This window comes from Pecten maximus, chromosome 3 (assembly GCF_902652985.1).
Source record: "Pecten maximus chromosome 3, xPecMax1.1, whole genome shotgun sequence".
NCBI lineage: Eukaryota > Metazoa > Mollusca > Bivalvia > Pectinida > Pectinidae > Pecten > Pecten maximus.
This window is the reverse complement of record NC_047017.1, coordinates 15,350,524-15,580,890: the sequence shown is the minus strand read 5'-3', so window position 1 is coordinate 15,580,890 and position 230,367 is coordinate 15,350,524. Positions and strand designations below refer to the sequence as shown.

General features: G+C 36.3%; 10 protein-coding genes, 1 long non-coding RNA gene and 2 other non-coding genes across 17 annotated transcripts; 5 read left to right on the top strand and 8 right to left on the bottom strand.

Moving 5' to 3' along the window:
• Positions 1–7,854: 7,854 nt before the first annotated feature.
• LOC117322834 lies at positions 7,855–9,457 on the bottom strand. The gene is made up of 3 exons (XR_004531593.1): positions 9,356–9,457; positions 8,693–8,863; positions 7,855–8,262 (listed from the first exon to the last, which is right to left on the bottom strand). It is a non-coding gene; the product is annotated as an uncharacterized LOC117322834 (long non-coding RNA).
• A 2,682-nt stretch (positions 9,458–12,139) lies between these two features.
• LOC117324638 (sodium- and chloride-dependent creatine transporter 1-like) lies at positions 12,140–23,637 on the bottom strand. The gene is made up of 10 exons (XM_033880563.1): positions 23,463–23,637; positions 19,082–19,213; positions 18,067–18,424; positions 17,519–17,651; positions 16,751–16,885; positions 15,827–15,930; positions 14,996–15,120; positions 13,066–13,178; positions 12,526–12,654; positions 12,140–12,289 (listed from the first exon to the last, which is right to left on the bottom strand). The coding sequence occupies exons 1-10, from the start codon at positions 23,635–23,637 to the stop codon at positions 12,140–12,142; spliced, it is 1,554 nt and encodes a 517-aa protein (XP_033736454.1).
• A 12,645-nt stretch (positions 23,638–36,282) lies between these two features.
• Positions 36,283–36,771, bottom strand: LOC117324637 (balbiani ring protein 1-like). Its single transcript, XM_033880562.1, has one exon. It carries the CDS (start codon positions 36,769–36,771, stop codon positions 36,283–36,285), a length of 489 nt encoding a protein of 162 aa, XP_033736453.1.
• Positions 36,772–42,871: 6,100 nt separating this feature from the next.
• On the bottom strand, positions 42,872–50,924 carry LOC117323338 (phosphatidate cytidylyltransferase, mitochondrial-like). 2 transcript variants are annotated; one of them, XM_033878487.1, is made up of 2 exons: positions 50,873–50,924; positions 42,872–44,674 (listed from the first exon to the last, which is right to left on the bottom strand). In XM_033878487.1, the coding sequence occupies exon 2, from the start codon at positions 44,274–44,276 to the stop codon at positions 43,284–43,286; it is 993 nt and encodes a 330-aa protein (XP_033734378.1). In that variant the 5' UTR covers positions 44,277–44,674; positions 50,873–50,924; the 3' UTR covers positions 42,872–43,283. The 2 variants fall into 2 exon arrangements, with proteins under 2 accessions (XP_033734378.1, XP_033734379.1); XM_033878488.1 differs by lacking the exon at positions 50,873–50,924 and adding an exon at positions 45,822–45,886.
• LOC117323337 (JNK1/MAPK8-associated membrane protein-like) lies at positions 49,218–66,910 on the bottom strand. Of its 2 annotated transcripts, XR_004531710.1 has the most exons (8): positions 66,760–66,910; positions 61,886–61,959; positions 61,570–61,724; positions 58,468–58,671; positions 57,568–57,737; positions 56,885–56,961; positions 52,643–56,370; positions 49,218–49,344 (listed from the first exon to the last, which is right to left on the bottom strand). XR_004531710.1 is itself a non-coding variant. In XM_033878486.1 (7 exons), exons 1-7 carry the CDS (start codon positions 66,857–66,859, stop codon positions 56,149–56,151), a joined length of 1,002 nt encoding a protein of 333 aa, XP_033734377.1. In that variant the 5' UTR covers positions 66,860–66,910; the 3' UTR covers positions 51,937–56,148. The 2 variants fall into 2 exon arrangements, 1 of the variants encoding a protein (XP_033734377.1); XM_033878486.1 differs by lacking the exon at positions 49,218–49,344 and having other exon boundaries at positions 51,937–56,370.
• A 118-nt stretch (positions 66,911–67,028) lies between these two features.
• On the top strand, positions 67,029–83,046 carry LOC117323336 (transmembrane protein 62-like). The gene is made up of 14 exons (XM_033878484.1): positions 67,029–67,421; positions 67,722–67,833; positions 68,604–68,738; positions 69,911–69,956; positions 70,130–70,277; positions 72,442–72,569; positions 72,991–73,113; positions 73,809–73,961; positions 74,848–75,007; positions 75,513–75,623; positions 75,902–75,995; positions 76,685–76,816; positions 77,965–78,083; positions 78,400–83,046. Exons 1-14 carry the CDS (start codon positions 67,185–67,187, stop codon positions 78,682–78,684), a joined length of 1,983 nt encoding a protein of 660 aa, XP_033734375.1. The 5' UTR covers positions 67,029–67,184; the 3' UTR covers positions 78,685–83,046.
• Positions 83,047–83,963: 917 nt separating this feature from the next.
• Positions 83,964–106,139, top strand: LOC117323335 (adenylyltransferase and sulfurtransferase MOCS3-like). The gene is made up of 12 exons (XM_033878483.1): positions 83,964–84,077; positions 87,775–87,907; positions 88,646–88,738; positions 89,211–89,331; positions 94,119–94,193; positions 94,772–94,889; positions 95,205–95,313; positions 95,815–95,877; positions 96,192–96,355; positions 97,681–97,728; positions 98,755–98,854; positions 105,486–106,139. The coding sequence occupies exons 1-12, from the start codon at positions 83,991–83,993 to the stop codon at positions 105,719–105,721; spliced, it is 1,347 nt and encodes a 448-aa protein (XP_033734374.1). The 5' UTR covers positions 83,964–83,990; the 3' UTR covers positions 105,722–106,139.
• Positions 85,288–85,359, bottom strand: Trnas-aga. Its single transcript has one exon. It is a non-coding gene; the product is annotated as a tRNA-Ser (tRNA).
• On the bottom strand, positions 85,516–85,587 carry Trnas-aga. Its single transcript has one exon. It is a non-coding gene; the product is annotated as a tRNA-Ser (tRNA).
• Positions 106,140–109,191: 3,052 nt separating the features above from the next.
• On the top strand, positions 109,192–132,753 carry LOC117323334 (acylphosphatase-1-like). The gene is made up of 4 exons (XM_033878482.1): positions 109,192–109,300; positions 125,099–125,115; positions 126,883–126,992; positions 132,297–132,753. Exons 1-4 carry the CDS (start codon positions 109,240–109,242, stop codon positions 132,409–132,411), a joined length of 303 nt encoding a protein of 100 aa, XP_033734373.1. The 5' UTR covers positions 109,192–109,239; the 3' UTR covers positions 132,412–132,753.
• A 6,052-nt stretch (positions 132,754–138,805) lies between these two features.
• On the top strand, positions 138,806–152,072 carry LOC117323331 (heterogeneous nuclear ribonucleoprotein U-like protein 1). The gene is made up of 18 exons (XM_033878478.1): positions 138,806–139,088; positions 140,946–141,040; positions 141,252–141,609; positions 141,948–142,065; positions 142,594–142,667; positions 142,960–143,099; positions 143,585–143,684; positions 143,936–144,048; positions 144,220–144,378; positions 144,588–144,689; positions 145,056–145,178; positions 146,443–146,571; positions 147,476–147,644; positions 147,856–148,014; positions 148,902–149,036; positions 149,822–149,967; positions 150,268–150,405; positions 151,488–152,072. The coding sequence occupies exons 1-18, from the start codon at positions 138,947–138,949 to the stop codon at positions 151,662–151,664; spliced, it is 2,577 nt and encodes an 858-aa protein (XP_033734369.1). The 5' UTR covers positions 138,806–138,946; the 3' UTR covers positions 151,665–152,072.
• Positions 152,073–153,642: 1,570 nt separating this feature from the next.
• Positions 153,643–204,842, bottom strand: LOC117323332 (putative cysteine proteinase CG12163). 3 transcript variants are annotated; one of them, XM_033878480.1, is made up of 19 exons: positions 204,514–204,726; positions 200,477–200,533; positions 199,049–199,151; positions 197,457–197,584; positions 190,859–190,906; positions 190,228–190,452; positions 185,601–185,717; positions 185,297–185,371; positions 174,804–174,906; positions 173,336–173,455; positions 172,395–172,537; positions 171,917–172,013; positions 159,330–159,410; positions 158,767–158,886; positions 157,737–157,801; positions 156,973–157,066; positions 156,707–156,765; positions 155,735–155,818; positions 153,643–155,704 (listed from the first exon to the last, which is right to left on the bottom strand). In XM_033878480.1, exons 1-18 carry the CDS (start codon positions 204,724–204,726, stop codon positions 155,744–155,746), a joined length of 1,923 nt encoding a protein of 640 aa, XP_033734371.1. In that variant the 3' UTR covers positions 153,643–155,704; positions 155,735–155,743. The 3 variants fall into 3 exon arrangements, with proteins under 3 accessions (XP_033734371.1, XP_033734370.1, XP_033734372.1); XM_033878479.1 differs by having other exon boundaries at positions 153,643–155,818; positions 204,514–204,842; XM_033878481.1 differs by having other exon boundaries at positions 153,643–155,818; positions 199,061–199,151; positions 204,514–204,831.
• Positions 204,843–219,161: 14,319 nt separating this feature from the next.
• LOC117323330 lies at positions 219,162–228,960 on the top strand. Its single transcript, XM_033878477.1, is given in 5 exon segments — positions 219,162–219,387; positions 221,549–222,634; positions 222,636–223,746; positions 224,619–224,786; positions 225,286–228,960. Coding segments are annotated over 4 exon segments (3,186 nt in total). The 5' UTR covers positions 219,162–219,387; positions 221,549–221,602; the 3' UTR covers positions 226,161–228,960.
• The last annotated feature ends 1,407 nt before the right edge of the window (positions 228,961–230,367 follow it).

Below are 230,367 nucleotides of genomic sequence, written 5' to 3'. Positions count from 1 at the left end.
ACTAATATCAGCGACCGCCTTGGGAAATTACCTGATGTAAGTAAAGCAGTACTTTTTATCACCAAGACTTGTTGTTATAAGATTCAACCGACAATTTCTTTTATGAATTTATGAAACACTTATAATAGCATGTAGGTTAGTAGTGCCGATATGTTCAGTATTACAAACGGAATTTAGCTCTTAAAAAATGTCGGCGTTTACCACCGATCGACGAAAATTATACTTCGAGTTATTCGATCATTTGTAATAGGATTTTTATTGTTGGGACCAAATTTTCACTTCGTATTATCCGAGTTTTTCGAGTTTTCCGAGTTCGAGTTTTCCGAGTTTTCTTTACTAAGATAAAGAGAGAATTCGGCCAGGACCGACGAGGTACTTCGAGTTAAGCGGGGTATTCGAGTTTTCCGAGTTCAAGTTAACGAAGTTCCACTGTATATACAATGGCATTTTCGAAATTATCATTCATGAGGCAAAACATTTATTTGATTTTTTCAAAGCCCTCAGCAATTAATAGGCTTTAATATCACTGTATGTGATTCACAAATAGTGTGTTTCCTACCACAAAATTATTTAATTGAGTGCCCAATGTTAATTTTAAAACACTTTTATTTGTTGAATCACAATTTTTAAAATTTTGAATGCTTTTAGCCTTTATCGGGAACCATTTGGAGGCAAAGTCATCATCATCATATCAATGACATATTCTTTTTAAATTTAGGGCACATACATCTTTGAGTTAAGTTTAACATATTTTTATTCAAACAATATGTCATCAAAAAGTTATCCAATTTGTTTTTGGTATTATTGAAGTGAAAAAATAAACGTGTAAGAAATATGATTGTAAGATAAAAATAAAAGGAAAAAGTCACTGCTGTCAAAGAACGAAAGTGTAAGAAATATGATGGGGAAAAAATTGAATGAAAATGAAGGGCAATAGTTACTGTCAATACAGATTATTGTGATTGTCTCCCTTTTTTTTTGTTAGGGTTACAGAAATTTGATTATGGATAGAACTTAAGGGAAAAGGAGGATAAACTGAGGAATATTTTGTGTGTCAAAAATTACACACATTATTTAATAAGAATTTTATTTTAGAGATCTAGAAAAAAAACAAAACAAGAGGCCCATGGGCCTTAACGGTCACCTGAGATTTGAATATTTCAGTTTATTTAATTGACCCTTTTTGCTTTTGCCCCCCCCCCCCCCCCCCTTTTCCGTCAATTTGGCCCTTTTAAGCCCTGCCCATCAGCCCCTGGGGGTCAGCCAGGGCCAACATGTGCATGCCATCAAACTGTCATCCCATGCTGACAATGGTTACAAAATTAGAATGAATTCCAATAGAAATAAAACAAATGAAAGTCAAAAATGTTATTTCCCTATATAAACTATAGTAAAGTTTAGCCCCGCCCCAGGGGCAAACTTGAGACCCCAGGGTCATGAAATTCACAATTTTGGTAAAGAACCTTCAAACCCAGCCATCTATGAAGTGTATTTGATTCTTTGATATCTGAGAGTAGAGAAGAAGATTTGTGAAATTTCAGTCAATTTGGCCCTTTTTAGCCCCGCCCATCAGCCCCTGGGGGTCAGTCAGGGCCAACATGTGCATGCCATCAAACTGTCATCCCATGCTGACAATGTTTACAAAATTAGAATGAATTCCAATAGAAATGAAATAAATTAAAGTCAAAAATGTGATTTCCCTATATAAACTATAGTAAAGTTTAGCCCCTCCCCAGGGGCAAACGTGAAACCCCTGGGTCATGAAATTTACAATTTTGGTAAAGCACCTTAAGGCCCTTCCATCTATGAAGAGTGTTTGATTCCAGCATATCTGAGAGTAGAGAAGAAGATTTTTGAAGTTTTAGTCAATTTGACCCTTTTTGGCCCCGCCCCTCAGGCCCCTGGGGGGTCGGGACCATATAATTTACAATTTTGGTTGACCTTTAGCCATAGAAGCTTCCTGCCAAATTTCATAGAATTTGGTTTGTGGGTTTTGGAGAAGAAGTCGAAAATGTAAATTGTTTACGGACGCACGACGGACGACGCACGACGGACGACGCACGACGCACGACAACGGACAAAAGGGGATTAGAATAGGTCACTTGAGACTTTGTCTCAGGTGACCTAAAAACACTCCTGTCTGTTTCGCCACTTAAAAAAATTGTTGCCATCATCTCAGATTGAAACATGAGGTTAGAACCTTTTAAATGTTGAACTATATGTACAAATACATAATCCTCTTTCTCTCCACCACCTTGGTAAAATTAAATCTCTTTAAAGAATTCTTAAATCTATTCTATTTAGCATATATTCGCAATGGCAGTTTTTTCAAGTCTAAATTAATTATATTTCGTATGGCTTTTTGGTCATTCCAGAAGGCAAAACAATTTATACACAAACACAGGTGTTTGGTTTTTCATTATTCTAAATTGCTGAATATCTACCATACATGTATACCATACTGTACTTATTGGGCCAGAACAACCTCACTCTTACCATATAATAGGTCATTATGCCATTAGTGTAAAGATCTGGTTATTAAATTCAATTATGATACATTATACATTTTTTTCAATATTCAATTACATATTCTTAAATTCATGATAAGTAAAAAATAAATTAGCTTGGAAGGCAATTTATAAATATCTTTTAAAAAATTCATATTAAAAATAAACCAAGATTTTTATTCTGATGTGTAGAATTAATGAGTCTGACACTTAAAATTTATAAAAAAAATTATTATCTTAAAGAGATAAATACTTGGAGTTCACTTTCCGCTTCTGCCTTGCAGATACAACATGTATATATATATGTGTGTGTTTATAAATAATTTATTGATACATTGTATCATATATATATACCAAATGGTACATCCTGCCTGTGGCTCAATTTCATTCAATAAATATCTGCCAAGGGTGATGAATTCAATCAAACCTTTATGAGAAACCGAATGAACGTCCTTCTTAACAGAAAATTTTAAAGTGTCATTTATATATTCTATACAGATTTACTCTAGAGAAAAATTCAATGTCCGAAACAAAATTTTAAAACATCAATTCTAGACGATTTCTTCTCCTTAAAATGAATAGCTTTAAAAACATCAAAGGGCAACACTGTATAAACAAACAAATTAAAATCACATGGACAATAACAGCTTTATATATAAATTGATATTACTTACTCAACCATAACTGTTTTTAATCCAATCCACATTGTTTGTACTTTCCTCTGAAAGCCGGTGACCTAGTTATTGCAGAGGAACCCTTGAAAGTTTGAGCTGTAATGAAAACAGGGGTAATTCTCGATAATACTGTTAAAACATTATTTGGATTACTCCAATAGGTTTTCAGTGATTTTGTGTATATATCTTTGTGTAATGTCCGTCTATGTTTATCTAACGGATACACAGCTATAGTCATTTTCATTTCTTATGAGTTAAAGTCATAATATTGTATGTGAAAGGATTCACATAAATGTTCTTTGTAAAGAATATTGGAAGAAAAAGCAATTTACTTTTAAAGTTTGTCTGTTAATACCTACCTATCTGAAAATAAATTGTTGCCCATAGATTTCTTCATTTTGTATAATTCATTTAGATTTTTCATTACTACATGAAATTTTAATATATATGACAAGATTTTTTATTAAACAAATTTCAATTAACTGAATAAATCAGTACAGTAAAAAATAAAATACATATATCTAGCTTATTCTTGGAGACAATTTTAATACAAGGATGAGTAGGCATGACTTTTTGTTCTAGTTGAATTAAGACTTTGTCACTTAAACAGTCAAACTGTATGAATGGTCACTTTAGATTGACAGATGTATAATTCTGGAACATATTTCTTCTGCTTGTAAAATTTCAATTTAATGGTCCTTGTTGTCCATTAAGTTAAAAGGCTGGCCTACAATTTCCACTAGTGTAGTATAAGTTACACAACTTGTCTGGCTAGTTATAGGTCTATATATACAATGTACAAAGTAATTCATCCGATTCTTGTCAATATTTTGGAGATAAAACATTTATTAACTTTGATGGTGCTACCTCTACAGATTACTGAGGGTCAAGTTGTTTGCTCAATGCCTTAAAAGGGGACATAAAAAATAGGGTGGCATCACACTTAATTGGAATTTGTCATAAAACAAGCACTTAACAGGAATTAAGTGCTCCAACAATAAAACTTCTAATTTGTGATACTCAAAGTTAAATTCCCTGAAGTAAGTAATATACCTTCACATTTCATTTTACATGGCTTAACATCACAACATTGTTACATAATGATCATATGAACTGTTAACAAATCTTGACTTTGAGCGAAATATTGACCAAGTGATCTGCACAGTCAGCAGTTATGGGAGCTTGACCCTGGGTGTTAGAAACTATGGGATCTTGACCTTGGGTGTCAGTATTTATGGAATCTTGACCTTGGGTGAAAGTAGTTATGAGATCTTCACATTGGGTGTTAGTAGTTATGGGATCTTGACCTTGGGTGTCAGTAGTTATGGGATCTTGACCTTGGGTGTCAGTTGTTATGGGATCTTGACCCTTGGTTGTCATTAGTTATGGGATCTTCACATTGGGTGTTAGTAGTTATGGGATCTTGACCTTGGGTGTCAGTTGTTATGGGATCTTGACCTTGGGTGTCAGTAGTTGTGGGATCTTGACCTTGGGTGTCAGTAGTTATGGGATCTTGACCCTTGGTGTCAGTAGTTATGGAAGCTTGACCTTGGGTGTCAGTAGTTATTGGATCTTGCCATTGGGTGTCAGTAGTTATGGAACCTTGACCTTGGGTGTCAGTAGTTATGGGATCTTGACCTTGGGTGAGAAATTAAGAGGTCTTGACCTTTGGTGAGATTTAGTTTAAAAGTCTTGACCTATTGTGGGATTTTAAGGGGAACCTGACCTTGAGAAAGAGGGTATGGGATCCCAACCTCAAGTAAGCTAGGTTTTAAGAGGTGTGGTATATCTTGATCTAGAGCGTACTGTAGATAATTTTTGTATACATGTATATGGAGTTGCAGAACACTGTCTTGTGGATCAATATCCAATTATAATATCAAGCTTAGTAAAATGCTAACTTGTAAATTTGATATTTGATATCTTAAAATCAGACAGTCATAATGGTAGTACAAATATTTCTGGCTGTCTATTAAACCATCACAGCATCTTCAACATAACAGTGTTAGTCTAGTGCATATTGTATGTATGTGACTGCAACCCTTTGAAAAAATCCTTTTCCGGTTTTTTGGTAAAAGTCATTGGAGACTCAGAGGAAATTTGGACAACCATATGGATATACTGGTACATGTACTTGTACAATTGTATGTAAAATATACATTATATAAGGTTCAACAAAATAGATATTTTATATACAGGCATACTTTCCAGAATATGTTTAACATATATTGAAAAATACTGTGTTTTTAATAGTCTATGTAAACGTGTATGCATTGATTACAATATGATATAGTTACATTTGTATACGCACATTTCATATTGAAATTATCACGTACTAAGGGAAATAACCATGTATGTTTTTACTCGATTTTCAGACCAGTAGCTATAGTTTTACAAAAGGATCAGGCAAAATAAATATCTAGGATATAATATTTCCCTCCATCGGGCATGGTACTTACATTAATATAGGACGTATTTTAATTTATTGGGGTCTCTTTTCGAGACCATAGGGGCTCGGTTTGGGGATTTTGAGTAAACATATGACGTCAGTTAACAACCACAACACAAATTCATTCTGAAACCTTATAAAATTCGGGGTTATCGATGTATGAAAACGATAACCCTCGCTTTTATAAGGTTTCTGAATAGATATGAATTCTTAATTTATAATGTTGTGGTTGTTGGAAATGATGTATATTACTCAAAATTTCGAAACTAAGCCTCTGTAATCACTTGGCCCTGTGCTGTACCGTACCGATTAGCCACATCTGCTTCCTAATTCCTGTCGTCAGAATCACAGACTGACCTGATTCTCGGTTAAGTTGTATCATGTGATGAATAATAACACCTTTACCTACAACTTACAGTTGTACATTCTGTTCCAGCATGAACTTTCTTGAAGATGGCGCCGTCGGTTACGTAAGAAAGGCAGAGCTCTCGAAGATCTACACGCGCTCTGTCTCATCAGTATCTGATCACGTGCACATTTGTCGGGAGAAGTGCCGTAAACTTAAATTATTAATTATGTCTCAATAAAAGAATGTTTGTTCGTAAGAAATATATCGAAATGTAATATTTAATTTTCATTTCAATTTAGTCTTCATTTGCAATTTTGTAGTCAGACGAATAATTTGAGAAAAATCACCAACGGCGGTATTTCAACCGGCCAGGCATGTTGTGTGTGTAGGGTGTGATACAAGTTTGTGTTTTGGGCTCATCAGTTTTCCATATCTATGTAGAACTATTCATTATTATTTTTTATTTTATTTTTTTCTGTTATATCAACATATTTTATTGATAAACAATATTGGATTGAACATCAGACTTAAGCTTATATCAAAGTTCTCTGTCTTTTTTTTCTTTTCTTTTTGTGATGTTTTTGTTTCCTTTTTGCCAAAGAAATGTAAAATGTTTATTTTCATAACAGATTGCATGATATCTCTTTGAGCACAGACTTCAATATTGGGAGATTTCTAGCTGCTTCGAATTCGAGCACAGGGGCTAATTGGCACGAATTCCACGGACGGTCCATTACCTACAAGCCTGGATTTCAATTCAATTTCTTTATTAACTGTGGGCCACAATCTCATAGTGTTGGCCTGCTCGCGATAGGTAACTTTAAGATTTGGGAAAAATAACGCTTTGTTTTAACGATACTGTTCTACTACAATTACATCAACATCACAGTTTCGATTAGGTCAATTTAATTGTGTAATTGGGTTCCGTTCTTGAGATCACCCACCTGGCCTTTTTTTGAAGCTACTATATACATGTATGTGTCGTTTTGGTCTTCACAACCTGTTTATCATTATCCATTTTTAGATTGTCTTTGTATGTTGACATCCCTGACATCGTAGTTATCATTCCACTCTTCGTATGACGTTTTGTGACAAGCTCTTCAACAAGAATTTCGTGAGTTGTCCCAAAAACCATTACAATCGATTTTTTCTAACTATGCACGATGAGCATTTTTCACAATAACCCAATCCTCATGGTTGACATTTCCCTCCAGAAGAATATCATCGATGAAATCACAGGCGTCTGTTTCTGGTTAGTATTTATAGAAAAAAAAATATTAGCCCCTACTCTTACTTTATAAAACCTAGTAGAAGAAGAGGCTAATTTTTTTTCTCTATTAATACTAACTAGAAACAGACGCATGTGGTGAAATCAACATCAGATTATTCACTTTTCACAAAATCCTTATATAGAGAGAAAAATCTTGAAATTAATTTTCGTCTAGAGACAAAGTTCCTAATTCCTCTATCCCATTGCAAATTAAACCTTCCATGATAACACAGCATTCCACGGCAGACAAATGTAAGTACAACGTAAGGTAGGCTAGACTTTCGTGTTGACATTTAGTTTCAACACATATGCACACCAAGCCAGCTAGGGCAATCAGTTGACCCTTGATTTTTAGCCATTTCAGAAGTCAAATAGGTCAAAACATATGTCAAATAGACACGTTCATTCAATCTGCAGAGTCAAATCTCCTCAGCATTTTTTCGTATAGTGACGTGTTGGGGTCACAACTAAAACAGTAGAATATCAGTCCATGACATTTAAACTAACAATGCGGTCGATAAAACAGTCAAATCCTAAATTAAGCAATAAACACAAACGGTATTCAAAACAAAATTCCAAACAAGTACAAACTAGCAAGTTTTATGACGTACACTTGTTTAATAATTTATAAACCAACTCTACAATGCAAACAACTTCCGTGAAATTCTACAATACTCTTACTGTTGAGCTCAGTCTTAGAGCCTGTAGACTTCAAGTCTTAACAGAAAAAGCTAACTTTGTTACAATGTACTTATATATTATTATTATTATTATCAATATATTTCTTACAAATCTAAATAATGTGATTATAAACAAAATTCTAATGTAAATATATTTTTTTCATCATAAACGTTATTATCAAAACTCCTTATACGGTGTGTTTCCTGAGGCCAAGGTTAACGAGAAGTTTCTGTGTTAAAGTTCCTCTACTTTCCCAGGGAAGAGCTAGATAGTTGGCTTTATCATTGGCCGGGTGCCAGTCTTCATTCGGGTATGATCGAGTGACGTAATTTCTGTAAAGTAATTAACACATAACTATAATGGGACCATCCCTGTCACGTGACATATTTATGTTGTAACTTTGTAAGTATAAAGTAAACATGAACCTATAATATCTCGTCTGATCAAACGGAAATTAATTTAAACACATTTTATCACATAAAAAGTTGTTTATTTTTCGAATAAGACATTCTTGAAATCTGAAATTCCGCCATCTTCAACATACCTGTATATATGTATCGTATCCCTTATTTCGTCATTTTATACTTTAGAATTTTATCAACTTTTATTAAGTTTTTACCTCTGCCGTCTTGGCCGTGCGCGCTATCCAATGCGCTCTTCTACTCATTTAAATAGATATTGCGGACCCCCACTGGCTGTCAAGTTTATTAACTGATAACATGATAACATGTATACACGTGTACACATTATTAGTGATCTTACCTGATAGAGCGTTTTCCCGGGTGTGTAAAACACGGTTCTGATACTTATAAGGATGACGAGAACAATAGGTAAGAGCGAAGCCATCCAGCCAGCGACAGCGGCCCAGCCCGGGTATACGTAATCCCCGTATGTAGGCGGGACGTAAGACACAAGGCACGTGACAAGCAATCCCTGTATACAGAACATTAATAAAAAAATGTATGCTAATGTTTTCTTGAGTTAGTTTGCGAATGTTCAAAGCTTAGAAATGAAATAGTAACTTTGAAATAAAAAATCACGAATATTACAAGATAAAGAAAAAAACACAACTCTGTAATATTAAAACACCTTAAATTGTAAAATGCATTATAAACACGTTGCTTTAATATTTGATGTAACCTGCATAATTTGATGTTTGAAACCATTTTTACATTTCTTTCCACCTGTTATGATTTTTTCCCGTCGTCTATGATATATCAACACTTTAGGCACTTGTCATCAATGACTAATCCTAGAATGCAGAAATAACACACATATTTATCGTTTAATAACCAAGACTATTTTATGTGTTTTTATAAATCACTCTAGAGCAGACTCATTTATGTATGTCAGTCTTAAGCAGTTGTTATGAATTTTACAACTGCTTAGAATGAGTTTATATATACAACTTTTATATATTCTTACAAACAAGAGCAGAGGAGAGAGGAAAGTCCAACAAAATTTTATGTATCCTGGTACACTCCTTCCGATCATCATCTCCACGTCCCGCGAGTACCGCTCAGCACCTGGTAGAGGAGATGTATAACACTTGGACTGATTTAAAAATATTTTTTTTCCGCATTAATTATGATGCATACCCATGCAAATCTAGACATTGATACCGGTATATACATGTAAGTCAAATGAGGTTACCGACATCGATTGCTGCACAAAACAATAACAACAACAACAAAACAAAAGCAAGTCAAAATGAAGGTGTTGGTTGATATGAGGATATAATATTAGATTAGTCTACGGATGTGTTCTTTATGAAAACCTGTGACAGGTTCAAGTGAAAAAATAGAAATGTAGCGAGTTTCATAAAAATGATAAGCAAGGGAATGATTTAAGAACCAAAGAGTATGCCGTCATAAAAACGAAACTGTGGTTCTAGCTCAAAATCGACTAAACGAGGGCAAAATAAACAAAACAAAAAAACATAACAAAATCTAGATCCACACGGAAACCCCTGAAAAAGTACAGGGAGAACAAACATACTGTGTTTTTCTAAAACAATACATGTCCCCTACCGGCCCTTGTTAGCTGTTATGGTTAAGTGTCTAAAGTTCGATCCAAATCCCTCAAATAATGAACGCTCTAAAGCCGTGACAATGATTTAAAAAAAAAAAAAATATTAAAATGGTGACCTTGACCCAGCAACCCTGAGACTGATACTTGTCTGAGATATTATGATTCTAAGTAAAAGTCTGAAGTTTGATAAAAAAAAAAATCCCTCAAAGGATCCACTGCTGAAAAGTATGTTCTAAATATAACTCGACCTTTTCCGAGATATTATTTTATTTCATCATTGTGTAATGTTTGTTCAAAATCCCACAAGAAATGTTGCTGCATAATACACATTTATGTTGAATGGTTTCCTCAGACAGACCAGCAGCAAGCTATGTAATAGTACAATAGTAAAAAATAAGTAATACTTTAAGTTTTGATTGAAAAGGGCCGTTTTATTGAAACGACTAAAAATAGAACATACTGTTACAATCCTGTAATAGCATCTTAAAGAATACAACTTGCTTGCTTAAGTATTTAATCAAAGCATACAAAATAATATTAAATTTGTATACACTATTGTAGTGAGGGGACCAAAAACGCCCCTCACCGAAACAAAACAAAAGTTACAAATCATGACATGCCAAACCCAACAAATGACATGGGCGGCGCAACAAAAAGGGGTGGTGGCGGGTAAATCAATATTAAGATGGCGCATTAACCTTGACCCAAAAACCCTGAAACTCGTACTTGATCTGTAACTACTCATACTGAAGTTACATACCAACTTTCATCAACGTACCTTGAAGCATGACTGAGAAAAGTGCGGAAACTGAATTATGGATCAAGGTAAGGGCCATAACTCTTGGAAAAATTAGTCAAGCGAAACGATTGTCGAACTTGATGTGAAGGTACTCACACTTAAGTTACATACCAACTTTCACCAACATACCTTGACGCATGGCTGAGTTCGACTGAGTTGACGGACTGACCGACAGACAGACACAGACAGACGGACAAAGAGGAAACCTATAGCGCCCCCCCCCCCCCCCCCCCCCCCCCCTTTCCCGGTTTCCCGGTAGGGGTTTAATACTCATTACGATAGTACTTACCATACAGCCAGGCTACCGATAAACACTCTATCAACGTGAAAAACAACGGTGGGAGTGAGCCTATATACCAATCAAATAGCTGATACAGGTACACTCCTGCCTGAAACATAAACATAACAATATAAATGAGATCGAAATAAATGATAAAATATGCAGCAATACATATCCCCGATCGGCCCCGTTAAATTAGTTACAGTGACCTTGACCCCAAATACCTGGAACTCGAACTTGTCCGAGACATTATGGTCCTTGAAATTCATCTTGATTTAACAGCCCTGAAATTCGATTGGTCCGAATAACAATTATTGTCTTTTTTATTAATTTGTCTCAAATTTGATCCAAATCCTTAAAGGAACGAAGCCGCAAGATCGCTGTCAATGATTTCTAAAAATAGTAGTAGCAACCTTGACTGTGACCCAATTTCCGTGAAACTCAAATTTGTCCGAGATATTTTGGTCATTTGTAATTGTGTGAAGCTTGATCAAAATCCCTTCAAGGAATGAAGCAGCTAGAGCGCTGACAAAAGATTATCTTAAACTAGCAACAGTGATCTTCACCCATTCATGAACTTGTCCGAGATATTACAATTATGGTTCTTTGTATTTTTGTTAAGTTTGATCAAAATCACTCCTTGACCTTGACCCGACAACCCTGAAACTCGAACTTGTCCTTTGTCATTGTCCAAATGATGACGTCACAATCGATTTATGACTGGCGCATCCAATGAAAAACGCTAGATGGTTAATTACTGTAGTTGCATATTCAAACATTACATCGGCGAAATCACGTTATAACAGACGTTATGTAATCAATACATATTAAAATAATTTATGTTTGTTTGTCTTCTGTAAATTTCAGATCCGATTGCGATTCTACTTCTAGTACATCGTCTTTTTAAGTATGGTGTTAAGACTATATCATAAAATATTGTAGATAGCAAAATTACAGCCCACAACAACAATAACAACAACAAGTTTATTAAATAGATATATTTACTGATTGGCACACATCAACCACCAAAACAACAACAGCAGTAACAACAACAGCGGCATAAACAGCATCATATTCAACACCATCATAAACAACAACATCAGCAAACAACATCAGTGCCAACACCACCACTATTAACAACAACAACAAAAGCATAAACAATATCACCATTATCATCAACACCAATAGCAACAATAGCGGCATAAACAACATCACCGTCAACATCACCATCAGCAAAAACAGCAACACACTGTCAACACGACCACCAACAACAGCAGCAACAGCAATAGTATAAGCAACATCACCGTCAACACCAGAACCACTAACATATCCAACAACAGCATAAGCAATATCGTCATCATCAACACCACCACCAACAATATTCGCATAAACAACAGCAACACCATCACCTTCAACTCCAATAACAACAACAAAATTAGTAGCAGCTGTAATAATAAAACCACTCTATAAATATTAACATCTTACCTGTGTACAAAATGGTAAACTCATAACAATGCCGATCATCGTTAGACATGCTCTGAAGAGAACTTGTTTTTTAACCAGGAATGGGAAACAGTCCTCGAAATACACAAATGTGATCTCCGTTAAGACGAACTGAAAATGATAGATCAAGTGGAGAAGTGTTTACACAGACATCCTGTATAGACTAAATTAATTAGACATAAGTATATCAGTAATCGACAATAAAAATACTTTATCAAAGTTATAGACAAATAGCTATAATAATAGAGATAACATAATTTGCAATTTTTCGATATGTTGCTATTCAATTATATGACTTTGGTCAAATTAATGATAAATATTATTGCATTACATTGGCGAAATCGATAATAAATTATTACATTAATTGTCAATTGCATTACTCTTTCTTAATTGATAATACAATTGTCAATGTAAATATGTTTATCAATCATCAAGTATGTTTCTTTTGCTTAATCTAGTTACTCGAAACAACTACACTAATTGTCAATATACGCCTTTCTCTACATGGTATGAGAAATTTACTTGACCGTCCACTCCTAGTGTCAGCATGGCGATGAAGAACAATACTGCCCAAAGGTTGGGAATGGGCATCTGTGCTAAAGCCATAGGATAGGCCACAAACCCTAACCCGGGACCTACAAACAAATGACAATAGAAAATAGGACTACAGTTATCTTTATACGATCATTTATATTCGGTGTTGATATTATATATTAACGCAGATGTCAAGGGGAGGGGGGTAATATGTCATTATACCTTAAAGCAATGACTGCCATAAAGGAGTTCGAATTATTTACCATTCTTTCATATCTGGTCTGACCAAAAAATGTATTGTACTTTAAATAATTTTCCGTCTTCAAATTGGATTCATTATCAACACTACAGAGAGGTGATTTTTTTCTGTTTAAAGTATTGCTCACTGCTTTGTTTATTCGGGACATGGTGATCAGAGAATCAAACAAATTTAAACATAAAAACACCTAGTATTAAAGTATATATTATATGGAACTCATAAATTAATTCACCATATACTTTCTACGAGGGATGATTGATATGTTGTGAGCCGCGAAAGAGCAGTGATCCAATGTTTGCATAAAAAGGTTTAACACCTAAGGATATCCATAATAATAATAATACTTGGAAAAGACTTTTATGTTATGTTATGACTGACAGACGAATCACAGAAAGATATATAGCCAGTAGAGTTGACATTTCACTGGAAAGAGTACATTCCATTCTGACCGAGGATCTTGCAATGAGAAAGCTTTCGACCTGATGGGTAACACTATTTCTGACAGTTGTTCAGAAGCACACCAGGCGCACATTATCGCGTGTTAATCTTAACATTTTTGAGGAAGATCCTGCCAACTTTCCTTTGAGATTTGTCACTATGGATGAAAAATGGGTCCATCATTTTACCTCAGAGGCCAAACAAGAATCGAAACAATGGAAGCACCCTGCTCTCCTCCGCCAAAGAAGACAAAGACTATTCCATCAGCTGGGAAGGTTGTGGCCTCGGTTTTCTGGGATGCAGATGGTATTCTGCTGATAGAGTATCTCCGAAAGCGACAAACAATCAATGGCACATACTATGCTTCACTTCTGAGGCAGCCATGGGAAAATATTATACTTAAGCGCCGCGGAAAGCTCACTTTAAATTGTGTTATTCCTTCAGGACAATGCTCATGTTCCCATGTCTGTCATTGCCATGATTGAGCATCCGCCATATTCACCTGAAAAACAGCTCTTTCAGGCACACACGTTCAGTCTAATGATGACGTCATACATGCAGTGGATGACTTTGTGAACAGCCTAGAAAAGGAGTTCCATAAAAGTAGCATTGAGGCCCTTAAACACCACTGGCAAAGGATATAGATACTAAAGGGGATTATGTTGAAAAATAATACAATATGTCAGGCAAAATTCAAATACTTCAGTATGAGGCTCACAACATATCAATCAGCCATCGTATATATATATCATGAGTTCTCTATTTTTCCATGTGCATGTGATGCATAATGGAATAGATATGAGGTTTGGCCAGCTGTTGCAATTGTTGATATTGTTGGTGAATTATTACCAAATGTTGATAATCAATTATATATTTTACATGGAAGTAAACATTTTACTGAAATAACACGTGTTCACATACATAAGAAAATCACCGCAAAACTTCAACATCTGAATACTGTAAACAAATAAATATTCGCGAGCGCTTTATTTTCAATGTTCTCCACCAAGGTAATCGCGAAAATTAATTACCAAAAACAGGTTTACTGTGCATGCCTCGAATACTGCACTAAGGTGAAACCTGATAACATTCGTCATTTCGTGAACGTTGCCGCTGCGTACTGAAATATGAGAGTGAAATCGCAAAAACTTTACCGCAATGAAAATTTATTTATTTACAGTATAAACATTTTAAAATCTCAAGTGATTGTCGATTACTCACCCGACTTGACGACTTCTGTAAGAGGAACTTTCGCCTGATGGGCCATGAACCCAAATGCAGAAAAAATTACAAACCCAGCAAACACACTAGTTACTTCCGAAGCGATTGCCACCATAAAAGTATCTCTGTGAGGAGAGATATAATAGCATGGTAATATGGGATAAAATGAAAATAAAAAGGAACAACCTTTTTAAATTACCAAAAGAGCACTTAATGTAGAAGGGACTAGGGTTCCGATCTGTTATATGAATCTATGTCTTTGGTATATGATGCATTTCATGATATTTAAAATGCCAAGGTTCTATTTTCCGTGCACTAGCTGCTATTCATTTGAAGATATTTAAAGTATTGTAATAACACTGAAAAAAACGTGGCCAACATATACCATGGCAAATTACACGTAGAGTAGAGCGCATTTTTTATTATCAAGTATGAAATCAAATAATAATTGGGATTGGGCATTGTGAGTATTTATATATACTTATCGTGTGTAACTAAATCTGTACATTACATAAAATAAGACTAAAAATATTGATATCATATTTATCAAATCGGTCATTTCTTATATTTTACTGGCTAAATATAATACGATAGGTAAAATAACTTGTGGACGCAAAAGAAATTTTGCAATATATCTATTTCAGAATCCGTTATTTTCGTCATAGAATTATGACGTCAAAGCTTTGCTGTTTACACTTTGAAAAGGCGTAAACAAAAAAACAACAAAGAGGCACCTTGTCCATGCATGGACATACTGTTGTGGTTTTAAACTTGGTAAACTGTTAAATAGCTAATATGGGCTACAATAATGGCCTTCACCTTGAATATTACCTGAGGCAGTTGTTATTGAATTTGTTGTATCTGGATAGTGTGATGTGAATTCCCCAACCAATTCCTAAGGAGTAAAAGATCTGTATGGCAGCTTGTATCCAAACCTGGAAAGCATAAACTACAAACAAATAAGTCAAGAAAAAACATAAGTTTGTCCATATATTGCTGTGCTTGCTGCAGTATTGCTGTGTCTACTAAAACTCTAACCCACAGCCTAACAGAGAAGTAACGAGAACAAAATTCTCTGCATAACTCAGAACCCTATAAAAACCGCTGAATCAACAGGAAATATCAAAATCTTAACTTGGCGGTTCTAGTGTTTTTAGACGCCCAACACAAATTTAGCTTTTGACCTCAAACAAATTCGTGATTCATATGCACCTTATATAATATAGAGCATACATGGTTAGCGTCTTAAGATATAAGCTGTATTTTGGCGAGGGAATAGAAAGACAACAAGTGGCGAGCTTTGGCGAGCCTTGGCGAGCCTTGATGAGCCACTTTTGTCTTTCTGTCCCAAGCCAAAATTACAGCTGATATTCTAAGACACTGACCATGTATTCTATTTATCCTGCAATAGTCATCAAAATTAAACATTTTTAAGTGAAACGGTATCAACAATGTCCCAAATATATTCGCCTTTTGAATGTTGTTTCACTTGGAAAAAGGTCAGTCGAATTGACGCACGTGCTAGGATTCTGAAATACAGGTGTTTTCCGTCACTGCCGAATACAGCAAAAACATATGTGGTAGGTGTATTCCGACAATGCGGATGACAGTTGCAGGATAAATACAGAGACTACAGAGACGGACTACAGACAGGGAGACAGTGGTTCACCTGTTGGTTAAACAACGAATTGTCAAAGACAAAGACCATTTCATCGCGTGTTTACCAACAAGAATGCATGCATGCTAATGACTTACCTGGATATTTAAAAGAGTCTCGAAGTCCGGTTTTATGAAAAATACAACACCATCCATGGATCCCGGTAATGTAAGATTGTGGACCAGCAGGACGAATAGGAGTATATAAGGAAGTGTGGCCGTCACATACACTACCTGGTATACAGGAAATGTTATTATATCAACAGATAATCGACACATTCAAAAAAATACTTATTTGAAATAATCTGCGAACAAAAATATTGCTTTGCATAGAAACCACTGAAAAAAGAAAACAGTACAATGTATAAAACCAGGTGTTCCGAAAGGGTTACACAGTAGCTATACTGTTTTGTTTATAACCCAAATTTGTCAGACTAATTCATATGTATAATTTAAATAAGTATATTCGAATTCTATTCGCTTAAACTATATTTCACTTTTTTTAAAAAGGTGGAATCTTCTCAGGTGGAATTTCGACACGTTTACTCAAATGAAAGTCTTTAGTATATAATCAAAAATGCGAAACTATGTTGCTGGTATTTTGTATAGGGGTAGTTTTTGGTTGTATGTTTTGAACTCTATTTTTGACATATTTTGGGATTCTTGCTTGTTCAGGTTTAACTGCAAGTAATAAAATGCTCTAGTATGTGTGAAATGGGATGCTAATATTTGGTATATGAGGGTATTATGTTTACAAAGTAACAACAAAAACAAAGACAAAACAAAAAACGACATCAAATCTATTCTGTATAAATACGACTATATCACCTGTCGACAAGTTTTTCCATCAGTATTATACTATATTACTTTTCCTGACGACTTGATGCCTTTGATGATACACAGGTAAACGATGACCCAGGCCAGGATTAGACTCAACACCAGGTTTAATTTGAGCGAGCCAACGTCTTCTAGTCCTGAGGATATGCCAAGTATCTTGTACCTAGATAACGAACATACTATGATTCAGTTATGATTATTTAGATGTTAAGTTTTTTCACTTTCATTTTAAAATATTTGATACAAAATAATCTTTTTGCTTATGCTATAAATTCACATACACTACAGTCTCTCTACTTCAACCAACAAGCGTGACAACTCGTGAACTCTCCTTTATTGATACTAACATCCTGGATTCAACATACAACCTAAAAGAAATTACTGGTAATATTGTGTAATATTGGGAAAAAGTATATAAGTGGATCCTCTCTGTGGTCATTTTTTTTAAATATATCTATTTCAAATATATCATGGTTTTTATATGATCGTTTATTATTTACTCTCGTGAAAACATATGATCATAAAACATGTGAAATAGGAAATCAAATAGTCTTCGATATTTCATAGATAACACTCACTGCCAGAATTCCTCCTCAGCGCTATGGCCTTTTGTTTCTCGGTATGTCAAATTCGTCAGACTTGAAGTTATATTCGACGTGCTACTGGTATTTCCCTCGTAATTAGCTGAATAGTTATGCAGGTCATGATGTGTGATGTTACGACTACTGGCATTCCAGTTAGATACATTTGCGATCAACTGTGGACGTGCATTGTCCATGGCACTAAAACAGTAAGGCGTGTTCCATTCGTTTCCACACGTACTCCAGGGTAGTGGGTTTTGGAATGTGTGGTACATGTAGTTCATCACCCACGTCATCAGCATGACGTAATAACACACGGTAGGTATCAGCATAACCTGGATACCGAAACCCATTCCTGTGTAGGTAACAAAATCAATGAATATATCGTATATTCTGTAATCGTAAATAAACAAAATAAGAAAAAATATAATTCGTTAATATTGCATTTGGGTAGGCAGATCAATTTATTCTTTTGAATGGTCCAAAATACACTTCAAGAAAATAGTTAAAAATTTAAAGATAGCTTACTAGTGATAAAACAATAGTAAAAGAGGTCCAAATCACTGTGTACAAATTATGAAATTGACTGTTATTTCAAAGGTAGCACAACTGTGGATATGTAAAATGAATTGTATGAAAGACACACTGGTACATTCAAATAACCAACCACAAAATGCAATCAAATTTTAAAGTATTGGATGTTGGATAATTTTTAAAAAGCATAATAATATTACTTCTGTCTTTTTAAAAGTGGGGACATTTACCCGACACAGTAAAGTTATGCTGGGCAAAGTAGAGACTTTTATTATTATTATCAGCCAAATGGGGAAACGTAATAGGTATCAACACTTTGGACCCTTAATATCACTGACGAGTCCTAGAAGGACTTAACATCCGTATGATGAAGTTTAATTCATTGTGTCTCTACTGTATCTAACTCTGAACTTTTATTGAAACGTGACAATATCTGTTTTGTGTTTTTTTTTAATTTAGTAATCAGTGGCAATATTACCTTTGATGAGTGGACAATAATTCCAGACATCTCTAATTGCTTTCCCGGTGAACTGTCCGAGTGTCGCTTCCAGGAAATACACCGGGATGACCATGAGGAATAAAATCAGTACATAGGGTAGCAGGAACGCACCTGGAAATATACATCTGAAGTTATACCAGTTTCAGTTACATTTTCGTCCCCACCCTTTACACAGGTTCAGTTTCGTTCCCGCCCTTTACACAGTTGTAACATTTTCGTCCCCACCCATTACACAGGTTCAGTAACAATTCCGTTCCTACCCTTTACACAGTTTCAGTAGCATTTCCGTTCCTACCCTTTACACTTGTTCAGTAATGTTTTCGTTCCCACCCTTTACACATCAATCTGGACATTCTTGAGATAGTGTTCATATTTTAGATAAAATTGGGATCGTTATTATGTAAAGAGAAAATTCGTTATCATCAAAGAGTGAATATTATATCTTAGATCCTATATAATCATGTAGAAAAGAAACATAAAAAGTTGATTCCTTGTGATGTACCCGTCGTAATATTCCTATGATGTTAAAATGTCTTACTCAACCATAACTACAGGTACATTCTGAACATTAGTTATTTGTAAAATGCAAGTTTCAGGGGAATACATTTATTTTATATGTATTGCACAAAATAAGCATGCCAATATTTTCACAAGTGTCTAATTTGACCGGATATTGTAAAATTATTCGCAAACACCATTTTCATTTCAAAGTCAAAATAGAATCAGTGTTTATACGTATATAAAGCTGAATCCGGTCTAACAAATACTCAAGTGATCATAGCGGCATGGTTATATTTCAGGTTTGTGTGACTTATCCATTGTTGTTTTATTTCATGAAAGTTTTGCTTGTGAATCAATTTGATTACTGAGATATAAGGGTTAATTTATTTCAGCTTGACTTTAAAGTAATTAATATCCCCTGGTGGGTGATCTTAAGTAGGTCATGCCACAGATCCAGTGGACGTTTTGGATGTTTAAGAAATAACACTCAGTCATTAACACACTGGTTAGTGAGCTTCTATTGTCACTGTAATAGCTAGGTTATTTAATTTCTTGTCCGACCAGCTACATACACATGTAATTTATGGTGTAGACATCTTATCTGAAATAGGTAGCATTTTATCATAGTTTGTCCTACTTATTTTGCATAATTACAGACGCATAACACTGTATATATAATATTACAGTAAAATAACTGGGTGTTTTTTTGGGGGGAGGGGGTATACTGTTTTTGTACGGTCTTGTCCTCCCATGATTTATTCATGGATTTCAACGAAAATTTACACACGTTATGCATGACATGTTCTTGTGTTTGCATGAAAGCCATTAAGTTTCTTAATTTTTTATCGGAGTTATGGCCCTTGATGCCACTAAGTGAGACAAATATTGCCCGGACTACTCCTTCAAACACAGTTTACCAATATTGACATACCTACACACGAATGTTAGCGAAAACGTTGAAATGTGCATGAAGGATTCTTTTTCTCCCAGAAAGTTTAGTCGCCATAGTAACAGGTCGCTATACACAGGTTTTGTGTATTGACCAATAGTCGATTAGTTACTTAGTTGTCATTGTCGCAAATGACGGGTAGCGGAGGTGTTATAGTTCAAGTCATTAATTGAAATACCTCCAGTTATGCCATATTTGTGTAATGTTATTCACAACCGCCATTTTTGGTAAAAACAAGAGATCTCAGAGGGATCTTGGCGCCCACCATTGAATGATCTTCATAGGTTCCATGTCAGATTGATCTTTTCTCCTTTTTTTCCCTTCCTATTACTAATCTTTATAAATTGAGAAACATCCCTCCAGTGCTTTTTAAACAAGGGAAACTTATATATGAAATTTGAGATTTAGCGATAATGGTTGTCTGTCGACAATGTTTTCAGATTGGTCCAAACATGCAATACGACGGACCAAGGAGAACCTACATATGAAATTTGAGAAGGATCCCTCCAGTCCTTTCTCAGAAATAGCAATAACAAACTTCAATTGTCAAAATCCAAGATGGCTGCCTGTCGGCCATGTTGCTTACGGTCGGTCCCAAACTGCAATATACATAACAACAGACCAAGGAGAACCTACATATGTATTTGAGAAAGATCCCTTGAGTACTTTCTCAGAAATAGCAATAACAAACTTCAATTGTCAAAATCCAAGATGGCTGCCTGTCGGCCATGTTGCTTACGGTCGGTCCCAAACTGCAAGGAGAACCTACATATGAAATTTGAGAAAGATCCCTTGAGTACTTTCTCAGAAATACCGATAACAAACTTCAATTGTCAAAATCCAAGATGGCTGCCTGTCGGCCATGTTGTTTTCCGATCGGTCCCAAAATGCAATATGCATAACTAGGCACCAAGGGGAACCTATATATGAAAGTTGAGAAAGATCCCTTCAGTACTTTCTCAGAAATAGCGATAACAAGAATTGTTTACGGACGGACGGACGGACCACGGCGATTTGAATAGCCCACCATCTGATGATGGTGGGCTAAAAAATCAAAGTTTTTGCGTATGTAAACTCGAATCCGGTCAAACAATTTCCCCTATTGAGTGCTAAAGACAATTGTGTGCATAACGGCATGGTTGTTTTTCGGTTTAGATTATTTATATGACTCATAATTGTTCGCTGCTGTATTTAACCCCGAAGTAACTCTACAGAAGAAACTTTCAGCATCTACAGCAGGCTACTGATTATTTTGAGTAGCCACATACAAGCATTTTGGTATATTACATGACTAGTTACGTGCAATTTTGTGGATATTTCTGTTTGTGTTTTGAAATTCAACATTATTTGTTTATAAGTATCCCTGATGAGTATAACTCTCATAACATTTCCGTCTTCTTTTAAAAAGTTTACCCTGAAATAAATTCTTAGCCCTTGTCCTTATAATTACGTCTCCTTGTATTATCTTGTTTAGTCTTCATGTGGAAGAGGAGTTGTTTTACTTTAGGAAAAATTTGCTTGTGAATAATTCGATTACTGAGATAAAATGGTTAATTTATTTCAGCTTAACTTTTAAGTATTAATATCCCCTGGTGGACGATTTTAAGTAGGTCATAGCACAGATCCAGTGGACCTTTTGGATTTTTTTTAGAAATAACACTCAGTCATTAACACACTGGTTCGTGGGCTTCTATTGTCACTGTAACAACTAGGTCATTTCATTTCTTGTCCGACCAGCTACATACACATACAATTTATGGTGTAGACATCTTATCTGAAATAGGTAGCATTTTATCATAGTTTGTCCTACTTATTTTGCATAATTACACACGCATAACACTGTATACATAATATAACAGAAACTAACAGTAGAGATTAACAGAGGCCCATGGGCCTTAACAGTCATTTGTCGATAAAACCCCTAGTACCAATGAAGTATATTTTTGTAGTATACCTAAAAAAGATAACACGCAACTCTTGATCTTGGGATTATTCCTGGTGAGTTACATCTAAATCCTTCTGATGGCACTGGAGAAGTTTTTAAAATGTGATTTTCAAAATAGCGGTCATCTTGAATTTCGAATCTCCCCGGAAAATAACTATTGGGCAGGAACATCTCGAGCCATTTCAGGCCAATTTAGCTGAATCCAACCGGCGTTTTTTTTTTTTTATAAATGAGTTGTTCAGGAAATTTATGATTGCACATTCATGTTACAAAATGGCTGCCGTGGCTGTTTTGACGAGGGCAAAAATGGCAACATTTTGTCTGGTTTCTTTCTTTAATTTAATTTTTAGCTGAACGGCACCAATGGAACTGGAGAAGTTTTAAAAATGTGTTTTTCAAGATATCGGTCAACTTGGATTTCTGACCGACCTGAAATATATTACCATCTCAGGGTCATTTTAGGAAGGTTTCACACGGAATCCCACTTGTGGAACTTAAGAAAAAGTTTGAAAGGTGTTTTTCAAGATGTCGGCCGTGACGCACAGATCCAAAAGGTAAAATACCTAGTCAGGACCATCTCAGAATCATTTCAGGCAGGTTTGAGCTAAATTTTGGAATGTATTTTTGAATATTGCAGTCACGGCGGACATCTTATATTTCGGTTCGAAGCCATTTTCCAGGTCCATCTCAGGATCATTTCAGACAAGTTTAAACTGAATCACACTTGTAGAATGTGGGAAGTTTACGGATGGTGCACCACGCCGAACGATGCTCAATGTCCTAAATATGCAGACGTTGGTTAATAGTTTCAAGCATTATTGTTTGCAGAAGTTCTCAAAACCATTTATATACTGATCGACTTTCAGCTTTCTATTCAAAACGTTATTAACATTTACTACAATAACATTAATCAAGTTGACTTGATATATCTCTAGACATTCAGCGTGGATAAAATATATACTTACCTCCGCCATTTTTCATACATATGTAAGGGAATCTCCAGACGTTGCCGAAGCCCACTAGACAGCCGAGGATTGTTAGTGTATAATCCAACTTGCGGCTCCATTGTTCTTTCTTTGACATTTCTCTCTTCTCTGCATACATTCTGGAATTGTCCTCGTTGTATGAAACTGCTGACATTTTGCAATCCAACCTCGTTTACAAGCTGTTACAGTAACATAAATGTAAGAACATATGTTTAGGTTCTGTTACATATTGTGCGTACGTGGACTTCAGAATGATATTAATAATACAATTTTCAACAAGCACCTAGACGGAACGAGTAAGATGACGATCACTTTAACGCAGTTGATAAGATATGTATCTCCTTCTATCTTGATGACCATTACTGTCTTTTCTAAACATGCAAATGTAGTTTTAACCAATGTTCCTCGTATTTTTATGTTTCACGGCCCATGAATCAGATTTCTCATCTACCTGATCTGCATTGACCACGTTAAAATATAGTTCGCGACAAAGAGACGAATATCATTATTGCTCAGTGAAGGAGACACGGTAAGCATATAACAAAGAGCAAACATCTCATGTAGAACGTGAATATGGTGTAATCAAAGTGATGTATATTTGAGATTTTTAAATCCCCTCCCGGGCATTTTGTTTTATAAAGGTAAGTTTTTTTCCTAAAATGAGTTTTAGAGGAAACAGGGAATTCTACTTGGGTCAAATATGATAAAATCTTCAAATGACAGTTAGAACCCAGCCACATGTATCATCACAATCATTGAGTTTGATACGACTATTTGTATCACTGATTTGTTATATACTTGGTGATATTGCATACAATTAAAGTTATCCATATATAAATGATACATAAATAAAAAAAAAAACATTAATCTTATTTAGGTAATAATTACTTAAAGGGTCCTGATTATGAAATCTCTTTGCTGCATTTCATCAACGTAAACTTCCTTAAATGATTGATGTGGAAGTTGTTAAGTTGATCTGTACATATGACTACTAAGTTTAGAGGGAATGAGATATACAAATCCAGCATCTCAAGCTTATAGTTCGTAAAGAATATTTGCTAATTTTGCAGCCTTTGAAAAGGAATGTGTCTTATAGTTTTCATACTTATTATATACTGTGGAACTTACCCAGATTTTCAAGAAGGAAAGTAAATGTGATCTTGAGGCGCGCTGGTTTGACCAACTCGCGAATGCATTTGGTCCATACCACAGAAGTAGGTACAGATGAATGTGAACAAATATTGTTTAAGATCTGCTTCGACAGATTCGCTATCGCTATCGGCGACTATACAACAATTTGGCAAGTCGGGAGAGTCATCGACTGCATGATACCCGTGATGCTCATACTCTTCGCAGCAGTTAAGAGCTGAACTTGATGGTGAAAGCTTTGAGGTAAGCAGAGGATTCTATATGGTGCCCTGTTACACAAATACGGTAGAGCACTAGATGTTGCACACGACCCTATCTTCGCATCCGAATGACTTGCGAAGTACGTGGGATATGAAGAGGAAAAAACCTTAAATCTATGTTCTGACTACAAGGACCTGTCGCGTTGACCTTACCGTGTAACGTAGATGATCCAAGTTGTGCAAAGGTATGTCAACCTGTTCATAACCTGCGCACGTACACATTGTGGAGTCATCATGTAAGCTTAGAATTGTCTTTGAATTCGATATTGTATGTTCTTTACAGATGATTCACAAAATAAAAGCGATTAGGAGAGAAAGTCAAGTACAGTGAAAGGACTTTCAAAAACATCGGTGATATAGATGTAAATTAGTGTTACATAATATAGTGAAGATTACCGAGGCTGGTCTCTAAGATACACGTTCAATGTGCCTATACAAACAGTTTAAAACTAACATATTCATTCGTTAAAATGTAGACGAGTACAATTTGTACGTTCATTTTTATATTTTAAAAAGTGATCTTAATCAGTTGAGCTGATCAAAACATGTTTTAAATCTCAAAATTGATTAAATTCAATATTATCGGTCGTTTGGATAGCTTGTAAAGATAATTTTAAGTTAAACGTTATCTAATATGTCGAAAGTCACGTTATTAAAGTTGCCTGCGAGAGTAAAGGCGATAATAGAATGTAAAATTATGAGAAAGCAAAATAGAATCAAAGCACAGATGTCGCTGATGAACGATGAAACCAGGGTTAATCAGTTATCGATAGGGTTAAATGGATGGAAAATATATCAAACACTCGGAGGGGAGGAGTAATGTTCAGCGGTCAAGTGTATGTAATGTCTCATATAACTTGACAGCTATGACCAGTTATTTGGTGATTTACCTATTTAACTCTGATATCAGTCAGGCGTATGATATCTCGCCTGTACACAAGGTCAATGTTACAGCTATGGCTTGGCAGCAGCTTACATTATACTGATATATAAATTGCAGACGCCTATTTAAAAAACTCTTAAGATCCAAATATTTCCATCCTAGGCTGATTTTGTAATGACAAGGTAATATGTATATCAATATGCTAAGGTATCACATATATTATATACCAAGTAAAAACATACTCAAAATACTACATTTATTTTACATCAAGAAAAGAATCAGGCAAACATATCAATGAATTAAAAGCATATACAACAAAAATGTACAAAATAATAAAACAATTGCACAAAAACAAAATAAATTCCAGGGTTTTATTCAAACATGGGAAGACTTCCATCGATTATTTTCTCAATAACTTAAGTTAACATTGAAATACAATACTACATACATGTACATGTATATACAATAAGAATTTTTTTAGCATTTCATCATTAAATCTTGTGTTTCCAAGCAATGTATAAAGATGTTGATAGATATAAGTAGCACATGTATATTTATACTTGTGTATCTGGCTATGGATTTACTTAATTCTAGTCAATAAATTTGCATTTCTGTATCCTATGTGCCTTGATCGTATTCTTTTTTCCAAACAAAGTATAAAGATGTTAATATATATAAGTAGCACATTATATCTATACTTGTGTTATCTGACCATGGGTTTACTTAATTTAGTTAATAATTTTGCATTTTTTTTGTATCCTATGTGGCCTGATCTTATTCTTGTTTCCCAGCAAAGTATAAATAAAGTTAATATATATATGTAGCACATGTATAGTTATACTTGTGTATCTGGCCATGGGCTTACTTGATTCTAGCCAATATATTTGAATTTGTTTATTTCATCTTTTGTGCCTTGATCTTATTTTTGCTTCCTAACAAAGTACATGTATAAAGATGTTAATAGATACATGTAGCACATATTTGCATATTTATACCTGTGTATCTGGACATGAGCTTACTTAATTTCTGCCAACATATTTGCATTTGTTTATTTTATTCCATGTGCCTGGATCATTTTTTTTCAGAAAACTGTTTGCTATTTATCATTTATTGATAGACTGGGTGCCCCCCCCCCCCCCCCCCCCCCCCCCCCCCCCCCCCCCCCGGACATTAGCCCCTAGGACAAAAGCCCCTTCACACTAATCAAAAAGTGGACAGAACCCCTGGCTCATGGGGACATTTTTTATATTTTGAAGGCTGACCCCAAGGCCCCAACCTTGGCAGCCTTCCAATGTATTCATGTTCTTGGGGATTAAAATGTTTTTGCATAAAAAAAATAATAACAATTGTCAGAATGACCTATTTGTAGGAACTATATTCTCCGACACGATAAGGTATTCTAGGAACTTGTAAAATTGTGACACGGCAGAAACACGGACGCTTGCATATGAAATGTTTATGTAAAAAAAAAAAGAAAATTGTATGGCAGGGGTTTTGGTACTGTGAATAACTAAAACGTTGGCAACCCGCCTCGTGCTAAACGTAAACCAACTTCACTTAAATCGACTAAAATACTCATTTATTCAAACTGACACGGTTTATACCATATTCGACCGTCGCCAAGAATCATTCATCTTTAAACATTACCTAATTCCTCCATCACAGTTTGCATACTGCTCCCTCAGACTGTACAAGCTCCTCATCTCCGTACGGCGTTGAAGGGTCATGCTATTATATAATCGGAAACAAGAACGTACACTCTGTTGTGCCCGTGTAGATTTCTGGCTATCTCAAAGATAATGGGGCCCAATGGGGAAGACAGTCGCTAAGGATGGTAAAATTTCACCATTTTCAGTTGTTTTAGTAGTTTTTGATATCATGTAGCCTTCGAAATTACACATTATGAAATAATAACTGGAAGGTTGATAAACCATGGCTTAATTAAAGTGCCCATGTTGTAGCGTGCCCTATCAAGAAACTCTAAGGAAATGCTTCAAATACTCAGAATGACGATCTTTGCGGACAGGACGTCATCATCATCATCATCATCATCATCATCATCTTATTGCATCTTATTACCCGAGTGAGTGTGTTGAAGTTCATTTCAAAGTTTCTCATAATGTCATTTTCACGGGAGACAAACTATTCCGTTTCAACATGCGTGATACTGATATATGTCCGGTTTGTGATGGCGAACGGAAAACATCATTCATCTTATCATTGAGTGCCCAAGTTTAAAAAAAAATTGCAATAAGTATCTTATTAATTTGATTGAGGATCTTTTTTCTAAGGTGGATGTTGCGGTTTTGAATTCAATAAAATACGAGACAATGATCCTTTTCGGTCTTATTGAAAAGCCAAAGTTTGTGAATTTTTATTTTATTGATTTTATGCTATCTGTTGCGAGATTTAGTATCTTTGAACGGCGCAACCTAAGGATGTGTGGCGAAGGGTTCGTTCATGTAAAACCCTTTTTTAAGTTCACTATCAAGAAATATATTCACTACAGTTTTGTCTATTATCGTTCAAAACAGGATGTTACTTTATTTTCAAAATATTTTGAAAACTCTGATCCATTTGTACATGTTTTCGGGTCTGACGTGAAAATACTACTGTGATTTCTATTGTCTAAATTAAATTGATGACTTATAAGAACTTGAACGATTAAATGATCGGGTTAAACATGTATCTTAGTCATATGTTAATGGACTATTATATTGTTTAATCTAATTATTTAATCAATTACTTAAGTATTGTTTACTTATTAATGAATTTGTCTTGTTCTATATTTTTATATATAATTTTTCTGTGATTTTGTGTGAGTTTGAACATGCAAGAGTGTTTTTGCACGTGGCGGTAAGTGTGTGCGAGTGTGCGAGTGAAGGTAGGGTGTGGGTGAGGATGTGTATGTTGTGTGATACTGCTTTTAACTAACTGTACATATGTGTATGTATGTGTGAGTTTTTAACTAACTGTACATATGTGTATGTATGTGTGAGTTTTTAACTAACTGTACATATGTGTATGTATGTGTTATGTTCGTTTCAATTCGATGATTAAACTCTTTTGAAAAATAAACAAGAAATATCTTTTAAAAAAGATAAACGGCATAGTTTAAATGCTGGTGTTTATGATATAAAACTGCTGGTGAAATAAATGAACGAACTAATGTGTTTCAGCACAGATAACAAAATGATATCAGTTTGAATCATTTTGGTGATAATACCATGCGCGTAGCCAAGTTATTTTGCATGTGTATGCAGAGAAATGAAATGAAGGGTGAATGAGTTAAGTGTTTGGACAATTTAAGTCCGTCATTTAACGATGTCCGAATAGTTACGTTGTCCGGTTTTCTTGAAACGACGAGCCTTGTACAGCAGGGGCCGCGGTGGCCGAGTGGTTAAGGTGTCCCGACACTTTATCACTAGCCCTCCACCTCTGGGTTGCGAGTTCGAAACCGACGTGGGGCATTTGCCAGGTACTGACCGTAGGCCGGTGGTTGTTCTCCGGGTACTCCGGCTTTCCTCCACCTCAAAAACCTGGCACGTCCTTAAATGACCCTGGCTGTTAATAGGACGTTAAACAAAAACAAACCAAACAAACCAAGTACAGCATTTAAAATGATAATTTGTGTTGACTTTACTTTACTTTTGCACGCTTGGAACACGCTTACACAATGTCGTAATATGTGTTCAATAACCATACGTACATAACCATAGTCCATTGGGAAAAGCAAAACCTTTCCTGTGGGAAGGGCTGAAAAAGAAGGAAATCAAGACTAAAACCTGAGATCAACCTTGTATTTAAGTCGTGTTACCGTAACACGACGTTTTGGGATGATCATTGCGACAATGGGTGATGTTTTCATGACGATATGTGTAGGTAAAATACATTTATATGTAGAAATACGGTTGTGGTTATAAAAGTTCGATTCCAGTAAAGTCGAATTGAATTTAATATAAATGAAACTTTCAACTGTACCGGTGGTCATAACATAGCACGACATTTGTTCTAGAGTTAAGTTAAAAGTTGGAATTATAACGATCATCATGATACTCAGAGAGGGGTTGATTGACGAGGATTATTGTCCTTGTTCCGGTTATAGCCGAGTCTAGAACACTCTCTCAGATAGGGGTCAGAGTTCAGAAGCTTAACTACCATGGAACTGTGTTCATGTGACAACCCTTTTTTAAAGTTTGATAAAAGTTCATGTGACAACCCAGGCTTTTTTTTAAGTTTCATAAAATTTTATTCAATATTTACAGATAAAAACGTCATTCAATAATTGGAAAGTAATATGGAATCAACATTGTAATTATTATCAATACATAACTCCTTTAAAAAAAAACATTTTAAATAAATAAATAAAGCACAAAACCATCGATGTAATTATAAAAGAAACAGATCGGATACCAGTTTACCCTCTTGGATGGAGACCTGTTCTTTTGGTTAATGTTTTATAATTCAATTTTTAAGATTAACAGTAACACATATGTAAATCAGGCTTCACCCTGGTTTCCGGTTGTAAGTATTCCTTTATAGGAATGGCACCAAAGGGAGGATGGTGGGCTAGATCAGACCCCAGAAAAAAAATTAAATGTTACTATGCCCAAATTCTAAATCATATTTAAATGAGCAATTTAAATAGGTAAATGAGATAGTATCTCCAATTTTTACTATGTGTTCATTCACTACATGTATACGTTTAACATCTTTTTTATTTGACAGCTAATTTGAAATTATTTGGATTTATTTTCATTTTCCCCATGTTTTGTGTAAACCGTTGGATATCAAAACTAAGTTTTGTGTGCTATTTAGAATTTGCTTCAATCTCTCATATATCTTGTAAATTTTGTATATAAAATGCATAAATTTGGCATTGATCTTTAATGTCCTGAATGCTCTAAAATGTTAGCGTCAGCATTTTGCAATTCTGACAACCACCAGGGAGCTTTGTTACATCAGGTGTACCATTTTGACTTGTTTCTGATGCTGATGGTTCCTGCGGGGCGAGTTGAAATTTCTTCCAAAGAAACAGGTCTTCGGATTTTTCTCTGTCCTACTTTAACCGACCGATTGATTGCGTTCCCTAACAATTAGTGGGTTTGACTAGAACCATCACCTAGGGACAGCATTCATAGTTTGTGTATAGATAAGCTCATATAAATAGTTTTTTTCTTTCTTTGTTTTGTTTTGTTTGTTTGTTTGTTTGTTTTGTTTTGTTTATTTTTGTTGTTGTTGAAAACTGATGTGTCCACAACGCGCCTGAAAACGACTGCATTTCAATCAGGAATATAATTTTATTAATGTGTCATTTGAAAAGATGCATCCACTTATTCAACTTGCATTTAATCTTATCTACATTTTGCATTTACCGCTACATTGACCAATCACATATTTCCTCTTGACCAGTAACGCCACCTGTCGCGTCATTTCCGGGGACAAAAGAATATTATAAGCCTATGCCGAAAAATTATTTCAACGTTGGAACACAACAGTATTTGATACATATATCAATACCATTTTGAGAACATATTATTTTTTGTTATAAATTGATTGGTGTACGTAAAAGTACAAGTAACGATGTGGTTTATCTTGAAGTAGGTAGGTATCCATTAAGAGTGCTACGAAAAATTAGATTATGAAATATTGGATGAAACTGAGAAACTACCGAAATTATATTTCACAGTCTTGCTATGACGACATGTTAGAAAATAATGATAGATGGATGTTGAATATCAAGGAAGAATTATATAGAATAGGTTTCGGATATAAATGGGAATCACAAAAGGTTGACATTAATGATCTTCAAATGACAAAGGAGAGACGTTTTGATTTACGGTATATGAAAGAGTGTGTAGAAGAAAAAATATATTGTCCTCCAAAGGAATTTTACATCAACATGTTTACAACAGTTATAGTTTACAGAATTATCTGAAAAAGTCCATATCAGCTGAATACTTGAGAGAAATAACTAAAATTCGACTATCGTCACACCCTCTAAATATTGAAAAGGGTAGATATCATATCATTGAGCGACACCAAAGAGTTTGTCATTTATGTGACATGAATGATATTGAAGACGAGTTCCTTTTTGTATTAGTGTGGCCTTGTTTTGCAAATTTAAGAAATACATTCTCCAAAAGTTATTTTGTAACAAATCCAAGTGTGTACCAATGAGAGGAATTGCTTTTTACAAATAGCCCTAAAGAATTGACAAGTTTTGGTAAATGTATAAAGCTTGCTAATAACCTTTGACCTTCCAGTTACGCTGATACTGATTACATACCATATAGATAATCACTTAATTAACCTGACAGTTTTAGGTTTTATACAAAACATTTTAAACGAATGCGGTTTAATGTACATGTATATATGGAATTCTCAGTTTCAAGGCAATTTGAATCCTAAATGGGTAAAAGTTAAAGTAAAGCAAACGGAGGTTGGAGATGTCGGCCATTTTCGGCACCAGGATCTTGCTGGACTGGATATGCAGTATTTTTATAGAAAATCCTTCCGTTATTTGTAGGTGTGAGTATGCCTTGTTTGATATGGTGATAATTATGTCATACTGTTTCCGTACTATGACTATATTTTCTGAAATATCAAATTATTTATTAAGTTTTGGCGTCAATTATATTGTATATAGTACCTCTTGTTACACGAGTTGAAAATAATCAATCTTATAAAACGACTGTTTCACACTCTTATCCTCATCGTTTCCTTACAGGACATCTCCAATGAATGAAAACCCACACTTAATAGTTAAGTAGGAACTCGAATGGCTGCCTTTATTCAATGGAGGATATGCAAAAGTAGATTGTAGATGATACAGTGTACTAATACTGCATCACAGTGTTAGTACACTGTATCACCTTACATTTGCATCACGTCAAGCATAGGAAAGGCCAATTGGGGCTTAGGGGACCTTTGATTACACAGCGGTACATATTCGCACCTGTGCTTGAAAATAAAAGTGCAGTTGTTCTTGCAAAAACCTACACATTTATACCAAAGGAAATCGATTTTCCTATATGTACATATATTTTCTATATATTTTTATATCGCTGCAGCCGTTTCATGTTCAACAAATATGTTTAAATACGTTTCAGAGTATTCTAAACATTCATATATTAATTTTGTTTCAAGAAATTAAAGTGAAGTACTGGGATGAATTGAATTTTACTTCATTCCCTGACAAAAATGTAGGAGGTAACTCTTGCTTTGTCTCCTCAGGTAGACTAAGTACAGTTCACCCCTCCCCAGTACTAATCCCTACACAAGTCAGTACCTCTATATACTAATCCCGACAATTATCTCCGCCGGACACTCCAACCGCCCCGGTAAACGGTGACGAACTACAGTCAGCACTCAATGTATGTAGTATTGATTATTTCTATTCTTTTAACATTTTATTTGAATTTTCACGTTAACTGCAACTAGTCAAAAAAGAAAAACAGGGCATCATCTTAAAATCACCGAAACCATATTCAAAACAATACCTTGATGTACATCGTACAAACCCTTCACCGACACAATATCTCTTCTTTTGCAGAATTATTTCGTTGACATTTCCCATTTATATAGATATCAGGCAGGTTTCCAATCAGGGAATATTACTGTTAATCTGTAACAGAATGTGGGAAACCGCTACTGTCTAGTTTTCTGTGACATTTACAAGACATTCAACAGAGTGTCAACTGTGGCATGGGGGATTGGAAGTAAAAATGTCTGCAAATATTTGTATTCCATTGTCTTTGCTACCTCCCGTAACTACGACTTTTACAGGTCAAGTAAATTGATTCTCACTAGTATAGGTCTCTTAAAATTTTCTCTGTGTATGTCCCTTTTAAGTTAGTTACATCATTTTCTCTATGTATGTCCCCGTTATAAGATAGTTACATCATTTTCTCTGTGTATGTCCCCGTTATAAGATAGTTACATCATTTCCCCCGTCTATGTCCCTTTTAAGATAGTTACATCATTTTATCTATGTATGTCCCTTTTAAGATAGTTACATCATTTTCTCTATGTATGTCCCCGTTATAAGATAGTTACATCATTTTCTCTGTGTATGTCCCTTTTAAGATAGTGACATCATTTTCTCTATGTATGTCCCCGTTATAAGATAGTTACATCATTTTCTCTGTGTATGTCCCTTTTGAGATAGTGACATCATTTTCTCTATGTATGTCCCCGTTATAAGATAGTTACATCATTTTCTCTGTGTATGTCCCTTTTAAGATAGTGACATCATTTTCTCTATGTATGTCCCCGTTATAAGATAGTGACATCATTTTCTCTATGTATGTCCCCGTTATAAGATAGTTACATCATTTTCTCTGTGTATGTCCCTTTTAAGATAGTGACATCATTTTCTCTATGTATGTCCCCGTTATAAGATAGTGACATCATTTTCTCTATGTATGTCCCCGTTATAAGATAGTTACATCATTTTCTCTGTGTATGTCCCCGTTATAAGATAGTTACATCATTTTCTCTGTGTATGTTCCTTTTAAGATAGTGACATCATTTTCTCTATGTATGTCCCCGTTATAAGATAGTGACATCATTTTCTCTATGTATGTCCCCGTTATAAGATAGTTACATCATTTTCTCTGTGTATGTCCCCGTTATAAGATAGTTACATCATTTTCTCTGTGTATGTCCCCGTTATAAGATAGTTACATCATTTTCTCTGTGTATGTCCCCGTTATAAGATAGTTACATTATTTTCTCTATGTATGTCCTTATAAGATAGTTACATCATTTTCTCTATGTATGTCCTTATAAGATAGTTCAACCATTATCAGAAAGAAGAAAAAACTTCATAATAATACAACTCCTTCTTATTTAAGTTATCTACTTCCTCCAAGAGTAGGGGAGCGTAATATGTATAATGTCAGAAATAACCAAAACTACACCGTCCAAAATTATAGATTATCCATTTCTTATGAATCTTTTTTTCCGTCTACTGTTAGGTTATGGAATAATTTACCAATCGATGTCAGAGAGCAACCATCCATCAATTGTTTTAAATCTAAAATCCAACACAACCTTGACGCGTTGCCTTTATTTTATCATGTAGGAAACAGAAAGTTAAATGTTTTACATACAGGGTTGCGACATGCTTGTAGCAGTTTAAAATATGATTTGTTTCGAGTTAATATAATTAACAGGGGGTCCAACGTGTTTGGTATGATGAGCGCGTATTTTGGTATGAGAAGATCAATATGGCTGACAAACACCGCTTCAGACCCCACCGGTGAGTACAAAATCCTTGATATTTCGTTAACATAGAATATGACAGATTAATGGAGATTGCGTTTCGGTGACAAAATGTTTGCAGTTTCCAATCATGTATGATATATTTGCTGACAGTATATGGTTTAGAAGTTATTGAGCAGTTAACGCGATATTTTGAGACAAAAATCAACACCTCGCACCTATTTTCCACTAGATTGATACTTTCAAGTTGAATAGCATTGTAGCACATATAATAAACTACTATCACTATCTAACCATAATCAAGTCAAATTTGACTCGCTATAATTAATGCCATATATTCCCATTACCGATCAGTTTAGTTTGGTGTACGCAATCATTGGTATGTGTCGCCATGTATACGACCAGATTTGGTATGGTGCAATTTTATACATATGATGGGGCTGATTCAACAGGGGCCCAGGGTGGGGCCAAAAGGGGTCCATTTGGCAATATTGATACAAACGACTTCTTCTCTTGACCTAAGCAATGTATGACATTGATATTTCAGTTGATTCAAGTGCAGGGCAAAAGGGATCAGTTTGACTATATTGCTATAAAATACTTATTGCATTTTTGAAACAAGTAAGATCAAGAGATGAACACAGTCCTGATGTAAAAGAAATAAACCAAGGGGTCGTTCCCCACCCCTAAGGGACTTAATAGATAATAATAAATAAACCAGGTGAGCGATACAGGCCCTCTGGGCCTCTTGTTTACATTGATTTTTACAGACATGTGATGGGTCATTTATAATATTAACTCTTCATAGGTCATGAGTCAAACTACTGCATGACACCACAGCCTTGTATGTAAAATATTTAGTCTCCTTTTCCAATAAAATATAAATAGATAAAAAACGAATATTCCATTGAATCAAATGTTTAAATGTGAATACGGATGGCTACTCTCTGACATTGTTTTGCAGAGTAAATTTTGTTGTTTCTCACAATGTATTAGTGTAGGAAATAATAGGAGAATGATTGAATGTATAAGTGTAGGAATCTAGTGGAGTGATTAAATGTAAAAGTGTAGGAAATTAGGGGAGTGATTGAGTGTATAAGTGTAGGAATCTAGGGGAGTGTTTGAATGTATAAGTGTAGGAAATTAGGGGAGTGATTAAATGTAAAAGTGTAGGAAATTAGGGGAGTGATTGAAGGTATAAATGTAGGAAATTAGGGGAGTGATTGAATGTAAAAGTGTAGGAAATTAGGGGAGTGATTAAATGTATAAGGGTAGGAAATTAGGGGAGTGATTGAATGTATAAGTTAGTGTAGGACCCATTAGGGGCCTGCTTTAATGTACCACGTGTCGGCCCTTCGGGGCGTGCTTGAGTGTCTCCGTGTCGGCGCCTCTCGGGGCGTGTTTGCCTGTCTCCGTGTCGGCCCTTCGGGCGTGCTTCCCTGTCCCGTGGTCGGCCCTTCGGGGCGTGCTTGCCGTCTCCTGTCTGGCCCTTCGGGGCGTGCTTGCCTGTCCCCGTGTCGGCCCTTCTGTGCGTGCTTCCCTGTCTCCGGGTCGGCCCTTCGGGGCGTGCTTGCCTGTCTACGTTCGTTGTCGGCCCCTTCGGGGCCTGCTTTCCTGTCCCCGTGTCGGCCTTCGGGGGCGTGCTTGCGTGTCTCCGTGTCGGCCTCTCGGGGCGTGTTGCCTGTCTCCGTGTCGGCCTTCGGGGCGTGCTTCCTGTCACCGTTGTCAGGCCATTCCGGGCTTGGTTGCCTTTCTTCGTGTCGGCCATTCGGGGCGTGCTTGCCTGTCTCCGTGTCGCCTCTCGGTGCGTGCCTGCACTGTCTCAGTGTCGGCCTTCAGGGGCGTGCTTATCCTGTCCCAGTGTCGGCCCTTCGGGCGTGGTTGAATTATTAGTGTAGGACTTAGGGAGTGATTGCATGTATCAGTGTCAGGCTCTAGGGGAGTGACTGCATGTCTCCGTGTCGGAACTTAGGGGCGTGCTTACTGTAACGTGTGGACATTAGGGGGTGGTTGAGTGTAAAGTGTAGGAATCTAGGGGAGTGCTTGCATGTATAGTGTCAGGAAATTGGGGAGTGTGATTGATGTCCAAGTGTGGCCTTCGGAGGCTGCTTGCCTGTCTCGTGTCGGCCATTCGGGAGTGATTGAGTGTCTACAGTGTCAGGACCATTCAGGGGCAGTGCTTGCTGTCTCCGTGTCGGCACATTCGGGGAGTGCTTCCTGTAACGTGTCGGACCTTCGGGGCAGTGCTTACCTGTCCCGTGTCGGCCTTCGGGCGTGATTCCTGTCCCGTGTCGGCCCTTCGGGCGTGCTTGCCTGTCCCCGTGTCGGCCCTTCGGGGCGTGCTTCCCTGTCCCCGTGTCGGCCCTTCCGGGCGTGGTTGCTTTCTTCGTGTCGGCCATTGGGACGTGCTTCCCTCTCTCAGTGTCGGCATCTCGGGAGTGCTTGATGTCTCCGTGTCGGACTTAGGGGAGTGCTTCCTGTACCAGTGTCGGACATTACGGGAGTGGTTGAATTTATAGTGTGTACGGCAATTAGGGGTGATTAATCTATAAGTGTAGGCACTCTAGGGGAGTGATTGCATGTTTAGTTTAGGCAATTCGGGGATGATTGAATGTATACGTGTGGCCATTGGGGAGTGATTGACAGCTCTCCCTGTCGGACCTTCGGGGCGTGCTTGACTGTCTCGTGTCGGCCTTACGGGGTGATTGACTGTTCACGTGTACGCCTTCGGGCGTGCTTGCGTGTCTCCGTGTCGGCCCTTCGGGGCGTGCTTGCCTGTATCCGTGTCGGCCCTTCGGGGCGTGCTTCCCTGTCACAGTGTCGGCCTTCGGGGCGTGCTTCCCTGTCCCCTTGTCGGACATTCGGGGCGTGCTTCACTGTCCGGTCGACATTCGGGGGCGTGCTTGCCTGTACCCGTTAGCCTTCGGGCGTGCTTCACTGTCCCCGTGCGCAATTCCGGGCGTGGGTAGCCTTTCTACTTCGTGTCGGCCACTTCGGGGCGTTCTTCCCTCTCTCCGTGTCGGCCTCTCGGGGCGTGGCTTGCCTGTCTCCGTCGGCCCTTCGGGCGTGCTTCAATGGCCCCCGGGTCGGGACACCTTCCGGGCGTGTTTTTGCCTTTCCTTCGTGTCGGCCCTTCGGGGCGTGCTTACCTCTCTCCGTGTCGACCTACTTCGGGGCGTGCTTGCCTTCTTCGTTTCGGCCCTTCGGGGCACTGCTTGCCTGTCTCCTAGTCGGGCCCTTCAGGGCGTGCTTGCCGCTCTCATGTCGCCCTTCGGGGCGTGTTGAATGTCTCCGTGTCGCCCTTCGGTAGGGGAGTGATTGAATGTCTCCTTGTTCGGCATTCGGTTGACTTGCTTTCCCCTGTCATCACCTGTCGGACACTTCCCGGGGCGTGATTGAATGTAAAGTGTAGGAAATTAGGGGAGTGATTGAATGTATAAGTGTAGGAAATTGGGGGAGTGATTCAATGTATAAATGTAGGAAACAAGGGGAGTGATTCAACAGATAGAATGTACAAATGTAGGATGTTAGAGCAGTGTTTTACACATCTCATTTGCTGCTTCCGGAGCGCAGTCATCTAGTATTTGGTTGATGAAAGCTAACAGTAATCGACCCGATATCCTGGTATGTTCACACTAATATCTCTAATTATATATTAATAGAAATAATAGAATGATCAGGGGAACTTCCATTGTATCAAAAACAACACTATAATTGTATTGTTGTAGATAATCTGTTTACTTTTGCCCAGGAGTCCATCCCCTTATTTGGCCAAGTTAGACGATCCTGATACTGTGGCATCCATTCCAGTCCCCATGGTCAGAAGCTCTTCAATCACGCCAGACACCAGGAACAACAGACAAACCTGCACCAGCAAAGGATGGTACATCAGGCCATGGTGATGTACACGATACCAAGAGTGAAATGTCAAGGCTTGGATATTGAAAGGTCAAAGGTTGGAAGCTTAAGGTCAAATGTCAAGGTCTGGAGACTGCAAGGTCAATGTTTGGAGTGTGAAAGGACAAAACTTGGAAGGGTCAAATGTCAGGGTTTGCAGGTTGAAAGGACAATATTTGGAGAGTGAAAGGTCAAGGTTTGGCAAAATGGAGGGTCATGGTTTGGAAGGTGAAAGTTCAAGACTTGGTAGGTCAAAAGTAAGGGTGTGCAGGGTGAAAGGTCAAGGTTTGGAGAGAGTAAGGGTTTTCAGGAGGAAAGGTCATGGTTTGGAGAGTGAAAGACTAAGGTTTGCAGGGTGAACTGTCAAGGCTTGAACGGTCAACAGCAAGGGTTTGCAGGGTGAAAGTCGAGGTTGGAGAGTAAAAGGCTATGATTAGGCGGGTGAAGGTCAAGGTTTGAAGGGTGAAAGGTCAAGACATGGAGGGTTAAAAAGTAAAGGTTTTCAGGGTGAAAGGTCGAGGTTTGGAGATAGAAAAGTCAAGATTTGGAGGGTGAACGGTCAAGGCTTGGGGAGTCAAAGGTAAGGGTTTTCAGGAGGAAAGGTCATGGTTTGGAGAGTGAAAGACTAAGGTTTGGAGGGTGAAATGTCAAGATATGGAGGGTCAAAAATAAGGGTTTGCAGGGTGAAAGGTCAAGGATTGAACGGTCAACAGCAAGGGTTTGCAGGTTGAAAGTCGAGGTTGGAGAGTGAAAGACTACAATTCAGAGGGTGAAGGTCAAGCTTGGAGGTTCAAAAGTATGAGTTTACAAGGGTGAAATATCATGGCTCGGAGTGTGAAAGGTCAAGGTTTTCAGGGTGAAAGGTCAAGACATGGAGGGTTAAAAGTGAAGGTTTTCAGGGTGAAAGGTTGAGGTTTAGATGGTGAAATGTCGGGGTTTGGAGGTATATTTCACTATCAATGGTGATAAAAGTGGATTTAAACTGATATGAACCTTCTTCATGTTAAGTATTAGCATACAATGTTATTAATGTTTTGACATATCTTTAAGGTACTTTTATACAAATGTTAAGTGAAATAATTAATTGAATTAGCATGAGATAGCAGATAAAATAAATCTTGTTATTACCAGGTAAAACTGGGCCACAATATTGTACAATGGTTAACTTCATTTTACCTTCAGTTTTGTAGATTATGTTCGGTCACAAAAATTTTAATAGAAATGCCTCACCAACAATTGTATTTCAGATGAAAGCCACATATTTGACACAGCTGAAGCAAAAAACATTAACCATCTATTTTTAAATACTTGCAGATTATGAGGCCAATTTAGCAATGTCTGGCAGGATCCTGAGAACTCTGAAATTGACTGTTGGTATTCCCCAATATATGACACATCACTGCCACACCTAGATAGCATGGGCATTGAGTTGTGATCCCGCAGTGCAAAACAAGTAGTGATGGTCAAATTAGCTGTTCCATGAGAAGACAGGATGGACAAGGGAAGTGAATGGAAGTGACAGAACTTGGTAGATTTGACAAAGTGATAACAAAATCAACTTTTATCAGATAGGTCATACTGTATTTGTTCTATTACTTTCAGTAAATAAAAAAAAAGTTAAATGCTATTTTGTGTGAACGTGTACTTTTTAGCTCACCTCGTCCAAAGGACCAATGTGAGCTGTCTGTCCAGCGTCTGGCCGTCAGTCTGTCTTTGTGAACACAATAACTTGGGTAAATATCAACTAAGTTTGAGGAAACTTTATATGAAGCCATACATTGACAGGATCTTGGATGAGATTGAACATAGAAATAATTTAACAGTAACTTACAGAGTTATAGCTCTTTGTAATAATATTATTATTGGACCTTGTAAACTTGTAACTGGAGTAAATATCAACCATTTGATGAACATTGTATATAGCCATATATTCACAAAATTTCGAACGAGTTCGAAAATGGATATTGTTTGACAGTAACTTACAGAGTTATTGCCCTTTGTAATAATGTTATTATCAACAATTTTTTTAGCTCACCTGGCCCAAAGGAAAAATCTTATAAAAATGCTACGAATCTTTAAAAACTAAATGGATTTTGATATATGAAATTCGGCCTGGAGAATTATTTGGCAATGGTGTATGCATAAATGAACGATGTGACACTCTGTGGGTAGGAGAATGGGGGGCTCAATAAGGGAAGTGTTTGGAGGTGGGGGATGTAGTTTGAAGCATTGTTGGGAGAGAATGTTCAAAAGTAGGAAAATATTTTAAATTTAACTAAAATCACAGTATTTGGTATACTTACTGAAAAATTCAGGTGAGCCATACAGGCCCTCTGGGCCTCATGTTCCTATACAATTGTAAGTGTGTATACGTATTGTGGAGAGGGTACTGTTGTAAATTATCTATGTATGAAAACTTTTGCCCAAAACCATTTGCTTAATTACTGAAATAAAACACTTCTAAATTAAATCCAGACCAGTAAACACTGAATGCATGCCATTGTGGACTTTAGACTCTGGCTAGATCGAGACACAGATTATTTGACGGACTCTTTCCCGGTCACTTAGATATATTGTGAATATTTCTAACTGAAACAGTGTAATTAATTAATGTATTAAGATAATATGTTGGGAAATGTTTCCTTAATTGTAAATTGTAATTAGTTTAACAAGAGGTAGAATGGGTTAAATTGTATCGCTCCCCTGATCTGCAGCTTAAAGTGAACTCAGTTGGAATATTGAACCTAATTAGGCTATGGGTGTTTTGAGTAAATGTAACATGTTCAATACCATAACTTTCCTATGTAGGAACAAATTATACATAAATTATTTAAGATTCAAACAGATTTGACCCATGTTACCTTACACCAAGGTACACTTGTGTTTACTCTTGACCTTGTGTCTCTGCCATTGAGAAGTCATTTAACTGTTGTAACATATGCCATTCTCCTCACCATCAATGCCAGCATACTACTTCACGACCTTCATGAACCTTGGCCTATTGCTTTTTGAGAAGTTTTTAATAGGGTGAAAAGAAAAGTTGACACTGAACTGGCAGAAAGATGAATGCTGTACATATATATATCATCACAGCATTAAGCATCCTTTCATGAGGGTAAACAATTAAGCCAAAAGCCTGATCACTCTGGATCAGATATCTCTGTCTAAAATGCTGACAAATAATTTAATGTGACCTAATATCTGACCTACGCCTTTAACTACTGATTTGTCGAGGGAATTGGGCATTTTTAAAAATAGTGACTTTGAAAATCTATAGTTTTCTTTCCCTAATGGAGGGATGAAAGTGTGCAGAGTTTTACTATTCTCCATGATAACTTTTTCTCTCAAGTCCTTCATACAAATTTGTATGCACATGAAGACATGTTGAGAGGTGATAATATGAAATACTTCTTTAGGTCAATTATTCATTCATCAAATTATTCAGTACTTTGTCTCTGGCAATCAACATTGTTCAAGGGAGCCAACTCAATATGATGTTCATGTCCACCTCTGTAAATTCAGTATCATGTTCCCGACATAGCTGTAATTTAAACTGACTTAATGGTACGATCTTTATCTGAAAAACAGGACTTTGTCATTTTCGTTTTTGTGGGTCAAATGGTTGGACCAGTTAACGTTGGACCAGTGTTGTTCATTTATGAAATAAACAAGGACCTGGTGATTATATAGTTTTCAGACGAGCCTTGACAAAGACTTCCAAGGTCTGTATTAACATGTGCAGGTCCGTCAAGATATGTGTTCGAAAATATTACATTTAAAAAACTGACAAACCGGTTTGTCTGTATAAACGAACATGTCCCCTATTTACATATATTTTTGTTAATAGATGGTGTACTGACAATCGAATTCCAGTACATTTTGTATACTTAATAACTTTGCTTCTAGTGGTGTTAAGGGAAATCATATTGGGTTAAAAGGTAGATATATAGTCAAAAGAGGTAAAGAATGGAAACAAGTAAATTTTAATGTCATCACATATTATTTTTTTATAATTAAGGGAAATGGATCATTGAAAGCAACTTGAAATGTCAATACTTTGTAGGCAGCTTGACTCAGGTGTAGGCTGAATGTCATTGAAAAACTAAAATGCATAGCACTTTTTTGAAAAGATGTAATGGTACTTGTAATCAAGTTCACTTCTTTTTAATATAACATAAACATGATGGGAACATAGTATTTTTACCAAAGTATGTACATATCCATATATATATCGGAATACATTTTCTTTTTACGATCATGTGATCACAAACTTTCAAGCAAAACTAAATTTTATACCAGGCATCAAATATATGTCAAGTAGTTGAACTTACAGCAGTCACCATGAATTCACAAAATTAAAGGTGTCACATTTTTAAGAACTGTTTAATTTTTACGACTGTTAAACCACTTTTGAACTTTACTGGCTCCATATTTTGAAGATCTGGACAATCCTCCCGTAAAAATTCCTTTAAAACTCTGCGTTTTGCTGGATCGATTGACAATTTGCTGCAGAGATTCTTGTAGGACAATGTTGCATTGAGTATCCTTTGCCAGAGCATTCCTCATATCATCTATAGTCTCAACATCACGCCGAGTAATTTTCCGCAGGACATTTTCAGGAACATAATCCAAATGATAGCGGCGGGCAGGATAGCTGTATTCTTGTTCAAAACATTTTCTCTTTTCATCCCAGGAAAGGTAGCCAGTATCTGCTAAAATAGGCTTGTATAGAATTCGGAAATTGTTAAGACTGGCATTTACGATGTTGTCAACTTTATTTTGATCTTCACCGAATGACATCCGAATATCACCAGTGTAGGACAGAGAGGCTATTTGTGTAAACAGCTCCACCTCGGAGAATTTGTCTGGAAGAAGTATTAACGAAGTATGGACTGCACTCCGAAGGTTGATTTTAAGGGCTTCATTGGCAGCTGGGTCCTCAGGTGATTTTACCATCATCACAGGTTTATGAAGACGGCCACTTATGTACAGATGGCGCCAATTTATGAGGTCACGTGCCATTGCCCTGTTACTAATAACACCATATTTAATAAGTCTGTCTTCAAATGGAACCATTGGGTTAAAATACAGCCCTGCTGACGACTCCTGAAATGCTGATATAATATTTGGTCCATACCTTTTCAGGAACGAGTAGTGATCTGCATTTTGTTTGAGATTATGCCGATGCCAAGTCAAAGGGTCGTCGACAACAAAGATGAAGTCCATCATATTTTGCTTTGTATCATTTTGTCCCTTTTGCTTAAACACACCAGATCCATAAGCAAATGCCATCTGCATTCCACTTGGGAAATTGTTCAAAACTCTCTGATAAATTGAATTTGCGGGTCCAAATTTGGGATATATAAATTTTGCCATTGTTAATACTCAAAAAAGTTTTGCCAGTTCAAGAAGTTCACTGAAACTGATCGGATTCTAAGTCGTCAATGACACAATTTATTGGCGTCAGTTCATTTTTTATCAGAATCTTCAACGCCTGTAAATACATTCATGCCCTTAACATGTTCTCCTTGAAACATTTTAAGCTGCCTTTGGCCACGTCGTAAAGTGTGTTCTATGTGGAGGATGTCGGTCCTTGGTATGGATTTAGCATTTCTCTTGAATTCACTACGAATATATGTGTCCAGCCCTGGTTTCTGTTTAGACAGCCTGAGGAACTCCTTGTAAAGGCTTAGGACCTGAAGCTGAATCTTACTGTGTCTTCCCATCGATTATTGCCATGGGCTTTCAGGATCATTGATATCCACAAGTAAAACCTACAAAAAACATCAGTGAAAACACTTTATTGAAGGTAACTTTCCAAAACTGGTGCAGTTAATTATAATTTTGAAATTCTTATGAAAGAAATCACTAATAATAGCACGTATAGGAAATTATAAAATTGCCACGAGAGTCGTACTAGAGACCTACCCGGTTATGTCATGAATTTTAGTTTACCTATCATGTTTGACTCTTTGGACTGAAGGAACATGTCTATTTGACATATGTTTTGACCCTTCAGACTAAAATCTGAGAAATAGTGATTTGACTTCTTATATTGATAATAAAACAACGTTCAACTGGATGTCCTGCCTATATGTGTTCAGGTGGCATAGTGGGAATGACACTCGCCATTTCACCAGTTTTCTTTCTTTTCATGAAAAAAAAATATAACTTCTACTGTATATTCTCTGTTTTGTCCTGATGAAGCCCACGGGCGAAACCGGTCGACAGGTTTTCTTTGCCTGTTGTATTTGACCCCACCTATTCTACTATTTTGATAACACAACCTAGATGTAAGTCATACGTCTCATCAATGTAATCTGGTTTTAAAATGTTCCAACTCCCACACCACAGGTACAGTACATGTCTCTAGGCCGGAGTGTAGAGATATACTGTGTTAACATTATATCATGATTATGTAACTTTTGTAGCGATAACTTCTGAAAGAAGAGCACAGGTCTGCAATTCCATGGTCAATGCCATAATCTATACGATGCCACTAGACTATTAGTAATTGATATACAGTATTGATTAAAGATTGATTACATCATCTAGTCTACTGTACTGTAGACTGCTGATACAGGACTCGGTTCAACAGTTTGCTTGATTTAGAAGAATATCAATCACGAAATATGTGGAGCTGTTTGGTAAAAAGATTAATAAACAAACTAGCCAACAAACTATTATAACTTTTTGATAAGTCTTATGATTGGAAACTAACATCTAACGTTGTGATGTTTATCTTTCGTAACCCAACGGCACGAAAGGTCATTTTCAACCAAAACGATATTCGACTGGGATTGTGTTTAAATCCCATTTCACTATGTCATCATAACGTGGAGCAATGATCAATTCTGTAGTAACCACAAAATCGTTTCAGGTAACCCAGAATCCAATAAAGGAATGAAAATATCAACTTACAGGTGCTTACTTCTAGTTTGGTGTAGGCAGACTCGGTGTTCTGTAGGTCTGTAGTCTGCAGCGCCGGCTATGGGAGGTAACTCTACTGCGTTTTGTGTAATAATAAAATCAGATTACGATGGCTCCATTCCGGATTTTTTATTTTTTGTTTTCGCATGACTAGGACCTACAAGCTATTTATAATTCCGGTGTTTCACCGGATTTACACCTATATACAATGTATATATAAGTCTAGATATATCATTGATGACAATATATACATTCTTAATTTAGTTGTTATTATTTTGCGAGATTTTTTTTACAAATTTCATCAGTGGATCAATGTCATTCATCCCAGAGCTTTAACAAGTTCAGCTGAAAGTCATGAGATATGTCCACTTGATGCATATCACCGGGGCTTATAACGTTCCCATCATTCAGTATGAAAAAGTAATTCCAGGGTCCATCCCCTAGATGTCTTATTATTGTCTATGACCCAGAATGAAAAGTATAAAAACTGAGATCACTTATATATATTATAATTGTAATTTTTCATTCTGGGTCATTATAATTATAATAAACACATCAAGCCGCTATGGTGCTTTTAATATAGAGGATATCTAACAGTGTCTTCAGTAATACCAAATATATTTCACGAGTGTGGCTAAAACATATTTTGATATTTTTCACGTTTAGCCACATCATTGAAATATATCTTTTGGTATTACTGAAGATACTGTTAGATTTTCTGTTTATTACTTAATCTTTCTAGAATTAATTGCGGTCCAGTCCCTGTCAAGGACTCACAAATATACGCCAGATTGCGACATTACATGTATGTATTCTATCTTGCATTATGACGTCATATATACATGACAGAGCTATATGCATCTTAATTTTCCACATTGTCGTTTGTAGGCAGTATTCTGATTGGTCAAATCAGAAAAAGTGATATATTTTACTAGTGAAAAATCTCACTTTTATAGAATGAATAATTTTAAATATTTCACTGGTAAAAATGTAATAAACCCTGATATCCAATTTCAAACCTCTTGGTAATTCAGACAAACACAATAAGATTGGTACATATTATGTAAATGCCTTTATTCAATACATACACAAATTATTACAACAGTAAAAATTGATAAACTATCCAAAAAAAAAAAAAAATTCATGAAAATGAAACGTTTCCATACATAGCAATATAAGCAAAATTTGCCAGCACAACAGTTTTCAATGAAGAAAGTTAATCCTTTAAACATGATAATAAATATGTAACATAAAACAAATCAGTTTAATAAGAGATTTGCACAAATTGGAAACAAAGTAGTATCATAATTTAGAATTGAAAATCTGTAAATGAATTAATTAAATCAAACCAAATTAATCTATTATGTCAATTTTACAAGAGAAATTTCACACATAAGAAATAACTGCCCATTTCATTTTCAGCATTTTGTATAGTTATCATGGAATATTGGATATGGTCCGACTTTAAGCAACTCTCATTTACTAAAACACGGTCATATGAAGGTCAATATTTTGAGATATTGACCCGATTTATCTATTTTTAGAAACACGAAGTCAATATTGTACTACATACTAATCATTGTGACATCTCAATGATATCATTGTGACATCTCAATGCCCCATTGTAAATTTCCTGTTGTCATGCTCAATTAACATAAATATAATGCAATTCCATGATTTTGCAAACAAGTTTCTTATCTGATATAAAAATCAAACAAGAGGCCCATGGGGCCTGTATCGCTCACCTGGTTGGATTAGACCAAATGTCAAAATAATGTTCATATTCTATTTGTTTTATTTGTAAATCTCTAACAATGCTATATATGGTTATAGTGTGGGAATCCGAACTGCTTTAAAGATTAATGAAGTCCAGACTCTCTAAGGTCTGAAAGACCTCAAGAATTGTTTTGAGAACATGCATGCATTCATCACTTTATGACTAGCAGCGATTTAAAGGAATTACCTCGATTTCCCCTATTGGGCCCCACCCTTTTGGCCCCTCAGGGTCAGAGTCACCAATTATACAAAATCTGTTCGTCTTCCCCCAAGGATGTTTCTGACCAAATTGGGTTCAAATCCATTCATAACTTTATAACAAGTAGCGACTTAAAGGAATTACCTCTATTTCCCCTATTGGGCCCCACCCCTTTGGCCCCTTTGGGGTCAGAGTCACCATTTATGCAAATCTGTTCCCCTTCCCCCAAGGATGTTTCTGACCAAATTGGGTTCAAATCCATTCATAACTTTATGACTAGTAGCGATTTAAAGGAATTACCTCTATTTCCCCTATTGGGCCCCGCCCCTTTGGCCCCTTTGGGGTCAGAGTCACCATTTATGCAAAATCTGTTCCCCTTCCCCCAAGGATGTCTCTGACCAAATTGGGTTCAAATCCATTGATAACTTAATAACAAGTAGCAATTTAAAGGAATTACCTCTATTTCCATTATTGGGCCCCGCCCCTTTGGCCCCTCGGGGGTCAGAGTCACCATTTATGCAAAATCTGTTCCCCTTCTGCCAAGGATGTTTCTGTCCAAATTGGGTTCAAATCCATTCATAACTTTATGACTAGTAGCGATTTAAAGGAATTACCTCTATTTCCCCTATTGGGCCCCACCCCTTTGGCCCATCGGGGGTCAAAGTCACTATTTATGCAAAATCTGTTCCCCTTTCCCCAAGGATGTTTCTGACCAAATTGGGTTCAAATCCATCCATAACTTAATGACTAGTAGAGATTTAAAGGAATTACCTCGATTTCCCCTATTGGGCCCCGCCCCTTTGGCCCCTTTGGGGTCAGAGCCACCATTTATGCAAAATCTGATCCCCTTCCCCCGAGGATGTTTCTGACTAAATTGGGTTCAAATCCATTCATAACTTTATGACAAGTAGCGATTTAAAGGAATTACCTCTATTTCCCCTATTTGGCCCCGCCCCTTTGGCTCCTCCGGGGTCAGAGCCACCATTTATGCAAAATCTGTTCCCGTTCCCCTAAGGATGTCTCTGACCAAATTGGGTTCAAATCCATTCATAACTTTATGACAAGTAGAGATTTAAAGGAATTACCTCTATTTCCCCTATTGGGCCCCGCCCTTTTGGCCCCTTTGGGGCCAGAGCCACCATTTATGCAAAATCTGTTCCCCTTCCCCCAAGGATGTTTCTGACCAAATTGGGTTCAAATCCATTCATAACTTTATGACTAGTAGCGATTTAAAGGAATTGCCTCTATTTCCCCTATTGGGCCCGCCCCTCCGGCCCCTGGGGGGTCAGAGCCACCATTTATGCAAATTCTGATCCCCTTCTGCCAAGGATGTTTCTGACCAAATTTGGTAAAAATCCAATAAGAACTTTTTGACTAGTAGCGATTTGAAGCAAATGTTGACGGACGGACGACGGACGGACGGACGGACGGACGGACGGACGGACGACGGACGCCGCACCATGACATAAGCTCACCGGACCTTCGGTCCAGGTGAGCTAAAAACTTGGATTCAGTTTTTAGTCCATTATAACACCATACCTCTCCCCTTCTTCTCATGCCTTAATACCTTAATCCAAAATGCTCCAGTTATCCATATAATATATGTATTTTTTTCCCTAATCGATCAAGTATAATGTATAGGACGTGTTTCTGATCCTTCCCGATCCGGTAACAGCACAAACGCGACGGTCGTATGCCGACGTTGGCCCAATGTATATTTGTTGTTGATTTGTAATATCGAGTTATACTAATTATCGATATTATTGTTATGGATGATATATTATGATTGTTTGATATTAATAAAAAAAAAACTTAGCAAGAATTTTGCTGTTTTTGTGTAGATCATTAAACGTTATCACGTGGTAGTCTACAGTAAACGTTGTAAGGGACATTAACCCGAGTCGTGGCTAGTAAGCATTATATACCAATAATAGATTGTTGATGCAATTATAGTCACTTAAAATGCAATGAAAACACAAAAATGATAGAATCTGCATTGTTTTATTAGTACCGAAACGACCTACCGAAGTCCCGAAAAAATCTCGCGTATGTACCGAAACGACCCGAGACTTTTCGGGACTCCCGAAACGACTTGCTACCGAAACGACTTGTTACCGAAACGACTAGCATTCATGTTTTGACCCTTCAGACTAAAATCTGAGAAATAGTGATTTGACTTCTTATATTGATAATAAAACAACGTTCAACTGGATGTCCTGCCTATATGTGTTCAGGTGGCATAGTGGGAATGACACTTGCCATTTCACCAGTTTTCTTTCTTTTCATGAAAAAAAATATAACTTCTACTGTATATTCTCTGTTTTGTCCTGATGAAGCCCACGGGCGAAACCGGTCGACAATAAAAAGATGAAATTGAGGTTTTCTTTGCCTGTTGTATTTGACCCCACCTATTCTACTATTTTTGATAACACAACCTAGATGTAAGTCATACGTCTCATCAATGTAATCTGGTTTTAAAATGTTCCAACTCCCATATCACAGGTACAGTACATGTCTCTAGGCCGGAGTGTAGAGATATACTGTGTTAACATTATATCATGATTATGTAACTTTTGTAGCGATAACTTCTGAAAGAAGAGCACGAGCACAGGGCTGCAATTCCATGGTCAATGCTATAATCTATACGATGCCACTAGACTATTAGTAATTGATATACAGAATTGATTAAAGATTGATTACATCATCTAACTAGTCTACTGTACTGTAGACTGCTGATACAGGACTCGGTTCAACAGTTTGCTTGATTTAGAAGAATATCAATCACGAAATATGTGGAGCTGTTTGGTAAAAAGAATAATAAACAAACTATTATAACTTGTTGATAAGTCTTATGATTGGAAACTAACATCTAACGTTGTGATGTTTATCTTTCGTAACCCAACGGCACGAAAGGTCATTTTCAACCAAAACGATATTCGACTGGGATTGTGTTTGAATCCCATTTCACTATGTCATCATAACGTGGAGCAATGATCAATTCTGTAGTAACCACAAAATCGTTTCAGGTAACCCAGAATCCAATAAAGGAATGAAAATATCAACTTACAGGTGCTTACTTCTAGTTTGGTGTAGGCAGACTCGGTGTAGGTCTGTAGTCTGCAGCGCCGGCTATGGGAGGTAACTCTACTGCGTTTTGTGTAATAATAAAATCAGATTACGATGGCTCCATTCCGGATTTTTTATTATTTTTTTTTTCGCATGACTAGGACCTACAAGCTATTTATAATTCCGGTGTTTCACCGGATTTACACCTATATACAATGTATATATAAGTCTAGATATATCATTGATGACAATATATACATTCTTAATTTAGTTGTTATTATTTTGCGAGATTTTTTTTACAAATTTCATCAGTGGATCAATGTCATTCATCCCTGAGCTTTAACAAGTTCAGCTGAAAGTCATGAGATATGTCCACTTGATGCATATCACCGGGGCTTATAACGTTCCCATCATTCAGTATGAAAAAGTAATTCCAGGGTCCATCCCCTAGATGTCTTATTATTGTCTATGACCCAGAATGAAAAGTATAAAAACTGAGATCACTTATATATATTATAATTGTAATTTTTCATTCTGGATCATTATAATTATAATAAACACATCAAGCCGCTATGGTGCTTTTGATATAGAGGATATCTAACAGTGTCTTCAGTAATACCAAATATATTTCACGAGTGTGGCTAAAACATATTTTGATATTTTTCACGTGCGTATCAAAATTTTAGCCACATCATTGAAATATATCTTTTGGTATTACTGAAGATACTGTTAGATTTTCTGTTTATTACTTAATCTTTCTAGAATTAATTGTGGTCCAGTCCCTGTCAAGGACTCACAAATACGCCAGATTGCGACATTATGTATTCTATCTTGCATTATGACGTCATATATACATGACAGAGCTATATGCATCTTAATTTTCCACATTGTCGTTTGTAGGCAGTATTCTGATTGGTCAAATCAGAAAAAGTGATATATTTTACTAGTGAAAAATCTCACTTTTATAGAATGAATAATTTTAAATATTTCACTGGTAAAAATGTAATAAACCCTGATATCCAATTTCAAACCTCTTTGTAATTCAGACAAACACCATAAGATTGGTACATATTATGTAAATGCCTTTATTCAATACATACACAAATTATTACAACAGTAAAAATTGATAAACTATCCAAAAAAAAATAAAAAATTCATGAAAATGAAACGTTTCCATACATAGCAATATAAGCAATTTGCCAGCACAACAGTTTTCAATGAAGAAAGTTAATCCTTTAAACATGATAATAAATATGTAACATCGAACAAATCATTTTAATAAGAGATTTGCACAAATTGGAAACAAAGTAGTATCATAATTTAGAATTGAAAATCTGTAAATGAATTAATTAAATCAAACCAAATTAATCTATTATGTCAATTTTACAAGAGAAATTTCACACATAAGAAATAACTGCCCATTTCATTTTCAGCATTTTGTATAGTTATCATGGAATATTGGATATGCTCCGACTTTAAGCAACTCTCAATTACTAAAACACGGTCATATGAAGGTCAATATTTTGAGATATTGACCCGATTTATCTATTTTTAGAAACACTAAGTCAATATTGTACTACATGTACATACTAATCATTGTGACATCTCAATGATATCATTGTGACATCTCAATGCCCCATTGTAAATTTCCTGTTGTCATGCTCAATTAACATAAATATAATGCAATTCCATGATTTTGCAAACAAGTTTCTTATCTGATATAAAAATCAAAAACCTTTGATTCAGTTTTTAGTCCATTATAACACCATACTGACCTCACCAATTAAGGCAGTACCATCAAAATTGATCAGAGAAAATTTTACTATGAAAGGCAATAAAACATAAATACTGTACATGTGTACATTGTATATAGATACCCTGGTAATACCAGAGTCAGAAACACTTTGATTTATAAAGTAGAAGTATTTTCATATTAAATCTTAAGACACTTTAGAAATTGTTTTGCCAAATGAAGTATGAAAATGTAAAGCATATCTTATAATTGAAATGAAAACACTTATGCTAGTCTTTCTGATTTTGCTATATATACATGTATATATCTATGCACCAGACACTGAATTTATATATTGATTTAAACAGCCATTAATTAAACCATTAGAAAAATGTGTTGTTGCCAACAATACCTACATGTACATGTGGGAACATAAAATGTACCAACTTATGTATACAGAAGACATATAGTTATAAATACAGCAAATATGTGTACAATGAAGCATTAAAATAAATTGTTCTAATCATTGATTTACTAGTAAAAACAATCTGAAAACATTTACATAATTGCTTTTCTTGATGAAGCAAACCCTTCACTCTCAAAGTCAGCATTTGCATATATACAGTGGAATGAAACATGTTATACAATACATCTAGGACCTAAGGTTTCCTTGGTCATGATATATATTCATGACTGACAGTAAGTTGTAACATTTTCATCAATTTATGTATGACAACCCCTTACACGATGACAAAAACTTCTCAAGAATTTACAATAAGTCTGTTTTAATATTGAATACAGAAAATTTTGAAAGTAATTGCCTTGAATTTTTCTCTCTGAAATAAATAAAGGGCAATTCTTTTTGCAAAAATATCTGAATCAATAAGCCATACAAGGAAACACAAATATATATCATGATTATAAATCCTACCAAATTTCAAAGAAGTCAGTCGGAAAATGTATGAAATCTTCGTACAGAAAATCAAATACTGAAAGAATTTTTTTTTATTCGAAATGCCATTCAGGGAAACACAACTTTGTATCATAAATATAAAGTTTATGAAGTTTCAACGAAATTGGGCAAAAAATGTTGCATAAAATAAAATACATGTACTGAAATAATTGAAGGGCAATAACTTTTGCAAAAATAGTCAAATAAAAATTCCTTTCAGGGAAACACAATTTTAATACCAGTACATTTCATGATCATTACGCATACCAAGTTTAAAAAATATCAGTCCAAAAATGTAAGAGATCTTCAGACAATCAAAAGTTTATGCCAGACAAACGAATGATGCCATTGTGTTATACCAGCAAATCTGATGGGCATATAAAAAATAGCAGTTGATGCAGAAAGACATGGAAAAAAAAAAGATTATTAATACTAAAAAAAAACAAAAAAAACACCAAGATTCTTTATGAACTGTTTTTTTACAGACATATCTACATATCTGATGATGGATTAGTAAATTTAATCCTTCCTAGAGGTTTATGCTTGAAAAAAAAAAGAAAGAAAAAAGTTTTAGATACTGAATTTACTTGGTAGCAAGATTTGGTCATATTATATTATGAACCATCACAATTTATACATGAAAACATTTACAAAACTATAACAACATGTAACTTTTTGCATCCTCAAGACACTGGGCACAGCATTGCTAATTAAATTACTTGGGTATAATTGTACGTATCTGTGTGAAATACATCTTTCCTAGAATACATTATACGTAAAACCATGGAAACATTGAGGGAGAATCATACCACAGTATTGCAAGATGCACCATGAAGATGGATTCTTTCTTCTTTTCTTGTTTTTTCTGTTTTGATGACTTTTTATCAACAGATTGATAACCATAGAATATTATGGAACTTTGCCATGAAGTCACTTTTTGTAGGCTCTTATTTTTGTTGATTTTATTTGTACTCATATTCAAGAAATTTATATCTCTTTGAAATTTTTTTTAATTTGATACAAAGTTACTTTCATTCTATCATACCTTGATATCATGTACCAATAAATTGGTGTTTTGGGGAAAAAGGAAAGTGGTTGTAATACCACAAAATTTGACATCATCAAAAATATTTGATGTTACAGTATATGTAGTCCAAGGAAATCATACAAGTTTCTTGATGTATTCTGACATATTCTCTTTATCCATTCTACACAGCACATAATTACGTACAGTTAATTTGCAATGCTTCGATCAGACCAACGACACTCTTATAAATATTTTCATAGGTCACACTCCGACACTACCCACTAGAGGACAGATGGCTAAACTACCCTAAAACACAGTACATGTACTTCAGAAATACATACACAAATATTTTCTGTTGCAACACTCGTAGAAAAAGTTCTTTAGATCAAAATTGAAGTTCAATTTTCTGTTATTTTATTTCTATAAATTATTTTAAAGCTGTGATTTTTCAAATCCATTTCATAACCATTTTATGTTACCATGTGAGAGATGGATATTTTAAAATTGCAAGCTGAAATTTACAGGACGCTCAATTATCAACATCCTAAGTACCTTGTACATAACTTTTCTTCCTAATGAAATTCCAAAGAGAATCTAAATATGGATTATAAAATACAGTATATAAACTTGGAGTATCGAATTGATATCAGTAGTCAAAACATGATTTAGTAATTATATATAATAATCAATATTAACAGAAAACGAGTTATAGATTGAATGGAAATTAAAAAAAAAAAAAAAAAAAAAGTTGGGTGTAAACGTGTATGCAAGACATTTAAGTAACACTTGTTGATAGATCTACAGGCTATGTATTAATGGGAAATCTGTAATAATTTACACAAAAATAAACAAAAGTCTGCTAATATATGGTGTCTAAAAAGGGTCACAGCTATACCACGATTACAAGTTAGCTGAAAAAAAATTTACATGTACATTTTGTAATTAGAATCATATGGATTACAGTCAGATCAAGATTCTTTATTTTACTTCTTTGCTAGCAAAGAGTTGTGATCAGCCAACTCCTGAAGAGGTGGATTGTAACCTTGACTAGCAGAAATGATATCTTTGAGATCAATTCAAAATACATCCTATTCTCTTCTTTTTGTCAAAAATTTTCACCACTAATCGTAACAATTTTGGAATACCCCCCTGAACCTGTGAAAAAGAATGATGAAAGGTATGTTTCTGAGCTGTCTGAGTGGAGTGAAAGCCTAGTGTGGTGAGGGGAACCCTTCGCCCCTCCTCTGTGTTGATTGTGAATGTCTAGCTTGCTGCTGAGGGGACCCTCAGCCCTCCCCCTTTGAAGGAAGTGTGAGTCTAGCTTACGGCTAAAGGGACTCTCAACCCTCTTCCTCTGTGTTGAGTGTGAACGTCTAGCTTGCTGCTGAGTGGACCCTCAGCCCACCTCCTCTGTGGCGAGTGTGAACGTCTAGCTTCCTGCTGAGGGGACCCTCAGCCCTCGTCCTCTGTGGCGAGTGTGAACGTCTAGCTTGTTGCTGAGGGGAACCTCAGCCCACCTCCCCTGCGTCGTGCCATTGGTCTATACCCAGGTCTTGAGGCATACTGTCAGGACATGTCCTGGACATTTCGGTCAGGATCCGTGAATCTCACCGTCAGAATGTAAAACATGACAGGAAATGGCACCAGTGCCAGCAGTGACCCATAGAACTTGGGGTCATTGAGCTGTGTCATGGCAATTATACCATATGCATGGAGAAACCAATGTCCTGCTAGAATTGTCAAGTTTCTCACATTTAGGAATGCTTCCTTGACTAAAGGCTTAAATTTCTGGAAATAAGGAAATAACAAATTGGATACTATATATAATTAGATACTGTATTTATCTGCCAATAAAATTTCCCGTTCACAAATAAGCCCTTTCTTTTTACAGGATTTTCAATTTTAAAACAGTAATTAAAATATCATTCGCAAATAAGCCTTCCACAAAACTTCAGAGCTAAAATTTCACACTAGAGTAAGGGGCTTATTTAGTATACAATACTACATTTTGCAATTTTTTATATATATATGTTTATTATATTTTTTAACAGTCTTACATTTACTTAGAAAGCTTGATGTTAAGCTCTGACATTACTTTCTCTCTGCCGATGTTCAATATGGGACGGTAATCGCAAAAAAAAAAATTATAAATAGGATGAAGAATTTGAGATATTTCACATTTAAATTTGTGGTCAACATTCTCTAAAGCCAACACACAGTGCAGCCTTTCTGGTTTTACTGATTTGTTTGACTACCTTAAGGATGGAATATCCCTATCTTTCAATACAATAACAGAACTTACCTGTTCAGATATACTGGATAAAAACACTGCATTCGTGATCACAGAAAGTACTATTACAATGTATGGAAAAGCATAATCTGAAATATTAAGAAAACAACCTCTTAGGTATTCATTTGGGGATATTCTAAACAAATTGTAAAATTTGTGACTGTTCCGTACCTTTTAAGAACTCTTTGTAAATTTCAAAAGTATTGTTAAGCATCAAAATATCTTTCCTGTGGTCATTTTGATAATAGAAATGGTGGGAATACCCTGTTCAGTATAAAATTAGACTGCCTAACTCAAAAGGCCATGAATGGTAGCATTGGAAGGCTTTCTCGATGCAGAAAATTTGCTACATCAAAATGCCTTCCATAGACAAATAAGTAATGTGCAGCTACCATTCGGGGCCTTGTGATGTAGCAAACTTGCTACATCATAAGACCCAATACATTGTGGTAAGCAATTTATACCCAAAAATGCACAGAATCACATCTAAGTGTGTAACAGAGCGCATGATTAATTAAATTTAAATGACTGACTCCGCTAGGTATCGAACCCGGGACCTCTGGCTTACTAGTCTTACGCTCAACCGACGAGCTAAAGAGAAGATCTCTCTAGCCGAGCAGTATATTGCGGCTAGTATTATAAGGCTACAAGTGTACTAAAAAGAGAAAAGTTGGAACTGCATTTTAAGTACTTACAGAGAAGTCCCCCAAACACAGCCTGGAGAACAATGAGGATGGGGAGGAAGTAGAGGGCAGCATATATGGACTTGGTGCCTCGACTCTGGACAAACTTGTAGGACACGAATGGCCTCACCAACATCAGCAGAACCAGACAGAACGCATAGTAGATCATCGAGATAGTGTACCTGTGGGCATATTGTGGAAACTATTTCAAAATTCTCTAAAACATAAGCAACAATATTTCTCCATTTTTATATGAACTTAACTATCATGCTACCCTAACTGAAAATGTAGCCAGTATTAAATTTTCTACCCTCCAATGGCTACCGTAACATGTAGTGACATAGGGAAAGGACTGTAATGATCCAGTCAAATGCTGTTTCTACAGTAAACTAAACAAATAAAGATTTTTTATCAAAATTACAAAATAAACCATTACCTGTCTAGTGATTAGTTTAATTATATATAGTACAGTCAAATCTGCTCTAACGACCACCTGTATATAATGACTGCCTGTCTATAATGACCAATTTTTATTAGATTCCCTGTGAGATTTTACTATGTAACGAACCTCTTTATAACGACCACCTGTCTAATGTGACTAACGACTGGTGATTTTGTATTACAGAAGGATTTTTGATCAGAAATCAGGTATAAGTCTTTTTAGATGTACCATATTTATTCTCAAATAAACCCCCTCTCCAGTATAAAAGTTTAGTATTAAAGTATGGAGTGGGCTTATTTGTGAACTACTTTTAGCTTACTTATTCAAAATGAGTGATTCAGCAAAAATTGAAGAAGGGGACTTATTTGTGGACAGGGGATTATTTGCCAACAGAAGCTTATTAGGGAACAGAGGCTTATTTGAAGAAAAATAAACTAGGTAGCACTTAAGTGGCTGGTAATTATACTTACAGTGGGTAGACTATTTCCTGTGTACAGTGAAGGGTGGTGGTGTAGTTTGGACTCGGGTTATACAGCATTGTATACCAGTCGGACAGCTCATGGACTGTACATGATCGGATGTTGATGGACCCCAATGGATCGGCAAGTAAAAGGGTCAAAATGGCTGCTAGTACACACTCCAATAATGCACTCACATGAAGTATGATCAGAGTCCTGTCAGCAAAAATGTTATGTACATCTGTTTACTGTATATATTTACATCTGACAAATAAATAAACTGAAATAATTGATCAGGGATATATGCTTACAAAATTCCTAAATAATTCTCAATCAATTCTAGAACTGAAAATTAAGACATTATTGGCCACAAAATCTTACATGACTTTTCTTGCACATTATCTTTAGATTTTATTTTAATGGACATGTCTTACTTTCAAAATAAATTAAAATATTTAAAAACAACTAATAGTGAACCATTTAATTTATCAATTTCACTTCATGGTGTCATGTTACTATCTAAGCTACAAATGATTGTCAAACAGAGACAAAGGGATATGTGTTAGTTGTTTCGAGACAATGGAATATGCATTTGTTGTACCAAGACGAAGGGATATGTGTTTATTTTACCAAGACAAAGGGAAATGTGTTTGTTGTACCAAGACGAAGGAATATGTGTTTGTTGTACCAAGACAAAGGGATGTGTGCTTGTTGTACCAAGACAAAGGGACATGTGTTTGTTGTACCTAGACAAAGGGATATGTGTTTGTTGTACCAAGACAAAGGAATATGTGTTTATTGTACCAATACAAAGGGATATGTGTTTGTTGTACCAAGACAAAGGGATGTGTGCTTGTTGTACCAAGACAAAGGAATATGTGTTTATTGTACCAATACAAAGGGATGTGTGTCCGTTGTACCAAGACAAAGAGATATGTGTTTGTTGTACCAAGACAAAGGAATATGTGTTTGTTGTACCAAGACAAAGAGATATGTGTTTGTTGTACCTAGACAAAGGGATGTGTGTTCGTTGTATCAAGACAAAGAGATATGTGTTTGTTGTACCTAGACAAAGGGATGTGTGTTCGTTGTACCAAGACAAAGGGATGTGTGTTTGTTGTACCAAGACAAAGGGATGTGTGTTTGTTGTACCAAGACAAAGGGATATGTGTTTGTTGTACCAAGACAAAGGGATGTGTGTTCGTTGTACCAAGACAAAGGGATATGTGTTCGTTGTACCAAGACAATGGAATATGCATTTGTTGTACCAAGACGAAGGGATATGTGTTTATTTTACCAAGACAAAGCGAAATGTGTTTGTTGTACCAAGACAAAGGAATATGTGTTTATTGTACCAATACAAAGGGAAATGTGTTTGTTGTACCAAGACAAAGGGACGTGTTTGTTGTACCTAGACAAAGGGATATGTGTTCGTTGTACCTAGACAAAGAGATATGTGTTTGTTGTACAAAGACAAAGGGATGTGTGTTCGTTGTACCTAGACAAAGAGATATGTGTTTGTTGTACCAAGACAAAGGGATGTGTGTTTGTTGTACCTAGACAAAGGGATATGTGTTTGTTGTACCAAGACAAAGGGATGTGTGTTTGTTGTACCAAGACAAAGGGATGTGTGTTTGTCGTACCAAGACAAAGGGATGTGTGTTTGTTGTACCAAGACAAAGGAATATGTGTTTATTGTACCAATACAAAGGGATGTGTGTTCGTTGTACCAAGACAAAGAGATATGTGTTTGTTGTACCAAGACAAAGGGAAATGTGTTTGTTGTACCAAGACAAAGGAATATGTGTTTGTTGTACCTAGACAAAGGTATATGTGTTCGTTGTACCTAGACAAAGGGATATGTGTTCGTTGTACCAAGACAAAGGGAGGTGTGTTTGTTGTACCAAGACAAAGGGATATGTGTTTGTTGTACCAAGACAAAGGGAGGTGTGTTTGTTGTACCAAGACAAAGGGATGTGTGTTCATTGTACCAAGACAAAGGGATGTGTGTTTGTTGTACCAAGACAAAGGGATGTGTGTTTGTTGTACCAAGACAAAGAGATATGTGTTTGTTGTACCAGGACAAAGGGAAATGTGTTTGTTGTACCAAGACAAAGGGATGTGTGTTCGTTGTACCAAGACAAAGGGATGTGTTTATTGTACCAAGACAAAGGGATATGTGTTTGTCGTACCAAGACAAAGGGATGTGTGTTTGTTGTACCAAGACAAAGGGATGTGTGTTTGTCGTACCAAGACAAAGGGAAATGTGTTTGTTGTACCAAGACAAAGGGATGTGTGTTCGTTGTACCAAGACAAAGGGATGTGTTTATTGTACCAAGACAAAGGGATATGTGTTTGTCGTACCAAGACAAAGGGATGTGTGTTCGTTGTACCAAGACAAAGGGATGTGTGTTTGTCGTACCAAGACAAAGGGATGTGTGTTCGTTGTACCAAGACAAAGGGATGTGTGTTTGTTGTACCAAGACAAAGGGATGTGTGTTTGTTGTACCAAGACAAAGGGATATGTGTTTGTTGTACCAAGACAAAGGGATGTGTGTTCGTTGTACCAAGACAAAGGGATGTGTGTTCGTTGTACCAAGACAAAGGGATGTGTGTTTGTTGTACCAAGACAAAGGGATATGTGTTTGTTGTACCTAGACAAAGGGATATGTGTTTGTTGTACCTAGACAAAGGGATATGTGTTCGTTGTACCTAGACAAAGGGATATGTGTTCGTTGTACCAAGACAAAGAGATATGTGTTTGTTGTACAGAGACAATGGGATATGTGTTTGTTGTACCAAGACAAAGGGATATGTGTTCGTTGTACAGAGACAAAGGGATATGTTTTTGTTGTACCCAGACAAAGGGATGTGTTTAATATACCGAGACAAAGGGATGTGTTTGTTGTACCGAGACAAAGGGATATGTGTTTGTTGTACTGAGACTAAGGGATATGTGTTTGTTGTACTGAGACTAAGGGATATGTGTTCATTGTACCAAGACAAAGGGATATGTCTTTGATGTACCAAGACAAAGGGATATGTCTTTGTTGTACCAAGACAAAGGGATATGTCTTTGTTGTACCAAGACAAAGGGATATGTCTTTGTTGTACCTCTTCCGTTTATTTGTGAAGTCAATGAAGAACCAGTGAAAGACCAGGGACAGTAATGCCATGAAGCCGAGGTAGAGCCAGTCATAAAACTTCGGCGAGTCCTCACATTGTTGACAGATGGTGTTGGAATCTGGCTGGTAACCTCTAGGACATGCCTGCAAACCAACAACACAAATCTAGACATGTTCACAGCACAGATCTCAATAATTCCTATATTAGCTTATTTGCTATAGAAAATACTTCATGCTATAACAAAGTTCAGGTCACACATATAACTTATAGCTCCTCCATCAGAAGTATGTTATAACTGCCTTACCCCACATTGTGAGTATGTTCCCTCGCCTGTATCCTTCCTTCCACAATACAATCCAGGACATTTCACAACTGAAACTAGAATAAAATTACAAAATTAGAAAATACAATATAATTCAATCTTCCCTTTCCAAAAGACTTTAAAATATGATGTGTGAACAGAAACTGATTAAGACAAGATCCAAAAGAGATCATGGCATGCGCACCCATCATTGAATGACCTTGCTTTTAATAAAAAATTAATTGATCTCTTAAGATCTTTTCTCTACTTTTCTCTTCTTCTTCTTGATCTCATCAACTAAGGAATATTGATAACAAACATATTACAAACAATGTCATTCATTTGAACAAACTTGGTAGCCCTTCACCCCCAGCTTGCTACAGGCCCAATATCTGGTCTCTGGACATCTTGGTTCTTGAGAAAAAGTTGTTTGAATGAAAAGTTGACAATGTACGACGGATGACAGATGACAACACAGCATAATTAATTTCACTTGGCCCTTCAGGCCAGGTGAGCTAAAAACTGAGCTAAACGCAAAAACTGAAGTCCAGACTGCATGCATCTCTAATTTCACTCATAAATTCTGGGACGATAAAGGCTATGCTGAGATGTCAACTGCAGTTGTAATCTAACTATATACCAAGTTTGGTTTAAGTTTGACTTATACTTCTTGAGCAATGGATCTAAATGCCATCACCAACACCATACTATAAATTGTTTTTCTGATTTGCACTAAAATCAAAACTTAAAGGCACAAGTACAGGTACCAAATGGAACATACATATGAAATATGAATTGTTTAAGGACTGACAATGGATGGACAGATGATGGTTTCAAGATGATTATATAGCCCACCATCATCAGATTAACGGGAGACAGTTAACTCGTACCCATTCAAAGTCGTACCCACAAACCCGTACCCAAATTTTGATGAAGTCATACCCACAAAAACAGGCGAACTCGTACCCAAGTGTGGCGAACCCGTACCCTTCTATTTCAATTAAAATAATAAAGAATATTAAAGATTGTTTGATAGTAAAAATGTTTTTTTTGTTCTATTCCAGCATGTATCTCGTTATTTTTGGTACATAAATTCTATGTAGAAACATGCACTACACGTATCATGTCGTATGTACATGAAGCCAGTCAGCTTGTATTTTTTTCAATACTATGATTTCAATCTGACAAAATGAACAATGACCAATTTTTGTTTTCTTTGTTGTCCTTTTTTATGGATACCGGCAAAAAACACATGTGTCGTACATCTGAAACCGCGTGGCCGCCGATGATGCTAGTGCAGTGTAAACTAAAACCGCGCACTAGCAAAACCATTTTCCATAAAATGAACACGGGTAACACTTATGTACGGCTATTTTTTCTCAAAACGGCCCTTTTCAGGGCCGACCTCTTTTCACGAAATGTGTAAAAAAAAACTACCCAAAAATGCACAACTCATATCTATAGAACTAATATTTCAAAAAGCCAATCGTACGTATTATGTAGTTTCACTCGGGCAACAAAAGGTCATTTTTGTACACGTGTTGTTGCAGCAGTACAAACTGGAGAATATATTACATTTGGTATTAAACTGACTTTATTTTTTATGTTTCTGGTAGCAAGAGGATATTCTTTTTATATTGAAATAGAAATAAGCAAACTGATGGTGTGGGACAAACATTTGCTAGTTACGTGACTCCACCTATTGATAGCTTTCGTCACCTGTCATCGTCTTCCATTGAACACAAGAAGGCGGAGACGCGGGTTAGTTGACAGCTAGACAGGCGCCAAGTTATATAAACTAATCCAATTAGACAACACCACAGGTGGGCGGAGTCACGGATAGATGATCACTTGTCTCAATGATTGTTATATTCAATATTAATGTATATATATATTTATTGATCACTTCGAAATTGTATGTATGTATTCATGGTCATGATGAAATAATAAGTTTTTGTAAGTATTTTATTTCAGGTTTCAGATTTGAAATTCTGTAAATAACATATCCCATGGACAGTGAAGTGATCACCGAAGGCTGGATTCAGTATCAAAATACATTGATATACACTCGTCCGATTGCAATAAAATGTTGGCACAATGTTAGATATAAGTACAATTTGTATGTTACAGAAAAAAATAATCAAAACATATTAATTAACGAATTCCTGGGAGTGCAAAAGTCACTAGACACTCCCTGGTTGCTCATTAGTACACCGATATATATATATATTTAATTCTATATAATTTTTCATTAAAAGGACGTCAATTTCATTTGAATTATTTTTGTAAGATGGGTACGACTTCGCCAATTTCTTTGGGTACGAGTCCGCCACTTTTAGATAGGACTCCGCCAACGTTGGGTATGAGTCCACCAATTTTGGGTACGAGTCCGCCAATTTTGGGTACGAGTTTGTTTGGGTACAGGTTGGAAAGGGTACGAGTTAGCCATAATTCAGATTAACATGCAAGCAAGTAAAACAGAGTGCCTCCACTAGTACTGGGGATCAAGCATGTAAAGCATTTATCCCTTTGGCAGGCATGCAGACCCATTGCTCTATCCATTGAAATAAAGGGAAATTCCCATCTTGAATGAAGCTATGAACCGATTAATTGGCTTAGCATCGATTAGTCGATGAATGTGTGCACGTATAACTGTATAATGATAAGAGCGAAGCCCATCGCGCCCAAAGGGCGCGAGAGCAAAGCTCTCTTTAAGACAACATATGTATAAGCTATATTTCCAATCAAATCTATACCCCTTCAACATTGAAATTGTGTCCCGCGGGAAAAGTCGCGCGCCTCCAATAGAGGCAGCCATGTTTGAAATCTCATTCCCTACACGACGAGATCTGACTGGTTTCTCTCTCGTCGAAACAAATAACTGAAAGTTAGTTCAAATTACTTAATTCTCGAAATATCCACACAGCCCATGTCAAAGGCATGATTCATTTAAAAGTTATCATTTCTATTTTTCTTTTGACTGACGAGGTAAATGTATTTTGCGAATTTGATTGGCTTGAGATATTTTGTTAGTTACCTAAATCTGAACCCTCCCAGTTTCGGTGCTGATCAAATTGGATGCGAGAGTGGACTAAGAGGTTATTTTGCTGCACATGTGCATTATATAGAACAGTTTTTAATTGTATTATCATTAGATAACAGCACTGTAAGCACAAATTTCAAGGTTACAACCGAAAACCCTGAAATATTACTGAGTTGAACATCCCATTCAGAATGGTGCTGTTGTCGTCAAGCGTGACGTCATAAGAATTCAACGTCAAAGATTTCGCCAATGATTCCCGCCCTTTCTAAGCCCATATATTTTAAGAGTTTTTCGTCTTCCAGATGTCTTTGAAATATGTGATAATTTAAGGGAAACAATTCAATATCTTCTGTATTTTCTAAGTGGGTATAGATTGCATTAACTGCAGTAGTTTTTGCATTTTTTATTATAGAATTTTATCAAAACTTGTGTTTTATTAAGAAAACTTCATAATAAAAAAAAAATCTTACTGTGCCGACCTCTTTACACCCTGGCCTTAAATTACTAGATATTGTGATTAACAAGGCATAATGAAAAAATATATAGCACAAGTTATCATTGTACAGCGTGTATCAAAACATGTGAATGAGGAGATTTCATTCTGTTTGTATTAGTCTATCTAGAGACGTGTATCTTTCCAAAATCTATATGATGTTCTATTACAAACTTCCACGTTATAATCCTCATTGTCTAAGCATACAGTGAGGACGTTACGTATACCAACATTTACAGGAGAAAACAGACTTTGTAATTTATTTCTATGTGTGGAAAACGAAACCTGTTTTTCACAACTTGTTCAATACGCATTCACTTCAAATTAAAAACCTCGATGTTTATAATATATTTCAAATAATAGTCTAAGTGGGTGATTTAGATATACATACTAATATATGTCCGTGCTTCAAAAACAAAACAAAAACAGAACCAAAACCCAAAACATTCATAAAACAAAATATAATATACGTCGCAAGTTTAATCGCAAATAGTTTATATAGTGATACGGTTGCCTTCTAGCCCTTTTGCTCGTCTACAAAGCGGCTGACTAGTAAACCGGGGGTCGCGTGTTCGATCCTGGTGGAGACTACTTGCTTTTCTGTTATATTTGGTGCCGTTGACCACTCCGAGATCAAGTTTTAGAAAATGAGAGGCTTCGTTGGGGATAAAACCTGGGTTAATGTGTGTTCGAGATGAACATGTTTGAAAAGTGAGAATAGTGGGGCAGATTTTAATTGTAAATAGTGTACATAGTGATACGGCCGCCTTGCTTCTAGTGTCGGTGATGGGGAATTTTTCCTTTAGCTTAGTCGGTAGAGTGGCAGGCCAGTAAGTAAGGGTCACGGGTTCGATTACGTTGTTAGTAGCATATGCAATGTGGCAGTAGCATAATGATGTCATTATATGCAGTGCACATGTCATCACGGATATGATATGTGCGATAATCTGGAATCCGGCAATGTAAAGTGAAGACAATGCTAGTCACATCAGGACAAACAATAAAAATTTCAGCCGATATACGTATAGGTGTAATGCATTGTTAATTTTACAAGGTGTTTACATGTTGTTGTTGTTTTTTGTGTTTTTTTGTTTTGGAATGGGGGATGTATTAGGACATATTATTGGCATACTTTGTAGCATATTTTGCAGACGCAATGTAGCATAATTAAAAAAATAATGACAAAAAAATAATCTAAAAATCTTTAAATGTAGTACAAGTTCTTAGACTGTTATTCGCATGTCCCTGTGTTTCAGTGTAGCTGCGCTCTTCTAAGGCTTTGCCTTCATTCATATTATGATCTACAGTAGGCTATTGATAAAAAGGTTTTCATAACGTTACCTTTCTCTGCAAACGAAATACCGAAGATCGCCATTAGAAAACATGATTTCAGAAATTCGCTGTATGGCCTACTTTTGGCCGATGTTTCAAACGGCATCATGTCATTTTTCTCTTTTTCCTCATCCCTAAAGTCTTTAGTTTCCTTTTGATGAGCCTCCTAACGCTTGTGTTGGTCAAATTATTTTCTCTTCAAGTAAAACATTTGTCTGACCTAGGTTTTCATTTCGAACTCTTCTTGTTTGGAGGTTGTATTTGGTCACAACATCCGGTGGCAAGGGGAACCTGTGAAAATAATTGTGAGGTTTATTATCACTGATGAAAGATGACATCATCAGCATTGACTAAAAATAATTATGATTGGGCTTCATTATAATGCGTAACTTTAGCTTACGTGTCTAAATCTTTGCGATTTAACCCCGCCCTCTATGAAAAACGGTGTTTTGGTCCACTCCAGTCATTTGAGGAGTTGGACCTGGGCGAAAGATTTTGTAATGAAGTCGGTAACAACAGTATTACTAGTGCTGATGGTGTTTGGCCTCCTGCTTTCATTTTCTCCAAACATATTTGATATTGTTGAAGAAAATGGAAACGGCATTGCTAAAAAGAAACACGTCCCATCAACGTTAGGGACTTCACCAGATAAATTGTTCTGGTTTGTACAGGTAAGGGATAATCGGCACAAACCTGGAAGGCAGCAAGTACGAATCTACTTGAAAAAGTTGCGGTAGCTTACAAATCATTTATAAAGAAATTCATAAGATACGAGTTTGAAATTTATTAGAACTGACTTTCATGAAATGTGCATAGATAGGATATTCACAGCTAGCATATAAAAATATATATAATACTATTTATCATGATTTACCAAACCCCTGATGGCTCTATGATTTTCTTCTTTTGACATGTTGATCATGCATGTTTTTGTATTTATTATTATTAGTTTTATATGTTTATGCTAACAGGTATCGGACATCCACATCAGCAAATTCTATGATGCCAAAAGAGCACCTGATCTGCTGAAGTTTTGCCAAGAACAACTGACAGTCATCAAGCCAGATTTTGTTATTGCATCAGGTAAAATTCCTTGAAATAGTTGTGTAATAGGAGTGCTATTGTGGTTTAACCACTACATAGTCTAGGTCTACATAGCTTTAGACTAACAGATGACTTCTTTCATGTTCGTCTCAGTTGTATATGGCGAGTAATAAGCCAAATCTAGGCTCAAATATATCTAGGAATTATATATATAATTATTATCACCAGCAGACTATGTAAGATTGAAATAAGTTTCGCTAACACTAATATCATATTTATTTACAGTGTGAACAATAGTAGATTTGTTACAAACACTAGGTTTGCTTGGAAACAAGAATTACTCACATATTAGCTAAACTGGATGATTCTAGATCAATTCCCTAATGTTATATCCCCTGATCAACCGGGATCCCTACCTTTTAAGATTTTGGGGTCCAAAACAGAATGATCAAAATGTGAGCATACCCTCCTTTATATTCCTAAGACCCTGTGCACACACAACCATCACTCACCTGGCTGCATGCACTTATTCACAACATCTGCACTAATACAGGCAGCTGTTCTTCCCCAATTTTGTCGGTAAAACTAAGCTACTAAATGAAACCTAAAAAATCTTGTCTCCATCACTATTCTGTCATGCAAATGTATTTTCAGATTTTTAAATATATAGCAGATGCACATGATCCCTTAAATTAGTCTTAGTTGGAAGTGGGTCAGTTTTCTATAATCCACTGAGATATCTATGACTTTTGTTTAACACAGAGTAAATTCGACTTACATTGTATTAAAACAAAATATATATTTTGCAGGAGATCTGACTGATGCTAAATTACCAGATGCCAGAGGATCAAGGCAGTACATAGAGGAATGGACATCATATAAGGAAACTGTACAAAAATGTCATGAAATTGTTGGTACATGGCTTGATATTAGAGGAAACCATGGTGAGAAAATGCTAGAAATGCAATATTAAGTGAATATAGGTTCTCAAATGTATATACTGATATATGATACAGTCTTTCAGTTGAACTTGTCATTTAGTAATCAGATTTGTAATTTAAGGTATAAGTAAGGCTTTTGATAGAGTTTAGGGATTGCCTCAAAGATTTTATAAATGATATAACTGACTGTAAAAAGTCAAATAAAACTTTGCTGATGATGGTTCTCTTAACTATACAATTGATAATAATCAAAGGAAACTGCATTGGAACTTACAAATAATCTGAGTAATATAGATAAATAGGCAGAAAAGGGATATCAGTTTGATGCCACCAAAACAGACTCTGTATTTTTTTGAGAAAAAGAGAACTTATTAATCCTGATATACTCCTTGCTGATGATACAGCACATTCTGTCTTTGTTCACAACTTTCAGTAGTGATGGCAGATAGACACACCATATTAATTATATTTTTTACCAAGCCTTTAAAAGAATGAATATTTTAAAAATGTTAAAACATAAAGTAGAAATAGATAGAAAAAATCTCATATGACAATACAGTATATACATTTTTAAGGCCAATATTTGATTATGGGGATCTAATATGTGATAACTTTAGTGAGTATGCATCTGAAGTCTGGGATGGGTGTTCTCAACAAGATTCTGAAAAACTTGAGAAAGTCCAGTTACTTGCAGCTCTGTTAGTTACTGGCCTTCCCATATATTCATCAAGGGAATCGCTTTATTTTGAGACAGGATGTGAACTTTTATCTGAATGACGAAAATTAAGCTATCAACACTTTTCAAAATAAAAAATGAAATGACACTGAAGTATCTGTTAGAACTCCTCCTAGACTCCATTCTGAAACGTCAACATATCCTACTCGTAACAAAAGTGACTTTGTTCACTATCCCAAGATGTAGGACTGAACTACTTAGAAAATCTTTCATACCTTCATCTGTAACACAATGAAATTTCCTTAACTCTTCTATAACATGTTGTCATGTTGTAATAGAAGGTGTAAAATATATAACTCATAATTAAAGATTCCCATTTATTTTTGTCGCTGGAATGTCCCCAAGCATAGGGTACAAATGAAAATGTACAAATATGTTACTAACTTCTTGTACAGTATGTAATTTATTTTCCCTATAGAAACTGTGCGTTTTATTCCAGATGCTTTTGATGTGCCATCAGAAGATGACAAAAAGAATTATTTCAGGTAATTATAATATAAAGTTTTTAGATTTTTGAAGAAAAAATAATATGATCTTCATTTCCATCATTTATTTAAAAAAAGAAATATGAGCATGATATCAGATGTGACTGACGCTGATATTATATGCAGAACACATTCAAGATTCATATTCTTGTCTTGACTTATTTTTTTCCTAGGAATTATTCAATCCAGGGACATAAACATCCCAACTCCTATGTGTACCATCACAACAAACCCTGGGGCAGGTACTCGTTCATTGCCATGGATGCTTGTCCTGATCCAGGACCACGGAGGCCATTCAACTTCTTTGGCTATATGAACAATGTATGTTGAAAGTCTTTTTTCACTTAAATTTTTCAATCAGTGCTAAATGCTTTTAAATCTATTCTCTTTTTTTTTTTTGTGAATTTTATGATAAAAAGATCTATAAATTATTTTGGTTTTGGTTGCATAGCAGAGAGTCACCTTAAAAAATTAACATATTTACTGTGAATCTGATATCCTTTGTTTCCAACGACTCTCTCTCTCTCTCTCTCTCTGTTGGAAACAAATAACCCAGTTCAGTCAATCTTCATAAACTTAAAGTAATTAGGATCATAAAGAAAAACTTTGAGTTATCCGAATCCGATTAAGTAACGCAAGATTCAGGGGTTTGGTATATCTTAATATAATGTTTATCATTAAAAAAAAACCTGAAGGGTTTCAGATATTATTTTCCTGATACAACAGTTTCTAATAGTCAACTATAAAAAAAAACCAGTACATTGTACATGTAAGCAATCTATTAGTTCCCTGCCAGTCAAACCAGGGGGACTATAGGTTTCCTCTTCATCCATCTTATATGTACGTATGTATGTACATAATGCCAAAGTTTGTATGCGCTAAAGTGGCTTCATTCCTGGAGGGATTTTGAATTAATTTCACACAATGATGAAGGATTATAATATCTAGACTTTCAGGGTATTTGGGTCAAGGTCAAGGTCACCATTACTACTTTTAGAAAATCCTTTGTTAGCGCTGTAGTGGCTTAATTCCTTGAGTGGTTTTGATCAAACTCCACCAAATGTCAAAGGACCATAATATTTTGAGCAACTTTTACTGTCAGTGTCAGGATTGTTGGATTAAGATCAAGGTCACAATTACTATTTTTAGAAAATATTTTGTCAATGCTCTGGTGGCTTCATTCCTTCAGGGATTTTGATCAAACTTCAGACATATCTAAAGGACCATAATAACTAGCGGGAGCCTGTAGACAACATGGTTGTAAATAAACAAACAATGCTACAACATTTACGTATATATACAGGTGTTGTCACCTTGTGCAAGAAAGACAGAAAAGATTCAGACCGCAAATACCCTGGTACACATTTCATTCACAATGCACAAGCACACATTTTTTGCTACACAAATCACTGGGTTGGCTAGCCAGAGTTTCTCTGGCGCTGACACCATGTCTGGTTTAGGGGTTACTGTGTCCATGTGGTTGAAGCTGTGACTGTGAAACACATCAAGTATCAAACACGCTAAACCTGCAAACTTATACTCCTGATATTCACAAGAATATTTGGATTTCTTGTCTAGATTTAAATACATGAGTGAAATATGAAGATATTAGAATATCTATACACTAGTAAACATGTTTTGACTGGCCTACCACTTAAAACATTAAAAGGTTACTTAATATCTTTATAAACACTAAGATCACCGAACTAACAATTTTTTGTATTATTCTGTTGATCGCTCATGTAAAATCTTTGGCTGAAGTACTGGTCCAGATTTCAGCTGTGCATGTAGGACGTTTCACATACGGTAATTGTTTTCAGACCGACTTTCCATTTGATGATGTCATGAGCTTGGATGAATATGTAAATTGTAAAGGGGCCTTGTGTAGTTTGTCAACTTTGTTGAATTATGATTCATTATATACAAGTGTTTTTAAAATGTAAAGTTCAAACACACTAAAATTTTTAGAAGCTGAAGAAATAATAGGATGTAAGTTACTCCATGATAACAATCTACTGACTGAGCTTTATTTGTGATAAGTGATACTTTTTATCTAGATTTTAACCATTAGGTCAAAAAATGTTGCTTCATGTTACCTGAGTTTTTTTCTAGTTGACATAGTTCCAATTATCCAAGTTTTCATTAAAAAAGATCAAATAGGAATTTTGACCAACTAAATGAGGTCTTCATTTTGAGTAACCTGAGTTTACTTTTATGAAGTTTGACTGTTTTACATTTCAAATTATATCAGGTTTCCAGTCAAAGAACTTACTCCTGAAGATTCAATGAAATATTGAAGTAGAAAATTGAACAATGAAATATTGAAGTATAAAATTGAACAATGAAATATTGAAGTATAAAATTAAACAATGAAATATGTATTGAAGTATAAAATTGATACATACCGGTATCTTTTTTTGGTACTCACCACAAGGTCAGTGTTTTAATTCTGACATTCATCTTGTCCCATCAATCTTTGTTGCAGAGGAAAACAAAGCGCCTGATGGAACATGTGAAACAAACGAACGGAAGCAACATGACAGTGTGGTTTGGTCACTATCCAACCTCCTTGACAATCCTTGAGAATGGAACGAGGATTAGGTCTCTAATGAGGTTTGCTGGACTACTTTAATTTGCTTCTATAAATATGTGAATACATTTTTTAGCTTAATATTCATTTTACAGAGGCATGTGTGGGGGCAAAATGCAATACATTGTTTTAATCTTTTAGGGTGTAAGATTAATGTCTTGTTCGGAATTTTAAATCATGCAGTTAACTTTGTTACTTCAAAATCTGATAACACTTTTTAGTAAAATTGAGTTCATAATACATGTAATAGAAATTCGGTATAAAATAAGCTCGGTATAAAATAAGCTCAGTATAAATTAAGCTCGGTATAAAATAAGCTCGGTTACCTAAAATAATTTTTTTCATGACCACAATGACTTTACAGTGTATCTAGGTTTAACTGTACCAGTCTTCAGGATTAATCTTCACACTTTGTCATTTTCTTTCCCTGTCATGTATTCTCAGAAATGCTACAGCATTCTTGTGTGGACATCTCCACACTCTGGCGGGTCTTGTCCCGAGAATGCATGCTCGACACAACACTGGCATGTTAGAACTGGAGCTGGGAGACTGGAAGGACAACCGACTGTAGGTATATTATACCCCAGATACTATAGTATTGTTTTAACAGGCAGTAATTATATCAATATTTAGCAAAGTTTGCATCTTTTCCTTCATACTGGAGTGTGGTGTTATCAACCACAAATGGATTGTAAATTGTTTCCTTAAGGTATAGAATCAAATAATTACATTGCTCATCAGGCAGATAGATGGTAATAATAGATTTGTGTGTTTCGGTCTATAGAAATGTGAGGACTTCTCCAGTAAAATATCTACCAAACAGGTGAACTCTAGGTTTCTGTAACAAGATGGTATTTCATCCAAACAGTACTAAGACACGTTTTCTCCCATTGTGCAAAGAATTTCTTTATTTGAGTTGTCTGTGTGATATTATACTTGAATAGCCTTTGGAATGAACAGTCTGTAGAGAGTAAGGTCCAGATAAAGATGGGTGATTAGTCGTTATCAACTATTTCTATGAAGCATACTTCTATGCCAAGCCCTCGTTTGGCGAGGAGTCTAATTTAAAAAAAAAAATTAAACCAGATTGTATGATATGTGTATATCTATAAGCAGTATTCTTCAGGTGTTTCCTTTTGTTATCCAGTTGAATTGGAAGGCACATGATATTACACTATCTAATGCTTTAGTATCTGTAGTACCAGTAAGTACAATGTACATGGCAGTATTAATTTGTGTAGATGTCCGTAATCTGTTTACAGGTACCGAGTTCTAGCAATAGACCATGACCTGATCTCCTTCACTGATGAACATTTTGGTAATTGGCCTGTGATTTTGGTGACCAACCCCAAACATGCCATGTACATGTCTGACAAGGAGGCACTGGATAGACCTGCTAATTCAACACACATCAGGTATAATCCTTTATTACAGTATTTATCCTCAAATAAGCCCCCTACCTTAGTGTAAAAATTTAGGGTTTAATTTTTTATCCTCAAATAAGCCCCCTACCTTAGTGTAGAAATTTAGGGTTTTCAAAATGTTTTTATCCTCGAATAAGCCCCTACCTTAATGTAAAAGTTTAGGGTTTTAAGTTTTTATCCTCAAATAAGCCCCCTACCTTAGTGTAAAAGTTTAGTGTTAAGTTCAGGGAGGGATTATTTGTAAACCACTATTTAAAATTGATGATTTTACGAAAATGGGGTTTATTTGTGGTATGGGCTTATTTGTGAAAATATGGTATATAGCTCTATTTTAGGGCAGGTTTTATAGGGGGAACATAGATAGATATTAAAAAAAACATTATTCTTCTGTTCAGATGATGAGAATTAGATGATTGGTCTGCAACATCAATGGTAAAGACAACTCATTCTTTAGAGGTATATAGACAGATTCCAATAGAAAAATGGAGGCAAATCTCTAATGCTTCATTTTATGGAATTAATTTTGATCAAATTTAATCTGCAGATCTGAAAAATTATTTGATAAAGGGGATTCAATGTTGTATGAATGAGGGATATAGGAAATACACAATGTGGATGGGATAAAGTATGGGTTTTTTTAATTAATTCAGCCTGAATTACTAGGACATCATATGTTTCATTAAGAAGATGCTCTATCCTGTTATAATCCATCTCACTGAGAAGCACATCTCAGAATGGGAAAATCTTTATAATAAAACTATATTACTATGAATAGAATTCCTTATGTTTGTTGAAACATCTACATTAACATATTGCAGTTAATGTCTTTTAAAAATCTGTCAGAATAATTTTATCAGGTACATATGTTCCATTTCAGGATTCTGATTTTCTCCCCTGATGAAATCACCACAGCAGATGTATACATAGATGGTGTGTATGTAGGGCCAGCTCACCACATACAGGGGCCACTGTTTGCATTGCCATGGCAACCTCAGAAGTACATCAACGGTGTTCACAAACTGAGAGTTGTTGTACAGGTATCCAACTTCACAGTTATTTAATAGCTTCAACAAGTCAATCATCTAATCAAGTTTGTTCCAGATGTTTAAAACATTATAGAATGTTATAGTTCTCAAATAAATTGCATGTCCTCTAAATGAATATATAACAAATAAAATTAACCTGCTTTGTCACCATAACAACAAAAAACAATAAAACCTGTTTAAAATTTGTTCAAGGAACCAGAGAAATAGTTCATTATATCCAAAATTCTTAGCTTTTGGGATTTGACTTACTTTGTATCATCAGAAATTTGTATCAAGCCTGTTTAAGAAAGTTTCACTGTACAAACTCGAAGTTATAATAACTATCCATTGTGATGAGACCTATCAACAGTCAACAAAACCTGGTGCATGTGTACCTGTTAAATTTAGTATTCCTGGGGAAACAAATTTTATCGGAATAAAAGTATAATATTTCTGTTTCTGGCAATAATAACACTATACTTGTATTTGTTTTCTAATCTGTATGTTAACTTTTAAGGATGCTGCTCAGAGAGGTCGAGAGGTGACCCAACCATTTACCATTGACACTAAAGGACTGGCTCTCCCATCCATTCCAGCCTTGTTATTGATAGTCAATGTTCACAACCTGGTAAGTAAACTTCAAAATTATCTGTAGAATTATTGAAACATATACAATCAACACTCAAATCTTTAAATGTTTTTCTTTTTTTCTTTAATATTTTATTGATCAATGTTTTTCATCTCAAAGTTTCACCAATCTTCATTGTTTGTTCATATGGATGAACAGATTTTATCCTTTGAGAAGACCAGCTTGATAAAATAGTTATCAAATACTTTGAACAGGTTAATTTAAATGACAGGTAGTCAGTTATAACAGTTTTTTTTTGTTTGTTTGGTTTTTTTCAGGCTAAACTTCTATTCTGGTTTTTGTGCTGTACCTACATCGGAGTGCTCATGCTTCTAAGAAGTTGTGATAACATCAGAACTATTTTCATCAGAGGTTTGTGAGGCTATTTATTTTCTTTTTTTCTTTTTGATCTGTGTAAAAATTCAGAAAATGAACAGACTTTGAATTCCTGAGCTCACAATAGCAGCTTGTAACACATTATAAGTTAAATTGTAAAATGTGAGGACAATAATGATAATATACATTGAAACCTCACCTTACAACCACCTCAAAATGTATATATACAGGTACACTACATACTAGTGATGGGATGATTGGTCAGATATGATCAATTAACTCATTGTTACTTATCTGATAATCAACTGTGATTTTTCACTATTTATCATTTGTAGATTGATGTTTTTCTGTATTTTAGATTGACGAATTTCATTTCCTACTTGGAATATGTGATTGATATGTCAGTTGTTAGCACATTGAATTAACAACTAAATAGTTGTTAACTTGGGCTTTTTTGAGTTAAATTTACAAAACACTAATTTGACAGCAACTGAGAATTTATTCATTTTATAGAAAAGTTGAATGCAGTCATTTGATTATGTAATCAATTTACTACATAGAAAGGCCTTTCCAATTATAACCAATAATCAATTTTGCATTAATTGCCACTGATTTCCATTTGCTACTTCATTCCAGTATTTTGTGGTTTTCTTTCATTGTCTATAGTTACAATTGTATTTAAGTTAAAATTTGAAGTAATGTGCTGGTATTTATTCACACTGTAGGTAGATATATCCCACCAATTTGTCGACCATTGGTCAACTTCATCAACAGTTGGCTACTGAGGCTGTGGCTCGTCTCCCGCATCTCTTCACTGTTTTATCCATTAGTCGGCTTTACACTTTATATTGGCATGGGTAAGTCTGTATCATTTTGTCATCTCTTCACTGTTCTCCTGAGTTTATACCAATCTTTCTCTCTTCTATGTTTAGTAAGTTAGCTGACCATTTCATCTTTTATGATTTGACACCAATCAGATATACAGAGACATGCAAAAAGAATTCAGACATATTGTATTTTTACTACTGAATTTATTTCATGTATATTGACAAATTTCAATGGGTCTTTATAACATTGGATTTCAATGGATTTATTTTAATTCCATATACTAGTAGACAATTGTTCGCTCTTTCACCCCATAATCTTTACATAGTTTTACTGTGATTACATTTTCATGAAAAAGATGAATATATGCAGTCTAATAAAATGTGACATTGTTAAGTTCTTACTTATTGACGTTGCTAAAATTTCAAAAAATGTAGCGTGTAAGTATCTCTTGAAATCGGCTACAGACAATTAGAACAAATATTATCAGAGGAAGGAGAAAATGATTTTCTAAAACATTTTTCAAGAAAATTGATTAAAAGAAAATATTGAAAAAATCATTGAAAATTTGGCAAAATGTGTAAAATTTATAGCAAAATGATTATATGTCCCAATATTTTTTGCATGTCTCCGCACATTGCATGTTGAGGTTCATAAATGATCATTGCATTTAACTGATTATTGATGGCAGGTAAATGCATTATTTTAATGAGCTCTTTGGTTGTAACTTCCCTATAAATGAATTGTGTACCTATACTAAACTTTGTAATGTCATCATATCGTTAAACCATATTAATGTTCTTTACTTATCTGTTTGAAAACAATTGGATATAATCATGTGAAAATAATTTCTCAAACAATTTACAATTCTATAGACAGTTTCTTATCAGTCATTGAAATCAATCAATTGTGTTGTTTTTTTCTTTATACTACAAAGAAAAAACAAGATTATCTTGTTATTAAGTTTTATCAATATTTTGGGAAGGTTAACTTTCCATAGGACTGGATTGACAAAAGTTAAGGAACGGAAAAATTTTCTTCCAAATTTTTCTTTAGCCAGTAATACTTCTCACTATAAAAAATAGTTAGGAAATGAACTTTATTTAAGGAACATTCATCAAGCTGGACTAGAACCTTGATGAATTTGAATGTTAATGTCTCATGCCCTTGCCCTTTGCAGGTCCCTGGTTTGTGGCTGAAATCCTGGAAGGTCACCTTGGAGTGGTGTTCATCTGGGGACTGTATGTAAAAGGGGTGTTCATTCCTGGCTCACTAGCCTACCTGTATGGTATATTTCAGGTAAGATTTCTACTTCCTTGCTTGCACAGAAGGCAAATCCTAATCTTCATTCTTAAATTTTCATATGCAGATTTCTAATTTCACCTATCTGTTTAGTACACAAAATGTATAACTAAAAATATTGAATTCATGAAATGATTCAGATATGAATTATGAATATTTCAAATTCATTCAAGGGTATTTACGTATTTCAATAGTAAATTAGGTCAATTATTTTACATTCAAATACAACCTCCTGGGAAAATGGGAATATTTGGTGTAAAAATACAAAATGTATCCCACATGTGGCCTTATTCCTTGTGTTTTCTTACTTCAGATTGTAGTCTTCAATGTCCCTATCTTGCTATTTCTTGGATACATGATTCAATTTCTGCGAGAAGAAAGTCAAGGACGAAGAACTGGCAAAGACAAGCTGTGTCGTATTTATGTTCCTGTGTCAGCTCTGTTGGTGCTATCTTGTTACATTGCTATGGTGGAGTTCCCTATTGCCTATGGGAGTTCCGCCATGATAATGGGTCCTGTCAGAACTGGTTCAATAATACTCATGGTCATACTGTTCTTCCAAGCCAAGAAGCATGCTTTATCAAATCAAAACAGTTAATGTTGCTGAATTTTAGCTGAAAAATTCTTATTTATTTATGTTAAAAGTTTTGTTTATTTTATGCACTATGTTGTATGTGGGTTTGTTGATTTGATATAATAGTTACAAGAATTGCAATAGTAACAAGACAATTCTTGAAATTTTATTTGTAATTGATCAATTTATTTTTTTAATGCATTAAACAATTAATATTCATGCGTTATTTACATATAAGGTGATATTGTATATCCTGAATCAAGCAATGGTATTTTTTTTTCTCAACAAATCTTGCTAATTGGCCTAAATTTGAGCAATGTGATAGCATATATTTATGTCTAGTCCCCATTGACTTTCCTGATGTGGTGAGGTAATAAGAACTAAAAGATGATATATGCAGACCAATTTGATTTTGATTATTAATAAAATGCATATAAATGTGTTCATTATAATTGTCCATATAAATTACTATCGTTAGAATTATGAATGTTGTAAATTTCATATGAGAACTCTCTCATTAATTTCATAATAAGATTAATTCGCTTCAGGTGCTTTGATTTTGAAGCTCTGGTACTAAAAGCTTTAGACTTGCCACAAGGTAGATGTTTTTTTTAACATTTACCCAAAATGTCCAATCATTCTGTCCTAAAACTGGGATGGTCTAGTCAGACATCACACAGTGGAGTTTTACCGTGTATACCAGATTCAGTTTTAGAGGTCTAGTGATAAAGTTGTAAAGTCTGGTGTTGTTTGACAAATGATGCTTGATTATCAATTTTATCTTCAGTATTAAAAAGATTAATCATGTTTCTCTTAAAATTTTAGGCTTAAAATTAGTATTTTCACCCCACTCTTTCTTTGTTTCAGATCATTCATTAGTCATTGTATATTAAAAAAAACCTCTTTACTTACATGTAACTGTTCCCAGTTTAAGAAAATTGCAGAAAATTCATGTTACGAATATAAGAAACAAATACATGTATACAGACAAACCTGTTTATCTAAATAGCTGTTTAAAAATGTAAGTTTCGGAGATAAAATCAAGTTTTAAAGAAACATATGCAGCCCTTGAATGTCCCCATCAATTTTCCTATACAGCAACACCAGATTTGTGGCTTAGTCTAAATTTCATTAACGTACAATTTTTATTCCAGCAGTCCCAATGCCTGTGCTACAATACAATGTAAATAAAAGAGATATTTGTATGATGATATCCTTTACCAGTAAATAAACAAGAGCAGCTTCATAATTAAGGCTGTAGATGATGCATCTCTGTTGAGTTAAGAACTTATTAACCTAATAAAATAAAATCTTCAAACATTCCCTGACACTATAGTCATATCGTACTGAATGTATTTTTTTTTTTTTTTTTTTTAAATTGATGACCAGTAAATTCTGCATTTTAAAAACAGTCAATATTATTATGAATTTTGTCACATTTCTGTAGGAAATGATTCTTGGTCATTTGTGATGTTAGTTGCTGTCATGTGTGCCATCGTGTTCAACAAAGTTCAAAACTAATGTATGGAACAACAAGTACTTGGTACATTAAGTATCATCTTCATAATTGACTTTTTCAGTCTCTAAAAATATTTTTTGTAAGAGACTAATAATTATCTGATCTAGCAGCATTTTGCCTGTTTATGTACATTTGGTATGCCTCAGGCTACAATTTCTCAAATGTCTCTACCAAAGGAAATTATTCATACTTGTATGTTAAATACACCAATCATATTCTGACAATTGTGTTTGAAATTTCTCACAGCTGGCTGAAATAATGCCTCCCATATTTAATCTAAAAAAGTTCCATTGTAAACAGAAACAAGGATACTATATAGATATAATTTTTATAGGTCACAGGTTTCCTCAGGTTTGACTTTTATTATTCGGTTAACTTGGATGAAAATTGATTTTTAATATAAATTCTGCATTGAACAATGAGGTATTTTCTTTTTATTGATCTTGTATTATTTGACATGTTATGTTACCTCAGGAAACTGTTTATAGTTCATAATTCTGTGGAATATCATTTGTCTAATATGTATGTATTTAATTTTGCTTTATAATATTCACAGCAAATCTATGATGCCTAAAATTCAACACCCGGTGAAATCTCATAGGTTTTAAAATAATATCCTATGATATAAATGATATAAACATTTTTACAGGACATAGCAGTATTGATGATATTCAATAACTTGATCTTGCAGTAAAATACCTGAAATATAACCACACTGGTGTAGTTAGGTGTGACATCACTGTGGGTTGTAGTTTAACAAACATCACTTTGCATTGTTGTTTGGTATAATGACATTGGCTGGGATAACTTTGTTATAATACTCTATTTATTTGGTTGGTAATATATAGTCCCCTTAAAGATTTACATCTGTATCGGTAATAAATCTTGCATGTTCATGTAGCTGGAAATATATTGTCTGGGCTTGATTGTATCAGATTTCATTTGTAACTCACCTAGCCCTGGTGTGGTGTCCGCATCCGTCTAGTGTAAATTTTTTCATTTAAATGATTTCTTCTCACAAACCAATTAGGTCTAGAATTTGATATTTGACTGGTAGGTTTCCTAGAATGGAGCCCAACAATGTTGAGAAAAGGAATTATCTTGACTCGTATTCAAGATCACAGAGGTCATATTTATTAAAACATTCAAACAACTTCTTCTCACAAACCAAAAATGTCTAGAATCATGATATTTGGCTAGAAGGTTTCTGGGATTGAGCCCCACCATTTTACTAACAGTAATGACCTTAACCCATATGCAAGGTCACAGGGGTCAATTTTTTTTTCCAAATACTCAAATGACTTCTGATGATTAGCTAAAAAGTCTAGAATCAAATTGTTTGGTAGGTTGGTTCCCGGAATGACAACCAACAAGGTATTACTTTGAACCATATTCAAGGTCACAGGGTTTTGTTAAAACACTCAAATGATTCGTCAATAACTAAAAGGCCTAGAATCAAGATGTGTGCCTGATTATAGGTTTCTAGGATGACACCCAATAAAGTTTACATGAAGAAATTACCTTGACCCATATTCAAGGTCTCAGGGGTGAAGTTTGTCCAAACTGACATAGGACTTCTGATTAACTGAAAGGCAGAAAATCATCAAAGAGGTCAAGTGAATACCGGGTAAGCGATGTAGGCCTATTAGGCCTCTTATCTTAATGTCATTATTAAGGTATTTCAATAAAAAATATTTTCGTAGATATTAGTCTTCTTCTAATATACACAAATACATATACAGTACATGTATATCCTCATTTCAGCATATACTTTTTCAAAAAGTTCAGTGAAGACAATTTCTCCAACTAATCATAAATGTAAAGGAAATACAGAGCTTTGTTTGGCCTAAGTATGAAAAAAACAGGCTTAAGAGTTTAATCCACTTTTCAAATTGCCATAATTTTTTTCTTGAAAGAGGTTTAACAATATTCTTTTGTTTGTACATGTATGTAAAATCCATCTTTATATGGCAAAAAATACAGTAATTCTTCAATATAAGTAATTCATAATACCATGGCATGACTTAAAATTTGTATCCCAATGAAATGAAATATTCATACAATAATTTCAGTTATCAAATGCATTTAGAACAATTTTTAGATAATAATGATGAGAAAAAAGTTGTGTTATCTTAGATGAGATGAAATGTAAAATGTGTAAATCAAATTACTTGGTATGAAAGTTAAACAATATTTACAATCCTTAGGCTCACTTGAGAAATATAACATTAAATTGAATCTACATTTACAACAAATAGAGAAAACAGTACGAATGACTGTTACATCCCAGTCATATATATATACAGGTAAGTCACAGGAACTGATCAAAATTTATTTTTGTCTGAATTGGCTGATCATTTATGTAAACATGTATTACATGTACAGTATTTAAATATCAATATCTTTCTGTTGCATGTCACACAAGTGATTTTATTCTGGACGAGAAACTATTATAGTTTATATTTACAAAATGATACATTTTTAAAATTAACATGATTGAGAAAATAAATGTTGTTTTTTTTTGTTTTTTTTTTTTGCTCTGTGTTTACAGCCAATAGCCAACTCTTGAGAAATTTTAACTGTTAATTCTGTTACCTTAATATACATCCTCATGTGCAAGTATTTTTGTTTAAATACATGTATAACATTCACATTTAGTTTTTATTTTAAACTTTTAGTATTTTTCAGAAAATACTAATATTTTTTTTATTTAAAGATTTAAAACTTACACTTTATTGGTGTATACCAAGGATTACATTTTTAACAGTGCCTGTTATTTTGTGATAATTTTTTGCTGCATATGTATGATTATAAATATTAATTGTGATGTGAAAATGTGTTCAATAAAATGTGGCACTTGAAATGGAGGCTTGTACATTGAGTGTTTTATTTTAAACAGTAAGGTAAATGAAAAAGTAACAACCTGAGTTCCTGAAACAATGTAACTGAAGGAGTTCACGAATGACGCAATTAGTAGCAATTGAAAATTAGGGTTAAAAATTGGAAGAAGACCAAATTAAATGTTTCCTCCGATGGTTCTAGGAACTTTTATCTTGGAGAAGTTTTAATAATGAATAAGGATTCGTTTGTTTGTGAAGCTGTGATGTGAAGTAAAATCTTATGGCTTCACGACATTGGGGTGTCTATATCGTAGAATCATTCAGGTTATTCCTCAAAGTGAATCTGTGTTTTTGTCTTGGTGCAAATCCAATTACCAGTATTACTGTTATAGGTTAAGGTAGATAATCAGAGGTTTTATGAGTTTGAACTAATTAATTTTACAACTCCCACCCCCGCCCTAATGTTACAGGTACAACTCTACAAGCTTTTAAAGGGATTGAAAAAAATTGCATGATCCTGACACTGACTGTTTTATTAGACCATTGATATTTTATGAAAATTGTCTTGCTTATCTGTCTAAAATCTGTCATACAGGTAGATATCATAGGACACTCAGACTTAATCAAATGGTGCAAGCATTTTATAAAAAGAATCATTTAAGTGCTCGGTACACGCATATGAATGGTGGATGTTGTAGGCCTGTCTGCACTGTCGGACTTGCATGACAAGCTTTTCTGCTGAAATAAGTTAGATTTTCTTGTCGCTGCTTGTTGCTATCTATTAATAAAAATCTAAGAACTTTTCCTAAACTCCAGAAATATTCTATCGTCCACAGTAGTTGTTGAATAACAAAGAAATGTCTACTTTCACTTTGTGAAAACCATCGTCTGCTAAAACCACGTGTTCATCCACTAGTGTAAACAATGGAACTCTTCTTGCAAGAAGATAATAAAAGTATATTCACGAAAAGATGGAAAGAGAAGTATCCGATTTGAGAAAGCAGTTACAAGAGAGGGATAAAGAAATAGACAGCCTAAAGAAACTTCTGGCTGTAAAGGTATCCAATGGTTTAGCTGTTGGCCGATATTATCACCATTAGAACTTATGATGGTGTGTCGTGCATGTTTTACCGAGACACCGGCCTGCTCCGAAACTTGGTACAGTTACGTTACTGTACAGTAACAGTAGTTGATTTCTAATTAATACTTCTACAAATGTACTTCTAAATGATAATGGTGACCAACTTCAACAGGTTGAAGATAATGTAATGAGAGAGAAAGAGATTTAGTCGATCCCGAGAAAGCCAAAATGAAAGTACGGTGACAGAATTCGAAGAGCAGATTTAAAATATTAAAGATTGTTTTCTGAACTGGGTTCTGTAATCCGAAGGGTTCTGATGTTAATATCGCCTTTCAAGCTGATTTAAAGTAAGATAAGATCGTCAGAAAATTCGGACTATGTAGTGTGGTGATTGAAAGGATTGGTGATGGGAATGCCTTGGTTGCCTGGTTGCTGGTATTAGTCTAGTGTGTTTGCTAATAGGCTAATAGCTACCTGATTGTTTACAATTTTGAACATCATACATAAAAATTGAGTCTCTTCATCTGTCGGCAAGGGACCAACATTTAAGATGGTTCAACATATCGGTGACACTGGATGTTTTATGTGTACTGAAAAGTATGGACGTTTTTGTTAAGTAGATAACGAGCAGTCCTACATTATACTGTTTTGATGTTACTGATATTATCCCGGGTATATGGGTCCCAAACAGGACAGACATACTCTAGGGTTGGACGGACTAATGATTTGCATGCCTGTTGCTTTAGCTGATGTGACCATATTTTATAAAATTTGACAGAGGGAGCCAAGTGTGGAATTTGCTTTATTAGTAATATTTTTTATGTGGTAGTCCGATTTTATATTAGATTGGATTGTAACACCCAAGTATTTTGTTTGGTCTACATGCTCTAGCATATGCCCACGGAGGATGCATTTTCCCCTTGTTCACAGACAACTCATTACACTTGGATCTAGGCCATCTTCCATGTCTATTCCCAGAGCGCCAGTTTGTCTAAGTCTTGCTGTAGTATTTCAGCATCATTGTTAGACTTGACAACTAAGTAAGCAATAGTATACTATTCAATACTAGTAAGCCATAGGATACAAGAATTCTAATGATGAGATATATATATTTCTACCACAAAATGCTGTGTTATTCCACTCTCAAGCCATTGTATAAATGTGTAACAGGAGAGGAGAAAATGTAGCAGCCAGACCGGGGTTCGAACCCGGGACCCTCCGAACTCTAGACGGACACTCTACCACTGAGCTACCTGGTCGCCGATGATCGACCCAGTCCAGTTCCGCTACATTCCTCCCTCCTTTTTTCAAGTCTTTGCCCCCGAAGACCACAAGTTCGGATATCACCTTGCTAAGCATACTCCCAATGCTTTAGCAAGCTCACCAATTATGTAACAGGAGAGGAGAAAATGTAGCAGCCAGACCGGGGTTCGAACCCGGGACCCTCCGAACTCTAGACGGACACTCTACCACTGAGCTACCTGGTCACCGATGATCGACCCAGTCCAGTTCCGCTACATTCCTCCCTCCTTTTTAGCTCACCTGGTCCGAAGGACCAAGGTGAGCTTATGCCATACCGTGGCGTCTGTCATTCGTCCGTCCGTCCGTCAACAATTGACTTATTTGACTTCTTCATAACCGCTTATCAGAATTTGAACAAATTTGGTCAGAAGCATCCCTATGGGTAGGGGACTCAAAATTGTACAAATGATGGGGCTGACCCCCTGGGGGCCTCTGGGGCGGGGCCAAAAGGGGTCAATTTGGCACTATTGATATAAACGACTTCTTCTCTGAAACCAAGCAATGGCTATCGCTCATATTTTCCTGGTGGCATCACTATGGGGTGGGGATTCAAAATTGTACAAATGATGGGGCTGACCCCCAAGGGGCCTGAGGGGCGGGGCCAAATGTGGTCAATCCGGCTATATTGATATAAACAACTTCTTCTCTGAAACCAAGCAATGGCTATCGCTCATATTTGCCTGGTAGCATCACTATGGGGTGGGGATTCAAACTTGTACAAATGTTGGGGCTGACCCCCCAGGGGCCTGAGGGGCGGGGCCAAATATGGTCAATCGGGCTATATTCATATAATTGACTTCTTCTCTGGAACCAAGCAATGGATATCTCTCATATTTTGCTGGTAGCATCACCTTGGGGTAGGAATTCGAAATTGTACAAATGACGGGGCCGATCCCCCCAGGGGCCTGAGGGGTGGGGCCAAATATGGTCAATCGGGCTATATTCATATAATTGACTTCTTCTCTGGAACCAAGCAATGGATATCGCTCATATTTGCCTGGTAGCATCCCTATGGGGTGGGGATTCAAAATTGTACAAATGGTGGGGCTGACCCCCTGGGGGCCTGAGGGGCGGGGCCAAAATTGGTCAATGTGTTTAAACAGCGTCTTCTCTGAAACTTAGCAATGGATATTACTCACATTTGTATGGTAGCATGGTTATGGGGTGGAGATTCAAAATTGTCAAAATGTTGGGGTTGACCCGGGCCGCCAGGGGGCTGAGGGGTGGGGCCAAAAGGGGTCAATTTAGCTAAATTGATTTAAACAACTTATTCTCTGAAACTTAGCAATGATTTGAATGATAGCATCCTGTTTGGGTAGGGATTCAAAATTGCATAAAGGAAGGAGCTGACCCCCCCAAGGGGTAGAGGGCAGGGTCAAAAGGGGTCAATTGGTCTAAACAAGTTCTTCTCTGAAACTAAGCATGGATATCACTCACATTTGTGTGGTAGCATCCCTATGGGGTCGTGCCAAAAGTCAATTTCATTTCATGGATTAATGCACTTTTTGGCATTTTTAGTATTAAAATAAAACCAATGTACATGTACCCATATAAAATGCTTATGATATAAATATTGACATAGCAATACCAGTGACAAATATACTTAAGCATCATTCTTGTTTCATATCTCATGAAACCAGGTGAGCGATACAGGCCCTCTGGGCCTCTTGTTTCAAGTCTTTGCCCCCGAAGACCACAAGTTCGGATATCACCTTGCTAAGCATACTCCCAATGCTTTAAACAAGGGTAGGCAAGCTCACCAATTATGTAACAGGAGAGAAGAAAATGTAGCAGCCAGACCAGGGTTCGAACCCGGGACCCTCCGAACTCTAGACGGACACTCTACCACTGAGCTACCTGGTCACCGATGATCGACCCAGTCCAGTTCCGCTACAAATGTGCCGACTGTTGGATAAATATGCACACTTGATTACAGATGTGAACTTTGACATTATTACCTAAACTGAAAAAAATATCTATGTAATTGTCAAGTTCAGGGTCATTCAGACTGACCTCACACTTATTAGAACAATAGATTAGGCCATGCCACTGGTGTTCTTAAAAGGCTTGGGTTAAGTAGGGTTAAATAGAGAAAAAAATACAGGTGAGGCACTGAGCTGATAACTGTTGATATAGTCATAGCAGTGAAAAATGAAAGGTACCGAGGGAATTATTCAATCTGCATTTTGGTACATGACATTTAAATGTTGGTCAAAAAATGAGGAAGATATTGACTATCAAAGCTGTACAGTGATACTTAGCCAAACCACCAAAGCCAGACCACCAGTGGGAGGGGCTAAACTGGACGACATAGTGACATCACTTATCACTGTATGAATGGGCCTTATGGGCTTTAAAATGTTATATTTCAGACACCTACACTTATTGAAGAGAAAGATATTTGTGAACAAAGTGATTGCAGTTCTGGAACAAGAGAAAAGCTGAATAATGCTGAGATATCACGTTATAGTCGACAGCTCATCTTACCAGAAATAGGTGTTAAAGGTTGGTAATGTGTGATTCAAGTTATAAGTCTACAATATACATGTGTATTACCGGTATCTTTGCATTTTACTCTTAAAATTATCTCTATAGTCTTGTAGTATTTTGCCTTTTCACCTTTATGCAAATATTGTCTGAGCTATTTCTCACAAATTTCTTGTTTGAAATTTCTCAATAGTCCAAATTACAAGTGTTAATGTTACCCCGGTAGGTTTTGACAGTGACCTTCATAAAGTTTTTTCTCAAATTTGATCACAGATTCCCCATGGTGCTAAGAAATGTATAATGAACTGACCAAAAGAATAACATATGGAAGGGAGGCAGGCAGCCATCTTGTATCTAATGTGATCTTTGAGTAAATGTTTATCACAAATTTCTTTTGAAGGTGCTAGCCTTGTAACAGATTTATGTTGTAGGTTCCAGTGGTCCTAGGTCTTTCAACATGAGTTTTAATTTTACAATTGAAAATACTGTTTGAATGAATCAATCCAAAAAGTTTTAATCAGTGAAAAAGAGGAAAGAAGAACTGGAACGTAAAGAATAACTGTGTGAATTGGTCATAAAACTAAGAAAAAAAAAAAAAAACCTAATGATAGTGGAGACCACCATCACTCTAGGATCTCTATATAACTAAACCTTTATGTTAACAATTCTGGAGAAATTACAATCTTCAGATCTCTAAAACATAAACATTTATCAAAAATACATCGCATATTCTGGTAAATGATATTATATTTCCAGGTCAGCTGTCCATCAGTTCAACGTCTGTGTTGGTTGTTGGTGCCGGTGGATTGGGATGCCCATCCAGTATCTACTTAGCAGCAGCTGGAATAGGTACAGTATACATGACTATGAATGACGTTAACCATGGATGCAGTACAAATATTTACTGCTTACTACATGTACAATAAAAAAAAAGCTAAATATGAACTCTTGAAAAAAATGTATGTAGTACTACATTCTTTTTTATATCTGTTCCTGAAATAAGAACCTGAATCACATATGATAATGGTACATCAAAATTTAGCAAGTTTGAAACTTAGGTGATATTTCTTTCTAAGGGTTCAGTATATGAATAAGGGTTTAAGGTACATGGATTCAGTTTTAAACTACCGAAACCATGGACGTTGAAAAATTATCCATGATTTTTAGAAAAACTGTCTTTACTACCAGTATGTACATTTTTGTATAATATATTGTACTTTGAAATGATTGATAAGATTTATTTTGTGACGCATTTTGAAAAAGCATACAAATTCCCTAAAAACATTTTGCATTCAATAACTTCATGATTTTGCACTTCCAGGCAGGATAGGTCTGGTAGACTATGATGAGGTGGAATTAACCAATCTCCATAGACAGATACTACACACAGAAACCAAAGTGGGTGTGACGAAGTCAGCTTCTGCAGCACATGCTTGTAAAAGGTGGGTAACATTTTTGCCTATTTATTCTTTAACGCATCTCAGTTTGATACATGATACATATACTGTCTCAGTACTCCAAAATTACCCACCCTTGATACCCTGACAATCACTCAGATAGATTAAAGATTTTTATTCCCATAATCCCCGATATCTCGAGAAACCACCAGTTCGACCTCTCCTCAGTACCAAAGCTTATCTATCCTTAATATCCAAAGTGACCAAGAGGGAACCAAAAACTTACTGTATCCTCAGTTGTTGAAGTTCACCGATCTTTAACATCCTAACAACTACTTTGATAAATTAAGGCTTACTTTATTCTCACTATTAATGTTTACCCATCTCTGATATCCTGTGTGACCACCATCCCTGATATCCTGTGTGACCTCCAGTGTTTGAGTACAGAACCTTTTAACCTCTCCTCAGTATCAGTTTACCCATCCCTGATATCCTGTGTGACCTCCAGTGTTTGAGTACAGAACCTTTTAACCTCTCCTCAGTATCAGTTTACACATCCCTAATATCCTGTGTGACCTCCAGTGTTTGAGTACAGAACCTTTTAACCTCTCCTCAGTATCAGTTTACCATCCCTGATATCCTGTGTGACCACCAGTGTTTGAGTACCGAACCTTTTAACCTCTCCCCAGTATCAGTTTACACATCCCTGATATCCTGTGTTACCTCCAGTGTTTGAGTACCGAACCTTTTAACCTCTCCTCAGTATCAGTTTACCCATCCCTGATATCCTGTGTGACCTCCAGTGTTTGAGTACAGAACCTTTTAACCTCTCCTCAGTATCAGTTTACACATCCCTGATATCCTGTGTGACCTCCAGTGTTTGAGTACAGAACCTTTTAACCTCTCCTCAGTATCAGTTTACACATCCCTGATATCCTGTGTGACCTCCAGTGTTTGAGTACCGAACCTTTTAACCTCTCCTCAGTATCAGTTTAACTATCCCTGATATCCCGTGTGACCTCCAGTGTTTGAGTACAGAACCTTTTAATCCCTCCTCAGTATCAGTTTACCCATCCCTGATATCCTGTGTGACCTCCAGTGTTTGAGTACAGAACCTTTACCCTCTCCTCAGTATCAGTTAACCCATCCCTGATATCCCGTGTGACCACCACTGTTTGAGTACAGAACCTTTTAACCTCTCCTCAGTATCAGTTTACCCATCCCTGATATCCTGTGTGACCTCCAGTGTTTGAGTACAGAACCTTTTACCCTCTCTTCAGTATCAGTTTACACATCCCTGATATCCCGTGTGACCACCACTGTTTGAGTACAGAACCTTTTAACCTCTCCTCAGTATCAGTTTACCATCCCTGATATCCTGTGTGACCACCAGTGTTTGAGTACAGAACCTTTTAACCTCTTCTCAGTATCAGTTTACCATCCCTGATATCCTGTGTGAACTCCAGTGTTTGAGTACAGAACCTTTTAACCTCTCCTCAGTATCAGTTTACCCATCCCTGATATCCTGTGTGACCTCCAGTGTTTGAGTACCGGACCTTTTAACCTCTCCCCAGTATCAGTTTACACATCCCTGATATCCTGTGTGACCTCCAGTGTTTGAGTACCGAACCTTTTAACCTCTCCTCAGTATCAGTTTACCATCCCTGATATCCTGTGTGACCTCCAGTGTTTGAGTACAGAACCTTTTAACCTCTCCTCAGTATCAGTTTACCATCCCTGATATCCTGTGTGACCACCAGTGTTTGAGTGCAGAACCTGTTAACCTCTCCTCAGTATCAGTTTACCCATCCCTGATATCCTGTGTGACCTCCAGTGTTTGAGTACAGAACCTTTTAACCTCTCCTCAGTATCAGTTTACCATCCCTGATATCCTGTGTGACCTCCAGTGTTTGAGTACCGAACCTTTTAACCTCTCCTCAGTATCAGTTTAACTATCCCTGATATCCTGTGTGACCTCCAGTGTTTGAGTACCGAACCTTTTAACCTCTCCTCAGTATCAGTTTACCCATCCCTGATATCCTGTGTGACCTCCAGTGTTTGAGTACCGAACCTTTTAACCTCTCCTCAGTATCAGTTTAACTATCCCTGATATCCTGTGTGACCTCCAGTGTTTGAGTACCGAACCTTTTTACCTCTCCTCAGTATCAGTTTACCCATCCCTGATATCCTGTGTGACCTCCAGTGTTTGAGTACAGAACCTTTTAACCTCTCCTCAGTATCAGTTTACACATCCCTGATATCCTGTGTGACCTCCAGTGTTTGAGTACAGAACCTTTTAACCTCTCCTCAGTATCAGTTTACCCATCCCTGATATCCTGTGTGACCTCCAGTGTTTGAGTACCGAACCTTTTTACCTCTCCTCAGTATCAGTTTACCCATCCCTGATATCCTGTGTGACCTCCAGTGTTTGAGTACAGAACCTTTTAACCTCTCCTCAGTATCAGTTTACACATCCCTGATATCCTGTGTGACCTCCAGTGTTTGAGTACAGAACCTTTTAACCTCTCCTCAGTATCAGTTTACCCATCCCTGATATCCTGTGTGACCTCCAGTGTTTGAGTACAGAACCTTTTTACCTCTCCTCAGTATCAGTTTACACATCCCTGATATCCTGTGTGACCTCCAGTGTTTGAGTACAGAACCTTTTAACCTCTCCTTAGTATCAGTTTACCCATCCCTGATATCCTGTGTGACCTCCAGTGTTTGAGTACAGAACCTTTTTACCTCTCCTCAGTATCAGTTTACCCATCCCTGATATCCTGTGTTACCTCCAGTGTTTGAGTACAGAACCTTTACCCTCTCCTCAGTATCAGTTTACCCATCCCTGATATCCTGTGTGACCACCACTGTTTGAGTACAGAACCTTTTAACCTCTCCTCAGTATCAGTTTACCCATCCCTGATATCCTGTGTGACCTCCAGTGTTTGAGTACCGAACCTTTTAACCTCTCCTCAGTATCAGTTTACCCATCCCTGATATCCTGTGTGACCTCCAGTGTTTGAGTACCGAACCTTTTAACCTCTCCTCAGTATCAGTTTAACTATCCCTGATATCCTGTGTGACCTCCAGTGTTTGAGTACAGAACCTTTTACCGTCTCCTCAGTATCAGTTTAACTATCCCTGATATCCTGTGTGACCTCCAGTGTTTGAGTACCGAACCTTTTAACCTCTCCTCAGTATCAGTTTACACATCCCTGATATCCTGTGTGACCTCCAGTGTTTGAGTACGGAACCTTTTAACCTCTCCTCAGTATCAGTTTACACATCCCTGATATCCTGTGTGACCTCCAGTGTTTGAGTACAGAACCTTTTAACCTCTCCTCAGTATCGGTTTACACATCCCTGATATCCTGTGTGACCTCCAGTGTTTGAGTACCAAACCTTTTAACCTCTCCTCAGTATCAGTTTACACATCCCTGATATCCTGTGTGACCTCCAGTGTTTGAGTACCGAACCTTTTAACCTCTCCCCAGTATCAGTTTACCATCCCTGATATCCTGTGTGACCTCCAGTGTTTGAGTACAGAACCTTCTAACCTCTCCTCAGTATCAGTTTACACATCCCTGATATCCTGTGTGACCTCCAGTGTTTAAGTACAGAACCTTTTAACCTCTCCTCAGTATCAGTTTACCATCCCTGATATCCTGTGTGACCTCCAGTGTTTGAGTGCAGAACCTTTTAACCTCTCCTCAGTATCAGTTTACCCATCCCTGATATCCTGTGTGACCTCCAGTGTTTGAGTACCGAACCTTTTAACCTCTCCCCAGTATCAGTTTACCATCCCTGATATCCTGTGTGACCTCCAGTGTTTGAGTACAGAACCTTCTAACCTCTCCTCAGTATCAGTTTACACTTCCCTGATATCCTGTGTGACCTCCAGTGTTTGAGTACCGAACCTTTTAACCTCTCCCCAGTATCAGTTTACACATCCCTGATATCCTGTGTGACCTCCAGTGTTTGAGTACCGAACCTTCTAACCTCTCCTCAGTATCAGTTTACACATCCCTGATATCCTGTGTGACCTCCAGTGTTTGAGTACAGAACCTGTTAACCTCTCCTCAGTATCAGTTTACACATCCCTGATATCCTGTGTGACCACCATCCCTGATATCCTGTGTGACCTCCAGTGTTTGAGTACAGAACCTTTTAACCTCTCCTCAGTATCAGTATACATGAGAGATGATATTTGGTGTGCTGATTGTGAAGAAAAATTTAAACTGTACTCAGTCATTAATCACATTCTTAATGTTTCCTATATATCCATTGGACTATTTCTAAAAGTGTATTACATGTGTATATGGTCCCCAGGCCAGCCCCAAGGGGCCTGAGGGTGGGGCTTTCGGGTCAAATTAATTTAATTTCAAAATCCTTCTATTCAACTCCAAGATATGGCAAAATCAAACACTCTTCACAGATAGAAAGGTCTTAAGGTCCTTTACCAAAATTGTGAAATTCAAGACCAGGAGGTCTCATGTTTCCCCCTGGGGAGGTCGTATAGTTTAATATAGTTAAATAGCGAAACACATTTTTGAGCCTTATTTGTTCTAATTGTTATTGGAAATAATACAAACTTGGTTAGAATTATGAGCATGGGATGTCTGTTGAATAATACATGCATATTGGCACTGACTGGCCTTGAGGGGCGGGGCAAAAAAGGGTAAAATTGATTTTTTTCCGCCACCTTTTGTTCCGTGTCAATTTTAGCAGTATAACAAGGGTGGCAATATAATGAGGGATCAGTACGACAGTCATACACATATCACAGTTTGTTTTGAAAGCTGAACATAACTGCTTCTAATGTTACATTTCAGCTTAAACTCCCATGTTGAGTGTGTACCTTACCACCTGCAGCTGAACAGTTCCAATGCTTTACAACTTATACAACAGTATCCTTTAAATTTTACCCTGTAAGATTCTAAAAGTGTTACAGACCAGTTACAATTACATGTATAGAAATTAAACCTGATAGCCAATTTAGAATTGATAGATGGGAAAGTTTTAAAATGCTAATCCTATGCATTTTAACAGTGGTGACTTTATCAGTCCCCTACCAGTGAAACTTGGGGAATATTGGGGGATGATAAAGGATCATGATATATGGAACAAGTTTGAGTTCCAGGTTTTCTGGGTCAAGGTCAGTGTTATTATAATTTTTGGTTGGGGGGGGGGGGGGGGGAATGAATTTACCTAATTAAGGTTTCGATATTTATCATTGTTAAACTTCAATGATGCTGTCAATTGATGAATAAAACACAGAAATAATTTGTATTGAACAGTATACTCGCTGCAGCTCTAAACTTTGGTTAAAACAACAATGCCATATATGAAAAAAAAACTATATATAAACAATATAGTAATTAATAGTAATGAATAGTAATAAATAGTAATGAATAGTAAGACACTGCATGTCATGAATGGCAGATAACCAGAACAATTTCAGGTTTTCCTTCATAAGATGCCATAGATATGATATTGTGTTGGATGCCACAGACAATGTAGCCACCAGGTATCTGCTGAATGATGCCTGTATCCTAGCCAACAAGCCACTGGTCTCTGGCAGTGCCCTGAGGTTTGAGGGACAAGTAAGTCATATTCCTGCCATCTATTACTGGTTTAATTCTTATCAAGAAATATTATCTGTAAATTGAGACCAACTGTCTCAAAACACTAACTGTTTATTGGGACCATCTGAACCTCACATGTCTATTAGGACCAACTGTCTTGAATCATTATCTGTCCCAAGACAACTGTTTGGAAACATCACCTGTCATTTCTTGGGTTCAATTTATAGTTATAAACATAAATTTAGTTTTATCATGAAGAAATAAATTCTGATCCAACTGTAGATTGACATTTGCTAATAATAGTGTGTAAATGAGTTGTCTTCTGTTTCTCAGCTTACAGTGTACAACTATAATGGAGGTCCCTGCTACAGATGTCTGTACCCAAAACCACCACCCCCTGAAACCGTCACCAACTGTTCTGATGGGGGCGTCCTGGGCGTTGGTATGCGATTCCTCACATCGATGTGCTACATATACATTTTGTAATCTACATTACATGTACATGTAGCTACTAACCTTACATTAGTTTAAATTTAAAAAAATATTGTGGTTGATTGCATTGTAAGCAATATTATTTTTAATGTATTTGTCAAATTGCTAACTTTCCCTATAGGGAACTCCCAATTTTTGGGTCAAATTGAAAAATATATACATATTGTGCCATTAAAATTTTGATGACAGAATTTTATTATCGTTATTTTTTAATGTCTTTAATTTCAACAACAAAAATTCTTAATCAATTAGAAAGAAAAGCTTTAAAAATCTTGTTTCAAAGCACTGTTTGATAAAATAAATGTACTTTTCTGAAGTTTGAAATTTTGAATGCACAAAGTTTCCTCCATGGAAATTTTAAAAACTTAGAAAGCATTGATTATAAAACCTATCGGAGAGAGACCAATATTTCAATGTTTGAAATAGCAAATGTTACAATTGTTGATTGCAGTCCCTGGAATTATTGGGTGTCTACAGGCCTTGGAAGCTCTCAAAATAGCATCAGGTATTGGGCGTATCCTTCCTTAGTCATGATGTCATACTTCATTGTAAAATTAGTGTTGGTACATAATCTACATACCGTAACTGGTTTTACAAGATATATATATATTTACACCTTTGAATACCCACTGTCTTGTGCTAATCTACATGTATCTAGTCAATGAATTTCACTGTACATCTTCCTCAGTTACAGGTTATAAACATGTAATATATGTTAATTACTTGCATGTAATTTGTAAATATCATGTCTCGTAATTTAGTGAAATAATTAATTCATCCTAAATTTCAATTAAAATTGAATTAAAACTTTGCCTTAACAAAAGCCAGCTTCATTCTCACAAGTAATGTTGATGTTTGATGGCCTGGATGGTACATTCAGAAGGATCAAGCTCAGGGGGAGACAACCCTCATGTCCTTTGTGTAGCACCAATCCTTCAATAACACAGCTGATCGACTATGAACAATTTTGTGGGACCAGAGCAGATGATAAGGTAATTTAAAGGAACTCTTCCGGGATTACTATTGCTCTGTTATGTATATATTAGAGTGCACATAAACAATACATGTTATAGATAGATAAATGCATTTCATCACTTGGATTTTCGTTAGATTTATTAGGTCATCTGACCCAAAGGGTCAGGATGACCTATAGTCATCATGTTTCGTCCGTCGTCGTGCGCCGTGCGCCTTGCGTCGTGCGCTGTCCGCCGTGCGTAAACATTTCACATTTCAAACTTCTTCTCAAGTTCCACCAGTGGGATTGAGCTGAAACTTGCCTGAAATGCTCCTGGGATGGTCCTGAGGAAGTGTTGTTATTTTTCAGGTCGGTCAGAAATCCAAGATGGCCGCCATGGCAACCATCTTGAAAAACACATTTTAAACTTCTTCTCCAGTTCAACTGGTGCGATTGAGCTGGAAATTGGTGAGGATATTAAGGCGGGAGAGCCAATAAAGTGTTGTTATTTTTCGGCTTCGTAAAAACTTTGACATGGCAGCCATGGTGGCCATTTTGTAAAATGATTGCGCAATCATGGTTTTCCTGAACAACACCTATTTCAAACTTCTTCTCAAATTCCACCAGTGGGATTCAGCTGTAACTTACCAGAAATGATCCTGAGATGTTCCTGGCCAAGTTTTGTTATTTATCAGGTCAGTCAGAAATCCAAGATGGCCGTCATGGCAGCCATCTTGAAAAACACATTTTAAACTTCTTCTCCAGTTCCACTGGTGCGATTGAGCTGGAAATTGGTGAGGAGGTTAAGGAAGGGGAGCCAACAAAGTGTTGTTATTTTTCGGCTTCGTAAAAACTTTGAAATGGTAGCCACGGCGACCATTTTGTAACATGATTGCGCAATCATGTTTTTCCTGAACAACACATATTTCAAACTTCTTCTCAAATTCCACCTGTGGGATTCAGCTCTAACTTACCAGAAATGATCTTGAGATGGTTCTGGCCAAGTGTTGTTATTTATTGGGTCAGTCAGAAATCCAAGATGGCTGCCATGGCCAACAGTGCCACTAAACCTGCTACAGAGAATGCATACTACAATATTATAAGGGTCTTTAATTTAGAGCCAGATGACCGTTAAGGCCCCTGGGCCTCTTGTTTAATTTAGGAACTGGGAGGGGCAACCTACCGGTAATAAGGTTATGGGGTTCAGTTTTAAAGACAGAAAAACATAATTTTCAAGAATGCCAGGTTGTAGGATATATTTGCCCAACTCTAATAATAATATTGATGGTGGTTGTGCATAGGAGTAAGGAGGTAAGATATAAGATATGTTAAGGAGCCCAATATACTCTTTATTTTTAACAGGACAAGTGTCTGAAGGTGTTGGACTCAGAACATAGGATTACAGTACATGTAAGTTTTCTGTTTTGTTTTCCTCTACATGCATGTACCCTAATTGCATGAAATGATAATTATATAAAAGTTCATGTATTGCAATTTTTGTTCATGACCTCAATCATGCCCTCAATTTTGCAGGTGCCCCTGTTAGTTGGTTAGAAGGAATTCAGCAGGTTAATTAAAAGTTTTTTGTGAAGAATTAATTCAATAAAAATCATATATCTAACTGAAACCTATCATAGGCTATGAACAGTGACTTTAATCTAGTTTGATTTACTGTTAAATTACAGTGACTGTAATCTAGTTTGATTTACTGTTAAATTACAGTGACTGTAATCTAGTTTGAGTTACTGTTTAATTTGCCATGAACAGTGACTGTAATCTAGTTTGAGTTACTGTTTAATTTACCATAAACAGTGAGTAGAATCTAGTTTGAGTTACTGTTTAATTTATTATGAACAGTGTCTAGAATCTAGTTAGATCCACTGTTAAGTTTGCCATGAACAGTGTCTAGAATCTAGTTAGTTTTACTGTTAAGTTTGCCATGAACAGTGTCTAGAATCTAGTTAGATTTACTGTTAAGTTTGCCATGAACAGTGTCTAGAATCTAGTTAGATTTACTGTTAAGTTTGCCATGAACAGTGTCTAGAATCTAGTTAGATTTACTGTTAAGTTTGCCATGAACAGTGTCTAGAATCTAGTTAGATTTACTGTTAAGTTTGCCATGAACAGTGTCTAGAATCTAGTTAGTTTTACTGTTAAGTTTGCCATGAACAGTGTCTAGAATCTAGTTAGTTTTACTGTTAAGTTTGCCATGAACAGTGCCTAGAATCTAGTTAGTTTTACTGTTAAGTTTGCCATGAACAGTGTCTAGAATCTAGTTAGATTTACTGTTAAGTTTGCCATGAACAGTGTCTAGAATCTAGTTAGTTTTACTGTTAAGTTTGCCATGAACAGTGACTAGAATCTAGTTAGATTTACTGTTAAGTTTGCCTTGACTACTTTTGATATCGAGTGATGTCATTGGTTTCTAATTGACAGGAGTACAAGAAGATGTTAGAGACAAGTTCAGAGCATGTTCTGGTGGATGTCAGGACAGAAGTAGAGATGGACATTTGTCAGTTGCCTCATCAACCAATCAGTATCCTTTATAATTACATGTATTTCTCAATTTTCTTGTTTTTCCAGAATGTGTATCCATGTCAAATAAAATACAGTGTGTATTCTGTTTACAACATGTGTATAATCGAACAGGTGTAAAATAAAATACATGTGTATTCTGTTTACAACATGTGTATAATCCAACAAGTGTCAAATAAAATACATGTGTTTCCAGTGTTAAATAAAATACAACATGTGTATTCCATACACAACATGGATGTAATCCAACAGGTGTGTCCCATGTCAAATAAAATACTGTGTGTATTCTGTATACAACATGTGTATAATCCAACAAGTGTATCACATTTCAAATAAAGTACAATGAGTGAATCAAGTGTCGAATAAAATAACTCGTTTGTGTCTAGTGTCATATGAAATACAACTTGTGTATCCAGTGTCCAATGAAATACAACATGTGTATCCAGTGTCCAATAAAATACAGCATGTGTATCCAGTGTCCAATAAAATACAGCATGTGTATCCAGTGTCCAATAAAATACAGCATGTGTATCCAGTGTCCAATAAAATACAGCATGTATATCCAGTGTCCAATAAAATACAACATGTGTATCCAGTGTCCAATAAAATACAACATGTATATCCAGAGTCAAATAAAATACAACATGTGTATCCAGTGTCCAATAAAATACAGCATGTGTATCCAGTGTCCAATAAAATACAACTTGTGTATCCAGTGTCCAATAAAATACAACATGTGTATCCAGTGTCCAATAAAATACAACATGTGTATCCATCCAGTGTCCAATAAAATACAGCATGTGTATCCAGTGTCAAATAAAATACAGCATGTGTATCCAGTGTCCAATAAAATACAACATGTATATCCAGTGTCCAATAAAATACAGCATGTGTATCCAGTGTCCAATAAAATACAACATGTGTATCCATCCAGTGTCCAATAAAATACAGCATATGTATCCAGTGTCCAATAAAATACAACATGTATATCCAGTGTCCAATAAAATACAACATGTGTATCCAGTGTCCAATAAAATACAACATGTATATCCAGAGTCAAATAAAATCCCACATGTGTATTCCTTGTTAAATAAAACACATGTGTATCCATATCAAATAGAATGTATTATTCAGTATCAAATAAATACTCCTTTACCCACCAAGCTTCTGAGGGGAAGAGCCAAAAATGGTCAAACTGATGGAAAAAGTAACTTTCTTCTTCAGACCCAGATTACCTGGATCAAATACTCTTTATATAGGTTGAATGGTCCTAAGTTGCTTTATCAAATTGTGAATTTCAGTGTTTCCAGACCTCGCATCCCCTCTCCCCCCCCCCTTCCCTACTACTTCTGGGGAGGGTTGCGATTTACTATAATTGTTAGTTTATTGTGTCGCCTGCAATGCTTGGAAGTCACTTAGGGATCACATTGTCTGTCATCATGTGGCATCCCAATCATTGTCAGTGTTGTCAGCATTATCCATCACACTTCAGTTTTCCTTACCGCTTGCTACATCAATTTGTAACTGGGTATCATATTAGATTACAGATTGAGTTTGAACCAGGGTCAAAATTTTCAATTTTAGCTTGAGTTTTGGTCCTTTGCACATTGGAAATATGCATAATTAACTGTTTTCCTTCTACCATTTGCCACGTGCTTGCCATATCAATATCTAAGTTTGTAGTGGCTTAATCATAATAGATTAAAAGTTCAAATTAAGACATCCTGTGTCAATATTGTTTTTTAGCTCACCTGCCCGAAGGGCAAGTGAGCTTATGCCGTGGCGCGGCGTCCGTCGTCCGTCCGTCGTCCGTCCGGCCGTCCGTCCGGCGTCAACTTTCCATTCAAGCAACTTCTTCTCAATAACCAAAAGGCCTAGAGACCTAATATTGGGCCTGTAGCATGCTGGGGTGAAGGGCTACCAAGTTTGTTCAAATGAATGACCTTGACCTTCATTCAAGGTCACAGGAGTCAAAAAGGCTAAAATCTTCAAACGACTTCTTCTCAACAACCAACAGTCCCAGGGAGTTGATATTGGGTCTGTAGCATGCTGGGGTAAAGGGCTACCAAGTTTGTTCAAATGAATGACCTTGACTTTCATTCAAGGTCACAGGAGTCAAAAAGGCTAAAAAAAAATTAGACGACTTCTTCTAAATAGCCAAAAGACCCAGGGACTTGATATTGGGTCTGTAGCATACTGGGGTGAAGGGCTACCAAGTTTGTTCAAATGAATGACCTTGACCTTCATTCAAGGTCACAGGAGTCAAAAAGGCTAAAATCTTTAAACGACTTCTTCTCAATAACCAAGAGTCCCAGGGACTTGATATTGGGTCTGTAGCATGCTGGGGTGAAGGGCTACCAAGTTTGTTCAAATGAATGACCTTGACTTTCATTCAAGGTCACAGGAGTCAAAAAGGCTAAAATCTTTAAACGACTTCTTCTCAATAACCAAGAGTCCCAGGGAGTTGATATTGGGTCTGTAGCATGCTCGGGTGAAGGGCTACCAAGTTTGTTCAAATGAATGACCTTGACTTTCATTCAAGGTCACAGGGGTCAAAAAGGCTAAAATCTTTAAACGACTTCTTCTCAATAACCAAGAGTCCCAGGGAGTTGATATTGGGTCTGTAGCATGCTGGGGTGAAGGGCTACCAAGTTTGTTCAAATGAATGACCTTGACCGTCATTCAAGGTCACAGGAGTCAAAAAGGCTAAAATCTTTAAACGACTTCTTCTCAATAACCAAGAGTCCCAGAGGCCTAATATTTGGCCTGTAGCATGCTGGGGTGAAGGGCTCCCAAGTTTGTTCAAATGAATGACCTTGACTTTCATTCAAGGTCACAGGAGTCAAAAAGGCTAAAATCTTTAAACGACTTCTTCTCAATAACCAAGAGTCTCAGGGAGTTGATATTGGGTCTGTAGCATGCTGCGGTAAAGGGCTACCAAGTTTGTTCTAATGAATGACCTTGACCTTCATTCAAGGTCACAGGGGTCAAAAAGGCTAAAATCTTAAAACAACTTCTTCTCAATAACCAAGAGTCCCAGGGAGTTGATATTGGGTCTGTAGCATGCTGGGGTGAAGGGCTACCAAGTTTGTTCAAATGAATGACCTTGACTTTCATTCAAGGTCACAGGAGTCAAAAAGGCTAAAATCTTTAAACGACTTCTTCTCAATAACCAAGAGTCCCAGAGGCCTAATATTTGGCCTGTAGCATGCTGGGGTGAAGGGCTCCCAAGTTTGTTCAAATGAATGACCTTGACTTTCATTCAAGGTCACAGGAGTCAAAAAGGCTAAAATCTTTAAACGACTTCTTCTCAATAACCAAGAGTCTCAGGGAGTTGATATTGGGTCTGTAGCATGCTGCGGTAAAGGGCTACCAATTTTGTTCAAATGAATGACCTTGACCTTCATTCAAGGTCACAGGGGTCAAAAAGGCTAAAATCTTTAAACAACTTCTTCTCAATAACCAAGAGTCCCAGGGAGTTGATATTGGGTCTGTAGCATGCTGGGGTGAAGGGCTACCAAGTTTGTTCAAATGAATGACCTTGATTTCATTCAAGGTCACAGGAGTCAAAAAGGCTAAAATCTTTAAACGACTTCTTCTCAATAACCAAGAGTCCCAGAGACCTAATATTTGGCCTGTAGCATGCTGGGGTGAAGGGCTACCAAGTTTGTTCAAATGAATGACCTTGACCTTCATTCAAGGTCACAGGGGTCAAAAAGGCTAAAATCTTCAAACAGCTTCTTCTCAATAACCAACAGTCCCAGGGAGTTGATATTGGGTCTGTAGCATGCTGGGATGAAGGGATACCTAGTTTGTTCAAATGAATGGCCTTGACCTTCATTCAAGGTCACAGGGGCCAAAAAGGCTAAAATCTTTAAACGACTTCTTCTCGATAACCAACAGTCCCAGAGACCTAATATTTGGCCTGTAGCATGCTGGGGTAAAGAGCTACCTAGTTTGTTCAAATGAATGACCTTGACTTTCATTCAAGGTCACAGGAGTCAAAAAGGCTAAAATCTTTAAACGACTTCTTCTCAATAACCAAGAGTCCCAGAGACCTAATATTTGGCCTGTAGCATGCTGGGGTGAAGGGCTACCAAGTTTGTTCAAATGAATGACCTTGACGTTCATTCAAGGTCACAGGAGTCAAAAAGGCTAAAATCTTTAAACGACTTCTTCTCAATAACCAAGAGTCCCAGAGAGTTGATATTGGGTCTGTAGCATGCTGGGGTAAAGGGCTACCAAGTTTGTTCAAATGAATGACCTTGACCTTCATTCAAGGTCACAGGGGTCAAAAAGGCTAAAATCTTTAAACAACTTCTTCTCAATAACCAAGAGTCCCAGGGAGTTGATATTGGGTCTGTAGCATGCTGGGGTGAAGGGCTACCAAGTTTGTTCAAATGAATGACCTTGACCTTCATTCAAGGTCACGTCGATCAAGTATGCTTAAATCTTTAAATGACTTTTAGTGAAAAGCCAAAGTGCAGAGAGACATTATATTGGTCCTGTAGCATGCTTTCAAATAACTGCAGGATCCATATATGAAAAGATCACTGCATTGCAGGTGAGCGATTTGGGCCCATTGGGCCCTTGTTATTCTAGAGTTATAACCCTTTGCTCAACATAGGAAATTATTTTTATTAACTTTATTTTTGCTACCACTTGTCACATCAGTTATGTAACTTCATACATGGCTTTTTCACGAATGAAGGATTATAGTTCCTTTGTCAAATTTCGTCTATTGCTGAAACTATGTGACACACAATAGTATTGTGCAATCATATTCCATACATGACCTCAGAAGGTGTGTGGATGTTAAACTCCAACCAACCAACTGGCAACAGAAAGCATTATGCTTTTCAGATGATGACCATGACATTTTCAAAATGACACCCATTTCAATTAAGTGGACGCAGACTGCACGCTGCTGTGGAATTCTAGTATGAGTTCATAACTCTTTTGATCATAATTTTGTTGATTTTCAATGGAAATAATTCAAGCTAGTATGGAATCATGTGCATGAGATCATGGTTTTGACAGTTTAATCCTCAATCACCCCTACAGGCCGAGGCCATATGGTCCAAATATGATCTTGAATCAGATTTCAAACTCAGTCAAATTGGCTAAGAATTCTTCTTCAGACTAACATACCCATATAAGGTAAATGTATTCTAGATATTAGATAAGACTATTTTTATTTATTTATTTTATAGATTGCAGCTGTTGAGTAATGATATGACTTTACTATGTTTGCTTAACATGTATTAGATTTTGCTGTGTTTATATGACACCAGCAGTTTCTATGTAAAGTCACAACAAAAACAAAGCTATCAGTATATCAGAACCCTGGTGACAGGACACATGGGCCTCTTGTTATATAGCTCTTCCAACACGTTCTCTGGAATTCTCCTGAATTAGAATCTAAAGCACAACTGATTGCCATTCATTACAAACTACCAATTTATTTTTACTTTTATCGGTTTTCGTATATGCACAGTTACAGCCAGGTATTGATTTTCTGTGTTGAGAAAACACATTTGTCATGATTGGTAGTTCTAAGTGATCTTGTTATTACAAATTGATGGTAATGTGACGATTAACTCCGTAGAGAGTTCACAAACGATTGACATGCACTTATCTACATAAAAGTCAGGTTTGTACACAGGAACATCACAGATAATGTAGCATTTCACCCAAAGAACAAACGACAACTTCCACATCTAATTACCCTTGGGTTTTATGCTGCTTGATGTGAACTTGATTTCCAAGAAAAATCAATAAGAAAGAATCCAGAGCTGAGGAGACAGCAAGGTTGGCAGTGTCACAATATTTGTGTGTGGGTGGTAGTTGTATGGAGTTTGGGCAGTGTCACCAGCAGTTGTGTTTGTTGTGTGTGGGTGGTAGTTGTATGGAGTTTGGGCAGTGTCACCAGCAGTTGTGTTTGTTGTGTGTGGGTGGTAGTTGTGTTCAGTGTGGGAAGTGTTAGCAGTATTTTTGTGTTGTGTGTGGGTGGTACTTTTATTTACATGTATTTGTAGAGCCTGATTTGGTAAACAAGTAAATTTTAGCATTGGTTACACCAAATCGGATAGAAGTTCATTAGCAGGTGGTACATAAGAAACGAGTCACTAGTAGTTATACACATTTATTTACCTCTGATCCATTATTTTACTAAAGGTTAATAACCTCAGTACTCAGAGGTCACCAGGGCTACCTTGGGACAGTGTAGATTCTGATGATATCAAGGAATTATCACTACTCACTTGAGGTGGTTATAAGGTACTCGGCCAGTGCTATTGATTACCTAGGGCCACATGAAGTCATGTTATCATAGTAAGGAGACAAGACACTTTATCTCAATTACACTGGATAGTTCATTGAGGTAGCCACCAACTACTACAAGGAGATTTGGTGTTAAAATCAACCTGGCAGTTCATGGGGCATTAAGACAAACAAACAAACAGAATCACATTGGGTACCCATTAAAAACAGTGTTACCCAGATAAACCACTGATCAATCTCTGTTACATCCAGTTGTATGTAATTTGTTTGTAATATATATGTATATTAAATACAATGCTGTTATAATTAACCTTTGTCAGAACCTTAATTATCCTTAATTCTGACCTCAGATATACCTATAAACAGGATTGGACAGGAAGAGAGTATAGCCAGGATACAGAGCCAGCTTTCTACATCAGAGGAAAAACCTGCAGTTATTGTGGTGTGTCGTCGTGGTAATGACTCACAAATCGCAGTGGAAAAACTTTTAAGATGTTTTAAAGACTCTGAGGTTGATATTAAAGACATTCGCGGTGGCCTGCATGCCTGGGCTAAACATATAGACACAAACTTCCCTGTGTACTGACCTTCATCAAGCATCATAAATTCATTTTGACTTTGCTTGATAAGATTTCTTACACTGGTAACTGCATTCAGCACAGACATAAGTGAGAATCAAAAATTGTATTACTGGAAAATATACTGAAACAAGTGACACCTGACCCATATTTAAAGAAAATCTTTACTGCTGGAGCCTGGAAAGAAATATATTTATGCTCAACACACTGACTATACCCACTACCATGGAAACTAGATACCTGGTATATATGATTTCAATAGCTAGGACATTATATGAGCAGGTTCTCAAGTGAAGGATATATTCCAGTCATTAGAGTATCAGAAGTTATCGATGTAATAGTATTTCATCTGTCTTTTTTCTTTTGTTTTGATATGCTTATTTATATACATAATTCAAGAGACAATTAAATAGTTAAAGAATTCCATGTGTGGTTAATTGTTTTTCATTGAAATGATGGCTTGTTATCATTAGCTATGACACCTGGTCTGAAAGACTGGTGAGATTATGCCATGATGCAAGTCTGCCATTCGTCATCCTTTTTTAGCTCACCTGAAGCGAAGGTCCCGTGAGCTTATGCCAGGGTGCGGCCTCCGTTGTCCGTCCATCCGTCAACATTTTCTTTAAATCACCACTAGTCTTAAACTGTGTAACTAATTTTAACCAAATTTGGTCAGGAACATCCTTGGAGGAACAGACACAGAGTTTGTATAAATGTTGATTCTGACACTAAAGGGGCCGGAGGGGCTGGGTCCAATAGTGGAAAAATAGAGCTTAGTTCATTAAATTCCTACTACTAGTAGTCATAAATCTACTAATGTATTTGAACCAAATTTTGTCAGGAACATCCTTGGGGAAGGGGAACAGAGTTTGTATAAATGTTGATTCTGATCCCCCAGGGGCCAGAGGAGCAGGGCCCAATATGGGAAATAGAGGTTAGTCTTTTAAATCGCTACTGGTCATAAAGTTATGAATGGATTTAAACCAAATTTGGTCAGAAACATTCTTAGGGGAAGTGGAACAGACTTTGCATAAATGGTGACTCTGACACCCATGGGGCCAGAGGGGTTGAGCCCAATAGGTCTTTTTAATTGCTACTTGTATTTTTGAAACCATTGAGATCCCCACCCCTTAACCATATACATGTATAGCATTGTTAGGCATCAAGTGATAAACACAATCCAGATGTAAAAATAAGCCTTGGTGTCTTTCCCCACCCCAAGGGACTGCGGCAAGTTTCTTGGTTATATATTTGAAATTATTGAGATCCACACCCATAACCTTAGTTTCTTTAAACACATAATGTAAAAACAATACTTTTCACATCCCTTGGTATTCTGGACTTTGTTCCTGGGTTATGTCTTTAAAGCAGTTCAGATCCTGATGCCATAACCATATATATAGCATTGTTCGACATCAACAAATAAAGTTATTAACGAATGGTCAAAGCTAACCAGGTGAGTAATACAGGCCCTGTGAGCCCTTTCTTTCTAAAAATCACTACTAGTCTTGAATGACTTGAGTAAATTTTGGCCAAATTTGGTCAGAAGCATCCTTGTGGAAACAGTAAGAAATTTTGTTTAAATGGTGTTTCTGGTCCCCATAGAGCCAAAGTTATTGAGGGGAAATTAGCATAATACTCCTCCATCTGTTGGGATAAAGGTATTTTGCCAAAATTTGGTATAAAGCATCATTGGGTGAATGGGACCCAATTTTGCATAAACCATAAGTCTTGGCTCCTACCCCTTGGTGGTAGGGGACTGCAATAGCTCAGTTGGTTAGAGTGCTGGCCACGTAACCCAAGGTGAAGTATCCATGGTGTGTGGTTCGATCATTGCTCCCTACGTTGTCAGATTGTGTTTCTGGGGAAGCTGAAAAACAGGCTGGTCTGTGCTGTTGTGGTTGTGTCCTTGGGCAAGACTTTTTACCCTAATTGCTATGAATGGCATGCGACAAGCCTCCCATATGTTCAGTGAGGTAGTCACCAACTACTACTACCTGGAGACACTGTCTCAACATGACCCTGCCTCTTCATCGGGCGACAACCCCAGCAAACAAACAAACCTTGGAGTAAGAGGGGCAGATCCCAATATGGGACATAAAAAGCCTTCTTAAATATATTTTTTTTCTTTGGATAAAGGTATTTTTAGCTAATTTGTTCTAAAACATTCTTGATTGAAGGGGACTCAATTTTGTATAAATGATGGGGCAGAGGTGCAGGGTCTATTTTTGGAAAATGGAGAATTTTTGTACATTTGTATAATTGTCCATTTCCCCTCTGCAGGTCAAGGCAAAAGAGTGGGCTCCACATTGAAGTTAAATGCTATATTGCTTGAAGTCGTTTTTGGAACCAGACAGCCTAATTTAATTGAAGGAACATACTGACTTCCATACATGGTACGGAGTGGCAGATCAATCCCAAATGCCATACTTAAATGTCCAGGTGTATTTAGGTTCACCTACATCATGGTTACTCAACATATTAACATGGACCCATACCCCCATCTAGATCCAATAAGTTATATACATGAACATAAGAATATGTACTGTGTATTTGAGAAAGTGTTATATAATAACATCATATTTATCCTAATGAATGTACCTGACCCATAAAAGGTCATGAAGTTTTCTTCAACTTAAATCTTCTGGCTGCTTTTTGGACCTCATTAATCTGTCAATACAACGTTCAATAAGACTTTTTAATGTTCCACTAAGAATATAACACTGATCCTAAAATAACTTGTGCCTACCTGACAAGATAGGAAAATTGATCTCCTTCCATTACAAGAAAAATTGATCTTCCATTCTGAATGAATCAAATTTGTTGCTGATAAACATCTTATTTAAACCATACGTACTCATGTAATTGACTCGGTTTTTAGCATATAAATGAGAAACCTTAGATTAGGGAAAATGAATAATTATTTTTTTACATTAAGTCCATTTGTCAAGTACAATTTTAACCAAACTAATGGTACATCTGTTATGTTATAAATGTTTTTTATCAGAATGCAAATTATTTTGTATTAATTATTGCTTCTCCATTTATGTCTCAATATTTATAGGGTGTTTTACAGCTTCAGGGGGCCTAGGGAGGGGGAATACTGAAATTTGAGTGTTTTTGAAATTTGCATAGAACTTACTCTGCCATTATACTCTGCAGACATAGCGGAATAAGAGACCAAACTAATGCAGGATTTATAGTACAGTATATATAGATAGATTTTCTAGATTGGGATTGGAACTTTACAGTATGCATGCCCATATATATTTTAAAAAAAATCTATTTTATTTATCCATTTTCATTATTGTCCTTGACTCTATCTTACTGTCAGTAACTTCTAAAGACATTTTTATTATTCTGGTAAAGAACCCACACTACCATGTGGGTGGATTTGTGCCACGCCCCCGTATATGTCTAAGTGGCACTACTAGGAGGCATTTGATTGGTCCATTCTGTGAACTTTGCACCAGTCACGGTCCTCGTTCTTGAGCTCATTTGAGGCATCCGTTGCACATGTAAACAGATGGCTACCGGTAGCGGAGGGTTGCTCTCCGTGGATTTTGAAGTTATCGGGAAAGTACAAGGTGAGACAGTCTGCATGATTTTTATAAAAACGATGTTATTTGATTCAGTGTTGTAGCAGTATGGTAAACTGGACGAAAGTACGCCGATACGCTGGTAAATATAACCAAGTTGATTTTTTTCCAGTAGACCTGTTGTAGGCCCCGTGATGTGTTGTTTTGATGCTGGACGCTTTCGTTTACTTATGAATCAATTACTTCTCAATATACATTTTCATTTTCAGTAACTTAGCAATCACGGGGCCTAATTAATACTCTTCTTGGTGTAAAATTAACTTTTAGAAAACGTCTCCCGACACGTTTTTAATGTTGTTTTTATCACAGGGGCTTGGCACGATTTTCCAAATGATAGTCCATATATACATATATATATGTATATAGTATATACATATATATATGGACTATCATTTGGAAAATCGTGCCAAGCCCCTGTGGTTTTTATATCAACTCGCAGTAAAGTGTCACCATTATATAAGCTCCAGAACATGCTATCTGTCCAATATTGGATGTTCTTATCTAAATACTTTACTAAAATAAATCTTGGGTATGTAAGGCTCAAGATTATAAAGTTAATTTGTTCAAATAAATGACCCTAGGTGCAATTCATTCAAAATGTTAATTGAATTAAAAGTTACATATTAATATAAGCTTATATGAATCAATCATATACAACACAAGTTCTGATATCATATAGGAACAATAATGATAACAAACCCTCTAACCATTATAAAGTAGTGGAGAATGTGTTATCATGATTGTTTCAGTATAATATTAGAACCCATGCATCTGTGATGGATCCATGTATCTTGCATATATAGTTTGCTAGGGCAATTTGAGCTATATAAGATGTTCATACAAGGTTTAGTTTTATCAACATAATTCATACATGACCACAGACAGTGTATTTCTATAATATGCCTTCGGAAGGTTTGTATATTGATTTTTAATGTTTATTATTGGATTTAGAAATTAGAATATTCAGTTGATCATGAAAACTGTTCTTTTAGCACCCCACAGATTACATTGTAACCCACTAATACTGAACTTGTCTATAGTCTTATATGATAAAATTAGCTATAAATACCTATATAAAGAAACATAGATATTTCTGGCTAATCTTTCCATAGACATATCCTTTGTGGTTCAATCTTAGCTGTTAAAATAACGTCTATACTTTGAATTGACAGAAAAATTGATGCATTTATCTATGGAGAGTATACATTCTTGATAATATAGGTAGTAGTTATAGGTCCCATTGTTGACAGCTACAGAAAATAATTGGTATAATCGGGGTAGGTACGGAAACCTTTCTATTTTCTAAATAGACAATAGGAAGTTATATAGACAAGGAACCTTGACTTAAATATTCTTTCCCTTAAAATGGCCAAAACAACTTTAGGGTTGGCACAAAATACAGGGTGAAAAAGTGTTTGTTGGAACAGGTATTTTTTTAGGTCCAATATACCCGGGTAACTATTATTGTATCAAAATTATATTGATTTCCAGTTCATCACATTTAGATTAAAATGAAAATTTTATGAAAGCTAAATTTACCTTATACTTTATGGGATTTTTAAAAAAAAATTATGATAATACATTTATATAGATATTTTTTAATTTTGTGAAGGAACAAGTTGATGTGACTTAATTATTAAATATATAGTCTCTGTCACATAAGAGGATTGAGCATGTCTGTTGACTACATTGGTTAGAGCTGTTGATTATTTCGCGTAGACCCTGCTGAGGTTTGATTCCTCTCAGGGCACTTGGTAGGAATGTGTTTTTCCCTCTTTCACATAAGCATGAAAAAGTTACTAGTTATAAAATCAACCAAGAAGGAGATTTTTTGTAATACAATTGGGGATGTCTGAGAAAATTATAGGCTTTAGGCAAGCTCTATTTCCCCTTCACTGAAGTCCCCACACAAGCAGATCAATATATTGATGGACAAGATATAGGGACAATCCCAATGAATAGCACAACATTAGCCATGGATGGGCCACGCATGTAATTTAATTGACAAAATGTGAGATGTCTTCAGCTGATGCTTGCATTACACAACAGAAAAAAAAAACAATTGTAAAAAGCTAAAACCCAATGTGAACCACTACTGACTGTGGGAATCAGACTGACAGATTAAGTCTTATTGTAAAAGATTTCATTTCCTTTTTTACCATCCCCATCCAATTAGACGTCTGGTATTACTAGGAGGCGCTGGAGGAATGAGAAAACGCTATACACTATCGTATGGTGACTGATCAGTCGCCCACATAGGCTGTAAAGCTTCAGTGCTGTTGTACAATAACAAGTGTGTAAAATGTGAAGGTTCACTATAAAAACATGATGAGGCTGACAGTAAGATCCACACAGGGTTAGATACATCGCACCATTATTGATTCACGAATGCTTATGTCTCTTAAAGTGAATGAAAATAAAATATCTGTTTTGAATAAACACCATTAGGCTGTAAATCATCAGATTCATTGCACGACAAGACCTGTCAAGATATCATGGGGCGAATATCATCAGTACAATGTACATTAATGTACAGTAAGATCTGTCAAAATACAATATCAGTGGGCTACATAAACGTGTATATTGTACAGTATGACCTGTCTAAATACAACACTGGGCTACATAAACGTGTATATTGTACAGTTAGACCTGTCTAAATACAACACTGGGCTACATAACCATGTATATTGTACAGTGTGACCTGTCTAAATACAACACTGGGCTACATAACCATGTATATTGTACAGTGTGACCTGTCTAGATAGAACAACACTGGGCTACATAACCATGTATATTGTACAGTTAGACCTGTCTAAATACAACACTGGGCTACATAACCATGTATATTGTACAGTGTGACCTGTCTAAATACAACACTGGGCTACATAACCATGTATATTGTACAGTGTGACCTGTCTAGGTAGAACATCAGTGGGCTACATAACCATGTATATTGTACAAAGTTACCTGTCTAGGTAGAACAACACTGGACTACATAACCATGTACATTGTACAAAGTTACCTGTCTAGATAGAACAACACTGGGCTACATAACATGTATATTGAACAAAGTTACCTGTCTAGATAGAACAACACTGGGCTACATAACCATGTATATTGTACAGTTAGACCTGTCTAGATAGAACAACACTGGGCTACATAACCATGTATATTGTACAGTGTGACCTGTCTAGATAGAACAACACTGGGCTACATAACCATGCATATTGTACAAAGTTACCTGTCTAGATAGAACAACACTGGGCTACATAACCATGTATATTGTACAAAGTTACCTGTCTAGATAGAACAACACTGGGCTACATAACCATGTATATTGTACAGTATGACCTGTCTAGATAGAACAACACTGGGCTACATAACCATGTATATTGTACAAAGTTACCTGTCTAGATGGAACAACACTGGACTACATAACCATGTATATTGTACAAAGTTACCTGTCTAGATAGAACAACACTGGGCTACATAACCATGTATATTGTACAGTGTGACCTGTCTAGATAGAACAACACTGGGCTACATAACCATGTATATTGTACAAAGTTACCTGTCTAGATAGAACATCAGTGGGCTACATAACCATGTATATTGTACAGTGTGACCTGTCTAGATAGAACAACACTGGGCTACATAACATGTATATTGTACAAAGTTACCTGTCTAGATAGAACAACACTGGGCTACATAACCATGTATATTGTACAGTATGACCTGTCTAGATAGAACAACACTGGACTACATAACCATGTATATTGTACAAAGTTACCTGTCTAGATAGAACAACACTGGGCTACATAACCATGTATATTGTACAGTATGACCTGTCTAGATAGAACAACACTGGACTACATAACCATGTATATTGTACAGTATGACCTGTCTAGATAGAACAACACTGGACTACATAACCATGTATATTGTACAGTGTGACCTGTCTAGATAGAACAACACTGGGCTACATAACATGTATATTGTACAAAGTTACCTGTCTAGATAGAACAACACTGGGCTACATAACCATGTATATTGTACAAAGTTACCTGTCTAGATAGAACAACACTGGACTACATAACCCTGTATATTGTACAGTATGACCTGTCTAGATAGAACAACACTGGGCTACATAACCATGTATATTGTACAGTGTGACCTGTCTAGATAGAACAACACTGGGCTACATAACATGTATATTGTACAGTGTGACCTGTCTAGATAGAACAACACTGGGCTACATAACATGTATATTGAACGAAGTTACCTGTCTAGATAGAACAACACTGGGCTATTGAACAAAGTTACCTTTCTAGATAGAACAACACTGGGCTATAAACTGTAAATTGTACAGTACGACCTTTCAATATACAACACCACTGGGCTACATAACTGTTTATTACATAATGCGTTTTATTTTCCTTAACTATATGCATAAGGTTTAATATGAAATATTGCACAACTAAAATGACTATTGCATGTGACCGTGCAAACTATTGAACACCTATGACATTTCAGAATTTAATCCTACCTTTTCAAGCATCTTAAGTCACTCATATGTCAACACTGCCAGACGACTCTAGGCCTACATGAAAGTCAAGATTTCAGTGATTCTTATTGTGTTTTAGTGATTATGTAATGAAACAAGTATATGATGGAATAGTCCAGAATATTTGACATGAGGTACTGGTAAGCGACTGCTGTTCTCTTGCACAGATACCCATGATATATTTGTATATTATTGAACAGTTAGACCTATCTAAATACAACACGGCTGGGCTACATAACTGTGTTTAATGTCCATCGAGACCTATTTAAATACAACACCTCTGGGCTACATAACTGTATAATGTACATCAAGACCTATCTAAATACAACACGGCTGGGCTACATAACTGTATAATATACATCAAGACCTATCTAAATACAACACGGCTGGGCTACATAACTGTATAATGTCCATCAAGACCTATCTAAATACAACACCTCTGGGCTACATAACTGTATAATGTACATCAAGACCTATCTAAATACAACACCTCTGGGCTACATAACTGTATAATGTACATCAAGACCTATCTAAATACAACACCTCTGGGCTACACAACTGTATAATGTCCATCGAGACCTATCTAAATACAACACCTCTGGGCTACATAACTGTATAATGTCCATCAAGACCTATCTAAATACAACACCTCTGGGCTACACAACTGTATAATGTCCATCAAGACCTATCTAAATACAACACCTCTGGGCTACATAACTGTATAATGTACATCAAGACCTATCTAAATACAACACCTCTGGGCTACATAACTGTATAATGTACATCAAGACCTATCTAAATACAACACGGCTGGGCTACATAACTGTATAATGTCCAAGACCTATCTAAATACAACACGGCTGGGCTACATAACTGTATAATGTCCATCAAGACCTATCTAAATACAACACCTCTGGGCTACATAACTGTATAATGTCCAAGACCTATCTAAATACAACACGGCTGGGCTACATAACTGTATAATGTCCAAGACCTATCTAAATACAACACCTCTGGGCTACATAACTGTATAATGTACATCAAGACCTATCTAAATACAACACGGCTGGGCTACATAACTGTATAATGTACATCAAGACCTATCTAAATACAACACCTCTGGGCTACATAACTGTATAATGTACATCAAGACCTATCTAAATACAACACCTCTGGGCTACATAACTGTATAATGTACATCAAGACCTATCTAAATACAACACCTCTGGGCTACACAACTGTATAATGTCCATCAAGACCTATCTAAATACAACACGGCTGGGCTACACAACTGTATAATGTACATCAAGACCTATCTAAATACAACACCTCTGGACTACATAACTGTATAATGTACATCAAGACCTATCTAAATACAACACGGCTGGGCTACATAACTGTATAATGTCCAAGACCTATCTAAATACAACACGGCTGGGCTACACAACTGTATAATGTACATCAAGACCTATCTAAATACAACACCTCTGGACTACATAACTGTATAATGTACATCAAGACCTATCTAAATACAACACCTCTGGGCTACATAACTGTATAATGTACATCAAGACCTATCTAAATACAACACCTCTGGGCTACACAACTGTATAATGTCCATCAAGACCTATCTAAATACAACACCTCTGGACTACATAACTGTGTATAATGTCCAAGACCTATCTAAATACAACACCTCTGGGCTACACAACTGTATAATGTACATCAAGACCTATCTAAATACAACACCTCTGGACTACATAACTGTGTATAATGTCCATCAAGACCTATCTAAATACAACATCTCTGGGCTACATAACTGTATAATGTCCAAGACCTATCTAAATACAACACCTCTGGGCTACACAACTGTATAATGTCCATCAAGACCTATCTAAATACAACATCTCTGGGCTACATAACTGTATAATGTCCAAGACCTATCTAAATACAACACCTCTGGGCTACATAACTGTATAATGTCCAAGACCTATCTAAATACAACATGGCTGGGCTACACAACTGTATAATGTCCATCAAGACCTATCTAAATACAACACGGCTGGGCTACATAACTGTATAATGTACATCAAGACCTATCTAAATACAACACCTCTGGGCTACATAACTGTATAATGTACATCAAGACCTATCTAAATACAACACCTCTGGACTACATAACTGTATAATGTACATCAAGACCTATCTAAATACAACACCTCTGGGCTACACAACTGTATAATGTCCATCAAGACCTATCTAAATACAACACCTCTGGGCTACACAACTGTATAATGTCCATCAAGACCTATCTAAATACAACACGGCTGGGCTACATAACTGTGTATAATGTCCATTAAGACCTATCTAAATACAACACCTCTGGACTACATAACTGTATAATGTACATCAAGACCTATCTAAATACAACACCTCTGGACTACATAACTGTATAATGTCCATTAAGACCTATCTAAATACAACACCTCTGGACTACATAACTGTATAATGTACATCAAGACCTATCTAAATACAACACCTCTGGGCTACATAACTGTATAATGTACATCAAGACCTATCTAAATACAACACGGCTGGGCTACATAACTGTGTATAATGTCCATCAAGACCTATCTAAATACAACATCTCTGGGCTACACAACTGTATAATGTCCATCAAGACCTATCTAAATACAACACCTCTGGGCTACATAACTGTGTATAATGTCCATCAAGACCTATCTAAATACAACACCTCTGGGCTACATAACTGTATAATGTACATCAAGACCTATCTAAATACAACATGGCTGGGCTACATAACTGTATAATGTCCATCAAGACCTATCTAAACACAACACCTCTGGGCTACATAACTGTATAATGTACATCAAGACCTATCTAAATACAACACGGCTGGGCTACATAACTGTATAATGTCCAAGACCTATCTAAATACAACACCTCTGGGCTACACAACTGTATAATGTCCATCAAGACCTATCTAAATACAACACCTCTGGGCTACATAACTGTGTATAATGTCCATCAAGACCTATCTAAATACAACACGGCTGGGCTACATAACTGTATAATGTCCATCAAGACCTATCTAAATACAACACGGCTGGGCTACATAACTGTATAATGTACATCAAGACCTATCTAAATACAACATCTCTGGGCTACACAACTGTGTATAATGTACATCAAGACCTATCTAAATACAACACGGCTGGGCTACATAACTGTATAATGTCCATCAAGACCTATCTAAATACAACACCTCTGGACTACACAACTGTATAATGTCCATCAAGACCTATCTAAATACAACACCTCTGGGCTACACAACTGTATAATGTCCATCAAGACCTATCTAAATACAACACCTCTGGGCTACATAACTGTATAATGTACATCAAGACCTATCTAAATACAACACCTCTGGGCTACACAACTGTATAATGTCCATCAAGACCTATCTAAATACAACACCTCTGGGCTACATAACTGTATAATGTACATCAAGACCTATCTAAATACAACACTTCTGGGCTACATAACTGTATAATGTACATCAAGACCTATCTAAATACAACACGGCTGGGCTACATAACTGTATAATGTACATCAAGACCTATCTAAACATAACACCTCTGGACTACATAACTGTATAATGTACATCAAGACCTATCTAAATACAACACCTCTGGACTACACAACTGTATAATGTACATCAAGACCTATCTAAATACAACACCTCTGGGCTACATAACTGTATAATGTACATCAAGACCTATCTAAATACAACACGGCTGGGCTACATAACTGTATAATGTACATCAAGACCTATCTAAACACAACACCTCTGGACTACATAACTGTATAATGTACATCAAGACCTATCTAAATACAACACCTCTGGACTACACAACTGTATAATGTACATCAAGACCTATCTAAACACAACACCTCTGGACTACATAACTGTGTATAATGTCCATCAAGACCTATCTAAACACAACACCTCTGGACTACATAACTGTGTATAATGTCCATCAAGACCTATCTAAATACAACATCTCTGGGCTACACAACTGTATAATATACATCAAGACCTATCTAAATACAACACCTCTGGGCTACATAACTGTATAATGTACATCAAGACCTATCTAAATACAACACCTCTGGGCTACACAACTGTGTATAATGTACATCAAGACCTATCTAAATACAACACGGCTGGGCTACATAACTGTGTATAATGTCCATCAAGACCTATCTAAATACAACACGGCTGGGCTACACAACGGTATAATGTCCCAAGACCTATCTAAATACAACACCTCTGGACTACATAACTGTATAATGTACATCAAGACCTATCTAAATACAACATCTCTGGGCTACACAACTGTATAATGTACATCAAGACCTATCTAAATACAACACCTCTGGGCTACATAACTGTGTATAATGTCCATCAAGACCTATCTAAATACAACACCTCTGGGCTACACAACTGTATAATATACATCAAGACCTATCTAAATACAACACCTCTGGGCTACATAACTGTATAATGTCCATCAAGACCTATCTAAATACAACACGGCTGGGCTACACAACTGTATAATGTCCATCAAGACCTATCTAAATACAACACCTCTGGGCTACATAACTGTATAATGTACATCAAGACCTATCTAAATACAACACCTCTGGGCTACATAACTGTATAATGTACATCAAGACCTATCTAAATACAACACCTCTGGGCTACATAACTGTGTATAATGTCCATCAAGACCTATCTAAATACAACACCTCTGGGCTACATAACTGTATAATGTACATCAAGACCTATCTAAATACAACATCTCTGGGCTACACAACTGTATAATGTCCATCAAGACCTATCTAAATACAACACCTCTGGGCTACATAACTGTATAATGTACATCAAGACCTATCTAAATACAACACGGCTGGGCTACATAACTGTATAATGTCCAAGACCTATCTAAATACAACACCTCTGGGCTACACAACTGTATAATGTACATCAAGACCTATCTAAATACAACACCTCTGGGCTACACAACTGTATAATGTCCATCAAGACCTATCTAAATACAACACCTCTGGGCTACACAACTGTATAATGTCCATCGAGACCTATCTAAATACAACACGGCTGGGCTACATAACTGTATAATGTACATCAAGACCTATCTAAACACAACACCTCTGGGCTACATAACTGTATAATGTACATCAAGACCTATCTAAATACAACACCTCTGGGCTACATAACTGTATAATGTCCATCAAGACCTATCTAAATACAACACCTCTGGGCTACATAACTGTATAATGTATATCAAGACCTATCTAAATACAACACCTCTGGGCTACATAACTGTATATAATGTCCATCAAGACCTATCTAAATACAACATCTCTGGGCTACACAACTGTATAATGTACATCAAGACCTATCTAAATACAACACGGCTGGGCTACATAACTGTATAATGTACATCAAGACCTATCTAAATACAACACCTCTGGGCTACATAACTGTGTATAATGTCCATCAAGACCTATCTAAATACAACACCTCTGGGCTACATAACTGTATAATGTACATCAAGACCTATCTAAATACAACACCTCTGGGCTACATAACTGTATAATGTCCATCAAGACCTATCTAAATACAACACCTCTGGGCTACATAACTGTATAATGTACATCAAGACCTATCTAAATACAACACGGCTGGGCTACATAACTGTATAATGTCCAAGACCTATCTAAATACAACACCTCTGGGCTACACAACTGTATAATGTCCATCAAGACCTATCTAAATACAACACGGCTGGGCTACACAACTGTATAATGTCCATCAAGACCTATCTAAATACAACACCTCTGGGCTACATAACTGTATAATGTCCATCAAGACCTATCTAAATACAACACCTCTGGGCTACATAACTGTATAATGTCCATCAAGACCTATCTAAATACAACACCTCTGGGCTACATAACTGTGTATAATGTCCATCAAGACCTATCTAAATACAACACCTCTGGGCTACATAACTGTATAATGTACATCAAGACCTATCTAAATACAACACGGCTGGGCTACACAACTGTATAATGTACATCAAGACCTATCTAAATACAACACCTCTGGGCTACACAACTGTATAATGTACATCAAGACCTATCTAAATACAACACCTCTGGGCTACATAACTGTATAATGTCCAAGACCTATCTAAATACAACACCTCTGGGCTACATAACTGTATAATGTACATCAAGACCTATCTAAATACAACACCTCTGGGCTACACAACTGTATAATGTCCATCAAGACCTATCTAAATACAACACCTCTGGGCTACATAACTGTATAATGTACATCAAGACCTATCTAAATACAACACGGCTGGGCTACATAACTGTGTATAATGTACATCAAGACCTATCTAAATACAACATCTCTGGGCTACATAACTGTATAATGTCCATCGAGACCTATCTAAATACAACACCTCTGGGCTACACAACTGTATAATGTCCATCAAGACCTATCTAAATACAACACCTCTGGGCTACATAACTGTATAATGTACATCAAGACCTATCTAAATACAACACCTCTGGGCTACATAACTGTATAATGTCCAAGACCTATCTAAATACAACACGGCTGGGCTACACAACTGTATAATGTCCATCAAGACCTATCTAAATACAACACCTCTGGGCTACACAACTGTATAATGTCCATCAAGACCTATCTAAATACAACACGGCTGGGCTACACAACTGTATAATGTACATCAAGACCTATCTAAATACAACACCTCTGGGCTACATAACTGTATAATGTCCAAGACCTATCTAAATACAACACGGCTGGGCTACATAACTGTATAATGTACATCAAGACCTATCTAAATACAACACCTCTGGGCTACATAACTGTATAATGTACATCAAGACCTATCTAAATACAACACGGCTGGGCTACATAACTGTATAATGTACATCAAGACCTATCTAAATACAACACCTCTGGGCTACATAACTGTATAATGTCCATCAAGACCTATCTAAATACAACACCTCTGGGCTACATAACTGTATAATGTACATCAAGACCTATCTAAATACAACACGGCTGGGCTACACAACTGTATAATGTCCAAGACCTATCTAAATACAACACGGCTGGGCTACACAACTGTATAATGTCCATCAAGACCTATCTAAATACAACACGGCTGGACTACATAACTGTATAATGTCCATCAAGACCTATCTAAATACAACATCTCTGGGCTACATAACTGTATAATGTACATCAAGACCTATCTAAATACAACACCTCTGGGCTACATAACTGTATAATGTCCATCAAGACCTATCTAAATACAACATCTCTGGGCTACACAACTGTATAATGTCCATCAAGACCTATCTAAATACAACACGGCTGGGCTACATAACTGTATAATGTCCCAAGACCTATCTAAATACAACACCTCTGGGCTACACAACTGTATAATGTCCATCAAGACCTATCTAAATACAACACGGCTGGACTACATAACTGTATAATGTCCATCAAGACCTATCTAAATACAACATCTCTGGGCTACATAACTGTATAATGTCCATCAAGACCTATCTAAATACAACATCTCTGGGCTACACAACTGTATAATATACATCAAGACCTATCTAAATACAACACGGCTGGGCTACATAACTGTGTATAATGTCCATCAAGACCTATCTAAATACAACATCTCTGGGCTACACAACTGTATAATATACATCAAGACCTATCTAAATACAACACGGCTGGGCTACATAACTGTGTATAATGTCCATCAAGACCTATCTAAATACAACATCTCTGGGCTACACAACTGTATAATATACATCAAGACCTATCTAAATACAACACGGCTGGGCTACATAACTGTGTATAATGTCCATCAAGACCTATCTAAATACAACACGGCTGGGCTACACAACGGTATAATGTCCCAAGACCTATCTAAATACAACACCTCTGGGCTACATAACTGTATAATGTCCAAGACCTATCTAAATACAACACGGCTGGGCTACATAACTGTATAATGTACATCAAGACCTATCTAAATACAACACGGCTGGGCTACATAACTGTATAATGTCCCAAGACCTATCTAAATACAACACCTCTGGGCTACATAACTGTATAATGTCCAAGACCTATCTAAATACAACACGGCTGGGCTACATAACTGTATAATGTACATCAAGACCTATCTAAATACAACATCTCTGGGCTACACAACTGTATAATGTACATCAAGACCTATCTAAATACAACACCTCTGGGCTACACAACTGTATAATGTCCATCAAGACCTATCTAAATACAACACCTCTGGGCTACACAACTGTATAATGTACATCAAGACCTATCTAAATACAACACCTCTGGGCTACACAACTGTATAATGTCCATCAAGACCTATCTAAATACAACATCTCTGGGCTACATAACTGTATAATGTCCATCGAGACCTATCTAAATACAACACCTCTGGGCTACACAACTGTATAATGTCCTTCGAGACCTATCTAAATACAACACCTCTGGGCTACACAACTGTATAATGTCCATCAAGACCTATCTAAATACAACACCTCTGGACTACATAACTGTATAATGTACATCAAGACCTATCTAAATACAACACCTCTGGGCTACATAACTGTATAATGTACATCAAGACCTATCTAAATACAACACCTCTGGGCTACATAACTGTATAATGTCCATCAAGACCTATCTAAATACAACACCTCTGGGCTACATAACTGTATAATGTCCATCAAGACCTATCTAAATACAACACCTCTGGGCTACATAACTGTGTATAATGTCCATCAAGACCTATCTAAATACAACACCTCTGGGCTACATAACTGTATAATGTCCAAGACCTATCTAAATACAACACGGCTGGGCTACATAACTGTATAATGTACATCAAGACCTATCTAAATACAACACCTCTGGGCTACATAACTGTATAATGTCCAAGACCTATCTAAATACAACACGGCTGGGCTACATAACTGTATAATGTACATCAAGACCTATCTAAATACAACATCTCTGGGCTACACAACTGTATAATGTACATCAAGACCTATCTAAATACAACATCTCTGGGCTACACAACTGTATAATGTACATCAAGACCTATCTAAATACAACACGGCTGGGCTACACAACTGTATAATGTCCATCAAGACCTATCTAAATACAACACCTCTGGGCTACACAACTGTATAATGTCCATCAAGACCTATCTAAATACAACACGGCTGGGCTACACAACTGTATAATGTCCATCAAGACCTATCTAAATACAACACCTCTGGGCTACATAACTGTATAATGTACATCAAGACCTATCTAAATACAACACGGCTGGGCTACATAACTGTATAATGTCCATCAAGACCTATCTAAATACAACACCTCTGGGCTACATAACTGTATATAATGTCCATCAAGACCTATCTAAACACAACACCTCTGGGCTACATAACTGTGTATAATGTCCATCAAGACCTATCTAAATACAACACGGCTGGGCTACATAACTGTGTATAATGTACATCAAGACCTATCTAAATACAACACGGCTGGGCTACATAACTGTATAATGTACATCAAGACCTATCTAAATACAACACCTCTGGGCTACACAACTGTATAATGTACATCAAGACCTATCTAAATACAACACGGCTGGGCTACATAACTGTATAATGTACATCAAGACCTATCTAAATACAACACCTCTGGGCTACATAACTGTATAATGTACATCAAGACCTATCTAAATACAACACGGCTGGGCTACATAACTGTATAATGTACATCAAGACCTATCTAAATACAACACGGCTGGGCTACACAACTGTATAATGTCCATCAAGACCTATCTAAATACAACACGGCTGGGCTACACAACTGTATAATGTCCATCAAGACCTATCTAAATACAACACGGCTGGGCTACACAACTGTATAATGTCCATCAAGACCTATCTAAATACAACACCTCTGGGCTACACAACTGTATAATGTCCATCAAGACCTATCTAAATACAACACCTCTGGGCTACATAACTGTATAATGTCCATCAAGACCTATCTAAATACAACACCTCTGGGCTACATAACTGTATAATGTACATCAAGACCTATCTAAATACAACACCTCTGGGCTACATAACTGTATATAATGTCCATCAAGACCTATCTAAATACAACACGGCTGGGCTACATAACTGTGTATAATGTACATCAAGACCTATCTAAATACAACACGGCTGGGCTACATAACTGTATAATGTCCATCAAGACCTATCTAAATACAACACCTCTGGGCTACATAACTGTATATAATGTCCATCAAGACCTATCTAAATACAACACGGCTGGGCTACACAACTGTATAATGTCCATCAAGACCTATCTAAATACAACACCTCTGGGCTACATAACTGTATATAATGTCCATCAAGACCTATCTAAATACAACACCTCTGGGCTACACAACTGTATAATGTCCATCAAGACCTATCTAAATACAACACGGCTGGACTACATAACTGTATAATGTCCATCAAGACCTATCTAAATACAACACGGCTGGGCTACATAACTGTATAATGTACATCAAGACCTATCTAAATACAACACCTCTGGGCTACATAACTGTGTATAATGTACATCAAGACCTATCTAAATACAACACCTCTGGGCTACATAACTGTGTTTATTGAACAATGAGACCTGCCTGAATTTTGTACATGTATATAGAATTTACAACAAAACTTTTCTAATTGAACACAACCAGGCACCATTTTAAAAATTTACAACCAAACCTTTCTAAATAGAACACAACCATGCCCCATTCTTATATAAAAAAAAAAATACAACAAAACCCGTCTTTAGTAGGACAGCACTGAATCATATGAAGGTGTGTTAAAATTGTAATACAACCAAGAGCTTCAGCTGTCAGCACTAGAACTGCTGTCTATGCTAATTGTTTTTACTTGTGTGGAATTAAAAATGAAATTGCCATCTTATGTTGTATTTATTTCAGGTGTTTTCTTTCGCAAGGTAAGCTGAAACTCTTTTTATCATTCAAATTTTGTAAGAGATGATTAAGGAAATTGGAAAGATGTTTTATTCAAAATCAATATAACTAGTTTATCTTATTATCACCATCTAAATCCGTTTGAATAAATCTATTAAGTATTTCAATACAATTGTACTACATTTATCTAACAATAATTCTGATCAACATATTTAGAATGATATCTTTGGATACACACTATAGATAACTTACAAGTATTTGATGGTTCAAGAATATTTTAAAAGATATTATTCATGTTACTGTCATCATTTATTAAAAAAATTAAGGAAAATTATGTAAATAATCAAGAATATTTTAAAACATGTTATTTATGTTACTGCCATCAATTATTAAATAAAAAAAATAGCATTTTAAAATGTTTTGTCTAAAGTTTGAGAGAGAGGGATGAAGGAAGGTAAAGCGGACATTGAAATACTGTATTTGTTGGCTAGAGTTTAACATCCTTGTTGCAAGTTTAACGTCCTTGCAACAGACAGGGACTCAAATGTGGACAGTGATATGCAGGAAACTAAATGGTAGATGATCCAAGTGGCATTATGCATTGAACATTGTATTTACATGTGAATGAAAACATCCAACTGTAGTCAAGAGTCTTAGATATGATGAAATACGTGCATGAATATTGACCTTCCCAAGTCAATACAAAGATAAATATCATGACAACCATATAAGTCTGTCTTCATTCCTATCAAAATTAAGCCGTTTAACCATATGAAGTGAGTTCCAATATGATTGAGTCCCCCAGATGTCTGCTTGGTAATTGAGTTATTTCTATAAGAATCCTGTAAGGCGATACTTTGTGTCGTGTATTACTATATCAATGTAATTACCTCCTCTGATACTGGCAGTATGACGTCAGAGCATATCATTTTGCACACAGCATGCAGAGCTGCAAATGTCACCAAAATTCTGCTAGCAGAAGATTTTCTTAAGGAGTTCTTGACATTTCATGGAGATTCAGGTTATTGTATAAGAATAGGAACATGCCAGATAATATTATTTTAGAAAGATGAAACATTTCAGATGTTTATCAAATCATGATTGGATTGATGATATCTTTTACCAGATGGAAATGTACCTAAATATAGAAAAAATAAATCAATATTGTTATTACACATGTATATTCTGTCAACATCAGTCTGGTGACAATGTTATATTTGTTTCAAAGTTTAAAGTTATTGATCAGCTGTTACTTAAAGAGAAGCCTTCACTGTTGCTCAGTTCATTTGGTATTCAAGGAGCATTTGGGTTTGAAGAAGTAGCACATGAATCATTCTAATAAAACTGGAATTGAATAAGGTTTCTGGAAACTCAGTTTTAAAAAGATGGCCATACCAGGTTTTCATCATTAGTAAACACCTCACTAAGTAATCAGATACCGGTACATAGTTGGTTCCTGAAATTATTTATATGGCTGGGAGAAAGGAGGAGGTTGTTAATTATTTTCAGGAAGAAAACAACTGGGTGTGAGAAGGCTGTTGATATACTCTCAAAAACTACATCCTGCGACTTTTATCATCTTATTATGATTACATTAACTGACAATTTAAAGTTGGATAAACATGCAATTTTCTTAATTTCAATGTGCATTTAGCTTTCATTGCTGTAAATTTCCATGCCTTTTTTTCAAAATCGCAATTCACAGTCCTCTTTGTATTATAATACATGTACATACATTGTTCTTCAAATCAAAACTATGATATTAGGCATGTTTCCATGGTGTGTTGCAGTATACACAGCAAAATGCAGCAAAGCGTGGCCTTGTAGGCTGGGTGCAGAACACAGAACGAGGCTCTGTTGTGGGGAAAATGCAGGGCCCAGAAAAAGATGTCAAAGACATGTAAGTGGTCAAGGTTCAGGATAGTTCAAGATTGATTGTGTATTGCAATGAAAAAATAATATAATGGCTAATGAATTATACACTGAAGTCTTTTATCTGTGAGTTGATGACCTTGAGAATTTCTGTATTAGTATTTTTTTTACATATTGGTGCATTGTACATTTCATTAACATATGACATAATATAATTTACATAGTAAAATAAATTACCATTTCTCTTAAGAGCAATCTGATAGATAGATAAATAAATAGTGAAATTCTGTGATGCAACTTGGTCTTGATTTTCAGAAGTGATGTTGGGTATGCCAGAGAATAATTCTTTTATAGTTCTATAGCTTCCACACTTTAAAATGTCATTTACAAAAGTGAAGTACCAGAAGTAGATCTGGTGGGGGGAAAAGGACTTCAAAATACTAAAATATAATAGATTCATCTGTCATACATTACAGAAAATATACGTTATGTTGATGTTAATTGTCATATTAAGAAATAGGTATTAAAAGAAACTTTTCTCTATCATTTAAGAGATTTAAACCTGTAGGTTATTTTTCTTCTCTGTTACTGTAGTGGATTTGGTATCAACAGATAATAAGGCACTTGTCATGATCAGTTTGTGAATGTTGTCTCCGTATGTAATTTAACATATTGGTAAATGTCATGGACTTCAGGCTAGCTGGGTAATGATTACATTATTGGTGTCCTGTCTGTCTGAGATCTCCTTTAGAGTGGTCCCCAGGGGGACACACCATGATGGGGGAGAGCTTTGGTGCCAACAAAAACAGATCAAAAGAGGACTTAAGGGAGGAATTTAGTAGACATAAGTCATGTGAGGCTGCACACCAACAGAACACTGAATATCATTAGTAAGAGAAAAAACAAGCAATAGACAGGGTCATTTAGGGGGGAAAACATACTAGGTTGATAGGGTAACACTCTCATAGATACAGCTAGTACACGAAAAGGGTGATGAGGAGGGATGTGTCTATTCCGGCACAGAAGATAGATGTTGTAAGTAGAGGCACACAACAAAAAAAAAAGGGTTTGTCTCACTAAATATTTACAACATCAATGGGTGGAGGATGGTTGTTGGTGTGTAGACATACTATGTAAAATTATTGTTGGAGAGGGGTGGTCTTCACATAAACAAAACATAGGAAGAAGGGTGGCCCGTATATGGACAAAATGTAGTGTAGGTGAGGGGTGGGCAGTTTATATAGACCAGGTGTAGGAGAGGGGAGGTCTGTAGAAAGAGGTGGTCAGTATATAGACAAACACAGAAGGGTGTAGGAGAGGGGAGGTCTGTATATAGACAAACACAGGAGGGTGTAGGAGAGGGGAGGTCTGTATATAGACAAACACAGGAGGGTGTAGGAGAGGGGAGGTCTGTATATAGACAAACACAGGAGGGTGTAGGAGAGGGGAGGTCTGTATATAGACAAACACAGGAGGGTGTAGGAGAGGGGAGGTCTGTATATAGACAAACACAGGAGGGTGTAGGAGAGGGGAGGTCTGTATATAGACAAACACAGGAGGGTGTAGGAGAGGGGAGGTCTGTATATAGGCAAACACAGGAGGGTGTAGGAGAGGGGAGGTCTGTATATAGACAAACACAGGAGGGTGTAGGAGAGGGGAGGTCTGTATATAGACAAACACAGGAGGGTGTAGGAGAGGGGAGGTCTGTATATAGACAAACATAGGAGGGTGTAGGAGAGGGGAGGTCTGTATATAGACAAACACAGGAGGGTGTAGGAGAGGGGAGGTCTGTATATAGACAAACACAGAAGGGTGTAGGAGAGGGGAGGTCTGTATATAGACAAACACAGGAGGGTGTAGGAGAGGGGAGGTCTGTATAAAGACAAACATTGGAGGGTGTAGGAGAGGGGAGGTCTGTATATAGACGAACACAGGAGGGTGTAGGAGAGGGGAGGTCTGTATAAAGACAAACATTGGAGGGTGTAGGAGAGGGGAGGTCTGTATATAGACAAACACAGGAGGGTGTAGGAGAGGGGAGGTCTGTATAAAGACAAACACAGGAGGGTGTAGGAGAGGGGAGATCTGTATATAGACAAACACAGGAGGGTGTAGGAGAGGGGAGATCTGTATATAGACAAACACAGGAGGGTGTAGGAGAGGGGAGATCTGTATATAGACTAACAGGCGGGTGTGGGAGAGGGGAGGTCTGTATAAAGACAAACACAGGAGGGTGTAGGAGAGGGGAGGTCTGTATATAGACAAACATAGGAGGGTGTAGGAGAGGGGAGGTCTGTATATAGACAAACACAGGAGGGTGTAGGAGAGGGGAGGTCTGTATATAGACAAACACAGAAGGGGTGTAGGAGAAGGGGAGGTCTGTATATAGACAAACACAGGAGGGTGTAGGAGAGGGGAGATCTGTATATAGACAAACACAGGAGGGTGTAGGAGAGGGGAGATCTGTATATAGACAAACACAGGAGGGTGTAGGAGAGGGGAGATCTGTATATAGACTAACAGGCGGGTGTGGGAGAGGGGAGGTCTGTATAAAGACAAACACAGGAGGGTGTAGGAGAGGGGAGGTCTGTATATAGACAAACACAGGAGGGTGTAGGAGAGGGGAGGTCTGTATATAGACAAACACAGGAGGGTGTAGGAGAGGGGAGGTCTGTATATAGACAAACATAGGAGGGTGTAGGAGAGGGGAGGTCTGTATATAGACAAACAGGAGGGTTTAGGAGAGGGGAGGTCTGTATATAGACAAACACAGAAGGGGTGTAGGAGAAGGGGAGGTCTGTATATAGACAAACACAGGAGGGTGTAGGAGAGGGGGGGGGGTCTGTATATAGACAAACACAGAAGGGGTGTAGGAGAAGGGGAGGTCTGTATATAGACAAACATATGAGGGTGTAGGAGAGGGGAGGTCTGTATATAGACAAACACAGGAGGGTGTAGGAGAGGGGAGGTCTGTATAAAGACAAACATATGAGGATGTAGGAGAGGGGAGGTCTGTATATAGACAAACACAGGAGGGTGTAGGAGAGGGTAGGTCTGTATATAGACAAACATAGGGGGGTGTAGGAGAGGGGAGATATGTATATAGACAAACACAGGAGGATGTAGGAGAGGGGAGGTCTGTATATAGACAAACACAGGAGGGTGTAGGAGAGGGGAGGTCTGTATATAGACAAACATAGGCGGGTGTAGGAGAGGGGTGGTCTGTATATAGACAAACACAGGAGGGTGTATGAGAGGGGAGGTCTGTATATAGACAAACACAGGAGGGTGTATGAGAGGGGAGGTCTGTATATAGACAAACACAGGAGGGTGTAGGAGAGGGGAGGTCTGTATAAAGACAAACACAGGAGGGTGTAGGAGAGGGGAGGTCTGTATATAGGCAAACACAGGAGGGTGTAGGAGAGGGAAGGTCTATATATAGACAAACACAGGAGGGTGTAGGAGAGGGGGAGATCTGTATAAAGACAAACATTGGAGGGCGTAGGAGAGGTAAGGTCTGTATATAGACAAACACAGGAGGGTGTAGGAGTGGGGAGATCTGTATATAGACAAACATATGAGGGTGTAGGAGAGGGGAGGTTTGTATATAGACAAACATAGGAGGGTGTAGGAGAGGGTAGGTCTGTATATAGACAAACATAGGAGGGTGTAGGAGAGGGGAGGTCTGTATATAAACAAACACGGGAGGGAGTAGGAGAAGGTGGTTTGTATATAGACAAACATAGGAGGGTGTATGAGAGGGGAGGTCTGTATATAGACAAGCACAGGAGGGTGTAGGAGAGGGGTGGTTTGTATAAAGACAAACATATGAGGGTGTAGGAGAGGGGAGATCTGTATATAGACAAACACATGAGGGTGTAGGAGAGGGGAGGTCTGTATATAGACAAACACAGGAGGGTGTCGGAGAGGGGAGATCTGTATATAGACAAACACAGGAGGGTGTAGGAGAGGGGTGGTTTGTATAAAGACAAACATATGAGGGTGTAGGAGAGGGGAGGTCTGTATATAGACAAACACAGGAGGGTGTCGGAGAGGGGAGGTCTGTATATAGACAAACACATGAGGGTGTAGGAGAGGGGAGGTCTGTATATAGACAAACATAGGAGGGTGTATGAGAGGGGAGGTCTGTATATAGACAAACACAGGAGGGTGTAGGAGAGGGGTGGTTTGTATAAAGACAAACATATGAGGGTGTAGGAGAGGGGAGATCTGTATATAGACAAACACATGAGGGTGTAGGAGAGGGGAGGTCTGTATATAGACAAACACAGGAGGGTGTCGGAGAGGGGAGGTCTGTATATAGACAAACACATGAGGGTGTAGGAGAGGGGAGATCTGTATCAAGATAAACACATGAGGGTGTAGGAGAGGGGAGATCTGTATATAGACAAACACAGGAGGGTGTAGGAGAGGGGTGGTTTGTATAAAGACAAACATATGAGGGTGTAGGAGAGGGGAGATCTGTATATAGACAAACACATGAGGGTGTAGGAGAGGGGAGGTCTGTATATAGACAAACACAGGAGGGTGTCGGAGAGGGGAGGTCTGTATATAGACAAACACATGAGGGTGTAGGAGAGGGGAGATCTGTATCAAGATAAACACATGAGGGTGTAGGAGAGGGGTGGTCTGTATATAGACAAACACAGGAGGGTGTAGGAGAGGGGTGGTTTGTATAAAGACAAACATATGAGGGTGTAGAAGAGGGGCAATCTGTATAAAGTCAAACACAGCAGGGTGTAGGAGAGGAGGGTGTAGGAAAGGGGTTGTCTGTATATAGACCACAGGTCCTAACCTCGTCTGGATGTATTAACAGACGAGGCTAGGACCTGTGTATATAGACATATGCAAACATAGAAGGGTTTAGGAGAGGGATGGTCTGTATAGGAGAGGGTTATATGTATATAGACAAAACATCCGGAGGGGGGCGAAGTTTTTAGTCAATGACATTTCTGATTCCCATAGACCAATTTTCTATGAAGATTTCAATTTAAAGTTCCTTGACTGCTCATATAGAAAAAAACCATAGGAGAGAATGACGGGGATTGCCCTCGTTAACAAAACATATGGTAAAAGACAGGAATAGATCCTATACAGGGATAATCCTCATAAACAAATGCATATGACAAATGGTAGAGTATGATAATTAGCCCAACAAGCAAATGTGTAAAAGAAGGGTAATTTGTACAAGGACAGTGAATGGAGTACATGGCCCTAATAAATCCCTTTTAGTTTTGTGTAGCAGATAAATTAGAAATATTTAGAAATAATTTTGAAATTGATGAATTTAATTAAATATTATACTTTATTCCAGGAAAAGATGGCTAAAGAAGACTGGTAGTCCGAAGTCAAGAATTGAGAGGTGCATTTTCAAAGATGAACAAGAAATAACGCAAAGAGGATTTAAGAGTTTTGAAATCATTAAATGATTATGGAATTCACAACATTTCGATTTAGAAGTACATGTATGTTGATAATATACGAGGACTACAGATTTCTGACATGGCTAACGACAGTTATACAGTGAACATGATATTTTATTTATTAGTAAAAAAAACATGTGTAACAAACAATGCCACTTTTGACTAAAGATGTCTGACGTGCCAGTGGAGTGATGAGATTATTTTTATGGAACTATTATATGGAGTAGGTACCAATATGGTGAAGTGATAGGCTGATATTTTATATATGCTAAGGACTACAGGCTTCCGACTGCCCATTACACAATTAATGTTACGTTGTGAAATAAATTGTTCTTCATGCTACTTATAGTATATCGTTGTCATCTAATCTATATCGGTGATCAATATATCCTGGTCCATGTATTACAACAGCTTTGATATATGTTTGAGTTATCTCCCTTTAATGTTCGAGTTTTTAAACTGCGGATGGATTCCTTAGATGAACTTTCCTACATCAATGTTGAACTATTTTGAAAAGAGATATAGCCACAGTGATTTAGAGTTGTACAAGATCTAGGTCTCTAGGATCAGGAACTTTGAAGAGGAGCCTTCGATCGTAAACTGCAAAGCTGTGCGCTTCGCTTAAATATTGTCATCAAAGTTTCATTCTAGATATATCGTGTTACATATCTGCAATGTGTGAACCACATGTACGTGGTTAGCTGTCTGGGCCCAGTTGTTCAAAAGGTGATTTACTTAATCACTTGATTAGTGAAAATCTCATTTCTCCTTTACTTCAAATCATATGTGTGTATATTCTTCAAAATCAGCAGGTAAGAAGAGATTGGTAGGTGTTATAGTTTCAGAACATTTTGACGAAATAGTTTTACCAGAAATGATTTTATCAAGATTTTGATTTTGTTGTTAAACTGATCACCTTTTGAACAACCGGGCCCTGGTCGCTTTCAAATGTTACAAGACGAACCAGTTGTTAGCCTGATGTCTGACCTTTCAAAATAACTAGTATAGAAAGCCAGTCAAGATTACGGTTTACCGTAACGAGCGACTCATTTTGTCTTGCATAAAAATGTAAAGACGTTCAAAATATATGATCCGCACCACAGGGGCTTGGCACGATTTTCCAAATGATGGTCCATATATATATGTATTATAGTGTCTCACTATAATACATATATATATGGACCATCATTTGGAAAATCGTGTGAAGCCCCTGTGATCCGCACGATTGCATAGATTCAGAGCTCTCGATTCGTGATGGCATGATGTAGGAATGTAGCCTTTTATATTCTAAAAAGTGGACTATATAGATTGGAAATATAGAATGTCACATAAGTTTAGATTAATTGGACAAAATACAAAAAGCCACGGATACAATGAGTATTTCACCCGGCACGAATCCCTATTGTAACTACCAGTATGCTATACAAGACGTGTGTGGACTTCTGGGCAGATTGCATTGGGCATTGGCGGGATTCAAGCGGTGTGATCTCGCATGGAGCCGAGGTTTTCGTTTTAATAAAACACAACAAACAAATGTAAAACAATAAGGACAAGTAGTTTTAACTTTATTTTTCTTTCTGGTCAGTAATTACTGACACTCGAGACATGTCCATTAAGTTGGGGATGTTACTAAATCTTCCATAGATCTTTGTGTGTTAAAACAGACAAACCACGACGCTATTTCATATCTTCCTAAAATTATTTATTTTTCATGGAATACCTACTTTAATATGTTTCACTCTAAATGACTCAAATTATCGAGTCGTAGAACAATATAATGCTTTAACACCGTGTACAATAGTTCCATGAGATCTAATTTTGTATCGCAAACATAAGTACAGCTCGTGTCGTGGTATAGAAAATTTTCTACACTTGTTCCGTGTTTTACAGCACTCCCTCTGCTTGGCTCCAGCCAAGTCGGCCAGAATTGGAAAAAAAAATGGCACAAATGCATAGAAAAACGGACACTACAACCTCGAAATTGCCGCATATTACCACACGTCATCACATTCATGTATATGCAAACATTGAAAAGTGGTCGTTGCACAATATTTTTTGACAAAAGGTCCGATGGTTTGAAATATACATCAAGTGAACGACGATGGGCCGACTCACCGAAGACAAAAACGTATTCCATTTCATTTCTGATATTGAATAATCCTTCTATTTTGGTGGCGGTCAGGTCATCTGACCTCACATGGTGCTGTATCTTTGTTTTTAAGTGATAGGATATTAATTTATGCGTATAAGATCAGTAATAGATTTAAAACCAACAAACACAATATCGGATATTTTCAGATGTTATATTCTGAACTTTGACGACCAGCATTGAAACTGACGCGAGAAGACAGTAAAACGCCACGCCCAAGACGTTCGTTATAAATGTTTATGAAGCAAAATACAAAAGCCACGGATACATGGAGTATCTCACCCGGCACGAATCCCTATTGTTAGTGCCAGTACTTATAAGCACGCGTGTGTGCTCCTGGTCAGTTTGTATTGGACATTGGTGGGATTCAAGCAGTGTGAACTATCGAGGAGCCGTGTTTTTTGTTTTGATAAAGGACAAGAAAACAGCAGTAAAACAATAAGTATACGTAAATAGCTTTAACATTATTTTTTTCTTTCTGGACAAGTATTGCTGAAGCACAAGACATGTGTCCATGAAGTTGGTTGGTGGTGTGCAGCAAGTGTTTGTAGATTTCTGTGTAAAAAAGACACAGACCACAACGCAATTCCATGTTTATAGAATCATTTATTTTTCCTTACTTCAACATATGACTCCTGTGCACATTGCACATGCCGCCTTGTATCATTCATACAATAAAAAAGTTCCACGAGATCTGTATTTGAATCGCATGCATGTTTTCAACTTTTCTCATGTACTCGTGTGATATTGGTGACTTACACGATTGTTTTTTTTTATTCATCCATTCTCCATGTGTTACAGCATGCCTTCGACTCGTACCGGGGGTGGAGCGCGGGAGTAACCTCTGCTTGCATCCAGCAAATAAGCAAGAAACTACAATAAACTACTTAGACTTTAAGCATATATATACATACATCATTTGCCAAAATTGCTGGGGGGGGGGGGGGGGGGCCAAATGTACACCTCTCAAAGGTTCGATTGTATGAAATGAACAGCAATGGGCAGATGGGTGTCCTGTCATTATTGTGTGATATGTAAATAATTCTTGCAAAAACAAAATAAATATATATTATATATAAAACAACAGTAATGGGCCGATTCACCAAAGACACAAACGTCTTCCTTTTGGGGTATAGACTTTCGCGACATTCAAGTCGCGTGACCCCAAATGTTCTTTGCTTTCAGTGACAAGAGATTAATTTCATGCATTTTAAGATCAGTGATGAATTTAAAATCAGTAACTTAATATAAGATATTATATTCTAAACTTTGACGACCAACATTGAAACTGACACGAAAAGATGACAAACAGTTACGCCTAAGGCGCTTGTTATAAATATATAAGAATTACAAATGCTTAAATCGGACAAAATACAAAAGCCACGGATACAAGGAGTATCTCACACGGCACGAATCCCTATTGTTACTATCAGTATGTTTAAGCAAGTGTGTGTGCTCCTGGGCAGTTTGTATTGGAAATTGGCGGGATTCAAGCCGTGAGAACTCGCATGGAATCGTGTTTTTGGTTTTGATAAACCGATTTCAAATTTGAATTCAACCTTAACATATGATTAGATAAAGATATGATCGAAGTTTGTTTCCGTTTTTTTTTTTTTTTTTTTTTTACGGTAGCGGATAACTTTTGGAAACACAGCATTGTCTAGTTTTGAGCATCATATTTACTCACAAACTATTTTGATTAAATAAAATAAATTGCAACCTTGAGGCCAGTGTTTGCTTACCTGAGTTTGTTGTTTAATTTGTACAATATTATTTTGCCTTTTAAACAGTTCGCTTGACCATTTCTTTGTTGTTTTGCTTTTCAAATTTCGGACATTCCTAGACTTTCCAACATGGCTACCTTTTTTGAACGATGCAGTCGTCTTCTTGGTGTTAAATAATGTATGTGCGCATGCGTAATGGCAATGAAACCAAAATCTTCGAGGTGATTGGCTGCATCAGAGTGAGAAACGCCTCACAACACTCCGGTGATTGACGGGAGTAATGGACATTTCAGAATGTAGTCTCGGTCGGCTGTTGGTTTCAAATCTAATTTACGTGAATTTGACAAAAAAAAAATATGTGAGTGTGAGCTGCAAGGAAAATAATTATCCATATTGATTTTATTTCTAAAAGCACGGAAAAAGGTAAAGAGTGAGCTTATGTTTTAAAATAAAGAGGCAGTTCTACCAATTTACAGACAGTGATTCATGGCAAAATCGTTTTAAGTCAATACCGGCCCTTTTATTAGTAATGGTCACGCAATCCATTGTAATAAGATAGATCCGTTTTTCACGGTGAAGTGAAGTGGATTGAGAAGTCTAACAATTTATACATCCATGAAAAGTCGCTGGAAAAGGACATTGAAAATGCGTGTGATCGTAAAAAGTGGTAGCTAGGACACTCGCCACCTAGGCGGTCGAGGATCGATTTTCCGATCGGACTCTTGGCGCGTGCTTTCATCTGTGATTAATATAAGTTGATGTAACTCGTAAATATAATATAAAGATTTCTACCTGAGGTCGCCATGATAAACCAGTTTTACAGGCGTGGGCGACATCACTTGGAACCAATTTAAGTCAATGTCATACATTTGAATGGAATATTGAATTTATGAATAATGAGAAAAAAATAGGATAGCAAGAAAATGGTGTCTTACTTAGAGATAATACTTTATAATGAGTACTGCTGATCATGAGGATGACGGTTGATATAGGTTCGTGTGTCTTAAAAAGGGAGAAAATCAAGCAAAACCAAACAAAAAATTATTTAGACTATTAATTTTTGTAAAATTATAACAAACACAACACTTTGTCAGCGGTGTTCTGATATTTTTTTCAATTAATTTACCGATATTTAAGAGCAGAATCGTTTCAATATAAATTTTTATTCATGTAATCAAAATTGTGCTACTTTTATTAGTTGATACGAGATTAGGCACACATTACATCAACTTATCAACGCCTTCTCCCAACATATATATACAGTGTATTACAAGGCATAGTTACATTAACATGGATGATGACAAAAATGATATAATATACGGTTTACCAAATAAACTAATCAAATTACAAAATTCAAAACCTATTACTGGATTTGATAAAACATTGCACATATCTAAAGATATTTCTATTAAGGTCAACGGAAAGTTGTGAGTTTCCATTTAACGTGACTTCTAAACTAATTGTAACATTCAGATTATTTAGGTTTTGCAACAACATATGCCTTTCGTTAGTAAAACGGTCCATTCCATAAAAACGTGAAAGGCATACTGATTAAAAAATAATATTCTTTTTCTTATACATTGGCTAAAAACAATTATCAACTTGGTAGTAATTTTTATTCTGTCATATGCCTTTATAGGAAATTAAGCACACACAAAAAGGAAATTGAAAATTCCAAAATCTTCCGCAACACTGCGTTAAACATGTGTTCATTGTCTCTACAAGGATCCGTTTGGCGCTTTAAAAGTACAGTGTAGTTATTCCAAGTCCTTAAACTTTTGGAGAAAGATAATGTACGCGGGTTGGTCTGTTATTTATGGGACAATAGCGCGACAAAAAGGGTTTATGTTTTGCTATTTTCGGTGTAATATCTAATGTTACTTTGCAACAAAATATCATTACATAATACATGTAATAGATATTATATAAATATATATATATATATAATATAATTACATTACAATGATAAGTGGGCAAATATATTTTTAATTGTTATTGCAGCACGTATATAATGATGTTTTGTTGTAAAGTGACATCAGAGATGTATATTATATTGTGTATTAATGTGCGTCTCTGTTAAAACCGCAACTATTTCTGTGTAACAAAATGCAATGTCACCATCGCAATAGTAATTTCTCTTTGTAAACACGTGATTTACATAGTTTTGTTTTAGGATTTGGAAATAAAGATAAGAATATATTCTCATCTGAAAGAGAAGTGGGTACTATTAAAATTTTAAAAAAAATACAGTACATGAAATAGGCTTTTCTAAAAAATGTTGACTGAATCCAGATTCTCGTTAATTAAATTCAGTTAGGAAATAATTTACACATTTCAGATCTTAAACAGAAAAAAATGGAAATTATATTTTTTTGCTATATTTTAAAAAGACGACATTCCATTCCATGATGAAATATATTATGTCATAATCGGCCTTATCGTCAAACCGTCTCGGTTTTCGGTGAACTGTTGCGTTTCGTTTATTTATAACTGAGTGATTTGTAATATCATACAACCCCCATGTGCGTCCCTTGCCGCCATCTTGTTTACTATCCGCTGGTGGGAAAAGAAGCAGTCCAGTTGAAAGCGAACATTCTGCTCTCATCACTTTATTGATGTGCTATATTATATTCTACCGATAATTTGGCAACAAAGGTGAACCGCAAACATGAGTGATGTTGATCCAAACAAATTAAAAGTTGCAGAATTACGAGAAGAATTGAAGAACCGAGGACTGGACACTAAAGGGACAAAAGCTGTTCTGGTGAAGAAACTTAAAAAAGCTTTAAATGACGAAGCAGGAGGTGCAGGTAAGCTGTCGCTTTGCTTGCTTCCAAAATTAAGTTTGTTTATTTGTTTGAATCGGTTCTTTTCGTTAAAGATTACCCTGTGTCAATTTCACACGTGTGTACACCAAGTTGAATTGCCGGTGTGTGTAAATAGTGAAGACGACCTTGACCTTTTCTGACAATACGTAAAGCATATAAATAAAACGTCCCATATTATTTCTGCGCAATATTTCTGAATTCAAATTTACCTACATCTTAGTATACTGGGTCCAGTACAGTCTGTCGATCTACCGAATAAGTTACATAGCATAAAAAGCCTATAGGCCTATATGATTTATAATAGTTAAATATATAACAATATAGCATCCTTAATAGATTTTACATTTGTATTAGGTTTATTGTAGATAGAGGAAAGTCTTGTGGTTTCTATAGAGAAACTGGATATTAAAATTCATGCAGTTTTGTGTTATTTGATTTTGTAACTGCGTTTTTTTCCCTTTTTTACATCAGCATGTTTTAGTGTATAATGATAAACAATTTCCATTTTTGTGTGTGTGTAAAACAAGTTTTGGTTCTTGACCATTTTTGCTGTTTTACAGCTTCCAAATCGATGATTTTGGGGCCATGAAAACCATGGAATTGGAATTTGTCAAAACAAGAGAAAACTTAAAGCCATAACTATTTATACCGGGTAGTAGAATGCAAATATCATTTAAAAAGAGAAAGTCCAAAATTTTGAAGTTATATATTTAAGCATTGATGTCATTTTTTGTTTCATCGGGGTATGAAACAAATTTTTGTTTGCAAACTGTATGAATCCGCGTATTAGCAGATTCTTACAGAAGTTTGCAAACAAAATTTGTTTCATACCCCGATGAAACTAAAAAATAATTGTCATCAACGCTTATAATTAATTTTTGAAAATGATTTTCTAATTTAAAACATGTTTTATGTACAATTTTACTGGTTTTAAATGGGATTCTTTTTCTCAAATCAATACGCAACGTCAATTGTCGAATTGTGACGTCACATTTTTTGCGCCATTCTCAGAATTTCTCTCATAGAAGAATGAAAAGAATTTTTCGGAAAATCACATTTGAGTATTTACCATAAAAACAAAGAAAAATTAATTATTATACAATAACATTGACTTTTATTTATGTGTTAATTTAATACAGATCATGACATCTTGATACAGACGTTTAACAGTCTTGACTTTCCAAGGAATTTCAAATGTGTTAGACATTTTGCCAAACTGATGAATGGGTCCATGAATCACTATTATATGACCAACATTTCAGTGCACTTCTTACCAAATGAATAAGAAAACATTTGACCAAAAAATGGACAATTTTTCAAACAACAATATGTGATCGAATTTTTCATGGTATAAGTGAATACTGAATAGTTTAAAATTGGCATAGGTTTTCTCTTAGTACTCCAGTTTCCTCCCACAGTAATTAATTATATAATATCCCTGTCACACCATGACTTATATATAAGTTGCTATAGCTTGTTTCGCAATTGTTTTAAAATAATAAAACACATTATAATGATAGTGTCATTCGGAGACATTTCATTCATATTTAAATTATACGGAAGAGAAGCATATTGTGGTTAAAATTACAACAAACTCTTAATGACTGTAGCAAAAAATGTCATCTAGATTTAAGACATTAAGTCAGTGTTTTATATGAGAAGTCAGAAAAAATTCACTGACATAGATAAATTGACTACCTCTTTGATGAAATTAGATTGCAAAAATATTCAAGCATCAGAGATCAGCACAAATCTAAATACACTAGCTGATATACATGTATATCATCAATGTACAGATTTATAAGTTTATACATTGTTATCTGATGTTTCTTATTGTAGCTGCAGATGAATCCTTAACAGAAGAAACTTCCCATGACGATTCCTCACAAGATGGTGGGGCAGCGCTGGATGACAGCTCTCAGGATATCACAGATGTATGTATCCATCTCTATAGAATATTTACATGAATCTGTGTCGTATACCATGTGGGCATACTTTGAGAAGAAAAAAAAACTAGAAAATATATCAATATTTTTCAATATTCTCCTGTCTAGAATTACCATTATATAAAAATCATGCAGACAATAATCGATGATCTGTTACATAGACAGTAAGTTTATTGTTACCCTTGTATATTTCTGTCAGACCTCAGCAACAGAGGCTCCGCCAGTGGCTGAACCAGAACCTGACCCAGTGCCTGACCCAGTTGAAGAGACAAAACCCGTTGTGGAACCTGAACCTGTAGCAGTTAAAGAAGAACCAGAAAAAATTGCCTCACCAGTTAAAAAAGCCTCACCAGTTAAGGTAACTACACCTGTTAAGGAGGAGCCCAAGCAAGAAGCTGAAGCTGAACCTGAACCTGAACCAATGGATCAGACCCCATCTGAAGAAGTCAATGAGGAGGAAGAGAAAAAGCTGTTAGGAGAAACAGATGAAGAGGTTCCTGCCGTTGAAGAGCTTACAACAGTTGACGAAGCAACATATGAGGATGATGAAGCAAAAGGTAAGGAGTATTATTTGAATCGAATGATACGATTGAGGGTTTATAAAACAGGGTATGTGTAGTTTGAATTGACTTCCTAATAGTAACTCTGGTCTCAGTATTTACCTTTGTACTGTGATGTGTTAATGATGTGTTAAAAAACAAAAGTTTTCAGCATTCCATTTAGAATCAACTAAAAACAATTTTTTTACTAAATTGTTTTTATGAAATAAGTCAATGTACAGCGTAAGAATAATGTAATAAGAAGATCAACTTGCAAAGATAATATAGACAGTTGCTACTTCAGATGTTGTTGAAAAATAATTTCACCTAATGCATTAATTAAAATTTTCATGAAGACGACGATAAAAAATCCAGTGAAAACAAAAGAAAACGATCCCACTCACATGACAAACATCGTAGTCGGTCAAGGTCACCACGAGATCGAAGAAGGTCACGATCACCAAGAGATAGAAAGTAAGTTTAAATGCATAAATGCTTTACAGAGAGAAAAAAAGTATGTTTTATCACTTAGAATATAATCACCGTCTTCCTGATTTCCTGTTCTTGTGTACAGCAGATTCAGAAATGTTCAGTATTTTAATATACAACCATGCTAATATCACATTCTTTCATGTGCTTATTCTTGATAAGTTAGATCTTTAAATAAAAATGTGTTTACAAGTTGATATGCGAATGAAAAAATGATTTCTTATCAGTTTAGGTAAGTTAATAGTTTTTAGTAGAGAAGCAATTTGATGTTGAAATTGTCCTTTCTTAAAAATTTGCGTTAACACAAAGTTATATAAGGGTCAATTATATTATGATTACCGGAAACACAAGTAACATTCTGTCTTCCTTGAAATTCAAGGTCTGCAGTTAAAGAAGATACATCAATCAAAGTGATAAAGATGTTTTTTTCTTCTTCTTCTTTTTTTTTACAAAGAAAAAGGGAAAACACTGAAGAAATTATTATTCGTGCTCTAATTTATGTATTATTTGCAGGCCTCGAAGTCCCAAGAAAGTTGTTATGGAAGATGAGGCTTGGGAGTCTTCTACACAAGTGCTTCTTGATAGATGTAAGTTATGTTCGTTTATGAAAATGAAACAAGACAAAACATTTTTTCCTTGTGAATATATATATGTTAGAGTGATTGTTGGCAAACTACCTCTGGTGTGACCAATCTGATGAGAAATTGTAGAATAATTGATATTAATAATAGCATATTGACACTGGTACAGTGAGCATTACATTGAAGTCAGTCACACCTGGAAAATAAACATGTGAAAATTATTTGTATCTATGTTGTGGATATTTGTATCTTGCAATATTTGGTAGTCAGTCATGGAACCAATTTTGAATCCTTACAGACAACAGTGATCTGAACTTGAAGATTGGAGAGACCAACCTTAAGGCTGAACCCCTTACCCACGATGGGTTTGCCATGATGTGGGCTGGAGCCAGAGCAATGTATGGTGTATCCAAAGGAAAAGTTGCCTTTGAAGTAAAAGTAAGCAATGCCTACTGGTCAGAAGTGTACAGTTGATACCTGGCACCGTGATGCATTTTAGAGTATTGAAGTAGCCCAAAACAAACTTTTAGAACAGAAGAACAACTTAAAAAAAAGGAGCAACTATTAATTGATGACTGAGCAAACTTAAGGTTTGAACTGCCGTTTTACACAATACTAAAATTGTAATCACTGAAAATTTGATGGACATGCCATGTAAAAACCTCTCGGGCGAAGTGGCTTCAAGAAGAATGCTCAAATGAAATAAAAAAAAACTGTTGAAAATGGAGTGAACTTTTATCATAATTATAACTTAAGCAATAGTATCATTTGAATATAAAAGTTGAATCCTGCGACTTTATAGTCTGTTGTCATTCACTGAGGAGTCCCGAGACTGTTTCTTTTCTGTTATTCTTCTAAATCTTTGATATTTGTTAGGAAATATGTCTGTATATACTTAGTGATTGAGTATTTTATGTTGACAGCTATGTGAGAACATGTACCTCGATCATGTCGGCCAGGAGGAAACAAACCCACATGTAGCCAGGGTTGGCTGGTCCATGGACTCGACATCTTTACAACTTGGTCAGTACCTGTACATCTGATTATCACTATTAAAACCATTTGGAATAATATGTATGGTGTATCTGCAGTCAAGATTTGAAATTAAATTCTTGAGTTGAACCATCTGCTATTTAAAACTTTGAAAAGTTGCTTATGTCTTTTAAAATCTGGGATAAACTGGTATTATAGCAGGTTTTTCCTGAAACAAACCAGCATGTTAGTTAATTGTAATTTTTCATTGACAAGAAATTAAAGATTTCTGAATAATTTAGGTGAGGAGCCCTTCTCCTATGGCTATGGTGGTACTGGGAAAGCATCAGTTGACTGTAAATTTGAGGACTACGGAGAAAAGTACACCGCTGGAGATGTCATCACAAGCTACATTGTAAGTTTTCCTTAAATCAATTTCCTGATCGATTTCAGAGTTAGGACTCAACAGTCAAAGTCATTCGACATGATAAGATTTCAGCATGGGTGTTATAATTTGGTTATTTTGAGTGTCATTTGTTTCTTTGTTGAAGTAGAGTGTGGAAATAATCTGTTTTGGTCTTTAAAGGATTTTGAAGATGCAGAAACTGTCTTCTTCTCCTATGCCAAGAATGGTGAAGAACTAGGGGTCTGCTTCTCTATTGAAAAATCAACACTTGGAGACAATACTCTGTTTCCTCATGTCCTTACGAAAAACACATCCTTTGAGGTCAACTTTGGAGCACAGGTGAGATTAAGACAGCCATAGAAAAAAATGACTTTAAAACAATTGATATCCATCTGAAATGGAGATTATTTACATCAATTTATATGGAAACTTAACCAGCGATCTGATCAAAATATGAAAGTAAATGGTAACAATATACAGGTGCTAATTTGAAAGCTAGATGAGATGTTTTACAGTTACTCAATTCCCATGTTACAATTGTCTTGCAGGAAGAACCATGGTTCCCTCTGAAAGATGACTTTGTGTTTATAGAAAAGGTAGAGGATAAGGTTAGAGGAACACTACCACCAGCCAAGAAGGAAGATTGCCAGGTACCTCTTATATATAGGATTAAATCTATCAATTATTTATACAGTAATACATATACTTTTCTGTTAAAATTTGAAGAGGTTGAATATAATATGTTCTGGTACAGTCTGATACAATGCTTTTTAAAAAATACCTAGTGTAGTAACCAATACTGAGAAATGAAGATAAATGCCGCATGCTCTGGGCCACTTTATTTTAATATCAGTAATGTTGGAAAAAAAATGACTAGTGATAAAGAATTAACCAAATGATTTCTAGACAGTTTTGATGGTCAGAATTTCACTCTCATTTTGTATAATCATTCACCTGAAGAAAGGATCCTTAATGCCCTGTAGTTAAGAATTAACCAAAAATCCTTTTTTTACCAGATAATAATGATGGTCGGTCTGCCTGGATCTGGGAAGACCACATGGTGTGAAAAATACAGATCAGAGAATATGGACAAGAAGTATAATATACTGGGAACCAACAACATCATCGACAAGATGAAGGTAACTGCCCCCGACGAGGGAGTAGGGTCGCCTACATTTGTATGATAGGTTGTCATATAAGGGGCTGCAATAGCACAGTTAGTTGGTTAAAGCGCTGGCCATGTAACCTCTGGTGAAAATATGAGGTGTGTGGTTCAACCTTCCCGACCCGTGCCAGTTTGTGTCTTGATAAGCTGTGAAACAGGTTGATCTGGGCTGTCGCGTCCGAGTCCATAGGCAAGACACTTTACTCTTATTTGCTCTGGATGGTATGCGACAGGCCTCCTGTATATTGTTCAGTGAGGAAGTCAACAAATACTACAAGGAGACCCACATCCCTGTTCATGGGATGATAAACCCAGCAAACAAAACAATTGATTGTCATATGAGTGTGTCACTGTATAAAGTTATTCTCTTTTTTTTATGTCCCTGTCATGAAATTTGGGGGGGGGGGGGCATATAGTGTTACCCATGTCAGTTCTGTCCTGACCTCACCAAACTGAGGGTGTCCATTGGCAGTGGGGGCATATATGTCTTACAAACATTTTCTCAGTTTTCCTAGTTTCCTGAGGAGAATATTTGATAATTTCTTAATTGCATATGTAATAAAAAGTTTGTGCCCAAGATATTTTTATGAATCCATTTACAAATTTAAGACATATGAATTATAGTAAATTGCAATTTCTTTTACCTGATTATATCTTGGTGTTCTTTAATTATGACAGATTAAAAGGGTTTAAAATAAAACACACTTTACCACTTTAAATGATATCTTGTGTTCCTGTATTACCTAAACTGTCAGTATACAATTAACAAAATTACACAATAACTTCTACAACAGACTCGAACTTGTCAGTCATCGGTCAACTTTAAGAGGTGTCCTACTTGACCACATATATCTTCTTGACCATACTCATACTCATAGTGTAACATCAAGTTTTACATCTGGTTAAATTTTGATGGTGATCAGTGAAGGTTCATGGGTCAAGGTCACAATTTAATGACCACATTGAAAATATTCAAGCCAATAGTAATTGCAGGTCATCACATATACCTTTTGCCGATCTGGGTGTGGGGTAGGAAGGCTCCCTTCCCCCAGCTGCTTTTATATCAATTTCAAAGTTAGTTTTCAGGTGAGGATGTGATTTACAATGTGTCTTACTAACCTTTGCCTTCAATTCAGCTTTAATTTACAGTTGATCAGAAGAAATACGTGACAATTATAATTTTACAGAAACTGTCACCTTTTCTTTGGGGAACATTTACCTTTTGTCTCTTGCTACAGGTGATGGGACTACCAAGAAAGAGAAACTACGCCGGCCGCTGGGACGTCCTAATTGACCTTTCTACCAAGTGTCTCAACAGATTGCTGGAGGCAGGAGCAAGCAAAAAGAGGAACTACATTCTGGACCAGGTAATGCAATTGGCACTTGGCAATCATGTGCTGGGAAAGTGCAAAGTGCAGATGCAAAGTGACAACAGTGTCACAAATAAATAAACAACCCAACAGTGCCAACAAATCTGGCAGTAGAGAGACATAAACAAATATACGTCGTCACATGCAATGTACATGCATGTCAGGTAGGTATAATCAGCTGATGTCATCCATTCTTCAAACAATAAGGTAAGAACTGCCCCGCCCCTTACCAAACCCACAAGTTCACAACTCGCCTTGAAAGCCTATGGAAATAAAGGTAAGTGTATTTAGTTCTAGACTTATATAGCCGAGAATCGGTTGCGACTCGAATCGTCACACTTTGAAGCGTCTGTATGTATATAATATTCTACATCACTTCAGTTCAGCTACTGAACACAAGTCATTAAGGAAACAATGACGGGATAGAATGCACTTAGTATGGTGTGATACTACCAAGGATGAATTTGATGCCAGAGAAATATGATTTAATCAGTTTTTATCGTGAGAAAAAATAACAATGCCTGAATTAATGTTATCTGCAACTAAATGTTTTTCATCGAGGATGTCAATACTGAAGGAAATTTTGATGAAGAATTTTGTATAATATCATTATGGAGACTGAGGAAGAATTGGACAGTTTGGTTATAGCATTGCTGAAGAAATTATTTTAGGTTAGAGTAGGCTGGTTCTTTTCAGCTCAAGAGGACACTGGTAAGTATTGAACTGATGATGGAGCTGTCTGTCACTCATTTACATTTTCTTGGAGTATATTGCAGATCGCTTGGATGGATTATTTTTTTCACTTTAGCAACAGTTGAACTTTGCACTGTCAGCCTCTGTAGGCAAACAGACAGTCCGCCCAATCCGAGATTGATATTTATATTCTCTGTTGCCACGCTAGACAAATGTGTATGCATCAGCCAGACGACGTAAGATGCAGCCTTTTGAAGGTTTTCAACGCAAAGCTGTTCTGATAGTTCCATCTGATGAAGATTTCAAAATACGCATTGAGCAGCGAGAGAAGGACGAAGGAAAGGAAGTACCAACTAGAGCAGTACTTGAAATGAAAGGTAGGCTGTGCTGACCTCGAACGCTGGCACCAGCTAGCCATACTCTTAATGTATGTAGTCCCTTCACTATTATTTAGCATGCCTATGTCAAAGATTACTTTCTCTGTAAGGTGTAGGCTGTTCCTGCCCATAGTAGCCAGGGGTGCCAGTTCGAAAGGACCATCTCTGGCCGATATTTGGTGGCGTTTCATCATGCCTTATTTGTTTGTAGCCAACTTCTCCCTGCCAGAGGAGGGTGTGCTGTTTGACGAGGTGCAGAAAGTTGAGCTAGATGGTGACGAACTCAAGGAGCTTATCCAGAAATACAACAAAGAAGGAAAGGATGCCCTCCCACCACCAGAGAAAAGACACAGGGAAAGTCGTTTTGGAAGTAAGTTAGAGTCAATGTCTTGTAGTATACGTATATGTTTTAAAACTTTACCTTCGGAAATGAATTCTGACCCTATCTGTAAAGCAACCAATTTCCATTCTAGTTCTTCATGTGGAAACTATGTTCTAAAATCTGAAAGAAATGTAATACTTGATGTTTTTATCATCCCAAAGTTGTAATACCGTACTTTGGGATATATTGGCATTGCCAAAATTTAGCGTTTTTTGCTCAAAATAGGGTGGTTAAATATTGGTGCATCAAATTATGCTACGGAAGACTACATATTTAGAAGTCATGTCGCATGGACACATACAAAGGGATTAAAAGCCCTGTGGCTAAGTGACAGGATTCGATCACCTACCTGAGATATAGCCTTTCGTCTTCGTAAGTTGCAAGTTAATCGATCGATTGAGACTGGACTTGTCCTTGAACACAGCTAATACAACAATCAATATGAAAACAATGTGAATGAAATTTATGATACATTTACATGAAAACATACCTTTATTGACGCGTTTTTTATCAAAAAACAATATTCCAACACACATCAACACAGATTGCGGAAGCTAGTAATGGGTATGTAGTAAATGAACGGAAAGACGTTTGCTATAATCCGGATATTGTTCCCGGACAATTTTTTCCAGTAAATTTTGATGTGTTTTATTTGGCTCATTCACCCCAGGCGTGAAATAAATCAAAATATAACCACATCCAAAATATCCCGAAGTATGGTATTAAATCAATATATTACAAAGTTTAGTCCACCACCTGTTTCAGTTCTCATATGTTGATGTTTTTAACAGAGAAGGATTTTGAAAGTGTACTCTTTGTTCTTGTATTTAATAATCTATAAGGATTTTACAAGTGTTCTTGTTGCTACCTTTTAGACATTGAGCGACGTGACAGCAGAGGCAACGATCGGTATGGTGGCAAAGACAACCGCGATCGTGGTTACCGTAACGACAGACGTGGTGGCTACGGAGGTGGTGGTGGTTATGGAGGTGGCTACGGAGGCAATAGAGGTAGGTAGATACAACATTTGCAGGTGTGATGTCATAGATTATTAGGGCCCCACACCAGGTGGCCAAAACTCTGTACACATAATGATACGATGTGTTGATGTGAAATTAGGGTTTGAAAAGTTCCTAGGGTCAAAGTTTCTATCACTGAAAATGAAACCTGGGAACATCCTGTTAAAAATCCATCCTACAAACCTTCTACACAGTGATAAGCAGATATGGGGCTAGCACTTGTATTGTGAGTCTGGTTATGATAGTCATCATTCAAAGTTATAGGGTAAAACTTGGCCACTTTTGAAATAAAAAATTTGGGTACTAGATATCTAACAAACCCCTTAACTCTATTATCAGAATATAAATGTAGTTAAATGTAAGTTGTTATTTGTGTATTTAGAGCATATAGGCTGTAATTCATTATCAATGTAACACAATTGGGTTAAGCTCAGGTTGAGACACACATTGCAGGGCCCTTACTGACATTCAGGGCTAAAAATCTAGGCGCCAATTGGAAAAGTTAGTCACCCGGCCAAGATGTCTTGCATTTAAAAAGTCTTTTAATTCTTTAGTTCAGTATAACATCTGTCTGTAATTTTTTCAATTGTGAAAGTCATTTTAGCATTGACTACAACCTTTGAAAGATTAACCAAATCATAAATTTACAAGATTTTTAGTGATCATGCAGGCGCCTTATAGGTCAATAACTGGTCAGCACTGGTGAATTTAAGGTGCCATGGCCACTAAAACAGGTTTCACTTTGAGTCCTGACATGTAATTATGTATTGTTGTAGGTGGCTACCAAAGAGGTGGTGGTGGTGGTGGAGGTGGTTACAACAGGTATGATAACCGCCACAATGACAGACGAGATGACCGTAATGACCGTAGGATGTCTGGTGGTAGTGACAGGCGCTCTGGTGGCAGTGACTGGAAGGGTCGGGTAAGTACTCCTTGTCTTGTCTTGTATCTTATAGCTGTTTAAATATTTCATAAAAAATGGATCAACTATCTACTTATTATGTCATAGTCAAGAATAGATATGAAAATACTTCTCCAATGTGTACTGCTGATGTCGCCAGCAAAGTTACTTTTGCCATCTCTATGGCCTGTTGTAGTCAGTTTAGTGAAAATATCACAAATGCTTTAAAGCTATTGCAAATTCTTACGTCTTCACAAAAAAAACAAAAAACAAAAAACCTGAATTGTGAGTAATTAACCATCATTTGTATTATTTTCCTAGGATCGCAATGACAGGAACTCCAGTAAAAGCTACGGAAACAAATCACAAGGATGGGGTAACCAGGGCAGCTGGGGAAACCAAGGAAGCTGGGGCAACCAGGGAAACTGGGGAGCTCAACAACAACAAGGAGGCTACGGGGTAAGTTGTCTGTGGCTCTTCAGATTGTTACATGTACATTCCAGACTTACACTTTCTTCGTCTTTTAGATGATCACTGGAATCAATTTTGATAATGATACAACATAACAAGTTATGAGATCATATATTGTTTACTTTTCGAGTCTTGGAAAGGTTTTAAATAAATCTTTGTCTGGATGAAAAACCCAAAACACATTATTAACAAGTTTTAGAATGGCAGTTTCACATATTAAATATAAAGTTAAGAACCATAGCATTTTTGTTGACATCTAAAAATCTATTGTCAGAGTAACAAATATTTCATTTTATTGCATTTTTGCCAGTGAAATATAGAAATTTATTGACCTAATAAAACTTATATTTTCACTGCAGCGATGAGCAGTGAAAATATAAGATTTTGCAGTGAAAATACAAGTTTTCCGTTTTTGACCAATGAAAGCGTACCTTTCTATTCACCTCGTTGAAACTTGCCGGTTTTTCCAATCGCACCGCAGATAGATAAATTGGTTATTTTGCTGTATTTCTGAAATTTTCAGACTAGTTTTTGACAAAATACTCACTTGACGTTAGCTAGTCATGCACAGATTCTCCTATAACAACAGAAAACGCTTAAATTGCGTTGATCAGTCCTTTCAAAATGGTGTCGTCAAGTTGACGGCGAGTAACGTCACAAATAGATGACGTCATTACTGATTCCCGCAGTTTTTGACACTATTAATTTTTCGATGTTTTTTATTTTGTTTTCAAGTGTATGAAATGCAATAAAAAGAAAATTGAATGGTTTCCCGTTAATTATAACATACATTTCACTCGTATGACAGAATATTTCGATATTCTGTCATACTCGTGAAATATATGTTATATTAAACTGGAAACCATTCAATATCCTCTATATACTGATCAAAACGGAAAATCATTTATTTAAGTTATTAATTATTTCAGGAAGATTGATTCATTACAGATATTTAATTCCATTTGTAAGCTTCAAATTTATCTGGATTAATTTTAGATGATATTAGTATGACTGAAGTTGGAACTTAAGACATGCATGTGGAGGTATTTACTGTCTGTTTGTAATTACAGCAATGGAACTATGCTCAGGGAGGACAGAACTACAACTGGACGGGACAGAACAACTGGAACCAGGGATACTGGCAAGGGTATAACCAGTCAGGAGCAACCGGAAACACAGGAAACAACACGGCAGCATCTAACTACAGTCAGTGGGGATCATACAGTGGCTCAAACTACCAGCGCTAAACCCTGCATGTTCTCAACGGTGTATATATATATGTGTCAGAAATCATGTGCATTTTACATCTTAATTACATTCATCACTCATTGTGGCTCCGTCTATCAATTGTCGTCACCCTGGAGATAATACATAGTCAATTTATATATCGTTTCTGTGATTGGTTGTTTTTTTTTGTACTTTTTATCAGATTTTGTGTATTTAGTGTGGATGTATGCAAGACATCAGGAAGATTATTCTATATAGTGCACCAACCAAGTGAAGGGAATGGAAATGGAAAATTACTATGTTGAAGAGAAACTTCAGGATACATTAATCAACGCATCAAATTTTGTGGGTTTATAGCTGTTTTGATGTTAAGTACATTTTTTTTTTTTTGTTATAAAATGACCAAATAAACAGTCTCTGTGAATTTCTCCTATTATTTGTTTTCATTTTTATCCCCTCGGACCAGTTAATAGCAAAGAAGACCATTGGGAATCTATGTAGACCTTGTGAATGCAATTAATTTCAAATTGGTAGATGTTAATTTCATGTACTGCACAACTATTTTAACAGTTTTCCTTAAATGAATCATCCATATATCCTATCATAGAGGGACCATGTGTTTTGTAGTGGCACTGGTTTCTCGATTCCTAGAATTAATTACAAGGTATCACACAACTAATTATTTCACTACATGTTTTTACCAATGACTCCATCCCCTCAATCGCTCATTTGAAGTTCAAATGTTGTGAAATTTATATCAATTTAAAGTTTGAAAATTTCCCTACCAGAAAAATTATGTTATTGGATAGGTTTCATAGTATATAAGAGCACACCAGTATTTGGAAGACAGTAACCCTGATATTTACAGTGGACTGGGGAAACCCCACCTGGAGAATTCCACCTTTTTACACTAGGAATCCTACATCTTTAAATTTATACCAGGAGTGTATATTTTTGATTTTCAAAATCTCCATACCCTACTCTTTATTCTCGTATATAGAAAGTACCCATTGCATGTGTTAATTATTCAGGAAATGGCTACAAACCCAAGTACATACGTTTTCTTCAGGGACTAGGTTCAGGTGAAACGTGCGAGATCTTATGAATGTACTAATTATCTCCCTTTACTCATTCAAACCAATTAAACATGGCCAATAACCGGCGTTCACGTGTCAATGGTTTATCAAGTAAGAAATCTGTCGGTGACGAAAACAGACAAACACAGCTGTAGTTTGTATTAAACACATTTTCATGTGCTGATACCATTAAAAGAATTTGTAGCCTACTTACTTCAAATAGATCCCCAAACTGTCCCTCAGAGAGCAGTGATGTTCGACATGTTTTCCACATTGTACAGACTATTAAGTCATATTGTGTTTCTTCAATTGTCTCTTTGGTAAGAAACCGATTTAAATACAGCACAAATCTGATTAATAATGAACTGCATATTGCTACGTGTGCTAGTTATTAGAATATCAGAAATGTTAATTCACAAATAAACAGAAGTTAAAAAACTGCTTAGTCCTTCAATGTTAGGGGTTTACATTTGTAAACAATGTGGTGCTTTCGACAAATGCCTTGTAATGATCAGCAAAATAACGGCTAAGAACTACAAATCCAAAAATGTCAATGGACTCATTTGAAGATTATATGCAGTGATCACTTTTTCAAATAGATACTGATCTCCATCAGGTACCACAAGCAAATCAAAGTCTTGTCAATTGATTCCTATCACAATGGATGGAAGGTTACCTGAATGATCCAAATGATTGACACTTGTACTTTTTTTTGTTTCTTTTACATCACTGTACAAACAGTTGGACTGCTTGGACCAGAGTTAGTTTATGAAATTATGATGGACCTAGTGTTTTTAAACTGCTTTTGGATGATCTTTGACAAAGACTTCCAAGGCCTTTATCAATATCTACAGGTCCATCAAGATATACCTTGAAATTCCAGGACCAAGAATTACAGAAATGTTATAGAACCACAAATCCATTCTGCTCCCAAATTTTTTTATTTCCTTTTTCCAATAAGTACAAAGTTGATCATCAAAGTGACTCTAGAGAATACAAAAAATATTTACTTACCAAAAAAAATTTGCACATTACCAAATCAATTTCTGTTTAAATGTACTGATATATGTACATGCATATTATAAACTTTGTATTATACATAATGTGTCCTTCAAAATGTCAAAGTAATTTAGGTCGCATGATTATTTATCTAAATCATATATATATATCTTCTTTTTTTTTTATCATTTTAAGGTGAACAAAAAATTGTAACAAATGTGAAATACAATAACAAAAAATATTTAGATATGCATCTTTGTTTAAAAGATACAAGGTATACTGGAATGTTTAAATCTAAAAATTTAAACAAAAACTGATTTAGTTTCTAAATAATTCTGAAATTTGTCTTCATTATCATGTGTTTAGCTTCATAGATATTTTAGCAATCTGACAAAAATTGAAAACAATTGTATTAACATTTGAAAAGGACGTAAAAAAAAAGTCTAACAATTAATACTGTATTAGTTAATTTCAGATCTTGAAAATTGTTCAATTTTTAATATCAAACGGCTATGAAAGATAAAAACATCAAATACATGTATATAAAATGTTTCAGTTCAGTACATGTAGGTAGTGGTCTCATTTGTTGCATAATATTATTTACACTTGTACATCAGGCACAAACGGACAAAACAATAACATGAAGACTACATTGTATACAATATTGATGGAAACATCTGAACGTTTATACAGCAAAATCGTTACAACTTTCCTAACAACAGGATATTCATGCTGTAAAAACATTTAAAATACAAGTGTATGTCAAAAAATCAGTCACAAATTTTATTTCTTGTATTGAACAGAAATAGTGTGCTCAACTTGTCAAAAATCATTTCATCGGAGTACTCTGGGTTTATTAAGTAGAAATGCCACTGAGTGTTATTGGAGTAGAAGAAAAAGTGATACTTTCATATAACTGGTCAACATTACAAATCTAATGTATGACACCATATGTATTTTTTTCTTTGTAATAAATATAAGAATTACACGTAATAAATTATGTTCCACTTTGTCAATATACAAAGTTTTAAGCAAACTCCAGATGCACTAAAATTTCAGTATCTAAAAAAAAAATACAACCCAAAACTCTCCATATATTAATATGGAGACACCCTGAATACATCATAGACACAAGCAAAATTTGATGTATTGCAAAACAAATATCGCCGGAAAAGTAACACCACAGTCTCACTTCATGACTTTCGCAGTAGAGACAAATACCAGTATAAGGCAGATTATTATTGTAGATTATAAAGCGCCAACAAACAATACCAAATGTTGTTCAGAAAAATGAAAATGTTTAACAATAAATTGTATATAATACAGGGAACAAATATATGCTATCTCTCCAGAATAAGTATTTAAATAAAAAATATCAGTACAATATGGCAGATTGAAATTTTCAAGGAGTAAAAGCGTTAAATTATACATGTATTTTTATTTTGAAGATGCCAGCCTTCCAAGTATACAAATATAAAACTCGGCAAAACAATACAAAATATGCTTACTTTTTGAAAAATATAGTGTTGCACAATTAATATATGAATGTAAAATACAGGGAACGGACATATTTGTTGATTTCAATAAAACTCATTGAAAATTAATTTGAGATTTGAACATTTTTAATGTTATAATTTTCAACCATCATGAAGGTACACATTTGATGTAACTTCATGTGGATGTTTTCATGATTATTTGCTACTAACTAAAGAAGATAGAGTAGACACATTGCAGGTTGTTCTATCAGCTGTTACACCAATTATAGCAGATGTCATGATTTCACTAGCTAATATATTTCTTCAGCAAAATCTTCAGTAGGTTCTGCCCTTTAATTCCATGGTCTTCTGTAACTTTGGCCGGTTAAATAAGGAATACATTTGCTATACGTATAGTTTCAGCTCCATTGTGAGAAAGTTTGATGAGATACAGTCTTCAGTGGCAGTTTCAGGTGTTGATAGGTTTCACTGATCCTTGTTTCACTGATCCTTGTTTCACAGATCCTTGTTTCACATATCCTTGTTTCACTAGTCAACAACAGAAGACGTACACATGGTGTTGAGACCACACACACCACTTCCTCTGTACACCAAGTAATATCCCTATAACAACAAACAAAACTAAGTGAGGGATTACTTATACAAATGGGAAATTCCTGTATCATGGTCCAAATGCTTGGACAGATGAGAACAGAGTTGTTCTTCATGAAATCTAGGCAGACCTAATGATCTTGTTTATGGTTTATTTTGTTAAACATCCTATTAACAGCCATGTTACTTTGCTTTCAGATGATTATCGACAGATTGACTTTTGAGGTTACAAGACCTGTATTTAAATTTGCAAGTTCATCTGGATTTAGGTCTGAAATCATACATTACATTAGACCAACGAACTTGTTACTAACTGGAATGCATGGCAATTAGACTCTTTCTAAAGGTCAAACCTTAAAATATTCCTGAAAGTGTGCTTTAACTTGAAATTAGGAAAAGTAATGTTTAGCACTTTTAACTTTGGATGAACTTGCTCAGTTAAAGTTTTTACTTTTGACCCATGTAACCTTAAAAGTACAATCTTGAGTTCTTAGTTTCTGTTGAAATTATTAAAATTTTACAAGAGAAGTCTATAGTTTGGCAATATCACCAAAAGGGAAAAAAAATATCACAATTATGTAATTTCTATTTAAAAGTTTGTAAGAATCACAGTCAGATGTCGGTTACAATAGATAGTAAAAGTGTTCTGTATGATGTAAGTCCGAGTGATTCTGATGATCCAATTTAATATTTTGTAGGTAACAAATCGTTCAGACTTGGATAATGGTGGCCACAAATACTTATTTGCAAACTGTATGAGTGCTAAAAGTGTATACGAATTTGTAGATTGAAATTCCTACAACCAGTAAATGAAATCTGGATGAATCAATTTACAGTCTTTAAACAAAAGGGTCCACATTTGATAAGGAACAAACAAAGATTCGGAGGGATAGCTCGTACCTTTTCTCCCCAGTCTGGTCCCCAGCTGTTCTTGACCACCCAGTAAGGCGTACCATTTTCTGTACAACACAAACAATTAAATTAGATGCAATTTATGACAAATTTTGATGAACTGCAGTCTTTTATAATAATTATAAAACCCAAAAATATATTCTTTGGGCCTATAATAAAATTATGTTTTTTGCAGTTTTTTTTTTTAAAGATAATGTCCATAAATATGAACGTGTATTATATAATATGACATAGATAATATGTTTTATACTTACGGTCAACACCATACCCTACGATGAGAACTCCGTGATCCAGCTCCTTGGGATTACAGAAGAAACTCCAGGGGTGGGATATTCCTCCCATGTAAAACTGTAAGGTAACAATTCACTAATTATGTTCTTGAAGAATTTAGAGAATTTCTTCATTCATCCCAGAATCAGATACTTACACAGATTTCATCATTAATTTTCAGTCATTTTCTTTTGACTCTGGCAATATACATTGTATTTCAAACGTATTTGAAGTCATAGAAATATTTGATATAATCCTAACAACACCAGGTTTAAACAGGCAGTACACAATTATTACAGTCCATCAGACCCACATTTACCACATTGTCCATCACTGCAGAATTAATAAGTACAGATAGAATCCACATCCTGACCAGTTACCTCCCTTTAGTCATTACAAAGATCTTCACCTGGTTGGCCAATTATCTGATATTATGTACATATTTACATTTGGTGTGGCAATGCCCTTATATATTACTAGTAAATCCCTACCAAAAGCAGCTTCATCTATGAGAGTATAACTGAAGTTGCCCTGAGGGCGTATGAATATCTCACTTGCAAAAAATGTAAACAAAGATGGCCGCCATACATTGTAAAGTCACATTGACATGAGATTTTAATAAATTCTAATTTGCGATTCATTAATAGAACGTAAATATAAGCGATAAACTGCCTAGATGCGGCAGACCTACTGGTATAACTGCCACATGTGTCACAGACAAACTGAATGGTGCGCGCTACTTAATTACCTGCATAACAAACGCATTGATGCCAATAGAGATGGGTCCATTCTTTGCAAGCCAAGCTGCCATTTCTGTATAAAAGATGAACAATTATATAGAAGTACTGTTAAAAAAATAAATTCACACTGCCTACCACACAGGTGTTTCGTACAATGTTCTATTGCCATTCATGAAGATAATATATAAGATGAAGAAAATAACACCACCTTATCATTTAAGTCATTGTATATATAGGAGAAGTCATTCACATCATACTCACATGTTACCTTTAAGTTATTGGATAATTTAAATGATTCTGAACTCAATTCTATCTCTCGAACCTTTCTCATCGCTGATGGTCACCTTGACAACTTACCTGTCTCATCACAGGAGATGGACACAGATGGGTTGATGGTCACCTTCACATCTGGCTTTAAGACTCTTGCATTCTATGACCTACCTGTCTCATCATTGGAGGTGGACACGGAGGAGTTGATGGTCACCTTGACCTCCAACATAAGAGTATGAGCTCTATAACCCACCTGTCTCATCACTGGAGATGGATAAGGATGGGTTGATGGCCACCTTGACATCCTGCATTAAGACTATGCATCCTATAACCTATCGGTCTCACCACAGGATGATGGACACAGATGGGTTCATGGTCATCATGACACCTGATATTGAGTTCTTTAAATCACCTGACTCGCCGCTGGAGAAGGACATGGATGAGTTGATGGTCACTTTGATGTGTGACATTAAAGTCTCTGAGTTCTACCTGTCTCATCACAGGAGATGGACACAAAATTTACAGATGGGTTGATTGTCACTTAAACATCCGACATTTAGACACTTGAATTCTATAACCTACCTGTCTCATCACTGGAGATGGACACGGATGAGTTGATGGTCACACAGATGGGTTGATGGTCACCTTGACCCCAACATTAGAGTCTCTGAGTTCTATAACCTACCTGTCTCATCACTGGATATAGACACAGGTGAATTGATGGTCACCTTGACCCCGACATTAAAGTCTCTGAGGTCTATAACCTACCTGTCTCATCACTGGAGATGGACACAGATGAGTTGATGGTCACCTTGACATCTGACCTGTTGAATATACACCTCTCATCCTCGCCCTCGTATTTGTACCTGGCTTCTGTCTCCAGGCCACCTACAACATAGGAGAGTCTCATTAAAGGTAAATCAAGGTAAGGAGAATCTCATTACAGGTAAATCAAGGTAAGGAGAATCTCATTACAGGTAAATCAAGGTAAGGAGAATCTCATTACAGGTAAATCAAGGTAAGGAGAATCTCATTACAGGTAAATCGAGGTAAAAAGTACAGCTATCATTAATACAGGTAGGTAGGTAAAAATAAGAAGCACAGATAAACAAAACTATTCTTGATTTAAATGATTTCTGACTTATATATATATCTAAAATATCTGCAACAGGTCACATTTTTTTCTGGAATTAAAGCCTAAAGGCGTCAGGTTAGTAACGGACATACAACGCAATTCTTCTCTTTGACTTGAACACTTCCCTGAAGTTCTCTTGATCTAGACAAATGACAACAAAATGGCGTTACAAAGAAGTGAACATGGGAGATATTACCGAGTCTGATGATTTCTTTGTAGGCCTGGCTGGGCAGTCCACCATTACAGCCCTCATCTACCTTGTCACAGTCGACCAGCTCTGTAACCATGACAATTAATAAACATTGCTGTAATCATGTAAAACTGATGTATGATTCTGTGCTGTAAATAACAGGTAAACCATTCAGTATTCAACAAGTACAAAAGAATTTTAAATATCTTGGTCACATTCCTGACAGTTTTTCTAACACATCAATGGCAGTTTTATGTTGGGAGCAAAGGTTGTTCTCATTAAAGTTGGAAGCAAAGGTTGTTCTCATTAAAGTTGGAAGCAAAGGTTGTTCTCATTAAAGTTGGAAGCAAAGGTTGTTCTCATTAAAGTTGGAAGCAAAGGTTGTTCTCATTAAAGTTGGAAGCAAAGGTTGTTCTCATTAAAGTTGGAAGCAAAGGTTGTTCTCATTAAAGTTAGAAGCAAAGGTTGTTCTCATTAAAGTTAGAAGCAAAGGTTGCCATAACTTAATTCATAGATTAATAAGATTACCATGCCTACTTTGGTGCATTCAGTGCAAGACCGTTTTAAATCAAAGTTGTGCTATGCTTGAGTTCTTTAAGTATGATATTTGTGCACCTATGTTAAACATGTAGTAATTTGTAATCAATTCTGCATATGCATCTTGATGGATTGAAATAAATAATTAAATAAATAAACAAATCTATTTTGAGTCAATATTGATGAAGTTAAGTTATGCCCTCCCACCTCATCCGTACACATTAACGGTCACCTGAGATTTGAAATATTTTGGCCAACTAAATTGACCCTTTTTCGCCCCACCCATCAGTCCTAATGGGGTCAGTCTATGAAGAGTATTTGATTCTAACATATAGTAGATAAGAAGATTTTTGAAATTTCAGTCAATTTGACCCTTTTTGGCCCCGCCCACCAGCCCCTGGAGGTCAACCAGGGCCAACATGTACATAACATCAAACTGTCATCCCATGCTGATAATTTGATACAAGTTAGAATGAATTCCAATAGAAATCCAACAAATAATAGTCAAAAATGTGATTTCCCTATATAAACTATAGTAAAGTTTACCCCCTCCCCAGGGGCAAACGTGAGACCCCAGGGTCATGAAATTCACAATTTTGGTAAAGCACCTGAAGAGCCTTCCATCTATGAAGAGTATTTGATTCTAACATATCTGAGAGTAGAGAAGAAGATTTTTGAAATTTCAGTCAATTTGACCATTTTTGGCCCCACCCACCAGCCCCTGGGGGTCAACCAGGGCCAACATGTACATAACATCAAACTGTAATCCCATGCTGATAATTTGAACCAAGTTAGAATGAATTCCAATACAAATCCAACAAATAATAGTCAAAAATGTGATTTCCCTATATAAACTATAGTAAAGTTTACCCCCTACCCAGGGGCAAACGTGAGACCCCAGGGTCATGAAATTCACAATTTTGGTAAAGCACCTGAAGACCCTTCCATCTATGAAGAGTATTTGATTCTAACATATCTGAGAGTAGAGAAGAAGATTTTTGAAATTTTAGTCAATTTGACCCTTTTTGGCCCCGCCCACCAGCCCCTGGGGGTCAACCAGGGCCAACATGTACATAACATCAAACTGTCATCCCATGCTGATAATTTGATACAAGTTAGAATGAATTCCAATAGAAATCCAACAAATAATAGTCAAAAATGTTATTTCCCTATATAAACTATAGTAAAGTTTACCCCCTCCCCAGGGGCAAACGTGAGACCCCAGGGTCATGAAATTCACAATTTTGGTAAAGCACCTGAAGAGCCTTCCATCTATGAAGAGTATTTGATTCTAACATATCTGAGAGTAGAGAAGAAGATTTTTGAAATTTCAGTCAATTTGACCCTTTTTGGCCCCGCCCACCAGCCCCTGGGGGTCAACCAGGGCCAACATGTACATAACATCAAACTGTAATCCCATGCTGATAATTTGATACCAAGTTAGAATGAATTCCAATACAAATCCAACAAATAATAGTCAAAAATGTGATTTCCCTATATAAACTATAGTAAAGTTTACCCCCTCCCCAGGGGCAAACGTGAGACCCCAGGGTCATGAAATTCACAATTTTGGTAAAGCACCTGAAGAGCCTTCCATCTATGAAGAGTATTTGATTCTAACATATCTGAGAGTAGAGAAGAAGATTTTTGAAATTTCAGTCAATTTGACCCTTTTTGGCCCCGCCCACCAGCCCCTGGGGGTCAACCAGGGCCAACATGTACATACATCAAACTGTCATCCCATGCTGATAATTTGAACCAAGTCAGAATGAATTCCAATAGAAATCCAACAAATAATAGTCAAAAATGTGATTTCCCTATATAAACTATAGTAAAGTTTACCCCCTACCCAGGGGCAAACGTGAGACCCCAGGGTCATGAAATTCACAATTTTGGTAAAGCACCTGAAGACCCTTCCATCTATGAAGAGTATTTGATTCTACCATATCTGAGAGTAGAGAAGAAGATTTTTGAAATTTTAGTCAATTTGACCATTTTTGGCCCCGCCCACCAGCCCCTGGGGGTCAATTAGGGCCAACATGTACATAACATCAAAGTGTCATCCCATGCTGATAATTTGATACAAGTTAGAATGAATTCCAATACAAATCCAACAAATAATAGTCAAAAATGTGATTTCCCTATATAAACTATAGTAAAGTTTACCCCCTCCCCAGGGGCAAACGTGAGACCCCAGGGTCATGCAATTCACAATTTTGGTAAAGCACCTTAAGACCCTTCCATCTATAAAGAGTGTTTGACTCCACCATATCTGAGAGTAGAGAAGAAGATTTTTGAAGTTTTAGTCAATTTGACCCTTTTTGGCCCCACCCCTCAGGCCCCTGGGGGGTGGGGACCATATAATTCACAATTTTGGTTGACCTTCAGCCATAGAAACTTTCTGCCAAATTTCATTGAATTTTGTTAAGTGGTTTTGGAGAAGAAGTCGAAAATGTAAAAAGTTTACGGACGCACGACGCACGACGACGGACAAAAGGCGATTAGAATAGGTCACTTGAGACTTCGTCTCAGGTGACCTAAAAACCAATGAAGATGCAGGTAGCACCTTTCGTGAGCTTTGTTTTTGCACTGGTATTTAGATGAAAAAGTTCTTTAGAAGGATATTTTACCATACATAGGCTCTGTAGTTATACATAGTAATGAACACTGGTGACACTCTGACCTCAGAAGGTCACTCAGATGACCTCTGTCTCATTCACTCTGATCTCAGGTCACAGCTTACATGTCTTGTTCACTTTGACCTTAGAAGGTTACCCAGATGACCTCTATCTATTTCAATTTGACCTCAGAGGGTCACCCATTTGACCTCTGTCAAGTTCTCCTTGAGGTTTGTCTGATAAGAAAATGAAGAATCGGACAGACAGAAAGACAAGCAGCCCTATACGTGGTATTAAAAAGTAAAGATAGTTCATTACTATGTCAGATAGTGTCAATCCCTCAGTTCAAAAGTAAATGTCTTAAAGAAATCATGATGATCATAGTTAAAAGATAAGCTGGTTTAATGAAGAATCTGTGGAATTAAATGACAAAAAATAAAGACTGATTTAAATTTTATCACCAAAGTCGAGGATGTTTTGCTGGGTTACCGCATTTCATTTTTGACTAGTGTGTTGAATACACTAAGTAAGTGTTGTAATATATCAAATTAATCGAAATATAATTCTGAGAATTTCCAAATGCGTAACCTGCCTTATCCTTATCTACATGGCCTGAATAATATAGAGGTCAGACAGTAGTCAAAAGCTGGTGAGAGACGGCAGGTGGTGGCCCCGGCACAATCATGCTATCTCGGACTCACACACATAAGGACCTCAAAACAGGTGATTGTTACACTCCGCTGATATCTGGGAATCTTATCATTAGCCTTGTCCAAGAATAAGAAATGACAAAGAGTGCATCTGCCAATATTCACATTCGTAAGGAGCGCTGCTTAATTTCAAGTTGTTGTGGTATTTTAGGATTGGGCCGAGTTGAACACGAGTATGCCACGTACCAAAATTACCAACCAAATTAAATTTTCTAAACAACAACACAAGTATAATCAAACAAATTATAAAATATAAACATAATTCGTGATCTACAGAATTTCAGCTTGTTAATTGTAGAAAGGGCTTCTACTTGTGCCTGACCATATACATCCTTAGTCAACAAGCAGAAGTCGTGGTGATTAAGTGGACCAATTGAGAAGTGAGGAATAAAAAGATATAGTCATCAATATCCCCAGTGCCCCACTAAAGAATTGGAAATTACCTATCATGTATGAATTTGATTGTTTGCATAAAGTGTGATATTTAGGTTTTCAACCATTTGTTTCCATGGTTACAGATAAATTATGAGAAATGAAAACCACTCCATTTTAGGCATACCAATAGGCACAAGTGCGAAGCATGAGTGAAAAATATTGAAATATTCTGTCATACGAGTGAAATATATGTTATTTTAATGGGAAACCATTCAATTTTCTTTTTATTGCATTTTATATACTTTCTGGTAAAAACAAAATTAAAATCTCTTGGTGACCTTACTCCCTTAACGGCACCATTTTGAAAGGACTGATCAACACAATATTAAGAGTTTTCCGCTGTTATCGGATAATCTGTGCATGAAGAGCTAACGTCAAGCGAGTATTTTTTTCAAAAACTAGTCTGAATATTTCAGAAATACAGCAAAATAACCAATTTATCTATCTTCGCTTCGATTAGAAAAATCAACAAGTTTCCATGAGATACATGTAATACAAATTTGCTCTGATTGGTCATCGCTGCTGTGAAAATTGAAGTTTTATTAGTCTGATAACATTTCTATATTTCACTGGCAAAAATGCAATAAATTGTAATATTTAGGATTATTTACATTTTCTCCATGATAACAGGAAAATTATGAAAAATTCAAAGCACTCTATATCAAAAGGCACCACTAGAGCAATGAATGTACGAGTTGTTACCAGGTATCTAGAATGGTTTTGGAGTTACGCTTCAGAAACATGAGCTGCAACCAATGAGACAGATGGAATGCAATCTAATACCCCGGTGTTTCGCAAATAAGTTTCCTGACATTTCTTTAAAAAAAAAAATTTTTAAAATTTTGAATTACAATGTATAACATAATTAAGCATTATGGTTTAATTCTAAGGGAACTAAATGATACTGATTACTCTAGGTAATTTCCATCTGATCTAGGGCCATAACTTTAAACAGACACATGGTTCTTTTTTAATATCAGAAATTGTGGTCTGATGCTGACCTTTCAAAAAATTCTGAAGGATTGCAGTACTGCTTAAACATAAAATTTGAATTTAATGATTTCTGGTAAATACAACAACTATTTCCAATTTCTGATAGATATTCCTTAAAGATATTCCTTATATAGAGAAAATATCTTTTTATTAAACCAAAACATTTAAATAAGTTATAACATATTTCTACCATCCTAAATAAAATTTGTGACCTGAAACATGTCAATGACCGTGATGAGCTATCAGCTCCTTATCTGTTGGAGACAATGGTCGTGACATCGATCTCCCTTTACCTGGCCAACACCTGTCTTAATCACCGTCACACCTTTAACATCAGACAGGTGATCTGGGTTACAAATGGGCACGTTATCCTTGAAATTGTTCAAATGAAATTCTGCAAATTTTGACCTACACCAGACAGGTGATCTAAGTTACAAATCAGCATGTTATCCTTGAAATTGTTAAAATAAAATTCTACAAATTTTAACCTTTCTCCAACTAAAAAAACAAGAGATCCCAGAGGGATCTTGGCGCCCACCATTGAATGATCTTTATAGGTTCCATGTCAGATTGATCTTTTCTCTACTTTTCCCTTCCTCTAAGTCTTACTAATCTGTGTAAATTCAGAAACAGCCCTCTAGTACTTTTCAAACAAGGGGAACCTATATATAAAATTTAAGATTTTGCGATAATGGCTGTCTGTTGTTTTCGGATTGGTCCCAAAATGCAACATCAGGGACCAAGGGGAACCTACATATGAAATTTGAGAAAGATCCCTTCAGTACCTTCTGTAAAATAGCGATAACAAACTTCAATTGGACCTAAATACGAAAATTTGAGAAAGATCCCTTCAGTACTTTCTGAGAAATAGCGATAACAAACTTCAATTGTCAAAATCTAAGATGGCTCCTGTCGGCCATGTTGTTTTCTGATAGGTCTCAAAATGTCATATGCATAACTAGGCACCAAGGGGAACCTATATATGAAATTTGAGAAAGATCCCTTCAGTACTTTCTCAGAAATAGTGATAACAAACTTCAATTGTCAAAATCCAAGATGGCTGCCTGTCGGCCATGTTGTTTTCCGATAGGTCTCAAAATGCAATATGCATAACTAGGCACCAAGGGAAACCTACATATGAAATTTGAGAAAGATCCCTTCAGTACTTTCTCAGAAATAGCGATAACAAACTTCAATTGTCAAAATCTAAGATGGCTCCTGTCGGCCATGTTGTTTTCTGATAGGTCTCAAAATGTCATATGCATAACTAGGCACCAAGGGGAACCTATATATGAAATTTGAGAAAGATCCCTTCAGTACTTTCTCAGAAATAGCGATAACAAACTTCAATTGTCAAAATCCAAGATGGCTGCCTGTTGGCCATGTTGTTTTCCGATTGGTCTCAAAATGCAATATGCATAACTAGGCACCAAGGGGAATCTACATATGAAATTTGAGAAAGATCCCTTCAGTACTTTTTGAGAAATAGCGATAACAAACTTCAATTGTCAAAATCCAAGATGGCTGCCTATCGGCCATGTTGTTTTCCTATTGGTCTCAAAATGCAATTTGCATAACTAGGCACCAAGGGGAACCTATATATGAAATTTGAGAAAGATCCCTTCAGTACTTTCTCAGAAATAGCGATAACAAATTTCAATTATCACAAGAGATCCCAGAGGGATCTTGGCGCCCACCATTGAATGATCTTTATAGGTTCCATGTCAGATTGATCTTTTCTCTACTTTTCCCTTCTTCTAAGTCTTACTAATCTGTGTAAATTCAGAAACAGCCCTCTAGATCTAGTACTTTTTAAACAAGGGGAACCTATATATAAAATTTAAGATTTAGCGATAATGGCTGTCTGTCGGCCATGTTGTTTTCCGATTGGTCCCAAAATGCAATACCAGGGACCAAGGGGAACCTACATATGAAATTTGAGAAAGATCCCTTCAGTACCTTCTGTACAATAGCGATAACAAACTTCAATTTTCAAAATACAAGATGGCTGCCTGTCAGCCAGGTTGTTTTCTGACTGGTCTCAAAATCCAATATGTATAACTAGACACAGAGGGCAACCTACAAATGAAATTCAGAAAGATCCTTTCAGCAATTTCTGATAAATAGCGATAACAATCTTCAATTGTCAAAATCCAAGATGGCTGCCTGTCGGCCATGTTGTTTTTCGATTGGTCTCAAAATGCAATATGCATAACTAGGCACCAAGAGGAACCTACATATGAAATTTGAGAAAGATCCCTTCAGTACTTTCTGAGAAATAGCGATAACAAACTTCAATTGTCAAAATCCAAGATGACTGCCTGTCGGCCATGTTGTTTTCCGAATAGTCTCAAAATGCAATATGCATAACAAGGCACAGAGGGGAACCTACATATGAAATTTCAGAAAGATCCCTTCAGTACTTTCTGAGAAATAGCGATAACAAACTTCAATTGTCAAAATCCAAGATGGCTGCCTGTCGGCCATGTTGTTTTCAGATTAGTCTCAAAATGCAATATGCATAACTAGGCACCGAGGGAAACCTACATATGAAATTTCAGAAAGATCCCTTCATAAGTATCTGAGAAATAGCGATAACAAACTTCAATTGTCAAAATCCAAGATGGCTGCCTGTCGGCCATGTTGTTTTCCAATTGGTCTCAAAACGCAATATGCATAACTAGGCACCAAGAGGAACCTTTATATGAAATTTCAGAAAGATCCCTTCATAAGTTTCTGAGAAATAGCGATAACAAACTTCAATTGTCAAAATCCAAGATGGCTGCCTGTCGGCCATGTTGTTTTCCGATTGGTCTCAAAATGCAATATGCATAACTAGGCACCAAGGGGAATCTACATATGAAATTTGAGAAAGATCCCTTCAGTACTTTCTCAGAAATAGCGATAACAAACTTCAATTGTCAAAATCCAAGATGGCTGCCTGTCGGCCATGTTGTTTTCCGATTGGTCTCAAAATGCAATATGCATAACTAAGCACCAAGGGGAACCTACATATGAAATTTGAGAAAGATCCCTTCAGTACTTTCTCAGAAATAGCGATAACAAACTTCAATTATCAAAATCCAAGATGGCTGCCTGTCGGCCATGTTGTTTTCCGAATAGTCTCAAAATGCAATATGCATAACTAGGCACAGAGGGGAACCTACATATGAAATTTCAGAAAGATCCCTTCAGTACTTTCTGAGAAATAGCGATAACAAACTTCAATTGTCAAAATCCAAGATGGCTGCCTGTCGGCCATGTTGTTTTCAGATTAGTCTCAAAATGCAATATGCATAACTAGGCACCGAGGGGAAACCTACATATGAAATTTCAGAAAGATCCCTTCATAAGTATCTGAGAAATAGCGATAACAAACTTCAATTGTCAAAATCCAAGATGGCTGCCTGTCGGCCATGTTGTTTTCCAATTGGTCTCAAAACGCAATATGCATAACTAGGCACCAAGAGGAACCTTTATATGAAATTTCAGAAAGATCCCTTCATAAGTTTCTGAGAAATAGCGATAACAAACTTCAATTGTCAAAATCCAAGATGGCTGCCTGTCGGCCATGTTGTTTTCCAATTGGTCTCAAAACGCAATATGCATAACTAGGCACCAAGAGGAACCTTTATATGAAATTTCAGAAAGATCCCTTCATAAGTTTCTGAGAAATAGCGATAACAAACTTCAATTGTCAAAATCCAAGATGGCTGCCTGTCGGCCATGTTGTTTTCCGATTGGTCTCAAAATGCAATATGCATAACTAGGCACCAAGGGGAATCTACATATGAAATTTGAGAAAGATCCCTTCAGTACTTTCTCAGAAATAGCGATAACAAACTTCAATTGTCAAAATCCAAGATGGCTGCCTGTCGGCCATGTTGTTTTCCGATTGGTCTCAAAATGCAATATGCATAACTAAGCACCAAGGGGAACCTACATATGAAATTTGATAAAGATCCCTTCAGTACTTTCTCAGAAATAGCGATAACAAACTTCAATTATCAAAATCCAAGATGGCTGCCTGTCGGCCATGTTGTTGTCCGATTGGTCTCAAAATGCAATATGCATAACTAGGCACCAAGGGAAGCCTACATATGAAATTTGAGAAAGATCCCTTCAGTACTTTCTCAGAAATAGCGATAACAAACTTCAATTGTCAAAATCCAAGATGGCTGCCTGTCGGCCATGTTGTTTTCCGATTGGTCTCAAAATGCAATATGCATAACTAGGCACCAAGGGGAACCTACATATAAAATTTGGGAAAGATCCCTTCAGTACTCTCTGAGGATTAGCGATAACAAGAATTGTTTACGGACGGACGGACGGAGGGACGGACGGACGGACGGACGGACGACGGACCACGGACGCAGGGCGATTTGAATAGCCCACCATCTGATGATGGTGGGCTAAAAATCCAAGATGGCTGCCTGTCGGCCATGTTGTTTTCCGATTGGTCTCAAAATGTAATATGCATAGCTAGGCACCAAGGGGAGCCTACATATGAAATTTGAGAAAGATCCCTTCAGTACTTTCTCAGAAATAGCGATAACAAACTTCAATTATCAAAATCCAAGATGGCTGCCTATCGGCCATGTTGTTTTCCGATTGGTCTCAAAATGCAATATGCATAACTAGGCACCAAGGGGAGCCTACATATGAAATTTGAGAAACATCCCTTCAGTACTTTCTCAGAAATAGCGATAACAAACTTCAATTGTCAAAATCCAAGATGGCTGCCTGTCGGCCATGTTGTTTTCCGATTGGTCTCAAAATGCAATATGCATAACTAGGCACCAAGGGGAGCCTACATATGAAATTTGAGAAAGATCTCTTCAGCACTTTCTCAGAAATAGCGATAACAAACTTCAATTATCAAAATCCAAGATGGCTGCCTATCGGCCATGTTGTTTTCCAATTGGTCTCAAAATGCAATATGCATAACTAGGCACCAAGGGGAGCCTACATATGAAATTTGAGAAAGATCCCTTCAGTACTTTCTCAGAAATAGCGATAACAAACTTCAATTGTCAAAATCCAAGATGGCTGCCTGTCGGCCATGTTGTTTTCCGATTGGTCTCAAAATGCAATATGCATAACTAGGCACCAAAGGGAGCCTACATATGAAATTTGAGAAAGATCTCTTCAGCACTTTCTCAGAAATAGCGATAACAAACTTCAATTGTCAAAATCCAAGATGGCTGCCTGTCGGCCATGTTGTTTTCCGATTGGTCTCAAAATGCAATATGCATAACTAGGCACCAAGGGGAACCCACATATGAAATTTGAGAAAGATCCCTTCAGTACTTTCTGAGGATTAGCGATAACAAGAATTGTTTACGGACGGACGGAGGGACGGACGGACGGAGGGACGGCCGGACGGACGACGGACCACGGACGCAGGGCGATTTGAATAGCCCACCATCTGATGATGGTGGGCTAAAAATCTTCCTCCGAATATCATGTTTTATCAATGGTATGATAGCTGTTTCTATTTTATTTATGTAAGAAGCATCAATTAAATTTTTTTTCATGTGGCTTAATTTTTCCTATATAGCTGTTTCTACTTTCCAAAAGATAGCTAGAAGAGAGAATTCTCGAAACTCTTGTATGCTGAGAAGAAAAATTTGCCATTTTTTTCTGCAATATTCCAACTTTTGATAGATGTTCCTATCTGTAAACATTCCTCTTTAGCAGGATTTGAAAACATATATAGAGGATCTTACATGAGTGGCAATGGCATATATCAAACAATAATAATTTTACATGTCACAAGCCTTCAGTTATGAGAGTAAGATTCTGTTTTTCACAGAACTCATATTCATAATTACATGTATACCCAAGTACTAAGTATGAGTGGAAACTCTTTAAATTAATTTCCATATACATGTACATAGCTGCATTGATTCCTCAATAAAACACTAGTATTTTCTTTTCAATAAAATGAATAATTAGCATAGATGGTAGATGTTTTTGATAAAAGTCCTGTAAATTGTCAGGGAAAATGTTTTAAGGCAAATTCTAAACCCCAATAATTAACAAAAGCTATTACACAGGCGGATTTTGACTTGGACGGCATATATTTCTCTATGAAGATAATCATGTGACGTCATTTATAAATTGTGATGCCATAAATCATTGTTGACATCACAACAGTGTTAAATACTTACATGCATCTTATAAAAGTGATGATAGGGCCATATGACATGGTAGGATATGCCAGTTTTGTGATCAATTGTATTTCAAATATCAGATCAGGTTTCCTACCTTTCCTCCGATAGGATTGTCCAATCCCTTCACTGTATCAGACATTCAGCTGACTCTTATGCGATCTTACCAAGTATATAACATCGCATTTTCTATTTGAGAACAATTTCTGCTTTCTAGCCGAACCAGCTGAACAAGACAATTCAGCGAAATATGGTCCCCCAACCAATGTGAAATTATATGCCTAGAATCCAGATATGGATTTGTGTTGGAACTAATTCTACACACTGACAGACCTTTTCTAACAGGCCCACCGCATTTTAATTGCAGTTGGTGGTATTAATGTGAATGAATTTAGGGTTATCAATCTTGGTAAGCACAACTAGAAATTCAATGCAAGGGAACCCAAAGTAAGATGATGTAGGTCAAAGTTGAAAATGTAGGTCATAGTGACCCCTACACTCCCACTCACCCTTAGGAAGCAAGGGGGGGGGGGGGGGGGGCATTACCTCAGCTAAATGACCCTTGTCTAATCTGGATTCTGTCTAAACTGATTTTGATATTCAGTTCCTGTCTTTTCCCTCTTAAATTGCAGTACAGTTTATGTATGTGTAGTTTAAACATGTTTTATATGGACCTGGTCTGTTCCAAAACTTTCAGGCAGATTGTTGTATTAACACACTGATCACAAAACCTCTTGGTTAAATAGCAATCTTTAAGGTCTATAGTTACTATACACAATTTGTCAAAATTCAAGGCAATTGATCAAGGTCAATTCCCTTTTAATCATCAGGTGTCTGTAGGTGACTTAAAGTGAAGCTGTGATTATTTTAGCTCATCATTGATTTATCGTTAATTACAGTTAGCCTGGAAGTATTTTACAATGAAGAAATCTTTAAATTAATGTATAAATGATGGCCATGAACTTGTCACTCACAGCTATGTATGTTAAAATCAGTCAAAGCCATGTATATAAGGTTCCATATTAATCACTCGGATGGAAGCACACGAGCGGTCTTACAATAAGAGGAAACTGGATATCCAGAAGAAATCCACAACCTCATACCTATTTCGTGAGATGTATACATACCTTGTTCTGAGAGGGACACCAGCTTGCTTCGTTTGATAGCCCACTGGCCCTCAATGTTTCCTGTGGTGGAAAAGGCCCAACAGGACCCACATGAGCCCTGGAATGTCAATCAAAGAGTCTAATAGTCATCAGTTGTAATAATCTTGTTTAATGATCTTTAGTTTTGTTAGTTAAACATATTAATTTTACAAAAATAATCTGGGCCTAATTTTGAGTTGCAACAACATTATTATTAGTGGAGCATCACTGAAATGTTTTTAAAACAAATTACACAACTGACAATGGCTTGAATTAGAAAGGTTCAAGATGCGGAGACAAATTACGCTTTTCATATGATTTAGCGATGTAACCGAACAGTAAAATGCAATTCCTGAGACAATCTGACATATATGCCTGATTTTAAAAGTTAATTAGCCACTATCATTCACCTGTATTTCCTATCCCTATACTCAGAAATTCAAAATGAGTTGACACTCACCTGGTTTTTAACTGCGGTCACAGCATTGTGGTCACGCCAGTCATAAGCTTTTGGGATGTTTCCTCGAGGGATCTCTGCTCTCTGCATACCCTTATTAGCCTGAAGGTCCCACTTATAACCGACATGTTGACGGAATTCAGACTCTACAACCACAAAATCAAAAGTCATTTTCCTTTCGTGGTTAAACATAATCACTCATAGCATAAACATACCCCAGGCAACTGTCAAAGCTCGCAAACAAGTCATGAAATTTTTATTTTGACTTTGGATAATCAGTGACTTTTACAAATCTTGAGATTATTTCCTTATCAGAGACTATTGTTTAAATTTTATTTTTTTTAAATTGATCACTTAAATGTAATCAAGCCATAAACTTCCAATTATGTTTCTGTCAAAATGAAGAAACAAATCATTCAAAACTGTAAAACTAACAAAATGTATTCTTCCGAGTGTGTATCTTTGTATAAAGAAATTCAAATCACAGTATCCAAGATGCAAAGATGTTAATATTTTCAACATGGGTTCATTGACAAGAAAATTGATACTCTAAAATCTCTGTTGAGTGATTTTAAACCCTGCCCCTGGGATCACTTATGTGAAAGTTCAAGAGCAACAAATTAATATTATTATTAAACTGTAATTTTAAAGATGTCAAAATTTGGTGAATATAAGTTTTGGAATAGCCAGAATTTCTGGTCCATACAAAATATATTAAGAAAATCCTGAAACTTTGAATGCATTGCATGTCTGAAATTGTACATGATCCTGGGACCAGTCTTAGTTTTAGTTTCAGAAACATTCCATAACAATGACAGTTTTTCCTAAGGAAAACATTATGAAATTTAAGGAAACATCTGATTCCTATTGAAAGTCGACAAATTTCTTTAGTTCTCAGGTAACTGAAGCCTAGGGTATAATATCTATCAGACCAATAACCACACCTGTGAGATCTGCGAACTTGGTAGCACCATAGCGAGCAGTACTTCCCGGTCTCTCGGTCTGCTGGATCTTAGCCACTAGTCTCATATTTTCCTTAAATATTAGATATCGCTTCTTCTCCTCTGAAATGTCACCGAAATAAATTTGTCACCAAGGTAATAACATGTCACAGAAAAATATGAAATTAAGTGAGAATTTAATGCATCTATAAGCTGTGGCCTTTCTGAAAGCATAAATGTCCCCCATGAACAATCTTTTGCTTGATTCTAGAAAAGTTTTTTTGAAAACTGGCAAATTTGTTGGGTTTTTTTTTATATATTTTCTCTTTATTGATCCTTGAATTTTGTTTCCCAAAATATAGGTCAGTTTAGATTTAACTTTTTAGTTTGTTTAGCCAATAATGACTTCTAAATACAGTCTTGTAGACACACATCTCGCAGTACTTAGGAATCATATGTTGATGATATATGAGGGCTGATTGATAAGTTGTGAGTCCTCATATTGAAGGACTTGAATTTTGCCGGACATATTGTATTCTTTTTCAATATAATCCCCTTCAGTATCTAAACACTTTTGCCAGCGATGTTTAAGGGCCTCAATGCTACTTTTATAGAACTCCTTTTCTTGGCTGTTCAGAAAGTCATCTACTGCATGTTAGGGTGCCTGAAATAGCTGTTTTCAGTTTTGAAAATAGATGAAAGTCTGATGGAGCGAGATCAGGCAAATAAGGGGGATGCTCAATCAATTTTAAGCCACAATCGTGAATGGCAGCCATGGCAATGACAGACTCTTTCACCCTAACCCTAACCGATATTGTCCATTTTACAAAAGCTGCTTGTCTTGTTTACCTTAAGAGTGCTACCTTGTCAATATTAACTAACTAAATGAGACCAGTCCCTGGGTACACAGCCCTATATAGTCAGAAAATAGTAGAACTTAAAAAGAACATCCTTGAGTACCTCCTTCAATACGAGGCTCACAACATATCAATTAACCCTCTTATATATATAACTATATTCGTTTTATTACATTGGATATTTTCTTGAAAATTTTTAATTACTATAAAAGTTGTCATACTGTCGGCTGGGTTACACAGAACCACACCGAACATTTTACACTGACATTGGATCTCCCACCTCCATTATATTTAAGTTGTCATACTTTTTTTTTTTTTTCCCATGTATTAAAAATCTCAAGAACTAAATGCAGATCAGCTCAGATGCTGGCTGTGAAATTTTGATCCACAAATTTGAAGCCTAACAGAGTTTCTTTCAGAATTCATAAGATGATCTAAATGATATCATGCATTAAGTTAAAATCTAGATCAATTTAAAATAAAGTGTTAAATGCTTAAAGACAATATCTTTTCAATAATTAAAGACATTTCTGTTCTTTCTTGTGCATAACTAAGAATCAAATATCAATTAAATCCATAATAAAAACATTTCACTGTATAGACATGGTGCATACCAGCTGTAGATGCGTAGGTTTTCTTGTGCGTCTTCTTGAAGGCCAGGAACTTGGCCATCGTAGAGAGCTTGCCTGCTTCCACGGGTGTGTCATCCTTCAATTCCTGGAAATGACATATTCAGACCTTGTTGTATTTGGCTCAATAAGGATGTAGTGTAAATCTTTCCCTAATATAATCGGATAATATGAACTGAAGTTCTCCTCTGCCTTAAAATTCACAATGATACGCAGCAGTTGCAAGGGGTGTAGGATATCTCTCCTGTGATAGTCATGTGTGGTGTAGGATATCTCTCCTGTGATACAGTCATGTGAGGTGTAGGATATCTCTCCTGTGATACAGCCATGTGAGGTGTAGGATATCTCTCCTGTGATACAGTCATGTGGGGTGTAGGATATCTCTCCTGTGATACAGTCATGTGGGGTGTAGGATATCTCTCCTGTGATACAGTCATGTGGGGTGTAGGATATCTCTCCTGTGATACAGTCATGTGGGGTGTAGGATATCTCTCCTGTGATACAGTCATGTGGGGTGTAGGATATCTCTCCTGTGATATAGTCATGTGAGGTGTAGGACATCTCTCCTGTGATACAGTCATGTGTGGTGTAGGATATCTCTCCTGTGAAACAGTCATATGTGGTGTAGGATATCTCTCCTGTGATATAGTCATGTGTGGTGTAGGATATCTCTCCTGTGATACAGTCATATGTGGTGTAGGATATCTCTACTGTGATACAGTCATGTGAGGTGTAGGATATCTCTCCTGTGATATAGTCATGTGTGGTGTAGGATATCTCTACTGTGATACAGTCATGTGAGGTGTAGGATATCTCTCCTGTGATATAGTCATGTGTGGTGTAGGATATCTCTCCTGTGATACAGTCATGTGAGGTGTAGGATATCTCTCCTGTGATACAGTCATGTGGGGTGTAGGATATCTCTCCTGTGATACAGTCATGTGGGGTGTAGGATATCTCTCCTGTGATATAGTCATGTGTGGTGTAGGATATCTCTCCTGTGATATAGTCATGTGAGGTGTAGGATATCTCTCCTGTGATACAGTCATGTGGGATGTAGGATATCTCTCCTGTGATACAGTCATGTGTGGTGTAGGATATCTCTCCTGTGATACAGTCATGTGAGGTGTAGGATATCTCTCCTGTGATATAGTCATGTGTGGTGTAGGATATCTCTACTGTGATAGTCATGTGAGGTGTAGGATATCTCTCCTGTGATACAGTCATGTGGGGTGTAGGATATCTCTCCTGTGATACAATCATGTGGGGTGTAGGATATCTCTACTGTGATAGTCATGTGAGGTGTAGGATATCTCTCCTGTGATACAGTCATGTGGGGTGTAGGATATCTCTCCTGTGATACAGTCATGTGGGGTGTAGGATATCTCTCCTGTGATACAGTCATGTGGGGTGTAGGATATCTCTCCTGTGATACAGTCATGTGGGGTGTAGGACATCTCTCCTGTGATACAGTCATGTGGGGTGTAGGATATCTCTACTGTGATAGTCATGTGAGGTGTAGGATATCTCTACTGTGATAGTCATGTGGGGTGTAGGATATCTCTCCTGTGATATAGTCATGTGAGGTGTAGGATATCTCTCCTGTGATACAGTCATGTGGGGTGTAGGACATCTCTCCTGTGATACAGTCATGTGGGGTGTAGGATATCTCTCCTGTGATACAGTCATGTGGGGTGTAGGACATCTCTCCTGTGATACAGTCATGTGGGGTGTAGGATATCTCTCCTGTGATACAGTCATGTGGGGTGTAGGATATCTCTACTGTGATAGTCATGTGAGGTGTAGGATATCTCTCCTGTGATACAGTCATGTGGGGTGTAGGACATCTCTCCTGTCATAAAGTCATGTGTGGTGTAGGATATCTCTCCTGTGATACAGTCATGTGAGGTGTAGGATATCTATCCTGCGATACAGTCATGTGGGGTGTAGGATATCTCTCCTGTGATACAGTCATGTGAGGTGTAGGATATCTCTCCTGTGAAACAGTCATGTGGGATGTAGGATATCTCTCCTGTGATACAATCATGTGTGGTGTAGGACATCTCTCCTGTGATACAGTCATGTGAGGTGTAGGATATCTCTCCTGTGATATAGTCATGTGTGGTGTAGGATATCTCTACTGTGATACAGTCATGTGAGGTGTAGGATATCTCTCCTGTGATACAGTCATGTGGGATGTAGGATATCTCTCCTGTGATACAGTCATGTGGGGTGTAGGATATCTCTCCTGTGATATAGTCATGTGTGGTGTAGGATATCTCTCCTGTGATATAGTCATGTGTGGTGTAGGATATCTCTACTGTGATAGTCATGTGAGGTGTAGGATATCTCTCCTGTGATACAGTCATGTGAGGTGTAGGACATCTCTCCTGTCATAAAGTCATGTGTGGTGTAGGATATCTCTCCTGTGATACAGTCATGTGAGGTGTAGGATATCTATCCTGCGATACAGTCATGTGGGGTGTAGGATATCTCTCCTGTGATACAGTCATGTGAGGTGTAGGATATCTCTCCTGTGAAACAGTCATGTGGGATGTAGGATATCTCTCCTGTGATACAATCATGTGTGGTGTAGGACATCTCTCCTGTGATACAGTCATGTGGGGTGTAGGATATCTCTCCTGTGATATAGTCATGTGTGGTGTAGGATATCTCTACTGTGATAGTCATGTGGGATGTAGGATATCTCTCCTGTGATACAGTAATGTGTGGTGTAGGATATCTCTACTGTGATAGTCATGTGAGGTGTAGGATATCTCTCCTGTGATACAGTCATGTGGGGTGTAGGATATCTCTCCTATGATAGTCATGTGTGGTGTAGGATATCTCTACTGTGATACAGTCATGTGAGGTGTAGGATATCTCTCCTGTGATACAGTCATGTGGAATGTAGGATATCTCTCCTATGATAGTCATGTGTGGTGTAGGATATCTCTCCTGTGATACAGTCATGTGGGATGTAGGATATCTCTCCTGTGATACAGTCATGTGTGGTGTAGGATATCTCTCCTGTGATAGTCATGTGTGGTGTAGGATATCTCTCCTGTGATAGTCATGTGTGGTGTATGATTTCTCTTCTGTGATAGTCATGTAGGATGTAGGATATCTCTCCTGTGATACAGTCATGTGGGGTGTAGGATATCTCTCCTGTGATACAGTCATGTGGGGTGTAGGATATCTCTCCTGTGATACAGTCATGTGAGGTGTAGGATATCTCTCCTGTGATAAAGTCATGTGGGGTGTAGGATATCTCTCCTGTGATACAGTCATGTGGGGTGTAGGATATCTCTCCTGTGATACTGTCATGTGTGGTGTAGGATATCTCTACTGTGATACAGTCATGTGTGGTGTAGGATATCTCTCCTGTGATACAGTCATGTGAGGTGTAGGATATCTCTCCTGTGATACAGTCATGTGGGGTGTAGGATATCTCTCCTGTGATACAGTCATGTGGGGTGTAGGATATCTCTCCTGTGATACAGTCATGTGGGGTGTAGGATATCTCTCCTGTGATACAGTCATGTGGGGTGTAGGATATCTCTCCTGTGATACAGTCATGTGGGATGTAGGATATCTCTCCTGTGATACAGTCATGTGGGGTGTAGGATATCTCTACTGTAATACAGTCATGTGGGGTGTAGGATATCTCTCCTGTGATGCAGTCATGTAGGGTGTAGGATATCTCTCCTGTGATACAGTCATGTTGGGTGTAGGATATCTCTCCTGTGATACAGTCATGTGGGATGTAGGATATCTCTCCTGTGATACAGTCATGTGAGGTGTAGGATATCTCTCCTGTGATATAGTCATGTGTGGTGTAGGATATCTCTACTGTGATAGTCATGTGAGGTGTAGGATATCTCTCCTGTGATACAGTAATGTGGGGTGTAGGATATCTCTCCTGTGATACAGTCATGTGTGGTGTAGGATATCTCTACTGTGATACAGTCATGTGAGGTGTAGGATATCTCTCCTGTGATACAGTCATGTGGAATGTAGGATATCTCTCCTGTGATAGTCATGTGTGGTGTAGGATATCTCTCCTGTGATACAGTCATGTGGGATGTAGGATATCTCTCCTGTGATACAGTCATGTGTGGTGTAGGATATCTCTCCTGTGATAGTCATGTGTGGTGTAGGATATCTCTCCTGTGATAGTCATGTGTGGTGTATGATTTCTCTTCTGTGATAGTCATGTAGGATGTAGGATATCTCTCCTGTGATACAGTCATGTGGGGTGTAGGATATCTCTCCTGTGATACAGTCATGTGGGGTGTAGGATATCTCTCCTGTGATACAGTCATGTGAGGTGTAGGATATCTCTCCTGTGATACAGTCATGTGGGGTGTAGGATATCTCTCCTGTGATACAGTCATGTGGGGTGTAGGATATCTCTCCTGTGATACAGTCATGTGTGGTGTAGGATATCTCTACTGTGATACAGTCATGTGTGGTGTAGGATATCTCTCCTGTGATACAGTCATGTGAGGTGTAGGATATCTCTCCTGTGATACAGTCATGTGGGGTGTAGGATATCTCTCCTGTGATACAGTCATGTGTGGTGTAGGATATCGCTCCTGTGATACAGTCATGTGAGGTGTAGGATATCTCTCCTGTGATACAGTCATGTGGGGTGTAGGATATCTCTACTGTGATACAGTCATGTGGGGTGTAGGATATCTCTCCTGTGATACAGTAATGTGGGGTGTAGGATATCTCTCCTGTGATACAGTCATGTGGGGTGTAGGACATCTCTCCTGTGATACAGTCATGTGGGGTGTAGGATATCTCTCCTGTGATACAGTCATGTGGGGTGTAGGACATCTCTCCTGTGATACAGTCATGTGAGGTGTAGGATATCTCTCCTGTGATACAGTCATGTGAGGTGTAGGATATCTCTCCTGTGATACAGTCATGTGTGGTGTAGGATATCTCTCCTGTGATACAGTCATGTGAGGTGTAGGATATCTCTCCTGTGATACAGTCATGTGAGGTGTAGGATATCTCTCCTGTGATACAGTCATGTGGAATGTAGGATATCTCTCCTGTGATAGTCATGTGTGGTGTAGGATATCTCTCCTGTGATACAGTCATGTGGGATGTAGGATATCTCTCCTGTGATACAGTCATGTGTGGTGTAGGATATCTCTCCTGTGATAGTCATGTGTGGTGTAGGATATCTCTCCTGTGATAGTCATGTGTGGTGTATGATTTCTCTTCTGTGATAGTCATGTAGGATGTAGGATATCTCTCCTGTGATACAGTCATGTGGGGTGTAGGATATCTCTCCTGTGATACAGTCATGTGGGGTGTAGGATATCTCTCCTGTGATACAGTCATGTGAGGTGTAGGATATCTCTCCTGTGATACAGTCATGTGGGGTGTAGGATATCTCTCCTGTGATACAGTCATGTGTGGTGTAGGATATCTCTACTGTGATACAGTCATGTGTGGTGTAGGATATCTCTCCTGTGATACAGTCATGTGAGGTGTAGGATATCTCTCCTGTGATACAGTCATGTGGGGTGTAGGATATCTCTCCTGTGATACAGTCATGTGTGGTGTAGGATATCGCTCCTGTGATACAGTCATGTGAGGTGTAGGATATCTCTCCTGTGATACAGTCATGTGGGGTGTAGGATATCTCTACTGTGATACAGTCATGTGGGGTGTAGGATATCTCTCCTGTGATACAGTAATGTGGGGTGTAGGATATCTCTCCTGTGATACAGTCATGTGGGGTGTAGGACATCTCTCCTGTGATACAGTCATGTGGGGTGTAGGATATCTCTCCTGTGATACAGTCATGTGGGGTGTAGGACATCTCTCCTGTGATACAGTCATGTGAGGTGTAGGATATCTCTCCTGTGATACAGTCATGTGAGGTGTAGGATATCTCTCCTGTGATACAGTCATGTGTGGTGTAGGATATCTCTCCTGTGATACAGTCATGTGAGGTGTAGGATATCTCTCCTGTGATACAGTCATGTGTGGTGTAGGATATCGCTCCTGTGATACAGTCATGTGGGGTGTAGGATATCTCTCCTGTGATACAGTCATGTGTGGTGTAGGATATCGCTCCTGTGATACAGTCATGTGGGGTGTAGGATATCTCTCCTGTGATACAGTTATGTATGGTGTAGGATATCTCTCCTGTGATAAAGTCATGTGGGGTGTAGGATATCTCTCCTGTGATACATCCTGTGATACAGTCATGTGGGATGTAGGATATCTCTCCTGTGATACAGTAATGTGGGATGTAGGATATCTCTCCTGTGATACAGTCATGTGGGATGTAGGATATCTCTCCTGTGATACAGTCATGTGAGGTGTAGGATATCTCTCCTGTGATACAGTCATGTGAGGTGTAGGATATCTCTCCTGTGATACAGTCATGTGGGGTGTAGGATATCTCTCCTGTGATACAGTCATGTGGGGTGTAGGATATCTCTCCTGTGATACAGTCATGTGTGGTGTAGGATATCGCTCCTGTGATACAATCATGTGGGGTGTAGGATATCTCTCCTGTGATACAGTCATGTGGGGTGTAGGATATCTCTCCTGTGATACAGTCATGTGAGGTGTAGGATATCTCTCCTGTGATACAGTCATGTGTGGTGTAGGATATCTCTCCTGTGATACAGTCATGTGTGGTGTAGGATATCTCTCCTGTGATACAGTCATGTGAGGTGTAGGATATCTCTCCTGTGATACAGTCATGTGGGGTGTAGGATATCTCTCCTGTGATACAGTCATGTGAGGTGTAGGATATCTCTAAAAAAACAATTATGTTTGATTGTCAATTTTCATGGGTTTTTTTCGGGCTGTTTTTTTTGTCGTCACCTACGGCTTTACGGCTGGGATGTAATTTGATGGCGAAAATCTGTGATTTTACGAAGACCTTATAATCAAGCTGTTCTTTGACAGTAATTTTCTGATTTGTAGGGAAAATTGATATAAATATTGAGAATAAGTCTGTAGGTCTTATTTGGTAGAAAGCCTGGTTTGTACTATAATCTATGATACTGTGGTCCTAGGTCAGCCATGTGAATTATGTAATACTAATTGACATGTAACATTTCATGAATTAGAATACCTATTTTAATCAGTACATGTTGATGTGGAGTGGATAACATTCAATTAGGTTCTATGACTTTCAACTTGCTCTATCTTTTATAAGTGCTTGATAATAACTGCATGAATTAGTTATACTGGAGATTAGAGATAATTCGCTCTAGGTTTTGGGTTGTCAAACAGGTCGATTTAGAAGTACAAAGGCACAGATACTACTGTTTGGCATGAACTTCCCTAGTATTACACATCAAGGATATGACTCTCTAGTGAATGTTTGGTGTCAAGCAGCGGTTTCTCTTAGTCACTGTGATAGGTCAACTACTACAGTTACAGATAAACCAGTTGATAGGTCAGCTCCTATAGTTAGATAAACCAGTTGATAGGTCAGCTCCTATAGTTACAGATAAACCAGTTGATAGGTCAGCTCCTATAGTTACAGATAAACCAGTCCATTCTTTATCAGGATGTAGAGCAAACTCTACAACTCCTTATAAGGTAATGGTGTATGGTATACTGTACATGTATAATGTCACCTCTGCAAGGGTGAAAGTGTCCGATTCTTGAAATATGTGTCAGCAAATTGACTGATATAACTTGAGACAATATTGAAAGCCAAGGCTTTTTCTCCTATGATATGACACCTTCAAAATCCAAGGGTTCTTCTCTCAATATACCTTATCTTCTCTGCACCTTTGTAATATTAAGGTCTAACAAAGTTTAGGTTTCCTCACACCACCTTGAGGATGATACATGTTAACTAATGTGGAATTCATTTTGGAATGTTAGAACTAGATACCTGTGGGCTGATTAATAAAGTAACAAGAACACAACAAATTGCATGATAACAAATTGAATGACTTTCAAATTTTTATACAGCTACTTGCATGATTATATAAGGACAGGTATAAAGATTTAAATGTTTGGAACGATTCAACTATAAACATTTTTCATATTCCAAAGGAGCAGAAAATGAGATTAATTATAAACCATAGTTATGTCATTAACAATAAAAGCTTTGCAAACCATTGGACTAGGACGCCTTCTAAATTTAGAATAAACACTGTTGATGCCATCTTGATAAAGGCCGATACTGGCTGGTCACTTTTGAACAATTTTATACAAAGTTTACAGGCCAGGTTCAGCTCTGGTACACAGTTTAACACTTTCACTGTTAAAAGTATATAGCATTTTACTGTTGTGGTACAACATTCTGGTATTCTTCCAGTAGAGAGAAAAATCATGGAGTATATGAGATCTGACTTTAATATGTGCTCACATGCAAATTTGTAAAGTATAGCTTATACAGTGCCAAACACGAGGCTTGCCAAGTGTTTCGCAGCTTAATTATCTTAGCCAGAGGGGTGAATAATTATTTTTCTCTTACCCTGTTCACCCTCTTATGTATCTAATATTGATGTAACATCAATGCAAGAAAAGTTGACGTGACATGATATAATTGTCGATGTGACATCATTGTACTGATGCTGTGACGTCATGGTATTGTTGACGTGATGAAATGCAATTTTGCAGAACGTGCAAAGAGAACATGTAGCTTGTCTCAACCTAGAGTGAGATAAGAAAATCTCACCCCGGTAAAATTGTGGATACCCCTGTCCAGGGTAAGACTTTACCATGCAAAACTCTACCATCATCATCAGTTCCATATTAAAATTAAAATTTGGCAGATGTAGGCAAAGCATCATTCCATTTTGGTAAATATTAGTGAAATGACAAATCATGCAAAATCAAAATGCATATATAAATACAAATGTATATATGTGCAAACCAAAATGACCAGTGAAATATTAATGATAAAGAAAGATAAAATTTTGTGTTAATGACTTTTATTTGTTATAAAAAAATGGCACAAAGAAAATGTGATTGTTAGTAAAAGCCATAGAGTGGTTATAAGGTGCGGTGGGTCATGGTGTACACAGCCAGACTTCTTAGGTCCTCTACAAAGGAGTAAAGTTAAAACACATGCAAAAGGCAGAAAATAAGGCAACTATAATTTGGCATCCTTATACTAAACGATTAGGTTTGTAAGCTTATATGTCATGCAATATAGCAATCATGAAATCTTCATGCAGATAAGGTTTAATCAAATCACTTTGATTCAAAATCATGAAATCTTCATGCAGATAAGGTTTAATCCAATCACTTTGATTCAAAATCATTAAAATTGTTGTCTGTGTGATGAACCAGCTGTTCAGTAAAGGACCAATGGGTCAAACCTTCTAATACTGACTGAATTACATTTCAACTTCTTGACAACAAGAATAATTTTTTCAAGAATTGAATTTAGCAATAATACGATCACTAAACGATAACTTATTTCAATGAATCTTGTTTAAAACACATCAAGTTTTTTTAATAATTTCCAAATCTAAAGTGGAATAGATACATAAAGTGATCATACAGATTTCCATGCATGAAATTTCTGATTCAAGATGCAAAGAATTTGATACACATTTCAAGTGTTATACCACCTAATATGAAAGGATGGAAGTGCGACAAGGGTTAATGATATTGAAATACTGAGCATATCAAAGCCAGCAATTAATTAATTTGAACTGAGCTTAATCAATCTTGCAAAATACAATGCACTGATATAAGCTAGAGAACAACTTTCAACCTACAGATTGAATTTTTTTCCAAATATCTACAAACTCCTGCTATGCAACTGAGCTCAAACCTTCAGTCAAAATACCGAAGTATGCCAGAACAATCCCCTACTGTCAGTCCTTAAACAAGCTAGATAAATCCATGATAAATCCATGATAAATCCTTGATAAATCCATGATAAATCCATGATAAATCCTTGATAAATCCATGATAAATCCTTGAAATGTCATTGTAAATTTTCCTCTGAAGCTAATTTCCTAATATAATATCTAACCATTGGACATTTCCTTGTCCTTGATTTCAATGCGACACATTGCTCTTGTGACCTTGACCTTTGGACAGCGAACCTTTCAAGTCAAACATGATCTCTTGTGACAACCGGTTGATCTACGTCTGTCTTTGAAGTTTCATTAGTTAATAGTCACTATTCCAAAGTTATGACCAAAAGAATGATAAAGAATGAACAGACCAAGGGACTATAACAACAACATACTTAAATGAACTTTGTGAAATACTCGGCAAACATTAGCAAAATCTCAAAACATTGTTGTAAAGCACAAAAAAAAAAAAAAAAAGAAAAAAAAAGAGATGTTAAAATAAAAACAGAGAAAGCCAACATAAAAGACACTAATGTGAATAAAAAATAGTATGAAATGAAATGAAAAGTTTAAAAGGTGAGATATAAAACCCAAAGTAGAATCCAGCATGGCCACAAACACTACAGACCACTGTTAGTAAAAGCTGTGATGGGTACATACCACTGGGGTAACAGTCACATGGTACTGTGGGGTCATCCATGACTGCCAGATGCCAACAACATGGAATTTTGCAGTCTGAAAAAACAATTTTAATATAGATATGTGCTCATTCATTAAAGGAAGTCCATGAATGCCAATGTCATAGAGCAAACAAACCTCAGTTTATATGGTAAACATTTGAACAGCGACAACGCTTAATTCTTCAGTTTTTATGGGACTGGAGTAAAGTTATGACATTAACTGATTTCATACTGAAAAATAATGGTGAAATGTCAGAACATTTCAGACTACACAATATACTGACCATTGCTCCACTCGTAACTGGACACTGGACAGCGGTCATACCCTTGCTGTCTCCACTGTTCATGCAGGTAGATTCACCCATACTCATGTCAAACTCGTACTTCATACCAGCTACAACCTAAAGTTAATAAGACACATTAAATTAACACATCAAATGTACAGTCATAATATATCCCCCTGATATAACACTAACAACATCATACTACAAACTGATCTTAATCCCCTTGGGACCAGGTAGGGGAATCTCAACCAGCCTCAAACATAAGGCTTGCTTTAAGTTTAAAGTAGTCACCTTGACTAGGTTAAAGGCAGCTGAGAAAAAACAGAGAAGTGGTGACTGGATAGTAGGGACATCATATTGATGTTGACTGGATAGTAGGGACATCAGATTGCTGTTGACTGGATAGTAGGGACACCAGATTGGTGGTGACTGGATAGTAGGGACATCAGATTGGTGGTGACTGGATAGTAGGGACATCAGATTGATGGTGACTGGATAGTAGGGACATCAGATTGATGGTGACTGGATAGTAGGGGCACCAGATTGATGGTGACTGGATAGTAGGGACATCAGATTGGTGTTGACTGGATAGTAGGGACATCATATTGATGGTGACTGGATAGTAGGGGCACCAGATTGATGGTGACTGGATAGTAGGGACATCAGATTGGTGTTGACTGGATAGTAGGGACACCAGATTGGTGGTGACTGGATAGTAGGGACATCAGATTGGTGGTGACTGGATAGTAGGGACACCAGATTGATGGTGACTGGATAGTAGGGACATCAGATTGATGGTGACTGGATAGTAGGGGCACCAGATTGATGGTGACTGGATAGTAGGGACACCAGATTGGTGGTGACTGGATAGTAGGGACATCATATTGATGTTGACTGGATAGTAGGGACATCAGATTGGTGTTGACTGGATAGTAGGGACACCAGATTGATGGTGACTGGATAGTAGGGACATCAGATTGATGGTGACTGGATAGTAGGGACATCAGATTGATGGTGACTGGATAGTAGGGACACCAGATTGGTGGTGACTGGATAGTAGGGACATCAGATTGATGGTGACTGGATAGTAGGGACATCAGATTGATGGTGACTGGATAGTAGGGGCACCAGATTGATGGTGACTGGATAGTAGGGACATCAGATTGGTGTTGACTGGATAGTAGGGACATCAGATTGATGGTGACTGGATAGTAGGGACACCAGATTGATGGTGACTGGATAGTAGGGACATGAGATTGATGGTGACTGGATAGTAGGGACATGAGATTGATGGTGACTGGATAGTAGGGACATCAGATTGATGGTGACTGGATAGTAGGGACACAAGATTGATGGTGACTGGATAGTAGGGACATCAGATTGATGGTGACTGGATAGTAGGGACATCAGATTGATGGTGACTGGATAGTAGGGACATCAGATTGGTAGTGACTGGATAGTAGGGACACCAGATTGATGATAACTGGATAGTAGGGACACCAGATTGATGGTGACTGGATAGTAGGGACACCAGATTGATGGTGACTGGATAGTAGGGACATCAGATTGATGGTGACTGGATAGTAGGGACATCAGATTGGTGTTGACTGGATAGTAGGGACATCAGATTGATGGTGACTGGATAGTAGGGACATCAGATTGATGGTGACTGGATAGTAGGGGCACCAGATTGATGGTGACTGGATAGTAGGGACATCAGATTGGTGTTGACTGGATAGTAGGGACATCAGATTGATGGTGACTGGATAGTAGGGACATCAGATTGATGGTGACTGGATAGTAGGGACATCAGATTGGTGTTGACTGGATAGTAGGGACATCAGATTGATGGTGACTGGATAGTAGGGACATCAGATTGATGGTGACTGGATAGTAGGGGCACCAGATTGGTGTTGACTGGATAGTAGGGACATCAGATTGGTGTTGACTGGATAGTAGGGACACCAGATTGATGGTGACTGGATAGTAGGGGCACCAGATTGATGGTGACTGGATAGTAGGGGCACCAGATTGATGGTGACTGGATAGTAGGGACACCAGATTGGTGGTGACTGGATAGTAGGGACACCAGATTGGTGTTGACTGGATAGTAGGGACATCAGATTGATGGTGACTGGATAGTAGGGACATCAGATTGATGGTGACTGGATAGTAGGGGCACCAGATTGATGGTGACTGGATAGTAGGGACATCAGATTGGTGTTGACTGGATAGTAGGGACATCAGATTGATGGTGACTGGATAGTAGGGACATCAGATTGATGGTGACTGGATAGTAGGGACATCAGATTGGTGGTGACTGGATAGTAGGGACATCAGATTGATGGTGACTGGATAGTAGGGACATCAGATTGATGGTGACTGGATAGTAGGGACATCAGATTGATGGTGACTGGATAGTAGGGGCACCAGATTGATGGTGACTGGATAGTAGGGACACCAGATTGATGATGACTGGATAGTAGGGACATCAGATTGATGTTGACTGGATAGTAGGGACACCAGATTGATGTTGACTGGATAGTAGGGACACCAGATTGATGGTGACTGGATAGTAGGGACACCAGATTGGTGTTGACTGGATAGTAGGGACATCAGATTGGTGTTGACTGGATAGTAGGGACATCAGATTGGTAGTGACTGGATAGTAGGGACACCAGATTGGTGTTGACTGGATAGTAGGGACATCAGATTGATGGTGACTGGATAGTAGGGACATCAGATTGATGGTGACTGGATAGTAGGGACATCAGATTGATGGTGACTGGATAGTAGGGACATCATATTGATGTTGACTGGATAGTAGGGACATCAGATTGGTGTTGACTGGATAGTAGGGGCACCAGATTGATGGTGACTGGATAGTAGGGACACCAGATTGATGATGACTGGATAGTAGGGACATCAGATTGATGTTGACTGGATAGTAGGGACACCAGATTGATGTTGACTGGATAGTAGGGACACCAGATTGGTGGTGACTGGATAGTAGGGACACCAGATTGGTGGTGACTGGATAGTAGGGACATCAGATTGGTGTTGACTGGATAGTAGGGACACCAGATTGGTGTTGACTGGATAGTAGGGACACCAGATTGATGGTGATTGGATAGTAGGGACATCAGATTGGTGTTGACTGGATAGTAGGGACACCAGATTGGTGTTGACTGGATAGTAGGGACACCAGATTGGTGTTGACTGGATAGTAGGGACACCAGATTGGTGTTGACTGGATAGTAGGGGCACCAGATTGATGGTGACTGGATAGTAGGGACATCAGATTGATGGTGACTGGATAGTAGGGGCACCAGATTGATGGTGACTGGATAGTAGGGGCACCAGATTGATGGTGACTGGATAGTAGGGACACCAGATTGGTGTTGACTGGATAGTAGGGGCACCAGATTGATGGTGACTGGAAAGTAGGGACATCAGATTGGTGTTGACTGGATAGTAGGGGCACCAGATTGATGGTGACTGGATAGTAGGGGCACCAGATTGATGGTGACTGGATAGTAGGGACATCAGATTGGTGTTGACTGGATAGTAGGGACATCAGATTGATGGTGACTGGATAGTAGGGACATCAGATTGGTGGTGACTGGATAGTAGGGACATCAGATTGATGGTGACTGGATAGTAGGGACATCATATTGATGGTGACTGGATAGTAGGGACATCAGATTGTTGTTGACTGGATAGTAGGGACATCAGATTGATGGTGACTGGATAGTAGGGACATCAGATTGGTGGTGACTGGATAGTAGGGACATCAGATTGGTGTTGACTGGATAGTAGGGACATCAGATTGGTGGTGACTGGATAGAAGGGACATCAGATTGGTGGTGACTGGATAGAAGGGACATCAGATTGGTGATGACTGGATAGTAGGTACACCAGATTGATGGTGACTGGATAGTAGGGACATCAGATTGATGGTGACTGGATAGTAGGTACATTAGATTGGTGGTGACTGGATAGTAGGTACACCAGATTGATGGTGACTGGATAGTAGGGACATCAGATTGGTGGTGACTGGATAGTAGGGACATCAGATTATTGGTGACTGGATAGTAGGGACATCAGATTGGTGGTGACTGGATAGTAGGGACATCAGATTGATGGTGACTGGATAGTAGGGACACCAGATTGATGGTGACTGGATAGTAGGGACACCAGATTGATGGTGACTGGATAGTAGGGACATCAGATTGATGGTGACTGGATAGTAGGGACATCAGATTGACGGTGACTGGATAGTAGGGACACCAGATTGATGGTGACTGGATAGTAGGAACATCAGATTGGTGTTGACTGGATACATATTTGTGATTGACACCAGATTAGTGGTGACTGGATAGTAGGACAAATGTTCTATGACTGCTTAAGGGGAACATATGATTAATTGTGACAGTTTTACAAAACAATAACATTTCCTGTAACATTGACTGCAGACTGGGACAACCTGATAAGTCGATGCTTTATAATGAGACAACAAGAGTAAGTCATCACGTGCCTTAGATATTCTATTAACTCGATTTATCTGTCGACCCAGACCAAGTATAGAGAGGAATTAGATCTGATAGGATCATTCTAGTCCACTTACTTGCTTGGTAACATGATTAATGGACACAGGAGAAAGCCTGAACATGCTGTTGGACATTCCGTTAGCCTGTTCGACAGCTTGGGTAAGAACCTCTTGGACATGAGAATCACTACTGCCGATAGCATGGGGGGCACCCAACTGTCTCTTGTTGGAAGCACATGTGTTACTGGTCACTTCTGTGGTTTTGGTCCAGGGTTGGTTATATACCACAACATCACACATTTGCTGAAAACATGGACACCCAGTATTATTCACAGCTTGCCTCTTTTTTTACTAACAACTATTCACTGGTTACAAGAATTAATTTAAAACTACATTTTTTATCATTACAATCTTTAGTACAAATTGGGCAGTTTTCATCTTTTAACTTTTTCTAGTCTGTTTTTTTTCCTTTTCTTTTTTAAATAGAAATTCCCAATTCTGAAATGTAAAATAAAATTAAAAGGGATGTTTTTATTTAATCTGTCTTGAATGTAATAGTATTTCATGAATTAAGCTCAAAATGTTCAGACAGGAACACCAAGAAGTACATCTGAACAACTATTATGACAAATACATGAACATGAACATTGATACATTAACTTTCCCCAGTGGTGTATTTAACAGCATAAGTCAAGAGCTCAATACTTACCCCATTGTCAAGCTCCAGTGTGAGTTTGTAGTTTGTACCAGAAACAACCTGTAAAAGAGAAATACAACATGAAGAAATCCCAAGATTGTGTTCATTAACTTATTTCTGGAAAATTGTCCTTAAAATATCTTCTTTACACTTAATTGACTGTAATTAAGGCATACTAATAGAGAGTGAAAGGTTGCTTTAACTATAAGTTGATGTCCAATCCATAATAGGATTCATACAGTAACACCTTTCAAACACTTGTTTATGTTAAACGTCCTATTAACAGCCAGGGTCATTTAGGACATGTCTGGTTTTGGAGGTGGAGGAAAGCCGAGTACCCGGAGAAAAACTACTGACCTATGGTCAGTACCTGGCAACTACCCAACACAGGTTTCGAACTTGCAACTGAGAGGTGGAGGGCTACTGATAAGGTGTCGGAACACCTTAACCACTTGGCCACCGCGGCCCCGTAATCTAACTGTAGCCTAACACTGTAATATTTACAATTCAGTGAAATTCAAACCTTTCCATTGCTTTATTTAATCTTTTAAATACCCCATCTCTAAATACTTTTTTTTTCAAAGAATGCCGATAACAACAGGCACATTGCATATTGAATATCACATAACACAAAAATCATGATAACAGTGCATGTTTAAAGTGTTTGCTAATTTATTGAGACAATACCATTTTAGGTATATGTGTATGTATTACATGTTGTAACAATTGCATATGTGATTAGTAAATATAATCAAAGTACTGAAAGTACTGAAGACACAAACGAAAACAAATTATTTTAACTGCTTTTGTTTAGTGGGGACATGGTCAACTTTGTATGGAACATCACCAATACCTGATTAGGACTAGGACAAAATATTGGCAAGAAAAGAAATTCATATCTACTTTTGATTGCAAGTGCGTCTTGGCAGCTAATTTTCAGAATAGGTACTCGGGTAATCTTATTTGACATCTTCAATGGGTTAATGTATACGTAGTTGTAGATGTAATATGAAGGTCCTAGATTACCTGTAAAATTAATGAGGCCTTTCTTTTCAAACTTTTGAGGATCCCATGCCTATAAGCGCTTCACAAATTATCATTATCATTAGCATTTGAAAAAATATTTATACATTTGATGTAGTGCCCCATCTAGCTACCAGCTTTTAGATAAGAGAGAGCTCAGGTTAAAAACATTTGTGTGATTGTTTTAGGATTTTATCGTGTGTGCGAGCCCTGGTTTGAATGATGTTATGTCAAGGTTTTGAATGATATTTTGTGGCAGATTGTTCTATCCCTTCAGTGCCTTCTGTAAAATAGCGATAACAAACTTCAATTGTCAAAATACAATATGGCTGCCTGTCGGCCATGTTGTTTTCCGATTAGTCTCAAAATGCAATATCCATAACTAGGCACCGAGGGGAACCTACATATAAAATTTGAGAAAGATCCCTTCAGCACTTTCTGAGAAATAGTGATAACAAACTTCAATTGTCCAAATCCAAGATGGCTGCCTGTCGGCCATATTGTTTTCCGATTGGTCTCAAAATGCAATATGCATAATTAATGTAAGCACCAAGAGGAACCTACATATGAAATTTGAGAAAGATCAATTCAGTGCTTTCTGAGAAATAGCAATAACAAACTTCAATTGTCAAAACCTAAGATGGCTGCCTGTCGGCCATATTGTTTTCCGATTGGTCTCAAAATGCATTATGCATAACCACCCACCAAGGGAAACCTACATATCAAATTTTAGAAAGATCCCTTCAGCACTTTTTGAGAAATTGCGATAACAAACTTCAATTGTCCAAATCCAAGATGGCTGCCTGTCGGCCATGTTGTTTTCCGATTAGTCTCAAAACGCAATATGCATAACTAGGCACCGAGGGGAACCTACTTATGAAATTTGAAAAAGATCCCATCAACACTTTCTGAGAAATAGTGATAACAAACTTCAATTGACAAAATCAAAGATGGCTGCCTATCGGCCTTATTGTTTTCCGATTGGTCTCAAAATGCAATATGCATAACTAATGTTAGCACCAAGAGGAACCTACATATGAAATTTGAGAAAGATCAATTCAGTGCTTTCTGAGAAATAGCAATAACAAACTTCAATTGTCAAAACCTAAGATGGCTGCCTGTCGGCCATATTGTTTTCCGATTGGTCTCAAAATGCAATATGCATAACTAGAAACCAAGAGAAACCTATGAAATTTTAGAAGATCCCTTCAGTACTTTGAGAAATAGCGATAACAAGAATTGTTTACGGATGGAGGGACGGACGGACCACTGACGCAGGGCGATTTGAATAGCCCACCATCTGATGATGGTGGGTTAAAAACACCTGGGTCTGATAAACAGACTCTGGAAGCGTAGAATGCGGATGTAGACAGGGCAGGGTATACCATCACGACGGGCACATTAAACTAAGCACTATATTCAAAACTTAGAATTACATGCTCATATCAGCTCAGACTTGAGACAGTTTCTTAAGAGTGAACATGATTTTCATATAGCACTCTACGTTATATGTTTACACTCCATACTGTGTAGCTACAAATCATCTATACAACAAAAACACATTCATTCACATGTACAGTTCAAATCAATTTGAAGTGGAATTTTGTTTTTCACTTATGTACATTGCATCAAATATTCTCCGCAATAGTATATGTACCATATACATAACTGTAACTGCATGATACATATATATATGTATGTATGGTATACAGTGGAACTTCGTTAACTCGAAGTCGACGGGACCACGAAAAAACTTCGAGTTATCCGAGTGTTCGAATTAAGCGAGTTATCGTTTTTGGTGAAAAGTTTGGTCAATATTTGTCAACATTATATAATCATTATAACTTCGCTCTGTCGCTCATCAGTTTAGTGTGAAGACTGGTCAATACATGTAAATATATATGTAATGTTTCGTTATGTCACTTGTTATTTGGTGTAGTTTTGCCGATATACAGTCACGATAAAGTTTCTTTCACTTAGTCATTTCAATAACGATCTGATGTGCAAGTCATGTTTGCAAAAGGTAAACGATAAAACGGAATTCGACAAAATAACAAGTTATTAATGTCAAAACAAATAACCGTTTAAGTTTAACACAGATTGCATACAAAACGTAACAGAACCATTACCTTTTATTGGACATATATAAAATACTGTTTGATCGGCCTACTTACTTTGTATTGATAACCACGCCATTTCCATGTGTATTAGCACCGGAAGTTGGGCTGCGCATGTGCGTATAAAATGTTACTGTAACTGAGTTGGCGTTTTATCCGATTTAATAGACAGCACTGACCGTTACAGTTGTACTCTGAACACCTCGGCAGTAATTACGCTATTGTTTCAGCAGTTTAAAGATTTAATAGGCGCCGGTGACTGTGTCATTTCTACACCTGTAAAAACATCAGCCGGGTAGATCTACCGGTGTGTCAGAGATTAGTTCCGCTTGAGCGAACGGGTAGATGAGATGTTGACTATCGTGTGTACTGATATCGGCGACCGCCTTGGGAAATTACCTGATGTAAGTAAAGTAGTACTTTTTATCACCAAGACTTGTTGTTATAAGATTCAACCGACAATTTCTTTTATGAATTTACACTTATAATAGCATGTAGGTTAGTAGTGCCGATATGTTCAGTATTACAAACGGAATTTAGCTCTTAAAAAATGTCGGCGTTTGCCACCGATCGACGAAAATTATACTTCGAGTTATTCGAACATTTCAAGTAGGATTTTTATTGTTGGGACCAAATTTTTACTTCGTATTATCCGAGTTTTTCGAGTTATCCGAATTCGAATTATCCGAGTTTTTTTTACTAAGATAAAGAGAGAATTCGGCCGGGACCGGCTAGGTACTTCGAGTTAAGCGGGGTATTCGAGTTATCCGAGTTCGAGTTAACGAAGTTCCACTGTATATATCATGTTAATTAATGTTAGTGAGATGTGAATGTAGCTATATGTATTGATATCATCGATTTCAAAATCAGAAGTTTTTTTTTAATCTGCAGCATCTGTCAGATGAAAATGTAGTTCGAATGCCCAAACTGGATGAACTGTACATGTAGTAGCATTCTTCAAAGTCCATTATGAATGCTTTTCATACAAATGTATTTCTTTCAATTGTTCATGTGTTTAAATTATTAGAACACTGAAGTAATTTTTATTTTCATAAAAATGGAAGTACTGCTTATCTTTAAAACTAAATTGGATATTGATAAGATAAATTTGCCAAAATGTTAAAAATCAAACCTTATTAAGTAGAATCTAAACAGTTGTAAATGGCTAAGCCCACTATTCTTAACAACAAAATTACTTATTTTGATTCTCTGTCAAATATAATCAGGTTACTTGAAGACTTTGTCAGAAAAGTTAACACATATATACATTATTAATAGTTGCTTTAATTAAATTAATCTGAATTTGAACATTAAACCGACTTAACAATTTAAATGAAAAAAATGTGTTTTCACCATTTACCATAATTGACAAGAAGAAAATAATTATTTAACTCAACCTATGATATAGTATGTAACAGTCATCAAGACAATACTATTATCTTTAGTCATGCCAAGTTATTTCACAATAGGATATATGCACAACACAAAAAAGTTTTACAAATTTTTGTTGTTTAGAAGAATAATGAACTTAGTAATTTTTGCTGTTCTTCTCAAATAATATGTACTAGTGTTGTAAAGAAAAAAAGATTAAATAATAATAATAAATCTAAGTGATAATAAATTATTTGCATTGATTTATCAATACTTTACTGTGCATTAGTTTAAAGGTTAATTTAATTCAGAAGCTGAAATGATTTAAGACAGAAAAAACCGCAGATGTAGGAATATAACATTTCCACTGCCTTTAAATATCTCTGGTTAAATTTAGCAATCAGTACATTTCCATGAAAAATGGTGTTTTCTAAAGAGTTACTGCCCTTTAACCGTCCCTGAAGCGTTCAAAACTCCACCAAACATAATAAAGGTCTATGTAGATGTACATCGTAGACCCCTTTCTTTTTTATAATATGCTTCGACTGTTATGTAATATTTCAAATGATAATGATAGATCATTTTCTATTTTTTTTAAACCATCACGAATATTAGAAAAAAAGAATCAGTCGCTATAATTAGAGATGAAATTTTCAGTGACGTCTACATCGGCATGCAGACAGCCACGTTAATGCGGTACGCGTTCTGTAAACGAAAAACTTCATGTGCATTACGTAGGATATAATCAATAGATCCGAAGTCAATATTAATATTCACAAGTCCATTTGACATTTCGAAACCCTATTCAGTGAGAATTTATTTAACTTTTTATTTGCAAACATGCGTATGGTACTCGACTGCCGTTGTTGTGATATTGTCATGATGAATAGACAACTTTTTTTCTTTCGTAAAAAAACATCTATATAATCTAACCATCTGCAGACTACATCAATCACATGCAAGTTAATATTTCAGTGAGAAAATGACATTCAAAGTTGGGTTTGATCACCTACTCTTTCTTTTATTATTGTTTACATTACTAAAAGATGGCGGACAAAATCGGATGCTGGATGAGTGATTTTTCAATGTACAAAATAACAACGATATTCCGACGAAACTTTATCAATATTATAACCCATTCAGTAACATGCCACCAAAGAAAAAAAACACATAGATGTCGATGATAAAAATTCAGCGTGATGTTAGTAGATTTCTCTACCGGGTCACAGGTAAGCAGCAATATGGCGCCAGCGAAAAGTCGATTGTATCATTCCGCGTGAAATCTAATGCGTTCAACGCGGAAAAATATTCTTACGTATCATCGACAGAACATACTTAAATTAAATACTATCTATTTGTGAGGTTCTGTTGTTTTGTCATATATCTAACGAAACTGCAGTGTTGCATTTGACTCCGTAAGTCACGGGACTATTTTTTTTTTGCGATAGAATATGATTGTGAAGTGGCAGTGGAAGTTGTGTCAGAGCGAACGAAAATGCCAAAAAAAAACACATTGTCCTGTCAGCTTTTAAAATACAACAAAACAAAAGGTGATTTTTTTTAATAGCTGAACTTCACTGTATGTCATTTTTTATCGTGAAGCTAAACAAATATTTACTGCATAACATTACGGAGTTACTGTAAAGCAACGTTTAGATTGGCCAACAGCAGTATCCGCCAGAGCCCTCAAAAGCGCTGACATAGACTCAAACTTACGTTTGTGTCTACGTTTGTGTCAACAAAACAAAAGGTAATTTTTTTATAGCTGAACTTTACTATATGTCATTTTTTATCGTGAATATTTACGATATTTACAAATATTTACTGCATAGCATTACGGAGTTACTGTAAAGCAACGGTTAGATTGGCCAAGGCAGTATCCGCCAGAGGGCATCGTAGATTTTGTCAGCTACACCTCAAAAGCGCTGACATAGACTCAAACTTACGTTTGTGTCAAAAATTATATACATGTATATGAAATAAATATATATGTATAAGTAAACCCTTGTTTTAACCAATGTCAAAACTCATTGGAGAGTTAAACAGAATATCTGTAATACGATCCCTGTTTACTAAAAACTGAAAGTGATAGATTTTACCTGGGTACTGGCAGCTACAACTCTGACCAAGCTGTTGGATTCTTTAAACTGCATGTTCATCTGGTTTAGAGCAAAGTTGGCCATCATCATAACTTCAGCATCCACACTATGCTGAGTGTATCCTCCAACTGAAAAATAACAAAGCATAGTACTTACTGCAAGTATTGTCCTCACTCCTGCAAAACTTTTCAAAGGGCTATAACTCTATCAAGGAGGTCATGTGACCTTATTTTAGTATTTGAAATTTGCTAATCACAGAAGGCCCTTCTCACAGGCAAAACTTGGTAACTGGTGGCAATACAGCATAGGATGTATGTCCAGGACAATGCACCATACATTGAACAAAGGGCAATAACTCTGTATTTACTGCAGGGTGAAACCAGAATTTTAAAGCAAGACACTTGACTCCACCAAAACAACAAGCAAACTACTCCCGAGTATTGCTGAGACAATGATTAATTCCCCATGCTCATAATTTAGTAATCAATTAAAAAGGTAATGATGAAACTTATTGCGATAAACAAACCTTGGACAAGGTAATAAATTGGATTGACAGAGAGAAAAAAAAATTCTAAATCCACTTTTGAGTTACTATCACTGACAAAAAAAGCAATCATGATGATTGAAAACAAGAATAGGTTGTTGGAGTTTTTTTATAGAAAACCAAAAGTTACATATCAAAGCAATTATTATAACCGCCCACCGAAAGTTACATATTAAAGCAATTATGCCACCCACCAAAAGTTCGTGCTTCTCTTTTTATCTTTTAAATTCAATGTGAATAAATAATAATAGCATCCTAAAGAATCTCTGCCACTATAATTCCTATGTAACTTTCGGTCTAACAAGCAATAACTTATAGGACGCCGTTATCAACTGTTAAGTAGACATATTTCTATACATTGGGGGCCATTTTTGTGACAGCATTGTATATGCTGATGGTGCTTTGGTATCTTTAAGCAAAAATATAACAATTGTTAATTTGTCAACAAAATGACTAATACAATTTATTGTAGATTCATTCTACAGCTATAAACTGTTAAAGAAAACTAACAGGTACCTTATCCAATATTATATCCAGTGTGGTAAAAATTTGATTCCCAAGTTAAATTCACTTGCTTTTTTGACAACTTTGTGACATCTTTCACTTGATCATTTTCAACAGAAAACTTACTATAATTTATTGTGCATTGCCAGCTATCTATACATTTTTTTTTTAAATTGAAGAAATCCCTCACTGCAAGCAATATTATGCCAAGAATATCTAATTCTACATTTTTTTTCAATATGTGTAACAATCATTTAATCCCATGCATATGAACACTGGCACAGTAAAACAATCAATATATAGCATTATATTATATGGCCATAACCAGTAACCATCCAAGTCAGACTTGTCATTTGTTTTTCTTTCAATAATAGCTTCATCACATAATGAAACCTTTCTGAAAACAACATGATCATGTAATTCTTCAAATCATGTTAGCAGCAAATGGATAATTTACACACACTAGTCAAGTAATGAAATATAGTCATTTTGCTGACTAGCTCATACAACAGGCAATACACAAGAAATTATGGTAGGTACCAACCAATCATATCACCTCTTTTGGTAGTCACGGGATGACATTTCTCAGATGAAACACGTTTGGTACTAGACCAAGTCTGGACAAATATGACAACATCACAGATTTGCTGCAAAAAAGGAAAAACCACATAAAAACACTATTCTTATTATTTTTTTCTTTAATCATACTACATGTAAGAGGCTCATGTACTATGCTGTGTAATATACAGGGTAACTCAGTGATATAAAGGGTAACTCAGTGATATACAGGGTAACTCAGTGATATACAGGGTAACTCAGTGATATACAGGGTAACTCAGTGATATACAGGGTAACTCAGTGATATACAGGGTAACTCAGTGATATACAGGGTAACTCAGTAATATACAGGATAACTCAGTGATATACAGCTGGGTAACTCAATGATATACAGGGTAACTCAATGATATACAGGGTAACTCAGTGATATACAGGGTAACTCAGTAATATACAGGGTAACTCAGTGATATACAGGGTAACTCAGTGATATACAGCTGGGTAACTCAGTGATATACAATTGTACAGGGTAACTCAATGATATACAGGGTAACTCAGTGATATACAGGGTAACTCAGTAATATACAGGGTAACTCAGCGATATACAGGGTAACTCAGTAATATACAGGGTAACTCAGCGATATACAGGGTAACTCAGTGATATACAGGGTAACTCGGTTATATACAGGGTAACTCAGTGATATACAGGGTAACTTAGTGATATGCAGGGTAACTCAGTAATATACAGGATAACTCAGTGATATACAGGGTAACTCGGTTATATACAGGGTAACTCAGTGATATACAGGGTAACTTAGTGATATGCAGGGTAACTCAGTAATATACAGGGTCAGAGCTTTTTCTGAGGGCTTTCTAGGGCTATTAAAGGGCCCCATTCCCAACTGGAGTTATTTCATTCAAAAGCTAAATTCCCAAAATTTGCAGTTTACACATGAAAAAATCTTTCCCAATTCACAAATTCTTTTCCCAAAATAAGATTTAAAGGCCCCATCCCAAATCAGTGAGAAAAAGCCCTGATGGTAACTCAGTAATATACAGTTAATTCAGTAATTTACAGAACACCTCACCGAAAAATAAAGGTACAATGTATGTCCATTACAGGAACACTTCATTACATAGAATTCCTTATTAATATTAACAATATACATTGTTATCAATATACACATGTATCTATATAAGGGGAGCAGTGCATACACAGATCCTCCTAAAATATATAATTACTGGGTAACCTTCTGACATTCTGGGAAAATCATTAATATACTGGGTAGCTCAATTATAGACACTAAATACTCTTCAACAGCTCTTATAGGACATTTAATCACAAGATAGAATTCTAACCAACAATTTTCTTTTAAGAAGAAAATGTTGGGAAACAAGAGATTCAAAATATACGAACCGTTGTTCCTCCATTAGTCATACGCAATTTCAAATGATAGTTCATACCAGCAACAACCTAAAATAGAGAAAAAACAGTAATAGTAGCAAAGTGGTTGATTCTATCCTCCACACTGGCTTCTTTTTCTAATTTTGATGTAAGTTGTCTGCAAATTACATATAAATTAGTTAGACAATAATAACTATATGGCCCGGCCCAGCCCCATCAAATATATGTCCTGGTACTACCGACGCTTAGAAAAATTGACCTTACACTAGGTAGATAAAGCAGATAAATATTATACATTAGTCAGAATAGTTTTGTACAAAATGATAGTATATATATAAATATATATATAATGAATATTAATCAAAGATGTCAAATCCAGGACAAGATGACCATGCATGTGACACATGTATATTCGACCCATTGTCCATGACATGATGATAATATTGATATCCCAGGAATCAAAGCAGTTCCTATATGAACCATATATACACACTCTGGTGATTGTTATATTTTTTTTTTGCAATATCGACATGCTCAAAAAGAAATTCAGCATTTGAAAGTATGCGTGTGTATATCAATTAAAAATCTACAGACAAGTATTCAAATGATTGTCTCAAGTAGCTTTTTTGATGGTTGAATTGACTATAATAATTATGCATAGTAGAACACTTGTTTAAAGTCAACATTTTTTTCAGTATGATTAGTATATCAAACCCTTACAATGATGTTTTGTTGATACAACAGATTCTAATTACCCTTGGACCAGTGTTCAAAAATGCATTTTTTCCAATATCCCATATGTTATGTTTCAACTTTTTTTTTTTCTAATTTGCAAAATATTAATTTATGAATTTAATACTTTTGAAAGCAAACTTGTGATGTTTATATTGTTTATGATATCATTCATCCTTGTCAATAACGATATATTGCATTAGTGTATGTACATATAAGCAATTATATATTTTTTTGGTTTCCTGGTAGTTGTTCTTGCAGTCAAATTTTATACACTCAACAAACTCTGGTCTAATTATAACACACACAAAACCAAAAGACAAAAAAAAAACATACAAATTTTGTGTATCTGTATGTACTTGTCACATTAATTGCTAAATAAAATTGTGACAGGAATTGACAACTATATAGGTAAGAGTATACATACATGTAAAAGCCATGCAGCTAGCCCCAGGGGGTATCAAATGCATATACAAATGTACATGTATATATTTACATTTTTTAAAATTTGTTGATAAATAGAAGACCCCATAAAATGAACAGTCCAATTACAGCTATGACTAAATCTATAAATTTAGACTTTTCACATTAAAATCTGTGGTTCTTATAGAATATATTCAAGTATATAGAGGTTGAAAAAGAAAATAATTTAACTGTACAACCACTGCCCACTTATTTAAAAATGTACATCTTGTACATTATATGAAGACACTATGTCTACCAAATGAAAGAGAAACATTTGGTACACAGCACAGGATCAGATAGAGGTCCTAAGCGTTTATCTATGAGGATTACATTGAGCTTCATTCCGAGAGAATGAGATGCAGTCAAAATAAAATCAACATAATTGTTTAACTTTCTAATTTAAATCTCATGTTGCTTTGGGAGTATGTATTTAGTTGTATATCGTACATGTTCAATGTGTTGAAGTATTAAGTAAACTTTTTTCTTTAACTTTTGAACTAAAAACATCCAATAAGTGTTAATTTTGGGGTACTATTTTGTTTTTTAATGAAGTTACTTACAAATTGCAATATCTTTATGCATGTAATCATGACAAGCTTTTGTAAGAAATTGTATATTTATAAATAAAGAGAATGGAATAAAAATATGCTGTCCAAACATATTCAATCAAAATAGTATGCAGAAAAGAAGATTTCATCAAGATAATTCCTGAATTTGTCGTGTTTTCTCCAAAGTTAAATACAATCTAAGGAATAACATGTACATCTTATGGAAGACTTCTATGAGAATTAAAATTTTTCAATTTCTTGGTGTGGCCTACCAATATCACACACACTTCTATAGTGATCATGTGTTTTTACGGAAAAGGATACTTCCTGTATTATGCAGTTTAGATGAAATTTTATTAAAAATTTGATTCTGGAATGCATGGATAAACCCAGAAATGTCATTAATTATGGCTCATGACCTTGAACACATATATATGGCCTTGACCTTCAATTACTTTTAAGTGCTTTAAGTAAAACATATAGAAATGTCATTAATTATGGCTCATGACCTTGAACACATATATATGGCCTTGACCTTCAATTACTTTTAAGTGCTTTAAGTGAAACATATGGAATTCTTGAGGGATTAGCTTCATGAAATCGGACAATTGCTTAAAACTCTCATCAGGAAACTTAAATTAGTACAAACTAAACAATGACAGCTAATATAAATGACAGAGAGATCTAGATGGCCGAGACAATAGTCAGACAAATTACAGGGCTGTTTTGATAGGAAAACTGCATCTGAAATTGTAATATTACCAATGCAAGTTCCCTTAAAACAAACGTGTACACATGAACATTTGATATAAAGAAGAATTCTCTCAAGCCGATCACATATTGCAGAGCAGTATATACCAGGGTTATTCGGGTGTACATTTTTTTTTTTTAAACAAAAAAAAATTAACAATATTCTCTTAACGCTTTCTCTCCATCTTGAGAGTTCTTCAGAGAGGTTTGTTTTTAGGGTTATACATATACATTACCAATATTTTCACTTAATAATGTAGTATAGCTGAAGACATTTCTTCTTAAATTTACAAATCCAAAACTGTCATCCTCTTTTTTTTCTCTTATCTACAGTTTTGGATCAGTTTTGAAACACCACATTTTGACTGTGTTAATGTCAGGTTAAACAACTTTATACTGAAAGCCTTGCATTGCATATACATATATTCTTTTAATTAATAGCATGTGTTTTCAGATATGTACCTACTGGGCATGTGTTGAGCCTAGATCTATGATTTCTTGCCATACAAAGTATTTCCTGTGTTGTACCTGCATTATTATTGCCATGTCTTATTATGTTTAAGCTAATATCATTGTACATACAGAAAGGAAAAGAAAATTAAAATTCAGTTAAAATCCCCATGAACAGGTCATATATACTTTTTTAATCTTTGGGTGTAAAATTTGGGATTAGAACCTCAGTTTGGGTTCAAATTCAACACCCTCATCATGGCCTCATGTACATGCAATAGACTGAAGAGAACCTCCATGGATTAATATATATGAGCCCTGGCCATGGTGTTAGTGCAATGTTCATGACAATCATGTCCTATTGGACATTTTATTTAAATAAGTTAAGAGACTGACCTATCAACCTCAACATGATATTAATAACATATATTAATAATGTTACAATGTGTATAGATACCAATAATCATAAAAAAATACATCAGTAGTTTTTTTAAAATGTACAAATTACAAGTACATATATGTACCTAGGGGAAGAATATCAAATTCTGTATTTGTCCTAGGGACTGGCTACCTAGGACTACCTAACCATAATTCATTTTGATAGACGTTTCCACTTTTTCATATGAAATGGATAGGAAACTCAAACTTTGTTAATTATTGATATTTCATTGAAATATTCTTTATATATATGTACTCCTGATTATGTGGGAGTGATAGCGTGACAATATCAATTTTGTTGTATATTAGAAAATTACCACATGCCAGTCAATATGGTCACATTTGTTAATGTTTTGGTATTAAAATAAATCATCTAGTATGTTCCTCATAACAAAAGTATCCAGCTACTGTATATGAGATCCAGAATATTGGAAGAGAAATATTATGGCATGCCGCTTTAAATCAATGTATATATAATGCATGTAGTTGATTCGTTGTCGGAATAAGTATGACATGCAGAAATTTACCTCGTTAACTGCTTCAGTTCACTTCCGTATAATCTAGCAGACGTTTACTTTCGATTTCAAAAGGAAGCTAATTATATAATAACTTTGCAATATCAATCCCTTACGAATCCAAACATAGTTGTCATCGTGAGAAACTCACCTGCTGCGAAGCTGCTAACAATGTCACATCGTTGTATTTTGCGGCATTGGCACCACTTTGGTACATTGTGTTGTATTCATTGACAAAAAAGTTGGCAAATCCTAAAATTTCTGGGTCGGATATGTTGGCTGGTGAATAACCACCGGGGAGTCCCATCTGTTCCATTCCATAACAGAAGGCTATAACACAACTAAAAACAACAAGAACCTTCATCCTGAATACTCCAAGTGGAATCTTTAGCTATTGAAATCCCTACGTGTGGATTTAAAAATTACTTATCTTTGCCTTGTGACATGTTTATATACAATAAACAACGCCACCTGGTTGGAAATCTTGAAACAGGAGTAGATAAATCGTGGCTGTCAAACGGATACACACCACTAAATTGTTCGCCTTGTTATTTAGACAGTCAGATTTTGTGTACGTGTGCTATTGTAATGTGCAGTCCGTTTGTATGATTATCTGTTTAGCTTTCTTTTATAGTATACATGTAAGTTGATAAGTAATAAGCTTTCTTTTATACTGTAAATATATATGCAGGTCTCTGATTCAGAGAAATCATATAGATTATAATGATATACATATGATATGCATCAACTATAATTATAATCTGGTTTAAGCTTTTTATAAATTCATTTTTTTTTCAGAGAAATAAAAGAACTCCTGACAATTAAGAAATTTGAAATTCCAAAATAGCTCCCTAGTGTTGCTCTTTAATAATATTTTATTACATTTTAAAACGACTTTATCATAACAACGATACAAACCCTTTCAGGTTTAATATATTTGACTGCCTACTTCATGCAATTATGTTTGCACTGCAACTCTTTCCACCCACAAATTATATCTAAAAATGATCTTCAAAAACTAAAAATTAAAATATATATTTATATATATCTAAAAATAATTATACTACTGCCATTGTAATGATGGATCTAATCAACATTGGATAATCTTCATGAAAGGTAATAGTAAATGAACTCTGTAAGAAACCATGAAATATCACAAGACATTAGACATATATACTACTCAACTTATATCTATGATAATTAACTATATGTATATAAAATTATATTGTGAACTCGCATGCACTTTTTTTTTGCTTGATATCACTTTGTAATAATAGTCATGTATTATCTACGTTACATTGATTGTATTTGTATTATCATGCTCTTCTTTGTGGAGGAAATAAAGATGATAATAATTATAATATAACTTGTAATACGAGATTTTGTCGGCTCAATGTTTCAAATAAAAACTACAGTATATAAAGAGCGTGCTTGCATTTCAACTCATAAACTAGCTGTTCTCAATACGATAAACTTTGCTTTTGTTTGTTTTTTGGTTTTTGTTTGTTTGTTTGTTGTTGTTGTTGTCGTCGTCATCGTCGTCGTTGTATCTGTGTGTGTATGTGTTTTTCTTCTTTAAAAACAGAAGAACGAACTAAGATAGAGAAAAAATGGCGACCTGACATTCGGAGAATGTTTCATATCGTGACTTTTTTAAGGTGATGTATATATACATACATGGATGCGAATAGTACACATGTAACATATATTCAACACAATACCACTCTGACAGATAATTCAAATCTGTATAACCTTTGGACTCAACAACAAGTAGTACATATGATACGAAAACAATATTTCTCTGAAATCCCAATCCATCGCATTCACCACCCGCATGCATATCGCACGCACGGGAGTCAGTCCTTGAAATGACCTTAGCTGTTGATAGGACGTTAAACAAATAAAACCAAAGCAAACAAAAACAGAATACTCTTAAAGAGTTCTCAAAACTGGTATTCCACAGGGTTTTGTCTTAGGCCCTCTATAATTTCTAAGTTTCAGATATTCTTTAATTAGTTGCTCGACGTTTTTGGTGATACCTCACAAGTACGTTTAACTGAGAATTTGGTAGAATGCATATTTTGATAAAGAACAATTAAATCTTTTGTCTAATAATTTTTAAAGCTCCTAATCTAAAATTTGATTTTACCGGAACCTCGATTCCGTTTGTCAATTTTCATAAGTATCTAAACATCAGAATCAAAGGGGGTGCTAAATGATGAATCCATATTGATAGCATTATAAATAAAACAATAAGAAGTATATACATGTATGTTTTAAATAAGAATTTTTTAAAAGGATCTAAAGAAAGTATACTTGGCGTATGTCCAGCCTCTTGTAAAATATAATTGTGAGTTTGGGATACTTTGTTGCGAAGAGTGAAAACATTCAGTATGAAGCATAGAGCATGGAATGTTGAAACCCATTCCCTTTTCACATTCAGTGATACAATTCTCCAAACTATCTTGCGTCTCTTATCCTCCGAATGTTTCGGTCATCCGTTAATTCCCACCCAACGTTCCAGAAGACCAATAACCCTTTAACAGTATAAAGGGCCTGTTTCCAGTAATGTTAATTCTCCATAGGAGCCTGCCCCCGTATAATTTCTTATCTAGCTCAACTACAGTTTTTTTCTTTTCCGAAGAATAATTTTACACCTTTCCGACACCCAGATTTCATAATGTCAGTGAAAATGTATTTTTATAAAGTTGTCATTTTGAGCATCAAAGACATAAGGTCGTAAATAAAAGAAGGTTATCTCGAAATTGTAATTCGCAACATAGTATAAATTTCTTTTGATAAATATTTCCAAAACATCGTGTTTATTCATAAAACATAAAACAAAAATTTTCTCGGATGAAAATGCACTTGCAGAGACACAATTATGAAGAAAAATGCCATAAAATTGCAATTTTCTCCCGTTATATAGTTTTGGATGCAAATTTCCATCACAAAATCGGATAGAGCTTTACTTGTTTCATATGTGTACCAAAAATCAGCTAATTCCATGTGGTTGAACGTTCTCATATCGCCGCCTGAATGTAGTTGTAAATTGAAAGAAAAGGGGAAATGAGTAACAACCTTGTCTGAAACCCTATTATATAGCTTATTATATACAAAATTTTATATTGAATATCAGAGCGGATATTTTCATGACAGTTTTATGATATCTAACGACTAAATAAACAGTATCGATATAAAGATTTACACTGAGGACACCCTGATACATGAATACTGTTCTATCTCAAGTTGTCCTCTTTTGAATTTTCTGATCGTGTGGCCTTGTACATTAATCCATATCTTCTTGTCTTTGTCTATACGTTTACGGAATCATTGACTCGACGCTAGCTATTCTTGTCTCACTTTCCTTGTTTTATTGTCCCATCTCCAAAGCGTTGTGGCTCTGTCAGGGCTGGGACCCTGACTTGTCTCACTTTCTTTGTGCCTGCCGACCATGCCACATCGAATAGATAGATTATCCATATGAAATACTTTATTTTGTTCTAAGTAATCAATCAATTCTGCGCTTCTTGGAGGTATTGAATGTGATTTATTATATTGTCTTGTTATTTTGTGTAATTAGTTGTTCGTTATTTATCACACATTTTCGCATAATTGTACCAAACTACTAAGTATTAGCTGTTTACAGCAATCATCGGTGGCTTGCTATTTTGTTACTTTATCGACGCTTCATAAACCAATCGTTATTGTTTCAAGATGGAGGGTAAATGTGTTGGAGAAGGCTGTCAACTATACTTCAAGAAACGTAGTGGCAATAAGAACAGAAGTGCACGCAATGTAAATAGTCCACAATATAAATGGCTCCTAGATACACTGGTGCAACAAGGATTGATCAGAGAGTCAAGACAGATCCGGATCTCATGATCTAGACGGGCAAGGTCCGAGTTTGTCAAGATGGATGCATCTTCCGTACTGTTTCCCCGTCTCGATCTCGATTACTTGAGAACCATTACGTGTGGAACGTATCAGATATCTCTGGCTCCTGGTTACATCGCCGAACATTTAAGTGATGACGGAGACTATGAGGTGTGGCTTTACCAGCACTCCCCAGACCTTCTCCGATGTCAACTACATTCTCGACACAAAAGCCAAACGAAATATAACGTTTGGATACGGTTCACCGTTTCACCCGATGATGAGGCCCCAATAAAGGACTACTACTGCCAGTGCCCAGCTGGAGAGAGAACGATGGGAATGTGTGCGCACATCTCCAGTATCTTGTACTACCTTGGGTATTACAGGGCGCTGGAAAACCCTCGACCATTACAACCACAGGTGAAGAAATTCCGACAAAACTTGAAATAGTTTTCCATGCGGCAACGGAGTGCATATGTCGAAAGTATGTTTGGGGCTCGATATGAAAGATCCCCGTTACCATGTGACTAACCAAACTTATAAATATAGGTATTATACAATCGCCCGTAGCTATGAACACTCCCGTAAATGCGAAAACCAACCAAAATCATAAGGAACACGTTTTGTTTGTTGTTCTGTCCATTTGTCAGCCAATGTCTTCAACCACGGGGACTTGTGAAGTAGCCATCTTGGATTTTTTTTTTATAAAAAAGTGTTTCTCTCACTTTTTTTCATATCTGTGTACATATTCTCAACATACCGAGCAAATACTCTCGTGTTTTTTGTTAATTATCTAAAGAAAATCGAAAATCGGCAATTCAACCATAGGCTAATTCAACCCAAGATTTGAAAATGTTCCACCACTTACATGTTGATGATTTTTCCTCTCATCAATAGCATATTACGTACTGTTTAATAGGATAAAAATTGGTTTGCATCCAACGCCCATAAAAGGGTGTATTCTCTAAAAAAAACACAGTTTTTGTGTCTAAAATGTTATCATCGAAAATGGCATTTTTGAGATTGTTTCTTCCATAAAACAGCCAAATGGCGCGATGGAAACATTTATTTTGATTTTTTGTCACAATCATTCCATGAATGTATTCTTTACGGTGACCATCATTTGATTAGATTTTCATTAATATTTTACATAACATACACATTTTATCAACACTTAGACAGCTTCTGAAAGGTACAACTTTGAGGAGCCATAAAAAACAAACCAAGTGACCTAAATCTTTATACTTTATAGATTTGTGACCATAACGACATGGGCAATGCACCACCAACAGGAAATTTGAATCAGAGAAGGGGCCATTTTGGAAACAGGCCCTTTGATATGTTTTGGCCACCGACTTTTTAACGTTTTAGCGACCTCTCGTTCTCCAAACGGACTTCCTAACTACCACTAGGCTAGAATCTAGACTAAAAAGCAATTCCCACTGGCAACGAAAACAAGAGGCCAAGGGCCACGTAGTTCCCTGGGCATGGTATTAGTATTCAATTCATTGTTGTCAATTTTCTAGCATTTGGTAATTATAGTTTGTTTGTCTGAGCGCTGTAGCCTTATAGTTGACCAATGAAGAGGCTATTGTACAAATACTTTTATAATTGATCTTGTCCAGCATTTATTATAATTTCATTTAGGGCATATGCCGGTCAAAATGGCCTTAGAAATCGACAAGCCGTCAAACAATTTTGTTTTAACGAGGGTTTGTCGTTACTGGTGCATGTAGCTATATAGCGCGTGATACCAGGTAATTAATATTGTGCCCGCTGCCAACATCTCATGATTGTACAAGAGGCCCAGATGACCTGTATCACTCACCTGGTTATTTTTAAGAAATTACATGTTAAATGAGTTAAATCAAAAGTAACCTAAAGTGCATATTATCTGTGCATCTAGACCCATATTTTGTAAATATATAACTAAATGGACCCATTTTGGCTCTGCCCTTCGGGCCCTTAGGTTGTCGACCCCATGCAATTGAATCAGTCACCTAGGGATGTTATCTTTGTAACATGAGCGATGATATATAATGATATCCATAGTCAGGACAGTGGTATAAAATTCCTTTCCGATTAAAACACACAATCTGAAATTTACTGAAAATATCGCTGTTGAGATCTTGTCGTGAGTGCTATTCATTTAATGTGATGACACAATCACTCCGTTTCAAAGAGGATCTGACGATTAAAAAAATCAAATTACTGCCTTCAGAATTTTTAAGATGAATTTAATATGTGCGAACTAGCTTAACTACTGTGCATAACTTGCGTACGTAGATCTGGTACAACCAACATCGCAACTTTAAACGATCTTTTACAGTGCAGCCCTTACGACTTTCTCAGCTAAAATTCCTTTAACAATCAACCGATCCTCGGTCAATTAGTAACCGAATAACCGAATAAATTTCATCGTCAATCAAAAATCGATAAGTGAAGAAAATCAATAATTGATCACCAACGACTGATCTGTTTTGAACGATTGCTACAAAGGTTATGATGTATCACAGTATTATAGGATTACAACCCAAAATTATTTTCTTGTACCATATATGATTATTGTTATTTCTATAGCTGTCGTCGTCCAAATGATGTTAATGTATTTGTACGTTATCGTGGTGGACATTTTGAGTATCTGTATGTTCAAAATACGTTCATATTTACTACTTTTATAGAAATGAAATTTCTTAAATAATCACCGGACTCTGTAGCAAGATCACGACCTGTGGTACAATTCACTAAAAGATTGCAAATAAATATTCACAAGAGAAATTACGGCGCGGAAAGGATGTCATAATTAAATATTTTTGCCTAGGCAGAAATCGAATCTTGCCTGGGTAAAGATATTTCAAAAATAATTTTGCCTCGATTTCTGCCTAGGCAAAATTCGAATATTGCCTACACTGAAATATTTTTGCCTAAGCAATACTCGATTTTTGCCTATGCAAAAAAATAATTTTGCCTAGGCAAAAATATTTAGTTATGACATTCTTCCCGCGCCATAAGAAATGAACACAAACTTTCCCAACTTATCACAGACCTTATTTTAAATAAATCGATTTGTATGCGATAGATTATAATATTCTATTTAGGCATAGCAAATTTAGTTAAACCGACTGTTTAAGCAACTGATATATGGTCCTCGATCATGGCTGTAATTCAGGGAAATATAGGAGACATACACGGAGAAAATGACGGAACTTTCTAATAAAGGACAAACATGTACATAGAGAAATTGATGTAACTATCTTATAAGGGACATAGACGGGGAAAATGATGTAACGATCTTATGAGGGACATAGACGGGGAAAATGATGTAACTGTATCTTATAAGGGACATAGACGGGGAAAATGATATAACCATCTTATAACGGGGACATACACAGAGAAAATGATGTAACTATCTTATATCGGGACATACATAGAGAAAATGATGTAACTATCTTATAACGGGACATACATAGAGAAAATGATGTAACTATCTTATAACATGGATATACACAGAGAAAATGATGTAACTATCTTATAACAGGGACATACACAGAGAAAATGATGTAACTATCTTATAACGGGACATACATAGAGAAAATGATGTAACTATCTTATATCGGGACATACATAGAGAAAATGATGTAACTATCTTATAACGGGACATACATAGAGAAAATGATGTAACTATCTTATAACGGGGACATACATAGAGAAAATGATGTAACTATCTTATAAGGGACATACATAGAGAAAATGATATAACTATCTTATAACGGGGACATACATAGAGAAAATGATGTAACTATCTTATAACGGGGACATACATAGATAAAATGATGTAACTATCTTATAACGGGGACATACATAGAGAAAATGATGTAACTATCTTATAAGGGACATACATAGATAAAATGATGTAACTACATCGTATGTATCTTAAAAGGGACATACACAGAGAAAATTTTAAGAGACTTTATACTAGGGAGAATCAATTTACTTGACCTGAAAAAGTCGTAGTTACGGGAGGTAGCAAAGACAATGTGATACAAATATTTGCAGACATTTTCACTTTCAATCCCCCATGCCACAGTTGACACTCTGTTGAATGTCTTGTAAATGTCACAGAAAACTAGACAGTAGCGGTTTCCCACATTCTGTTACAGATTAACAGTAATATTCCCTGATTGGAAACCTGACTGATATCTATATAAATGGGGAATGCCACCGAAATAATTCTGCAAAAGAAGAGATATTGTGTCGGTGAAGGGTTTGTACGATGTACATCAAGGTATTGTTTTGCAGTTAACGTGAAAATTCAAATAAAATGTAAAAAGAATAGAAATAATCAATACTACATACATCGAGTGCTGACTGTAGTTCGTCACCGTTTACCGGGGCGGTTGGAGTGTCCGGCGGAGATAATTATCGGGATTAGTATATAGAGGTACTGACTTGGGTAGGGATTAGTAGTGGGGAGGGGTGAACTGTACTTAGTCTACCTGAGGGGACAAAACAAGAGTTACCTCCTACATTTTTGTCAGGGAATGAAGTAAAATTCAATTCATCCCAGTACTTCACTTTTATTTCTTGAAATAAAATTAATATGTGAATGTTTAGAATACTCTGAAACGTATTTAAACAAATTTGTTGAACATGAAACGGCTGCAGCGATATAAAAATATATCGAAAATATATGTACAGATAGGAAAATCGATTTCCTTTGGTATAAATGTGTAGGTTTTTGCAGGAACAACTGCACTTTTATTTTCAAGCACAGGTGCGAATATGTACCGCTGTGTAATCAAAGGTCCCCTAAGCCCCAATTGGCCTTTCCTATGCTTGACGTGATGCAAATGTAAGGTGATACAGTGTACTAACACTGTGATGCAGTATTAGTACACTTTATTACATTGTTAGTACACCGTATCATCTACAATCTACTTTTGCATTGAATGGAGTTCCTACTTAACTATTAAGTGGGTGTTTTCATTCATTGGAGATGTAAGGAAAGGATGAGGATAAGAGTTTTATAAGATTTATCATTTTCAACTCGTGTAACAATAGAATTGACGCCAAGACTTTCTAAATAATTTCAATTTTCAATATTTAGAGTGTGTGACGATAGTCGAATTTTAGTTATTTCTCTCAAAAATTCAACTGATATGGACTTTTTCAGATAATTCTGTAAAGTATAACTGTTGTAAACATGTTGATATAAAATTTCTTTAGAGGACAATATTTTTTTTCTACACACTCTTTCAAAACTTCTTTCCTTTGTCACTTGAAGATCATTAATGTCAACCTTTTGTGATTCCCATTTATGTCCGAAACCTATTCTATATAATTCTTCCTTGATATTCAACATCCATCTATCATTATTTTCTAACATGTCGTCATAGCAAGACTGTGAAATATAATTTCGGTAGTTTCTCAGTTTAATCCAATATTTCATAATTCTAATTTTTCGTAGCACTCTTAATGGATACCTACCTACTACAAGATAAACCACATCGTTACTTGTACTTTTACGTACACCAAGCAATTTATTACAAAAATAATATGTACTTAAAATGCTATTGATATATGTATCAAATACAGTTGTATTCCAACGTTGAAATAATTTTTCGGCATAGCCGTATAATATTCTTTTTAATGATTATTAACTTAGTTTAAATTGTATTTTATTTGTGATTCGATACAACATGTAGTACAGCAACATAAATGAAAATGATCGGATTCAGAAACAAGTACAGTGTACTTATATTAATCTGTCTCCATAAGTTGTAACATATTGGCAAAATGACGGTACTGACAAAGTGGACTACATTATTTAATACAGGTAGTGAGGGGGTGCGGAGAGGGGAGGAAAGCGTGTGGGGTTATTAACTTATTAACGTGATTCCGGTTTGGCGTCCTCCACCTCTCTTGTCTTGATCAATCAGTCAATTTGGTATTGTACCTTCAAAATAGAGCTAATTATTTTCTAAATTCTCTTAATTTTCTCCTGTTTATCTCTCCTACCATTCCCTTTTACAATACATATTTATATTATACAATGCAGATTATCTTTTTTTATACTAAACAGATTATATTTTTAAATTTGTCTCAAGTACACGTATTTGCTTTTTTTGCAGTTAGACGTACATGTAAAACCATTTCAGGTAAAAGTAGATTTCAATTGATTCCACGAGAAAAGGGGGTATCTGAAAGCTCTTTTACACATGTCAGACAATCTATCGGCTATATTCAGATACGTGCTGAATGTAAACTATATAGCATTTTTAGATCTCCTATCCCTTAAAATGTATTTATCATCTTATATAAGATATGTTATCAAGATAATATGCCGAAACACAATACAACATAGTATCATAATTTAACTCATTCCATTATAACAATTATACACAACGAGAAAAACTTTTTTTTCAAATATTTATTTTGTATGTGTGTGTGTGTATTTCGGCACAAATTGCATGAAACTTGTAGAAAAAAAACTGATACTCTCTCAATTCAGAAAATTAAAATAAGCGCCTATATCATCTGTTGTTAAACGTACATGTAGTGAATGAGCAAATAGTAAAAATTAGAGATACTATCTCATTTACATATTTAAATTGCTCATTTAAATATTTTTTTTTTTTTTTAAAGTTTGATAATTTAAAATTTGGGCATAGCAACATTTAGATTTTTTCTGGGGTCTGATCTAGCCCACCATCCTCCCTTTGGTGTCATTCCTATAAAGGACTACTTACAACCGGAAACCAGGGTGAAGTCTGATTTACATATTTGTTACTATTAATCTTAAAATGAATTATAAAACATTAACCAAAAGAACAGGTCCGGAGTTATATATGCGCACAGAGTACAAAATTCACTATTGGAATTTTCTTCACTACATGACAGCTGGTAAGATGCAGAAATAAATCAATACTTTTAAGGAAATTGTTTGCTTTCAAACGTTAGGTGAACGTTACTATGCATATGCTAAGAATGTTATTGAGAAATCTAATTTTGAAATGTACAGATTTTGATATTATATATGTACCCTTTGTCTGATCTTCAATGAAATTAGTAAATTAATGTATTTTTAAATCATTAGGTTTGCACACCAACGCTGTCACGAATGTTTTGCCTCATATATCAAGGCTGCTAAATAGTGGGATTAACACAGTTCCCTTGTAGGTAAGCATCTGAACTCTGACCCCTATCCGAGAGAGTGTCCTTGGCTCGGCTATAATTGTATATTGAAGTCATGCTATGTGGCACTGCTAGAGCTCAATATTAAAAAGCCTAATTGTAAATTAAACTGGGTCTATGAGATAAAAGATGATTTATGTAGACATGGCTTTAATTACGTTTGGATTGCTCAAAATGTTAACAATGAAAAACACTTTTTAGATTTGTATACGCAACGCTTGCATGACATATTTATACAAGATTTATATAGTTCCTTTAATAATTCTTCTAAGTGTCAAATTTATAAATATCTTGCGAATGACTTTGAACTTCAATATTACCTGACGAAATCTCTTAATTCTAAAACTAAACAGATTTTAAGTAAATATCGTATGCAGGCACACTCTCTTCATATTGAGTCCGGACGCTATAATGCAGTTCCGAGAGGTGAGCGAATTTGCACCTTGTGTAACAACAATGATATTGAAGACGAAATGCATTTTATTTTATTATGTCCTGCGTATGTAGAATTAAGAATTAAATTTTTAAAGAAGTACTATTACAAACATCCTAGTGTATTCAAGCTAATAGAATTATTTTCATATAAAAATATTAAAACATTACGTAATTTGGGTAAATATTTGGTGCATGCAACAGATCTAAGAAACAATCTAATGAATTTATGAACCTATGCGGTATCGTCTATAGTGCTATATTGTACTTCATTATTTTAATGATATTAATGGTAATGAGTATTAATATCAATTTTGTACATGTATAAGGAATTATCCTCCGCCATCTTGGGACATTCTATTATTATGATTCTTGTATTATGTATTGATATATACCTATATGTTATATGACATTTGGTAAATAAAAAACTTGAAACTTGATGACCGGAACAAGGACAATAATCCTCGTCAATCAACCGCTCTCTGAGTATAATGATGATCGTGATAATTCCAACTTTTAACTTAACTATAGAACACATGTCGTGCTATGTTATGACCACCGGTACAGTTGAAAGTTTCATTTATATTCAATTCAATTCGACTTTACTGGAATCGAACTTTTATAACTACAACTGTATTTTTATATATAAATGTATTTTACCTACACATATCGTCATGAAAACATCACCCATTGTCGCAATGATCATCCCAAAACGTCGTGTTACGGTAACGCCACTTAAAAAATACAAGGTTGATCTCAGGTTTTTGGTCTTGATTTCTTTCTTTTACAGCCCTTCCCACAGGAAAGGTATTGCTTTGCCCAATGGACTATGGTTATGTACGTATGGTTATTGAACACATATTCGGACATTATGTAAACGTGTTCCAAGCGTGCAAAATAAGGTAAAGTCAACACAAATTATCATTCTAAATGCAGTACAAGGCTCGTCGTTTCAAGAAAACAGGACAACATAACTATTCGGACATCGTTAAATGACGGACTTAAATTGTACAAACACTTAACTCATTCACCCCTCATTTCATTTCTCTGCATACACGTACAAAATAACTTGGCTACGCGCATGGTATTATCACCAAAATGTTAAATAATTAGTTCGTTCATTTATTTCACCAGCAGTTTTATATCATAAACACCAACATTTAAACTATGCCGTTTATATTTTTTTGAAGATATTTCTAAAAAAAAACACAAACCAGAAAATCACAAGCGCTTTCACATGCTTTGAGAGCAAGCTCTTCATGTGTAATGAAAAATAGTAGTGTTTTTAAATAGTTTTACATCTAAATTGTATATATATAGTATACCATTGAAACGTTCTTAATTAATTTGCACATTTAACTGATATTTCCCTTGACAACAATACTAGGAGTTAAATAATAATTAAAGATATATATCTCCTGTTATACTTCACTCACAACTTGTTGTAAACACGTATTATAATACAAATATTGTATACAAATAATACTATGTTATGCTCTAAGTGTGATACAATTATTCTGATGCAAATTATATGGAATATTTGTAGGATGGAATTAAATAAAGTAATGTGTGATACTGATTATATGTGACAATAAATTTGCTATTTAAAACTTTATGTCACATATATTACAAATTTGCTATATATAACTTTATGTCACATACATTATATAAATTTGCTATATATAACTTTGTGTATTTTATTTTCATTAATTCTTCAATTAAATCTTATCATTTAATGATATAAAGCAATGCATTTGTATGTACCAAGACAGAGTTATTTGTCCACAAACACATTCAGGACTTGTCCTCACGTATGTGTTTCCCTTTCAGTGTAAACTAGACCTTAGGGAGCTAGCTGTTGTAGCCCTGCCTGGACAAAATTAATTGATACTGTCAATAGTCCAGATAACACCAACATACACAGATTGCACTGAATATCGGCCCAACGATGCCGCCTAGTGGGAGGTATAGCTGGTATTTCACCGTTGTTGCTAAAAAAAGACATTAAAACTTATTTTTTTCTTAAATTAAAAGAATTCCAGTTGATACCGAATATTGTAATTGTTATCAACACAGCAACTACACAATACCTATAATCTGGCATCACAACATACAGCCATGAATGCACAGTTAGGCTTAAAATCTGTTTACAAGGTACAAAGCAGCAATTTTTCGACCGCTGGCTATAGTTCTCGGGGCTATAAATTACGGCAAGCCGTTTTAACATTTAATCCCATTTCCTCTTTAGGTAAAATATGCTTCAGATTTATTTCACTTAAGTGAAATAAATTTTATTCATCTTAAGGGAAAATCTTTTTCACTTAAGTGAACATAATGCAAATGCTGCTTTTGAGTAAATCGGACACCCACTTTCATGAATCAGATATGGACTAGTCCATCTACTGACCAATTCGAGACCTTTTCTCTACTTCATTTGTTGTTAGTAAAATCAATACTATTTCCCATATGATTTACTTTCACTTATGTTTTATTTCCATTATGATAAGTGATACTGAACGTGTTTTTACTCACACTGTTTCTTAGTTGTCATAGCATTGGATTGCAGTGTTTAATGGTTTTAACAACATCTTCTTTGTCAAAATCGGTTATTTTATTTAATTTACTTTTGAAAATTAAAAATGAAGGCGTTTCTTAAACATGATGTCTAATCAATTCCAATATTTCATTATTTTAGGAAAAAAAACTGTTCATAGTTATTAGTATGTATAAGCGAAAGGCTTACACTGAAGGTATAAATCATAAGTGAAATAAAACATAATGGAAATAAATCAGAAGTGGAATAAAACATAATAGATTTTTTTTACCTTGGAGAAAATAAAACATAATGGCAATGAGACATAACATCAGAGACCTATAGAATATAAATTATTCGCATTCAGTTTTTTTCACTTAAGACAGAGACCTATATACTAGTATATAGGTCTCTGCTTAAGATAAAGAACTAGAATTAAAACTGACAATATAAAACATGCGGTAGATCTAATATATGTTGGTTTTTGATAAAGATAGCGAAATATGGATAGCAGCTAGCAGGACCATTAAACCTCTTAGTATTTGAACATATTATTGTCATCATCGGACTTGAGCATTCGAGTAGCTATTTTATTCACTCGCACAAATAAGCTTACCAATTTATAACGAAAACACAACGAAAGCCCAATAAATCCATTTTTGGTTACAATGATGCAACGCCTCCATTTTCCCCGAGACTACTACTTCCGGTGACGATTGGGGATAATTTCAAATGTAAGTATTTTTGCAAAAGTTTGACGCGGTGACGTTCCCCTACACATTCATTTTCTTGGTGCATACACGCGTAGTATTATACATGAAACACAGAAGAATTAAAAAGACTATACGAATAGGTACATACATATCGAAAATTTACTTTTTAACGCAAAATAAATGTGATTAGTGTTACTTTTCACATATGGTTCAGAGCCGACCCCTTCCTTTCTGCCGTGTTGGTCCCTCAGCACCATTTGCTAGTCACACTTCTTGGGTTTTGTATTATCACCACGCGTTTGAAACTTGGTTATTGTATCGCAGTTTATTTTTAATTATGTGTTTGGTTGAAAATTTGTAAAAATCATGCACTTCCATGTTGGAACATAAAATAAAAGGCGTACACTAGCCTTTGTATACAGTTAATCTAAGGGAGGTAACTCAGATTAATTTTGATTTCTTTCATCGACACTATATAGACATAATAGACTTTTGACAGGCACGTAGATAATTGGCATAATTTAGGCTAGTAAGAGAAAAATATGACATCAATTTTGCAAATTCCACTTTTTTTATGTCTCATGATATAGCTATTTTATATAAATTTGCCTGTAGCTAAGCTAATAAATAGATAAAAATAATATTAAATTACTATTCTTCTTCTAATCTATTAGTATTACCAGAGACATATGACATATGTCTCTGGTATTACTAGTAATCAATGTACATTTTATTTGCATGAGTCTTTTCCAACTGAATTACTTTAACAATGATTACCACAATGTTAAATTTAATTATTTACATAAGTGAATGTTAGTCCCATATCCAAATTCAACATCCGAGTATAGAAATGGAGATTCTCTTGTAGTTTAATCACTTGTTACCATAGTCATATATAGACGTGTACATGCAGCTTCACATTAGGTGAATTTCCCATTAGCTTGTGTGGTAAAGATATGCCAAAATAGCCGAGGGATTTGCATGTTTGATCATTCAGTGACTTTATACATAGTAGATCACGCGATATTATTATCTAGGCCTATTGATATATAAAATCAATATTTTTGCCAAAGGTCATTAAACTGATGGCATTATAATAATTCCCATGGTAAAGTTATTACAGTATTTGCCCTAATAAGGTCGCCTACCCTAATAAGGGCTTTTTGCCAAAGGTCATTAAACTGATGGCATTATAATAATTCCCATGGTAAAGTTATCACAATATTTGCCCTAATAAGGACGCCTACCCTAATAAGGGCACCCCTACCTTTTTTCAAGGAAATAAATGATTGACTGAGTATCGAGATGGTGTTCAAAAGTAATATTAATTCATGTGAAATGTTTTGCTACTTTATGTGTTCAATTTTCTCAAGCAAATTAAGTAACTGGAACACAAGTTTTTGCCACATTTTGTCTTCCAAATGATGACATGTCAGTGCAAAGAGCACGCAAAACTAAACACACTTACAAATAATAACTTACCATCTTTATTTGAAGATGAAGTAAAAGACTTCATTCTTGTTTATAAATAACTTTTGTTCAGAACAGAAAGCTAGTAAAAAAACATTGTAAATCAATTATTAGGTCTAGAAAACGATGTCTGATATGATCTGGGAAATCACCTGTGTCTGTAAATAGAACACAAAAGAGTTCCATTTGAACATAAATGGTGGAACATACGTTCTCTGGTCTGAAGATCAGCTGGCATGGTTTACAAGTTTACAGGAATATTCAAGTGATGTTTAAGCTTAATATATGATAATGAATAGATATCTTCATCTGGAATATTTTTATGACTGAATATTTTACCGTTTCCACAGCCTTGGGTATTCTGCTATAAGGTATAGTCTGTTTCATAAAACTTCAGAATAACTAATCTTGATAAGGGCGCCCCCACTGTCAATTACCTGCGCCCTTATTAGGTCAAATACAGTATTTATAATTAGTAATAGTTTATAGTTTTGTGTTGCGTCCATCCATTCGTCATCATTCGTCCTGTAGCATATGTATATAGGTCTTTCTGACCAACATTTGACCTTTGACCAGTAAAAGGTTTGTAGGGGCTGCATTTCCTTCATAATTTAATTTGTCACTGGAACTTCATACCTGGAGTTTACAGTAGTGAGGTGGCATATCAGTAATCAAAAGTAGGTTACTCTGACCTACATTTTGACCTTTAGCAAACACCAAAGAAAAAAAATTGTCTGGGGCTCTATCTCATACACTTTACTTATCACTGGAACTACAGTAACACGTCATACTTTGGGAATGGTCAATTTAGTTATTATGAATTTATCATCAGTGCATGCATTTTTGGCATATTTAATTTCACATCAGATTGGGGACTGTACTTTGAACTGTCTTATTTGATAACTGTGTTCATAATAAATTTGTAGATATCCAGATAAAATAGAATTTAAATTGTTTTGTATTTTCAGGATGTCATAGAGTTGACAGATCTGTGACCAGACTGTTTGGTATCCACATTAGTGATGGCATACCACCTCCAGGACCCGCGGTTCTCTACGGAGGGACTGACCTTGTATACTGGAGGCCTGAATACTATGGTCAGGATGGCTGCCCCCACTCAGTCTGTCAACCTTGCCCCACTTCTTACACATGCACCTATTCCTACAGCAAACCCACCACAGGGACAACAGGGAACCTCACTTGTAGTACACACGACTTTGTCTATTCCTTCCCAGCAGCCAGGGCAACTACCACCTCTTCAGGCAGCACCCCAGGACTCCACCGTCAGCTCCGCAGCACCACCTGTGAGGCAGAAACCTCAGATTCTAGAGAAGATGAAGCTGCTGAGGGATTCTGGAAAATACTGTGACATAGTCATAGATGTAAAAGGGAGACAATTCAGGGTTCACAAGAATGTCCTAGCTGCTTGGAGCCCTTACTTTGACTGTCATTTGTTTGGAGACGGCTACACATCTCCAGATCTCATGATCGTTAACTATGATAACTATGAAGTCTTTTCAGACTTACTTGATTTTCTCTATTCAGGATGCATAGCACCAAGGGAAACAAATTTTCTGCAATTGCTGCATCTGGCTGTGAGTTTTCAGATTGATCCACTGAGAGGAGATTGTGAGGAATACCTTAGATCCAACCTTCACCTCGGCAATTTCATCAGCACTTACTTCCTTTGTCAAAAGTACAGTCTCACATCCTTAGAAGACTACATTGCTGGATTTCTGCAGATGAACTTATCAGATGCTGTAAAGCAAAACGAGTTTTTGTCTCTCCCAGTTGGACGTATTCATGCCTTCCTGTCGACAGGCCGCATGGAGCAAATCAAACCAGAGGTAAAATTATTCTTGATCATCAGTTGGGTAGGATTTGATGTTCAGGACCGTGAACGGTACCTTGTGATGCTGTTAAAACACATAGACTGGTCGACAGTGGCTAGTGATTTTCTGTTGGAAATCAGCAGGACGGAGAATTTCTTCACGACGCATGAATCTAGTCTGTATCTTTTGCTACAGACTTTATACAGTTCTCAGATTTCACTAGGGTCCCTATGTTGAACTTTTTCCAGCTCTGCGACAGACATACTCACACATTTTGAACAACATTGTACAGATCGGTATCGTCACACCAGAAATGGAAACTTTCTGTCCTGTCACTGTAAGTGTGTCATCCATTTTGAACTCGAATACGAAACAGGATGCAGCAGTCAATACAGAAGTGACTGGGCCAGATGTAGAAGCAGCCATGCCAGCACCTAGAAGAATGAGCATCACACGAAATGTTGATGTAAATTCTGATGAAAGTGTTGAGGGCAGTGACCGAGAAGAAGCTGAAGATTGCAATGAGCCGAGTTCCGAATCACCTCCACAACAAATACCTTGTACTTACATAGATGTACAATCAGGCACCATGAAAATGCACAAACGGAAAGGAATGCCAAAGAAAATTAAACTTATTCTACCAGTTCCTCCTAAAAGCAAGCAGCAAACAACAACACAAAAGTCACCAAAAAAACCCACTGAACTATCCGGTGTCCAAACCAGAAGTGGTAGATCAAAGAAAAGTGTCCCAGAGCTGGGAGAGGAAAATGAAGAAGAAATCAATGAGGATGAGAATGAAGAAGAAAATAGCTTTGATCAAACAGATGAAGATGATTTTGAAAATAATATGGAAATGGAGGAGAACGATTCTGAAGGAAATAAAGATGATTCATTCGATGATGAAATGCAAACAAAGACATATAATGCTACTTCAAAGAAGTTTCAAATTCATAAAAAAAGAAAATCCAATTTTGGAAATATGCCTAAAGAAAAATTGACCAGATCATGCGGTATTTGTGGTTTCACATGTACATCGTTGGCAGTCATGAAGGATCACAGACTTAAAATCCATTTCAAAAATCTGTACTTTGAATGTAAAGAATGTGACTTCCACAGTAGTGTGAATAGAGAGTACTTAGTACATATGAGAAAGCACTATGAAGGACCACCATATCACTGTAAACAAGAAGAATGTGATTATTCTTCTGATAAGCTGCAACGGGTCATCACACATCAGCGTAGCCATACTGAGGACCGGCCTTACCAATGTCAGGTCTGCAACATGAAGCTTAAATCCAGAAATAACCTTTTCTCTCATCTGAAAACTCATTCAGGTATTGTTTGAATTTCTTTCGTATCTTTGAAACCTGTATATATGACTTTACAACGATGGCATAGTTTCGATGGGTGTATTGTACAATGGTTCTGGTTAACTTCTGTCAATAATCCTGTCTATAACTCATGATCAAGGGTTTAATATAATTTGGTCAGTATAGACATTAGACAGGTTGTTGTTTATAATTATGATTGGTGCAATTGTGATCGTAGATAATTGTCAATCTTGTCTATAACAGCCTCTAAAGGGACCAACAAAAAGGGGTCATCATAGACAGTTGATCAATTTTTATCATTTTGATGTACTGGTGCATTGCATCGATCATGGCCCTGGTAAACTGTGAAACCTGCCTATTATAATCACTCAAGCCAAAGGTCTATTAAAAATTTGTCATCCTAGACAGGTGTTCATTTATAGTGTTTGTATACAAATCTATAAATTATACAACTGGTCTTGGATAACAACATTTGTATAATTTATGTTTATATAATTACATGAAATAATTTATTTATATTTCAGTTCAAGAAGCTATAATTGTACATAGTTCTAATTATATAATACAATAAAATAAAATATTATTTGCTCATAATCCTTAAGCCTAGAACAAGTCTTAATAGTGAAACCTGACTTACTGACACTGTATATGCCATAATGGGAATGAATCAGTATGTCGGATTCAACAGTGTGTCTATAATTATAATGGAAGTGGCATTGTGTTAGTAAAGGGAGTGTCTGCAATAACAGTAGAGTATGTCGCTGTTCCGGTGGATATGGTCTGATACTACAGGGTGTTGTTTAAATCAGTGGTCGGTAAAGACAGGTTTCACTGTATTAGTGTTTACTTTAATAATTCATGCTTGTCTTCAATAGAAAATCGTCCATTTGAGTGTGATGTGTGCCACTTGAAGTTTCGAACACGGAACACACGAGACACTCACCTTGTGACTCACAGCAATGAACGCCCGTATCTCTGCGACTTGTGTGGATTCTCAACCAAGTTCCAGTCTCATCTCATCTCCCACAAGCGAATTCACACAGGTAATAAGAAGGGACTTCTTTGTAGTTTCACACAATCAACAATGCATGTGTGAATGGTATATGTAAGGAAATTTTGAAATAGTTTTTTGATCTGTAGTTTGGATACAAATAGGGTAAGGTCGTGCCCACCAATCAACAATAAGCTGTTTTCATTTTTGCAGAATCATCAATTTTAAAAGAGTAAGCTTTAAATTAAATATCAAGGATCTTCTAGGTGTCTTGGATGAAAATGTCATACTTTGGTGAATTTTTGAGAATCATTGATTTCACAAAATTCCTTTTATAGCAACACATCTTCAGAGTATACTCCCATGCTGTCTATTAACGTGGAGGTTTGTTTGGTTGTTTTGGGAAAAACTCCAAAAACATTAGATGAATTTTGGAGTTTCCTTTGAACTACATTGTATATACATGTATACTGAATAAGCAGGACAGATGAGACATACTTGTGTGGAAATGAAATAAACCATACTGAGATACTTGTGATTTTCTGTTACAGGTGATGTATTCCATTGTTCATTCCCAGACTGTAAATACACCACACCAAAGAAGAGTCAACTCAAAAATCATTATAGGAAACATGAAAATATACGGACTAATGTTTGTAAAGTCTGTTTCAAGAGTTTCAAAGAAAAGAGTCACCTAAATCGACATGAAAAAATCCACTCAAAAGAGGCAGATTTAAAGTGTGATTTTTGTAGCTACAGTACCCATCGGTGCGACAAACTCAAATCCCATTTTAAAAAACATCACGGAGAAAATGCCACAGCTAAATCGCAGTACAAGAAAAGGAAAACAAAAGAGACTTTATCCTTAGCAACAAAATCCGCAGGACGACAAGAGTTTGATCATGCCTATACCATGCCACTCCCAACCACTTATATACACGACCTCCAAGGTAATGTTCAGGCTATTCCTGGCCTTTTACCAACCAATGAAATGAACATTGCTTCCATGTCTCTACCTGTCACCTTGTCCTCTACACTGGACCAGGACGAGGTCACCATGGAGGACCGACTCAGTATTGTAAGTGTTGCTGAAGGCGGGAACATCAGCGTCAACCAAGGACCACCTATCATTCACACACACAGACTTTCAGTACAAGATGCTGATCACCGAGTCATCATGACCGAATCTGATCAGCGGTCTCTCCTTTCGGAGACTGACCAGCGAGTGATCATGTCCGAAGCTGACCAGCGGCTACTGCTGCAGGAGAGTGACCATCAATCCTACATACAGCCTCAGGTCCATCTACAAGTATCCCAGTCGTCAGTCAGTCAACAGGGCCTGGCCTCTCCCACTTCTGGACAGTCACTGCAGGCCCAGGCTGGACAGGATTATGGTGGTCTCAGTGCTTTCATGGCCCTATTTTAACCCTTTCACCCCTACTGACCAGATTGGACTTCAAGTAAGGAATGTATGGTAGAGTCCAATAAGTTTCTTAGGGTTCAAAGGGTTAACCATGCAAGTTCCAACCTTGACATCACTAGTGGTCTCTGTGTGGTGATGACCCTACTATTGGCATGCTGGACTGTTAAGGAAATGTATTCAAGCTCATTAGCATAGTCTTTTCCAGCTTTAAAGTATATGTATATGATTCACACTTGAATGACCAAAAATCAAAGAAAAACCTGTCGGGTTCAACTGAGATTTTTCTTCAACATTTCATCTTGATGGTTTGAGTATTTATGTTTTGTCTACATTTGCTATAGATGGTAAATGTTTAAAAAAAAAAAAGTGATAGTATATTCATCACGATAAAGTCAGGCAGGGCAATGTGATGTCATTCACAGTGTTCATACCCTAATTTATCTCTATCATGTCAGCATTTTCTTGGTCCTTATACAGTCTTAAGCCTTTTTTTTTTAAACATGTGAATTAAAACTTGGATGTTTCAACAACTTTTCATGAGCATACTTGATATAGATGTCTTGACTGGAAATCAAAATACCCAATGCGAGATCTCTAGATCCAAGCACAGGGACTTGGCACGAATTCCCAACCCATGGTTCATGATATATATTTTTAATCTGTTATATGGATTGTGGGTTGGGAATTTGTGCAAAGTTCCTGTGGATCAAAGTATTATCCCATGGTCAAGCGTGTCCGTGGGTGTTCGGATATACATACTGCCATACATGGAATAAATGATAGTTTGATTAAGGAATATCTTTGAGCATAAATGTTAATAAACACAGTGGGATATACAATGAATATTGGTAATGTCTCTGATGTGTAAGTTATTTATATTTATAAGTTTCTTCCTCCGTCCATCTTTACTCTATATTGATATTAACCAGTCACTGAAATGGGTCACAGTTTATTTTCCCATACTATTTGGGTAAATACAAAATCACTTTATTTAATGTCAATATCTGTCAGCCAAGCAAGCGGGAAACACCTGATCAACACCTGGCATTCATAAACAGTTGTAAACTAATTTTCAACACCTCTAAATGAGTTACAGCTTACATGTATAAACATTCAGGTTTTTATTTTTGTAGACTTTGAAAAAAAAAAAAAAAAATTGCTGGAATACTCTACAACTATTTGTTTTATATTTTCATTGAAAAATATATGGTGTATTTAATTAAATGTGACTTGAATGTCTTGTTGCTTAGTGAATCCTGTATGAATACACTCTGTAGAGATACTCTGTTTTATTAAGTTTAGCATACCAGGGCCCAGTTGTTCAAAAGGTGATTAGGCTAATCACAGTTTAACAATTTTAAAATTATGACACAATTATGAGACTATAACACTTGTCAGTCTCTCCCTACCTGCCTATTTTAAGGAATACACACTCGGTTTTTGAAGTAAAGGAGAAATGAGATTCTTGTTAATCAAGTGATTATGCTAATCACCTTTCAAACAACTGGGTCATGTATGGAGAGAAATTTAGATTTAATTTAATTGGATAAGATATATGTAGCAAACAAGAAAATGTCAGATTTGACTGTTGTATTGTTTTCCAATTGTATTCTATGGACGGAAATTTGCATGTTTTATACTTGTCAACAAGTGTTGAATTATCAGTAATTGTTTATTGACGACAATGTTGAATTGCGAGATATCATATATTAAACCAAACAGCTGCCCCATCCCTTTAATTTGATGACCCATGGCCAGGTCCTCATCCTCCTGTTTCTGGACTGAGCATATCATCTCTTTAACATCACATATACTTAAGTATCTGCTTAAACTGTCTGTTAACATATTCTATCATTCAGCAAAAAACAGTTTTCCTGATTTGTTTAGTGTCCAGATTGTCCGAGTTTCCTCTGGCCCTGACACCAGGCGTCCATCTGTTACATTGTCTCAAGTTTGGTGTCAGGGACAGAAGAAATTCAGATTAAGTGTCCAGGGGCCTCGAATAAATTATGACTAGTTGATGTCATCAGCATTATACGGTACATTTGTATTTACATTGGTCGGATTCATGTTAGCTAAAAGAATATCACATTTCCATCACCACCTAGAATGTGTTGAAGCATAATGTTTTATCATGAATACCTTATACTTTGTTGAAGCAAGTTTTTCAAACATGACAGGTAAATGTCTTCCAGTATGTTAATCTCTAATAATAGATCATCTATATATATTTTTTTTTTTTTTTTTTTGCAAAGATAGCAAATACCATTGTACAAGAATACATTGTATATTGATTTTTTCAGTATTGACTAATTGTTATTCCAAGTTTGATGTGAAACCCTTTCGAAAAATATTGAGGGTCTATACATATAAAATAGCAGGTAAATCATGTCTGATTTGCAACAAGTCTAGAGGTTTCAATACTTGTATGAAATATTTGAAGACTTTTACTCAATGTGTTTTTTGTCTTTCTTGGAGCATGGTGATACATTTATTGGAAAAGAACTGTGCAAAATATAAAGAACTTAATTACCTTGTTCGACCTAAAAAGAACACAGTTAGCATACACAATGCACAAAAGGCCAAGTGGGTTTGCTTTATAATACCATGTACAGAGAAGTTTCTGTGTGAAATCTGTGTGGAAAAAATAAATGTTTTCATTCCTTTATGTAGCGATACAATCTGAACATTTTGTTTATAGGTATATAGAATGAAGAATATATTGGCAGATCAGTGAGGTTTGAAACTTTTGATATGTTTCAACTAGTGCTACGATCTTTAATTAATATTCCTGGAAAAAGATTGGGGGGGGGGGGGGGATACTTAAAGGGGCAGGTGTGAGATGTTTAAAGGGGCAGGTGTGTTAATTAGGTCAAATACACTAATAGAGAATACAGGCACAAATTGTTCATCAAAATTGAATTGTCAATGTGATTATGAACATCATGACCAAATTAGTAACACAGATTTATATTATTCATACCTTTAAAATTAAATGTTCTATCAAATATTTTATTAAAGTTTCAATAATAAAGATAATTAATGATAATGATAAATTATTAATTCTGTACATGTTCCAAGGTCAAGTGTTGTTTTTTTTGTTTATTAAATCCAAACAAATATTGTGAACAAAATTTGTTTGTAAATAAATCTACTCTTAAAATCTTATGACCTTCAAATATTTAACAAAGCTTCTAACCTGTCATCCTTCATTTGATCAGACTGGAAATGACACAGGACATTTTCCTGTACTGATTTTGAACTGCTTATTATCATGTGCAATATCTTATTTTTGTGCCGATGGCAAAATTGTTATGTACTGTGCTTAAGTATCTTTTGTCTGTAATGAACAGAAATGATGTGCGTTTCATGAATAAGCATGTTTAACACTGCTAGAATATATTTTAGCTCCATTACAAAAATATATACTCTGAAGTAAAAAAACATGTATCTTTTACAACTGAAGTCTAAATTGATTTCTATACTGATATTACTAGTACTCTAAGCTATGTTCCTGTGATAATTACAATGTTTTCAGTATGGTTATTAAAGTTACATTAATTTACTTCATTCACTTCCATATGATTATTTATGTACCTGCATATTTTTTGTTTGTTTCATCCTGTTTATAAATAAATTTCCAGAATTCAAGAATAATATATCTGCCAGATTAATAAAAGTTCTTCCAACCTTATTAAAGTCTTTGTTTTCATCTTGTCCACATAAAGGCTTTGCTTGCATTTGAACTACGATAATGAAATTTGGTGAATAATTGATCATGGGCTGCAGAGTTATTGCCCTTTGTTAAAATTTTGTGTCCAGAGCTTAACTTTGCCTGTAGATAAACAAGGACCATGAAACTTGGTGTGAACATCAGTTACACCAGAGACCTATATACTAAATATATAGGTCTCTGGTTACACTAAGATGTGCAGTGCACTAGATTAAAGACCCACAGCACTTTATTTACAGAGCAATTTCCCTTTGTTAAAATTCCTTGTCAAGGGACAGTAAACCAAAGTCAGGTCTTAAAATTTTGTCTGGAGCATAAACTGTATTTTGAATTGATGCCGATAAAAACTTATAGCTGGTATATACATGAAGTATCAGACGAAATGAAATATGTCCTTTCTATCATAACTCACGCAGAAGTTTGTATCAGACACAAGTACATGTATGTAACATGATAATCATTGTCATTTACTCTTCT

What these genes read in the sequence shown, in the direction of transcription:
- LOC117323331 (XM_033878478.1), top strand. Translation starts at nt 138,947, where the DNA reads ATGAGTGATGTTGATCCAAACAAATTAAAAGTTGCAGAATTACGAGAA. An exon ending in CTCGACATCTTTACAACTTG is followed by an intron (nt 143,685 to 143,935) that starts GTCAGTACCTGT and finishes TGAATAATTTAG; the next exon opens with GTGAGGAGCCCTTCTCCTAT. An exon ending in GGAACTACATTCTGGACCAG is followed by an intron (nt 146,572 to 147,475) that starts GTAATGCAATTG and finishes TTGCCACGCTAG; the next exon opens with ACAAATGTGTATGCATCAGC.
- LOC117323332 (XM_033878479.1), bottom strand. Translation starts at nt 204,726, where the DNA reads ATGAAGGTTCTTGTTGTTTTTAGTTGTGTTATAGCCTTCTGTTATGGA. An exon ending in CAAGTTCGCAGATCTCACAG is followed by an intron (nt 172,538 to 173,335) that starts GTGTGGTTATTG and finishes TTGTGGTTGTAG; the next exon opens with AGTCTGAATTCCGTCAACAT. An exon ending in CATCTCCAGTGATGAGACAG is followed by an intron (nt 157,802 to 158,766) that starts GTAGGTTATAGA and finishes TCTTTTATACAG; the next exon opens with AAATGGCAGCTTGGCTTGCA.
- LOC117324638 (XM_033880563.1), bottom strand. Translation starts at nt 23,637, where the DNA reads ATGTCAGCAGTTTCATACAACGAGGACAATTCCAGAATGTATGCAGAG. An exon ending in ATGTATGAAAAATGGCGGAG is followed by an intron (nt 19,214 to 23,462) that starts GTAAGTATATAT and finishes GTATATTTCCAG; the next exon opens with GTGCGTTCCTGCTACCCTAT. An exon ending in GCATCAAGTCGTCAGGAAAA is followed by an intron (nt 16,886 to 17,518) that starts GTAATATAGTAT and finishes CCTGTATACCAG; the next exon opens with GTAGTGTATGTGACGGCCAC.
- LOC117323337 (XM_033878486.1), bottom strand. Translation starts at nt 66,859, where the DNA reads ATGATGCCGTTTGAAACATCGGCCAAAAGTAGGCCATACAGCGAATTT. An exon ending in TATTTCGTTTGCAGAGAAAG is followed by an intron (nt 61,960 to 66,759) that starts GTAACGTTATGA and finishes ATTTTATTCTAG; the next exon opens with TTTCAGTTGTGAAATGTCCT. An exon ending in TGTGTTTGGGGGACTTCTCT is followed by an intron (nt 56,962 to 57,567) that starts GTAAGTACTTAA and finishes TTAATATTTCAG; the next exon opens with ATTATGCTTTTCCATACATT.
- LOC117323334 (XM_033878482.1), top strand. Translation starts at nt 109,240, where the DNA reads ATGGCTACCGGTAGCGGAGGGTTGCTCTCCGTGGATTTTGAAGTTATC. An exon ending in GAAAAAGATGTCAAAGACAT is followed by an intron (nt 126,993 to 132,296) that starts GTAAGTGGTCAA and finishes ACTTTATTCCAG; the next exon opens with GAAAAGATGGCTAAAGAAGA.
- LOC117324637 (XM_033880562.1), bottom strand. Translation starts at nt 36,771, where the DNA reads ATGGCCGACACGAAGAAAGGCAACCAAGCCCGGAATGGCCTGACAACG.
- LOC117323338 (XM_033878487.1), bottom strand. Translation starts at nt 44,276, where the DNA reads ATGGCAAAATTTATATATCCCAAATTTGGACCCGCAAATTCAATTTAT.
- LOC117323335 (XM_033878483.1), top strand. Translation starts at nt 83,991, where the DNA reads ATGGAAAGAGAAGTATCCGATTTGAGAAAGCAGTTACAAGAGAGGGAT. An exon ending in GGACCAGAGCAGATGATAAG is followed by an intron (nt 96,356 to 97,680) that starts GTAATTTAAAGG and finishes TATTTTTAACAG; the next exon opens with GACAAGTGTCTGAAGGTGTT. An exon ending in GTTGCCTCATCAACCAATCA is followed by an intron (nt 98,855 to 105,485) that starts GTATCCTTTATA and finishes TTCTGACCTCAG; the next exon opens with ATATACCTATAAACAGGATT.
- LOC117323336 (XM_033878484.1), top strand. Translation starts at nt 67,185, where the DNA reads ATGAAAAACGGTGTTTTGGTCCACTCCAGTCATTTGAGGAGTTGGACC. An exon ending in TCTTTGGCTATATGAACAAT is followed by an intron (nt 70,278 to 72,441) that starts GTATGTTGAAAG and finishes TCTTTGTTGCAG; the next exon opens with AGGAAAACAAAGCGCCTGAT. An exon ending in AGGATTAGGTCTCTAATGAG is followed by an intron (nt 72,570 to 72,990) that starts GTTTGCTGGACT and finishes ATGTATTCTCAG; the next exon opens with AAATGCTACAGCATTCTTGT.